Source organism: Cupressus sempervirens, chromosome 2 (assembly GCF_028749045.1).
Source record: "Cupressus sempervirens isolate cs-2001-9-10 chromosome 2, ASM2874904v1, whole genome shotgun sequence".
Taxonomy (NCBI): Eukaryota; Viridiplantae; Streptophyta; class Pinopsida; order Cupressales; family Cupressaceae; genus Cupressus; species Cupressus sempervirens.
The window spans coordinates 747,149,740-747,438,097 of record NC_143119.1 but is presented as its reverse complement, the minus strand read 5'-3'; the positions used below and the strand labels follow the sequence as shown (position 1 = coordinate 747,438,097).

Sequence of the window (288,358 nt, the reverse complement as noted above, 5' to 3'; positions counted from 1 at the left end):
GACCTAGTCCACCATGCTATCAAGATTGCTATCCAAATAAAGTCTTTTGATGTAGCATGTGAAAATTGGGATGCAGCTCTCAAGATAATCTTATATGTCCATAAATCTTTTCTAGAGAAACAAACTATAAGTGTATAGCCTATTGACATAAGTGTCAAAAAAGGGGGGAGATAGAATAAAGGGGGAGAATAAGTTGAAAGGGGAGAGCAAAAAAAAGAGAATTTTGGGGAGATATAAGGAGAGTAAGAAATAAAGGAGCAAGAAAAGGACCAAAGGAAAGACAAAATTCTAGAGGAAAGATAGAATAAGCTAAGAAAGCATCACAAGCATCAAAATACAAGAAGTATTAGATGAATGAGTATCAGTTAAGACTACAAAATTTTGGATATAGAATAGACCTATCAACTTAGGGGGAGTTATCTGATTTTTTAGGTATCTAAGTTGTTATAAAATTTTGAAATTTTGAAGTTTTTTACATAAGCCAAGTTAGAAATATGTTATGCTCATGAGATTAAGGATATTAATGTAAACTCAAGTGTTTTTGACACTCATGTCAAAGGGGGAAATTGTCGATCTCATATTGGTTTTGACAAGTGAGTGTCAACACACTTAAGTTATTTTCTTAGTTCATGACAAACAAGTAGTACATGTCAAGTACAACATGTATATATAAGAGCATGCTGAGTCAATAGTGAGTGTCGAGCCACTCATGTGCCAAGTCACTCAAGTGTCAAACATACAATATATGCTGAGTGACACAGGAGCCAAGTAAACAATGGATGCTAAGTGATATAGATGATGAGTCATACCATAGAGAACAGTATATGTCGAGCATCAGAGACTTCAAATGCTGAGTGACACAGCTTTGACATATTTGTTTGTTAAGGCACAAATAACTATGTAAACCATTTTTGAGCTAACTTAAAGATGAATTACAATATTTTTGGAGATAAGGACGAATCTTAAGTTGGATTCCCAATGCAATTACATACTGCCAATCAGAAAAAAGGGATGGTTTAAGTGGAAAAATGGATGAATCACAGCCATGTATTCATACCTAACCCTAAGTCACCAAAGTATTTTTAAGGAGTACAAACCCTAGATTATCTATGTTTCGAAGAGAGTAGTTTGTATGCAAAAATAGAGCATTCATGGTGGCTAAGGAGATATGAAGTGAGATTGCATTGTTGAATTAGTTAGAGCATAACAGAGGAAAGGAAAAGGATACAACAAAGAGACATTTGATCAAGGAGGATCAAGAATACATCAGTTTAGAGGTGATGTCATCAAGCAACCAAGTGCTAACCATAGGATCAATGCTAAGACATTCTAACAAGTGATTTCAATAAAAATCTTTGAACAGAGTAGTCCTAACTGGCTATGTTGAAATCCTTTAACAGGGTGCTTACTTAATTATGAGTTAAAGTCATTTAACCAAGCACACTTTTAATAGGGTGTTGAAATCCTCTAACAAGGTAAGACCTAACAATCTTTGTAAGCCTTTAATAGGGTAGACCTTTCATAGGTAGATCATGTTTCATGTTCTAAACATTGTAACCTTCATTAGATACACTTTATTATTTCAGTAGTGAAGATTTGTAGGTGTCATCCCCACCCTAGTTTTACCTTCTCATTGGAGGGTTTCTAGGTAATCATATCTGGTGTCATATGTGTGTGGATGTTTATATGTTTACATGTTTTAGATGTACATGCTTTACATTATATTTCAGTTTACTTGCTAAATGTATGAGATGGATGTGTGGTGAAAGTCTTATGAGTCCTAGATTAAACTACTAATTCCCCCCCTCAGAAGTTTACCTTTCCTATTGTAATTCCAACAATTAATAATAGGAGAAGAATGTTGATTAATAACATTTGATGAAAGAGAAGGTAAAGGATTAGTGTAAATTTATAGGTTCTGATTAGGAGGTGCAACAAATATATTTGTACTATCAACTACAACATCAATGAATATAAGGGAAGAAAGTGAAGGAAGTAAGTAGGTGTTGTCACAAATGGATGGAGACAGTTTTGTACATGGTCTGGGCATGGGCTAGGGCTCGTGTGCACTAGCTTCTTCATGTTGCTTCCTGTCTGCAGCCGCTAGTCATGGCTAGTCTGCTTTCACGGGGGGGGGGGTTCTTTGCTTAGGGATATGTGGATTGGCTAGAGGGTCCAATCCTTGTTTGGTTGTGGGAGGACGACTTTTACCTGCATTTTTGTTGTGCTCAAAAGTTTCTTGCTGGGTGGTGTTTTGGGATCGGAGACTATGGGTTTCTTATCCCATCTCTCTCTGCTAATGGGGTTGTGGTATCTGTCCCATGGTGAATTGGGGTTTAGTTTTGTCTTAGATTGCCTCTTAGGATATGGAGATGGCAGATCTATCTTCTTCAATACATGCTAATGTTGAAGATCAAATGAGTAAACCCCTATCTGGAGATGGGGTCTCCTCCTTAAAATGGATGCCTCGAATAAAAAAAGTAAATGGATATTTGGAAAGATCTGAGGATCAACCTATTTTGGTTATGTTGGCGCTCAAAATTGCATTCTCATTTTGAGCATCCATTTGAAATTTTGAGTCAAATCAAGCCCCATAAATGCATATGTACTTGGTTGTACTTGACTATACCTCTAAGGCCTAAGTGATGTTTTATGTTTCTAACACCCTTCATCCAACTTATCCATGTGTTCTGTAATGATAAGCTGTCGTTCTGAATTCTAGGAAGCCCTATTTGACGAGTTATAACTTTTGACCAGTTCACCGAAATGCTAAAATTCCTTTTGCGTTGCATTAAAAACATCAAATACTTGTTATTTTTTAAGTTTCATTTTATGATGAATCCGTTTGATCAATTTTCAAATGCGATTCCAAACACAATTTCTATCTTTTTACTGGTGTCAGCATTTGCAGATTTGTTGGAACCCCTATTCGTGATGTCATATTTCAAAACTTGTGATTGCCTAGATTGAATGGATTGTACCCCTATGTTGTCCTCTAAAAATACTCCAAGTGTGTCAGTTTTTAAGTCATGACGAATCCATTTGCACACTTTTCCAGGTCAATTCCATTTGCAAAAATCACTTTTCTGTCATTGTTTCCAGTCTGCAAAATCCAAGTAGCCTACTATGACTGATCGACATTTGCGTCCTATTATTCGTCATGAGCCCAAATCGCAAATTCATACTCTCCTCATGATAGTAAACCAGTGCCCCAGTTCTTGTCTTCCCAAGTGTCCATTTGCCCAATTTTCAAAGCCAAATCCAAACCCAATTTTTTGCTTTCTGACATGTTTTCTTGCAGGTAGTTCTGAGAGGTCAACTTTGACAGCGAATATCTTTTGACCCTGAATTTGTCATGAGAAGAGATTTGATAGGGTAAAAATTTGCAGAATAGAGAATCAGTGCCCTAGTTTTCAGAGCTTGGTCAAGTGTTTGTGTCAATTTTTAAGGCTAGTCAAAGGACCTCTTGACGCAAAATTGACAGTTTGCAAAAGAGTGATAAAATGACTTGTAAATGATTGTTCAGTGGTTACAATTGATTTTAAATCAGTTCGAGATGTTCTAAAGATCAATTTGAGGATTCAATTTTTTGAAAACGAATTTTTTTTTTAGCCAGACCCACTTTGGGGACCGACTAACTTCGTCAAATTGGTGGAATAATGGAGATGGAAGGTGTGTTAATATAGGTGATTGCAAATTTTTAGACAATTATAACATGCCCATATTGACATCTCATTATTGCAACTAAAATGAGCATGAAGGAGTGCACACATTGAAATACAAAGGAAGGGGAAACCTATAATGCAAAATGTGGTGTTTGAACTAATGTTTCTTAACTCCTTATGAAAAGAAATTAGTGCCTTCAGATGCCTTATGAGGGACATTTAGAACATTAGCATGAGGAAATGATGAAGTTTTCACTTTCCATATTGACGAACTGGTAGTTCATGTTCATAAGCTCAATTTAGCCCACAAATTGGTAGAATGTGATATCGAGTGTTTTCGAGATATCTTTGATTCAGATAAATCATTTGAAAGAGATAAATATTCATGTTCTTCTGTAATTCCCCATAATTTGTTTAAACTAATTTTGGTGAAGCTAGAAAAAGAGGAGGATACATTGATAAAACAAATCCTGATGTCAAAGTTTTACGGCTAGTTATTCAAATTCTCTATGTCAAACATTTGATGGTCCACATTTAGTTCTAAGATGGATCAACCTGAAGAAGTTGCAAAGAAATTTCAAGAACCATATGAGACAACATCTTCTACTGGATGCAAAGCATGAGGAAATTGTTAGATTGTGGTGACTGATCAGGAAAGTACTATACATACTATTCGCCATTCGTAGATTTGCCACTAAAGTTATGGCTAATTATGGCCAACATGTTATAACCCTAAAGCGATTTAATACTTGTATAAAAGGGTTTAGGGTTGGGTATTTTTCATTATGTTGTGATGCGAAGTTGGTTCTTGCGACGGTATTGAGCTGTAAGGGATTACAGATTGTAATCAGGTTGTAATCACTGGATTGTAATAAGATCGAACTTGCTATTTGGTGGACGTAGCCCAGGGATTGGGTGAACCACGTTAAATCTTGGTGCCTTGTGTTCATTTCTGTGTGATCTATTATTTTTTGTTATTGGTTTTATTTGCATGTAGTTTTTATTTCTGTCTGTGGTTTATCCTAACAAAAAATAAAGTTTCAACTTACATGTGTAGATCTCTTAATGACTCAAATCTTGCTCATTCTAGACTTTTCCCTGGCTGAAAGCACATGCCATCTACACGCACCATGGAGAGGAAATTGCTCCATGCAAAGGAGGAATGACCAGTCAAGACTAGAAGCCACCAAGAAGCCAGTCCACAGCTTGGAGGCAGTCGTGCAAAGATAAAATAGAGCATCTAGTGTCAGAAGAGTGGCCAGCAAAGCATAAAGTGTTGAGCATACCAGAATAGGGGCAGTCGACCAAGAAAAATCTAATCAATGCCACAGTAAAAGAGATGAAGGAGAAACATTAGAAAAAAGTAGTCCAAATCAAAGATATTCGCGCATTATAAGAACAAGACCTCCACGCTAAATAAAAGGAGGAAGCCGTTCAAAGGAGTAGACTTGTTAGAAGTCCTGTGCAAAGGAAAAACCACCCAATGCACACACAAAAGAGATGTGAAGCCATGGCATTGATGCACCTTAAATATAGGGATAGTCAAAGGAGCTCCCACATTGGACAAATGGAGGCCAGGCTCACCACCAAAGACAAAGCAAAAGGGCAGTTAGCACCATGTCAAAGAATAGACCTGTGGTAGGAGGTAGTCGCCACATTAAACAAGAAAGCCCACGAATAAAGAGGGTTGGGTCAGCGAATGAAAGGCCCATGTAAGAAGCAGTGGCTAAGGCAGAATAGAAAGCCATACCTTTTTAAAGGCATCCAAAACCACGACTAATGTGAGATTAAGCCGCCCGGCAATATAGCTTCAACGCCACAGCAGGGGAGCCTCACAAAAAAGGCAATATGTACACATGATTAGGCAATCCCTCACAATGAAGGTAAGCAAGAGTCCACATATATATTAAAGCAATAGTAAGCAAAGAAAAGAGCATGTTGCAGAGAGAAGTGTTCTCTATGGTGCGAGCAGACAAGGGCAAAAGGTTTTCTAAAAAAACCATTATCCCACATTTGTTGTAAGGAGTGGACTTTTAATGTTTAAATAGTTTTGGACTCACAATGTATAGTGTCTTGAAAATAGATGCTTTTTGTGAGTCATGTACTCGCAGGTGGGGCCCATGGTCGGCCAGGTCAAAGCATATATTTTGAACTAACACGCAGTGCAAAGGTTGATGACATCAGCCTAGCCAAGCGATCGAAAAATGTAAAATCTAGCTAGTCGCTACCTCGCTAGCCAAAAAATCCCAAGATTTTTGGCTAACGAGGTAGCGACTAGCTAGAAAAACTCAAAAATTTGGCAGGTGGTGTTGTGGGTCCCGCCTAGATGTCTCTGACAAACCAAAAGCTGCCAAGTGGCACCTCGTGAGTGAGCAGAGCAGTATGCTGAAAAATGTGACCAAAATTCGGTGGTCGCCATGTCGCCACCAAAAAATGGTGGATTTTTTGACAAGCGACATAGCGACCCGCTAGAAAATCCAAAAATCTGGCGATATGTTGTAACGTTGTGGGGCCCGCCCAAGATTGATTGGCCTATTTATGATTGACACATGGCATTGCCTGGGTGGTGATGGGACTTATAAGAATTTTTTTAAATATATTTTTCCATCTGAGCATTCAGTGTTCATTTGAAAGTTTGAAAAAATTGTTTTAAAAGGGTGACTTTCTATAGTTCAAACTATGGAAATTTTTAAAATTTTCAAGTGCATTTATTTAAATTAATTATTCCTAAAGCAGAGGCTTGATTTTCAAATGGCCATAATCTGGGCAATTTTTGTTGAAAACTGGCACTCCAATATACCACCGGAACTGGGAGAATCCAAATTTTCCATTTCTAAAGTCAGTTTTTACACAAGTCCTCACCGGTTCGCACTATAAGCAATTTTGTAATTTTTGGGGCATTCTCAGTAAAAGGGGTAGAATTCATTGTAGAGTGTCAGAATCAGTTGGGGGACATATCTTGGAGTCTGTTGATGCTAAAATGAATTTTGGAAATGTTTTTACCCTTCTTAAGTTGATTTTAACCGAGTTTTGTCATTCCAGATCAAGAATCAAATCAATTACTTATTCCATCAAGTTTCTGAGATACTGTATGCTTTTGACAGCCAAATTGGTTAAGGATTTGATTCACTAGTTGAAGAGAGAGATTAGAGAGAGGCTTTTCATGGCAAAGAGAGGGAATTTCAAGTGGACACTTGTCAGTTGCAGATTCAATCCGAGAATTGCCTCTTTTCTATATCTTTCTTCCTTCTTCTCTTTTGCAAGTTTGTTGGCAGTTTGCTTTGGGTAATACCAGCAGGGTTCCAATTCTATTATTGAAACCAGTGTTGTTGATGGTTTTGCTTCCTATCTATTGAGCTGAGCTTTAACAGTGAGGACCACACACCTATTTATGTGCAGATTTTTAGTTCATTCTCATGTGTTGTTTTCTGAGATAAATGGAGATTAACGCTAGATTATGTGAATTATTTAGAGTTTCATTTAGTATTACCAGTACATGTATTTAGTCTTTCCATGGATGAATATAAAAAGGGATTTACAAGAATTATCTGAGTTTCCTTGTTCTGTCTCCTAATTCTTCATATGTCATTAACTTTGTGATTAAATGGATAAGGTTCGTTTGATTTAAGGCAGCTTGGATGAGTTGTGTATTAGATCTGTTATTGCTTCTGACTCAAGGAGTTAGGTAAATGCTTCAGTGTCCTGATAGGGTTTCTAGGTGTATGAAGGGGATATTGCATAAGAATGGGATTTGGGGATTTCAGTTGATAAGCTTGATTGTAATACAGACAAGTTAGGTCATCCTGCTGGTAATGACTCTATGTTTCAATGGATAAGGCACTGATCACTAAATCAGATGCAAGCTGATATGAATGTCATTTGCACAAAATCTTTTATTCAAATAAATTTAGTTTTTCATGTCTTGTAGTGGGCTGAAAGGAATTAACCCTCACTCAACTTATGGATTTCGTAGATTGCAATTTGCTACTGTAAATCTGTGTTATTGCATGAGTTATTAGGATATATAAGGGGTTTTTATCTATAGTAAATAGGTTCATATTTATGTTTCGCACTGGTACCATACATCAGAATCTCAAGGTTAACTTGCCTAGGTCTTGCAGAGCCTGAAGTGAAGAAGGAGTTATGCCTTATAGTTGGCCCAGGACTGCAGTCAAGTGTATCCGTCATAGGAATTTGCTAGCGTTAGATGCATTTGTCTAGTTTCTTGGTCATTTTCAAAACTGTTAAATCGGGAGCCAACAAGTTATTCAACCTAAGTAGGTTTCAAAGGATGTTGAATATTGGTGTAATCATGCCCTTATTTACAAATTTCTAGGTCTTCGTGTTTCTCTACCCGTGTTGGATTCCTAGGCTTGTCGGGTTTGGAATCCCGAAGTTGATATGGAGATTATTTTGGTAGTGACTAACTATTTTCTAGTTATCTTCTCATGCATGCCACATAGGAATAGGGCTTTTGAAGGAGGCCCTTATTTCTTTAACCAAGTGGGGCTTTTCATCAAGCCTTGGCACATGGGTTTCAACTCCGCTAAAGAGATCCTCTCATGGGTACCTGTGTGGGTTTGTTTGCCAAGGCTTCCTTTAAAATTTTGGAGGGAAAATATTCTTCACTCAATTTCATTGCTTCTCAAAAAACATGTGGGAGCAGCTACACAAACTCAAGATCGTAAGGTAATTTCTTATGCTCATATTTGTGTAGAAGTTTATTTAACTAATCTGTTACTAGACTCTATGGAAATATGCATGGGATCTTCTTCTTGGATACAATAGCGGCATTACAAGACCCTCCCTTTTAGATGTTGAATTTGTCATGAATATGGTCATGTACTCCACAAATGCTCTAGATTTAAATGCTTCCCCTTGGATGCCTCCAGACCTCCTAGGGGGGACAAGGGGAAGGATCATGTGCCTATTGAACCTACAAATAATGAGGGCTTTACTTAGGTTAAGTCCTGTAACAAAGGCAAGGGTAAGAAGAGAACCTAGTTAGATAGACACAATGATGGCACTTTTAACATATTTGATGTTCTTGAAGACTTGGTACAAGAGGAAGGTATTCCAGTTGAGCTTTCTTCTGGGAATAAGGGTTTGTATGAAGTTCAGGATGAGGATGCAAAGAAGGAGGATCAATTTTTATCTCCAAGGGACCTTCAGACTACTTTGGATTAGCCTTCTCATGTTCAAGATACAAGGGATCCATGTGGGTCATAGGCTCTGATGAGTTCTATTATGGTGCTTCCTAATCCCCCTACTCCTAAGGGGGCCTCAGACTTAGCAAAGGGTAGCAAAGCCCCTTCTATTTTAGGCTTATAGCAAAAATCCTTTAAAAAGGGGCATCTTGATAAACCGTCAAGCAGTGGTAAAAAGACTAATCAAGAGAAGGTCAAGATTATGGGGGATACTTTGGTTGAGTCTAGGTCTATGAAACCCATTGATTCCCACTTCTCCCACCCCCACAAATTATTGTTCTCTCATGGAATGTATGGGGGTCAAATAACATCCCTAGACAAAAGGTTGTTCGTAGATTAATTGATTCTCAGTTACTTGATGTGGTTTTTATTCAAGAAACTAAGCTTACAATGGATGGTTTGGCTAATTGTGCTTCATGCATCTAGCCCCAAGGCAATTGGCAGGGGGTGGGAGCTCATAATAGTTCAAGGGGGGTGGCTTTCTTCTGGAACCTAAGGAAAGTACTTCCCTTATGGTGGATTTCTAATTGGTCCTCTATCTATTTGGTTGCATCTTGTTTGGCAACTAGAGAAAGGTGTCTCTTATCCAATATTTATGTTCCTACTGATCTTTTAGGTAAGTCAAATCTTTGGGCTCAGATCTGCTTCATCTAGGCCTTAGACCCATTGCTCTCATGGATTATGGCTAGTGATTTTAGTTCTGTTACTGTTTTAGATGAAAAATGAGGTGGGTTAGCCAGGTTAGATCCCTCTACAAATCTTCTCAGGGGTATGATTGGTTCCTTGAATCTCATTGATGTGAAGCCAACCAATGGTGTCTTTACATGGAATAATAGGAGGTGTGGTGTTGAGGCTATCTCAAAAAGGCTTGGTAGGTTTTTGGTTTCCTGGTATTGGATGAACAATAGGTTGATCACCATTTCAAAAATTCTTGATTGGAGAGGCTCTGATCACTGACCTATCAAGCTCTCTATCACTACTTATGGAATCACCAAAAACCCTTCTTTCAAATTTTAGTTAATGTGGTTAAGAGATCAGTCTTTGTAGGATCTTATGATGGTATGAGGGGATGTCTGCCCATGGGATGACAATGTTTACTTTTTGTAAGAGGCTTCAACATGTAAAGTATAGGCTTAAGAAGTGGAATAAACAATGTTTTGGGAACCTATAGGCTCAGAAGATAGTTGCTCAAGCTAAGTTAGATAACATCACTCATTTGATTTAGGATCAAGGGTTGGCCCTTGATCTAAGTAAAGCTAAGTCCTTGGCTCTTAAGGGATTAGAAGAGTGGGAGCTTCGGGAGGAAATCTTCTAGAAGCAAAAATCTCGTGTTGATTGGCTTTAGGAGGGGGATATGAACACTGCATTTTTTCATAATTCGGTCAAGGCTCAGAGGCAGGGGAATTCTTTCTCCTCTCTGGTCTCACCTAAAGTGACTCAACTCTCTTCTAGTGTTGATATTTCCAAAGTTGCGATCAATTATTTTTCAAACCTTTTTCCTAAGGAGGATCTTGTTGCTAGGGATGAGGAGAGGGAAATCTTGGATTGTATTCCTTCTGCTAAGATGAATGGGGCTCTCTTATGTCCTATTTTGTTACTTGAATTGGAGAAAGTGGTGTTTAACATGAAAAAAGATAAGACTCCCAACCCAGATGGGTTTCCGATTGAGTTCTTTTAGGAGTTCAGAGAAATAATAAAGTTTGATCTCCTCAAGGTGGTTTAAGAATCTCATAGGAATAAACAAATGCTCAATTTCATGAATTCTACTTTTTTGGCTCTCATACATAAGTAGGATGGGGCTAATTAGTTGGTTCAATTTACACCTATTGCATTGTGTAATGTTGTTTATAAGATCATCACCAAGCCGATTGTAGAGAGACTCAAGCCTCTCCTTAGTACTCTGATCTCTCCTGAGTAGGGGGTTTTGTTGAAGAAAGACAAATTTTGGATGGTGTTGTGATTGCAATGGAAGCTATTCATTCTATAGCTAATTCTAAGGAGAAGGCTATGTTTATACTTGACATGGCTAAAGCTTATGATCGGGTGAGTTGGGAATTCTTACAGAAAATTCTCTTGGCATTTGGCTTTGCTGAGGAGTGGGTGAATTGGATTCTTAGTTGTGTGACCTCTTCTTCCTTCTCAGTTCTTATTAATGAGGAACCATAAGATTTCTTTAGTGCTTCTTGGGGACTTTGGTAAGGGGACCCTTTATGTCCTTATTTATTCATTATCATGGTGAAGGGACTTGGAAGATTTATTAAATCTTAGGTGGGGTAGGGTCTTATTCAAGGTTGGAGTTGAAACAATTATCTTCCCTCCTACTCTCATCTCTAGTTTGTGGATGATACTGCACTGATGGGTATGGCCAAAGTTAATAAGGCTATGAACTTTAGGAGAGCCTTAGACATCTATATGAAGGCTTCAGGTCAGTGTATTAATGATGAAAAATCCTCCATTTACTTCTTCAATACCCCTCAACTTATTCAAATTAGGATTGTTGGATCCTTAGATTCTAGTTCAGTTCTCTTCCTGTGCTATACCTTGGGATCCATTTGGCTTTGGGATCTCAGTGTAGAGAGTATTGGCAAGGGATTTTGGATAAGTTCTAGAGTAAAGTTAGTCATTGGACTTATAGGTGGCTATCTTCTATTGGGAGAGTGGTTCTTCTAAAGACTATGGTGCAGTCTCTCCCCATTTATAGGTGTTGTGTGTAGGTTCCCCCTCCCACCTTTGTGATGGATTTTGATGCTCTATCTTGAAAATTCCTTTGGTCTGGCAGCCTCCTCTCCTTGAAGTGGAGTTTAGTTAAGTGGGAGTGTGTTTGTAGGCCAAAGCATGCTAGTGGCCTTGGTCTTAGGTCTATGGTGCTTGTTGTCACGACTTTGGCTGCTAAGCTATACTGGAGGTGGTGCAACAATTAGCAACAAGATTGGGCTAGGATTCTTACCCATAGGTATTTTCTTGGTGCCAATAGCTTTGATGTGTCATGACTCACTTTGTTGGGTAAAGGTTCTTGTGTTTGGAATACCCTTAAGGAGGACACTCAGTTGATTAAGGAGGGTCTCTTCTAGATTTGTAACAGAGGCTCAGATGCTCTATTTTGGCAAGACTCTTGGGATGGCTACCCGCCCATTATCTCTAGCTTTCCCCAGCTTCAGCCTCTTTTCCATACTTTTACTAATGTCGGTTGGTTTAAGGTGGAGCATTTTAAGACTATGAAGCATTTGGTCAAGTAGAGGTGACTTGCTTGAAGGATCCTCAAGAATGGCCTGTGGGAGGCTCTGATGAGGATCATGCTCTTCTTTCTAATGCTTTGGAGAATAGGTTTTGTATCTCCCTTAATGTGAGGGATGTTTTGGCTTGGATTCCTAGCCCAAAAGGTAAATTTACTGTGGCTCAAGGCTATGCTATACTTGACAGGAACATACATGGCCCAGCTAAAGTGCACTAGTGGAAGAAGGTTTGAAATAACTTTTCTTGACCCAAATGTAATTTTTTCTTATGGTTGTTGGCTTAGAAGAAATGCCTCACTTGGGAAAATCTTCATAAACAAGGTTTTCAAGGACCTTCTATTTTCTTCCTTTGTTCGCACAATGAGGAGTGTACCTCTCACTTATTTTTTCTTTGCCCTTTTTCGAGAGAGATATGGCATAGATGGTGGGAGGCTTGTATTCGTGGTTGTATTCATCCTACATCTCTAATTGATTTTTAGGAAAGCTTGGGCAGGCCTCCAGCGAAGACTTCTTTCTTGCAGATTGCCTAGATAGTTGGGTTGATCTTCATTCTTTGGAACCTTTGGCTAGAGAGGAACCAAAAAAAAAATTGTGACTCCAAATTAGGAAGTTTTCAATTATGGAGGATGATTCTTAGTAGGCTTTAGGAGACTATTTTTTCAAAGTGTGATATGTCTGAAAGTATAGATCCTGGTGATCAAGCTATTGTGAGGAATTTGAACTTGGGTGATAAAAGTCAGGGATGCACTCTTGGAAAAAGGCCTTGCCATGGAAAGCAATGTGTTTGTCAGGATGGGTGGTGGACTCCTCCCCCGCCGGATGGGATCTTAAAGATTAATACATATAGTTCTTCTTGGGGGAACCCTGGTCCTGCTGGTATTGGGGCTATAGGTAGAGGTAATGATGGTGGTGTGGTTTTTATCTTCTCTATTGACAAGGGTCAACACTCTAATAATCTAATGGAGGTCCTTGCTATTAAGATTGTTGTTGAGAGAGGATGCTCTTTAGGCTAGAAGAAGATCATCTATGAGTCTGATTCCCAGATTGTTGTGGATATGCTGAATAACTAGAGTTTGGAGGATGTTAGTTGTAAATTAGCCTCTTTGGCTAGACAAATTCTAAGTCTTTGTAGTTCCTTGGACTCTGTCTCCTTTTGTCATATCCCTCACGAATGGAATAGAGTGGTGGATTGTTTGGTGAAGTGGGCTTCAGAGAATGTGGTTAGTTGGGATATTAGTGGTAGGGATGAGTTACCTTCTAAGTATCATGAGATTTTTGATCAGCTATTATTGGAAGATAGGAATATGTAGTGTTGTTGTAAGCCTTTGGCTTTTGCTTTGTAATTTGGACTTGATTGAATAAATTTTTACCCCTTTAAAAAAAAAACATCAATGAATATAACATTAGAATCAATAAAATCTTGAATAAGTTTTTTTAAAGAATAACACCTTTGAGTATCATGGATAGGCTAATGATGATATTGGTAAAAAGCATTTGATCAAATACTTTAGACATTGGTTTATTCGTATCATTAGGGTGGATAGGAAGAGGTTTAATAATATTAGCATTAAATAAATTCAACATCACAACATTTAAGGGTTCATATAAAGAAGTGTACTTATGATTAGGATGATACCTAAAGGAAAAAGTAGCAGTATCTATAGATGCGACAACAACTCAATCATCTACTATTTTTTGTTGTCTTGTCAATCTTATGTAGTGTTTAGTTTAAAAAGCTTTCTTCGATGAACAACTATTTATCTCTTATCAATAGTCACACAAGCCATTCGATTGGTTCTCTCAAACTAGCTCACTTGTAATTGATAATGGTGAATCATTGCACAAAAATGTGAGAAGGAAATACCTAATAAGGAGGATCTTATCTCTAATTTTTTTTTGTAAATTAGAGAAAAAAAAAAAAACTATGAATGTCGTGATCAAGAACATTATAACATATTTGAGCATACAATGTTTGAATCCACCAATAAAGTCCCTTACTCTTTCCTTAACATTTTAATTACTGTGCATTAAATCACTTAAAGAAATTTGGGGACCAATGTTATTTTGAATTTTTTTAAACAAAGCATTAGATATCTTTTGAAAAGAATCAATAGAATAAGGGGGTAAAGAGAAACATCATTGTGCAACCTTGTCTCTAAAGGTTTGTGTTAAAAACTTATACACAAGCCTATAGTCATAAGAAAAGTCACTAGATATAATTTGGAAAGGCCTAAAATGAATCACAATGTCACCCTTCCATGATAAGTCTCTAGATGAGGTATCTCAACTTTTTGTAGGATACAATATGAAGGTTTCTAAAGAGAGGACAAGTGATGTGCATGTAAGAACGTTGTACTTAGATTTAGTGAATTGGGCAACTTTTTATTGTAAGGGTGGGATAGTTTGAAGCGGGCTACTAATGGTGAGAAAGGAAGATGCAATATTAGGAATGGAAACATTAAATTTGTTAGCAAAGTTATTGTGAGAAGCAAAGGGAACATTGAAAGAGGTAGGAAAAATATTTGAAGAAATGGGAAGAGGATTAGAATATGTGAAAGGTACAATATTGTATGAAGGTAATGAAGTAGGAAGTAAACTATATTAAATTAGAAGCACTCCAATTTAATGAAGGTTTAACACCTATTTAATGTGAGATCATCATGTTCTCTTCCTCTTTCATTTCTTTCTCCCTTCCATGTCCTTTCTCCTAGGTGAAATTGAGATAAAACCTGATAGATCCTCTTTAAAGATCCTATTTCCATGGTGATAAGCTTGAGGTGGTATCTATTTTCCTATAGGTCTTTCCTTTACATCCACCTTTCTACTTGGAATCTACTCCTAGCACTGAAATAGGGTTTCCTCATAATCTGGACATGAATTCTGGATTTACGACCTACTTTGTGGTCCACAGATTATTTTGGGAGTTTATGTGCCTTGAAATCAAGGGATAATTATGCCCCTAATGCATTAGGGGTACAATGTACCCTTGATTGGGCCCGATTTTAGCCCATTTCCCCTTTAGGTCTCATGTTTTGACAATTAGGTACAAACTCCTATGTTTGTCGACCTGCGAGAGTTAGTTGACTTTAATCTCTATTTAAGCCCCTTCATTTGCTCCATTTTTCATATCCAAGTATCCATGATCATATCACGACATCCATTCACAAGAAATTATGTTCAAGAGTTCAAGTTCTCAAGTTCTCTTCAAGCATCCAAGGCTTTCAAGGTTTCCTCCATTGAAGTCAAGGATTCATGCATTCAAGCCATTGAAGGAGTTTATGCTAGATCTTTCATTGCATTTTCAACATTCAAGATATCCCTTTATATATTCAAGGTCCTTTGTTGCATCTTCTTTCATGATCCATCAAAGGTGAATCAAGCACACACATTCAAGAAGGTTTTAGTTTCACTTTGATTTCCCTCTAGGGTTTTAAGGTTGAGTCAAAGCTATTACATCTACATACCTTATTACATTCCAAATTTAAGAGCCTATTCATATATTTACATTACTAAATTTTAGATATATCACTACTACTTGCTAGCATTCAATTTTAGTCATTTCAATTCAAGGTCAATTCCCAAATGGGGGTTTGACTAAGGCAAACCCTCCCCAAACAAAAAACAAAACAAATCCTTCGTTTGCAGGTTTTATATATTGGATAGATGTACAACTTACATATTTGGATAACCTTTTTGACTTTCTTTAGAATCGTGAAATCAAAATCAATATTGAACATAATCAATCAAGGTCAGACTACAACCCTAATGCACTAGTTCGCCCTTGACAGATTGTCGAAAGATTTATGGGTTTTGTTTGTCATGCGGATTTCAGCCTAGATCTTAGATTTTAACCACTTTCTACACCATTTGGTATTATATTTCTAGGTTTGTATTCTTCAAGGTACTATCATTTTCTCTCCATTTCCATACTTTCCATCTCTAGCATTACTTCATGTCTATATTTTATTTCCAGAATATTCTAAAGGTGCGGGTGAGAGGAAGGTAAACCCCTATCGTCCATTCTTATTTTTCCATTGACTATTGGGTATCAACCTAATCAAATCCAAAAGGGATGGATCTCGGTATTCCCCCTTCTTATATTTATGTGTGTAGACTTGCTTCCATTTTCCTATCTCAACATTTATTGGTGAACCTGACACACTCTTCTTTCTTTTTACATTATTACATTTCATTGTGTGTTCACCATTTATTGGTGAACCCAATCTCTATCTTTCTCTACCATTAGATTACTTGCACTGGAGTTATATTTATTTTACAACATGAAGCTCCTTTGGTCTATGGTTATCTTTTTCAACGTTATTTTTCTTGCATCTCTTTATAGCACTTATGATGTTTATGAGATTTTTATGCACTTTCTAATGTTTACAATTTTCATGCTTTCCTTGCTTATGCTATTATGAGAATGACAATTACAAATGTACCTTGTTTCAAAATGGTGCTTTACTCTTTATGTGGTTGGCTTATGACCTCTTTGGATTATGTGAGAACCTTAGTTGAGGATATTCCTCCTCCTCCATTTAATCCTCCTACTTCTTCATCTCCTAGAAATTATTCTACATATGTCCAAGCTCAAGATCAAATTCATGATGAGGATGTTTGTACTTTCCTTGAGGAGCCCATTTCTCCTTCTATTACTTGTAATAGGGGAAAGAATAAGGCCCCTTTTATTACTCCTCCTATTTTTGTTCCTTACACTACCTTTGTGTATGATTCTAATGAAAAATCTCCTCTTTTTGAAGATATGATGAATAACTATCCCAAAGGTTATCACATGGTTTTTCAACAAGGTTGCAATGGCTTAGGACTTGGTATCAATAAGCAAGGCCTTAAAAATCCTATTCATGTGTCTCCTAAGATTAATAAGCATGATCTTAAATATTCTCCTTCTAATATAGTGAAAGAATATTTTGGATGGCTTCTCCTTTATCTTCTATTACCTACTCCTAACCTTGACTATCTTGATACTCATCAAGATTTGGCTTTAAAGGTATATATTAAAGTACTTGTTGTTAAACCAAAGAAAACCCCTATGCCTCTTGAATATTTCCTTTTTGTTTATTCATGTCCTTTCCATTACAATGATTATCATAACATTTCTTATTGTTTTCATTTTTGTTTATATGTTAAAGAAGAGGCTTCAATGGGTATTGTTCCTTATACGTGTAAGTATTACAAGTATTGCATGATGTTACTTAGTTGTTTTTCTCACCTATTGGAGTAGATTCCCCATTATAATATATAATGTGTCCTTGGAATCTCCCAATAGGTTTATTTCCCTTTTACTTCACTAGGGGGCAAGGTTCCTTTCTCTTCTTGAGATCCTTTCTTCTTTCTCACTTATGCAAGATGAGATTTTGTTATCTCTTTTACACTCTCAAACCTTATCTCTATGATATCTTTCTCTAGAAGTACAATGGCTTTGTCTTTCTGTAGGTATGTCTTCTTTCTCATAGGAGATTTCATATATATGATATTAATGCTTCTCATATTGAAATCTTTTATAGCTTCTTCTATCCTAAGCATAGTATGGCTTTATATTACACTTGATAGATATTAGATATTGACATTTTATGAATGGCTTTTTTTTTTGCTTATGACTCATCTTTATTGCTTCAATCCTTTGTTACATAATTTACTATGGGTTTTTTTCTCCTTTCTTGTCTCACGCTTGGGGGGCAAGAGTCATTTTATATTCTCTATCTTTTTTCTACATATCTACTTTCTTCAAGCTTAGATGGAATTTGTTCATTATGTGACATTGTTCTTCTTTTAATGAAGAATTCTTTCTTGGCTAAGGATTCTCTCTTTAAAAGAGGTGTGTGTCCTAGGTCATCACCTCTTCTTTATCATGGGAAGCTATGTCCCTTATGCACAATTTTCCTTGTTTGGATATTGTTATCTTAATCAAGCGCCAGTCTTCCCTTCTTCCCTGAGATGTCATCTTAATCAAGCACTCCTCTTAGGTGGACGTCTTGTTCTTAAAATCTATCCCTTTTGAGGATCTTCTTACCATAAGTGATATATCTATTTTCATGAGTGTCTATGTTTTTAGATTGAAGAGTCACGAATCTTTACTATGAATATAGTTTACGCTATTGCTAAAAGGATATCTCCTTATGTGTAAGTAGGTATCCTCTTTTCTCTTCCTTCTCATGCCTAATTGATATAGAAATGATAAGGAGGGGGGCATATATACACCCTCCTTGTACATTGCTCTTTTTTTACATAGGGTAGCAGATAGGGATACTGAGCATGGTTTTGAATACCTTAGCCTTAGATGTTAGGTATGTTGTCTAAGTCATTATAAAATTTATGAATTTTTACCTCATCTCTCTCTTACACACACAAACACATATTCTAAATCTAATAATGGGTAACAAAGACAAACTTTCTAAATCTCATTCAAGGGTAACACATCTAGATACACACACATATATGCTAAATCTTATATTGGGCCTTACATAACAATTTGCTAATGTCCCATTTATAATTAACACATCCAAACACAACATGCTAAGTCCCATACACAGGTAACACATCTTTTTACACATAATCATACCATGGTGATACAAGGGATGTTGGTATATGGATGGAACTTTGGTGGGTTGAATAGAGGGTTACCATCCCATTAGACTATTTCAACACCATCTCTTGCAACATCTCTCTTGGTGATTCAGAGTAGGGTGGGCCCTTTACTAAGAAAGGTAACCACACATACATATATTCTAAATATTATATTTGGGGCACACATAACAATTTGCTAAAGTCTCATTTATAAGTAACACATCTAGACACATCATGATAAGTCCCGTACATGAGTAACACATCTCTTTGCACAAAACCATACCATGCTGATAAAAGGGATGTTGATATATGGATGGAACTTTGGCGGGTTGTCTAGAGGGTTACCACCCTATTAGACTATGTCAAAACCATTTCTTGCAACATCTCTCTTGGTGATTCACAGTACTAGGCAAGGTAACCACTCTCTTTCCTTTTATCTATTTTGCTTTCATGCTAGTAGAGATGAATCCAAAAGTTATGTGGATCAATGACATTTCTCTTTAATTTCTTATGTCATCACTTATGCTCTTGTAATGGCTTTCCAAATATGATATTAGTGGGAGAGATGTTTCTACAGTTGAGATTCTTCTGACTGATTGATTTGGGCATATTTAGTACTAACCCCTTGGTTATGTTCTTTATCCTTTTTGTTTGTTTGTTTTCTTTTCACCCTCATGCATGTATGTGAAATTAGGACCCTTAGTCTTGGGGGCTTATTCTCTTTGACTAAGAGATGTCCTATCTCATTGAGATTCACCAAATTCTTCTTCTCCTTTCTCTACTTTACCACAAGCATGAGTTGATCCACACTTTGGCTAAAGTGGGGGATAAATTTACTATCTTAAATTGAAAGCACTAAAATTTAATGAAGGTTTAGCACATATTTAATGTGATATCATCATGTTCTCCTCCTTTTTAATTTCTTTTCCCCTTTCTTGTCCTTTCTCCTAAGTGGAATTGGGGTAAAACCTAATATATCCTCCTTAAAGCTCATAATTCCATGGTGATAAGCTTGAGGTGGGATATGCTTTCCTCCAAGTCATTTCGTTCCATCCACCTTTCCACTTGGAATCTAATCCTTGCATTGAAATAGGGTTTCCTTAGAATCTGGGTATGATTTTTGGATTTTGAGATCTATTTTAGGGTCCCCAAATTATCCTTCGGGTTTATGCACCTAGAAATCAAGGGTACATTGTGTCCTAATGAATTAAGGGTTCACTAAACCTCTAATGGGCCAATTAGGGATGCACTTGACCCCTAATTGGGCCCTTTTTTCTCTAGGTCTCGTATTTTGACAATTGAGTACATACTCATATGTCATTCAACCTGTGAGAGTTAGTTGATTCTAATATCTATTTAGACCCCTCTATTTGATCCACTTTTCATATCCAAGCATCCATGATCATAGCATGACATCCATTCACAAGCAATTGTGTTCGAGCATTCAATTTCTCAAGTTCTCTTCAAGTATCCAAGTAATCAAGATTTCCTCCATTGAAGATCAAGGATTCATGCATTCAAACCATTGAAGGATTTTATACTAGATCTTCCATTGCATTTTCAACATTCAAGTTCTCCCTTTGTATTTTCAAGGTCCTTTATTGCATCTTCTTTCATGCTCCATCAAAGGTGGATTTCAAGCACACACATTCAAGAAGGTTTTGATTTCACATAAAGTTGTTGAATCTACATATTTGATTAAATTCCAAATTCAAGAGCATATTCATAGATTTACTTCACTTCATGTTAGATCTATCACTCCTATTAGCTAACATTCAATTTCAATCATTTCAACTTAAGGTTAATTCTTAAACCAGGTTTTGATTGAGGTTTCACTTTCATCAAGATAAAAGTGAGGAGAGTTATTCTCCAAGATAGGATTAATATCATGAGGGAGAATGTTGGTATCATCATGGGTCCTAGGAAATAAAGAGAAATTATGATCAAAAGAGCCCATGAGTCTATGACTTCTTCTAACGAGAATGCTATAGGTTGGAATTATTGTCATAAAGGTAATTAAAAGGAAGATTATACAAAGGTAACCTAATGAGATCTTATCATAAAAAATATATAAATACCACTAATGAAAACATGAGCATAAAAGGTAGATCTAGATACACAAATGAAGATATAAAGCAATCTAATTCCACAAAGAAGAAAAGGGCACAATTTGGGTTTAAAAAAAATCATGGGGTCAATGGAAGCAATGAATTTGGAAATGTAAACTAGACAAGATGAGTTCACGTGCTAAACATCTTCATGATAATTCATTCATTACAAGAGAAATAAGGGCTTCCAAACATAACTATCAATATAGCTCAAGTTAGATTACCAAAACCCAAATTAGATGAAGGGATGCCAATATTAAACCCAAATTAAACCAAGAAATTTACGCAAGAAAGTCCTCTTTCATGCAATGTTCAATAACCTTAGGTTTTTATTGTGATTAAATTGAGTTGATTAAATTGATTAATTAAGTGTTAGATTGATAACCTTGCTTTGGGTTAATTGATATAAATGCAGGAAACACATGTACAACCCTAATAAAGCAAGAAATCATATCTGAGATACAAGAGGAAGGGATAGGAAGTGACTCAATTTGAAGAAGGGTAGTGCAAGAAACTTTTATTCTTAGAAAACTACTAATTAGAAAATGTGACATAAACTAATTGGAAAACCAGAATCGGGACAAAACAGAGTTTCATTATACATACATGTTGTTGATGTTGAATCTTAAATAGGAATGTAGGAAATATCCACAAATGCAATGGATCTAATCAATTCCAAATCATGGAGTCGTGAAGGTAGATTTTCACAAAGGAAGAGTAATATGGATGCCACAATGTAGATCTCCTCCCCTAATGGCCAACAAAATGCCACATCTTGAAGAAGAAATGCTCACAATGGATCCTCGAATCTTGAGAACACTTTGAATGCTTTATGAATGCCTTAAATTTGTTTTTCTTGATGTACTTAGGTGTGAGAATGATTGTATTCATGTTCATATGGTTGCTTATGGATGTGGAAATGAAGTGTTTATGCTTCGTTATGTGCAAGTTATTGGGATCGAAATTAAAGCAAGTTGATAGGGTCACAACATTTTAAAATTTAAATCCCTGAGAAAAACCTAGCTTTGACACTAAAATAGGTCAAGGTACATGGCAATCTATCTATACTAGTATAGGTCAATTGGATTGACCTATACCAATATTATCTCGAGGAAAGCTAATCCCTAGGTCTTAGAAGTTGCATAGAAGGAATTAAGAAAAGGGAGAAAGATCAAGAGAAAGATTCATTTGAGCACAAATGTATCCGTGGATCATACAATCACTAAAGGGTAGGAGCTAAGGTCTTAAATGATGGGTGCTTCCAGTTTAAGATGATACACTATCTACCCATCATTGCCATCATGGGTATGATATTGAGATCTATGTCCATATTTATTTAAAATATCTTAATTGGTAAACATATTTTTCATTTCATTCTTGTCATTATTGGTATTAAAAAACATAACAAATCCCTCCTAAAGTCCTTCTCAAAGTAAGTTTGTGGAAGCAACTATATATGCAAGCTTAAGTTTTGGTTTATTCTTTAAATATGGTGATAGTTTTTGAAGCAAGAAAGTCTTAAAGGGAACATAAAATTTAGTTTGCATAGTTTTTATATGACATATTATTCCTATTATTTTTTATGTGTATATTTTGAATAGGTTCGAAAGTGATTGACTAGTAAATGTTTTGTGGGGAAAGCTAGTAGAATTTTTTTAACTTGCACAATTATCATAAACTTTTGACAATTCCTGCTTTACATTTGTAATTATAATATAAATGCATTTTTTGTGTCATGTATTCAAGTTTTATTTTCAAGCTATGTGTAAAATCTTGTAGCATGCATTAGTGAGAATATTGTAAACAAGTTCAGTTGCTCCAAAACAAAGCATACTTCATCCCAAAAAATGTCATTGCCCTCTCTCATTTGATTTACATGCTATAAAGATTTTCCTCTTTAAAGTTATTTATAACACTTAGAAGACATAAATTATAGACTCCAAATAATCGATGAAGTTTCCAAGAACAATGAAGTGTAAGAATGCTAGATGGCAGCTAACTCCATACAAATTGGAAAAATAAATATATTGAATAAAACACAAATCAATAGGAAAAATCATAAAATATGTCATGTCCCTGTTCCAACAATTCTAGGTGCTCTATATGTGGAAAGCAAATTTCATTCCAAATTCCCAAGCATAAAAATTTATGACAAGATCTAAACCTTCAACCTAAAGGCCAAAGATAAGAATATCAACAAAATAAAAAGGTACATGCATCTCAACCTAAAGAAGAAGCATTTATCAATCATTTTGACAACTTCAAAGTATGTCTAAATCTACTAACCTTTCATTGTACTACTAAACCTAAACCCCATAATAATATGAACATCTCAAATCAATACTCCAACTTGATGTCCACTTTTAAACAAGGTAAAGAAAGCTTGTGATATTAAATTATTTAAGTGATAGCATATCTATAGCTAAGTTTTATTTTATTTTAATGTATACGTATTTCTCAACAAACTACATAGACACTAGATTTACATGGAGATAACCTTTTGAAAAAAATAACTCCGTACTAGAAAAAGGGCAAGTATATTATAAATCTTCATTGAGATACATAACAATGCACCTCGCTATTCTCCACCTTGACATCACCTTTTTACCTACAATAAATGAGATGATACTACCATATCATGGATTTATTTTATAAGAAAATGTAAGAGGGAAAATCATCGTGGTCTCTCAAAGGAAGAGACAATAAAAAAAGGTGCAAAATTTCACTAATAAAAATGGTACCAACATGGGTGCTTAACCCATAACTACTGAGACCTTACTCTTAGACGACTCTTTTCATAACCTTTTTGAGAAGCTTGCACTTTTTGAACTTAAGCACCTAAAAAATTACTTTTTATGTTCTCCAAAATGGATGCATGGAAGATATCTTTGCCCATTTTGATTTATATTGGTCATTGACACATTTTCACCTTTTTGTAATGAAATTATAATTTGACATATAGAATACAAATATTTACAGTTACTCCTTCAATGAACATGGACTCACATGAATGACATACAAGTACAAGGTTAATATCACCTTATCCTGACATTCTCTCACTTGATATTGTACATTTTAGTCACATCCAAGAGATAGAAATAATAAAACCAAGTACAATGATAGAATGCCATGTCCTTGAACCAACATAATTTATTCATGGTTGTTGGTTTCAAAATATAATCTCCACCATTATCCATTTGTGCCAACCTTTTCCATTATTAGCTTTCCATTCTCAATCATTTTCACACAAAAGGATACCAACCATATTATTGTTAGTATGAGCATGATACATGAGATGCTTGACCAAAATAAATAACACTCTTAACTATCACATCCATTTCTCATAGTATTGCAAATAAAACCAATGCCATTGCCAAGTAATTGTGCCCATACCACCTCCTTAAAAAATTATGTTAGAACCATACACTAAGTGAACAAAAAAATTGTAGGTCACCTCTTACTTATCCAACTCATTGTTCCTCAAAACAAAGTAAATACATAACCTTTACTAGATCCTTGTCTGTCCAAGTAATCTATCCATTTTGCATTAAAAAACCTTTGAATGTTTAACGACTTGAGCATTTTATCTATACTATGTTAAACTAATTAGTAGTCAAAATTATCTTTCAAATATTTGAACACCCTCTTAACAAAAGTCCTATGCTCTCTACCCAGGTCACCAGACAAAATTTTCTTTGAATTCCTATTAATAGGCTTGTACTTGGTCCAATGCAAATCATTGCATACATCAAAATCCCAATTACACTAACATAAGGAAACTTACAATTATTTTTAATTTTTTTATTGAAATTAAAACATGTTTCTAAACTCAACTTGACATATTGATTAAAAATGGAACAACAAATAACTTGTTTTTATGCATATTAACCCTTTACAAAATAGTATCAACACAATTACTTTGGTTCAAACTGTATATTTATGTGATCTCTTTTATCTCCATTTGAAGAATGTATCTTGTAGCCTCTAAGTCCTTCATATCCAATACACTAGAGAGTTGACTTTGAAATATTTGATTGTCACCATATTGTTCTGATTAGGTAAAGCAGGGAAGGCCTCGAACCTGTACAATAAAAGAAACAACGTGAACATAAAAGTAACATCAAGTTGAATAGATAGGTGGAAAGGAAAAGCACAAGAGGTGAATTCAAAAGGCTTTTGAAAGGAGCCACAACCAAAGGGACCCAGAAACAAAGGAACCAGGAAGCTAGAAACCACCAAATAACAAGATGCAGGAGCATCAGAAGAAGAAGGAACCAATGCAAATCACAAACAAGTACTTGGGAAGAGAAGGCTTCCAACAACCATAAATGAAACTGCAAGACAAGCATAGAACCAACCACCACACAACATAAGAGGAAAAAAGTACTAAAAAAGATAGAGAAATAGTACCAACAACGTCCTCTCAACAAGTAGGGGAAGGAACTAGAGCGTCAAGGTGGCTAGAAAACAACCACCAAAAAGAACATTTGCATAGTCCCTAAAACCCCAAGCACAAAAAGGTAGAGAACAATAGAAGAAAATATATGTGAAGGCCTTACACAAAGCCAAGGAGAAGAAGGAACAAAGAAGCTAGAAGCAGGTCAACCAAGGTGAACCTGATCCACCATACATGAAAGGTTGAAGTATTAGGGAGAAGATGAAGAAACCAATACGACATCAACATCAGAGCTAAAAAGAATATTGTTAGGATAAAACCACAAACATAAATAACAATTACATGCAAGTATAAACAATAACATAAAATAATAAATCACATAGAAGAGAACACAAGACACCAAGATTTAACGTGGGTCACCTAATCCCTAGGCTACATCCACCAAACAAAAAGTCCAATATTATTACGATCCAGTGATTACAACTTGATTACAATCTATAATCTCTTACAGCTCAATATCACTGCAAGAAGCAATTTTTGCATCACACCTTATAAAAAACCCCTAACCCTAAGCCCTTTTATACAAGTATTTTTACTGCTATAGGGTTATAATTAATAATTACATGTTGGCCCAAACTCCCGATAAAATAGAGCCCGAGAGAATTATGAAGTATGTATAGTATTTCCCTGAGTAGTCACCACAAAATAACAAATATACACCAATTTTTTTAACATCAAGAGTGTTGGGACACCCCAACATGCCAAAACCCACACAACCAAAGAGTGAAGCAACTCTGGCAAAAGAGCCAACACAAGGTTGTGGCCCAAAAGAACATTGAGCCAACAAACAAGCCAAACCAAGCCAACCCAAGAAAAGAGAGACCTAATCCAACTTCCCCACACACTAACGTAAGAGGAAAATAACCTCTTGCAACTATCAAAAACACATTTCCAATGACAAGAACCACCTCCATAAGTTGAGCCTTTGTTATAAAGGGGCTTCTACCTCATTAAGAAGCAAGAAAGATAAAAACAAAACAAGAAGAACCTAAACTACTACTAGGGCAAGGAGAGAAACCCAACCTCAAAAAGGGTAGCTTTAGTAGAGAAGATCCCACACACCACTATTGGTAATAGAATAAAAGATAGAAAGAACAATAAGAGACACCCACCACATTGAAGCAAAAAAATATCTTCAAAAAACAACAATGGAAGGAAGAAGAGGAATCACTCATCACACACACCACATCAATCACAACAAGACATGGAGAAACAACCTAGAACCCTGGAATGACAAACTAGAGAGAAGGTCCCAAAACCCAAAAGGAAATAAAGAACCACCTTCGACAAACACCAATAAAGGGCAGCCAAAAAAGTCCCTCAAACTAATAAAGAAGAACATTACTACATCTAAAACTAGAGGATAAGAAGTACAAATGACTCCCCATCAACAAAATTTCCTCCACACACACCATCGTCATCATCATTATTGTCATCCCCCTCTTCTTTACCATCATCATCATTGTTAGAATATATAGTCCACCAATATAACTGAGAGGGGGGGGGGGGGGGGTGTTGAATCAGTTATACAACTATTATCACAATTATCAACCTTATCGAATCTTTAACCATATGAGCAATATAATCAAAAACCACAATAAGATACTCATGAACAATAACACCATATATGTTAACTAGGGAAACCCTTGATCAGAGGGAAAACCCCTGTGGGGATGGTACCCACAAGATGATGTACTAATATAAATATTCCTTGTTAGAGGATGGAACCTGTTAGGAGTCTATAACAATATTCAACATATCAGTCCCTGTTAGGAGACTTTGAATCCCTGTTAGGAGATTCCAACCTTGTTAGGAGTCATGGAAGGTAGATGCACCCACTGTCCAAATAGCTTTAGGGGCAAGACCAATGAACCCATTGTCTAAATGATCTTTATATTATTCATTGTAGAATAATAAAATTGAACTATACTACTTCTTCTTCTTTCTTTGCCATGTCAACTGAACCTCTTCTTCTTCTAATCTTGATACCAGATTACAAACATCACATCCAATAATCCCTTAGATCACTTACTCGTATTTACCAAATACTTTTCTCTTGCTCGCACTTCCTTGATCACTTCGCAAAACACACACACTACAAACAAGGAAAACATCTTTCCTTTATACCCTATCTTTGAAATAATTCCTTGAGTCGGCCTTGAGGCTTTCCCAATTAATTATAATGAGACAATTAATTAATTTGTAATTATAATAGCACTATAGGCTCATAGTCTATGCAAAACTTCACACTTGTGACTTCAGGACTTGCGCACTTGTTGATATCACCGTCAGACTATCCTTGATCATAGTCTAATTGTGCATCACCAAATTATATCTCCGCTAGAAGGTCTAATAGGATCATCAAAAACTACTTTCCATGCACTCTGTCTCTGCATTGCTCTTTGTAAATCACTTGTAGCTTTCATACATCTTCAACTTAGATTATCTGCATTTAACCTCATCTTCAAGACACAAAGTAAAACATGTTCTTAACCGTGCTTCACTTGTACATCAAAAATTTGTCCATACAAGTATGATCTCTATCTACTACTCTTCCAGTCTTCATAGAATTATTGCTATGTTTGCATCAATGACAAACACAGTCATGAATGCAATATGCCAATGCTCTCCAATACTTAGGATACTCCCCCAAAGGAATACCATCGACATTCATGATAAAAATCCCACCTTTGGCATTGATGGCAACATAGATGAAAAACATCTAATTTCCAAGAATACCAAACAATACTTTGTTGCTATTGTTGTTCTCATATTTTCAAACCCTCTTCGTCAATAAAATCTAAAATCCTTTAGAACACTGCTTTGTTCTATATCTTCATGTTGTATATCTCCCCCATAGAGATATTCATGAATCTTTCTAAATGTCCCTAATAGAGATATGTACAATTGTCTCTCCCCCATTCAACTACAGGATGTTTTTTATGCACTCTTCTCCCCCATTGGCATCAATGACAAAGGCCTGATTATGTCAATTGACTAATCCAAGTCTTTAACCAACTCAAGTGTCCAAAGACACTGTTCAAGACCAATTACCAAGAATCCCCAATGACTCTGCTCATCACAGATTCTCCTCCATAAAAGAAGCATCAACATTTAGTCAAGTCAAACAATAATGCTCTGTACCACTAGACTGATGCAATCTCTGTATCATCTACTCTAAAGTAGGTAGGGGTATAACCCCAAGCATGAATCTCAAGTACTCAAATGTATCTTTAGGTAAGGGTTTTGTAAAGATATATGTAATATGATCTTTAGTATTCACATACTCTAATCTAATCTCCTTTTTTGCTACCTTCTCTCTCAAAACATGATACTTAATAGATATATGCTTAGTCTTAGAATGAAATAGAAGATTCTTAAACATACTCATTGTACTCGTGTTATCATAGTATATGAAAATAGGTTCTAAAAATTCTATCATAATGTCTTTCAACATCTGCTTCATCCACATTACTTGATTATAGTTATTTTTTGTTGCTACATACTCAGCCTTAGTTGTACTCTATGAAATACAATCTTGTTTCTTTCTTAGCCAAGAAACTAATCTTCCCCCAAGAAAGAATGCTCCACCATTGGTGTTCTTTCTGTCATCCATACTACTTGCCCAATCTGCATTAGTATATGCACATACAGTGAAATCACTCAATCTGTCATACCATATCCCATAATCAGATATTCTTTTCAAATATCTAAATATCATTTTTACTTCTTCATAATGATACTCCTTAGATTAGCTTGAAATCTAGCTACAATTCCAACTACATTTGTTGTATCCGGCCTAGTGTGAGTTAGATATTGCAAACCTCCAATCATGCATTTGTATTTCTTCTACTCAACTATAGATGTCACATCTTTGCTAGATAAATTGTGACCAATTATCATTGGTGTATTAACATGCTTACAACTTTCCAATCCAAAACTCTTCAACAAATCTTCCAAATACTTAGCTTGTGAAATAAAAATACTATCATTGATCTATACAATCTGTAACCGTACAAAAAACTTTATTTCTCCAACATACTCATTTCAAACTCATCCTTTATTTCTTCAGCAAACTTATCACTTGCTTCATCATTACCTCCAAATATTATGTTATCAACAAATATTACTATTATCAACAATCCATGCTCTATTTCTTTTAAATACAAGTTACTATCTATCACACCTTTAGCAAATCCAAGCTTTGCCAAATAGTTGTCCAACTTTGCATACCAGGTTTTAGGAGCTTGCTTCAAACCATATAGAGTTTTCTTCAGTTTGTGTACCATGTCTTTTTCTTCTATCAGAGGATAACCTTCAAGTTGCTCAATATAAACTTCTTCTTCAAGTTCTTCATTCATGAAGGTTGATTTTACATCCATCTAATACACTTTGAATTTCTTATTCATTGCATAAGCCATAAACACTCTTACTACTTCCATTATGGCTATAGGGGCATAAGTCTCCTTGTAATCTATTCCTTCTTGCTGTGAATATCCTTTGCACACAAGTCTGGCCTTGTTTCTTACAACTTCTCCTTGTTCATTCATCTTGTTTTTGAATACCCATTTGGTTCCAATAACATTATTGTCTTTAGGCCTTGGAACTAATTCCCATGTTTCATTCTTCACAATCTGATTTAATTCTTCCTTCATTGTTTGAATCCAATGATCATCCTTACAAGCTTCACCTACACTCTTTGGTTCAACTTGAGAAATAAAAAGTATCTCTTCATTAACTTTGTTCCTTGCCATCACTCCTTTGTCTTTGCTTCCAAGTTCTCTATGAAATACAATCTTGTTTCTTTCTTATCCAAGAAACTAATCTTCCTCCAAGATAGAATACTCCACCATTGATGCTCTTTCTGTCATCCATACTGCTTTCCCAATCCACATTAGTATATACACATATACTGAAATCACTCAATTTGTGATACCATATCCCATGATTAGATATTCCTTTCAAATATTTGAATATCCTTTTTACTTCTGCATAATGATACTCCTTAGGATCAGCTTGAAATCTAGCTATAATTCTAACTACATTTGTTATATCTAGCCTAGTGTGAATCAGATATTGCAAACCTCCAATCATGCGTTTGTATATCTTCTGCTCAACTATAGGTGTCTCATCTTTGCTAGATAACTTGTGACCAGTTATCATTGGTGTATCAATAGGCTTACAACTTTCCAATCCAAATCTCTTCAACAAATCTTTCAAATACTTAGCTTCTAAAAAAAAAAATACTATCATTGTTTTATACAATCTGCAACCCTAGGAAAAACTTCATTCCTCCAATCATACTCATTTCAAACTCATTCTTCATTTCTTTAGCAAACTTATCACTTGCTTCATCATTACCTCCAAATATTATATCATCAACAAATATTACTATTATCAACAATCCATGCTCTATTTCTTTTAAATACAAGTTACTACATGGCGTACCTTTAGAAAATCCAAGCTTTGCCAAATAGTTGTCCAACCTTGCATACTGAGTTCTAGGTGCTTACTTCAGACCATATAGAGTTTTCTTCAGTTTGCATACCATGTATTTTTCTTTTGTCAGAGGAAAAACTTTAGGCTGCTCAATGTAAACTTCTTCTTCAAGTTCTCCATTTAGGAAGGTTAATTTTACATCCATCTGATACACTTTGAATTTCTTATTCACCGCATAAGCCAAAAACATTCTTACTGCTTCTGTTCTTGCTATAGGGGCATAAGTCTCCTCATAGTCTATTCCTTCTTTCTATGAATATTCTTTGCACACAAGTTTGGCCTTGTTTCTTACAACTTCTCCTTGTTTATTCATCTTGTTTCTAAATACCCATTTGGTTCCAATAACATTCTTGTCTTTAGGCCTTGGAACTAATTCCCATGTTTCATTCTTCACAATCAAATCTAATTCTTCCTTCATTGCTTGAATCCTATGATCATCCTTACATGCTTCATCTACACTCTTTGGTTCAACTTGAGAAATAAAAAATATCTCTTCATTAACTCTGTTCCTTATCATCACTCTTTTATCTTTGCTTCCAATTATCTTCTCTGGAGGGTGATTCTTTGTCAGATTCCTATTAGAGGTAGGAGTTGCTAACTTGAATACTACTAATTCTCTTGGTTCAAATCTTTCTCCTCTTTGCTCAGTAATTTGTACATCATTCTATAGAGCATTGTTAGTCTCAAAGAAAACTTCTACATTCTCTCGATTAGTCTCTAGATCAATAATAGTTACTAGAGCTAACTCTTCTTTTACGTCCTCTTCCTTAACCAATTTAGGTTCATTATCTTCATCAAAAAGTGAACTCTTTCAAAATTTTCTTGCTCTCTTGGGACATCTAGATGAAAAATGACCAAGCTCTTTACATGTCCAACAAATGTCTCTTTTCATACCTTCTAGCTCCCTTTTCATGAGTAGATCAATTCCTTCTTTGATCTTCATGTCTTCTTTGGATATGGATCTATCTTTGCTTATGCTTCTAATATTTTGTATGCAACAAAAGGACTATGGATCTTGAAACTCAATGTTAAGATCTTTGCACATATTTGATAACTAACCAAGAATCTCCATCTTCTAGGCGATGAAAATTTCTCTTATCTGAATTAGGACTATAGATCTCCCAAAGTTGTTAAGCTTTCTCTTCAAGGACCTAAAGCTTTGATACCAATTGTTAGAATATATATTCCACCAATATAATTGAGATGGGGGTGGGGGGTGGTTTAAATCAGTTATACAACTATTATCACAATTATCAACCTTGTTAAATCTTAACCATATGAGCAATATAATAAGAAACCACAACAAGATACTCATGCACAATAGTCCCAGATATGTTAACTAGGGAAACCCTTGATCACAGGGAAAATGCCAGTGGGGATGGTTCCCACAAGATGATGTACTAATATAAATATTCCTTGTTAGATGATGGACCTTATTAGGAGCCTATAACAACATTTAGTACATATTAGTCCTTGTTAGGAGACTTTGTATCCCTGTTAGGAGATTCCAACCCTATTAGGAGTAGTGGAAGGCAGATGGATCCACTGTCCAAACAACTTCAGGGACAAGACCAATGAACCCATTGTCCAAATGATCTCTGTATTATTCCCTACAGAATAATAGAATTGAACTTTACTGCTTCTTCCTCTTTCTTTTTCCTATCAACTGGACCTCTGCTTCTTCTAATCTTGATACCAGATCATGAACCTCACATCAAATAATCCCTTGGATCACTTAGTCATATTTACTAAATACTTTGTTCTTGCTCGCACTTCTTTGATCACTTTGCAGAACACACACACTACAAACAAGGAAAACATCTTTCCTTTATACCCTATCTTCAAAATGATTCCTTCAATTGGCCTTGAGGCTTTGCTAATTAATTATAATAAGATAATTAATTAATTCATAACTACAATTGCATTGTCGGCTCATAGTCTATACAAAACTTCACATGCGCAACTTCAAGACTTGCACACTTGCTGATGTCACCATTAGATTGTCCTTGATCACTATCTAGCTATGAATAATCACCAGATTATATCTCTGCTAGAAGATATAATAGGATCATTAGAAATTGCTTTCCATGCACTTTGTCTCTACACTACTCTTTGTAAATCACTTTCATCTTTTGTACATCTTTGACTTATATTACATGCATTTAACCTCATCATCAGAACACAAAGTAAAACATGTCCTTAACTACGCTTCACTTGCACATCAAAAATATGTCTATACAAGTACAATCTCTATCATCTACTCTGCTAGTCTTCACAAAATTATTGCTATGTTGACATCAATGACAAACACAATCACGAATGCAACATGTCAATGCTCTCTAATGTAGGATACTCCCCCAAAGGAATAACATCAATATTCATGCTAACAAGCCCTACCCCTACCACTCTCACTGCTCATCAATATATATATATATATATATATATATATATATATATATATATATATATATATATATATATATATATATATATATATATATATATATATATATATATATATATATATATATATATATATATATATATATAAATCATCACCTTATTATTACCAATAAAAAACATTTCATTAACACACAAGATAATAATTGATATATAATCATCAACGTTCTTAATATAAACACGATGATCCTTGATTCCACTTCTTTCTCTTTGCCACAAAAACACAAGGTTAATTAACAAGCTATTTAGCAAATGGTGGTTTTGAAATGAAGGTCTTAATAGAGAAGTGGCATCTTAAAATTAATTATGCACCAGCTTATAAAGATTGAAACATGATTGAATTCGTGAACTACAATGAGTTAACTTATACGAAAATGAATGCAAAATGATAAAAATTGTTTTCGACACATACTCATCTTCTAAGAATCATGACTTCACCTTAAAACCCATATGTATAAAGCATATCAAATATATTGTCTTGCATGCCTCTATGGAACTATACTCCATTGACCTTGCAAGCCAAAATTTTTTGTTTCACAAGAAAATGCAATAAAAAATCAAAATTGCCCAAAAAACTGAAATGGTAGAGAAAACATCAAAAGCATCAAAATTCATAATACTTGAGGTAAACGCACAAAGGTTCATTCCGCAAGAAATAGGAATGATGAAAAATAAAAATAACGGAGGAAGACCAAAGAGGAGGAAAACAAGGAATACAAATATTCTAGATAGAGAATCAAAGACTAATTTGTTAATTTAAGCCACACTAAAACATGCATGTATGTAGGAGAGTGATGATATTTGATATTTTTGCATATACCATAGGCTTAATTTGTGTCTCCAGCTTGTGAAAAACAAAATTCAAGAACAAAACATGAGGAGTTGATGATGATTACTAATACAGAGAGAGGGCTTTATCTCAAGGTTTTCATGTGTCCAAACCATTAAAAGGGACAAGTGAGCACAAGTTTAGAATGAATGTGGTTTGGTATTTAATGCTATTACCAAGTTGAAACTGTGGAGGAATGAACAATATTTTTATTCCAATAAAGTGATGAAGATGCAAAGGAGGTTGTGATGAAAGTAGTGAGAGTTGACCCATGGGATGTTAGTGATTTGTACGATGGAGTTTAGCATGAGAAATTCTTCTCATACACATGCATACTTCGAGATATACCTTGTGGGGACTCTAAGTATTGTGAAGAAAATCAAGAGAGAGAACCTAGATGTTGTGTATAGAGTCATGGATGGATTCTTTAGTAGTTTCAACATCCATGGTCATGTTGGACAACATCAATCTCGATATCAAAGGAAAGAAGATGAAGAAGGTCTCCAATTTGTTAAAAGGGTACAACACTAGAATCTTAAAGAGTTTCATCAATTCATGAATGAAAGGAATATTTTGTCACTCTTAAGTAGCATGAGATAAAATGATGGCAATTCATGTAGAGGCAGGCTTTTTCTTTCACCACTTAACTCCCTCCTCCAATGTAATTTTGTTTTTCAAATACAATAGGGGCTACTACTTATAATAAGATGTTACAATTGACTTAGGATTCTTGATATCTCGAGAGTGTGAACTAGTTTGCAGGTCTTATAAGCTACTTTAGCCTCAATGTTATTTAAAATCTTTCATTTCATTTTACTTCATACCCCTTACCAAAAAATAGAAAAACTTGAAGGTTCCAAATGAGCCCATCAGAGATCAAATCTTACTAAAATTGAATGGCTCCAAATGAGCCCACTAGCGATCAAGTGTTGCTAAATGCAAGGCTCTAACATTATAAGGGATGAGGTCAAAATTGTGCCCCAAGAAAATTGGAAAGAATGGATACCCTTTAGTTTTTGGTTCTTAGTCAAAGAGATTTTAACCTATAGACTCATGCTCTCATATCAAATAGCGAAAATTCTCTCCAATGAACTAATGAGTGAAAGATTTTAATAACATCCATGAGGCCAAAGCATCCTATGGGACCACCTAGAAAAGTCTAACACCTGAAATCTTATGTTTTTGGAACTGTTTCCTTAGATCTATTCTTTAATAGTGAATGTTGATCAATAAGTTTGCTGACCTGTCGAGCCATGTCTCCTCAAAAAGAGTAGCTAAATTGCCTGGTTCCAGAATATCACCATAGTTGGAGCGGATTTCATTATGGCTAGAGAGTCTATGATCAAATGTCACTCTGTCTCCACCACTGCCATGTTACAAAATATACAAACTATCTCTTCCCATTCATCTTTTAGTACTGTCCATCTCCCAATTTCACACTCAACTAATGCGAGCTCATTCTAGGTTGTGCTATGATCATTTTGGCTTTCTAGTTGATATTTGCTCCTATGTATGCCTTCTCCTCAAGATATCTCATTGGATTAAATTCCTTAATATAATAGTCTTTTTTGTGCCCATTTTTTTTTTACCATGGAGACTATTGAATTTTTCTTCCGTAAACTTTTTTGTTCCATAAATGTTATCTAGGCATTCATGTATACTAACATTTCATTTTTTCCATCCACTCAATATTTTGTTTCATCCATGTGTTCTTTCTTCTATCCAATTTTTCCTCCATAATCAATTTGGGCCAGCAATTCGTTTCCATACTTTGAGTTTTCTTTAGATAGCATTATAATTGAACAATAGCTGAAGCCTCTACAAGAAGCATGCATGTTTTCACCAATAGGATCTCGTAGGGAACCATTGATTTAATTTTGAGACTACTCATGATTAAGTGCTTTTGGATTCCCTTTGCATGTCTACATTTTTGATATGACAAACTACTGCCCCAGATCTCGCACCCATAATGGGTCACTGGGATGACCAACAACTCGAATAACATCTTTTTGGTTTTCTAGTCCCATAATTTTGCATTCCTCCATCTATTCTAAAGCAAGTATAATGCCTTACATTCTCCCTGAATTCTTTTTGTTCTACATGTTTCCTAATTGAGCTTGTTGTGGAAGTCGGTGCCAAGATATTTGTATTCCTTTACTATCTCCAAAGGGCTGCCCTCAAAAAGAATAATGTTTTGTTGCTTCTTGTTTCATTTAAGAGAGAAAGTAATCACTTTTATTTTGGTTGTGTTCCCTCACATCTCGACCATATGGCAAAGACATCAAGTGCCTTCAAGTTTTCTCTCAGCCCATCAACAATTTTAGCACTCAAAATGAGATCATCAACATATAGGAGAAGTTTTATCACATAGTTAGCTAGTTGAACCCCATCACGATTATTCTTGTCCAGACATTCCTCTAACTTATCGATATATAATCCAAATAAGGTAGCTGAGAGGGAGTAACCTAGTTCAACTTCTATATCACTGCAAAAGCTCTCTGACATCCCCTCCATGGTTCTAATTTTAGCCATTACCTGCTCATATAATATGTATGTTGCAACTCTAAGTTCACTCAAGATTTGCAACTCTTCCATTCTCAACCAAAGTTTGTCTCGTGGCACCGTGTCAAAGGCCCTTTTGAAGTCAATGAAGAAGCAAAAAGCCTCCACTCCTTGTGTGTTCCATATAATTTCAACCAAGAATCTTAGTGTGGCACTATGGTTGATCATAGAGTGTTTAGGTCTGAAACCCACCAGCCCCTTAGCTCTTTTACGTTATTATTTTGCCCATTTGCTGATTTTGTGTTCCACCATGTTGCCAAAGAGCTTCCCCAAGAGGGGATTGATCATTATGGTATGATAGTTTGATGGATTATTTGTATATATGCTTTCATGGAGAGGGTTCACCATGTTAGTTGTATAATTTATAGGGAAACCCCCCTTGTTGACTTCATTGAAGATGCGACATATACGAGGTGTTAAGATGTCGTTGCCCATTTTAGATGCTCGACTTACAACCCATCTATATCTTGTGCCTTTCCCCCTACTTGTCTCTATATGCCTTGGAAGTCTTCAACAGTGAAAAGTTCTGTTTTGGTCTTAACTACTAGAAGTTTATGTTTGTCTTTCTCAGGCCCATATAGTTGCCTTGCATACTTAAGCCATTGAGACCCTATAATGTTGTTATGAATTTGCCTCTCTCTTTTGCTATAGCTCTTTCCAAAACTTCTTGGGATTTTGTTTAACTAGGGCAATCAACTCCATCCTTCTATTTCTCACATAAGAACCATTTGTCTTTCTCAGGAGTTGTTCGTACTCTTTTTTTTTTCTTTATCGATTTTCTTTTCAAATTTCTCTCTGCTAACTTGCAATCTTCATCAAACCAAGGATTGCCAGGAAAGGTATTTTTAGTCTCTTTCTTGAGTTTGGTTCTTTTATATTTCTCTAAGGCCTTGTGGATTAGAGGAACTAAGGTGTCCTCGCTTACTATTTGTTGTTATGTTTGACCCACAAAACTTTTTGGACTCTCAATCATCCTTTTAAGAACCTCCTTAAAAATTTCCAGTTTTCTTGGTTCATTACGATTCTGCCTTGTGGGGACCCCTTATGTTTGACACAAGTTTCTTCTCCCTGCTGCTCCTTCTCGTGATATACTAGTTTTACAAAAAATGGGTTGTGGTTTGACTTTAGTTCTATAGGGCACTCTCTTATCTCTATTTCTTTTATTCTTGTGATGTGATCTTGAGAGCATATAATATAGTCAACAACATGTTGCCCATGGTAAGTTTTCCACATAATAAATCCTAATTTTGGTCACATTTTCATGCCGTTACATATGACTATATTATGCAAACTGCATAGACTCAATCATTTTGTCCCGTACTGATTGATATTGCCTTCGCTATCCTTGGATGCTCTTCTCCAATTTTGATCATTATCTTCCTCTAACCATAACATGTCTCTTCTTTCCTTGTACCTACTCCTCAAATTGAGGGCTTGGTTATTTACTGTCCTGGCATTGAAGTCACCTTAATATAACTCCCCCCATTGTGTTAAAAATAAAGATATCTTTCAGTTTTTCTTCTTATAAGTTTTTAGTCCTTTCGGTGCAAAGTAGTAAGCTACAATCCTTATTGTAGCCTGATTTTCAACGACATATATTATTTGTTTGGGCCTTCCTTCTCTAAACTTATGAGTCTCTCCCATGTCTTCTTAATTAGAATAGTGATTCCATCATGCCCTTTGCCACAATCGATTCTTTCATTCCAAACTGATTTTTTTTTTGTATACTTTGAATTCCGAAACTTTACATCCCATCATACTCATGTGTCTCTATGAATAAGATAACGTCTTTGCCTTTAACTATAAGCCCTAAACAAGGTCCTCTTCTCCAAGAGTAACCTCTACATTTCTAACTCACTATATCCAAGTGCTCGTGGAGCCTCAAATTCTTATTTCTTATGTTCCACATTTTCATTGATTTGAGTCTTACCATTTTGTAAGAATGCCCACTTTCCATTCTCCCAATACCTTTACTTTTGCCCATTATTTTCTTCGCTAAAACTAGGTCGGTGAACCCTCACTAAAACTTAGGTTGGTGAACCCTGCTCATAGGTGTCGCAAACATTAACAAAATAAAATAAGGAAGGAAAACGTTCTTGACCGCGATTTAGGGTCGCGAATCGTCCGGGGCTCCTCAATAAAGAAACGAAGGCGGCAAGCTGTTGTTAATCTTTTACAAAATCTAGAGTGGCAGGCTGACTGTACATCTTCTACAATTCTATATGAGCAGACTCGCCACTTGTGCGGCCCGGCGCTCTGTATCCTGCGGAGAACCGAGTGCAGCAGCACAAGACAATCAAAGTGAAGATGTTGCAGATACGTCTTAACAGGGGAACTGGATCGGAGGAGGGAGGAGGCAGTAGAACCCCTTCTGCCGACAATGTCACAGTCTCCTGCCCCGACCACCTAGTTCTGGCGGACCTTCTCGTGGCCAAAGGCCTTGGTCTTTCATCCCTCTCCAATGTCAAACTCGTCAAGACAGTCGGCCGCAAACGCAGAAGGCGCCCTGGAGACAAGATCCATATCTGCCTTTGCTGCGATTTCCCCATTGCTATATATGGGCGACTTGTGAGTTTTTCGTTGCCCAACTGCCTCTTACTACATTTTTTTAAATGGATAACAAGACACTCAGACTTTTCAGGCCCCTAAACATGTACCGTGCCTTGAACGAGATTGGGATTCCATCTAGTGTAGGGTAAACTGGAAGAATAATTCGTGTTGTCATTCAAGTCCTGTTTCTCGCAATACTTAAATCCCCGGTATTTTGGAAAACTTGCGTGGAATGGTATTTCAATGCAAAGCTTATTTTGCCAAGGACTGAAAATGTTTAGGGCCCTGTCGCATGGAGACGTGGGGCAGACAGACGGGGATGCCAGTTTGAAATAGGACATGGGTGTTTACGAATTAGGTTATATTATATTATGATTAAATACAATTAGCAAGAGGTGGTGTGGGTATGGCTGCTGGGACCCAATTTTAATTCCTCAATCTGTATCTCACGGTGACAACGGTTATAGGGTTTTGACGGTAGCATATGTCCGAGCTTTACTATGCTTTTCTGTTTCAGGTGTTCGAAAATGCGGTGTGAATGTTTTGCGTGGGTTTTTTTGGTATTGACTGAAACGTGCTGCATACTTCTTTTCCCATTCTTGAATATCCGATAAATGAAAAAAGAGGTCATACGTCTTCCTGATAATTACCGATATTCTTCTCCCTGGCTATGTAGTGTCAATTTGAATATCTATAATCTTAAGTTTGGGAATAATCTTCCCTGTGAACCTAATTCACTTTTGCACTTGTTTCAGACAATTAATTTTCCTGCAAGTTGAATTGGGAATAATTAGGTTATAAAAGACAATAGAAATGGATGAGGGGAAACTTAAGTTCTGTACCAAGCCTTAAATCTTAAACCTGATAAGTTAGAGAAGGGCAAAAGGTCAGCCCCTGCATTTCTAGGAAGTCTGCATATCAATTATTCTCCCTAAACTCTATAGCGATGAACAAAAGATACTCTTCTAACTGTCTACATATAGGACGAGCTTACACTTTCCCATGATTAATTTTGCTGCTTGGACCTCTACACTTAAAAAGCCCTAAACCTTTACAACAATTCTTTGACCAAAATACCAACTTTCCTCACACTGCTAGCTATTGCAGATAGGAAACGCTTCTAGTTCTGGATTCTTACACTAGGGATGATCACCTATCTATGAGTCCTCCCAAAAATTTGCTTGACTACCATGCCCTAGATCCCAAGATAAGAAAGTGAAAATCACATCATCAAAGGATGATAAATACCAATCATCCAATCTGAAGGATGTAAGGACTTGATAAAATTCCAATTAGCTGAAACCTTTAGAATAATCCAATCTGAACATTCTCAGTGCCTCCCATCTGGCTAAATATTTCTTTTCTAGCAAAATACTCGACAATTTAATAATATTTATCCTTTTGTGTGAAGAGCCTACAAGGCGGTTTTGCACCTAAGCCTCATAATGAAAGCTTAGGGCTCTATTATCAACCCTACTTTGCTCTTTATGCCTGCACACTTTTTCTTTACTAAGTAGCATGTACTTGGGCAATTAGAAAATAGAAAGTGTAAAGGTTGAAATGGCTTGGAAATCAACTGCAATTATTGCAGTTAGGAGATTTCCACAATCCATGAATTATGCAGCTGTTTTTCTGAGCCAAGATTGTGTATAATTTTTTTTACCATTAACGTTTCGGATCATACTCCATGATCCATCATAACGTTGATGGTAAAAATTTTTATACACAATCTTGGCCCAGAAAAACAGTTGCATAACCGCAATTATGGTAATCCTTCCAGCTAGACTGATTCATTTACCTTTGCATGATGAAAGCTGTTTCTGGATTTTGTCAGATCATAAATCCACTAACACCCTTGAAGAGTGCAATCCCCAAGCATGTCGAAGGTGAAGGACCATTTTAAAGTGAAGAACATTTTTGCTTCTTTGAATCACACTATGGAGCATATTTATATAGAAAAATTTGGGGTTTTCTGTCAATGGACAAATACTGCCTCATCTAGATTCAAACCTGTTTGCAAGCTTTAGCATCCATCATTTAAGCCACCTTGAGCAACAAAGCATCATTAACAAATTGGATACAAGCCAAAGAGGCCACTTGTGGGGTTTTGTCAATGCAGCATTCTGTCCGTTTTATAGCTTTAACAAGATCTTTCCAATGCACCTACAGTCAAAATGAAAAGTAATGGAGAGAGTGCGTCTCCCTGTTGCAGCCCTTTGAAATCAGTTTAGAATCCTGTGTAGCTTCTGTTGAGCTACCTAGTGTGTTTAGCAGAACCCAAAGCCCAATCAAATCAAACATGGGAAAAATTAGATGGTTGCAAAAATTTGTTGAGATGTTCCCATCTTATTGTATGATGTGTTAGCAATGTCAAGTTAATCATCATATCTCTAACATTTTGCTGATTGAGAGAGTTCTCTGCTTCATAAATGACAATGATACCATCAAAGATTTGTCTTCCAGCAACAAAACCATGTTGTTCTATAAAACTAAAAATGGAAGGAACTGATTCAGTCTTTTTCCTATTGCTTTTGAAATGATCTTTATGATATTGTTGCCATGTGTAATAGGATTGGAGTCTGAAAATGGAAGTATTATTCTTTTTAAAGGTGAGAATACCGATGCAACATCTTGGAGGCTGGAGGCGGAAGCGGATACGGACGGGTGCTGGAGGCGGACAGGTACCACCTGGATGCCACTCACAGGCATCTGCACGCATCCGAGTGCCTGTGAGTGGCATCCAGGTGGCACCCACAGGGCACCTGGGAGCATCCACATGCATCTTCAACTAAAACCCTTCATTCTTATCCTCTGATATAACTAAAATCCTTCATTCTTCCCCTACGCTCTTCAACAGTATTACTGAATGCATCTTCTAGAGGTGGTCTTGTTCACTCTGATTTTCTTGATTAGAAGTATTTTCAGTTTTGTGCTAGAAGCAGTATGAGGAAATCTTTTTCCTTTTAATTGTACAAAAGAGTTCCTGTATCATTAGATGAAGATGCTTTGCATGTTCTTTTAATGCATTGTTTCAACATTGCAATCTTCTTGATGATTAATAATGGCAATCCTTGCTGTTTACTCTAGTATGTCATTCACTTCCATTGCATTTGCAATTCAAACCTAGTAAAATGTGCTGAAATGTTCAAGTTTTATCAAGATTTATGTCAGAGGAACCCAAACTCAGCGGTAGGATTATAGATTCCGATTAGTGAAGAAGACATGTTGCATCTAAAGGAAATGTACACTAGCCTCCTTCCAAATCTGACGCTGGCCACTAGTCTTACTATTTTATAAGATTAAATAATCAATTGATTATTTATGTTGCTTAGATAGCTGCTGCTGTTCACGTGATATCAATTGCTTGCCTGTTCAGTCTGAGATTGTTCATATAATAACTATCTGATGTTTCAATTATCTGATTAATATTTCCTTGACAGTTTTAAGTGCAATAAATGTCTATTTTTTGTTCACACCCTGGAGATAATTGATGTTTAAATTTACCTTGGCAATGATGTTGCATACATATATTCTAATCACTTTTCTAAGCCCCTGAACATTGTAGATGCTTATTTGTGAACAAACAATGTAGATCATCTTTTGATCTTGAAGGTAAGAATAGAAGATTGAAATTACTTATTTAATTTCTTTGCATATTGATATACATATTACATTACACACACACACACATGCATCCACATCCTCCCCCCCCACACCCAATTTTTTTTTCTCGCATCCCCCTTCCGCTTCAGAGTCGGCATCTGAATTGGTAACTTAGTTTAGGACTCAACAGGACCTTCCCTAATCATCTAAATTTATCGACAACTGCTTTGACATCTGTGCCCACTATTTCCCAAAACCTTGGAAAAATTGCTTGGCAAGCTATGAGGACATGGGAGCTTTACTCTTTTGAGAAAAAATAAAATGAGTTCATGATTTCCTCTGTGTAGAAAGGCACAAAAAGAGCTTCGTTTCTGGCTTCTCCAAGAAGTCTAGGAATCTTGACTGTAATTTGGTTTATGTCAAATTAGGAGTCTACAAGCCAAAGAAAAAGAAAACTTTAAATAAACACATAACTTCATCTATAATGAGGGCCCAAATCTTACCGAATGGAATTCATTTCATCTACAATACTTGTGACAGAAAACAAAACTTACCAAGGGCATAAAATTCTTCAAGCCTCTTCAAAAGGCTTGACCTTAAAGCTATTAAGTATTAAATCATTTGTCAAGCCATTTTCCTGAATCCTCAAATTCATGTCCATTGAGTTTTTTCTTGAGAGTTCATTTTTTATTTAAGCAAAGATATTTACAAATACCTATCTATTCCATGTTTCATAGGAAGAATTAAGATGTATTAGCTCATGTTCAAGCTTGAACATTTGCAATTGCTTGCATACCACACGCCTTTCACCAATCACTCACCACCTTTGCAAATCCAATTGTCTTATTCACATTATTTTGATTTGAAGGGACGTTTGTCAAAGTGCTGTTTGGCTGAACCTCTAGCTAGATTGGAAGATATGAAACCTAAGATATTAAGGATGGAAGATATTGTAAGCACCAGTTATTTATATTACCAGTTATTTATATTACAAATTAATTGGTAAAAAATACTTGCTTCATATTATAAAAGACCAGAGGTCAATATATACAAAAGAATGAAGAATGCTTCTTAGGAAACGATAGTAAAGAATAGAAACATTCTATTCTAGCTAATAGGAAAGTAATAGACTAGCTAGATAATAGAAGCATTCTAATGTTTACAATAGATTACAAATAGATAACCATTAGATAATAATAGATGCTATCTATTATCGTAATACCCTCCTTTAATGGTTAATTTATCTACAACACCAAGCTGTCCTCTGAATTTGACAAACTTATCAGGTCCAAGAGGCTTGGTGAGAATGTCTACAGTTTGATCCGTTCTAGGAACAATCAGCAAGTCTATTGTCCCATTTTCAACCAGCTGTCGCATGTAATGATAGTGAACAACCACATGCTTGGTTCGTTGATGGAAAACTGGATTTCGCGCTAATTTGATAACGCTTTCGTTATCAACAAAGAAAGTGGTCGATCTTGCTGGTTTCATCTGCATATCCCCAAGTATCTGATGAAGCCAAACAACTTCACAACTTGTATTAATTGTCCCCCTATATTTACCCTCTGTGGAGGAGAGAGAAATTGCCTACGGCTTCTTACTGGTCCATGTGACGGCATTGGATCCCAAATTGAACACATATCCAAAAGTTGACTTTTTATCGTCAACAGAGCCTACCCAATTTGATTCTATGAACCCAGTGAGTCTAGGATTAGAACTTTGAGAGTAAAGAAGTCCATAATTTGTAGTGCCCTTCATATAACGAAGCACACACTTTGTTGCCATCCAATGATCAGCCTGGGGAGCTATCATAAAGCGTGAAATGTAGCTGACCGCGAAGCTGATATCGACATAAAAGCAGAGAAGTAGATGAGGCTGTCTAGCCTGTATGTAGTATCATCAATGGGAGGAGAATCAGACTTGGCTTAACTTGAGACCTTTCTCCATGGGTGTAGATGTAGGCTTGCAATCCTACATACATAATTTGTCTAACAGAGCCCTGGCATATTTGGATTGAGAGATGAATATCCCAGAAGATTGTTGCCAAACCTCTACACCTAGGCAATAATGCATGAGCCCAAGGTCAGTCATATCAAAAGATTGGCATAAATTTTGTTTGATTCCTTGAATCAAAGATGCTGAACTGCCAATGATGATCAAATCATCCACATAAATAACCAGAAGGATGATGTCACTTTTAGTAGTCTTGTAAAGGTTATAATCAATAAGTATTCCCTTCCACAAAGCTTGTAAAGGTTATAATTGAGTGAGAAGATTGAAATCTACCTTATAATTAAGTGAGAAGATTGTAATCTACCTTCAGGAATTCCCAAGCATAGAGTGAAAGAGAACCAAATATATCTTTATGTGTGTATAATATTTAGTTAAAATGTGTGGTTGAATGCCATGTAAGAAGAACTTCAACAAATGAAAGAATATAGATGCTAGTTTCATATCTTCTAATCTGAAATCATAGTTCTTTTTTGGTTTGCAGTTAATTTTGTGGGTTGAAATGGCAATGCACCATAATATGTAATATGTAATGCTTAGTTGTGTAATTCATTACCTTCAGGAATTCCCAAGTATAGATTGAAAGAGAAAACCAAATATCTCATCCTGCGTATATAATATTTGTTAAAGTGTGTGGTTGAATGCCATGCAAGCAGAATTTCAACAAATGAATGTATATAGAAGCTAGCTTCATCTAATGGCAATGCACCATAATAAGTAATATGTAACGCTTAGTTGTGTAATTCATTTTAAGCAGATTTACTCAGTGAAAATATATTTAAGTTATGTTGGAGTGTATCAAGATGCCAAGAAAAGGTGATCATGACATGCATTTGTTTGTTTGCAGATGGGTTCTTGCATAGTCTTTGTTTTTGTTTTGTGAAATTATATTAAGTTATTAACTTGTTATGTGTATAGAAGCAAAATGTTTAGCTAAATATTTTAATCGTGTATTTGATAGCTTCTTGAAACATGCCCTTAATGTGGCTTGTGCTGCACCTAGGGACTTCCATTGGCTTTACATCTCAAGTCTGAGAAAATGTAGGCTGGCAAAATTCTCTAGCGATATGTTCCCTACCCCATCCCATTAGAATGAGTGGAACACAGCCAAATTAGAATGAATGCAAGTGGAGGCATTAAATTCAGTGTACTTTAATGGTGAGCCAATGCCCTGTTTGCAAGGCAGAACTTTTGACAAATCGCAAGCCAATCTTTAGACTAAATTATGAAATGATATTTTCATGAGGGTCCTTTTAAATTGTGACAAAATATGAGTTTCTCAAGGCCTCACTGTTTCAAATTTTCCCTTTGACATGATATACATTGTTTCCATGCTTCTATATCTCTTCATAGTGAATAATAAGAAACAAATTAATTGACTTCTTCAAAGCTATTTAGCTTTCTGTTAATTTCTGTTATTGATATATAGGGTTTAATATTTATTGATTGCTGACACTAAAATTGATGGCTGAAGCAAGAGAGCAATTTAAAAAATATATATGTAAGCTAATTGAAGCATGCAACATGGTGGTATGTTTTTGTAAGCTGCAGTTTCATTCAGATAATATTTAGTTTTGACTTGCATGTTGGAAGCTAGTTTGACATAGATCTTCATAATTTATTTTAATTGATTCAAGAAGTTGTACTTTTCTTGTGCTTGACAGAGTCCTTGTGAGCATGCCTTTTGCTTAACATGTGCAAGGAGCGAGCCCAGCTGTTACTTGTAAGATATCTTATTCATAGCAACATTATGTCCAGTCTCTCTCTTATGTGACAATTGTGTTGGTTGTTGAACTATATTCATTTTGTTATTAAATGGTAGAAGGAGGGTTAAAGAACATATAAATTAAGGGTTCACAAAGGGGGATGCCTCTAATGAACCATTAAATAATCTCCCAATATCATTCAATTATTTGACGCATACTTGTCTCTCAGTGCTTTGAATAGTTTTTACATTGCATGGTTTGTTTGAAATCAATCTAATCTGGTATGATCACACCCCAGCCCTTTTGATTGCCAACTCGGTTGTCTGATTTTTATTTTATATTTCTACCATTTCTGACATGTACATTGTAAAGATGGATACATGTAGCTCTTTTTCTCAATCAGAAATTTGTTTTTTTTTTTAAATCAGCATCTTGGATGGAAGAGAAACTAATTCACTTCAATCAATTGAATTGTGAATATGATAGAATAGCCTAAAGCCCAAGGCAACTGACTTTTTGGGAGAACCGAGAAATAATCACAATACCAAGCAGAATTAGGGAGGGAAAATGTACTCGGAGATCAGGACTTTTAATTTAATTTAATTTCTTTTGATACTAGGAAAATGCAAGGAGGATCACAAATCAAAATGTGCATTGACAGTTAATATTTAAACATAAAGAGTCCAAAATGGCCCTCATATTTGGAGAAAAGATTTTTGCAGCATGACATATTAGTCTTTTGCTATATTGGAACAATAAAACTAAGATTATCATAGCTCAGCTTGGGGAATTACTGGTTTTGACGGAGGGTTGTATGGGGAGTTAAAGGCCCACAAAAAGCAAGCTGTAGTAAGGAAAGGTTAAAGTAATGAAACAGCACCATATGTATTTGATAGTTGGGCAACCTTTGAATTCATAACAGCATATTATATGTTTGTACTTAATGATAACATATTACTTACAATTCATCCTTATAAGTTTCGTGATTTAATAAATAATTTTAAATCTTACAAATATATTTGTCCAGTGATTTCGGAATACCATATTAATGTATATTCTCAAGCAAACTTAATCCGAGTGTCTAAAAAAACACACAAGAGTACCTGAAGCATCACTAAAATTTGGGGCAAAAAGGATCATATCTCCTTTCTAGTAAAAAGGGATCATATCTCCTTTCCAGTGTGACTCCTTAAAGGTTAGGAAGAATAAATCCTTTTGGTGTAAAGTGTCGTGAAATGGTGAAGAGGGAGAATGACGATCTAATACCTTTCATGGTGAAGAGATTGCTTTTGGAACTGCATAGCATTGGCAAACTATTGTTTTCAAACAGGAAACTGGATATAGATTTGATTTCTGGCAATGAATTTTTGTGAAGCAACGCAGGACAATAATAGGTGATTGCAAACTATTATTGATAGTCTTATTCAAAAATTGTTTTCATTTATTTTTAAGTCCATGAGATTATATATTTATTATTTCATTGAGTTGAATTGAGAACAACAATATTGATAATGCCGTTTGCTAGCTGAATGCAGCGTGACAAATGTTTATTATAGCTTGCAAGCCTTGTAAGTAGTATTGTGTGGAAGTACATAAACAGGTGTGATACAGATTTTAAAATTATTAATCTATTTGGTAGGCTTATGTGGCTTGGCACTAACCCTTTGCAATATTGGATGTTGCCTGCTCCCTTGCGTTGGTCATCCTAATCCCTGATATATACTCTTAAGTTGACATTCCCTCCCTTGCTTGTGGCCATAGTCCCCTCTTGTCAATTAAATATGATGGATGTTAGGGATAGGGACAATTTTTAAAAATCACTGACAATGACAAGGGGGTGATTTGTAGTAATACCTACTTAACAGAAATTTCAAAACAGGTTTGATTACCTCTACATTTTTTTAATAAATTATTCACCACTTTACCACACTAAAGTTGTATTCTTATCAGTAAAATTCTAAAATACGATATTTTACATCAATGTATAATAACATGGAATTTGTCTGCAATAGCATGCTACTATATTCAAATACTCTACAACAATATACAATAATTAAGAAATTTCTTGAATCTGATCTCTTGTTAGCTGGTCCAGAAATCAACTTTTCCACAAGTAACTAGAAATACTCTCACAACAATTGCAATCATCAAGTGAGCACTCTGCTATTAAAATATTATAAAAAAAGACCATTTTAATGGATCTATCACCATATCTCATTTCCTAGCATAAGGGATGGTCCAAGTTCTAATGCTCCAATGAGTTGTCTTCATTTGCAAAATAGGAAATGTTATTTAAGATTCTACCTCAAATTTAGTACCTTGCTTAGGTCATCAATTCCTTTTAAAAGAAATAGTCAACTGGTAAATCTCGTTAGAATGGTCAGGGTTGCCATTGCACCAAAAGATCGACCTATCAATGCTCGATTCAACCAATAGTCTTATAGAACCACAAGAGGTGGTTAAGCCATGTCATGAACGCTATGAGGGACTCTGGCCCACTACCCACAATCCCCTCGCTTGGCATCACTTGTTGTGGCCTGCATAGATTGGAACCTATGACCAAGCTCTCATACCACTTGTTAGAATGGTTAGGGTTGTCGTTGCACCAAAAGAACGACTTGTTAATGCTTGATACATCCAATAGTCTTATAGAACCACAAGAGGCGGTTAAGCTATGTCACGGATTCTGCGAGGGATGAGCCATGTCGCGGACTCTGCAAGGGATACTCGCCTACTCTACCCACAATCCCCCTCCTAATGTCACTTGTTGCAGCCTGCGTAGATTGGAACCTATGACCGAGCTCTGATACCACTTGTTAGAATGGTTAGGGTTGTTGTTGCACCAAAAGAATGACCTGTTAATGCCCGATACAACCGATAGTCTTATAGAAGCACAAGAGGCGGTTAAGCTATGTCATGGATTCCGCGACGGATGCTCGCCCACTACCAACAAATCCCTCATAATAACCTATCATAGAATTTATCATAAGTAAATGGAAAGTCTCATAAGCTCCCTTTTGGCAACCATGGCTCATATGCAGATGGTAAAAATAAAGTATCAATTATTTGTTATTGTGCCTATTTCCTTAAATCAAGGCCCAACCCCCGCCCCCCGCCCACACACACACACATACACACACACACACACACACACACACACACACACACACACACACACACACACACACAAAGTCTATTTCTTGAGCCTATTAGGAGAAAAAGGGACTGGCTCGTGGGTTGAGCCTCCACACCAAGCTAGAAAACTTCGACTTGGTACAAAGCGGACAACCCAAAAATCTGGTTTGGACTCAGAACTTACAAAAATCTTGACCACAAAAAAAAACTTAAATAAAACATCAAACTAATGCATTTATAGCATCCACTTCTATTTTAATCATCATTCAATCATAAAATGAAGTTACACATGTAACACTACTCTCAAATCAATAAATTTTGTATTCATTTCAAGACTTGGAAAGTTCTTTATTAGACTTAATTGATACTCCTTTGGTGGAATTTCACCGTGGACACAAGTTGCAAACAGTTTGGGCACTTCCACAAACCAAGTAGCATCATTTGTGGCTAGAATTCTTTAATGTACAGAGTACTTTGTGTCAGTTTTTAGTTTTTCTACCATTTTGTGTCAGTTTGCTAGTTTTTCTACCATTTGTCAGTGATATCATCTAACCAATATATATTTTCGGTGAAAGGTCAATTGTTTGTTCAATATGTTAATTAAGTGCCTTTTTGAGGTAAGACACGTGGAAACATGGTGAATTTAGCTGCTTTCTGGCAACTCCAATGCGTATGCCACTTCATCAACTCTTCTCAAACTGTTTATGGTCCACACAAGTAGGGTTTGAGCTGTTTAGCTCCATGTCACTTAATTAACGTCTTTCTATAAGGTTGCAGGCATGGAAAGACCATATTTCCACCTCAATTGGTCCTTTGGTGCAGTGCTGATTTGCATGAAACTTCTATTTATTTAGGGACTATTTTGTTGACAACTGAAAATTTTGATTTGGATTCGCAGCTTAACAAAATTATGGCAAAAAAATTTCACAGGACAACAAGCTAATGCATTTAGAGAATACACTGTACATCTATTCCAGTCATCTTTCAATCATATTAATTATGATTATTATGCTAACCAATAATTATTGCATTCATTTCATGACTTCCCAATTTTTTGTTGGACTCCATTGATACTCGATGAGTAAGTGGTGGAGACTTGATTGTGAGTTGGTCTATTTGGTGCAATTTCAATCTGGACATGAGTTGCATTGAATTTGGTCACTTCCACAAATCTAGCAGCATCCTTGTATGTAGCTTCCTTCAATAGACAGAGTGACAGTTTTGTTAGTTTCTTGCACCATATGTTAATGATGGCATCTAGAACCAAAATATTTTTTCCTTTGAGGCAAGAAACATGTAAAACATTGAGAATTTAGCAAGCTCCGGGTCACTGGGTTAAACTGTCAATTCATCTTGTTTAAAAAAGAAAATCAATTGTGGATAGACCCAAATACACATATTAATCCACCATGGGGGCAACACCCCAGAAACCTTGAATGGGTGATACCATGGTTGTAACGTCCTGTATTGGGACTTTAGTCTATTTGCCCTAGAAAATAAGATATGTAGTATATTTAGGATATTAAATTGATATCTTGATTTAGAGTCTGCAAAATTATGAAAGATGAAAAAACATATAACAAGCAATGTTATAAAGAGAATTCTAATCATCATTATAATTTACATAATGCGCATTTGTAATTTAATAATACTTTCCTTTACAATCTATCCTCATTATGGGTCCCTTGGATACAACATATGAGGCGTATTAAGTATTACAAGGTAATTGGTAAATACTTGCTTATTAATAACAGAGACCGAAAGGTCAATTTATACAAAAGGAAGAGATGATGTTTCCTTAGGAAACGATCGTAAAGAATAGAAACATTCTATTCCAGAGAAAGCAAAAAACAAAAGCAAACTAAAGCTAAAGATATTTACAAGATAACCATTAACTAATAATAGACGTCTTATCTATTATTGTAATACCCTCCCTTAATGGTTAATCTATCTAACACACCAAGCTGTCCTTTGAATTTGACAAACTTATCAGGACCAAGAGGCTTGGTGAGAATGTCTGCAGTCTGATCTGAGGTAGGAACATACTGCAGATCTATAGTCCCGTCTTCAACCAGCTGTCGTATGTAATGACAATGAACATCCACATGCTTGGTTCGTTCATGGAAGACTGGATTCTGTGCTAACTTGATAACGCCTTCGTTATCAACAAACAGAGTAGTCGGTCCTGCTGGTGACATCTGCATATCCCCAAGCATCCGACGAAGCCAGACAGCTTCACATCCTGCCTTAACAGTCCCTCTATATTCAGCCTCTGTAGAAGAGAGAGAAACTACCTGCTGCTTCTTGCTGGTCCATGTGACTGCACCGGATCCCAAACTGAACACATATCCAGATGTTGACTTTTTATCGTCAATAGAGCCTGCCCAATCTGAATCTGTGAACCCACTGAGTTTAGGATTAGAACTCCGAGAATATAGAAGTCCATAATCAGAAGTGCCTTTCACATAACGAAGCACACGCTTTGCTGCCATCCAATGATCAGCCTTAGGAGCTGTCATAAAGCGTGAAATATAGCTGACTGCAAAGCTGATATCAGGCCTAGTAGCAGATAGGTAGATGAGGCTACCTACTAGTTGCCTATACGTAGTATCATCAACGGAAGGAGAATCAGACTTGGCTGATAACTTGAGACCTTTCTCCATAGGTGTAGATGCAGGTTTGCAATCCTGCATTCGGAATTTGTCTAACAAGGCTCTAGCATATTTGGACTGAGAGATGAATATACCAGAACACTGTTGCCAAACTTCAACACCTAAGCAATAATGCATGAGCCCAAGGTCAGTCATATCAAAAGACTGGCATAAGTGTTGTTTGATTCCCTGAATCAAAGATGCCGAACTGCCAGTGATGATCAGATCATCTACATAGATAATCAGAAGGATGATGTCACTGTCAGTAGTCTTGATGTACAGATTTGAGTCTGAAGAACTCCTCTTGAAGCCTTGATCACTGAGGTACGTATCAATCTTGATGTACCATGCCCGAGGGGCCTGCTTCAAACCATAGAGAGCTTTTACCAATCTGAGAACCTGATGGTCTTTACCAGCAACCTTGAAACCAGGAGGCTGCGTCATGTAGACCTCTTCATGGAGATCACCATTCAGGAAAGCACTCTTTACGTCCATCTGATGGACCTTCCAGCCAAACTGTGCTGCCATGGCTAGGACTAATCTGATGGTGCTCATCTTTGCAATAGGAGCAAAGGTCTCCTCATAATCAATGCCCTGACGCTGAGAAAAGCCCTTTGCCACTAAACGAGCTTTGTACTTATCCAAAATACCATCTGATTTGTATTTGATTTTGTAGACCCATTTGCAGCTAATGGGTTTCTTCCCTGGGGGAAGATCAGAAAGGACCCAAGTGTTGTTCTTCAGCAGGCTTTGGTGTTCAGATTGCATGGCCTGTTCCCACTCTGGAATTCCTTTAGCCTCGGAATATGTTTGAGGTTCAAACACACTGTGAATGTTGGCCATAAGAGCAAAGTTAACAGAATCTATAGTTTTGCTCTTTTTTTGAGTAGTTCTCCCATCAATGAGCTCATCATCATGAAGATCAGCAAGTGTCTTAGCCCACCACTTAGGCCGGAGAGGAGAATGACCAATAGTAGTACTAGGAGATGCTTGATCAGCAGGATCCTGATCAGAAGAATTTGGATCAAACTCAGGTGAAGCATCTTCAAAACGAGGTGATCCTGCAGGAGAAGCCGGAGGTGGCTGTACAGGTATCACTGGCAGGACTGTAGCTGTAGGAGCTACTGGAGCCCTCCCATCAGGTGGACCTAATGGAAGCCGAACTCCCAAATCATGAACCTGCATAGGCTGGTCTGCTGGATCAGGAACAGGAGAAACAGGCATGAATGGTCCTCGCTGCTCATCAAAGACTACATCGCGGCTATATATGAGACGAGATGTCTCAATATCAATAAGGCGGTAGGCTTTGTGAAGACTGCTATATGCAGCAAGCATCAGTTTCTGACTCTTGGCATCCAACTTGGTGCGTGAAGCATCAGGGATCCAAACAAAAGCAAGAGAGCCAAAAACCTTCAGGTGACTGATTCTGGGCTTGCGACCTGACCAGGCCTCTTCCAGAGTTTTACCTTTGACCGCCACTGTGGGTGACCGGTTCAACAGATAAACTGCAGTGTTAACTGCTTCTGCCCAAAAACGCTTCGGAACATGTCTGTGTTCGAGCATGGAACGAGCCATCTCGGTGATTGTCCTGTTCCGACGTTCAACTACACTGTTCTGTTGTGGCGTGTGGGGTGTGGTGAACTGGCGTTGGATGCCATGTGTATCCAAGAAGCTGGAGAAAACATTAGAACAAAATTCCCCCCCATTGTCTGATCTAAGAGTAATAATAGATTTCCCAGACTCTTTTTCAACTAAGGGTTTAAACTTCTGAAATACAATAAATGCATCAGATTTCTTTTTAAGGAAATACACCCACATTTTTCTACTGAAATCATCTACAAACAACAGAAAATACTTGTACTCAAGAACAGAAGGAGTGGCCATAGGGCCGCAAATATCAGCATGAACAAGCTGAAGTACTTGAGAAGCTCGCCAAGAATCGCCACTGGGGAAAGGTGTGCGATGTTGCTTCCCAGCCTGACATGCGTCACAAACTCCAAGGTGTTGGGTTTGAATCTCTGGCAAACCAAGAACAAGCTCATCCTGAGCAAGTTGTGAGAGATAATGCACATTTAAGTGCCCATATCGCTGATGCCAAAGTGAGCTGATGGAAGATCGCCGAGCAGCCATAGCTAAGTCCTGAGAACCACCAGAATCAGTAAGTCTGAAAAGACCATGATCCTCAAGACCAACTGCAATAGTAGACTTAGTCGCCCGATCAGTGATGGTGCACTGATGTGAACTGAAGGTGACTGCCAAGTGTGGAGAATGTCGCAGCAACTGACTGACCGAGAGTAGATTTAGTTCCATCCCTGGAACGTAGTACACATCAAGGAATATGAGCTTCCTCCCAACAGACTGAATTTGAATGTTGCCTTTACCAACAACCGTGTACTCTTCTCCACCATCAAAGATAACAGAATCTGAATAAGGCTGGTAGTCAGTAAACCAGTCTCTGCGGTGAGTGAAATGTCGAGAGGCACCTGAATCAATGTACCAGGCAGATGACTGTACATGATCTGCAGGTCTTTTAGCCATGAAGGCATAAAAGGCAGATTCTACCTGCTCAGTGTGCTCTGCATTGTTCGCTTTGGGTTGCGAACCTGATTGCTTAGACTGGGCAGCTAAGCGTTTCCGACATGCAACCTTCATGTGACCATACTTGTGGCAATAGTTGCATTGAATGTTCTTCTTTTTGGTACCATCGGATGCTGGAGCAGAAGACTTTTGCTGAGATGGTTGCTGAAACTTGCCCTTATCCTTCTGAAAGGATTTCGCAGCAAAGGCTTGCTCAGTGGAGGTGGAACTGGAGCTGCTACCGAACTGTTGTTTCCACCGATCTTGCTGAAGTAGCAGGGTGCAGAGATCAGTGAACTTTAGATCAACACCAGTAGATGTGATGTTGAGAGTCTCGATAAAATGCTCATAGGAATTTGGTAAACTCCGAAGAGTGATTACCACAATATCCTCTTCCTCCATCTTGCGATCGATGGCAAGTAACTGATCACGGATTTCCTGAATCCGATTCAGGTGTGCTTGGAGCGAGGTGCGCTCATCCATGACAATAGAAAACAGAGTGTTTTTCAGAAAGAAGGCTTTGCTCTTGTCGGAAGTCTCATGAAGACCTTTTAGATGTGTCTAGATTTCGGCCGCTGTTTTGCCGGATGGAATCTGAGAAAGCTGGTCATCAGCTACGGAGAGTTTGAGAAGCATTACTGCCTCTCGATTGTTCAGATCCCATGTATCTTGATCAGGACCCGGAGAAGTCGGACGCCGCTTAACACCCAGAACAAGTTGATCGGTGTTTCGATATTTGAAGATTGCAACGATGCGCTGCTTCCAGGTTCCATAATTGCGACCATTGAATTTGGAATTATGCTCGAGCAGAATATTTGTCAGAGATGCCATGGCACGTTTTTCAATGAAAAAATGTGAAAATCTGTGAAGGCACGTTCTTCGAGGCAAAAATACGGAAGACCCAGAAAAATCAGAGAATGACCCAAAAGAGAGCTCGAAAAACCCAGAAGGAATCTGCTGTCGTTTTTTGAATCCGCTGGCTCGAAAATTGAGGCACAAAAATCGAGGCACCCAGAAAAAACGGACGACAACCCAGTTGAGCTCTCGAAAAACCCACCAAGAATTTGCAAACAAAAAATTTTTTCGACCCCAAAAATTAGGGTTTCGAAAAAAAACGGCCCTAGCTGAAAAAAGCTTGAAAAAACTTCAGATTTCTTGATGAAAAATGGTCGAATCTGCTTCCCAGAGCACGATGACAGACTGAGACGGCTAAGAGCATGAAGATTTGATACAGAAACATGCAGATTTTCACCCCAAAAATGCGAGTCTTCAAAAAATGGCCACGATTTCCACGCGATTTGCAGACCCGTAATTCGGGAATTTCTCCAAGCAGAAAAACCCTAGGTGGGTTTTGGAGAAATTAGCTGAAATAATTTTGGAAAAATTTAAACAAATAATTTCAAGAAGAAATTATAAATTTTTCCGAAAAAATTTAAGTATTTAGCTCTGATACCATATTACAAGGTAATTGGTAAATACTTGCTTATTAATAACAGAGACCGAAAGGTCAATTTATACAAAAGGAAGAGATGATGTTTCCTTAGGAAACGATCGTAAAGAATAGAAACATTCTATTCCAGAGAAAGCAAAAAACGAAAGCAAACTAAAGCTAAAGATATTTACAAGATAACCATTAACTAATAATAGACGTCTTATCTATTATTGTAATATTAAGCACATTCCTTTCCATCAAGCCCAAGAGTATGGAATGACTCTCACCATGTGGCCTCCTATGGGGTTGCCTTACTTGAATGGAACTTATGTGTGACATCATCCCTTATGTATCCCATCCTATTCTCCATAATGAGGTAGTTCACAGATTAAAGTATTAAAAAATCCTACATATCTACTCTCTCATGCATAGATGCCATAGTGGCAAGAATAGCAACACACACACAGATATATATATATATATATATATATATATATATATATATCAGTTGCAAAATGTTATTTGCATAACATTCCTAATTCCTGTCAAGGGGAAGACAAGTCAGCCAGATTGTGATGCCGTGCACTATGCATCCTTTATTTTCTTTCTTGTTCGAATGCCTTCTTTTCACTTCTTCAATGCCCTCACTTGATGAGTGTTTGTCTGCATTCATTATCTATTGGAATTGAGGAGACATGCCTTTCCCAGAGTCACATCCCTCTGGCAAGAATAGCAACACACACACAGATATATATATATATCTATATATATATATATATATATATATATATATATATATATATATATATATCAATCAGTTGCAAAATGTTATTTGCATAACATTCCTAATTCCTATCAAGGGGAAGACAAGTCAGCCAGATAGGAATGCCATGCACTATGCATCCTTTATTTTCTTTCTTGTTCGAATGCCTTCTTTTTACCTCTTCAATGCCTTCACTTGATGAGTGTTGGTCTGCATTCATTATCTGTTGGTATTGAGGAGACATGTCTTTCCTAGAGTCACATCCCTCTTCTAAAAGAATTGTCTCGTTTATGGTAACCATTGACTTTTACCAACTAAATTGTTGCGAATTATCTTGGTGAAAATCTTTCCCCAGCAGCACTTGTGTTTCTTTACTAATTACCTGCATCTGCCTTGGTATAATCACTCCTTTAATTTAACATATCTCTGTGTCTTATCACTTATGTAGATTCTATGTTACGTACGAGGTTTGAGTTCAAGTTCCACAACATTATAATTCAGATGATGTTCTTGTAATTAAATTCATTTTTATAAATTTGAATTTTTTACATAATAGATTCATAGAATAAAACAATTTACATTATAATAAATTTAGAAACATTCTAATATTGTATACAAATTTATTTTGATTACTTTTATTTGTTAATCTAATTTAGATTATTAATATGTAATAAATTTTTTTATTACTATTATATTTAAATATTAAATATTTAAATTATTATATTTAAATATTAAATATTTAAATTATTATATTTAAATTTTTAGTTATAATACTTTAAAATATTGAATTTTAGTGAGTGAGAAACAAAAGTAAATAACAGACTAACATGGTTGTATGATTTTATTTGAAAAAAACCTATAAAAGAAACAAAAGCTAAAAATCAATTACTATGCACTAACAAAACCTGTGTGATGCTGGTACTATGAATTAAATATCGTCTTATTTTAAAATCACCTTTTTGGTATAGCTCTTCGAGGGTTTGATTTAAATATCTTCCTTCCTTAAAATCACCTTTCTGTTGTTCAGTAGTGTTGCTCTAGGTTAAGTTTAAATTTTGCTCTTTAGTACAAATGGTTCAAGTGTCAAAGCCCTTTTAATACCCTGTTGCTGTGATAGGGGTGCAAAGGCCTAATAAAGAGAAGTAATTCTGTTTTCAAATACATCAAGTAGCGTGACCCTAACTTGCTTAACATTAAACAACATACGAGTCCACTGAGGTCTGCTTTCTGATTCTAGCAGGTTACTTGAACCACTTCCCTTCATCATTCCACTCAAAAGTGGTGGAACAATCTTGGCTGAAATCATGAAAACTATGTACAACACTATGCCATTATTTGACCAAATGATGTTGCTAGTAGTCAAGGCAACATCCTACATAGGGGTAAGTAGTGCAACTTCTGCAACAATGCTCGAGGGGATATTTTGTTGCTTCCATAAAAAATAGTTGCATCCAATTTATTCTTAATTCATTGCATGTCACTCCTTTCATTATTTTGGTTGCTATTATGGACTCTACCCTCCTGAATCTTCTTTTCAGGTATATCCAAGTAGTTGACAAAAGCTCTGTAGCATGAAAATTATTCTATTTCTCTGTTTGCTCCAGAAAATTGCGTCTTAAATTTGTTGAGGTATTGTCACAGCATCTGATATGTTATTCCTTTGTACAAACATAGATTCATAAGGATTTTGAAGGACTCGCATTTGACTAAACACCAGTCAGTCATGTGAATCTGAACTTCCCTTTCTAGCAAATGCTTGTGTGCTTCAGATTTTGCATGTTACGTTGAATATGTAACATTTGTGCCATAGCTCTTCCTTTCCTTCTTGTCCCTTTTGAAATCCCACCAAGCAAATTCGGAATAGATCTGCCCTTTCATCTTCTGTCATTCTTTCCTGCATTTTTCCAGGATTCACAAACTGACAAGAAAAGTAGGATTGCCGCAACTAATATGACCTTTACTAATGTTTTATAAATTATTCAACCTTTACTAATGTTTTATAAATTATTCAACCTTTACTAATGTTTTATAAATTCTTCACCACTACCACACCACACTGCAGTGGCATGCTTATCGGCAAAATACTGGATTACATTGATGGATGATACCATTATTTTTTGCAATAACATGCAATCATATGCAAATAACCTGCAATGGCATACAAGCAATTCCTTAAATTTGATCTGATGTTTACTGTATACTGCTGTTCCAGTGCACATGTCAACTCGCCAAAAGAAAGGGAATACACTAAATACAGTTGCAATCTTTGGATGAGACTGCCCATACAAATCCAGGGGGGCTTCGTTCTCTGATGTTTAGATTCAAGTATTTTCATTTTTATGTCAACATCTGAATGCTACACCAATAAAATATGAAAAAAGGAGAACATAATGGTTAACACCTCAAATTATAGCACAGAGGAGGATCGAATCCCAATATCCCCCACAAGTTATCCTCGTTCTAAATATTTAAGTTCTGTACAACGTCAAAATTCCACCTTAAAATTATTGCTACTCTTTGGCATCATAACATATCAAAAGTCAACAATGAACATGTAAGTCTGTCCCAATGCTATCATATACCAAGAAATAATGAGCTCATGCATCCACAGGTGGTGAGATAATCAAAGGAGGATCTAATGGGAAATACCATTCTAGGATAGGGGATCCTTGGGGTAAGCAGGCCTTACCTCATCTTGCTCCATTTTTGGGTACTTACTACTCTAAAATAAAGCTAGTATAGGTGATTGGTGTTCACCATTTTTTATATAAAACTGCTCTTATTATGTGCTCATTGGGTGCTCAGATTCTAGTCTTTGATTTATGTTCTCTAGTATGGTCTTTTTGATAGAAATAAACATAAATGTTTGTATTCTGCCAGTATTTTGAGACTGAAAATCAATTATTGATTAGTAGTTTGCTGGATGTAGCCCATTTTATGGCTCTAGCCTTGATCTTAGCCTGAGTAGATTCTATTATATCATAAAGCTGGTTTCTCTTTTGCAGCTGTTTGGACCATTTGAGGTTCATTTCAATTATGATTCATAAAGGATATCTGATTTTGTGGATTTGAACTTTTTTCAGGTGGATTAGCCCATTTTACTCAGCTTGGTCACTAGGTTGAAAGTTGAAACTAATACAAAATTTGAGAAACACTGCAATTTTTTTTGGTTCCAATGAGTGGGCTTTTAGTACCATGAAGGTATGCTAGCCAGGCTGGGATCTATAAAGTTCCCTACACCTATATAATTTTGTAGTGCCCTGATGTTCATAAGATGTAATTTCTTAGTTTTCTTGATTCCTTTAAAACATTTTTTGAAAGCACCAGTTTGGGCCAAATTTTGTGAACCTTGTTGATATACCATTTGCATTTCTCTTAATATGCTATGTGCTTTGAGATATAGGTTGCTACCTTTTTGCAGAGTCACTTTTTCAGGTTGATATTTTGGGTCTATACTTTTAATTTTACTTTGGTCTTGATTGTTTATGTTTGCCTTGTGGATTTTTAAATAACATGTTATTCCACAAAAATGAAAGTTGTTTGGCTTTTTTAACATTTTTTCTCCAAATATAATTCATCCTCTTCCTTTGTTTCAGATGCGATGAGAGGATACAGAAGATACAAACAATAAAAGTGCACGATGGAGTATTTATATGTGGAGCTCCACACTGTTGGCGGTCGTTTCTGAAGAGATATGATTTTGAGCAACACTTAAAAGTGGCACATTTGGACTTATTGCAAACAGCAGTTGAAAAAGAAGAGATGCATCAGGACACTCAGAGTAAACAACCACGTGCAGAATTTGAAGAACTTAGCCGCTCTGCATCAGCACCTTTCCTTCAAGCTTCTCAACAATCACGTTTGACATTGGAATCTCCATCAATGCTGCCTAAACAGAAGAGTTTCCCAGTCACCACAGCCACATCTCTTCCTGAAAAGCAACTTTCTGCAGGATTGGGCATGCCACCAGCATCATCCCTACTAGAAAAGGGACCTCAATTCTTTCAGTCTAGAGGGTTGCTACTGTCACAGGCAGCCTCTCCTCTTGAAAAGCAGTCTCAACAGAATCAATCGCAAGGGTCAATTATGGGAGGAAGGTTCCAAGATCAACAACAATCAGAGCACTGCAATAATCAAGTAAATGCTATTGCTCTCTCACAGGAGCATAGTCAGCTGCAAAATCAAGTTTCTGGAAAGCATCCCAGTCACTCTCTTCAGGATAACTATCAAGGACAATCTCAAGGTGAAATACATCAAATGCATGCCAAAATGGGAAAGCAGTATTCTCAACAGCAAGAAAATCAACAAACAGACGGATTTCATCAATTTAATCTGCCATACCAAACATCACTGCCAAGGCCTCCACCACCTCCAGCTGCAAATCCACCTTTTCTGAATTACCCATATTCAAACTCATATCCTATTCCACTAGGACAACTTCAACAGTTGAATCCTCACTTTGATCCAAGATTTGGTCCTGCTATGGATAGTGCAACATTTCAAGCTAGCATGCAGGAAAACAATAAAAATATGAATATCCCTATTCAAGCTCCAGTTTTCCCCCAGACACAAGATTATTGCCACATAGGACATGTTGCAGGAATTCCAGTTTTGGCACACGAGGGGACATCAACAATTCCAGGACCAAAGGAAGGATACATGCATCAAGACAGGCTAGTCCCCTTTTCGCATGCACAGAGTGATTTGGGGCAGGTGGTGTCAGGCATTCCATTGCAACTACCTTCACAAGGAACAGACACGGGTTTTAATCCATCTATGCACTACCAAGATGGTAGTCATGCTCCAGAAATGCCTCCATTACCAAAGCATTTGAAAAATCAGAACAACCCTGTGCAAGGAGAGGTCACAGCTGATTATGGACTAAATGACAGGAGAACAAAGTTTGGAGGCCATGGCTATGGAAGCTGGCCAAATCCTCAAAGTCACTCTTAAAATCATACAAATTTTAGGTACCCATGGCTATGGAAGTGGACCAAGTCCTCAAAGTCATGCACAAAATCATACAAATTTTGGAGGCCACGGCTATGCAAGCTGGCCAAGTCCTCAAGGTCATGCATTAAATTATACTAAACATGTTTCTTTTGGGCCCACTCATGTACTTTGCTCCTAATATCTTATGATTCTAATAAAGTGCTGTAGTACTTGATTTTGGGTCAAATTTTGAACTATCGCGCTGATTTCTGTCTGTCCTTAAATTATACTCCTGCATTGTGCAGGTGTAATATGTATAGCCACAGAGAAAGGCACACAAGAAAATAGAATAAAACATAAATATCCAAATTATCCATTCTCTTGGTTATGACACACTAGTAATGTTTTTTTTTCTCCATATTTTAGGATGAGCTCTGTAATCCCCTCCAGATCACATAAAACATGGATGGCAGCATGAAACAGATGAAAATCTTTCAAAAATGGTCATATGCAGTTGCAAAATTTTGAGGAAAGTTAACTCATTTTACTTCTTTCCAATGTGGAATGATTTGCTTTTGATTTTCTTTTAAGAAAATGTTCGGGTGTATTGTGGTCGAAATTTCCTACCTTCAATAATTTATGTGCTTCCGACCTTGCCTGATCTGTAGACAGATATAGATATGTGTTAAATGTTATATCCATGGGCTGCATTCAAGCTACAGCCAATTAAAATATGTATTGACATTGGTGAAAACCTGCATCAAGGAGTTCTGCAGTGTATGGAATTCTTGATACATGTTTATCAAGCTGAAATCTTCTCAGCCTAATGGTAATACTGAATACTTTATTTTCATTCTGTCATCCACCTTTAGTAAACACTAGCTTAGACTAATTCAGTTAGAAGATCTGGCATTGTGCGAAAGAGTAGTGATATAGTTTACTAACAAAATCCATCATGAACAATTTTTCTGATTTTTGATTTTTTGCAGCGGTACTCTTTTTACGAACATTTATGCTTAGGATTTGTTAATAGGTAACAATACTCTTGAATCTGAATCTAGATGGACATTTCTCTAAGTCCTGGTCAGGATTCTGAACTATAAATTTGCACTTTTGGGGCTGAGCACATTGTTATTTATTATAGTTAGGTGATACTGTTGGGTAATAATCATGTGTCCAATTTCTGAGAGGCTATTAGAATTGACAGGGTGATGGCAGAATTGAATGCAGTGTGTGGGTATCCACATTTTGCAGCCAACCATGCAATTCCACACTTGAATGGATTGAGCAAGTAGCCGAATCAGTCGATTTTTGCCGTTGATTCCAGGTATGAATTGTACCAGAATCGGAATCTGGGTTGAATCACCTGTGTGGGTATGCACATGGTTTGACTTTTTGGCCACTGAATTGTTTCAGAGAAGAAAATTGATTCCAGTTGACTCCAACAGTGAGATGGCGATTCTAGGTTGATTCTTGACTGATTCCGATGGGTTTGACTTGTAAAACCAAAAGAACCTAAAACTTTAGCTGGCTACTTGTGTGATATCCGCTGGCTACTTGTGTAATATCCCAGTAGGATATTATCTCCAAACTTTCTCATCAGAATATAATAGACAAAGTATGCAATGAATCCCAACAATATTAACCAGTAATTGCTCTTATAAATTCTTCAGAAATACGTGTTATTGCATTTTACATCAGCAATACAATAACAAGCATCAAGTCCAATTTTAAATACAGAAATACAGTCAGATTGGAAATACAAGAAAGTGTTAGCACAATTGAGACGCCTGACAATGGGGTTGCATCCACTGTCTACCAGCACAAGGGTTTCCGCCCTCAAGCTGGATAAAAGCCAAAGCTTTCCAAATAACTCTCCAAGAGAGAATGATGTCTGAATCACAAACTAAGCATATTCAAATGAGCTCCTTATCCCTCATTTAGTGATCCAACATGTGACTCTTGAGCTTCCTTCTTCTCCTTTTGTCCTTTTCCTTCCTGACAGCTTTTAATTCCTATAATATTAATTTGACCCATTTAATAAACTTGCTTTAAACTCTCATAAGCCAAATTTAATATTGTATGAATTTGACTTTAGAATTCTTAATGTCCCCTTTATGAATTTGACTTTAGAATTCTTAATCTCCCAAAAAGGGGATATTATAATTTGATACTTCATCTGGCTCTTAATATTTCACAGGGCTAATTCTTGTGATGTGGAAGGGGTGAGCAGAGCAGAGTGTCTATGGGATGAGCTGTGACCGTGAGAAAACAAGAGTGAGCAGGTGTGCTGAACTAGAGTTTCTACATGTGATTGTGGCAACAAAATGTTGTTTCTACCAGATGCGAGCAGACTCTGTGCACACCAGAGTTTCTATATGTGACTGTGCAGACCATAGTTCTTCTTCAGCAGAACAAAATTGGAGTACCTACTCCTTCATCCACTCAGAGAAGTGCTATCAGCAAAGACTATGTAGTCTGTGTGCATTCCAAAATGCACCTTCTTACTCGCAAAAAAGACAATGCACCTTCTTACTCCAGTATGAGTACAAGGAAGGAGCAACTAAGTTGGGATGTAGAACCGGAGTGCACTGAATTGGATCTTTCTATTGCTGAAGAGTTGAGTAGCCAACATATTTTAGGGTAAGTGGCAGTGGGGCCCCATCATCTAATTTCAATGTTGATGCGAATATTGATATTGATTATGACTTCATATGGTTCTGATTAGGGAACTAAAGATTGATTTGTAATTGTATTATTTCTACGTTGAACAATGATTATATATCATGAGATTCTAGTTTGATCTTTTTGATATTGAAAACTGAATTTAAATAATTTTGTTGTGTTTTAAAATTTCAAATTTGTAATGGTTTTGTTTAGCATATGTATTGGTATGTAACATCCTAAAATTGTTTTTAGCTACACATCTATCTATTTATATAGCATGGACATATCCAAACATACAAAGAAAAGGACGGAGGCAAGGAAAGGTTCAACTCATAAAGAATGTATTTTGATTGCAAGGGAATAAGGCAAACGATAATATGTAATATAGGTAACCTTTGTTGGTCATGATGAAGTATATTTTTTCAGGTCCCCCATTATGTCTATTTTTTTGGACCGTCTTGAAAATGCGAATTCTTTGTTTGCTTACATTTTTTTAGGTCCCACATTATGTCTATTATTTTGGACTGTCTTGAAAATACGAATTCTTTGTTTGCTTGCAAGAGGCGCACATTCCCAATTAGATCCAATTTAGGGACCCAATTTGACATCGTCAAAATTTGTTTTTTTTCCCTATGTGAGTATATAAAATTGTTTGCTTCTTTGTTATAACTTGTAAAAACAAAGCATTTTTGCACATTTTAAGAGTAAAGATATAATAGCTTTTAGAGCTTAATTGCACAAATAGCGGTAAACATTAAAAAGAACTGTTGCTACACAACATCAAAACTTGTTTCAAATATAAATGTGTTCTGAAAAACCTCTGAAATTGGAGGAACAACAAGGTCAAGGAATTAATGGCATGTGTGTTAATGCTCAAGATTGTGTGGCAAGGTGGAGGTATGAGGTTGTCTATGGTACCCTATGGGCCACATAAGCCCCTACCTCCCTCGGTGTTAAAACCCTCCTTTTTGTGTTGGTGCTTTGTAATATTTTTTTTTGTGTGAGTTGCATTTTGTAATAGTTTCTTTTGTTATGTGCATTTAATGCATTGGCCTCAAAATTGCATTAGATAGTACTTTGTTCCCCCATCATCCATTCAATGGAAAATAATTCACCTCGGTTGAATGAGGTTGGAGATAATAAATCCAATGACATTAAATATTTCATAGAAGTCCTTGTACTAAAACATGTGATAGTTTTGGAATTCACATTCATTGTTACAAACCCTAACTTTGGTTTGGAAGGTAATGGCAAGTGAGAAAGAGGAGAAGGTAAACACCCCACCTCTAACATGAGGACTTTATTGTGACCTTGAAAAGGTGGTTTTCATTGATAATGACAAGGATGGTTTGAGAAATGTTGCTATCTTGTTAGTAGTTGTGGATAGAAATAAAGTGTATGCTAAGCATTTCTTGATGATTTTTAAAGAAATGTTTGACTTAAAAAGATTAGGATTTCAAATGTCATTTTGTTGAATGGTTTGGATAGGATTATTTATTATTTTCTTTAAGGATTGCAAAACGCAAGAGATTAGTACTAATAAACTCTACCATAATTTATGTTCTATTTTTAGGGCTTTAAAATGGGGCTCCCAAGGACATTAATGAAGAGATCCTTGAGCTTTCCTAATCTTGATGGTTCATGGCAAAACATATATCCTATATCTTCTAGGAATTTATACCCTAGTTACTTGCCTCTCTTGGAAATATCCTTAGATTAGACAAAGCCAAATTACTTTACCTCATTTTAATGCTAGAGTTATGCTATTTATTAACCCAAACACAAAGATCTCAGATTTTATTGAGATCAATTTGAAACTCTTCATTGGAATTGATATCCCTGACAGTATTAATGTGTGATTTTCTTTATTAGAAAGAAGGCCCATTGTCACCAAGAAATGCAATGATTCCTTTGTTGTTTAAGTCCCTATGACTAGTCCATTTTCCTGTAACCCTAATTCACAAGCTAAACTTGTTCTTGCCCTTAACATCTCCCCCCCTCTTGGGCCTCGGCTAGATTTTCTAACCCTAAGCCTTTTTTTTTTTGAGGTCCTTATTCTATTTGCCCCCCTTCTTCCTCAAGTTTCCACTTGCTTAGAAGGATGAATGCTCAACAATTAGTTGCAAAAAAAATCCAAAGTAAAAATGTTAAAGACAACTACAAAAGGTAAATAATGATGTTCCTAATGTGGGAAAAACCTATAAGATTAATAGTTTTACCTCATTGAAGGCTATGGATGATTCTTTCCCTAGCCTTATTGATGACACCCCCTCTTCCATTTTAAAACATTATCAAAGATATTGGAGACATAAATGTGAGCGACAAGAATCTAAACAAATATGTTTCTAGGAAAACTCCACATGACATTCCATAGGGTTTTCTACCCCACCTATTTGATGTTCTCAATTTGGATTATATTCAAATTGATCGTGTACTAGATAGATACGAGGATCCTCTAATAAATGGTGATTTGCCTCTAATTAGTGGAGGTTTTTTGGAGGATAGATCTCTTAAGGAGCTTATCCCTTCTACATAAGATGTTGATCCTTCACCCTCTGATTTTGCTTTGATGTTGTTCCACACCAACAAGGTGGTTTCCAACCCCCATTTGGTCATGAATGATGAAAAGAAGAAACTCCTCGTAGCTATCTTTGTGGGGTCGGAAGATGCTAAATGCACTACCATTGCGAAGGACCTAAATAGTTTCGCTTTTATTCAAGATAGCTATAAGATTTCAGGTTTTTTGGAACCTCTTAGAGAAATCATAGCCTAGATATTACTAATGGGAAGCTATTGCCCATAATGAGCCCCTCTCTCGCTTTTAAATCGTCATTAGTCAAACTCATCCTATAGGGGCAATAAAATTAAATATTGTAGTGCAAAAAAGACATGCAAGATCTAAAGTCTCTCCTAGCCCAACTTTGAGAGGAAAGAGACATATGGAAGCCCGCCTAAGTGCTTCAATGGTCTTAAGAAGGCCATAGATACCTATGTTAAAATTTCTCATGGGATTCTAGTGTACACCTTGGAATTTTAGAGGGCTTGAGTCTCTTGACATAAAATACATTGTAAAAAGATTCTTGAACTTGGCCAAAAATTAAGATATCTTCCTCTGGAAGTGAAAAAACTCATTTCACTTTAGATATCAACCTTTAATGTATTTTAAAAAATTTAATTCATTTTTCCTTCAATCATGAAAAGTGAAATTGAGGTTTTGTTATTATTGTTTGAAATAACTAGGTGCCCTTCATCAAAGTCATGACTCTCATCCTTGCAATATAGTGGTTTGGGTAGTCATTGTAAAGGATGACAAGACTTTTGGTCTCTATTCTATTTATGCCTCCAATGATTATAAAGAAAGTATAAAATAATGGAAATGGTTATGCAATTTTCAAGACGTCCCTTGGAATTTAGGAGTCATTTCTATGTGATAGAAAGCCAAGATGACCAAAAAAGGAAGTACTAGAATGGATTGGAAAGACAATGAGCTATTCTATTAGGCTAGAGTGAAATCTAAGTTAAATGTATTTAATCCTCCTAGAGAGAGAAAAACTAGCTTTTAAACAATTTGGTGAACTTTGTGTAACACCCTACAAAGCACTAGGAGAATCTACTACAAACTACACAAAATTTTATGCCAATAAAGATTTCTTCAGCTTCAAATCAATAAATTTATTCCCACTATTTGATTGCAATCCTATTTAGATTGAAATTTTAATCCATGGAACAACCAACAGGGATGGAAGTTTCATGCTAAATGCCAAACTTTTAGATGACAAGGATTGCTTAAATGCCATCCTTATGTCAAGAGAAAAAAACAAAAAAAATATGTTAAAGGATAAAGCCATTATTGATAGAGGGGAAGAAAATACCAAAACTTGGAAACTTATCTTTCAAACTCTTGGACAAAAGAAAACGATTGATTACAAATAGTTTCATCTCTTTGAAGTCAAAAAAATAAAATGAGAGGTTCTTCTCAATCTAATTGCTAATGTTAGTAAAAATTGGGAATTCACTCCGGAAATTGTAAAATGGGAAAGTTCAAGGAAATTACATTAGATCCAAGATGAATTGGTTAGTAAAGGGGATAAAGGCTCAATTTTTTTTCCAGCTTCCTAAAAAACAAGTTAGCTAGAGAGAGAATAGAAAACATATGGAAGGAGGATAAGATTGTGAAAGACTATAATGATATTAAGAAGATATTCCAAAAAATTGTAGAGGGAATTTTTCTCCTCAAAGAGTAATGATAAACAATGTTAAGAAACTAGAATTTTCTGCAAATTAGTCATCCCAAAGAAAATCACTAAATCAAACTTTGATGAACTTGACGAGGTTATCACAATGGATGAACTCTTGAAAGCAATTCATACTCTCAATAATAACAAAATCCCAAGGTTTCGGGTCCTTTCAAAACATGTTTTTACTTAATCAAAACAAAATCCCAATGATAATTAATTTTGATGGATTTTTTCAAGAAGTTGGGTCAGTGAAGACCTTTAAGTGTAGAAAGGAGCAAAGAGAAGGGGTTCTCTAGGAGACAACATCAACAAGGGTATCATCAATCTTTAGCCCAAATATGGGGATAAAACTCTTATTGGGAATTGGTGGCTTATAACCTTTCTATATGTCTCCTATAGTTCAAACCATGGTTCTTGCTATTAGTTTAATCAATATCATCCCCAATTTTTTAGCAACACTCAAACTGGATTTATTGAAGCCACACACACGTGACATATTCTTGAAATGTCATTAATAGTTGGAAAGTGATGGATTGGTCCAAAAACTTCAATAAAAAATTGCATTTTTCTTGATTTTGAGAATGCCTATGATAGGGTGGAATGACCATGATTTCTTATGGCCTTGAATACTTTGGTTTTCCTCCCAGTTTTTGTCAGTGGGTGCAAATGTTAATGAATGGTGCAGTGGCCCAAATAGATGTGAATGACTCCATAACCTATCTTTCAAACTTGAAAGATCTATGAGGCATGTATACCCTATTACTTTTGATCTCTTTATTATTGCCTTTTATAATTTCTACTATTTGTAAGGGATCCAATACCCTATCTTAGAATTAAAGGTTACCCAATAAGGTGGATACGATAAATATTTTGTTTGAAAGTTATACTAAACTTTTCATTGAATGAAGTGAAAAGAACACCAACCAGCTTATGGTTAAGCTCAACATATTTTACAAGGCATCAAGCGCCAAGCTTTCACATGCTAAATCTACTATGCCAGGATGACAAGACAATCGATCCAAGTGGTTCTCCAAATGTGTTTATGGTTGGGGAGATCCAACTAAGATTGTAAGATATTTGGGCATCCCCTTTGCACTTAATCCATAGTTGAAGGATATGTGGTTATTGGACTGAGAGTAAGATTGATTGCAAAATAAGGAAGTGGAATAAGCACTCCCTTTACATGGTTGAGAGAATTCATGTCAAACATAAGATCCACTCCTCTTACAATCTATATTTTTTCTCTATTTGGTTATAGAGGTTATCAAATTAATAATACCACGAAATGAATATGCATTTTTCTATAATCTAATGCAAAAGAAAAAAAGAAAGACCATTTAGTTAAACGGACTTGTGTTTAGTAGACAAAATTGGAGCATATTAGGCTTGAAGGATCTTAGAATTTAGGATAAATCGGTTGTAGTCAAATGGATAATCAAGGCTCTTGATGACTTGGAGGCTTACAAAGTTTTGGTCGGATACAATAGAAGAAACTCTATCCCAAAGAAAGAAAAATCTTGGAAAATTCTCCGTATTAGTGACCTCCTACTTGGTCCATTCCCAATTTCTTCCTCAACTCTTAATGTCGTCAAGACTATTTGGAAAGATTGGGAACATGTTAGGGGAAAAATATCAAATATATTTTTTCCTTTTGCAAGGTTGTTCTACCAACAATTAGTACTATAGGGGCATCAAATCTTTTAATGATATTCTCTTATATGGTTAATTAAAAGCTTGGATTTCATTAATGTACCCAATCTACTTGCGACACACTAGAGAACCTATTCTAGAGAATCCTTCTGTCCTTAAAATCTCCCCAAGCCTTTCTTGTTTGATATCAATTGGATTAAGATGTCTCTTGGTTTGATGACACCAAGATGAATGGTTTGAATGCAAATATTATTTACAAAACTCTTAGTAACAATAATGCTAATTTTGACCATCTAAGTAAGATTTGAGAACCATCCTTGTTTAATAATCAGGGAAAATATACCCAATCATAAGTGAAACAACATGTTAGAGCCTAAAATGCTTTCTTTAAAATATTATTTATTTTTCAATGTTCGTCTTTTATATTAAAATACTAATATTGAAATTTGTAGCATTTTTTTGACTCATTTTGAAGCATATTTTCCTTAAGTGTTTGATTGCTAAAAAAATATGTTTAGTAATTTTTGTTATATCTTCATTGGTTAGAATTAAAATGTTGTTTGATAACTGATTCTATTTAGAACTATCAAAAAGCTTTCTCAATCCCACAATTTATTTTTTGTTATCCTTTCTTTTAAAATGTTATGGAAAATATGGATTTATAATAAATGAGATAAGTACCAAGGGAATGAGAGGGTACTTATTGTGTTTAAGAAGAGTCTCACTTCTTTGTTTCTTTACAAGTAACTGTCACATTGGAATTTTCAATGCACAAGTTCTTGAAGTTTGTCAAAAATAGTGTAGTTCTAGTCAAATTTTAAAGGTACTATATGAGAAATCATAGAGGAAGAAAACAAGCCATTCATGCAAGGTTTTCTTGATTTCATAACGAAGTATACAGAGGAAGACTATATAAACAAGAAGAACAAACTAGACAAATTTGAAAATCATCTTCATGTTTTTTGCTAATATTGTTTTTTATACTCCTTCAAACTACTTCAGTCCACATACCTAGCCTTCATATTTTAACATATGGATGTATCTATTTTCCATAAGATACTAATAGGTAGAAAATCATCTAGTTTAGCCGATTAGATGACATGATATGAATAGTATATAGTTGATTATGCACCTGTATGCTATCAACATAAGATGATTATCACAAGTGGTTTTTGGTTATCTACTATTTGTAATATAATTTTTTTTGAACTTCTAATTTTTTTTTTCACAATCTATGTTGGAGTCCAATACACCCATTTCCTATCACATTTCTCTTAATTTAAATTTATTTATGATTTCTTTCCCTATATACCCTTTTCATCTATTCAAGATTATCAACACTTTAAATATAGAGATGTGACCAATTTCTAAACAAATATGTCATTAGAGTTGTGGAGTTTCTCTTCCCAACACAAAATTTCTCCCAAATCTGTTGGAATTACAATAGGAAAGGTAAACTCTAAGAGGGGGGTGAATCAGTGCTTAAAACTTTTACCCATAAAAAAATTCACCATACATCCATCTCATCATTTAACAAGTAAACTAAAATACCATATAAATCATATACATCTAAAGTATGTAAACAATTAAGCATTCACACATATATGACACAAGATATGATTACCCATAAACCCTCCAATGAGAAGGTAAAACTGAGGTGGGGATGACACCCACAAATCTTCACTACTGGAGTAATAAAGTGTATCTAATGAAGGTTACAATGTTTGATCATGAAACATGATCTACCCTATGTAAGGTCTGCTCTGTTAAAAGCTTACAAAGATTGTTAGCTCTTACCTCGTTAAAGGATTTCAACACCCTGTTAGAAGTGTGTCTGGTTAAAGGAATTCAACTCACAATTAAGTAAACACCTCGTTAGAGGATTTGAATACAACCTATTAGGACTACTCTGTTAAGAGATTTAACTGATTCACTTGTTAGAATGTCTCAACAATGATCCTGCAATTAGCACTCTATTGCTTGATGTCAGATCACCTCTATCATGTTGTGTACTTGATCCTTCTTGATCAGATGTCTCTTTTTTGTTCATTGTTTCCTTCCTCTATTCTCCTTTAACTAATTCTACAATGTAATTCATATCATAATACCTTGGTCACCATGAATGTCCTGTTTGTGCATGCAAACTCTCCTTTTCTCTCTCTGATAATTAATTCATTCCTCCATAAAAAGTTTAGGGTTTTTCCTCCTTAAGAAGACCTAGGTGACTTAGGTTTAGGTATGAATCAATGGTTGTGATTAATCCATATTGCCGCTTAAACCTTCCCTTTACCTGATTGGATGCATGTAATACATAGGGATTCCCACTTAAGATTCATCCTTATCAACAAAATATTGTAATTCAATCCTTAAGTTGGCCCAAAAATGGTTTACATAGTAATCTGTGTCAATACAAACAACTATGACAAAACTGTGTTACTTGGCATCTAAAGTCCTTGGTGCTCGACACTAACTATGACTTGAATGTTGTCACTCAAAAACTAAATGAATCAGTATGCACTGCTTGCTTGGTTCCTAAATCAATCGACACATACTATTTGCTCGACACTTGATTCACTTGGCATATGAGTGACTCGACACTCACTATTTACTCAACATACTCTAACTTACATGTTGTTCTCAACATATGTTACTTTGTTCAACATGAACTAAGTAAATGACTTAAGTGTATAGACACTCACTTGTCAAAACCACTAAGAGATTAACAATCTCCCCTTTTGACATGCGTGTCAAAAACACTTGGTCATACATTAATACTCTTATCCTTACGAGCATAAAATAGATGCCTATTTGGCTTATATAAAATTTCAAAATATCAAAATTTTGCAACATGACTTATACCTCCAAATTTTATAACTCTAACTCCCCCTGAGTTGTTTGATCTATTCTATACTATACACTGTATCAAAAATCTTGCTCCTACTAGGTAGATTTGAATCAACTGATACTCTTTCTCTCTTCTTACTCCCTCTTGGATAGATATCTCTTTGTTCTTCTTGCTTGCTCCCCCCATGACTCTTACTCCCATTACTCTTACTCTGCCTTTTTGACATTGATGTCAATGGGTTATACACTAATAATGTATTTGTCCAAAAAGGATTTATGGACCTCAAGTATAATTTTAAGAGTTGCATCCCAATTATCACAAGCTACCTCCAAAGACTTAATTTGGATGGCCATCTCGGCAACAAGGTGGACTAAGCCATCTAATGTATAAAGATTAGGGTTTTTCTTCATTAGTTTTTCTACATAGCCTAGTTCCCTGCATAAAATCTCCATATGAGGAGTCAATGTCGCTTGGATGCTGATCAATTTAGCCCTTATGTTGGCGTCATCTACTTGTAATGATGTTAACTGACTTTGGGATTGCAATAGGGTCCCAAAGTGTTTCTCACTTTGAGTTGGAGACTTGGGCAATGTTGCACCAGATGACTGCATTTGGCTTTCCAAACCCAGGATGTGATTCCTTATCTCTTGTGTGAAGAGTGTAGGATTACATAGTTTGGTGTATAGAGAGAAAATGTTCTTTAGTACCTTCTTCACACCATCTATCTTAGTTACCAATGCAACCTGTGTTAGTGCAATATCACTAGATATCTTCTCATTCACCTTGCTTTGAAACTTCTTTTTAGGCCATTCTAATAGTTTTACATTAGTATCTAGGTTTGTGTCGCTTACTCTTTCCACTATATTGGTCATTTGTTCAATGATGGGATTTGTTTCATCTAGAGTAGGTAGACTGAATGCATCTAAGAAAATTTCTTTGATATCAATCAAAGCTTGCTTTTGCCTATGCTCCCGTTTGAGCAGTTCTTGATGTTTCTTTTTTGCTAGGGCCTCTTGTAGTATACCCATCTACTCAATTGTTATTGCTGCATAATAATTTTTTTTGAATATAATCTCTTCATCTAGGCTATCATCTCCATAAGTAATTAGCTCTTGTGCCTTAGATGAGCTAAGAATTGGCATTAGAAATTGTACAATGGTGTAGCATCTATGCTCGGCCTCTGAAGAGTTTGAATGGAAGGAGTACCAGATTCTGGTAATGTCACAAGTGCTTGGATTGCTACTAGCTCCTTTGGCTTGGCTGTCAAACTTGTCTCTTCAGACTTGTCCTTTTCTGCCTCTGTGATTTTAGTTGCACCTTGATCTTGTGTTGGAGGTGTAGGTGTATCTACTTGACCTATTTGGCTTTGTGTCCCATCATTTACTGGTGTTTCCACCTTGTCTTCTCCAACTATCTCAACCTTGTCTTTTTTAGGTTCTCGTACATTTTCTGAGACTAGAGTGCCTTCCATGAGTGTACTGAAAGTGAAACCTACTATCTCCTTCCTTTGATATAAAATAATGGGTTGTGAAGGTTGTATATTTGTGACTTGAGGAGTGATTGTGAGTGTTTCTTGTGTTTTCACTTCCTCCCCTACAGTTATAGTCTTTGACTTCTAAATTTCATTTAAACTCACCAATACAGGGTTGTCACATAATTTTTCTTGGAGAGTGGATTGGACAAGTATCTTTTTCAAATCTTCCTCTGTAATGGGATTGATGTTCTAATTAGTAGTATCAGAAACATCCTTTACTATGATAGTTTTAGTATTTATACTTGTTACCTGTGGAAGGCTGACACTCAACATTTGTGTATCTTATACACTCTGTCCTATTTGTTGCACTTCCTTAGATGGTGTCTAATCATCAACATTCATATTAGTGCCTCCCTCAACTATGCCTTGTTCATTATCATCTTCTTCATCTTCTCCTACCTCAATAGGTGTTTGGTCATCTACTTTTGATGTTGTTAGTCTGTATGTTAACTTCCACATTTGTTTGGACTTATTTAAAATATCATCTATATTGTTCTTTAATATGCTAAATGCCCTATACTTAGGTACAAATCTTGCAACATAGTTCTTTATGGCTTTAGACATTTCAGCCTTACTAAGTTTTGGCATAACTTGAGCAAGGGATGTCTCCCTAATTTGTCTTTTAGTGTTTAAGCAATAATGTCAGTTTTTCTCAACTCTATCATATAAACTTTTAGGTATGGATTTGGCAAGTTCTAGAGGCGTGTTTTTGAATGTAGCCATCATGGCATATACTGCCTCTTCTACTTGGTTCTTCTCAATCTTACCAAGATATCAAATCCAATGTGAGAGAAACTTGACAAATCAACATTGTTTCTAACATTCTTACATAAATTGTCTAGATCTGAGGAGGGACTGTGACTCACCACTTGGAATTGGTTGGTGTCATTTGATTCAGTCTTCTCCTATTCAGATTCAGCTTGTGCAACATACTTCCTCCTCAGTCTCTTTTGTGTTCCAAATTTTTTCTCTTGAGGCTTGGCTACTTCTTTAGCCTTCTATACAGTAACTCTTATACTAGCCCTTGTGGTAGGTGTTGTAGGTTTGGGCTGATTAGGTTTTCCAACCTTCTTTATTTTGGTCACTGCTTGATACGTTGCCTTTCTTTTCTACTTATCGGTAGTTATAGGTACTTCACCGACTTCTTCTTCCTTGGCAGCTTCTACAGTTTCTACTTCCTCCTCTTGCTGATCTTCTCCCTGACCTTGTGTCAGAGCTAGTGGTGCTTGAGCCTATGTGTCATCCTCCTCCTCCTCTTCTTCTTCATCTTCCTCATCTTCTTCACCAAATTTTTCTTTCAATTTCTTCACCAATTCGTTCTTCTTTCTCATCACTGAAGCAGTCTTCAATTCCATTGTGATTTTTGATTTGGCCAAGTCATTATTACCAAATACTTTGGCTTCCTTGTCCACTTCTTCTTAGGTAACACTATGATTGCTCCAGAGGCCTCATTAACATTGATTTCATAACCTAATGGCCTAAGCCATCTCACCCTAGGAATTGCTGCTTGAACATATGTGTGATTAGTATCAACTAGGAAGCAAACATCATCATAATGTTTCTCCACTAGTGAGATTGGTATCCTCAGACTTTTCTTCATGGTTTGCTTTAAATCTTTAAAATAACTAGTCATCACTGACTCAAAGTTATCACCTAATTGCTGAATAAATTCTCCTATTTGAACTGCGATTGATCTATTCACCTTCTATGCAACCTTACTAAATGTAGGAAATATATTCCACATATAGAAGAAAATACATACCAAAATAGATCCAAATTTACACTGAACACTCTTGGTTCTCCTTATGGCTCCCAAATTCTCGATCAATTATTGCAACTACAACTTGGCAAGATCATAGGTATGATCCTTCACAATTTTGTAGCCCATATCCACTGCAGTGCAAGGTACACTATTTAATTTGCTGGATTGATAAAACTTGTGTGCTATTACCCTCCACTACAAAAGCTATCAGAGGATCTATGATAGTATCAATGGTCATTCTTCTTTTATTCCATACAACCCTTGTGTTCTTTTCAATGACTTCCTTTCACTCACTTCTCATGGTCTTTGGTTGATCTAGGGTTGGATACCCTATTACCCTATGAGGAATTTTCTTTGTGATTTTAAGTAGCTCATTTTCTAACCATATAGGGCTATCATGAATTCTACTTAAGACAATATTAATCCACTCTGTTTTGAAGACGTTGGGGAAATCTAGGGCACAAGTTAACCCTTTCTTCTCGACAATCTTGAATTCTTCCTTTAACACTCCATTTTCACACAATTTCCCATATTCTTCTATAATTTCCATGTCTCCTATGCTTCCAACCTTGCAAGTGTAAAAATTCCTAACATCTTGAATCGTCAAGACTTGTGGCGGTATCATAGACAATGCACCAAAGGGATCCTGCTTATAAGCTATGTCTGGAATAGCCTTGAAAATAGGTTGTGTGATTTCATTGCTAATTAACTGAACATTTAGAACCTCTTTTCCCTCTACACCTTTCACTTTAGAAGAACTAGATGCCATTACATATATCTAGGGTTTGCAAAATTTGAAACTGCGTAGCTCGACACATGGTAAATACCTTATAAATCTTGCTAAAATGGTGTCAAACAACCATTCAAATCTCTTGCAAATGCTCAGATCAAATTATCTAGATCACCTTTATCTTTTTGTGTTGTTCTTCAAATTCAAATGATGTTAAATGAGCAAAAATTGATCAAATAACCCTTAAAATGCTGCATTTAATGCTAAGTTCTTAGACAGCTGTAAGCTCGGTATCAATTGATTTCCGGCTCACTCGACATCCACATGTCTTTCCATACAATTGGTAACCACTATGAGCTCAGCCTCTACTAACAATTTTTTTTAGCTCGACATCAACTAACATTTCACTCGGCAACCACAAAAAACTTTTCATGCTTGGTAGTAACATGAAAAACTAACAAAACTTAAAGATTTATCCTTGACTTCTAACAAAATTTTGCATCTTTATTCATGCATATGTAATATTTTCAAAACTAAATCCTTGGAATTGATTTATGGTATATCTTTTAAATATCAATCCCACATACCTCTTGATTGCTTAGTTTGATGAGGTGTGATCACCTGACCCATTGGTTGAAGTGATCTCATCTACACTTGATGTGTTGCAATCTTCCTTTCTCTTCCATGTCTTGTTCATCTCATCTCTGAGATTTTCAATATTTTCCTTGCCTTTGACTCTATTGAACTCACACCTTAGTGCCTTTGACCTTGTTGGACAATATCGGCTGATGTGACCAGTCTTCAAATAGCTAAAACATGTGGTTTGACTTAGCCACCTTTTGTAATCACTTCTAAAATGTGTCCTAATATAGTTCTTAGGAACATGTCCATACTCTTGACAATAGTGACAACAATACCTTGTATTATAATCCCAATTATAAGAGTTGCCACTATTCTTTACCTTTGTTTCCTTGTTTGATGACTACTTGGGTTCAAATCTGCATTCAAAATCTCTATGTCCATACTTGTAAAATTTATAATAGTATCCTTCAAATCTTTGAGTGTGCATGGTCTTGGTTCTGCATTCATGTGCTTGATGACCTTGTTTGTTGCACTTGTGGCAGTGACCCATGATCTTCTGCTTGACATTCTGATATAGTCTTGCTCCTACACACATTAGTAGTATGTCCTTTCTTACCAAAATTATGGAAAGTAGGTTTGGAGTTCTTATCTTTGTTACTTCTTTCTTCAACACTTTTGGATGATTCTTCTTCTTCAATACTAGTGTATCCTAGTCTAGATGTATCATTTTTAGATCTAGGGGATCTCATCAATTGTTCAAAGTACTTGATGACTTCACTAGGTTTATTGAAACTTTCAACAAACTCCTTTTCCCTTTTTAGATCATTGCTCACCTATTCATTCTGCAACTTCAATGTTGCGATCTCAATGTCTTTGACACTCAATTCATGATTTGCAATCATCATTTAACCCAAAGTTTCTAATTGCATGTTAGCAATCCTAGTTACCTCTAATGATTTCTCTTTAGTCTGCTAGTCAAAACTCTTTTGTCATCTTCAATAATGACTTTGTCTTCCATAGCTTTCTTTTTTTGTTCAATCACCTCACGTAGTAATATGGCTTATGATTATTGTTCTCTCTTAAGATTTCTGATCTCTTTAGCTAGGGCTCTATTCTTTTCCATTAAATCTGCAATTGCTGCATCAAATTCATTGGAGTTTCCATTTGCAAATGGCTTAGTAGTGCCCATCTCTTGGTATTGTGTGTCATTGTCCTCAATAGTAGTTTCCTTCCTTCTTTTCAATGATTTCTTTATATCTTCTCTTTCTTCATTCAACTGATGTAGAATAAGTTGTATTTCAATCTCCCGGTTCTCAGTAACATTTCTTAACTTGTAGACTTCCATTTCCAAGATCTTTCCTCAAAGCTACAAAGATTCACTTATAGAGAACAATGCTCTGATCTACCAAATTTTGGAATTACATTAGGAATGGTAAACTCCGAGATTGGTGGGGGAGGGGGTGGGTGAATCAATGCTTAAAATTGTTACCCATAAAAACATTTAGCATACATCCATCTCATCATTTAAAAAGTAAACTAAAATACCATATGGAGCATATACATCCAAAGTATGTAAACAAGTTAGCATTCACACATATATGACACAAGATATGATTACCCAAAAACCCTCCAATAAGAAGGCAAAACTGGGGTGGGGATGACACCCACAAATCTTCTCTACTGTAGTAATAAAGTATATCCGATGAAGGTTACAATATTTGATCATGAAACATGATCTACCCTGTGAAAGGTTTGCCCTGTTAAAAGCTTACAAAGATTGTTAGGTCTTACCCTGTTAAAGGATTTCAAAACCCTGTTAGAAGTGTGGCTATTTAAAGGACTTTAGAGGATTTCAATACAACCTGTTAGGACTACTCTATTAAGAGATTTAACTAATTTACCTGTTAGAATGTCTCAACAATGATCTTACGATTAGCACTCTTTTGCTTGATGTTAGATCATTTCTATCTTGTTGTGTAGTTAATCCTTCTTGATTAGATGTTTCTTTTCTATTCATTTTTTCCTTTCTCTATTCTCCTTTAACTAGTTCTACAATGTAATTCAGATCATAATACCTTGATAACCATGATTGTCCTATTCACACATGCAAACTCTCCTTTTCTCTCTCTGACCATTCATTCATTCCCCCATAAAAAGTTTAGGGTTGTCCTCCTTAAGAAGACTTAGGCGACTTAGGGTTAGGTATGAATCAACGAATGTGATTCATCCATATTGCCGCTTAAACCTTCCCTTTACTTGATTGGATGCATGTAATACATAGGGTTTCCCACTTAAAATTTGTCCTTATCAAAAAAAGATCGTAAATCACTCCTTAAGTCAGCCCAAAAATAACTTATATAGTAGTTTGTGCCAATACAAACAACTATGAGAAAACTGTGTTACTCGGCATCTAAACTCCCTTGTGCTTGGCACTAACTATGACTTCAATGTTGTTTGCTCGACACTTGAGTGACTTGGCACTCACTATTTACTTGGCATGCTCTAACTTACATGTTGTGCTTGGCATATGTTACTTTGTTCGGCATGAACTAAGTCTATGACTTAAGTGTATAGACATTGACTTGTCAAAACCAATATGAGATTAACAAAATCCTCTCTCTTATATTCCTATTAGGATTTTGGATTTCCCTATTTAAGATTACCTTAGAACCATCTTCCACATTTATTACTTTCTTTTATTAGTCCATTAGATTTGGTTATCCCATTTAATCATTCTAACCACTCTCGTCATTTCTTATTACTGATCGTACCTACTAACTAGCATGTTAGAACATTGTTATAGTTATTCTTGACATATGGATCTAACTATGTTGTCATTTCACCAATGATAGTGCTTTATGGTTGAGTGGTATGGGTACCATCTCTTCTTGGTTTAGATTGGGCCTCTATTGAGCATGTTTAGACTCTACTTCTCCAACACATTATCAGATGCCATAGATTCACCCCCATGACATTAATATGCCAAAATTCAGGACTCATCCTTTCAGAGTGGGTGTCATTTTTGATCTGGTTTCATTTCTTCACTGGATTCATGGCCTTACAGATTCCACAGATGGTCATCATAGATATGCTTACTTGGCCTAATTCTCCTCTATTTTTGTTGTTTCCTGGGATCCCTTCCCTAGAGGTTGATGTTGGTAGGCTCATACGACCTCTTTGTTGAGCTCTATAGGGATTGATATTGACCACTTCCCTCCCTTCCAGTTTTCATTAGATGCTCCTGCTCATCTCTTTCCATCACAACATGAGTTGAATGGACATGTCAGGACAAGTCTATAGACAATATATCACCTCAACCTGGAGTAACCTGGTTGGGTGGTTACGTCCTAAGATCGCCTTTTATGCTGAGCACTTCTTGGTTATCATTAATGGAATTATTACATGACCTAGAGCTACTTGTCATGGTGTTGGTGTCATGCCTTATGCATCTCCCTTAGATCTTTCAGAGTTGGCTCCCAACAGTTACAAATCCAGACTGATCATCATATGGGTAGAGAGGATTGGATCTATCGATTGTGCTCCTTGTTTGAGGCTGAGGCTGAGACCCATTTCATCTTCCACTGCTTGATCTACTATGAGATCGAAGGGATATTCTATTTTATTTTCAGAGAGTGTAGTTCCCTCGTGACTTTCTTTACATACATCGATCAGATGTGTTTGGCACTCTATCTCAGGGAGGCGACGTAGTTTTGGGACCACACACTACAACACTTGACCCCCCACAAGGCCTCAGATCAATCCCTTATCACTATCTTCTTCTACCGTTTGTCTCTAACATGAGGGGAAAAGAAGACCTCTAGTGCCTCTAGTACCCCCATGGCTGGCCACTCCAGATTAGTGAGACCCTGCACCAGACTTAATACCACTCTTCAACAACACCACTCTAGCAACTCGCAAACCAAAGTTCCTCCCTATCCAAATCCATCTTGTTTGGTGCTGGATTTATTTTAGCAGAGAAAGGATCCCTAGTCCTTGTCTCCTTGATGGCTCCTTTGTTGCTTTATTTCTATTTTTTCTCTCTTGCTCTTTCCCAGACATTGTTTTGTATCTTATTGTCCACTGCTTCTTTGGTTGTATTCTTTTAGTCCCTTAGACCCTTGGTGGTCTTTAGTTGGAAATTAATAGATTTATCTTATCTTATCTTATCTTATTATAATAGTTGAGTTTGTCATCCTTTTTTATCATAAATGTAGTAGTCAAGGTTTGTGATTGTATATCTTCATTTCATTCATGTTTGAAGTTATAACTTTTTTAGTATCTTCTTCTATATTGTTGTGATTTCACAACGCACACCCCATTTCTCTTAGAAATGAGGACCTCATAGTAAATTGTCTCCTAGACCCCTAGTCTAGGGCCTGGGTCATTTTTGGACTTCCTCTAAGAGTCTAAGTCAATCCCCAGTCTTTGACTGGGAAGTCTGGAGAGCCAGATGCAAGAGGAAAATGAAGTTTTTTGGAGTTTTTAGTGCAAAAGTGCACACTAGTGTACTAGCGCATCTTCTCATAGTGTGTAGGTGCACTTAGTGCACAAGTGCACCCTCATCTCCTTTCAGAGATGCACAAATACATACTTGCACATGCACACACCTCTAGAGGGTACTGACCAGCAATGGTGTGCACATACGGAGGTGTGTACTTGGGGCCCAAGGTCTATATAAACCTTGGACCCCCCCTCCATCTCCTCATTGTCCTCCATGTTGATCAAACAATCACACCTTTGCATCCCTTGACATGCACTTCCTCCGCTTGCACCTGCAATCATTACAAAGCACAAGGTCAGAAAACATAAGAAGGTGCACACATGTGCACCTTGAGGAGGTGGACATGTGGGCACCTTATTTTACCCTTAAAACAAAAACAAAATTGTGCACCTTCTTTCACCCTTAAAACACAAATGACACAACCTAAATCCTAAACAACCAATGCTAAGTCACAAGAAGGTGCACACATGCACACCTTTTTAAACCTAAACTAATGAAACACGTAAGACAAAAGGTGCACACATGCACATCTTTTGTGCCTTACAACACTTAGAGTATATAAGGGTGCGCACATGCACACCCCATAAAGGTGCACATGTGCACAAAGTTAACTCAAAAAGCATCAAACTTAGTCTTTTTTCCCTAGTACACTTTCACAGCGCATGTGCGCACCTTACCAAGGTGTGCATGTGCACACAAATGGCCATTTAAGGGCCATTTAACATACCTAGTTCACCTGTAAGGGTATGCTAGGTGTGCTAAGAAGCATAATAGGGCATTTGGGGGGAATTGACTGGGTTTTGATTGTTTTGGGTTGATTTTTGCTAGGTTTTGATCTGTTTAGGGTCAGTTAGGGTTTATTTTAGATTAAAATTTGGCTTTTTGAACTAATGTCTCCTTTCTTGTGCATATAAGATGACATCATCATCTTATTCAATGGCAAAAAAGATAGCTCCAAAACCCATTGTATTCAAGTACCAAGATGTACTAAGGAAATCCTAGTTTCAAGATGGGCATATTCAGATCAAAGACACATAGCTTGAACATATAGAATGGAACACCTTCCTCATGATCTAAAATAAGCCTAGAGAATGGTTTGCAATGGTATTTGCACTTATGCGTTCAGGCCTCATAAACATAGCCTCACACTTGACTTTAGTCCAGTCTTTAGAATTGATAATGACCTTGGTAGAATACTATGTGTCTGAAGAAAAGGTCGTTAAGAGTGTCACAGGAGAAATAGTCCTTGACCTCCGACCTTGAAACATTGATAAATTATTTCATCTCCCAAGGGAAGACCAATATTTGTAAATTTCTTATGAAGGAGCTAAGAGATAGTACAAATAAAATGAAAAAGGAAGCTAAAGAAATCATTCAATCATCCTTCCTAATAGACAGAACATTAATAAGCTACAAAGTCGATAAAGTGGACATGACATGGGGATACATGAAAGATGATATAGGATATGCAATTGTGCTTCTGAGAAGATCAGTGGGACTTCCTGCAATAGGACATCTTCAAACTTGGATGGTCCATTTCATAGAAACAATTAGGAGAACAAGAAAGCCAATTGACTGGGCCACTACTCTAAGTGATAACTTAGATGAGAAACTAGTAGCCATCAAAGCTGATCCAAGGTTCTACATGACATCATATAAGGTGTACTTACTGGCGGCTAGAATGACAGATTACCTAGGACTTTATAAGAAGGGAAGTATGCAAGATGCCAATGCATGGCCTTATGTGGTGTACCCTCAACTAGTGAAGAAGAAACTCTTAGAGAAGAGCATAGAATATAGGGTGGTGAATGACCATTTCATATTTACAATCATCCAATTTATTGAATGTGATTATGCTAAAAGAATGTTGGTTGAAGCAACGACCAAGATCACAGAGATCGACACATACTATATCCAATTCAAGACATTCACATATCTTAGGGTGGCCAAAACTCTTGAAAACCTTGAGAAGCTCCCAAGATATCCATCATATAGGCTCATTTTGCTGGAGATTTCTCGACAACTCACATCTACATATGATAGAGTGAGAAAACAACATAAGAAGACATGGGTATAGCCCATTACAATTGGTGCTTTTGAGTTCAAGCAAAAGCAAGATATTGGCACTTTTGATTTTGAGTGGGTCCAATATCCACTAGAAGAGTACAACTCCCCTCGCCCCTACTTCAACAACATAGGGATAGTGCAACATTTGGCAAGGAAATAATTTGTACATGAAGATGCGTTGGAAGATCATTGGATGAACGTAGTAGATAACTATGATATTTGAATTAGGGATTATTGTAGGATGACTCTATATTTACTGGAGAAGGTGCTCAAAATAAATATCCCATTAAAGGCTCTCGAGAAAGATACATAAGACATCTTGGATCCTCTATACAATAGGGACAATATTTATGATAGGCCTCTAATGAATGTGGAGATCAGAAGAGATGAAAACATAGACATCAATCATAGAGCTAGGCACATAGTTCAAATAACAAAGGAATGGATCAAGAAACATTTCAAACTTGATCCAGTTCCTCAGGCTTTTCCTCTTCAAGCCATAATAGGCCCTGTGAAGGGTAAAGGTGCAAAAGCTACAATACCAACCTTCTCGAATCAATCTCCTGTGAGGCCAAAAATGGTGCATCATCATGAGTTGAAGGTTCAGTATTTTGAAGCAAGTTGGGGTGCCAAAAAGAGGAGAGCTCCTACAAAGGAAAAGAAGCAAATGACTTTGGATCAAGTACTTCAATAAGAACAGGTATAACCTATACAAGCAGAGCCAAAAGATGAGCCTAAAGCTCAAGAGCCTATCCAAGAGCCATAAGTGCCTCCACATGAAGAATTGGTGTAGGATGAATAGGTAGAATAGTTAGAACAAGGGTAGCTAGAAGAACATAGGGTGCCACAAGTAGCTACACAAGAAGAAGAAGCCTCCCCCTTAGTTCCAAAAAGGAAAAGAACTGAATCAGAGGTGGTAGGAATAAGGAGAAGAAATTTAAAGAAGAAAACTACTCCATCTCCTCAGGTCCCTAAAACAATAGTGGAAGTTGAAGTGGGAGAAGAAGAGGGGGGAGAATTTAATATGTCCCCTTGAGTCAAAGGACTTGCACTGCCAGGACAATAGAAGAAGAAAGGAGAAGAAGCTCAACCTTGATGCCTCCATCTACTAAAACAGAGCCTATTCACATTTCAACATCAGAGGATGAGCAACAACAATGGATAGCGAATATGAAGGATCAAGAAACTAATGCCTTCAAACTCTCCTATTTTGATTTCATGCTCGTAGGTACTGAGATGGTGGGAGAGAAGATTGTAACGCCCCGCCAAGGGATCCAAAAGAATTACCCTAAAGTTTCACTAAGTTTGCTAAACATTTAAAAAAAAAAAAAAATTAAGAATGTATAACATACACATCAAACACATAGTAGCGGAAGCAATAACATGTAATCATCGATAACCATACTTTGCAAGTCACATTTCTTAAGGATCCCAAGACGTTGAGTCACGTTTAAATTTAATTAATTCTAAGCCTAACAATTATCACATACATATGAAAGAATAATCAGAAAGTCCCATGTCCATAATATACATTTGATCCGAATGCCTCTTGGCAAATTAATTCGGAATGCTCAATCATCCACTGTACAAGTCACAGGGTATGAAACGCTTAAAAGAATACACATATGTAAAGATCAAGATACAACATCCTCAAATCCATGATACAAAGTACAGTAAAAATATATGAAACTATTCACCATACATGATACATCCATACATCCATAATGATAAAACATCTATCATAAAATCTAACCATCCATCATAATAATCCAAGAACATAGTGAAGGTAAATGCCAATCACGAAAACTCTAGCCACGGTGACCACGAAACGGATCTCAATGGTAAGAGTAAAAAGCACTACCACCCGACCGCGTGGAACCTAAATGGTCCACTCCCACCGCACTGAGGAGATAGTCTCAAGTCCCAAATCGGATAACAATACCCATAATCATAAATACTCTCTAAGTCCAGGAAATCCTATAAGTATGCTAACTCAAGGGTTGCTATAATGATTGACATCTAAAACCCAGAGGTACCACAAGACACGTAAGAAACCTAATATGCAAGCGAGAAAGTGTCATCGCAAAAGTCACGTAGAAGTTACCCGAGCAATCCCTTAGGAATCTCGGGTCCCTATTGATCCCTGCGGCCACTAGTATCCTCTTGTACTGACGAGGCATACTATGGAATGCAAGGTCGTAACCAAGTGTTCTCTCTACCCCATCCTAGTCTATACTAGCACTCAAGGCATGGGAGAGAACATACAATTATCTTGTTAGGTTCATTTTCCCTCATTTAGTGTAAATGTTTTCACTTATTAAAACAACTTACAATGGGTTACTCCAGGTAGCCTCTTAGGGCCCCGATCCCCATTGCAAGCCACTTCCCGACTCTACACATAGATAACCTACCCTAGGCTCATGAAATCATAAATACAAGAATCATAATAAAGCCACCTCAGTCCTATACAAGCAACTGAAAAGACATCATAAAAGATAAGCCACAAAACTACATCGGTTCTTCATGAGCAACAAATAAGCATCCAATAACAATCATATGATCACGACAGTTCTCTATCAGCAACTGAAGGCATCAATGATAAATTACAAAATCCAATGGTTCTCCAATGAGAAACCAGAAAGTATCCCAATAGTAAATTACAATATTGATCGAAGACTCCAAAATGGTCAAGTCAAAATATGACATCATCAAGAACATAACCACCACTTCAGTCCTCTCAAGCGACCGAAAAGCAATCCAAGTATAACTGATCGAGACTCAAAAATGGTTATCAAATATAACTGATTGAGACTCGAAAATGGTTAAGTCAGGTATCTTAAATACATACATCTCAGCTTCACACAAGGAAACTAGAAAGCAATAACAAACAGTAATCACAAACATGTCATAGAGCATATCAACACATCACCAGGGTTGGGTTTAAAAGATCGAGATCAAAACAACATAACATCACATTCACATAATCCCCGAGCCTCTGGTAACAACCTAGGACTGGTCAATGCTAGGACAAAACCTAAACACCCCATAATACAGATAACACATAGAAATATAGAATAGTCTCACAATTTGATTTAATCTTAATAATATAATGTTAATTCAAATGTACAGGTTTCTATTCTCGTTTCCAGTGTATAATTTAGGTACTTATGATTTACAATATATCCCTTAACCTATTCTTATATTTAATTAGGATCAAGCTAAAACCCTAATTTGATTTTAAAAACAATTTTCTAAAAAGATCTAAAGACAAGATACTTAAAAATAAATAGGTAATTTATCAATTTACAATTTTCATTTAACTATATTCATCAATGGTTAATTTTAATTAAACTAATGTTTAATTAAATTAACTAATGATAATCAACTAAGTTCTTATATTACCAACTCTAGAATTATCAATTATTAATAATTAATATAATTACTAATAATTTTATTAATTAAAATAAACTTATTTTAAATACATTATTATTTAAATAAACAATAATTAAAACTTTGTTAATACTTTCATTTAAATAATAATTAAGAATTATTAATAATCTTATTAATAATTTTATTTATTTAATAATAATTAATAATATCATTAAAACATTTTTTTATAAATATTATTAATTAAAATAATAACTAAATACATTTAATATTATTAAAAATAATAAATAAATAAATAAAAACAAAAAAATAAAATAAAACTTTATATCATTAAAATAGGCCATCGGCCTTTCAAATGGCCAACGCGGCAGGCCTGCTGACGCAGGGCCTGCGGCAGCCTGGCTGACGCAGTCCCTGTGCCAGCAGACTGCCGGCGACAGTAATAAAAGGTAGGAATGGGGGGGTGTGGGTATTCCCACCCCCTCCCATAAACATTTAATTTTTTTTTTTTTTTGTTTAAAATTTTATATAATACTTTTCAAATATATTTAATTTTATAAACATTGTTATATATATATATATATATTAATAAATGATTGAAATTTTAATCTGATAGAACTAACCACTTAGATCTCTAAATTAAAATATTCGTTAAAAGAATATCGTCTCTTTTCAGTATAAAAATTTATATAACAAATTTCTTCTCTTTCATTTTAATAAATTTTTCCAATCAAGATTTTCTTTTCTTTCAAAAGCTCCCCCTAGTTTATATTTGTAAAAATCTATCATCTAGAACGAGGGTTTCAAATTGATTTATTCTTCCAATTCTATTATATAGATGAAATACAATATAGTATCATAAGGTTCATAAGAGAGCGAAAGAATTCAACCAGTGAAATCCAGACAATTCGGATTGATAATCCACAAGCACGAAGAAGACAAGATTATTAAATTGCATAATTCAACCCATGATCAAACACAAGACCCTACCTCAATCTGATGCTATTATGCAATCTCCAAAAACTGTAAGAGAATTCGCTCCTCTTCAATAACCTTCTTCTGAAAATCTTCTTTAGAATTCTCCTTCTGAAATTTGCTTCCAAAAGTTGTCTCCCAAAATTCCTTGTCCAAATTCGTGTCCCAATTCGTGTCTCCCAAGAATGAACCCCCAACGTTGTGATAAGAAAATTTCTCCTCAAACCCCGGCACTTAATTGTGCGTTCACCCGAGAAGACTCTTTGCACAACTGAGTTAACTCCAATTAACCTTTCTTATCTTTTCTTTTATTTTGCATTCATCTCTTATGCACGTTAAGTTGATTTATTAAATAACTTTATTTAAAATTCTACTTGAATTCTATTTTTAATTAATTTATTACTTTAATCTCATGTGCACTTTATGAAATTAAAATAACATTATTAATTTCTATAATTTAATCTTTTAAATTTATTACTCAAATTTAAACTCATGCTTAGATCATGCGATCTAAAATCCTTTAATAATTTAATGTCTTTCAAATTTTTAAATTAATTTTAGAAACTTAATTGATAACATATTTAATTAATTTAATTAACAATAATAATTAGCATTTATTTAAAAATGAACTCCAATTATATTATTATTAAATTAAATAAATATTATCCTGTTCTAAATTTATCTTTGAACTTTAATCTCCAAATTTAATTCTTTTATTTAATTAATTTCTCAATTAATTAAATATTAAAGATATCATATTAATTCTCTATTAAATTAAATCATTAATTAATCTTTTTAATTAGACTTAATTAATAGAAAACACATCAAGGACTCATATAACAGCATACGAAAACCCATCATAGAAAAACACATACTAAATCAAACAAAAAGGGTTATAATCACGAAATTACATCCTTTGATGCATTCAAAGGGTACTTAACTCAGATACTTGTCCTAATTATCAATTAGGACAATTGGCTAAAGGGTTTAGGATTTGGACTTAAGAGTTTATCTCCCCTCTCTTACCATTGAGACAATGCGATAGGGTACGCTCATCCTGGCAATTCAGGGAAGTCAATACCCGGTACTTGCAACCTACATAAAATCCACGCATGTACAAACACAATATTCTAAGCTAAACAAACAATGGCAGGAAGTGGTGCATCGTGTAGATCCCGACTAGCAGGTGACTATGACTCCCTTCCTTAACCACATCAGAAACACCATACATAAATAAAAACAAACACGGATACCATACACATGCAGTATGGGGTAAGTATCCATAAGAAAACATGTGTGATAATAAACCATCTAACTAATCATCATCGATAACTGAAAACATTGAATAATCATCATACATGCATGAAATATAGAGTACCAAGTAATCTCATCATATAATAAACTGAGTGTAAAACAACATCTGATAATCTCTAAAATAATAATACTAATCATCAAACATAAATTGGCCTAAAAGAGTTTGGCAAGGATGACAGAAATGCGACTTAGGGGCAGGCACTACAAAGATAAGAAATACTCCCATGAGTGAACCCTAAGGAGAGGACTGGAATCGAATGCCACCTCTTCTACAAGGACCTCTAGGTATTGCACCACCACCATCTTAGGACTTAACATTCTTGGACAAAGGCTTAGTAAGACCACTTCGTTAAGTTACAAAAATAGAAGAACAAACAATAGAGGAAGCTGAGCCCCAACAACTACAAGCCAATGAAGTATCAGAGGAAGGGAAAATACCTGAAGAGCCTCAAAAAACTCCTCACAATACAAAGGCTAGGACCTTAGCCAAAGAAAATATAGAGACTCCAATTGGCAATCTTTCTGAACAGGAAGAGACTCCAAAGAGGATGGATAAGGGAAAAGGGCCTACAATGGAAATCACCTCTTTAGTCAAGTATATGTCTCCAATGGGTACTATGTCGACATGGCTAAAGAGGGGAGTTATGTTTCAACAAAAGAAGTAGTTGGATCTAGCTACTAAGGAGGGAATGATAGAGTTGGTCAAAGCCATCAAGAAGCCTAAGCTACCTACGAGTGATGCACAAACACTAGACTTCATAATGAAGAACTGAGATCAGGACTTGCTTGCGCACATAACTATTCCTCCTTCGCATGCTGACATCGAACACTTGACTCTTGACTCCTAAGGACTATGAAATAAAGGAGGTCATGTGGGGTAGATCCATGGTAGACACTGCTAAAGTGATGATCACTATGTGGATGAAAGAGATGTTTAGACATATGAACTGAGATGAGTCTGAGTTGATTGCGTTGCAAAAATAAAATGAGCTTTTGAGAGGCTATTTGCATGGAGTTGTGGGCCCTATAGACCTAGATAATCTAGAGATCACTCTTTTTGTTGCATTAGAGAGGAAAGAGAAGGGGAATGTGCAATTAGACCCATTTTTGGAGGCATGTTAGCAATGGCGTGACAATTTTGAGGAGAAAGGTGTACAAATATTACAAGGGAGCTTGAACCTATTGCACCATATTCAGTCGACTACAGATAAGTTGGTATCCATAGTGAACCAAGATTTTGGATTAATGGATGAGGTACATACCTGGGCTAAAGACTTACATGTGTTCTAATCAATAAAAGGCCAAAGGTATCGTACACTCATGGAAGTCACCATTGAGGAGCTTGATAAGTTGGATGACTGGATACAGATGATATCTACCAGCAATAAAGTCATGGAGGGTCTATATGTAGATATTCAGCAAATAAAAGGCCAAAATCAAGAGCAAATTTCAAAAGCAAAAAGGTATTACAATGATGTTTGCCTTGAGATTTTTGAAGATGAGTCAAAGGTTAAGCTCAATACAATACAATCAATAATCCAACAATTTTGAGGAACCTTCAAGGATGCTTCGTTAGATGAAAATATCAGGCAAACATTCAAGATTGAAGAGGTATTGTTGGAGCTAGAGACTAAACTTGAGGACTTTATAGCAACCCAAATAAAATTCAACAACTGTCAATAGTTAGTAAAAGATAAATATGGAGCTTTAGATTTTCCATAAGCTTCCCAAGTGACAAAGATAATAGAGAAATTCAAGAGAAAACATCTAGACATCATTTTGGTATAAAGGGGAAGAAAACCTAGGTGTTAGAAATTTAGTTTTGACACTAGAGAAAATTTTACATTTTTTTGAAACTTGTCATTAAGGTGCGCAGGTGTGCTTTTCAGAGAGATGCGCCAACATTTTTGAAGTAGAAGTAGTGCACCAATAGTTAACTACCAGTTCCTAATTTAGAGCATTCCATGCATCAAAAATGCATTTTGACGATAGTTCAACTCTTGGAAATGCTTAGAGCAGGCCGAGCTTCCATTTTTAGAACTTCCAGAGACTCCCAGATTATGTTATGGCTTATGTATTCTTATCTACTTATTCTTTTATTGTTTTAAGTCATTTAAAGGCTCATGCACCCATTAATTGATATGAACAAAGGTGGAGACCTACTTAGCACCATTTAGAGAGTTAGTTTGTATATAATTAGATTTATTTTATTATTTTTAGTATGTGTTACATTTTAAGATCTCTCTCTCCTAACACAAAAGTAGAAGATGATTTCTTATAAATACATGGATTGTAATATGTACTCTAGGCCGTTAATTTGATGGAATAATAGATGCTATTGGTGCTATCATTTTGCGTGTAGTTATTCTTGCCAGAATGTGTTATTTTTGTGAATGCATGTTCATGAATAATAATGGAGCCAATGGTTTTATTGCTTTGTTATGATTGTGTGATCTTTTATTTTTAGTGTTTGCCTCGTGTTAACAAATTATGTTGATGTACCGAGTTGGAGAAAAGATCACCTATTGTTCCTACATAGCTTCTTGTCTTGCATGAGTGCACTTTCTATGGCCTTGCAATTTGATGAGAAGTGAAACATCTTTGGGTTATTACTAAGTTCCCATTGACAATTACATCAGTCGAATTGAGAAGCATTGCTCCTATTTTCATTGGTTTCCTACCTGATCTTTTCAATTATTTAACTTGTAGACGTGTTGTTACCGTGGTTTATGTCTGTTAGGAATTTCCCTTTCAAGTTATTTGCTTTAGTTTCTCATCACCCTATATTTGTTATTTGCTTTTATGACACTTGGTTAAAATAAGAATTTGTATAGTTGCATTGATAAATTGTATTTATCATAAAATAGAAAAAACCAAAAAATATATCTCTTTTGTGGTTACTTTTAAAATAGTAGATCAAACATCTTATCCAAAAAATTTTGAACTAGAAAAAGCCTCCTCATGAACATACACATTTATCTTCAATTGAGCGCATTCCAGAAGGTCACAATATTTCCTAGAACCTTGGATTTAATCCTTGATTAGCTATTTAAGAGAGGAGTTTGAAAGGATTCCTATTGTTAAGCATCGTGCAAAATGACAGGTCAACAATTCCCCAATAAAGTTGCTTAAATTCTATTCATAAACATATTTTTCCTTCAAAAAGAAATATAAAGAATGATTCAAAAGGCCCAAATTGAAGAATAAGATCAACTAGCAGTTGGAAAGACTATCACGGGATTGATAACTTTCCTCTAAATTATGAGGTACAACTCCCTCTTAAATGATTTTTAGGGACTTAGTTATGTCTTTAAGAAAAAGACAGTAAGGTTATTAACATTCATTCATTAACATGAAATGAATGTGATTACAATATCAAAGATCAAGAAAAACACAAAAAAATGACTAACATATCGCCTATTTAGTCCTCCTTATTATTGAGATATCAAGGGAGTTGAATATCTTGATCTACAAAATATGAATGCACAGACCAATAGATTTGTATGATTGCTAAGATGACACAAGATTATATTCAGATATACAAAAAGAACAACTAACTAATTTATTTTGATCAAAGGAATAAATATTCAGATCAACAGATTTGCAATACAAACTCCTCTTTATTACTAAATATAACAAAGTGATAACCAGGTCACTTTGGTTCTTGTCATTAAAATCAAGTTGCAAAATTATAAAATTAATTCCCCCTATATCCCATGTTACAATCAACACTCAAAAAAATGCTATAAAATTAAAGTTGCAGATGATCTTCCATACAAGAATCTCTACTACTATAAGGGACCAATGAAACTTCAGCTATCTAGCCATGTGATATTGTACAAGGGAAATGCTCCTCTTTAAGAATCAGAGTAGATAAATGCCTTACAAAATTACAAAATCAATCCCACTTCACCTTTTTAAATTAGCAACATTTTTATACAACTATCAACATTTTTGTGTTTTCATAATCTTAAATAGGCATACAACTGTCATTCATAGCAATGGACTTTCTCATTTGTACATAAGCATTTGTTTCGGGTTTGGTTCTGCTTCATGTTCTAGTACCTACCATGGCTTGCATTATCTCAAGTTTAGCTTTGTTGCTTCTTCTAGGTCTTGAATATGGCGATGTTTATGGAAGAAGCGAGAGAGAGACGTGGCAACTCTGCTTAGCCTCCTGGATCAAGTATAGATGACAACTTTTATGTTGCAAATAGTGAAAGCCTTGCAAGCTCATAAGATGAAAGGAGACATCTTTTAATTGAAGAGACTAAGGGAGGGGATGTGAATTTGGTGAAACATCTCATTGAGAGTGTCATAGACCTTTGTGCAACATATGATGGCAATCACTCAGAAGAAGAAACTACTTGAACTTTGCAGAGTGGTTCCAAAGTCATGTAGAAAAAATTGAGTAGTCACAATTATTTTGTTAGTTTTTTCTACTGTCATTTTTCTTGTACATTAAATGCATCTATTATGTTCTATGTCCTTTTTAAAAAAAATTGAAAAAAAATGCAACAAATTTGCTATGACCAATTAGAAAAAAAAAAAATTTAATTGATTTTAAATGATTTTCAAGGACATAGTTACTAGTTATGTCTTTAAGCAGAAGACACTAAGGTTATTAACATTCATTCATCAACATGAAATGAATGTGATTACAATATCAAAGATCAAGAAAAACACAAAAAAATGACCGACATATCACCTATTTAGTCCTACTTATTACTGAGATATCAAGGGAGTTGAATATCTTGATCTACAAAATATGAATGCACAGACCAATAGATTTGTATGATTGGTAAGATGACACAAGATTATATCTAGATATACAAAAAGAACAACTAACTAATTTATTTTGATCAGAGGAATAAATATTCAGATCAACAGATTTGCAATACAAAATCCTCTTTATTACTAAATATAACAAAGTGATCACCAGGTCACTTTGGTTCTTGTCATTAAAATCAAGTTGCAAAATTATAAAATTAATTCCCCCTATATCCCATGTTACAATCAACACTTAGAAAAATGTATCCTCCTATTATAGCCAACTGACTCCTTTGGAAGAAGAAGATGTTGATGTTTGGTACCTTTAGTCAGATAAAACTATATATAATTATATATGAGATATAATATGTGTGTGTGTTTGTTCATTATATATATAGGATTTAGTTTGTTATTATATTAATGATCCAATTAACAAATAGACATATTCCATGGAGGGACATGTCTCTTCATAGCTTATTCTCAATATAAATAAGAGATAACTATCATTTGAAACACATACCAAAAAGGTTGTGCTATTACATCTGCAAGCAATTCTCATAAATAACATGATATTAGAACCTAATTGCATATGTAAATTGAATAGAAAAGAAAGAACAAGAATATGATATCATAAAAAGAAAATCCAATGGAAGTACCAATAGTGAATATTGTGGAAGAAATGACTTCAAAGAAGAAAATGGACATTAAAATGAAGCATTCACGTGAGATATTCATGTGTGTCAGGATTCACAAAAAAAGGGCGGAGATGTTTCTTAGACATATAAGGGCCAATACATTATGGTTTTCCAATGGATATAAACTAACATATTTGGATGCATTGGAAATGCGGAAAAACAAGTTTGAGAATCCACCACATAATTTTAGATCTCAAATTTGATCTCTTCCTTGTTTAATCTAACAATGTAGAGGAGTACATATGTGCCAAGGCATATGTTGAGGTCACAAATGTGACTCAAATTCTCAGTGTTACAGATCAGGTGGGGATAATGGTTAGTCGAATGAATGACTAGTGGATCAAGGATTGGCAAAAGTTCTCAACTATCAAATGAAGGAGCAAGATAAAGTTGTGGGGGATCGAATTGTATATGTCAGTGATTTTAAGTAGTGGGATCCTTAGTAGATAGTAGGCTCGACATACAATCCAAGTGAACATTATAGTCTAAACAATTTAACTTAATATCATAACCAATTTCCTCTATGATGCCATGTGAGAAATGATAATTCATTAATGCAGAAAGTGGCAATTCTTTAACGCCAAGGATAAGGTACTATCATATTGACTCGATGGGTCCATTGTGGTGTGAAGGAGTAAAATGACAAGGTCCTACACCTACATATACCTCTATATTAACAAGAGCTCTAGTGGAGCTAGAGTCCCTACCTTTTTGTTTAAAATGTAAGATAGATTTGTTCAATTGTCGAAGCACAAAATACACCAAACAAAAGAGACAATGATGTTGTATAGATGTCATGAAAATAATTATTTACAAGTTTGTAAGTGTATTATTTTGTATGTAATAGTATAGAAATTGACATTTTGAATAATAGAAATACAATTTTTATGTATATAAGAATCTTTTTATATTACTGTGAAATATATGATAATAACAAAATAGAGATACTTAAAAGAAAAAGAAATAGTTATTTTAAAATTTTAAATAAAAAATTGTAATTTTTTTTATGTGAATTTAAAATATTTTTAGATAATTAATAGAAATTAAATAATAAAATGGTAAAGAAAAAATTATTATTTTTCAAACTTACTTTAAATATTATTGTATTTTTTTAACATAAAGTTCAAAACTTATAGATATATCTTATTCCAATCAATTAGATATAACCGTAGCATATGGATAAAAAGATTTGAAGAGTATCTACATTATTCAAAAAATGCTTGTCAAACCTATTTAATGTTTGTTCTATTGTTTATTTGTCTATGTTTCTTGGTAACCCTTTACCGAATAAATTTAAAATTTGAAAACACATTAGATGTTGAATTAGACTTGTATTTATATTATTGAAAATAATTCAAATTTAACAAAAATAAAAATTGCACTCCACTCAACCAAACTTAACTTAAAATTTAAAATGTATCTCTCTTATACATGAAAAAGATAAAAATCCATTTATTTAGCATTGAGCTCTCTTTCCCAGACATTTCTTTAAAAAAAAGTCCATTTGATCAAATCACTTTCTTTTCCTTCTAGAAACCTCTGCAATGTGCAATAGTCCAAAATTTTAGAAATTAGGTATTTAAAATCAATTAAAATGATTTTTTTTTCTAATTGTTCATAGCAAATTTGTTGCATTTTTTTTTCATTTAAAAAAAAAAAAGTACATAGAACATAATAGATGCATTTAATTTACAAGAAAAAAGATAGTGGAAAAAACTAATAGAATAATTGTGACTGCTCAATTTTTTCTAGACGACTTTAGAACCACTCAACAAAGTTCGAGTAGTTTCTTCTTCTGAATGATCGCCATCATATGTTGCACAGAGGTCTACGCCACTCTCAATGAGATGTTTCACTAGATTCACATCCCCTCCCTTAGTCTCTTTAATTAAAAGATGCCTCCTTTCATCTTATGAGCTTGCCAGGCTTTCACTACTTGTAATATAAAAGTTGTCATCTATACTTGATCTAGGAGGCCGAGCAGAGTTGCCACGTCTCTCTCTCTCTCTCTCTCTCTCTCTCTCTCTCTCTCTCTCTCTCTCTCTCGCTTCTTCCATAAATGTAGCCATATTCAAGACCTAGAAGAAGCAATAGAGTCGAACCTGAGATAATGCAAGCCATGGTAGGTACTAGAACATGAAGCAAAACCAAACCCAAAACAAATGCTTATGTACAAATGAGCAAGTCCATTTCTATGAATGACAGTTGTATGCCTATTTAAGATTATGAAAACATACAAATGTAGCTACTTTAAAAAGGTGGAGTGGGATTGATTTTGTAATTTTGTAAAGCATTTATCTACTTCAATTCTTAGAGGGCATTTCCCTTGTACAATATCGCATGGTTGGATAGCCAAAGTTTCATTGGTCCCTTATAGTAGTAGAGATTCTTGTATGGAAGATCGTCTGTATTTGCAGGGAAAGTAAGCAAACGTAGGAGGATTTTTTTCATCTATTGTGAGTTAACGTTGCAGGGGTAGGGGAACAAAAGAGAGTATGAAATAGTAATAAATGTTCCTGACCTATCCATGGGATATTTTCTGACAATTACAAGTTTATCTATTTAATTTATTTTTTCTTTCTATTTTTCACAATTAGAAAAGAAAATTATCCCTAGGAAAATGCCTCTCAAACAATAGAAAATTAGGATTTAGATCACAAAAATAGATTTTTTAAATAATACATATTTTAACCTTAGGAAATGACAATTGATTCTAATTGAAATTAAATAGGTGCCCCTACCAAAAACATTAGTTCCCTACCTTAAGCAAGGCAAGAACTAATAATACTTTCAATTCACTTAAATTGAAATCTATACACATTGGAAATCATCAATTACATTCTAAGGCAATATATATATATATATATATTATAATGCCTTATGTGTGTATGGAATTGCAAATAAGAAAAAAGGGGCAGAGTGAGATGAGGGAAAATGTGATATAAATTCACCACCCCAACACATAAAACAAGAGACAAAGATTATTGATTTGTCCCATGCATAGGAGTACCACCATGTGGAGCATTGAAAGCACCTTAAAGGTCAAGGACACTCAATGACCACTATATATTCACATTTATATGATGACAATAATCTACTAGGATGGTAGATAGATAAATAAATTATATATATATATATATAATTTATTTATTTATCTATCTACCATCCTAGTAGATTATCGTACTTACCATGCTTCTTAAAACAAGCCATAAGAGATGAGAAGAAATAGGCACGATGTGATGACAATGATAATGACTTATGAGATAAGTATTTTGTTATCTTCGTTACTACTCTTATTTATTTTTGTAATTAACTTGGATTATTGTATGTGACATAATATGTTGAATATGTGTGTGTGTGTGTTCAAAAGCATATATTTTAATGAGGTATTATCTATATTTTATTGGAATGCTATTATCATTATGTAGAATTATTAATTTACTTTAATACCTACTATAAGAGCTATTTGCCTTGGTCTTTTATGAGAATGCTCTTGCAATAAAAGGAGGATTAATATCATATTTAGAGGGAGTCTGACACTTCTTCAAATGTAGAGAGCCCAGAATATTTAGGTTCAAAGGGAGTTTGACACATTCATCTAAAGGAGCAGATAGAGGATATGCTTTAGTTGATCTTTGAAGATCTTGATCATATATGATCCAGAGGGAGCATGCCACTTTATCAAAGGTAATTTTGGTTGATTTTTAGAGGGAGTTCAAAAGTCCCTGTGTGTGGCTGTATGGCCTTAATGGGCCTATCCCCTGTGCACATCATGAGGAAGTGACAACTTTGAAATGATTATCACTTTTATTTGCATAAGTTATTGAAAGGTGAAAATCTTACAATAACTTAATTTTCTATTATGATGGATATCTTACAATGTCTATATAGATCATGATAGATTATAATTTGCATGGTGAATGTTTATATGGTACACATTATTAGAATGTGTGTTCACATACCTTATAAAAAAAATTTATACATGGTAAATATTATGTAAATTGATGTTTAGGAGGCCATTATGTAGAGTATTAGATGAATATCATGGGACTTAATGTTCAAAAGGCCAATACTTGCAGTACTTGGTGAATATCTTTCATCTTGACATTTTGGAGGCCATTACTCAAAGAGTAATTGGTGAATATCACATGTTGATATTCTAGAGGCCAATACTCACGATATCAGATGTGATATCTAACCTTATTGAGTACATGGTGAATATCATATCTTGATATTCTGCAAGCCATTACTTAGAGCATTTGGTGAATATCATATGTTGATATTCTATAAGCCAATACTCATGTGATTTCAAAATGGTGAATATCATGTGTTGATATTCTACAGACCATTGCTTGGAGTATTTGGTGAATATTATATGTTAATATTCTAGAGGCTAATACTCATAATATCAAATGTGATATCAAAATGATGGATATCTTCTGATTAAATATATCCTTAAAATTTGTCATTCCTAATATTACCAATGGTGTAATGCTTGTCTTGTGTTTATCATCCCTAGCTAAGAGGGAGTCCTGATGTTTGGTAGCTTCATTCGAATAAACTTTTATACAATTAGATATGAGATATAATTCATTCATATGTGTTCATTATATATGATATGTAAGTTTATTTTTATATGAGAGAAATCAATATAATCATGACACATACACACACATATAACTAAGATTAAATTTGATATTATATTTGTTTTTATAATTAATGAATATGCATGTCCCATTAAAGGACATGTCTCTTCATGGCTTATTCTCAATATAAATAAGAGATTGTTGTCATTTGGAAAAAAAAAAACATACCAAGAAGGAAGTGCTATTACATTTGCAAGTGATCACTATAAAATAGCAGAAGAAGTTTCCCTAATGAAAATATTTGAATAAATAACAACCCATGCCCTTCATTCAGTTTTTGAATCTCCATAACTAATTCTTGAAGAGTAATCTTTAATAACTTTTTACTTTTCCACTTCTTGTGTTTATAAATGTATAATTCATTATCGATGAATTAGAAGATTAACGATAATATAATAAACATAGTTGATTGAAATTTATTTTGAGATTAGTTAAATATTTGTTCCCGTGTTATATCTTTCAAGTTAATGTGTTTCATAACAAATTATCCAAGTGTCACTTCCACTATATTTTCCTATCAAAATAAGGAGTTGGTCTCTCTTGATAGACATGTACACAATCAATTGTAACTTTTCAACCAAACCATATTTTTTCAATCACTCTAGTGATGCTTTAGAAAACTTGATTTTTGCAAACATATAAAAAATTTAGAAAGATGCAATGGTGGAATTAAAAGTTATGACCATCGCATTGAGTCTCATTGTTTTAGCCTGCTAATTTTTAAAAATGTCTCATGTTCACGGAGTTGCCAAAGTTTTCTCTATAAAACTGAATGGAACCAAGCACCATAAAACACTATGATGTTGTAGGCATCCTCATACGCTCTTGGGGTTGAATCTAATGGTGACTTGAAAAAATGTCATCTGATTATAGGCAATAAAATTGTTGATTGTCACATTCAAGTTAGTAAGGGAATACTTTCTCTACATCCTATTAAGTATCATTGGATGACTGATTTTATGCCAAATCCTAGGGTATTCATTCCTTTTAAAAACAATAGATTAAATGATTATAAAGGGCATGAGTTCTCTAGTGTCTTCTTATGAAATGTAAGAAAGAGCTCATATTTAGGGAACAATATAAACTTTACTACCATTGTCACTTGAAAATTCATGCATTTTTAGTGCACTTATAAAGGCCTTGCACTTGAAATTACGAACTTAGGAATGTAAATTATTTTCAAATCTAAAGCATATAATCTTATATCCTGTACTTTGAACTGTGAATTTGAACCTACACCCTTGAAACTACATTTTGAACTTTCAAACTTGAAAGTGATCTGTACTTCCAAACCTGTAACGCCTCTCCAGGGAACTTGAAAGAAATTAACCTATTATATCATTAAGTTTGCCAAGCATTTTTTATTTAAAATTTAAAACAACAAGAGATACCATAACAGAAGCAATAACTCACATACATACATAAGCAATACATTAAAAATTACATCTCTCAAGGGTTCCATGATGTTGAATCACATTCATAAGTTTAATTAAGATTAAATTAGATACATAACTAAATCCACATCATAGAATAAGCATAAGTATGAATCAAATGAAATAATATACAAATACATAAGATGCCACATGACATAACTAGAATGCATAATCATCGTTTGTACAAGTCACAGTGTATGAAATGTTAAAAGAATATACATCATGATAAGATACAACATCTCATAAGATCTCCAATAATCAAATATAGTACATCAGACTATGATCAAAGAACATAATCACAAGATCAAAATAATAGAACAACTACACAAGAACATCCAACATCGACATCCAACTGCCCGATCTCAATGATATAAGAAATACTACCACCCGACCTCATGGAACGTAAATGGCCCACTCCCACCGTGATGAGGAGATAATCTCAAATCCCAAACGGATAACAAATCCAAAAGTCATAACCAAAATCTAGGTCAAGGAAATCCCAATAACAATCTATTTCAAAGGTACCAAGATCAGACATAACATCTAATCTCGGAGGCAACAAAGACACCTAGTAAACCTAATATGCATGTGGGCAAGTGTTATCACATGAGCCAACTCTAAGGTTACCCTAGTAGCCTCTCTAGAATCTGGTCCCCTTGTAACTCTATGCAGCATTAGTATCCTCTCTTACAAGAAAGACATACTAACGAGGCAAGGTTGCAACCAAGAATCCTCACTATTCCCATCCTAGCTTGTACTAGCACTTGAGGCATGGGAGAAGTAAAACAATGAATCTTGTTAATTCATTTTAACCCATTTAATGAAATGCTATCACTTATTAATAAAACCTATAACGGGTTACTCAGGCAGCCTCTTTATGGCTTCACCCTCCATTGCAAGCCACTTCCCAATATAAACATAGATAACCTACTCTAAGCTCATTGAAGTATATCTCATAAAATTAAAATATTCACCTCAATCCTATACAAGAAACTGGAAAGAACCAATAGATAAATGATCAAAACCTCATAGGTTACACCAAGAAAAATCACAATATTCACCTTAGTCCTATATAAGCAACTAGAAAGCACTAGCAAATAACTGATCAAAACCTCATCATAGAAATACGTGAATGCATCACAATGGTTGGGAATAAAAGATCATGACCAATAACATACTTAATAACATCATAAACAAATCACGTCCCAAGTCTTTTGTATACATACCTAACTGGTCAAAACTAGGTTTATTCCAAACCCATCACAATAAAAATTACAATACTTCAACAGGTATACAAACAAGTGAAAATAATCAACCATTTTAATTATTTTTTTGATTTAACTTCCATAAAAATCATTTTACATTTCATTGGTAATAATCTTCCTGATATATATTCCTTCTAGATTTAGATGATCATAATACAACCCCCTATTTTTGTAATTTTAAAGAACCCATTTTTAATAAAACTATATATATCTATATACAATTCCTGATAATAGTCATTACTTAAAAAATAATAATAATGAATAAATAATGATACTAAAATTTTGATGTATGAAAGAAAGACTCATTTTTAAATAATGAAATATATAAACCAAACTATTATAAAATTCAATTTAACCCTTTTAACAAATAAAAAATGAGGAGGTCTAAGGAGGAGGATGTGCCCCTAGCAGGGAAAACAGATATTGGGCTGGAGATCACAGCCATTCCTCTTTCCCCAATTTCCCCTCCTCAGGAACATGATAAGGAGAAGACAGAGGATGAGAGTGAAGAGACGGTTATAAAGGATAGATGCATTGCCTGAAATTTTTTTAATGTTAGAACATCAAAAATGGGAATAGTGAGAGAAACCATGAACCCTCAAATCCTTGAAGGTAAAAAGGAAAACTCTAGATGGAGGAACTCATTGATTCGGCCCTGGTGGCTATTACTAATAATGCAAGGGAAATTGGCATGAATTTGATAAATAATGCTAGAATAGTATGATAGACAATTTAATGTCAATTAAATGGCTCTACCATGAATTGGAGGAGGTCAAAGAAAGAGTGGGTCAGTTGGAAAACCAAGGGAAGAAGTTAGAACATGGAAATTTTACAGATCAGGGTGATGGCCTCAGATTGGTGGAAAAAAGAATTTAGAATCTGGAAAATTACAATCATAATTTGGCAAACCAGATGATTTCAATACTAACTTCTCTTAATGAAAATATCTCTTCTCTTGCTAGAAAGCTGAAAGTCAGGGGCTTCCTCGAGGATAACAAGGAAAAGGACAAAGCCAAAGATAGGATGGATGAGGACATGACTATGGACATTACCTTTAGCAACTTGGATCAGATGGGTCAGAAGAAGCAGTAGCATATGGATGAGGAGATCCATAAGGCCTATGAAGCGGTGGAAATGATGTAGGAGCTAGAAAGAAAAATGGAGTAACATAGGTTTTTCATTTCCTGTCCTTTGATTTGACTTGTTTCTGTAGTTTTTGGTTTTTGGCTTTTTGCCTATTCATTGTTCTGGCCTTTTGGTTGGCCGTAGTACTGTGGTTGGGATTTTGTGCTTATTATCAACCTTTTGATATGTATGGGCTGTGGTTGGGCTTTTGTTGCTTATTATCAACCTTTTGATATGTTTTAACTTTTGGGTTTCAGGATCCCTGTAAAACCTATTTTTCTAATAAAAAACAAATCAAAAAAGAATTTAAAACCAATTAACTTTTATTTTATTTAGAACTAATAACTAGTAATTGAAAGCTTTATGTGTGTGTGTGTGTGTGTGTGTGTGTGTAGTTATTATTATTAATAATAACTATAAAAATGCTAACTTATTGCAATACCTTCCCACTAGGGGTAAGGCGCTGCCGTGATAGTCCTGCTATTAATAAAATAATAATTTTTTAAATTTATGTGCAAACTTTTTGCGTTTTAGAAAAGTTTATTTAAATTTATTCTCACTTGCCTTTATTAAATAATAAGACATATTTAAAAGTATATTTATTAGTTTAATTAATAATATTTAGAGTTCCTTATTAAAATGAAACTCCTAAATTAATTATTATTAAATTATATAAATATAATCATACTAAATTTGGATCTTTAATTAAATCTTTTAAATTTAAATATTCTATTCAATTAATTTCTTAATTAATTAAATATAATTAAAATTTGATTTTTCTTTATAAAGTTTTCGTTAAATTAAATCATTTAATAATATCTTTATTCGATTAAATTATAACTAAAAATCACAATAGACCAACAAACCTAAATAAGAAAACCTATTTATAAGACAAAGTACAGATTCAAATTTAAGGGTCAAAATCTCAAATTCACGTCACTTGAAGAATTCAAAAGGGTGAATAACTTAGATACTTGTCCCATATTCTATGATAATTGGCTTAGGGTTAAGGATTTGGACTTAAGAACTATCTCCCATCATTACCATTGAGATACTACGATAGGGTACACTCATCCTAGCAATTCAAGGAAGTCGATGCCTAGCACCTGCAATCTACATAAAAGACGAACATGTACATATGCATATATATCTAAACTAAACATGCAATGGCGAGAAGTGGTACATCGTGCAGATCTAGATTGGCAAGTGACTACGACTGCCTCCCTCAGCCACATCATAAACATCAAACATAAAGTAAAACATGCATGTACACCATACACATGCAAGTATGGGGTAAGTAACCATTAAAAATGTAAATAAATTATCCATCTAACTGTCATAATGAAAATAAGTGAATTCACTATATGAAATGTACAAAGCATCATCATCGAAAGAATAACCACGAACACATGAAATAACCAAGTATCAATTAGCTCATTAATAAATAAACTAAGTATGAAATAACATCAATCAAATTAGGTAACCAAATACCTCTAAATCATATCACATAAACATAAAAATTGGCCTAAAAGAATTCAACAATATAACATGAAAATAAAACTCGGGGTACGCATTACATCTAGTGAACTTGAACTTGAATCCTTTGGTTCAATGGTTCAAGAGTTCATCTAAATACTGCATTTTACAAAATATCAAATTTACAAAAGTATTTTCAACAAAGATCAATATAAGACCTAGAAAAATTAAGAGAACTTCTCCATGCAACTCGATTTTGAAAGTTAAAACATGGGTGCCAAAGGCAAGACAAAAATAGTCATGATAATAGAAACAAATATGTGGCACCTACTAATCAAAACCTTCAAATCTATATTGATCCCTTACCTCAACTCACTACCAATACAATTGTTCAACTTTCTTCTTCTTCTTCTTCTCTTAATCTGAATGTTACTTATGATACCTTTCGACAAGAGAATGATCATATTGCTAATATTTTGGAATGTTTACTCCACCTCCACCTATGATGAAAGTCACATCTAAATCTCATGATCAAACTAAATCTAAACCTAACCTTAAGGATGCTAGAGACCTTACTATTTCATTTAATGACCTTGATATTTTTAGGCTCTTTACAATCCTCTTTATGTTGGTACGAGGGTTGTTGAGTATCCTTCTTATGGTTTTCTTGTTGCTCCTACTTCCACGATTAATATTTTCACTGAGGAACATTTATTTTCTAAGAAATCGCATCGTGACTTCTATGACTCAACTAATACTTAGATTTTGACTTGCAATGATTTCTTGTATCTCCCGAATGGGTCCATTTTCTTACCTATCAAACTATGTGGTAAAGTATTCAATAATACCTTTTTTGTCATTCCTACTCTCAATCGATTCCAAGTAAAGCTAGATTTCCCTTGGTTGACTTCCATGAAGCCATTACTTCTCCTATTCATCATTGCATTGAATTTCCTTATGATGGTGAGATTAAGATGATCAATCGTAGTCTTTATCATCCTTCTAGGCCTAGACATTGTACTACCCTTGATTTCTATTGGCCTTCTATTCCTAATACACCTCCTAGTTGTCTTGATTGTCTTTTTCAATCCTATCAAGATCATAAATATCAAAATATTGTTGAGTTGAGTATGCCTAGGGATATTACTCGTGGTCTTTTTCCTACACATTCTACACCCATTTCTTCTTATTCTTCCATTTCCAAGTGTCAGCCACCTCCTGCATCTAATGATCCTTCTAGTGTGGTTCCTCCTAATTCTCATCTTGATGCTATTCATCCTATTAACTTGTCTAATGATAGTAAGGAACCTATGGTTCTTGATTCTTCTTCCTCTCAACAAATTTTTGGAAAGGGTAAGTGTATCTAACATGCTTGTGAACGTTGATAGAACCTTCAATCTCAAGCTAAATCATGTATGCATGCTTCTTATCAGCTGATGCCTATAGAGAAAGTTAATCATACTAATGAGATAAATGAATTTGATATTCATATTTTGGATTCTATAGCTATTAATCTTCATAAAGAAGATACATTAGATGATGAAAAGAATGATATTATATATCTTGATTTTCATTTGTCTAACATGCTACAACATACACTTACACCTAGTCTTAAGCATAGAGAATCTCAAGGGGGTCCCTATTCAGACTTAGTTGTTGTCCCTGCTATGTTGGATGTTGCTCTTCTTGAAATTATCCACCTTCTCCACATACTATTGATTGAGATAATGGAGGAGGGAAATGTGCTTGAGTGAGTGCTCTAGCATGGTCTTTTCCTATTGTGATGCACTTCCCCCTTATTGTATTTGCTAGATGTTTGTTCATATTTCTGTAGATAAACCTTGTTTCTCCATTGGCGCAAGGTGATAAGGGGATCAAAATGTTGTATAATTCTTCTACTGTATCTTACTTCATCTATATGTTGTACACATGTCAATATTTGTAGTTGTATCCTTGTGTTGTCTGCTTGGATTTATGACATGGTAGCACCAATTATTTTTGTTCTCCATGATGGCAGTCCAAAAAGATTCTTCTTCGTAACTCTTACATTTATTTCTTCCATTATGTTGTAGTTTTACTTCCTTAGAGAATGATGATATTAGATACTTAATATAATAATTACATGTTATCATACGATCATACTGACCTCGAAGTTAGTAAATCCCTCTATGCTCTATATATGTTATGTGCTCATTTCCATTGATTTGTCTTATCTTGGGGGAATCTCATAGTAGATGTACATAGACTCTATTAAACCCATTTATCCTATTAAAATATTAGAAATGACTTTAACATGGGGGAATACACTTTGCATATTTTGCTTTCAATCATGGAGTAGTAAATATAGATTGTAAGTATGGCTTAGTGTACTTTAGCTTTGGATGCTTAATACACTTCCTAGATTATCATCAAATCTATATATTATTGCTTCATCCCCTTTTTTGCACATAACTTATGAATCCCTTTATGGATTATGCACAAAACCCTAAATAATGGATTTTCCATGCACACCTTCAATTTAGGAAGTGAGCATCCTCAACATTGGTCCTCTCTCCTTTGCACACACATACACTAAATATCATATATGGATAACATGTATAATCTTGGTAAATCTCATATATGGGTAATACATCCAAACATATATGTGAAATATTATATACAGGTAACACATAAGAATTTTCAAAATCTCGTATATAGGTAATGCAACACCCCGCTAGGAAACCCAAAAGAAATTAACCTATTATGTCACTAAGTTTGATAAATAGAGTGGAAGCAATAACATACATACATATATACATACATAAGTAATACATTGGAAATTACATCTCTCAAGGGTTCCATGATGTTGAATCACATACATAAGTTTTATTAAAATTAAATAGGATACATAACAAAGTGCAAATCATAAGATAACCATAAATATGAAATCAAATGAAATAACATACAAGTACATAAGATGCCACATGACATGACCAAAATCCATACACATACTCTGTACAAGTCATAGGGTATGTGTTAGTGTAAATAATTAATTATTATTACACTTAAGTTTACTTAGGTTAAATGCATTATTTTATTATTTATCATATAGACACCTAGGAGCATGCATTGTCATATGAGTTTTCTTGTTGAAAACATAGGAGTTTGCATATTCATCTGAGTTGTCATGTAGACAACACAATTGTTTGCACTCCAATTGAGTGCATGGTGTCTACAACATCTCTTTATGAGATACACCTGTGTAAGCTTATCCTCTCATCATTGCAATAATTTCTGTGCTCAATGGAGGATAATCCACTCTTGGTGGACATTTGCTTAGTTGTGAGGCTTATCACTTTGCTTACTCCTAGTCATTCTAGATGCCTTTATATACAAGCACTTCTAGTGTATATTGTACATATGATATTCTCATTATTTTTATTCTGATCATCCATTATTGGTCCATATTATGCTAGTATTTGAGCTTCTTGATCTTGGTGTTATTTTTCCCTAAGTCAAATTCTTACATGGTATCAGAGCTGAGGGAGCTTCTCTTCACATAGCCATTGGAGATCTTTTTTGCTTCACCTCTCGAAGGACCATGATTCAGATCCAGATTATCTACAGCTATTCGAAGCATCTAGAACCAAAGTAGACCTCACCATTGCATTTGGAGCATCAATTTGGTGAATTTTGACTATAAATTTGCATCCCCAATGCTATAGTAAAATTTGAGGCAATTTTTTTTTGCAAACCGGAACTCGAAGGCCCGATTTGCGAAATTGGTATGACCTCTTTAGGCCTATGCAATTAATTTTTTAGATCTGAATATTTTTGCATCTCTGCATTTTTTCTTTTTGGATTTGCATTTTATTTCCAAAATTCTACGAAAAAATTGGCCTTTTAGGCTAGTAGGAGAGATTTGTTTTGCAGGACAAGATTGGACCTTGTTGGTGCAAATTAGATATTGGCATCATGTTGAGAAGGTCAAAAGACCCCCAAATCGACTTTTGTTTCATCAAAATCAGACATTTGAGGTGAAATCTAGAGTCAATTGATTTTTGGAGGTGCGACGACGGCGATTCAGGAAAAATAATTATAGAGGTGATTTTCAAACAACAATATCTCCCTCATACAAACTCCTTTTTTCGAGCAATTTTTTTGTTTTGTTTTAGGGTAGAATTTTGTGATCTACACATTGGTGCAGGATGTTTGAGATCTTTGTTCCTAAATTTTTCTACAAATCGCAAATCTCAATTTTTGCAACTTCAAAGGCTTAGTTTGGGCTCATCTAGACACATATTTAGGTTCCATTTTTTTTGAAAGTGCATAATTTTTCATTTACTTTCCAGATCTGCAATCAGATTAGTAGCTTGTGTGGACAGAAATACCACTTTCAGAAATAAGTCCTTTTTTGCATTGTATTACTTTGATTAAACTTCAAATTTGTTGTATATCTAAGCTACATTACTAAGTACTAGATTTGAACTCCAAGAGGAGGTTGTAAACATAAAAATTAGAAGTCCACTTTTGTCTATTTTGACAAGTGGCCTATTGTAAACACACTACATATAAAGTGCCTACTATATATGAGCAATGTTAGTATGCTAATAGAAACCAAATTTAAATAAAGCTTCTACAAACTAAACAAAATTCATAAACTTCAAGATAGACTAAGATGAGCTCTCAATTGAGAATATGAGCCATTAATGGGCTCTCTCAATGAGAAGCTCTCTTGTTGAGTAGCTTTGTCTAAATAGATAGGATGTATGCTCAAGCTTTATGCTTCAAAAATGGCTTCAAATGGAGTTGGAATTTGGGTGTGAGTGTATGGTTTTGATGTAAAATGGCTTCTTAAAATGGCATTATGACTTTACTTCATGGATTGTGTTATTTTGCAAAGGGGAAGGATCCAATTTATAGGCAAGAGGCTTGAGGGATTGAGGGCTAAGATGCAAGGATGGGAAAAAGCTCATGGAGGGCTCAGATTGCATGAGAGGAGAGCACATGGATTGTGCTTCCTTACAGCCAATTAGGGAGTGACACATGTCACAGGGTGAGAGGATGGAGGAAAGGGGAAGGATGAGTCAACAAAGGAGGCTCAAGGGATAAAATCTTCATAAAGACCCTCATAATGGCTTGTAAGAGCAATAAAAGGGCTTTGGAAGAGTCATTTATGGCCTAGTGGGCTTCATAAAGTTTTATGGTTGGGATATTTTGAAGGAGATGAGAGGAATTTTGACTTGGGCTTGATTAGGAGGGTTTTAAGCTTGCTTAGGATTGTGCAAATGATTAGAGGATGGATTAGGATGGTTTAGGATTAGCTTAGGGATAGGCAAGTGGATGGCATTTAATGAGGGTGGGTGAAGGAGGAGATATTTGTTAACTTTGGCTTGGGTTAGTAAGTCTTAACCCATGTTTAGGGAATGAGACAAGGTTAGGAGGGGATTAGGATTAGGTTTAAAGACATCTTCTAGAAGAGTCTAGACTTTGGATGAGGATAAAGACTTTCTAGAATAGTCTAGAATTTCCTAGGATGAGGATGAAGACTTTCTAGAAGAGTCTAGAACTTCATAGGATGAGGATAAAGACTTTCTAGAATAGTTTAGAATTTCCTAGGATGAGGATGAAGACTTTCTAGAAGAGTCTAGAACTTCTTAGGATGAGGATAAATTAGATTTTTAGGAAATAAATAAAGTTTTATTTATTTCAAGGGTTTGGGTTGAGGAGATATTTATTAAATTTTTTTTAATAAACATGAGGATTAATATTTAATCTTAATTAAATATTTTGAGTTGGGATTAGGGGTAGGAAATGATGGGATTAGCCTTTAATCAAAATTAAAGAAGGATTAGAAGATTTTGGAAGAGGTTAGTGGTCTTAAGGAAATTGGCCAAGTTTTGGGCAAAAAATAAATTTTTTATTTATTTTGGGTTTTTGGTCAATTTATTAATTAAATAATTAATAAATAAGGAAATAATGTTTAAATAAGATTTAAACATTTTTGGGAGGGATTCCTTAATTAAATATTTTTAATTAAGATAAAGGGATTTAATGGCATGAAAATAAATAAATAAATAAAATAATTAATTAATTAATAAATGATGATGTCATCAGGAATTTTTCAGAAAATAAAAATACTTTATTTTCTAAAGGTGTCTACACCTACAACATTCATTTTGGGGGGGGGGGGGGGGTGGTTTGTTCTTTGATTGAGTGAAAGGGGGGGGGGGGATGTGTCTTGTGTTCTTGTGTGTCCTTGATATTGTGCTCTTTCTTTTGCATTATGGGTTCTTTCTCTAAGTTAACATCACATAATTATGCTACTTGGGAAGAAAGGATAAAAGAACCATTGGTTGAAAAAGGTTTACTACGTTATGTAACTAGTGTAGCAAAGAAACCCAATGATGATGCTGATGAGTCTCGTAAAGAAGACTGGGCATCAAAACAAGAAATGGCCCTAGGAACCTTGTTATAGAATATCTCAGATCCTATCAAATATCACATCAGAAACCTTAACAATCCAATAGACGTATGGGATAAACTTAAAGCATTGTATGTGATAATAGATGAAGATATGACCTGCACGATTGAGGACAATCTTCTCAAATTGGATCTTAGGAATTTCAACATGATCAAAGATTATCTTACCCAAGTAGACATGTATAGGGCACAACTTAAGGATTGTGGTGAACCCATCAAGGATGGAAAGTTGATCAAACATGTGATAACTCATCTTCCTCTTGAATATGCAACTTTTGTTTTGAGTTATAATTCTCACAAGTTAACAATAGGTAGTGCCTTTACTAAGCCTTCATTCGAGTCATTTTCAGGAATGTTGGTCTTAGAACATGAAAAGTTAGTGAGTATGGAAATTTTGTAGTCTTCAAAGACCAAAGCCTGGGTAGCTAATCAAGGGAATCGAGGTGGTAAAAATTCTAAAAAGAAGCAAAAGCAATGGAAGGCTAAGCCACAAGATGACACACAACAATCTTCCTCTATGCAACAATAGTCCTCCACACAACAATCTTCTTCACAAAAAAGAAAATACTTTTCCAAAAACAATAAGGGAACAAACTTCAACAAAAGGGAGAAGAAAACTTGTGCCTATTGTAAGAAAAATGGTCATTATGAACATGAGTGCAAGGATAAGTAGATTCATGAGTTGTTAAACTTAATGATGAAACATAAAATTGATGTACCAAATGCCTAGAAGGATAAGGGATCTTCAACCACTTCAAAAGGTAAGGGACAAGCTTTGGTAGCAAGTACAAACAATTATGGGGAATGGATTCTTGATTCAAGAGCTACACATCATATGGGTGCTTCAAGGGAGCATTTTTCCTCTTTGAAACCATCACATGTACCTTACATCTATGTGGGAAATGACACTCAAGTGGAAGTTGAAGGAAAAGGAAATGTTGAGTTGGACAATGGAGTCTTCAAGGATGTTCTTCATGTTCCTAACGTTAGCACCAACCTTCTTTCAATCTACCAAATAACTCATTATGGATGTGGCAACAAAGTGGAGTTCCTTCCTAATTTAGTTGTGGTGAAAAATCTAAAAGGTGACTATATGGTGGCAATTGTAAAGGATAATAATGATAAAAGACTTTATTCTTTTTCTCATTTTGTGCCTAAGTTTACTTCCCTTTCCTTGTTGACCCACTCAAATTCACAAAGTAAACTATGGCATGAGAGGTTTGGACATCTCAATTGCTGCTACCTTCAACAACTTAGCAACAAGAATATGGTCATAGGTCTACCTCAAGTCAAGTATTCAGAGGGTGTATGTTCAAGTTGTGAAGCAGGAAAGCATCCCAAAGAGAAGTTTGACAAGGGGAAGTCTTGGAGAGCTACTGATGTTCTTGAATTAGTTCATAGTGATGTTGCTGGCCCATTTCTAGTACCATCATTTGGAAAGGCTCACTATGTTCTCGCCTTCATTGATGAATTTTCACACTACACTTGGGCCTTCTTTCTAGCTCATAAGAGTGAATTGTTTGATAAGTTTATCACCTTCAAAGCTCAAGTTGAGAAACAATTAGGGAAAGCCATCAAGATTCTATGAAAGGTAATGGAAGGGAATATGTGAACTCAAGGCTTATATACTTTTGTACTTATGAGGGTATTGATCTTCAAAATTTAGTTGCATACAGTCCATGACAGAATGGTGTTGCTGAATGGAAGAATAGAACCCTTAAGGAGATGGCCACTTGTATGCTTCAATATAAGTCTCTAGATCAAGTTTTTTGGGCAAAATCCATGAATTGTGCCAATTACATCCAAAATAGAAGCCCACATAAGGCCTTAGATGGAATTACACCTGTTGAGCCTTGGTGTGGAAGAAAACCAAGTTTAAAACACTTTAAAGTTTTTGGTTGTCCAAAATGGGAAAGGATACCTCCACAAAGGTAGAAGGCATTGGAACCTCAAAGAAAACCTTGTATATTTGTTGGATATCCTGACCACATTAAGGCATACAAACTCATGGATCTAGAGACTCATGAAATCTTATTTGAGAGGAGAGTTCACTTTGAAGAGACTTGTCCAAGTTTGGCTCCTTCAACTCCTTCTTCCTCCTTCATGGAAAGTGATGATAGTGACTTGGAAGATGATATTCCTTCAAATTTGACTTGCAGGACACCACCTTCGCAAGGTCTACAGCTAGTTGAGGATATTCCTTCTTCTTACACTAGACCTTGTTGGGCACAACAAACACTAGAATCAATAGGTTCATTGATGGGGAATCCTTTAGATACTATGAGGACAAGGTCACAACACAAATCATTCCCACATGCTTATATTGCCATTGCTTTTGATCCACAGTCATTTAAGAAAGCATCAGGGACTCCTGAATGGGAGAAGGCCATGGAGGAAGAATATAACTCTTTAATGAAAAATGACATTTGGGACTTAGTTCCTCTTCCTAAGGGAAGAAAGTTGGTTCAATGTAAGTGGATCTATCAGACTAAGTTTGTAATGGATGTAAGTGTGGATAAACATAAGGCTAGACTTGTTGCCAAAGGTTTCTCAAGGGTTCCTAGTATTGACTATACTGAGACCTTTGCACTGGTAGCCAAGATGAACTCCATTTGTTTGACACTAGCTATTGTTGTAGCTCATGGTTGGGTTGTTCATCAAATGGATGCAAAGAGTGCATTCTTGAAGAGATTTATATGGAGCAGCCATAGGGTTTCATTTAGGATACTACTTTGGTTTGTAGATTGAAAAAGTCTATCTATGGCCTCAAGCAAGCTCCTCAGGCTTGGTATGCCAAGATGGATTCCTTCCTACTCTCAGCAGGATTCACTAGGTGTCATTTGGATTTGAATGTCTATATTATTTAGAGGGATGACTCACACTTAATACTCATGCTTTTTGTAGATGACTTGATCATTACAAGAAGTACTTCATTGATCATTTCCAGTGTCAAGACTTCTTTGTAGGACATATTTGCTATGACAGACTTGGGTTTACTTCATTATTTCCTTGGTATTGAGATCACATAGTCTTTAGCTGGGATCACACTTTCTCAACCTAAGTATGCTCTTGATTTACTCGCTCAATTTTGCATAAGTGATTGTAAGCCTTCTCCTACTCCCTTTCTTTCAGGTGTTAAGTTAGAGGCCAAGTGTTCCACTCCACTTGTTAATGCTACATTATACAAATAGTTGTTTAGGAGTCTCATCTACTTGACACATACATGCCCTGACATAGCTTTTGCAGTTGGCATGATTTCTCACTTCATGTAAGAGCCACATGAGCTTCATTAGAAGGCTACCAAACACATTTTACACTACATGCAATGTACACATACACATGGGATACACTATGTAGCAAGTACTAGATTTTAGTTGGTTGGATATACAGACTCAGACTATGCAGGAGATCTTGATTCTCACAAATCTACTTCAAGTTACATGTTTCATCTTGGTTCTAGCCCCACTTGTTGGTAGAGTAAGAAGAAAATTATTATTGCTCTTTCTTCAACTGAGCCTGACTATCAAGGAGTTGTCACTGCGGCTACAAAAGCTATCTGGTTACAACATATTCTAAAGGAGTTTGGATTTGACATACCTAAACCCACAATCATTCATTGTGATAATCAAAGTGCTATTGAAATCTCAAAACATCCAGTTCAACATCAGTGGACCAAACACATTGAGGTTCATATGCACTACATCAGAGAGCTGGTACATGAGCAGGTCATTGCATTGCAATATTTTCCTATAGTAGAACAAGTTGTAGATATCTTCACTAAACCCTTCACTAAGGTCAAGTATCTTCATTTGCAAGATCTCTTTGGGGTGAGAGATATTTTACAAAGGGGAGTCCCTTGACTTCTCTCTTCTTTCTTATGGGAGGGATTTTTTCCTTACATAAGGTCTTCTTCTCTCTCATCTTCTTTATTGTACTTATCCCTTTTTTTGGGAGAGAGTTTTTCCCATGAGGTTTTCCCTCTTTCTTCATATCTAGAGAGATTGCATTGCATTGCATCACATTATATGTAGAATATTGCATTTGTACATGGGTACCTGACATGGCCTAGTAGCTGGGACCCATCATGTATTTTCATCATAGCTTTTGCAAGCTTAAGTGCATTCCCCTAAGTTGCACTTAAGGGGGGGTGTTAGTGTAAATAATTAATTATTATTACACTTTACTTAAGTTTACTTAGTTTAAATGCATTATTTTATTATTTATCATATAGACACCTAGGAGTATGCGTTATCATATGAGCTATCTTGTTGACAACACAGGAGTTTACATATTCATCTGAGTTGTCATGTAGACAACATAGTTGTTTGTACTCCAATTGAGCACATGGTGTCTACAATATCTCTTTATGAGATACACCTATGTAAGCTTATCCTTTCATCATCGCACTAACTTTTGTGCTCAATGGAGGATAATCCATTCTTGGTGGACATGTGCTTAGTTATGAGGCTTATCACTTTGCTAACTCCTAGTCATTCTAAATGCCTTTATATACAAGCACTTATAATGTGTATTTTACATATGATATTCTCATTATTGTTATTTTGATCATCCATTATTGGCCCATATTGTGCTAGTGTTTGAGCTTCTTAATCTTGGTGTTATTTTTCCCTAAAGAAAATTCTTATAGTATGAAATGTTAAAATAATATACATCATGATAAGATACATCATCTCGCAGGATCTCAAATGATAAAAGTACAATAAATCAGAATATGACCATAGAACATAATCACAAGATCATAAGAATGGAACACTTGCACAAAAAATGTCTAGCATTGGCATCCAATCGTTGGAATCTCAATGGTATAAGAAACACTACCACCCAACCTCATGGAACCTAAGTGGCCTACTCCCACCATGTTGAGGAGATAATCTCAAGTCTCAAATGGATAACAATCAAAAAGTCATAATAAGAATCTAGGTCAATGAATCTTGATAGAAATCTATCTCAAAAGTACCAAGTACACAAATAAAATCTAATCCCAGAGAAAACCAAAGACACATAGGAAACCTACTATGCATGTGGGAAGGTGTTATCACAAGAGCCAACTCTAAGGTTACCTTGGTAGCCTCTTTGGACTTCGGCCCTCTAGTGACTCAATGCAACATCACTATCCTTTCTTATAGACAAGGCACACTAACAAGGCAAGGTTGCAACAAAGCATTTTCTCTACTCTCATCCTAGCCTGTACTAGCACTCGAGGCATGGGAGAGGTAAACCACTAACTCTTGTTAATTCATTTTAACCCATTTAATGAAATGCTATCATTTATTAATACTACTTACAATGGGTTACCCAGATAGCCTCTTTAGGGCTTCAACCTCCATTGCAAGCCACTTCCTAGCATACACATAGATAACCTATCCTAAGCTCATAAAATCACAATATTCACCTTTGTCCTATACAAGAAACTAGAAAACACAAATAGATAAATCACAATATTCACCTCAGTCCTATACAAGCAACTAGAAAGCACCAATAGATAAATCACAATATTCACCTCAGTCATATACAAGCAACTAGAAAGCACCAATAGATAATTGATCGAAAACCTCATAGGTTACACCACGAAAATCACAATATATGAGCTTGCAAAGAAAAGAATTTGATCTCATCACACAAACACACAGATATAACACATTGGTTGGGAATAAAGCAGTGACAAAATAACATCATATAGTAGCATCTCATATAGTAGCATCATAAAACCATCACTTCCCAAGCCTTTGGTAAACCATTATGATAAGATACAACATCCCACAGGATCTCAAATAATTAAAGTACAATAAATTAGAATATGACCATAGAACATAATCACAAAATTAGAAGAATGGAAAAATTGCACAAAAGACATCTAGCTGTTGAAATCTCAATGGTATAAGAAAAACTACTACTCGACCGTGTGGAATCTAAATGACCCACTCCCACTATGTTGAGTAGATAATCTCAAGTCCCAAATAGATAACAATCCAAAAGTCATAATAATAATCTGGGTCAAGGAATCCTAATAGCAATCTATCTCAAACGTACCAAGTACACAAATAACATCTAATCCCATAGGCAACCAAAGACACATAGAAAACCTACTATACATGTGGGCAAGTGTCATCACATGAGCCAACAATAAGGTTACCCTGGTAGCCTCTCTAGACTCTAGCTCCCTAGTGACTATATGTGTCATTAGTATCCTTTCTTACAGACAAGGCATACTAATGAGGCAAGGTCACAACCAAGAATCCTCTCTACTCCCATCCTAGCTAATACTAGCACTCAAGGCATGGGCGAGGTAAAACACTGACTCTTGTTAACCCATTTTAACCCATTTAATGAAATGTTATCACTTATTAATATTACTTACAATGGGTTACTCAAGAAACCTCTTTAGGGGTTTGGCCTCCATTGCAAGCCACTTCCTAGCATACGCATAGATAACCTACTCTAAGCTCATAAAATCACAATATTTACCTGTCCTATACAAGCAACTAGAAAGAACCAATAGATAAATCACAATATTCACCTCAGTCCTATACTAGCAACTAGAAAACACCAATAGATAAATCACAATATTCACCTCAATCCTATATAAGCAATTGGAAAATGCCAATAGATAACTAATCGAAAACCTCATAGGTTACACCAAGAAAATCACAATACATGAGATTGCAAAAAAATAAACTCGATCTCATCACACAAACACATGGATATAATACATTGGTTGGGAATAAAGTAATCGGGACAAAATAACATCACATAGCAACATCATAAAACCATCACCTCCCAAGCCTTTGGTAAACAATCCTATTTGGCCGAACTACTAGGTTTCACCAAAAACCCATCACAAGCTTAAACATGACATCTCAACATGCATTTAAAATAAGTGTAGTTATTTAATCTTTTTTCAATTTTATTTTAATTTTAATTTTAATTTTAAATATAATTCCATAAAATTTGATTTGCGTCAAATTCAAGTTTTCATTTCATATTTGTATCATAATTGGATAAAGGTTATCAATCATGCAATACTATCTTGTTATTAATTTAAAGAATCTTAAATCGTGATCGATCTAATTAATAACATAAATGTATATTATTAGATTAAATCGATTTGCATTAAATTCAAGTTTTCATTTCATATTTGTATCATAATTGGATAAAGGTTATCAATCATGCAATAATATCATGTTATTAATTTAAAGAATCTTAAATCGTGAATGATTTAATTAATAACATAAATGTTTATTATTAGATTAAATCTTAATATCAATTTCATTTCTAAAATATTAATTTTTACTTTTTCTTTAATTCATAGTGCAACTCGAGATAACTCAAACTTGAAATTATAATTATAATTAAACTATTTACAATTTCTCTCATAATATTTAAATATTCATAACTAGATGATTATAAAGTTAAGTCAACTATAACTCTTCTTAAAATATAGCTATGTCACAAATATATATTTATTAACTTATAACTCCACTTGCATTAATAAATATATAACAAGTTATAACCCACTTGGAGTTTTATTAAAAAGAATTAATATTAAAAACCCACTTATAAAAAAAAAGTAGTATTTATTTATTTAATTTTCAAAATAAATCAATAATATATTTTTAAATTAATTTTTAATTTTTTCCTAAATTAATAATTGATCATTAAAAAAGTTTTTTTTTTCTAATAAATAAATCTGAAAATTAAATTATAAATAAAAATAAACATCCAATTAATATTTTTGCATGCCTTTGATCTCTGTAATCATGCAACCATAATATACCTAGTTTTCTATATTTAGTATATTTGTTTTCACATGCATGCACAAGTTTAGTTACAACATGCTTTCCTCTCAATTAATCTTTTATTTTTTTAATAAATTTTACAATTAAATTATTTTAGATATAAGAAGAATATTTATCTGTATTTAAAAATTAATGATAATCACATGACAAATTTAAAATTCAAACCCTAGCTATTCAATTTGTTATTTTCTTCCAATTTTTAATAATCGAATTAGAAAGGGTTTTAAAAGAATATAGTCATAATAATTTTCTAAATTTTTCTATAATTTCCCTCAATCATGTTTTCTTGATTAATAAGTTTTCTTTTTCAAAATCTACAACACAATTCTTTATCCAAAGATTAATACAATAAATTAATAAGCATTTTGTAAACACCCAGGAAGACATGAAGTAGCCAGATTTTTCAGTAAAATTCAACAATGAGTTTTCAAACCCTATCTCAAAACAACAACTAAAATCTGAGTCAACTTGTAAATGCATGCAAATCGGAACGCTTCAAAACTTTCAACAATTCTTTTGCTCCAATTCCAAATTTTGCTTCCCCAAACCCGTGTGTGGAGAAATGAGCTCTAATCTCCTAATAAACAATTTTCTCCTCTTAGGGTTTTGGTTTTACGAACATGCAAAAGCCTTTCTTTTTAATGTTTTGATTAATTTAATTCTTTGTGCATACTTTTTGCATTTTAATTAAAATAAAATTTATTTAAATTTTTCTCAATTGCATTTATTAAATAATAAGACGTATTTTGAAAGTATATTTATCAATTTAACTAATAATAATATTTAGAGTTCATTTTAAAAATAAAGCTTCTAAATTAATTATTATTAAATTAAATAAATATAATTACGCTAAATTTGGACTTTTAATTAAGTCTTTAAATTTATTTCCTCTATTTAATCAATTTCTCAATTAATTAAATATTATTAAATTTTAATTTTTCTTTATAATATTTTTCGTTAAATTGAATCATTTAATAATATCTTTATTTGATTTAATTATAACTAAAAATTACAACAGACCCACAAACTTAATAAGAAAACCCATCTAAAAGATAAAGTACAAATTCAAACTCAAGGGTACAAATATTGAATTCATGTCACTTGACAAATTCAGAAGGGTACATAACTTAGATACTTGTCCTTTATTCTAGGACAATTGGCTCAGGGTTAGGATTTAGACTTGAGAACTATCTTCCCTCTTTACCATTGAGATATTGCGATAGAGCACACTCATCCTAACATTTCAGGAAAGTCAATGCTCGATACCTGCAATCTACAAGAAAAGTCAAACATGTACATATGCATATATATCTAAACTAAACATGCAATGGTGGGGAGTGGTACATCATGTAAAATTTGACAAGCAAGTGACTACGACTCCCTCCCTCAACCACATTACAAACATCAAATATAAAGTAAAACATACATGTACACCATACACATGCATGTATGGGGTAAATAACCATAAAACTGTATATAAATCATCATGAAACAATTGAAATCACTCTATTTAATATACAAAGCATCATCATCGAAAGAATAACCATGAACACATGAAATAACCGAGTATCAAGTAGCTCATCAAATATATAAATTAAGTATGAAATAACATCAATCAAATCAGGTAACCAAGTATCACTAAATCATAACACATAACAAAGAAAAGTTGGCATAAAAGAATTCAACAATATAATAAAAAGAAAACTAGGGGTAGGCACTATAGGTAATACATTCAAAGAACAATATGCTAAGTCTTGTTCATGGGTAACACAATTTTTTGTTTTATCTTTGTTTTTCTATGAATCACGATGATATGTACATTTCTCATTGGATAATTAATCACACTCCCTTATCTCCCTACTTCTTCCAACCAGTGATTTCTCCCCTATTATGATCATAGAGTGAGAAAAGACTCAATCACTTAGGCACTTGATGGATTGTTTGTCTCCTTGATTGCAATATGATTATCTCATGTCTTGTACTCTACTTTACCAAGAGTTTGGATAGAGTCCACACTCTTGCTAAAGTGGGGGATAAATGTACCATATTAAATTGGAATAGGTTTAATTTAATGATGGTTTAACACCTATTTAATGCACTATCATCATCTCCTTGCATCTATAGTGCCTCTCCCATTTGACTTTTGTAAGTCATCCTGATGGATGCAACCTTGTTGATCTTTTGTTGTGATGGGATCATGATTGTGACCTTGAGTGATCTACACCGTCGAGGTGTTTGGATTTATGTTTCTGTATCAGTTGCTTTGATAATGCTTTTGACTGATCTATGAGATTATGGTGATTTTTGGTTCACTGAGGTTTGTGCCAGTGGTTACCAGGATCAATGTGGTATCATAAGGTTTCTCTGTGATTACCTTGAGATGTGTGTAGAGATTGCACTATGTACTATTACCATGCTACACTGGACTAGGTTCCTATAGCAGTGGTTAGTCATGTTTATGACTATGGTTGTTTATATATTTTAAATGCCTTTTTAATACAGAGTAATCAATCATTATTAAATGCTTAAGTAATTAAAATGGATTGTTCATGTTGGATTCTTTGGTTTTGTGTTGCTGACATTTACCTTGTTATATTTCTAATTAGAGAGATTTGTTACTCATGTTATGTTTAGATTTGAGACGACCCGAGGGTCAAATGTTATACCTTGATTTCAGTATCATAGATATTAGACTACTATGCTGTTCAGGTAATCATATTGCATGACGATGCCATTTTGAGATGACAGTGTGTTTTATGATGATATCTAGTTATCTGATATTTGGACATACCTCTGACTATGTTAGGTGATGGATTTAATGCTATGGTTATTTACTTCATTCTTGTGTTGTTATGCTTTATGTAAACGTGAGTGATGTAAATAGATTATTTTAATATAATTAAATAAATGGTTAAATTAGGTGATTTAATGCATTTATTGCTTCAACTATGTTATTATATGCAATTGCACTTGATCATGTTGTTTAGTGTGCAGGAATTATATCCTTGGCAGTGGCACATGGAGTTAGTGATTCAGCCAGTCATATTTTACCAATGTCATCCTTATATGGTCGACATATCCTTTATTAAAATATTTAAATTAAACCTTTCGGTGATTATTAAATCTGAACTCATTTGCATTATGTGATTAGACCAGTAAGCGTGTCTATGCATTTAGAGGTTCGCATTGTCGCGAAAGTTATTAAGGAGATTTATGTGTTCTTGGGTTTTCAGGCTTTTTAATTGATTTATTTTAATTTCTGGCAGCTTTGCCATAAATGAATTCCTATTTATAGGAATAGCCTATTATCGTTTGGGTCAATTCGGGGTTTAACTAGATTGGCTGGTTAAATGCCCTAATCGATTATTCACCCGAAAAGTGAATAAGTATCCAAACAGGAATTTAATTCCTCACTTCTCACTTTTGAATTGGAAAGTTGGAGAGTAAAACCCAAAATCCTCTTCATGAGGATTTATTATTTTGTTCGTTGTGGGAGCTACAGGCATGGGATCGTCACGAAGTTGAGCTCGTTGGATCCAGCTCGGGGAAAGCTTGGATTGCCGCAATTTTCAACCACTTATGCAGGGGTTTTATTTTCTTGTTCAGTTTTTCATTTTTCCCTTTTGGCTGTGAGGTAGCGATTTCCCGTTTTATTGTTTTGACTCCGTTTTTGCTTCTGTTTTTGGTAGCTGTTTGTTTGTAGGCTGAGAACTAGTGTTCCCCTCTCTTTTTGTATGTTAGTTCTACCCGGTTGGGCGGGTATGAACATTTCCATGTTTTTTGGGTTGAGGGTTTGGAGTTTTACGCCGTTATGCTGGCCGTTTTTGCATACGATGTCCGATTCCATTTATTTTTGGATTTTTGAGGTTTTTTGTGCCCAAAGGTCAAATGGATTTTAATTTTGCAATTTTTTCAAAATTTGGGGTTTTTACCTCGTTTTGTGTGCCACCTTGTTTTCTCGATTTTTCTTGGCACAATATGGGTCATGGACCTTGATGATCCATTTGGATATCAGTCAGATCACTATTGCACTTTTATGTTGCATTGGGATGCGTGTTACATCCGTACTCCCGACGTTGTTTTCAGTTGAGTGATTTTATACCTTTTGTTATGGTTTCTTTTGGACCTTGCTTTTGTTTCATGGACACTAGGATTCGTGTAGAATCCATACTCTCAGATTGAGGCCGGTGGAGTGAGTTCATGACTTTTGGTCTTGTTGCATCATTGGGATTCGTGTAGAATCCATACTCTCAGATTGAGGCCAGTTGAGTGGTTTTATGATGTATGGTTTTATTGGCTTTGGGATTCGTGTAGAATCCGTCCTCTTGAGTTGCTTTCGGTTGGGTGTTTTGTTTTGCATTATGTTCTCATCCTATCCTTGTGTTATGATCTTCGTGATGGTGGTGCGCCACACATGAGTACGTGCGCGTACATTTTTCAGAGGACTTGTGGGTCTCGACCTTCCATGTCTTTTCTAGAAGTTTTGATCATTGGGAGTTGGGATGGGAGTATGCATGCCCACAGGCACTTGTCGTAGGATGAGCATGGGTAGGGTAGGGTAGCATATGGAGGGGGCTTCTATCTTGCAACCTTGTGACCTTAGTCCCATAGGGTTGGCAAAGAATAAGAAGTTTTAAATAAGTGATAACTAAATAAAATGTGTGACTGGTAATAAAACATTAATGATAATAAAAAGGGTACTTTTGTGTATTGGCCTTCTGTTGAGGGAGTTCAGCTACATAGATCCAAGATTGGGCTTGTCGATGCCAAGTGACTCTCCATGATGTCAGCCCCTACTTAGTAGCCTTTTGACTGTCTGACCAAGACCTGTACTCCTTACATTGTCATAGGTTCTTGGTTTAGCCATCATACTGTCTGGCGTGGGTATTAGCCATGGATGTTATTTTTGTGCATTTGTCGTTGGATCATTATCTCCATCAGCACGGCGGGTGTGGACCTACAGGTGCCACGTGGTTGGGAGGCATAGCTACCTTTACCACTGCTAGGGATCGGTGTATAGAGATGATCTTTTGTCCTAGTGCGATCGTTGCTAGATGTTTTCACATGTTACTTCGGGTTCTGGAGTATGCTTTCTTGTGATTTATGCTTTCATTGGAATGCTTGGATATCATGTTTAGACGATGTTAGTTTACTTGATGCATTCCCATATTATGATGTTTAGCATATGATTAAATGATGTTAGTTGATTTAGTAGTATTTATGTTGCTTATTGCTATTTAGCATGTGATAGGTGATGTTATCTACTGTAGGATTATCTTATGCGTTATCACTAGCATGTTAGATTTCCTTATGCTTATGCTTCTGCATCTTTTAGTAGTGACGTCCCTATTACAACAGTACCGACGATCTAGTCAGTGGCTTGGGATGTTACGCGCGGGGGATGACTAGGATCCATGATGGTCTTATGATGCTATTGATGGTTGAGAGGAATCGCGTACTTAGTTTGGTTGTTCAGTTATTGCGATGTTACTTCCATTTATTGCGATGTTTATTTCAATATGTTCCTTACTATTATGGTTTAGATGGATAGATGTTCCTCTTTCCTTTTTGTTGCTGCTCTCGAGTGTTTATTCCTCGATTTGCGTGGATCCGGTACTCCCTGGTGTGGAGGTTCTTTGCTCTATTTTGGTCTTTTGTGTTTCTTGAAGTGTTTTCGTGTTCCTTGTGTGACATTTGTTTAGCATGGTGCGACATTAAAAATGTATCGCACGCCCATGCAAATTGTGTCATATGACACTGTAAAGTATCGCATGCCTTCTTGAGAAATGTCGTACGACACTGGAAGAGTGTCACGCGCCTTCTTGAGAAATGTCGTACGATACTATAGAGTGTCACACACCTTCTTGAGAAATGTTGTACGACACTGAAAGAGTGTCGCACGCCTTAAGGAGAAGTGTCGCCCTCCCTTAGTAAGAAGTGTCGCACAGTTTTTTGTAAAAAACCTGCACAGACGGACAACGAGCACTTTTCGTTGTGTTCCAAACTTTTTGAGGGTTGATTTGGCTACCCTTTTGGGTGTTCTTCGACCCTATGTTGTTGCATTTTGAATTATGTCAGTTTCTCTTGAAATCTAATTTTCATGTTTCTGTTTTGGTCTCTTGGGGTTTAAAATATATCGTTTAAGTATATACTTACGATATATTTTAATATATGCGACAAAGCTTTTGAGATAGGTTTTAGACCTCTCCGAGATAAGATAAAGATTCTAGGAAATTTTAGGGCTTCAGAAATCCAGACTTAGCAAATTTTTAGGGCTTCAGGATTTCAGGCTTAGCCAAATTTTGAGATTCTGCATTTTACCCCAGCTTGGTGTTTTGTTGATGAGTGGTCGTTTCTTGAGCCCTCATCTTGTTGTGGTGGTTGTTGGCTTTTGTTCGCGTGTGTCAGTTGGTAGTGGCGTTCGAAGATTTGTTGGTTTTCGGGATTGTGGTGAAGTCTTCTATTGCGATCTTTGTGATCCCTATATGATGTTGTTATGTGCATTCATACTTGTAAAAAATAAAAAATTGGCTTGTATTTCATCCTTGTTTCCAAGGATCTTCGAGCGGGGCATTACAACATCTCTCCTCCTTTCTTCCCCTTTCTTCTAATTTCTCCTAGGTGGAATTAGGGTAAGACCTAATTGATCCTCTTTAAACCTCTTACTTTCATGGCATTAATATAAAAGGTAGGATCTAACCACCTAGGTCCTCCATTTCTCTTACTTAGAATCTCATTTTCATTTTGCAATGGTCATATTTCAAAATTTGTACCTAATTTATGGGAACTAGGACCTATCTCAGGACCTCAAAGGAATCTTGAGGGGTCTGGGCCCTAGTTGGTAGGGACATAGTGCATCCCTTCCCAATAAGGGATGTAGTGCATCCTTGATGGGCCAATTAGGGACATAGTGCATCCCTGCTTGGGCCCTATTTTGGGACCATTCCTCCATTCTTGTATCTAGATTGATCCCTTGAGTTAATGCACGGTAATGTCGACTTGTGGGAGAAAGTTAATTCTCAACCCTTTATAAACCCATCTATTTGCTTCATTTTTCATCTCATCTCATGCCACATTCATGATCAAGCATCATGTGCACTAGCATTCAAAAATTCAAGTTCTCGAGCATTCAAGTCTTCAAGAAAAATCCTCCATTGAAGATCAAGATTTCAAAAAATCAGTCAATTCAAGGATGTTATCTTTCAGATCTCTCTCAATCCATTCAAGGTCCTTTGTTGCATCTTCTAGATCCATTCATCCACATTCTTGATCAAATCCAATTAGTAAAGACAACTCACTACATTTAATTTGAGAGATCTGACTATTGTAAGGTGAATTTGTACATTTACTTTACATTTCTACAATTCAATTATTTCAAATCAAGGTTAATTTCTAAAAAAAGGTTTGAATGGGGCAAGCCTCCCCCCCATCAATAAACAAAAAAGTATTTTTTATTGCAGGTTTTAGATCTTGGAATAGTGAACAAGTTGCAAATTTGGATACCCTTTTCGTCATTTGTTAGAAATTTCAAATTAGAATTGGGATAGGAGATAGTTAATTAGGGACGTACTATTGCCTTGCTTTAGGAAAAAGTAACCCTCATATGGAGTTGACCTTTCCAGATCGCCAAACGATTTTTGGGTTTTATAGATTTCGTATTCTTAGCTCCAAATTTGATGTTGTTTGTCCCTTTTGGGGAACACGACAAGCATAAAATCAGATCCAAATGCGAGTCTTCTGATTTCCTTTGTTATTTTAGCATATCTACTTATTATGTATCATGCCTTAATTTTAGGATAATCTTTAAGAAATCCCCCTCCAAAAAAAGATATAAAATATTGGCAAATCTTTCATTATTTTGAAAAAAAAATATTTCTATTCAAAAGTCTTTCAAAAAATTTATTTATATTTGCGATTATTTCGGAATCATAATTTTTGTATAGCAAATATTAGTGAATCTCAATAATAATAAAAATTTCATTAATCTCCATAGAATGTTACAAATGAAAATTGAATATTTTTTAACTCATGGATTACTATGAGGATCATTACATTATATTTTAAATCAATAGTGAAAACTAAATATTGGTGATATATCCCTTAAGTAACTAATAATTATGATAATTATTGGTGAATTAATTTTAATTTCTCCAATAATTTATAATATTTAGGTGGATCAAATCTAATCATATATCGAATATTATGGCAAATCTTTGAACATAAATTTTTTAATAAAAAAAATTATTGAGCAATTTTAAATATTTTAAAGGTAAAATTTATAAAAATTTGGAAATTTAGGTTGCATTAAATCTTAAATTATTAGCCAAATTACTAGCCAATTTTTTTTTAAATTAGTCAATTTACGAATATTAGCCACTAAAAAATACCTTGCTTAGTTTCATTTCCTATCTTTCATTACAACTAGGGTTTCAATGGGTTTTGCATCTTTCCCATATTCCACTTACTAGATTATAGCTTGCATTAATGTTCCTTTATCACTTGGCTAACACTAATCTCTCCAGATCTAGTCACGTTAGAATTGGGATTGAAAGGATAAATTTCCTTGACTCACCCTTTGAGTTGTGTATGTGTGGTTATGTGATGAAACTAGGTTTACCTATTTGATTCACATTCCCCCCTATACAAGATGAGTAATATGATTAATATTAGTAACACACATGATAAAAACCACATGACACAAATTAATGACACCTGGGACTAGTAAGATTATGATTCTCACTAAAAAGCCATATAAAAAAGGGAGTTCATTTCATCTGGCACTTTTAAGATCCTCAAATACTTCTAAGAGTAATGTAAAAATACTCAAAGAATGACTTCTAGGACTTGTAAGATTTTTATATAATTACTAGGATCTATATCCATGTAGAGTGACAAGTTAAAAGGCTAGCAAGTTGTGCTATGTTAGGTGGCTCATGAATCAGTAAAGGTCTCACATGTACTAGAAACTAGTTGTGTTGTATTAGGTGAAATTCATGTTGTTGAAGATTACAAGCTAAAGTAAAACTCTTTGTTGTTAGAGTTCTACAAAAGAGTGGTGCAATAATACAAACAAGTTCATGGTGTTTGCTCAAAGTATAAAGCTAGTCTCTTGTGTGCATAAAGTGAACTCCAGAGAGAAAAATATGCCTACCACAAATTGATTTCATATGCCAACTATGAGTAATTGTCTTTAAAGTAATATATATTCAAAGATAAGAATACTAGAACAAAAAAAATGCCCCCAACATAGGCAGATCAAGGCGATGCCACAAACAAAGAAGAGAAATTAACAACAGAAAAATGATCTAAAGATATAGGTTTCATACACACATAAAATAAATAATGTAGATTAATGTGAGGTTTCTAAAATAACCTCATCTTCAAAGGTAATGGAACTATAAGTAAAAAGGGTGAAGAGCACACAAGAAGGAACTCATGCAAATTTGGTCAATATAGAGGAGACTATAAATGCTTCAATACTTCGTATTGTCTCCAAAAGATAGTCCAAAATCACATTTAAGATTAAAGCTCATATATGACATAAAAATATGTATACTATTTTGACCCAACTGGTCACATTGTTATAATGGAGTAGAATTGGTATGAGTATGTTGTCATTGATTGAAAACTGGTCGAAGAACACACATCATCTCATTTATACAGGTAGACATCTTCACCGGTCCACACAGGAGAATAAGACAAGGAAAAAACTATCACAGTCAACATGAGGAGTCATCACAATGACATGGAAGAATAACTATGGTGATAATTCTAATTTGGTTAGTGTTTTGACATCAAAAGATGAGCGCAGAAAGGAAAATTGAATTCAAACAAGATGCATAGTAGATAGACTACACCACCTATATAGACCCTACATAGTAGGTGTCATAGGTTGCTCATAAATGACTCAAAATTTTGAATTAAAATTTTGAATTCACTCGTTTCAGTAGGATATTCTCATAGGGTTTCGACACCCATAGATAAGAGGAGACTTCACACATTCAAGTGTGTGACTGGTGTGAACATGTAAGAATGTTGAAATAGATAGATAATGAACCGATGTAAACAGATGAGACCAAAAAAAGGATGTAGAATGTCACACTAGGTCAATGAGAAGGAAGAACATAATGACAGACAAAAGTTATTAAGGAGACAATCAAAGACAAAGCACCACATCTAACTAGACATAGTAGTATGCATTACAGACAATGGTGAGTAAAAGAAGTGTAAAGATAAGTGATACAACAAGATATCACCAAGTGTGCCCAAGTGATAGAGGGAGATCATGATATCTCAAAAGGTATACGTTGGAGATCTATCAAGCCAAAAAGTGATATTTATTCTAGATCATGTTTTGATTGCTTTCTAATAACTGTAATCATCTTGTAAGATCTTAAGCAAGTATGCTTCAACAGTAAGAATGTGTTAAACCCTTTAACCTATTGCCTCTTAGAAGGAGTGATGAATCCTATAACCAAGTAACCTTGACAAGTTGTTTGCAATCCTAATAGGTTATTGAAATTCTTGACAAAATGTGTTCTTAGAAGGAACAAGTTGTAGCTCTTAACTAGGAAACCTTTTATTTGAAATAAAAATCTAGTGGGTATTTTATCCCCACCACGGTTTTCATCCTCACATTGAGGGTTTCAACATGTAAAATATGTGTGTCCATTGATGAATGCTCTTGTGTGTAATTTTTATATATTTTATCTTATTGCATTTATGTTCATGTTGACAATCAAGTGGTTCTTAGTTAGTATATTTACAATTGGCAAAAAAGTAACCAATTTTATAGTCAGTACTGATTCACCCCCCTCCCCCCTCTTAGTATTGGTTGGGACCAACATCCTCCATGTAGAAGGATATAGAGGAATGCCAAAACACATCAATCTATTTGTATCTTTATTTTAATGTAGCATCAAGGATCATTCAAAGGGAACAAAAAAAATGAAATGCACACTAAGAAAAATTCACCATAGGAGATCACATTACATGTAACAAAACATACAAAGGCAAAGATGTACACTTATGAGCTTGTTTATATATAATATTTTACTTCTATATCTTAGTTATTATTACAAAAGAAATAGCAAACAAGATACTAAAGGAGCAATGATTGCTACAATACAAGGAATTAGGTCTATTTTTAAATACAAATCATTTCTTAAGGAAGGATCACTATATGTCTCACTATGAGTTAGATTTAATGCTTTATAAAATATTAAGGAAAACTTGAAATCATTTTTTGTATAGGTATTGAGAGCTTTATTATTATTAACATGCACATTTTCCAAATTTAATACCATGCATATTTTTTTCATTTTTTTGTACATATAACAATGTAAAGTTGATGAATTAGAGATCTTTTGTGTTTGTTTGAAGTCTTCATATGTAATATAGATCATACTTAGGAGTTTCTACACTATTAAGGGATTGTCTTTATATCTTTGGGAGACTTTTCATAGTATACACTAGTTTCTTTATTCTTCTTTCTCTTACCAACTTGAAAAGGGGAACTATACAAAATGAAGAGATGACATCATAAACATCCTCATTCACTTCATTTATTTCCACATTTTATGGTCTTGTTACCCCTTTAGGTATGTATGTAGTTAAAAAAAATGCTTGAAATTATAAAAGAGATCATGACAAATATGAGTTATTGCATTGCATTTTGACAATTATATTTAAACCTAAATTCATTTTTAGGTTCCTTATGCTTTTTGGACAAAAAAATTAGGATATTTATGGAGATCTTGGTATTCAACCATTGTTAGTGGTAGATCCTGAAATTCCCATGTTAAAATGTGCCATAAATTATTCAGTTTATCTTTAAGGAACGTCTTAATAAACATGTTTTTTCCATTTCAAGAGGGATGATCAAAGGTGCCCGCGAAACAATGAAGTTTCACTATTTTGAAGAAGATAGAAAAGGCCCCTCGCGAAGTAGTGATTTTATCTATTTCGGTCCAACTAGAATGAAAGGCTTGTGAAATAGAGATTTATCACAAAATTGCATGTGCTAACACAAGGTGGCTGTGAAGTGGCATTTTTTCCATTTTGGAACGGGTAGGCAAATCACCTAGCAAGATGTGAAAATTCTTTATGAACATCTTGAAAGGTGAAATAAGTCATTTCATGTACCTCAAAGCAGAACATTAATGATAGGAATGTTTGGGCCGATAAATGTGTGAAGTGGAGAAGTAGCCACTTGTGCAAAATGTCTGAAGTCATGAATGAGAAATAAATAAGAAATTAAGGCATCAAGTTACTAATGGTAAAAAATCATCCTTTTCGAAAAACCATTTTCAAGCTCAAGAAATATTTGGAGAACAAGTAAAGCAAGCTACATGGTTGCGACTATGAATTTCAAAAACCATAAGTTAAATCTTCTCTTTGAATATATTTTCTTTTCAATGATTCCCAAGAAAGAAGTTAGTACCAAGAAGGAAGTAGTTGTTAAAAAGGATAAAGGTGAAAACATAGAGAAAATAATCCAAAAAACACTCCTAGAATTGTTTCTTAACTCCTTTGCTACTAGGACCATGTCCATATTTATGATGAGTATAATAGATGTAAAGATACAAACCTCCCAATTTATGGTAGGTCCTTACTTTGGTGTTTCTATGCAAACAAGGATGAAAAGGAACCTATAATAATGCTTGGAAACTATACGTAGGAAAAATTATAGCTCTAAATGTGTATGTCAATACTGAACTCATTAATATTTTAGCCAAACATTACAAACCAGCCACAAAAATAGTTAGGAAACCACATGGAATGCATTTTCTGGTTATAACTAAGTCTTGCTTTGAAGAATGCTTTAGTTTGAGCACTCATGCCCTAACCAAGACAAACAAAGATCAGTTTAAAATTGACTATGAAAGAACAATAAAATTCAGACTCACAAAAATTGTACATTTCATGAATAGAGATCAAAAAAATAGGTCAATGCCAATCAAGCACATGGGTCCTCATCCTGTCGATAGGTTTATGGGATTTTTCATGGTTGGGATCAGTTGTTTGGAGAGAATTTGAAAGAGAAGACTCCCCTTATTACATGTACATGTCTATGATGATTCAAAACCCTCATTCTTACCTAGAGTTTGAATTTGCTAGCAAAATTGAGAGAACACTTCATACACAATTAGCTAGGTGGAGGACCACCAAATCTTTTAAATATTACTCTCTTCCATTTCATTTACTACTACTTTAAAATGATGACCAGTTCAAAAATTCCTTGAATTTGGCCATAGCTAATGACCAAGGAAACCCATTACCCATTCAAATGTGGTGTAAGGCTTGGGATAAGCATCGGAGGGATGGGGATTTTAAGGTATTCAAAGATGTATTTATTGTATGGATTAATAGGTTACTTAGAGGATCAATTACCAAGATACCCAAATAGATCAAAATCATGTTAAGACCCAAAGAATACTTATATGATAAAAGATATGAATTCAATTTTGGAGATTGGATATACCAACCCAAATTTACATTGATTAGGCTATATGGATTTAGGCAACAACCACATAGACTACCACAATTTGTGTCTAAGAGGGTTGGTTTTCTTGAATTTATCTGGCAGTTAATGTGAATAGAAAGGGACATTGCACAACCTAGGAGGAAGAGGAATCATATGCTCCACTTTATAATATTTGATGGTTTCATAATAGGGTATTCAAATATAATGGAGGTGTAAGAGTACACTATGAATAACTTTGGATTCCAAAATGATAAGGCAAGACAATATGATCTTGAGGGACACTTTAAGTATTTTATTGCAAGATTTGACTATCAATTTAATATTGAAGAAGACATCACAAGATACTATTATCATATTCTTGAGATAATGCAGAGGGTGAAGAAGTGGGGAACTCTGCTAAATATTGAGAATCAAAGTCTAAGTAAAGGAATCCCTCATTTCTATGATGAAATAGAGTTGGAGGAAATAAGGTTGGACAAATGCATTTAGGTTTTTGACAAGTTATATAAAAAATATGTGAAACAAAAGAAAGGAAAAGAGATTAAGAAACCCCAACCCTCACTAGCCCAAAAGAAAAGGAATTTTTTAATTGGTTCCTCTCCTTCTGAACAAAAGGCTAGTGCACCTAAAGAAGTAAATGCCCCCTTAGTCACCTATGATGACTCTAATGAAGGAGTAGGATCAGAGGAAGTTGCTCACATTCTAAGAGGCCTAGAAGAGGATGCTGCAACTAAAGAGCTGCAACCTACACTAGTTTTATACCTCAAAAAGTACATGGTTATCATGTACTGAAATTAGAAAATGATTACTCAATCTCTTAGAGGTTTATTGAGAAGGAGGAAATTGCCAAGACCTAAGAATTCAAGGATTTATGGACTAACTATAAGATGAAGGATTTTGATGAAAGAAAAAATAAAATATTGGAAGGAGTTGATGAATCGAAACATGCTTCTATAGTTCAACTAATAATTTATGAGTTGCATCTGGATGATATAACCTACACAAAAGAGCACAGAAGAGGAAGCCAAGGAAATTGTGTGTAAAAGTGATATCCTTATTGTGCTTGGTTTGACACTCAAAGAGTTGTTCTTGTTATATCAGGTGAGGAAAAAAGAAGATGCAACATTTTTCACTGAAATTGAGACATTGGAAAAAATAGAGGGGTATAGGTTTGATTTTAAAAAAAAGACTTTAGCTACTTGGGGTCACATTCAAAGGTGATAACCCAAGTTGATTGATATCTCCAAGGGGACACACAGAATGACAGTAGTTCAAACAGTAGATAACTCAAACCCTCTAGTTTATGCTACTGAGATGATGCATAGGAAAAAATTCAATAGGGCTCCGATGAAGCATACAAAGGAGAGGATTGAAGAACTATAGATAAGGGAGATGGATATGAATTTGGTAATGAATAAAATGCATACAAAGAATTAGAGGTTAGAAAGTGAACTTCATATTCTAAAGACCCTTCCTCCGCTAGATGTCATTGTTTTTCATCAACCAACACTTACTATTACAATCTAGGAAAATAGCCCGAAGATGTCAAGGAAGAAAAAAATACATAAAGAATGCACTTATAGAAATGTTGATGCTATCCTAGCATTTAGGATGAAAATGATTGTGGGAAAAGGGCAATGAAGTATATGAAGGATTTCAATGTTTAAGTAACATGTTTGATTTCTTCAAGAATTTTTTTAAATATTGATGGAGTTAGAAAGGAAATAGAAACCCTCTCAGTTTGAATTGGGTAAGCTCTACGAGATAACCAAAAGAGATCCTAATGCTCCTTGACAGATCAAAGATACAATTGATATGGTGAAAGACATATCAAAAAACTTGGCATATATGGAGCAAGAACAACAAAAGATTTCAAAAAAGATATTGCTCATTACTTCTATTGATCATTACGTCATTCCTTCTTTAAAGGATGATGAGCGAAATAAAAAGAACTTAGAGGAATGGATAAGTGATATGATAACACTACCTTAGATGGTCATGACCCATTTCAAGGACATTAGGAGTTTTTAGATAAATGATTTCCAAACCTTGCTAGAAAAAATATTAGTCTAGAAGGCAAATTTGTCAAATTCCAAATTGAAGTACGAGTTGCTATAGGAAAGAAGTGGCAAGATATACAAAGGTTCATTCCTGAAGTTTCCAAAATCATATAGCTAATGCATGCCCATGTTTCAAAATGGATTAATGATTACATGGTAGTACCTGATCTAATGCAAGTAGAAATAACAACCAATGAGGAGGAAGAAGCCGCAGTTGAAGATTGACAAACATGGGGTTTTATTTAATAGTTTTTAAGTTTATATGCATAATTAGTTATGAATAGTCATGTTCTGAAGAGAACTGAAGCTCTATTACACCCCTTCATTTTGTATAAGAAGGGGTACCAAGATCTCATTTTGGTATTACTATATAAGACAAGTTACAAGTTGTCAATGATACATATACAATTCTTTATCGGATACAATTCCTCTTTTATATTATATCATGAAACAATTTGAACTTTAATGGTTAATTCAATTCCCAAGTTTATGTAATTTGCATTGTTTTACTATTGTTCCTTATTTCAAAAAGAAATATAAGATATTTTCCTTTGATGCTCAATTAGGATATTTGGATGTTCCATAACTCATTTTTCAATATTGTCCTTTTGAATTCATGTTATTATTAATGGATTGAACTCTATGTGTATCTTTGATCATCAAATATTGCATACTATGTAATGTATGTCCAATTGGTCTCCATCACTGGGGTGAAATTCATTTAGACTAGGGTCCATATTCCTCAAGTTCTCTATCCAATAAGTAATGGTGTGCACATTGTCTTCAAAGTTTGATGATACTTTGGTTGTGGGTTAGAATCTATTTACCCAATGGAAAAGGAATCTATGATTAAGTTGATTAATAGTTATAATTGGCAAAGTTCTTTATCTAACTACCTGCATCACATTAAGTCATTGTCACTATTTCCATCCTAAATTTACATCCACCTTAGGATACTCATCAAAGCATTCAAAAGTATGCTTTTTTACTTGAGAATAACTTGTAGTCTCAAGAGCATTAATTAGTGAAATGTGCATAAGTAATATTAAACAATTTTCATAAGGTATACCCACGTAGGTTAGAAGAGCCTGAAGAGAAGAGGATTTGATCATTGAGTACCAATCCTAGTTAGTGGCCAAATTGTGTCGGATTATCCAACATTGAGTAAGAAAGGCTCATAGGTTTTCCAACCAACAATTTGAGGAACCAATAGCTAAATGATCCCTTTTGAAATATCTCATCGCTCTTCATTTATAGAAAGGATGCTAAATGAAAGTGACAGTATTTGGGAGTTTAATGATTTGGGGTGCTTTGAATCATTAGAAGACAAAGGCAAGGTTTATTTAGAGGCTCTTACTTCTCCTTTGGAGATAAGTGTTATAACTCCAACTTTAATTTTTTGTGCACAAGCATTGATTGAGACTTACATTATTCTTATTCGATAAGACACTTATTGTTTAATAAATTTTGAGGAGATAGTTGAGGGTTTATCTATCCTCTTTGATATTAACTAATGCATTTCTACTATTATCTATTGGCAAACCATCTTTTCCTTTGGATCTTGTTCAACATTATTTTTTGTAGATGATGTGTTACCTTTCTTCATTGATTGATCATGTTTGTGATCCTCACCTTCCTTGGCCAATGAGACACTTAATAGATTTTTAGGGACATTGATGAGTCCTTCATACATCACTTATCTTAACACTTTGTGCATGTCTGCTTTTTTAATTCTCTCTTTTAAAGATTATTTTTCCAATGTGTTTTGTCTCCTTAGTTTGTGAGAGATATTTTGTATGTGGGCACCTAAAATGACCTTGTAATAAGAACACATACTTTCATCATTTCATCATTTGCATTATACACTTAAGAGGGGTTCATGTGTGAACAAGATAATATCCTAACTAATTCCAAAGTGTAGAACAATTTAGAAGTTAACTTAGGTCTTAGTTGTTATTCCTAAATTTAGTTATAGTGTAGTCATGCATCTCATTTACTTCTAGTGTATTAGATTATTAAATAATCATCTCATTGCATAAGATTAAGAAACATGCTAACATCCTTTTTAATAATATAAAATTCCTCGCATGTATACGAAAGGGTTATGTACACTTTGTAATATATCCCATGTATCATTACTATGTCCTATCTCAATTTTTTTAATACCAAGGAAGCTCATGAATTTCATACACTCTTGTAGAATATTTTTTGTGTGCTTTGAAAGTGTTCTTGGTTCTTGAGTCAATCTTCAATTCCTACAAGATCTCTATTTTTTTTTGTTGCTTTCTTCAAAGGTTTTGTTTTCCTTGGCAAAGAGTTTGCAGTGTTCTCATGTTAGTATTATAAGGTCTAAGATTACAAAGAGAGGGGAGGGTGAATGAGTAATCTACCAATTACAAACTTTTCATTAACTATTCAACAACATTTATCAACTTATAACTTGTGCAATAATAAATAATGAAACAAATCAAACCATCCAACCATGAAACACAAGCACACCAATATTTTTATCATTGAAAGTCTTTGAGTGAAAAAAAATGGTGGGAATTAGTACCCACAATTGTTTGCACTCTTCTGAAGTACTCCTTGTTAAAGGCTTATTCCTATTAGAAGTGTTACGAATTCCCTATTAGGAGGAAGACACTATTATGATCCACTCGATTAAAGGATTTTCCTCTAGCCATATTAGGAGATTTACCCTATTAGGACTAACCTAGTCAAGGGATATAGAACCTTAATTAAGGAGCCACTTGATTAGAGGATCTCAACTTAAGATCTGATCTACCTGCATAAGGGGTTTTCCTAGAAAACTGTTATGACTCAATAAGTATAATGATATGAGAATAACAACTCTCTTTCTCCAATACAAATCCAATAAGCTCCATATTTTCTTATCTTATAGATTATCCACACTAATATCTTGACCACACTCTACCATCCATGATCTACATCTTCAAAATTCATCAATCTAGATATAAATACATTTCTTACTCACTAGGGTGACCACTGCCTTAAGGAAAATACATTACATTTGAATCTTTACACTTCATACTCGTTTCCCAAAATATAGGACCAAAACCTGATTAATTATTTACAAATCTATGTTGGCCTCCAAATTCATCCACACATTGATTTGATCAAGATTAATCAAATTTACTGACTCTTTCAACACACTTTGATAAGCTTGATAAATCCAATCACCAAAACCGAAGTGAAGCTATCTCACCAAAACATATCTGATCTACCATGTCACCATAACACTTGGATTGCTAAAAATATTCACCACAACCAATCACATCATCAATGGTTGAGAATCTAACACCAACCATTCTAAGTACTTTTCCATCCTACACAAAATGATCTTTTGATCATTGAAACTATGTATTTTGATACACCAAACATTGTGCAATTGCAAAAAAAAAATCATAGCATGGTCAAGATAATTCAAATTGAATCTACACATATTTGATAGACCAATCAATTTATTCATTATTTGTCATTGTCTACTCTACTTGTTTGTTTGTTAATCTTCAATAGATCATAACTCTCTCCATAAATGTTGTGAACCTTTGCAGATCAATGTATAACATCTAGAGTCATCTCTAATTTTCCCATTAGAACCACACACTTTGAATCCTTCCACAATACTGGATTCAACTACTCAAGCACTTACTAGTTCACCAGAACACTATCAATCATCACAACACCAAGTTGACATCAATGACAAAATAATAACTAATATTTTTGGCATCAAACTTGTACCACAACACTCTCAATAGTCTCCACATCTAGCAAAAAATCTCTTGCAATAATTATGCCAACATCATATGCATAAGAAAGAATGAAAACAAAATTAATCAAATTAAAGATAGGGAGGGGACATTGCTTCCACTCGCAAAAAATTAAAGAATCCAAGAGGATCATTCACTTTGAAAATTTTGATTACCCATCCCAATATCCTTTTGATTCTTTTGAAAAGAGTTTTCAAGGATTTATCATGCATAAGAATGAAAGAAAACTAAATAAATCAAGCTAAGGACAAGGTGGGGGACACTTATTTCCACTTGCAACAGTTAAAAAAAAGAAAGAGGATCATTCACTTTGGAAAACTTAATTGCTCAATTCCTAATACACACTCACAAAGTTTGTAACACATTATTGTATATAAGAATGAAATAAAATAAAATAAATCAAGATGAAGGCAAGGTGAGGGCGCCTATTTTTTCACACAGAAGAAAGAGAATATTTCACTTTAAAAAAATCAATTCTGTAAGTCCTAATAGATCAGGTGAGCCCACTAGATGGAAAATAATGTCAGATTGCAAGCAGAGTGGGCTTAACCGTGGAAGAAAATCCGTAGTTAAGCGCACTCAAGCTAGAGTAGTACTAGGATGGGCAACCTCCTGGAAAGTCCAGATGCTTCACTTCTATGAGAATCACCTGAATCTAATGAGTACTAAGTGTTCAATTCATTATCATGAGAGATGGGTTAGGGTAAACCACTATTGATGAAACATGGATCAATGAGTTTGACTCAAAAAATACATAGTTGAGTCCTAGTAGCAAAATCACTATTTGACTTGTTGTCGAAAATATATCAGGCACTTATCAATTAATGAGCTTTAGGGGCTCTCTAATGAATAGTTCATAAGTCACAACACTTGGTGAAGGTTTTGCAAATGGGTTTGAACCATTGAAGAAACTCCATAATTAAGCATGCTTGAGCTAGAGTAGTACTAGGATGTATGACCTTGTTGGAATCTTCAAATTGTATGTTGTCATTGATGTTACACAAATGCTAGTATTAACCAAGTAATGAAGGACTAGCAATATTAACCAAGCGTATTTAGTATTAACCAAGAATTTGGGTAATGAAGAACATTTAGTGTTAATGAACCAGTCAGTTAATGAAGGATATCCTACTTTCAGTGTTAACCGAGTGGTCAGGCATCAAAGAACTTCCAGTATTAACTGAGCATGCAATCTCAGCATTGACCGAGTGAGAACATAATACACTTGTCTAACAATTAACTATTTGAAACTGACTATTTGGATGCTTATTGATTATTTGAAAGGGTATTCAAGATGACCTATCAAAGCTTATGATATATAAGGAAGGTCAAGTAGTGAGGATATTAAGTGATATACATGGAATAAGATGGATATGTGAGCGAAGGAAAAAGCAAAGTAGGAAAGTGTGGAAGATAAGTTGCAAAGAATATTCTGATTAGTAAGGATCCAGAAGTCAGGAAAGAACATAGATTTGAATCTACAAGGGAAGCTTCTTCATAAATCAAGTCAAATTGTTGTTACCTTCTAACTATTGTAGCAGTGAAGAAATATCTTAATAGAGTTGACTTAACAGTCATATTGTAAATCCTTTAACAAGGTGACATTTCAAGATTGACGAGTTTGAGGACCTCTAACCAGGCCACTCCTAACATGGTGATCTAAATCCTCTAACAAGGTCATACTTAACAATATGTTTTGTAACCAAAAACATGGTTGGCTCCTAACAAGGCTCACTTCAGAAGAGTGAAAAATATTGTAACTAGTACATGGTGGTTCATGTTATTTGCTTTATGCTTTATGTTTCTACAACTAAGTTACTAAATGTTAAAATAGATTAATATCCACAAGACTTCTTTGTTAAGCGAGTTACAGTAAGAATGTAGTTTTTATCAAACTGGACAATACTATATTATCAGTGAAAAGTTCATTTGACATCTAGGGATAGGGAATTATTTTTGTGGTAACTGATTCACCCCTCCCCTCTTAGTTACTCTCTTCATTTTCAACAATTGGTATCAAAGAATTTGGTGCTTGCAAAAAAGGTTTCAAGGACCTAAGCTAAAGATCAAGATGTCAAGATCAAGATATCATAGAGAAGAGAGATTCCCAAGCTTAACAGAGGCAACTTCTCAGCATGGTAGGAATTGATGAAGCTGCACCTATCAATCATTGGAGATGTTGGTCTATTCTAATTGGAAAAAAAAATGTGCCACCACCTAAACCGATGACCTTGGAAGAAATAAAAGAGGCAAAGGATCACAATATAATGATGATTGATATTGCTTCCTCTCTCAACTATTTTGAATTTGATGAGGTTAAAGATTTTCGTATTGTATTTGAAATGTGTGAAAAATTGCACAAAATCTATGGAGTTGATAAATGTGTGCAAAGAGCTAAGGAAGAAAGCTTAAGAGGCAAGTTTTATTAAATGAAAATGAAAGAAGCTGAGAACATTGTCCAATACAGTGAAAGAATCAAAGAAAGTGCAAGTGCAATAAGAGCTGTAGGAGGAACAATAACTGATGAAACAATGGTTAGCAAGGTACTAAGAAATCTTTGTCCTATTTATGCAATTAGAGTTTCAACAATTAAAGAGATGAGATGAAATCCTAAAAATAATACAACCTTGGATGCACTTGCGGGAAGATTGATTGCTTTTGAATTGGATAAATTTGGTAACTGTGCTCCTAATTCCAGCAACTTTGAATCTGAATTCAAAGCCAAACTAACTCTTGATAGAAAATGAGGAATCTCAAAAGGAAAATAGGTTTTTATTGAAGAAGAAGAAGAATATGATGAAGACCTTGAAGTCATTGAAGCCCTACTTGCAAAAAGAGTATCAAAAGGGAAAGGCAAATTTAGAGGCAAAATTCCATTGATTTGTTTCTCATGTGAAAAAGTTGGTCATATTGCTACAAGATGTCCAAACAAAGAAGATAAATATGAGAAAATAAATAACAGGTTCAAAGACAAGAAAGACTTCAAGAGCTACAAGGACTACAGAGACAAAGGTAAGAAATCTTGTTACATTGCTAAAGATTATGATAGTGATGATAATGAAGAAGAAGTAGTTTACATTGTTATTAAGGATGAATCTAAAAATGAGGAAAATGAAAAGATGACACTTATTTCTCATGTTAGAAAAAATGATACATGGATCATAGATAGTGGTTGCTCTCATCACATGACTGGTGAAAAAACTAAGTTTGAAAATTTAGAACACTATGATGGTGGAAGTGTTAGATTTGGAAATAATGAACCATGTTATGTAAAAGAAAAAGGAATCATAGCATTAACTAAAGGAATCAAATGTGAAAATTCCTACTTGGTTGAAGAATTAAGGCACAATCTACTCAGTGTGGCACAACTGAACAATATAGGATACAAGGTAGAATTCATGAATGACAGAGCTAAACTATTGGATGGAAAAGGAAACCTGGTTGGGATTGGCAATCAGATCTCATTGAAAGTACATGTTTGTTAGCTCAAATAGAGGAAAGTTGGCTATGGAATAAAAGGATGTGTCATGCTAACTTTGATAACTTGGATACCATCAACAAGAACAAAATAGTAAGAGGCATACCTAGTCTGAAGAAACCTAAGATGGGCATGTGCAAACAATGTCAATTTGGAAAGATGAGTAAAATAAGTTTCAAAATTAAGCCTTTCAATTCTGAAGAAGTTTTGGAACTAGTTCATACAAATCTTTGTGGACCAATAGGTATAGAAAGCTATTGTGGAGACATATACTTCATTTTATTTGTTGATGACAATTCCAAGATGATGATTGTAATGTTCTTAATATATAAATATGATGCTTTTCATAAGTTCAAATGGTATTTGGCTAGAGTTGAGAAAGAAATAGGGAAGAATCTAAAATTCCTAAGATCATATAGAGGAGGTGAATTCATCTCAAATGAATTAAAAGAATTTTTCAATGAAATATGAATCAAAAGACATGTATCAATGCCTAGAACACTAGAGAAAAATGGTATAGTAGAAAGAAGGAACATATCCATCATGGAATGTGCAAGAACACTAATGACTAAGAAGAATGTTGCACCAAAATAATGGAGAGAAGCAATCAACACAATAGTTCCCACACTTAACCAAGTTCAATTGAAGAAAGGCACAAACAAAACACCTTACAAATTATAATATGGGTATAAGCCCTATTTTTGTTATCTCAAAGTATTTGGAAGCAAATGCTATATCTTGAAAGATGTAAGGAAAGAAAAACTTGATGCACAAAGTGATGAAGGTATATTCCTAGGTTACTCCAACAAAAATAAGGCATACAAATGTTTGAATCTTTCTACTCACAAAGTCATAGAAAGTGCTCATGTGAAGATTGATGAGTTTGGACAAAGGAGTGAATAATAGGGCAACAAGGAGCCTAAAGACTACATAAAGTTTGTTTACTATGAGGAGGAACTTAAGACTTTACCATGATTTGTTAAAGCCAAGAAACGACAAAATGAACCTAGCAAATCACAGACAATACAACCCGAGTTGCAATTATAGATAGAGCAATTCGAGTCACATACATTGAAACCCGAGTTACACTCAAAGGAACCTAAGTTACAACCAAATCAATAAGAGAAGCCCAAGCAAAAAGAGAAGATCATGGAGAACCAAGTGAACCAAGCTTAGAATGAAAAAAGAAAGATCTAAGACTTGCAAAATATGTCAGAAGACATCATGCACCTGAACAAATAATTGGAGGAGAAACAAATGACATCATGATAAGGAACATATTAAAAGGTACAAGTCTGCTTAGTGAATTTGAACTTAGATTTTTAAAAGATGTTTAAAAAAATGAAGGTTGGGTAGAGGCAATGAATGAAGAAATTGAGAAAATAGAAAATAATAAAACTTGGTCTCTTGTACCTATACCTAAGGATAAGAATGTGATTGGTACAAAATGAATATTCAAAAATAAGTTGAATGAGAAAGGAGAAGTAACAAGGAACAAAGAAAGACTAGTATGCAAAGGTTATGCACAAGAAGGTATTGACTATGGAGAAACATTTGCCCCAATTGCAAGACTTGAAGGAGTCATAGTACTTCTAGCATATGTTGTACAAAACAGATTCAAAGTATATCAAATGGATGTAAACTCAACTTTCTTAAATGGAATCCTGGAAGAAGTCTACATTGAACAATGTGAAGGTTTCATTGATCCAACCAAAAGAGACATGATATGTAAACTTCACAAAGCTCTATATGGACTAAAGCAAGCTCCTAGAGCATTGTAATGCCTACCCCTAGTTTAGTTTCATCTTTTTTTGTAGGCTTCCAGGAGTAATCCTAAGTCAAGGGGGAGTGGATGTAATGCCTACCTCTAGTTGACTTTTCTGATTGTATTGTCAGATTCTTTTAGGCCTATTTTATGTTTATGTTTATGATTATCGATACTTGGTTACCATATTAGATTTAATGTATTTCATATTCAGTTGATATATGTGTTGAGTTACTTAGTTATTTTATGTGTTTATGATTATTTCGATGAAGATACATGTATGTTCATTTAGTGATTTCAGTCATCTCATGACAATTGGTTAGTTGAATGATTTATATGCAATTCTATGATTACTTACCCCATACTTCCATGTTTATGTTTGGCATTTCTGATGTGGTAGAGGGAGGGAGTTGTACTCACCTGCTAGTCAGGATCTACATGATGTACCACTCCCTGCCATTGCCTATTTAGTTTAGATTATATGTGTATGTACATGCATGGATTTTATACAGATTACAGGTACCTGGTATCAACTTTTCTAAATTGCCAAGATGAGTGTACCCTATTGTAGTATCTCAATGGTATAAGTGGGGAGATAATTCTCAAGTTCAAGCCCTAACCTAAGCCAATTGTCTTAGAAAGTAGGACAAGTATCTGAGTTGTTTACCTGTCCGAATTCGTCAAGTGACTTGAATTCATGATTTTAAACATGGAGTTTGATTATGTTCTTTGTCTTCAGTTGAGTTGTCGTATTTGGTCTTGTGGGTCTATTATGATTTTCTATTATAATTAAATCAAATTAAAAGATAATTTAATGATTTAATTTGATGGAAATTTTATAAAGAAAAGTCAATATTTAATTATATTTAATTAATTGAGAATTAATTAAATTTAAAGATTTTATTAAAATTATAATTTTGGTGTTTTATATTTATTTAATTTAATAATTATTTATTTAGGAGTTTTATTTTAATAATAAACTCTAAATAATATTATTAGTTAAATTAATAAATATTATATTAAAAGTGTCTCATGTTTTAATAAGAGAGAGAAAGTATTAATTTAATAAAGTTTATTTAATATATATTAAATAATGTAATTACATAGTAATTCGTAATTATTATATAATTACATTATTAAATATTAAAAAGGAGGAATGCAAATTTAATTGTGGGGGCCATTGCGTTTTATGTTTTTTATCAAATTTTTTTAAAAAAAAAATTTAATTTCGGGCAGGCGGGAGCCACCACCCCCACCACTCTTTCTTCCTCTCGCCTTTTTACAACGTTGATGACAATTACTGTTGATGTAGCAATACTGCTACGATAGCATCAGGTGCTGCAGGTATTGCTGACACAATAGTACTCTGCTACGATAGCCCGTGGGTAAGCTGACAGGCCTTTATAAACACTTTTGTTCTAAAAAAAAATTGTTAATAGTTTTTTTAAATTGATTAAATTTTTATAAATTAATATATGTTTTAATATTTTTAAAAATTTGTGATGTTAATTAATTTAATTAATAATGTATTAAATTTTATTAATTAATTCAATTAATATTAGATTTAAGGTTTGATATTATTAATTAATTAATATTGTTATGATGAATTTAAAGCTATGTTAGATTTTTTTTAATGACAAGTTTTGGAATGGTTTTCTGTGTTAAATCTATATGATTATTTTTGAATTATTTATTTTAAAGTCTAAGGTTGATTTAATTAAATAATTATTGTTTACTAAAAATGGAAAGATTGTTAAACTCGGGTTTCCTTAATGGTACAATTTTATATGAAAATGATTTATATTACTAGGGAAATTTTACGAGTTAGAAACCTTAGTAATTATAATACTTTTGAGTAGACAAAAACGTGAACCCTGTTTTGAAATCAAAAACTCTATAAACAAGTAATTCTTGGAAAAGAAAAATGAAACCCTGGTTGTTATCAAATCTTGTATTTGAAAATAGATTGAACTATGAAAATTATGTTTAAACACCTTGTTATGTTTTGTTGAGTGTTGAGACTCGTGTGGACTTGAGAACTTTAGTGAATCTGTAATACTTGAAAACGAAATGGAACTTGTGTGTCTTCAGAACCTAATGAATTATGAAATTTACTTTTGTATGTACATTATGTGACGTGTGGATTACTATTGTTTGGGTTTGGGTTGACTTAGCGTTTGACCAATCAGGTTGTATTACCAAAGGCTTGGGGAGTTTTGTTCTGTGACAATGATTTTGTATACAATCTTTTGCACCTGACCATAGTAATGTGTCATGTGTTGTCTATGATGAGTTTTGATCATTGTTTGTTAATGCTTCTAGATGCTTGTATAGAACTGAGGTGGATGATGTGTCTTTTCTAATATAACCTTTTGAGTCTTCAATCAGTTATCTTTGGATTGCTTCCCAGTTGCTTATATAGGATTGAGACCTGATTATGAGTTATTATTTTGAGGTGATGTCATGATTTTGTATATGCATACTTGATTTTGGATCAATCATGTTAGGATGATTGTATTGTTGAAATCTTTGATTTTGATCAGTGATGTTTCAGTGCTTTATAGTTGCTTGTTTAGGAACTGATGTGTGGTTTATGGTCGTATGAGTCCTTCTGCTTTTGTTGAGCTTAGGGTAGGTTATCTGTATGACATGTTGGGAAGTGGCTTGCAATAGAGGTCGGAGCCCTAAAGAGGTTGCTTGGGTAACTCATTATAGGTTATATTAATAAGTGATAAAATTTCATTAAATGGGTTGAAATAAATTAATAAGATTAGGTGCCACATAAAGTCACTAGGGGTCCAAAGTCCTAAGGGACTGCTAGGGTAACCTTAGAGTTGACTTGTTAGTATGCCTTGTCTGTACGAAAGGATATTGATGCCTCGTAGGGACACTAGGGAGCCAAGTCCATAGTGGCTACCAGGGTAACCTTAGAGTTGGTTCATGCGATGACACTTGCCCACTTGCATAGTAGATTTCCTACATGTCTTTGTTGCCTTTGGGTTTAGTTGATTCTTATGTCTTGGTATCCTTTGAGGTAGTTTTCTTTTAGGTGTTTCCTTGAACCTAGATGTTGGTTATGAATTGTGTTTTGACATGTGTATGGTACTTGATTTTATCTCCTCAGTGTGGTGAGAGTGGGCCATTTAGGTTCCACGAGGTCGGGTAGTAGTCCATTTTTCTTATACCATTGAGATCTGACCATTGGATGTTGTTGCTGGATGTACTTGTGTAGTTGTTCCTTTCTTTCTGATCTTATATTTCTATTAGATGGTTATATCATGTTATATTGTACTTGATTTTTCATAGATCACATTGGATGATGTCATTGTATATTCTTTGAGCTTATCATACCCTATAACTTGTACATTGGGTGATTAAGCATTTCTGATTATTGTCAGGTGACATCTCATACAATTGTATATTGTTTAAATGGATTCGTACTTGTGATTATTCTTTGATGTGGTTATGTTGTGTATTGGATTTAGTATTAATTAAACTTAAATGTGATTCAATATCATGGAACCTTAAGAGATGTAATCTATTTATGATGGTTATATGTATGTGAGTTATTGTTTTCACTATTTTATTTGTTATTTTTATTGCTTCCGCTATATTATATATGTTGTTGTTTATTATCTTTATCTTAAAAAAAATGTTTGACAAACTTAGTGAAACTTTAGGTTAATTTCTTTTACATTCCCTGGTGGGGTGTTACAAGCATGGTATGAAAGGCTGCATGGATACTTGGTAAGAATTGGTTTCGTAAAGATAAATGATAACAATAATTTTTATATAAAGGAAGGACCACGTGACAAGATATTGCTTGTAGAAATATTTGTAGATGATATCATATTTGGAGGACATGAGATGTTATGCAAGTCATTTTTTGAAGAAATGAAGAAAGAAATTGAATGTCTATGTTTGGGGAGATAAAATTATTTGTTGGCCTACAAGTTCATCAAATGAAGGATGACATATACATCACTCAGTCAAAGTACACTAGGGAAACATTGTAAGCATTTGGAATGGAAGATTCCAGACCAGTTGGACAACCTATGTCTATTGGACATAAAATTTCAAAGAATGATGATTCAAAAGAGGTAAATTGGACTACCTACAGATTAATGATTGGAAAAATTTAGTATATGGTGCACACTAGACCTGATATTACATTAGCAATTTGCATAGTTGCAATGTTTTTTGCAAATCCTAAAGAAAAATCACATGATAGAAGAAAAAAGAATTCTGAGGTAGCTAAAAGGAACAAAAGAAGATGGTTTATGGTATAAGAAAGGAGGAAATCTTGAGTTAAGAACCTTTACTGATGTAGATTGGGTAGGAAGCATTGATGATAGAAAAAACACTAGTGGAGGAGCATATTGTCTTGGAAAGAGATTAGTATCCTGGACAAATAAGAAGCATAATTGTATTTCTCAATCAACAATAGAGGCAAAGTATGTTGTTGCAACAATCAATTGTTCTAACATAATATGGATCAAGCACCTATTGTCAAGAACGAAGGAAGAAATCAAGGAACGAGTGATTATCTATTATGACAACACAAGTGCAATCAATATATCCAAAAACCCTATGATGCACACAAAGACAAAACACATTGCAATCAAGTATCATTACCTAAGGGAATTGGTTCAGGACAAAGAGGTGAGATTAGAATATGTGAACACCAAGGATCACATAGAAGATATATTTACTAAGGCTTTACCTAAGGGTGCATTTATGTATCTAAGTGGTAAACTAGGGGTTATTCCCCTATATGATGCTCACTAAAGCAAAAGATAGTGATGCATCAACCAAGTTCCATTGAAGATCTATCAAGTTGATGCATATTGTCACACTTTAGGTGTGAAATGTAGAGCATATTGCATATGGATCAGTACAAAAGGTACATAACAATTTCAAAGTTTGTATCCTTTGACATTTGATGTCAAAGAGGGAGATTTTAGTGTTAACAAGGGAGAGTTTTGTATCTCAGAAGGAAAGTATTCAAAGATGGAATCTACAACAAAGAGGGAGAAAATAAAAAATGTACACAACAAAGTGTTGACAGATGTAAGAGAGAGAATTCATTTGGAAGCAGCTGAGACAAATCCAGGTAGAATCTCAAAGGGAGTTGGTATGGATAAGAATCAAAATGAAACTAAGGATATTATCTAATTGCTCATACTCTTATCATTGTATGTTAACATGTTGTGTTGCCATCAATGTCAAAGAGGGAGTTTGTTGGAAACAATTCTTCATATTTTATGTTGCCATTGATGTTACAAAATGCCAGTATTAACCAAGCAATGAAGGACTGACAGTATTAACCAAGCATATTTAGTATTAACTGAGCAGCCGGGTACTGAAGAATATTTGGTGTTACCCAAGCAGTTGGTTAATGAAGGATATCCTGCTTGCAGTGTTAATAGAGTGGTCAAGCATTAAAGGACTTCCAATATTAATCGAGCGTGCAATCTTAATATTGATCGAGTGACAACAAAATACACTTGTCTAATAATTAACTATTTGAGGTCGACTATTTGGATATTTATTGATTATTTAAAAGGGTGTTCAAGCCGACCTATCAAAGCTTATGATATATAAGGAAGGTCAAGTAGTGAGGATATTGTGTAAGTGATATACATGGAATAAGATGGATATGTGAGGGAAGGAAAAGGCTAAGTAGGAAAGTGTGGAAGATAAGCTGCAAAGAATATTTTGATCAGTAAGGATCTAGAGGTCAAGCTAAAACATAAATTTGAATATGTAAAGGAAGTTGCTTCATAAATCAAGTCAAATTGTTGTTACCTTCTAACTACTGTAGCAGTGAAGAAATCTCTTAACAGAGTTGATTTAACAGTCATATTATAAATCCTTTAACAAGGTGACATTTCGAGATTGAAGTGTTTGAAGACCTCTAACCAGGCCACTCCTAATAGGGTGATCTAAATCCTTTAACAAGGTCATACTTAATAATATGTTTTGTAACCTTCAATAGGGTGGCTCCTAATGGGGCTCTTCATAAGAGTGAAAAATATTGTAACTAGTTGCATAGTGGTTTTCCCAAATTGTGTTTCCACGTTAAATCTTGTTGCCATATGTGTTCATTTTATTTACTTTATGCTCCATGTTTCTGCAACTAAGTTACTATATGTTAAAACATATTTATATTCATAAGACTGCTTTCTTAACTGAGTTACAGTAAGAACTTAGTTTTAACCGAGCTTGACAATATTGCATTATTAGTGAAAAGTTGATTTGACATCTAGGGATATGGAATTATTTTTGTGGTAATTGATTCACCCCTCCCTTCTTACTTACTCTCTTCATTTCCAATAGACCTCCTGAGAACTCCCGACGCTTCACTTTTGTGAGCATCACCTAGATCCAATGAGTGTTAAGGGTAGGTCCCCATGCTGTTGCTTACCTTATTTCATCTAGCACCAATTGCTCAACTTTTTGAGGCACATTTTGGGGAGCTGATGACCCCATGCATGCAATATTTGCTACTTATTTTTAAGCAATCCTATTAAAATATTATTTCAAACTATATTTTAGTTATATGTTTTGAAAAAAAAAAGAGAGGTTAAGTTGGAGACAAATAAATAGGAGATTAAATTTTTTTGGTGAAGACATGTGTACTTTCTTCAATAAGCAACAACTGCATATTTTCAGGCCCACCAATTTTTTAATGCTTATTTTCAAATTTTAAGTAGCCGTTGCTATACAAAAATAGGGAAATATTCTAAATTATCCTTTCCCTATAGTTAAAAAATTGCACGGGGACAATTTAGTTGCTTAAAATTAAGCATAAATTGCTCTGAAGTGGCCGCATGGGGACATGGGGTAAGTGTTCTATTCATTGTCATGAGAGATGGGTTTGTGTAAACCACTACTCATGTAATATGGGTCAATGAGTTTGACTCAAACTACACTGTTGATTCTGGAGATCAATATCACAATTTGACTTGCTATGGAAAATATCTCCCACTTATCAATTTATGAGCTTAAGGGGCTTTCTAAAGAATAGTTCATAAGGCACAACACTTGGTGAAGGTTTTGCAAATAGGGTTGCAAGCAAAGTGGGTTTAACAGTGGAAGAAACTCCATAGTTAAAGAGCACTTGAGTTGGACTAGTACTATGATGGGTGACCTTCTAGGAAGCCTCAATGCTTCACCTTTGTGAGCGTCACTTAGATCTAATGAATGTTGTGTTATATTCATTGTCATAAGAAATAGGTTTGTGTAAATCACTACACATGAAATATGAGTCAATGAACTCTATTCACAATTGATAAGTACGAAATAATTTAACAAATTTTCCTAAAAAGAAAAGCAAATTCCCAAGAGACACATAACCCTATTCCCATCCCATATAATTAGAATTTCAAAAAAATACCAAAATCTAGGTACATTGCACCAAACAAGACAGAAAATTGGATGAGAAGTACTTTAAAAACTTCCTAAAACAAAGAATAAATAAAAACAATAGATTGGATGTTATCCTACGAAATAGGTGAAGACGATGGAGGTTTACAATTATATTAACCAAATGTGGACCCCAACTAAACATTGCCTGCGTTACACCTCGTATGATTTTCGCTGTCTTTCTTACGTGCAAGAAAGAATATTTCATATATCCACGAGGCAGAGTAGTTTGTACGATTGGATCAGAATATCCAAGTCAGGCGCAAACAAGTCCGTGCTTCTATCAGTAACAAATAGTCCATCAAAAAACCAAAAATATTGTTTCCCGTCCGAAAAACTGCTGAAATGCACAACTATAAGTAATCTCTGTTAAGAACATCTTTTCTTGACAACCAATTTTTCAATAGAATTCGTAGCTCACAATAGTGTTGGGGTAGATTTGAATTATTCTGTTATCATCTCCCCACATTGATTTTTTTTGTTACTAGTAGTGGTTTCAATCTCCATTCCGATAGTAGTGATTTTTTTTCCGTCATCTCTTAATTTCTCTAAATTGAAAAGATGTTTAAAAACTTGACACTAAATAATCAATATTTGTTATAGTTAATGCTGCTTTTTATGTTCAGCGGCAAAATCACGGAAGGATAACTTTTAAGCAATTACTCGTGGCAAGGGCAATCATGCTGGAACAATAATTGACGGTATGTTAATCTTCCTCCTAATTATTGTAATGTCTGAACATTTAGTAAAGCTCTTGTATCTATTTAAATTCAACTATTGCAATATTGGACTTGAATTGCCGCTAACATAGGGAGATTAGTTATGTTGGTTACAAACAAATTCATGGCTATTTAATATCAAAATCCCAAAAAATTGTAGCGAACCTAGAAATTTCGGTATTCTGGTAGCAATTCTCAGTCTTATTAATATGCCTGTAGGGCAGAGTTAAAGTCTATCGCTGTAAAGACGTGGTGCCTACAGAGTTTTATATCTTTAGAGTTTTATATCTTTGCCGAGTATCCTTCTCTATCTGCTCGTGCACTATGGCAGCGGCCTTTGGAAGAAGAGAGTATGACTTCTTGAACGAGCTAGGGCTACAGCCCCATAATCTGGGGTGTAATGGAAATGGAGTGTGGAAAGGAAATGGAAATACTGTTACATCGGTTAATCCCGCCAATAACCAGGTACGGCCTTTCTACGTCATTCTTACAATTCCTTTTTTGGTATAGTGGGGTAATATAGAATATTACTTTCTTTTTTTGTGATCTACTGAGAGAGAAACGTTTGAGTCAGAAACATTTCATTTATGTGGTATGAACGAGTGAAAGGAATATTTTAGTGATGTCCTGGAGACCAAGCAGTCTTTGGGACTGAGAGTAGCAATAAAAGGAACAATAAGGGCCCCATGGGAGTCCTAAATAGTTTTTAAGTTATGTTACATGAGGATGCACCCCCTATTTTTGGGCCTGTGGGGAATGTTCCAGAAATGTGTCCCCTTCCATCCCTGTCCCTGAAATGCTGTGGAACATTTTAAAAACCAATACAAGTTAATATTTTTCTCAAGATAGCAAAATAGAAACAAATCTAAGTTGGCTTTGACATTAACGCATGGTTCTAAGCTAGCACTAAGATGAATCAATGTTTCATGCATGCAACAGAGTGTTGGAGTTGCCCTCTAGAAATGTTCGGGAACCCCCTGCTGATCCTCGTCCCTGTTCCGGAAATACATGGAACATAGTTTTGAAGTCCTTTCTGGTATTAGATCTTCTACTGGGGAACTTTCTCAAAAGTGTCGCTCTCATTTTGTTTTTCTACTGGATTTAGATGTCAGAGCATTCCATGATGTAGTCTTATTTTGTCACTGCCATTTCCTTGTTGCAAAATAGACAAGTTCTTGTTTTTCACTCCTTAAGTATTGTCCACCTGCAGATCTTGCATCTAAGATGATATGAACTAGTTCGTTAGTGAGCCATCAACAGTTTTTCTTCCACTTAATTCTTGCTTGTGGGGTCAAATTCTTTGATATAGTAAGCTTTTTTCATATTTATTTGCTTTTTCTACACGGCAGTCCTGAATTTTGCTCCTACATACTTCGCAATTTCATCATAAACATTTAGGTATTCTTACATATTAATGTCCCATTTATTTATCCACTTGACATTCTGTTTCATCCAGTTGTTCTTCCATGTGCTTAGTTGTTCCTCTATATCCAGTCTGGGCACCGGCTAATGATGGCTTTTGATATTTGAGCCTTTTAAGTTAGTTTAACATTTGGGCATCACTGATGCTTTCTTTGGGCAGTAATCAAACTTAAGAGGAGCTTGGTCTTGTGTCTAGATTTTGATAAGGCACTCTTAATTCTGCTTTTCAGTTTTAATCTGTGTGGGATCCCTTGGTTCCTTGTCTTAGTTGCCATTCCATTTTCCTGTTTAAATAAAATGTCTAGGATCTTGGGGTACTTCTGGCGGAGTACTCATGTTATATACCTCTCAAATAACTTGTCTAGGAGCATGGAATACTTCCTGGTTTTACTGTGTTCTATTTTGTGGGTGGTGCAAATTTAGATTGATGATAAATTATAAAAATAGCGAGCTCTTTTTGTATGTTGACAAATTTAGTTCCTCTTTTCACTTCCAGAATGTTTTCTTGGATACAGTTCTGTAACTGATGCCCTTCTACATGTTTTTAAGCATCTGCAGCAATTCACAAATTAATTTTTTTTGATCAATTTTATTTATATATTGGTTAATCTGGACAACAAATTACAATAATCTTTTTCATTTATACTGAGCAGATTTGGTTGATTTTTGAATGTTTTAGTGCAGTTTAGCTATGTTGAACAGTGATGGGTATTCTGCCGTGACTATGGCTGAATAATTTAAAGCGAAATTAACTTTCCGATCCTTGATTTCTACTGTCATGTTTCTGAGATATCTTCTTGGAGCAGAATATATTTAGCTAGGCTGCAGATAGGATTGAGAAAAGTTGTTCCATACCCAATCTGCAAATTCAGTAGGCTTTAGGACATTTGTCCAATTCTAACGTAACTGGCAAAACTATGAAAAATGTATTGAAGTTTCAGACAATGAGTTTGTTAAAAAGATAATAGATAAATCAGCTGGTAAAATCAGCTATCTGCATTGTTGCACTGGTTTCTAATTTTTCTCATTGCTTGCAAATGCAGCCAATAGCAACAGTGGTTGAAGCTTCTATTGAAGACTATGAAGATAGCATTAGAGCATGTGGAAATGCTAGTAAAATGTGGATGCAAGTAAGAGATGTTTCTCAAGTTAAATTACAAAATCTTACTGTATTTACTAACTCATCTTGTGAGATACAATTAAGGTAAGTTTGTTTATCATTTATATCATCTTCCCAAATACTTTATTTTCTAAATTGAGCAAAGATCTATAGTCATTTTCAAAAAGACAATAGTTTATGGATGTAGCTGTTGCAATTAAGAGATATAAAGTAATAAGTTATGACCACATCAGGAAATCCCAAGTAAAGAGTAATTTGTCCCTGTCACAAAATTGGGATCCTCATGGTTAGAACTTTTCAGTCTAGTTTGGAAAACATGATTCTGCTGGAAAGGATGTCCTGGAAATCTACTTGAAAGCATGGTGCTCCAAAACAAGTAACTCCCTTGCAAAGATGAGATTTAAAGGCAGGGGAAAAAAAAAAAAAATGGGTCAGGGATTTGAACTTCCAAAAAATTAAGAGAATCAGTAATCTCAACAAGACTGCCATAGTAACTGGGATTGGGGCTCTTTACCTGCTAATCTAATAAAAGACAAGGCCGCCATTGTAGAGAAATCAAATGTGGGAAAATCATAATCCTAGTTTTACTAGGTTGGTCACAAAACATAGGAAGGGCATCAAGCTGTCTTTGTAATCCATTGGGAGAGTGAGAGAAGAGGACCACATCTTTTGCGTGGAGCATTACAGCTGTTAAGGCATGGTGAAGATTTCAACTATCATCCACATAAATACGCTCATAATCAATGTCCTTTAGCTCGCCAATGTAGATACCAATTAGAGAACATTTGAATATTCAGCACTGTAAATATGAAACCCTCTCAATATAAACAGAAGCCAAAGGATGTTGCTACTATAGAAGATGAGAACCATTGCTACATGATATGTTTTCACTGGAAGCTCTTTTTTCCTGTATTTTCTTGTTTTTTGAAGTACTGTAATGTCTAATAACCAATAAGGTCATTGGTAAGTACTGTAAAAACTCATTTGATCTGTAATTAACTACCAAAAATTTCAGTTTTTTTTTGATATTAAAATGAAAATGTACTTATAGACTTGGATATTGAAGTGAATCATCCTATTTAAGTACCATACTACAAGTCTCTGATGCTTATTGGTATCTTATTGTTACGAAATTATGGTCAATCTAGTCGATGCAGATTCCCTATCTACAATATTTTACATCTAGTTTAATGTTTGATATTTTTTTGCTTAATAGAATCGTCAGTTGTAAAACAAATTGTTTATATCCTTAGATCATAGATCTTATTTCATAGATGAGTAAATCTAAATTTGTTAAAATAGTAAAATTGACGTACCACTTAGATTTGTGGTTTCCAGCAGCAGACTTTTGAAAACCATTTACATTTTAATGTTTTCTTAAATATGTACTTTTCTTAACTTCTGCATTAAATTTGAATTCAATTTAATAAAAATAAATATTTTTAAGGTCTTACACCTCAACTACGTATATATTTGTATGCAGACTCCTGCTCCAAAGAGAGGTGAAATCGTAAGACAAATTGGGGAAGCTTTGCGGTCAAAATTAGAGCTTCTCGGAAGATTAGTGTCACTGGAGATGGGTAAAATACTTCCAGAGGGCATTGGGGAGGTTCAAGTATGCACATTTGATCCTATTTTTGAGTTGTTCATATTACATAATCATGGGCTGAAACTAATTATTTTCATTTTTTATAGTGTTGGCATGTTTTGGTCAGTGATAACCTGCTGTGCATTTTGTATTTCTGGATACTAGTTTATGTATTGAACATTTGAATTAATGTCAAATTCAATATCCTCATGAGATGATTAATTGAAAATAAAATACATCCAATTAATTTTTATTTGAATTTATGCTTCCCTGTTTCACAATTAAATATAAATAGTTGTTTGAATTGGCTATTGTTTGTGCACTTTGAGTTGAAAAACCAGATACCAAATTACTAATTAGTCATCATAAATAGAATTCAAATCCTGTATCATTTTGCACTTGGTTGCTCACTGAAAACCTTCACGGAAGCTGTAAGTGTTTGACAGTCATATGCAAATCTAGCAGACTCAAGAAGCTACTGATTGTAGAATTTTCCTGTATTTTCCTTGATTCTAGATAACTGTTATCAGAGTAGTTTGCTCATTGTTTGTATGCCTTGATGCATAAGGTGAGGGTATACGAAGTCTAGTGTCAAGATATGTTACCCATTAGATTACCTTGTCATTTGAATGTTCTTAGATGGAAGACAATGCAAGAACGTTATGACCTTTTCCAAAAACTAGAGTATAACATGAAGGATCAGTTTGATGAAAGTATTTAAGAAGCCACACCTTTGATTAAACTGTCTATAGCAATCAGATATTTTTGAGGAACATCACTTGTCACATGCTACAAGTTAAATTTTCTCAAGGTACTGGAAACATATATTGTTTGTGAATAATTTGTTGGTTTTTTAAAAGCTCACATTTGCACTTTTAAGGATTCCTACCTGTCAAACACAAGTGGGAATTGGAGAAATGTCAATGAATAAAACAAACTCAATGAGCACTTGGTGGAACCTTTACAGATGATCTAACAAATGAATACCATCCAATGAAAAATTATCAAATACAATATTTAAAGAGGCAAATATTGTGTTGGGGATGGATGAGATTACAGAGTTGAAGATGACAACAATACATGTCCTGTTTATATTGGTTTCAAGTGCCGATCCCTTTTGCTTGTTTGATCCATGTAAAAATGAACTTGTTGGCGGTCATGACTCTTGAAAATGCTTAGAAGTCTGTGGTCATATACGAGGAGAAATCTAAACATAAAGCCAAAGAGTGTCCGATCGGAAAGTCACTACCATAGAAAGTCAAGGTGCTGCAAAACCGACACAAATGTCAATTAAAAGGCGGCCCTAATTTCTTCTTTCCGGAAAAAAATCCTACAAGTCGTATGGCAAGTGGGGAAACTTTCTTAAGAGACTGAAATATAAGAAAAGTTTTCTGGCAAAAAACATTGGTGGCAGTTATGCAAGCACAAAGTATGTTGTATCAGCTAAACTTAAGTATTAATGGGCAACTTTAAATATATGCAATATCTATAATAAATTAAAATGCTAAGCATTTTGTTGGAACTTCCTTGATACCAACTTATTCCTCCTAATTTTTTGTCTCCTCCTGCTATTATGTTCTCTCTACTCTTTTTCCTTCTACTAATCGTGATGTGACAACATGTTGAAAGATTATTGTTACCAACCTATCATTATATTTGAGAATTCTGAGTCCTCACAAATTCATGTGCTGAACTAGTTACCTCATATGGGGATTGGCCTTCCAAGAAAAACCATAAGCAGTTCTTTATAATTATATTTTATGATCACTTCCAGATTAATTTTTCAGTATTGGTTGATTTATTTTTATTGAGTTTGTGGTTTTCATAAATATAGTTGTTATAAAGAATGGAAAAATTTCTTCCCAACTTAAGTTATTACCTACGATGTGATTACAACATGTAAAGAATTACTTGATTTATCATTAACCTTTTCCATGTTATCATATTCTTCTGGATATTGTCCACGAGTACAATTAACTATTCTTTTAATGCATATAGCTGTTTCTTGTATAGATCCCCTGTAAAACTTTATTATCATCTATATTCTTCAGACTTGAAATATCTTCACTCTTAGGATCTTTCTGTCTCTTAACCTTTGGATATTGGATGCCCTTTGATCTTTGTTTTTGTATCTAAACTTTCTACTTAATGTAGATCACTCTTCTACTTATTTTTTTTGTGCTACTGAAGGTATATGTAATATTTCTTTCACATATTCTTTTCTCTATAAACAAAATTTACATTCGCATGGCACTATTTTTAGTTAGCATACTCTTGCATCATAGAGACCAGACCTACCGAGAAAAAATATTTTTTGTTTTAACTTCAACCTTGAATTACCTGCCATGAGTTGGGATCTTGTAGTTAAGTTTTTATATCATTGTCTGTCTGTTGTTGAAATGGTTATGTTGCAATCTTTTAGTAGTTATAGTCCATTATTACTTACCTACTAACATTTCTCCAAGCTTTTTTTGTGGACGGCAAATTGTTTCAAAAATTTTGGTAATGGTTGGGGGACAACTGTATTATAATAATATATACCACAATTCACCTAAAATTGTACAAAATCAAAGAATAAATATAGAATTAAGAACATGCAACAATTGAGCAATGATGAATCAATATAAGTTCTTGCAACTAGACAATTCCAATTTCAATTGTTGAATCATGCAACATTTTTAATATTTATTACCATAGTAGCCAAAAATTAGAATTCTTGGAATAAACCTTCAGTTGAGCAAACCCCAAAGCAATGTCGCATTGTGTTGTTGGGACTTTCATGTAGTTAGGTATCTGGCTGTCAATGAGATGAAAGGAACTATGCACCATAAAAATATTTTCTTGCCTCATAAAGGCAAGTTTGTTGCTCTATAGGCAGTATTTGTGTGCAAATGTCTTGGAGGCCTATAGCTTTCTTTATTAATTAACAGGCTTCGTCTGTGCCCAGATGAAAGGAACTATGCACCATAACAATCTTTTCTTGCCTCATAAAGGCAAGTTTGTTGCTCTATAGGCAGTATTTGTGTGCAAATGTCTTGGAGGCCTATAGCTTTCATTATTAATTAACAGGCTTTGTCTGTGCCCAAGTGTGCTTGCAATCCTTGTTGAAAGTCTTGTAGCCATTTTTGAAAGCTTAATCCACTCAACTCTAATTAGTGAAGCTTCCTATAGAGTATATAGTTTTTTTGCAAGTCTTAAGGAGGCTATTCCATGCCTCATGGTTGTCAACGGAAAGATTCTATTAGTCATCTTATGTACTATTTTCGATTCAAAGTATATGCAAACATGTGTAGAGGGGTGTTAAACATCTACCACCTTTTGTGGACGATGAGATGAATATACTTAGTGTATTATTGTAGGTTGGCGTCCCTCTCATGAATGGTGTTACCTTCATTCAGCCAAAGATGCAGTTATAGATCTTCCCAAGGCTTGGACTGTCATAACCCCCAAATTCAATAACAACGAAATAGATTGTACGAAAGATGCAATATATTTCATTTTTAATAATATGAAGTTAACAACGAAATGGATTGTACGAAAGATGCAATATATTTCATATTTAATAATATGAAGGTATTACTAATACATTCATAACCACAATCCTCCCTCTCTTCCCATGCCTTGCCTTTAACTCCTTCCACTTGTTCCAATTCTTAATCGTAATCATAAATTGCAATGGCCTTTGAACTAAAGCGTCCTTTAGAAGAATAAAATGGGAAGTAAATCAAATATCAACTAATTTCTTATAATAATCTGTATTATTTAGCTGATAATGGTCATTCAAGTCTTTTGAGTTGTCTAGCTAGTTTAAATAGTGCCTTTCTATTTTCAGTATGTCAGTTAGTTGAGTCTTTGTTTTTCTGCTTTCATGATTCAAGTGTGTAGTTTTTGAGTCAAACTCGTTGACCCATGTTTCATGAGCAGTGTTCACAAGAACCCATCTCTCATGAGAATGAATAGAACACAAAACTCATTGCATGCAGGTGGTGCTCACAGAGGTGAAGCATCAGGACTTCCTTGGAGGTCATGCATCCCTTTATGTGATTCCTTTTTGTCTGTATTTACATCTGGGCTATCTGCTTTGATTTCATTGAAGTAATTTTTTATTTTAAGGCAAATCTCTGTCCCAATACAGTTGCTATTACCAGGTTTGAACAGTTAATATTTGTAGTGTATTTTCTGCTAAGTATTGTGAATCTTGTTATGTTATCAACATACATGTGCTTTTTGCAAAGCAACAACACTTTCTCTTGAAACTCAAACCATAATTACACCTTCGTAACAAGTCTTTGACAAAATCATTAAGGAGAAACAGTAAAATCTTGGTGAAGAAATTGTAGGCGATCTGTAATATCCCTTTCTGGATATGTTACCAAAAACTGAGATATATATTTGTAGATTTAAAACCATACAGTAAACCAATACTTGATACAATTTCCAGAACTTTAATTGATTTATAACCAGCAGATTTCAATATAAGAAAACTCAGAAAAGTTCGTTTATTTCCTCCAATATTCAGAAATACATATTTGCACCAGGAATTAATTAAACAATCTGCCCATTAAACAATCTGCCCAAAATATGTTACTGTATTATACAACAACAATACAATAACATGCAACAATCCAAGTAATCCAATCTTATACACAAAAATAACAGTCAGATTGGAAATATAAATAAAACCTGTAAGAAGACTAGGTTTGCGTCTAGCCTTCAAATGCTTTTTCAAGGGTTTGTGTCCTAGAAGAAAATAACCAGCAACGGTTAATATTTGTTTGAATATTATAATCTTCATATATCCTCACATGTGGAGCTTGTTGTACCTTTATTACTTTTCCCAATGTGATGCACGCTCATTCAAACAATGTGAGATAAAGCACCTTTTTTGTCCTTTAGTCACTTAGTGAACATAGTACCTTTTTAAATAAAGTGACAAGTTAAATGAACTTTAATAGTCACTTAGTAAACCTTATAGTCATCAAGCATTAAAATCACTGACCAAATGAACTTTGATAAGCATGTGTAATAGCTCGTAGGAAAGCTCTCGGCTAGACGCTTCCAACCCAGCACTGAGGTACTGAAAATACTGAGCTTTGACTACTTACTAAAAATAGTAAGCATCTGGAAAATCTGCCAAAACTACTCTGATAAGTCTGGAATTGGAAATGTCTAGGCCAAATCTCGAATTGAACCCTGTAAAGAACATTTTCACCCACAAAACCTAGGCGAAGCGAGTAGACCACATAGAATTATAATGTCCCAGAAAAAAGGGACATTACAGGATCTTACATCAAGATTCATCAAATCATTAGCAATCTGAAATCCCCTAATCTTATTAGTTTTATCATACGAATTTTCACAAGTCTCCCATTCATTCTTAGGTGTTCTACATGGCTTATAAATTGCAAATCAAATGAGACAAGTGAATGTATGTGTACATCCAAGTGTCTTCTCACTTTCAATCTCCCATTTTGATAATACATTAGATTGGTTGGTTGAGAAATTGTTTCCTTTAGATAGCCAAGATAATTCTTTCCTATGAAATACTTCCATATTTCTTCCCTGATGTATGATTATGTGCTATTAGGAGTTCAATTTGTGATTTCTCCATCATTTGAACACAAAAGCATGCAAAAGAATGTAATCAACCACTGCAAGATCACCCCCTTAAATATCTCAATTGTACATTCCCTCAGAAAAACATGATTTGGCACTTTATGCTGAGATCGTTTTCAGGTGCGTGATGCCACTTGAAAACTTAAAAGGAGTTGTATGAGCCCAAATAGAAAGTCCCTAAGGCTGTAAAATATGAGAGTTACTCATTTTTTTGAAAAAATTAGGCACCAAAGTTGAAAACAAATTTGGGCACCAAAATAAAAAATAGGTGTAGATGTAGGTTTGCAATCCTGCATACGAAATGTCTAACAGGGCCGTGACATATTTGGACTGAGAGATGAATATACCAGAAGATTGTTGCCAAACTTCAACACCTAGGCAATAATGCATGAGCCCAAGGTTAGTCATATCAAAAGACTGACATAAATTCTGTTTGATTCCTTCAATCAAAGATGTCGAACTGCCAATGACGATCAGATCATCCACATAAATAACCAGAAGAATGATGTTACTGTTAGTAGTCTTGATGTACAGATTTGAGTCTGAAGAACTCCTCTTGAAGCCTTGATCACTGAGGTACTTATAAATTTTTATGTACCATGCCCGAGGGGCCTGCTTCAAGCTAGAGAGGGCTTTTACCCATTTGAGAACCTGATGGTCTTTACTAGCAACCTTGAAACCAAGAGGCTGTGTCATGTGGACCTCTTTATGGAGATCACATTCAAGAAAACACTCTTGATGTCCATCTGATGAACCTTCTAGCCAAACTATGCTACCATGGCTAGGACTAATCTGATGGTGCTTATCTTTGTAGTAGGAGCAAAGGTCTTGTCATAATCAATGCCCTGATGCTGAGAAAAGCCCTTCGCAACTAAACGAGCTTTATACTTGTCCAAAGCACCATCCGATTTGTATTTGATTTCGTAAACCCATTTGCAACCAATGGGTTTCTTTTGTGGTGGAAGATCAGAAAGGACCTAGGTGTTGTTCTTTAGTAGGCTCTGGTGTTCAGATTATATGGCCTGTTCCCACTCTGGATTTCCTTTAGCCTCAGAATATGTTTGAGGTTCAAACACACTGTAAATATTGGCCATGAGAGCAAAGTTAACAGAATTTATAGTTTTTCTCTTTTTCCGAGTATTTCTCCCATCAATGAGCTCATCATCATGAAGATCAGCAAGTGTCTTAGCCCACCACTTAGGCCGGATAGGAGAATGACCAACATGAGTATCAGGAGATGCATAATGATCAGGTTCCTCATCAGAAGAATTTGGATCAAACTCAAGTGAAGCATCTACAAAGCGAGGTGATCTTGCAAGAGAAGCCGAAGGCGTCTGTACAGGTATCATTGGTATAACTGGAGCTACAGGAGCCCTCCCATCAGGTGGACCTAATGGAAGCCGAACTCCCAAATCATGAGCATGTGTAGGCTGGTCTGTTGGATCAAGAACAGGAGAAACAAGCATGAAAGGTCCTTGCTGCTCATCAAAGACTACATCACGAGTGTAGATGAGACGAGATGTCTCAACATCGATTAGGTGGCAGGCTTTGTGAGGATTGCTATATCCAACAAGCATGAGTTTCTGACTCTTGGCATCCAACTTGGTGCCTGACGCATCAGGTATCCAAACAAAAGCAAGGGAGCCAAAAACCTTCAAGTGACTGATTCTGGGCTTGCGACCTGACTAGGCCTCTTCCAGATTTTTACCTTTGACCACCACTGTGGGTGACCGGTTCAATAGATAAACTGTAGTGTTAACTGCTTCTGCCCAAAACTACTTCGAAACATGTTTGCGTTCGAGCATGGATCAAACCATCTCGGTGATTGTCTTGTTTCGACGTTCAACTACGCTGTTCTGTTGTGGTGTGTGGGGTGTGGTTAACTAGTGTTTGATGCCATGTGTATCCAAGAAGCTGGAGAAAACATTACAACAAATTCCCCCCCATTGTCTGATCTAAGAGTAATAATAGATTTACCAGACTCTTTTTCAACTAAAGGTTTAAACTTTTGAAATACAAGAAATGCATCTGATTTCTTTTCAAGGAAATACACCCACATATTTCTACTAAAATCATCAACAAACAACAGAAAATACTTGGACCTAAGAATAGGAGTGGTTATAGGGCCGCAGATATCGGCATATACAAGCTGAAGTACTTGAGAAGCTCGCCATAAGTCGCCATTGGTGAAAGGTGTGCGATGTTGCTTCCCAGTGTGGCATGCGTCACAAAGTCCAAGTTGTTGAGTCTGAATCTTTGGCAATCCAAGAATAAGCTCATCTCGAGCAAGCTGTGAGAGATAATGGACATTTAAGTGCCCATATCGCTGATGCCAAAGTGTGCTGACAGAAGACTGCCGAGTAGCCATAGCTAAGTCCGGAGAATCACCAGAATTAGTAAGTTTGAAAAGACCATGATCCTCAAGACCCACTGCAACAGTAGACTTAGTCGTCCGATCAGTGATGGTGCATTGATGTGAACTAAAGGTGATTGCTAAGTGTGGAGAATGTCGCAGCAACTGACTGATTGAGAGTAGATTTAGTTCTATCCTTGGAACGTAGTACACATCAAGGAATATGAGGTGCCTCCCAACAGACGAAATCTGAATGTCGACGTGTACTCTTCTCTGCCACCAAAAATAACAGAGTTTGAATAAGGCTAGTAGTCAATAAACCAATCTCTACGATGAGTGAAATGATGAGAGGCACTTGAATCAATGTACTAGGTAGATGACTTGACATGGTCTACAGGTTTTTTTAGCCATGAAGGCGTAAAAGGCAAATTCTACCTACTCAGTGTGCTTTGCATTGTTCGCTTTGGGCTGCAAACTTGATTGCTTAGACTATGTAGCTAAGCATTTTCGACATTCAACCTTCATGTGTCCAAACTCGTGGCAGTAGTTGCATTGAATATTCTTCTTTCGGGAACCATCTAATGGTGGAGCATAAGACTTCTGCTGAGATGGTTGCTGAAACTTGCCTTTATCCTTTTGAAAGTATTTCATAGCAAAGGCTTGCTCCGTGGAGTTGGAATTGGAGCTACTACCGAACTGTTGTTTCCACTGATCTTGCTGAAGTAGTAGTGTGCAGAGATCAATGAACTTCAAATCAACACCAAAAGATATGATGTTGAGAGTCTCGATAAAATGCTCATAGGACTTTGGTAAACTCCGAAGAGTAATAACCATAATGTCCTCTTCCTCCATCTTGCGACTGATGGCAAGGATCACGGATTTCCTGAATCCGATTCAGGTGTGGCTGGAGTGAGGTGCGCTCATCCATGACAATAGAAAACAAAGTGTTTTTCAGAAAGAAGGATCTTCTTTTGTTAGAAGTCTCACGAAGACCTTTAAGATGTGTCCAGATCTTAGTAGCTGTCTTGTCGGATGAAATTTGAGAAAGCTGATCATCGGCCGCGAATAATTTGAGAAGCATCATTGCCTCTCGATTATTCAGATCCCATGTATCCTTTTTAGAACTAGGAGCAGTCGGATGTTTCGTAACACCCAGAACAAATTGATCGGTGTTCCGATATTCAAAAATCGCGATTGAATTTGGAGGTGTGCTCGAGCAAAATGTTTGTCAGAGATGCCATGGCACGTTTTTCAATGAAAAATTGTGAAAATCTGTGAAGGTATGTTCTTTGAGGCAAAAAAATGGAAGACCTAGAAAAAATAGAGTGATTCATAAGAGAGCTTGAAAAACCCAAAAGGAATATGCTGTCGTGTTTGGATCCACTGGCTCGAAAATCGAGGCACAAAAATCGAGGTATCCAGAAAAGACAACCTAGTTGAGCTCTCGAAAAATCCACCAAGATTCTAAAATCAATTTTTTTTGAGCTTAGAAATTAGGGTTTTGAAAAAAACCCTAGTTGGCAACAATGGAGGCAAAAAAATGGCAGAAAAAACATTGAGGGCAGACAAATGGCCGATTTCTTCTATAAAGATTGGTTTCTTGCCAAAACATCACAAATTATGAAGAAATAGACACTAAATAAATTGGTGTTTCAGACACGTTTTTTTAGAAAAACAACAAAGAAATGTGGCTGTTAAAAATGTCTTAAAAAACATAGGAGTTTGCTTCAAATCACGACCATGGAAAAATGACAGCCTTTGCTGTGTATAGGTGTGATTTGTTTTTCAAAAACAAAACCAGACAAACCCTAGTTCGAAGCAAATACTCCAGACAAATAATTTCTAAAATAGCTTCTGATAATTTCAGAAAGGAAATTATTATTTTCAAAAAAATTAAAAAACCCTTGCTCTAATACCATATTACGGAAGTAATTGGAAAATACTTATTATTAATAGAGACCGAGAGGTCTATATATACAAAAGAATAAAGCGATGTTTCCTTAGGAAAGTATCAAAAAGAATAGAAATATTCTATTCTAACAGATAAAGGTAAAAAAGTGAAAGCTAACTAAAGCTAACTAGATATTTACAATAGATTACCATTAACTAATAATAGACAATTATCTATTATTGTAATAAATTGTACATTCCCTCAGAAAAACATGATTTGGCACTTTATGTTGAGTTCGTTTTCAGGTGTGTGATGGCACCTGAAAACTTAAAAGGAGTTGTATGAGCCCAAATAGAAAGTCCCTAAGGCTGTAAAAAATGAGAGTTAACTCATTTTTTTCAAAAAATTAGGCACCAAAGTTGAAAACAAATTTGGGCACCAAAATAAATAATTATTGCACCACTGCAAAGAGCACAAACTTCTAGCTCAATTAACATAATTAGCTTGAAAAAGGAGCCTGGATTTTTGAGATTTGCTCTTTGAAAATTGCCTCCAAGATGCTGAATGATTAGCACACTAGCATGCGCATGGATGATAAATTAGGGCTCTGAGTTCTACTTCGATTTTGATGAATTGACAGTCGATCTTAGTTGCTAATATGGACCTTACATGTCTGATGGTGGCCTCAGATTTGACCAAAAGGAATAGAAAGCCACAAAAACAGAACTCCTACAATGTTCTAAGACTAACAGAAAGCAATCCTAAAATCTTTTATACCATCTTAGAGTTAGGTATAGAATGCTCCATACCATACAAGATTGTCTGAAGATATAGCCACCTAAGCTAATTGCACTCTGAGACAGGAAAAGAGAGATCAGCAATGAAGATTAATGCTATTTTATCAATGATGCAAGAGAATAAAATTGAGATTCTGAAGGAGATCACTTGGTTATGTAAGACCACTTGGTTGTGTAGGCCAATGTGTGACATAGAATGACATAACATTATGACACGTTTCTTAATCTGATGACATGACACATAAATTGATTACTTATTAAGTTATTACTTACCCATGATGGAAAAGTAATAGTGTAACATGTCCACTTAAGGAGGAACATTATCCACTAAAGGTGGATCACTCTTCAAAGGTGGATAATTAATAAAATGATAAATGCATCTAAGTTGGAAGTCTCACTTAAGGTAGAAAAGTGATAATGTGCAGTGTCCCCTAATGTAATTATTTAGGGGTTCGTCTAATTTGTAATGATTGAAATTGCCAGAGACTTCTTTTATTACTAAAACCTTTTATTTTTCACTATCCTTTGTATTAATGAGTACTAAGTTGGATTTCAATCTGATTTAAATATCTGATCTGAATTTGAAGGCCACCTCTTTTTTCACCTAAATTGTTGATGCCAAGGTTTGGATAGATCAATGTATAAGATAAGGACCACCTTAGAAATTCAATATGGTATTGTATATACAATTATATATGCTATATCAATAAATTATTAATATTTTTGGTATGACAAATTAAATTTATAGTGAAGCAGCTATTTTGTGGAATTTGATTGTGTGCTCTGTTTTTTGCATCAATGTTTTGAATTATATTCTGTGATCCATTATCAGAATGAGAACAGCCAGAGGAGACAAAAAATGAACTGTTGTAGACCAGACTGAGAATATATAGAGGATGTCAAAAGGAGAGAGAAAAATGGGGGGCCAAAGATCAGAGAAGCCAAAAAGGTCAACCATGAAAATATTAAAAATAGGAAGACTAGCAATAGTAGAATATAAGAGAACTCATAGAAAAGTATCAACCGAACGCTAAAATTAAAAATAACTTAGTAAAAACGTAACAACAAAAAAATAATAAATATTTTTAAAAAGCTTAACAGTAAAAACCAAAAGATAGTATTAAAAATAAAGAAAAAGGAACAAATTATCTAATAGTCACTAATAGAGATAATAAGATTTTCTCATTGCTGCCTCATGAAGATGCCTGAGAGAAAATTGTGAAGTCTTACAGATGATACGATTTTCTGAGATATGATATCACTTCAACTTACATGGCAGTTTATTTGATGTCTTTCTTATTTCAACTTGTTTCTGATCACTTGCCTGTCCATAGTACAAGCTGTCTTTGTCTATTATGTGCTATCAAAACCCATCATGATAATACAAGACCTAACTGCGTGATGACAGCTGCTTAGTATTCTTTTCATTGATACTCCGTGTCTTTGTCTATTGTGTGCTATCATCCTTCATCATGATAATACAAGAGCTAACTGCTTGATGACAACTGCTTAGTATTCTTTCTTTTGGTACTTTTGCAATGTACACTTGTTACTTCTATTGCTTTCCTAACTTGAAAGTGTCCTAGGTCCTTCACTCCTGGATCAGAAATATGTTATTTATACTTAATTGGTTTTGGGGATGGGATGGGAACATCGCATAATACGATAATACCACCAATAGTGGTTATGTGATAATACCACCAAAGTGGGAATGTTCCTTTGTGGTCCCTAAGTAAGCTTAAATACATATATCTAGAATCGAAGAGAACTTACCAGATACACAATTGAAATAAACCAATATATATTATGCTAGCAATTGCATCCTAAGGTGCAATAGGTACACCAAATTTAATTGGATTTGAATTAAAAAATTTGTAATAAATTACAAATAATAAAAGTGTAATTATTATGAGGAATTTTCTTATTGTTTGGCTTATATGAGCTGAAGTAATATCAGCATGAAAGAGATTTTTAATGGAATAGAATTGTGTGTGGATTGTCATTTTCAAATGACAATTTTCATTTCAATTGCAATATGTAACGTAGCATTTGAGACATATATTGGAAACAAAAAATAATCTAAAGCCATTGCATATTCAAAATGGATTCCAATCGCTATTAATGAAAGACAAGTTCAATGCAGTATTTTGACTGTTTTGGAGTTAAAGAAAAAACATAAATGAATCTAAGATCATAGTATTTGAAAAGAATTCCATGTATTTGAAGTACATTCATTGCTAACTCTTCCATAGAAGTACATTGAGACAGCCCGATTTTGTATATGAAGGTGTAAAATCAGGTCTGGAAGACAGAAATATGAAATGTACCTTTATGCATATCCTCAAGCGCAGGATAAGGCAGGTAAAGTCCAATTTGTTTGGCATAACCATTTAGAAAAGCTCATGGAAGATGATTTGTTGCACTTGGTTGGATTCTTTTAGCACAACCGTTTAGAAAATCTCATGGAAGATCATTTGTTGTTCTTGGCTGGATTCTTATTGTTTCCTGAAACAAGTGAAGAAACAATTTAGGAGACACAGACAGGTAGTACTTTTTAAGGAGGTGTATAATTTTGATACGAAGTCTATTAATATTTGGAGTAAAGTAAGATATGAAGCATTGGTGAAATAATAACAACCATATAATGGGAATGAAGGAACTTTTAACTAATAGGTAGTGCAAAGAGTTGAGACAAGAACAAAGAAGGCAACATATCAACAGTAAATGTGCATTTTTGTATGATATAAAAGAAGGCTGTGACAATAACAATAATGTGACTTGTTGTTTCATTTTTCATGAGTTTAGGTGAAGCAGATCCAACATACTGCAGTGTTAAAAAGTTTTATTGGTGAACAATGTATGAGAAGTAGAAAAATACAATTTGATATATAATAAAACAGGTAAAGGTTACAATGAAAGGGTAAGTAAATATTGAAGAAAACCTCTTGTGTTGTATAGGAAAAATAAGGGTGATGATCAGCCTATTGTGCTTGAACATATTCTTGAGGTCCTTTGTTTATGGATTTTGCCCTCCTTCAGTTCGTGTAGTTCTGCTGAGTACATCCTAAGGGCAAAGAATGAAGAAACAGATTCAATGTGCCATCTACAGTTTCATAATTCATATATAAATAAGAATGGCATAATTGTAGAGACAAGCACATGAGTACTGTCAATTTTAGAAATGGGTGATTGATTTTGCAAGGTTCCCTTCCAACTTGAAACATTGTAAGCCAAATATAACTGCAAGAACATTATAAATTCAGTTGGCAGACTGTGTATGGCAATTTGCTGTTTTTTTATTAACTTGAGAGAGCAGTATGGCTTGTGTAAGTCAACGTAAAAAATTATGTGAAATGTTAAATTATATAAAAAAGCCATAATTTGCTACAATTATAGGAAAGTGAACATCATTATTGTAGAGTTGAGGATTGAATCTCCAGTTCTGGATAAACACTGAGGCTAAATTTAATGGATATTTGAGGGACTCATCACCACAGGTTGTATTTTCAGCAATGTATTTTCCAAGCTTAGAAAGTGGATAACAAGGACACAGTATAGCAAGGCAATCAGTGGGTGCACCTGTTAAATTATTGCAATTGCATTTGAAATTTTTTCAATCAATTAATCAAATCTGCATGTGCATTGCTATGCAACTTTATTCTTTCAGTTTCTTAAAGATACTGTGAGCAACTTTGTAGAGCTGCCCTTGACGCATCTACGAGTGTAAAGTAAACTTTGGTAGGCTCTTTCCGAGGTCTAATTCTAAGCAGTTTTCAATATGATTGGTCTAATTGAAAAGCATATAGAAATAAACTATGGTGTACTCAAAACAACAATGGGATATGTAGGAGTTCTAGGGGATCCATCTCAATTCTCCAGAAACACTTAAGCATTACCTACAACATTAAATTAAGAACTTCCCCAAGATTATGTACAGGTCTAAAGTACATGCATTCAAATGACTTCTTAAACACATAAAACACTAAAATATTAGTTCAACAATCGATGTTCTTGGAATAACCAGAATTTAATTCTCTAAAATGTAACTTACAATTGAAGCATTGTACTTTTTTGGTGACTCTTGTAGAGGATGAATTTCAACAGTGTTCTGTTGTTCATTCTGAAGAACTTCAGTAGCATTCAAAGATGGCTTGTCCTCTTCTATACCTAACACATATACATGTTCTGAAGGAGAAACATTTTCTTCTTCAGGAAAACCTTCTTCCAATTGCGGAGCCCTGAGAAACCACAGCTATATTCGGCACAGTCCAGAGATATGATCTTATCATTTATAGCCTGGACCAGAACATCCAGGAAGCAGAGAAATTAAAAAACTTGCAGTGATCCAAGTAGTTCATTCTGAAGAACTTCAGTAGCATTCAAAGATGGCTTGTCCTCTTCTATACCCAACACATATCCATGTTCTGAAGGAGAAACATTTTCTTCTTCAGGAAAACCTTCTTCCAATTGCGGAGCCCTGAGAAACCACAGCTATATTCACCACAGTACAGAGATATGATCTTATCATTTATAGCCTGGACCAGAACATCCAGGAATCAGAGAAATTAAAAAACTTGCAGTGATCCAAGTGCCCATAAAGATTGACAAAAGTATGGCAGAATTACTTGTTAGACAACTCAACTCTCTGCTTGGCTCAGGGCAACCTAGTTGGCTGGAATCGTTGTAGAACCTATGTACAACTTGTAAATATATGTGTTTTAATTAGAAAAATTTATAAGATTAACAATGTAGATTTTGGATGCTTTCAGTTTGTCTGTATTATGTGGGCCAGTCAACCAAATTTAGAATGGGTTTAATATAAAAAACAACCACTAATTTGATAAATTTGGTAATCTTGTATCTTAGAAAGGAATATATTATAAAAATGTCTTACCTTGTATGCTGATAACCACTGTAGTTTATGAACATTTTTACAGATCAACAATTTTACTTCAAAGAGGTAACCCTGCCGGTAAAGGAAATATAAACAACATCCAAATTAATGAAAAAAACACAAAGTACAAGATTATACATGAGAAGATCTGATCTCCCTCTACTCCCAAACCACCAAACCCTATGATTTTCCAACTGCCTGCCAAAAACACAAAGGAAGCCACATACCCCAAGAAAATAGTGCAAAAGACAGATTTTTCTTTGAATATGGTTCGCATATAATCTGCCAATCGTTAGTCAATGGGGATGAGTATCAAGTGAGGGGGGATTAGCTCATATTAAATGAGCTCCCACACGACCACACAAATTTCGGACAATCTCGCCACTTTGAGAACATGCAAGTGGAGTTGATGATGAAGCATACCAGATGGCATATAGATACAATGTTCCCTTAGATCTGCAGTGCTTGATGGCACCACCCCAACGAAAACAGAGGAAGAAAAAGCCAATGTCGATTCTCAGTTTAACTGAAATTAAGGTAGAAGGATCAACAGACTAAGACAATTCAATTGTCTTGCAAGACGTTTAATAGGATTACAACTGTTGATCAATAATGTGAAGTTGTTTTCCTCAGTATGGTATGCCTTCGGCGTAATAATTCTATATATATAAGTCTACAAATTATCTATATATACAAGTCTACACAAGAATGTTTCTATAATGAACAAAGAGAGAGAAATAGAAACATTTTGAAGAGAGAAAGAGAGTTAAGGAGTTTCTGGAAACATTACAAAAAGAGTGACCATTAGAAAAAGATGAAAGATAGAGTAAATAGTAATTATCTAATGTCGTACTATGTAACATATTGTTTTCAGTTTTAGATTCGCAATATGTTTGTAATAATAATATATGCTAAATGTTTAGATGCATAACAGAGAAGGCAGTCTTCTAAATTGAACAAGAAGACTATAAATCATATGACAATGACATACTGCAATTGGTAAAGTTGTGATTTGAACAGTGATGAAATTTACTGGTTATTAGTATTCTATCAAAGTTCCAAACTGATTATGTATTGAATTAAGCTGGATAAATAACAAGCTGATACACAAATAAAAAACTAAAACAAAAATAAGAATTCTTAATCAAGGTACTGATACACAAATTAAAAACTAAAACAAAAATAGGAAATCTTAATCAAGGTCCTAAGCTATGATGCTCTCCACTGCGTACTAGGTACTTGGGTATGTGTGGGTATGTGTACCCATGCAACATAAATATAATTAATTTATGTACACATACACAGAGCCCTACCTGTACCTGGGGGACTTTTTTGCCGTTTCTGTGTAGCTGAACCCTGGATTTGTATCTGTTTCCATATTGGAACAAGTATCTTGAATTAATGTGCTTTAAATTCTTAAGTGTTTCAGCCTTTTGGCGCTTTCTGCTGGAGTCACTTTTGTGCAGTATGGTCAGAATTATTGTACACTACTTTATACATTCTTTTCATGAAGCAACAGTTTCAGTTATTCATATCCAGAAAGTTCATTTTAATTTTCATTGCATTTTGCTTTCAAAGATTACTTATATATAGAAATATCAAATTCATAACATTGGATTAATGATGCTTTTTCCAATATTTCTTCCCCTAACATTTACTTTATAATTTTGCAGGAAATTATTGACATGTGTGACTATGGAGTAGGCTTGAGTCGGCAGTTGAATGGCTCTATTATACCTTCAGAACGTGAGCTTTTGTATCTTCTAATGTTTAATTATTGCAATAGTTTGACTTGTATTTTATTCATTTTCTTAGAACTGGTAATAATCTTCATGGTGCTGTATATATAATGTGTGAAATGGTTTTAGCTTTTGAGTAATGAAATATATTGTTGAGCATGTGGACATGAAATGTTCATTTGTTGCTTGAACGTGTTTTTACTTTTCAGTCATAGAAAATGTTTTTAGACTAGTTTGTTTTATTAAATATCGAGGAGCAGACACCTCTTCCCCAGTACAAGATTTTCTGAGCTGAGAAGCTAATAGCCCTTCAAACCATAAACTTATTGGTGCATCATTAAAGGACAATTCCTTTATTATTATGAACAGGATACTGGGTTTTGAAACTGTAGTATTGTGACAATAAGTATCCCCATTTATCAGTTTAGATCGGACTGAAAATTGGACAATGTATATTAAATAGGTTCAAAACTTTCCGTTTGATCTAAATAGGATACTTATCAAAATTTGGCCAGACCTGATCACAATCCTTGTATCAACTGTCAGATACGATGGTGGGTGCTTGGGTGGCATTGCCAGTTGTTTTGCTTCTGTATTTCTCTTCTCACGTATATAATATTAATTTTTTATTAACTCAGAAAAATCATCACGTGTATTTGTCTTCAGAAGCTGATTTCTGTACACTGGCTTGAGTTGTTGAGTCTAGTGTAAACAACTGTGGGTGCTTGGGTGGCATTGCCAGTGGTTTTGTTTGAGCATTTCTCTACTCTAGTATTTGCTATTGATTTTTCATTTGGGCACATGATTGGGGATTTTTTTCCGAATTATGATTTGTGTACATCTATATATATATATATATACACACTAAAAAATAGGAGAAATATACATATTTCTAAAACTAAATCATTTCATAGTATTAATGTATGATTCTAGTATACATCTATGAATCTAGTATACTTGATAATTGATCTATTTTCACGATTATAAAGGAAATCAACACATTCACATTAAATTACTAAATTACAAAATGAAATTATGAAAATTCAAAATATAGATCATTAAACTTAAAGTTTGTAACATGATTCACTCATAAAAAAGTTTTTGATTTCAATTATCAAATGAATTTTCAAGAAAATTCGCTTAAGAGGGGTATTGGTGAGCTGCAAGTGCCATATCCACATCACCAGAGTAACCCAAACCAGCTCCACTAGTACTAGAGGGGATTGTGAACTCATAATCCTCCTCCTCATCATCCACATCAACTAGAGTGGATCTAGCAAGATCCCGGATGGTCATATCTAAATCAGGAGTCTCGGGTGCTACATCCCAAAGCTTTTCGGGCCCCTTTTTGAACTTAGGATCCTTCTGTGACAACAAGCGCAAATTGTTGTGAATGAATAAAAGTTCCTTTTTTTGCAGCCAACGGGTTGTGTTTGACCGAGTGGATAAAGGAGTAAGTACTGTTAATTTAGATTACATTTATAAATTTAAATTCTCTATAATATATTATCTTAGAATAATATATGATTCTTGTAGTTAGAGCCCCTACTTTGTAATAACACTTCTTGATATTATGTGTTTTCTAAAGGAGGGTTCTTACTCCTATAAATATATTTGAAAGGGTTGAGTATCTAACCTTTACTAAGTGAAACATCCCATGAAACACATCCCATCGGCATAAAACAATAGTTTACACCGCTCATTAATAATTGATTATATCCCGAAAATAGAATGTAACCCAATATGTTTGGACAACTGCTTAGAAGGATAAAGACATATAACGGAGCCTTGAGAAAAACACTTGCCGTAGATAGGCGATTAAACAAGCTAATAATGAAAGATGAAAACACATAACAAAGTCCAAAGAAATAAATGCCAGTCACGTCACATGGTGTCTGACACGATGGTGGCGAGAAATCGAGAAATCAAGGAATGGGCCCGCTAGTGTAAAGGGGATTAATATGCCCGGTCAGACAACATATGTGAGGAGGTGCAAAGGTGTCATCTTGTTCCATTGATGATGAACAATTGCTCTCACCTTTTTGTAAAAGGTTTCCTGAGGATCATTCTCCCTCCTTTGTATGACCTAGGATATGAGATATGAATAATAATTATAATTAGTGATTATGTCAATTTAAACTTTAGAATCTAGATATCTCTTAGATAAACAATTGTAAAAGAATGTAGAACTTACCATTTTAATCTTTTCCAACATAGTGTCCATGGAAACATAAATATCCCCAAGGCATGGCTCATCAGTGTCTGCAAAACGAAGCATGGGCATATGATTGGATCGGTGAATGGTGAATTCCAATACAAAAGTCATAAGACCCCACTAGTCCTCATCTAGTATTATTCTTCTTAATTTTTGGGCCCTTTCTGTATTGGCTTTCCTCCAAATGCCCCATTGGGGGCTAATGACCATCTGTTTCAATGCTTCCTTCACCTTCACAAGTCGTCTCAAGATGATTGTGTGAGAGTCAAAGCGGGTTTCAGCAACCTAAGAACATTTTAAATTCAAGTTAGTAATACATTTAAAACATGTTAATGTAAACAACACAAAAAAAAGTATTATGTAATCCTATATAAATTAAATTTTAAATTAAAAAATTTGCCTTCGATAATTCCAAGTTTGAGAAACTCCTAAAAATTGCTTGTGACATTTGGTGATTTTTCACAAACATTTGAATTTCTTCAGCCTCCTCATATATCTTTTTCATCCAATCTATTTTGGTGCCAGTTGATATCTTCACCAAATTGAGTGAGTGGACAGTACACGGTGTCCAAAAGATATGATCATATCTAGACTCTACCAGTAACCTCGGAGCCTTGCATATTTTCGCATTGTCCGTGACCACTTAGACAACATAATTAGGACCCACTGACTCTATGGCATCAATGAGAATGCGGGACATAAATTCTAAATCTTTCACTTGCCCTTCACAATCAATTGCCTTCAAGAACATTGCCCCCTTACTTCGAACTAACAACTATGAGAGAGCAAATGAACTTACATCATGAATAAAAGGGATGTTTTTAGGGTTTAGAACAAAAAAAACATAAAAAAATTACACTTGGGCCCACCACCATTTTTTTTTCTCTTTCTTTTTTGGGAACTTGTGTTGGATCCTTGTACTGTGGCTTGGATCCATGAGTGATCCAGGGAGGATCCTCGATTCTGCCTATGGATTTGTCAGGATCCACGGTCTATGGATCTGTCACTGTGGATCCTGACGGATCCACAGTTAGAATCAAGGATCCTGTTCGGATCCTCATGGACCCAAGTTCGGATTTGACCTCTGAGTCGCAAATCCAACAACCAAGATTTTTCATAACACAAAAAAATACCATATGCATTAATCTCCACAAGTTGAATCTTATACACCGGATTTAGTTGTTTAGGTGAGTGTAATGTAAATAATTGTTTGAGTTTTTGTAAATCATCTTCATCCTATGATTCCAATGTGTTTTTCTTTCTTTAATTGAATTTTTATATTTAAAGCTATACACATGCACTGCATTTCCCATCTCTTTGGCTGAAAGTCTGTGATAGTTTATAGTTTGCACTTGTAGTATTTTATTGTTTTCCAAGTTCTAGTGTCTTCAAATGGTAAGATACTTTTTTGTCTAAAGAACCTTTTTTATAAATAATTATAGACTATAGAAGTTGTCTCTAATGGTACGATGTTGTTGTCACAAGATACTTCCTAGGTGTGCTTCACCTTAGTACATATACATTTATAGTTAGTTGTTTAGCATATTGGATGGAAATATTTACACAAATTCTATCATGTTTAATTTGTACCCAGCCTAGTGCCCTTTAGTGCTTAGATAGTTTTTGGTTAACATAGTCCTCGGAAAATTATAGTGATGCGTTTTTAGAATCCTTCTTTGTTCTTCATTGTACATTCATGCTTTGTTCCAAATTGTAAGCAACTATATTGATTTCCTCAATTAATCAAAGCTAGCCGATGGGACTTCAGTACCTTTAGTTGCAAACTAGTAGAAAGATCCCGAGGTTTTAAAAAACAATTAAATAAAAGAAGTATGACTAAGTAAGACAACTCTATCAATTAATTTTGAAAACCTAAACCCAAACATCATGACTTAAAAAGACTTAACACTATAATGTAAGTTTGATATTGTCAAATAGAGTGGATAAATAAGCTGAGGATTAACTTAATATCATTAAAGACTCCATAAAGGATCATCTCCAAGATGAAGACAACTAAAGAAATGTTTGATGCATTGAAAGGAATGTATGATATCAACAATTTCTGTAGAGCTCTCGCCTTGAGACAAGAGCTCCATTATATAAAAATGGCTAGAAGGGAGTCAAGTCTTTTCATATGATATCAACAATTTCTGCAGAGCTTTCGCCTTGAGACAAGAGCTCCATTATATAAAAATGGCTAGAAGGGAGTCAAGTCTTTTCATTCTTTATGAAGATCTTTGTTTTGAGAGATCAATTGAGTACTATTGGGGATACAATTGCACATAGAGATCTTGTTATATTGGCTCTGAATGGAATTCCCAATCTTGGGAACCTTTCATTCAAAGCATTAGTGGAAGATCCAAGTTGCTCAAATTTGATTGCCTACAGACTAATTGTATTAAGAAAGAAACCAAATTGGTAGCAAGCAGAGATGGGCAAAACTCCTCATTCAAAGTATCGGTGGAAGATCCAAGTTGCCCAAGTTTGACTGGCTATGGATTGATTATAATCAGAAAGAAACCATACTGGCAGTAAGAGGAAATGGGCAAAATTCCCATAATGAAGAAAAACAAGCTTTGGCCACATGTGCTACTAGAGGTAGAGAGAATAAGATTTTGTTCTTTATTGTGTTTTCCTGGATCTTTCTTCCCATCATTCTTTCCCTTAGGTGTTGCTCCAACCATTTCTTTCTTTCCCTCACTTGTAAATACCTTGGTGGTTTGTGTGTTTGCATCCTTGAGTGGCTGTTGAGCTTTGGTGACAGCTTTCTTTGCTTCACAAGCTCGGGTTTCCGTTTCCCTAGATCGCTCTTTTTCTTCTTATTGGGATTGTTCTTTGGTTCGTTCTATAGGTTGTTTCCTATTGGTGTTGTTAGTCTTCTTCATTAGAGAATATGGCTAGTGTTCTTGCTTGTGTTGTTGGTCATTTTTTTTGGATTTTTCGTTTTGTAGGCTGCTCGACCCATCGTTCTACTATTTTCTGGATTTGGTAGCTGTTGCTCGACCCATTTTCTTTTGCTGCCCCTTCATGTGTTTGCTCTGCAATCCACGCGTTTTCTCTGCAACCCACACATTTTCTCTACATGCACTGCTTCCTTCAAGTGAGGTGGTGTGCTTTGCAACTCTTAGTGGATCTGGGAATGGTATTTCACCTTCATGGAAGTGGAGCCTACCGTCTTTGGGCTATCGTAGGCTTCCTCTGCCCAAGTCACGTACTAGCAGATGATGGATTGAATAATCGAGCCAGAGGTAGAGAATTAGGGATTGAGAGACATAGTCCATTTTCTCTTAGAGATTCTTACAGGACTAAAGCTGTAGGTTGAATCCAATGTCCTGATCTTTGAAGTCCCAGATTAACTTGCATGAGCACTCTTCGAGATTGCTGATCTTAGAACGCAAGTAGATTCCAACAAGTCATAGGTCAAGGAATTTCATGATATCAGAGAAAAACAAATTGAGCTAAACAACAAACATAGCTCCCTCATTTTAGAAACTGAACAAAAACTTAAGTCTTGGGCATCTATCTACAACAACTCCAGTGTTGCACCTTGCTCTGGTGTGGAAGCAAGCATTGGTCTAGGCTAAGTTCGTAGACAAATGCACGAGATGGGATGATGTATACAAGACCAAAGTAGTTCAACATTGAATTTTATCCTTGTGGCCATGTCACAGTCTTTGAAGATGCAAAATTGGTCGCTAGTATAAGTTTGTTGGGTGCAAAAAACTAGAATAATTTTCACCACCCCACACACTTGCAAGAAACATCACCACTTTCTTCCTCGCACTATTGTGGGGTTGCGGGGTGCGTTGACTGATTGACTGCGGGCATATACACTTACTAAGTGAGCACCTTGACAATAATTGTGGAAGCATGCATGAAATATGGCTATTGATCATTGTAAAGATGGTTGAGCCTTATGGTTTAATAGAACAAGGCCCCCCAGTCCTCTACTCCACTTTGCATACCCACAACATAAAAGAAAACCATAAGGTAATACCATAGGGGTGTGCACTACTTTATATCTTTTGTTAAATGCTAGCTCCTCACACTTGCATCCATAAGGGAATAAAACACTAGATACCCGCGGGGAAATGTGGGGACCATAAGGGAAGATAATATGACATGTTAGTGACATAACTTCAGATAACATGATGAGTTAGCAACAAATATCGGAAAATAAGTGTTGGCCCAAACATAGATTAGCCCATGATAAAGGCGTCTTAGATTGTTTATCTATGATGGGTTAATGGCGGCAAAATAGTCAACAGTTACCAATCTCATGTCATTTGTAGCCCTTGACCTCGAACTTTGATGTTTTTACAAAGTTACTTTGCCAAAGTCAAAACTACAACCTTACTAGAGTACCTATTTTTTCCTATGTTGTGAACTCTATAATAAGCTTAATACATCTCATTGGAGTTGGACTTTCATTTATCCCTTTACTTGAGTAGTTGATGTGCAACTCTATAATGCCAAATAACTTCTAGCATCTAGAATCTTTTGAAGGGGAATTTTGAAAAATGTGATGTAGCACTTTGTTCAAGAGCGTTAATGAAGATCCTAACATTTGGTTTGGGGATATCTAGGATTTAGGGCCTTTTGAAGGAAATTATGAAGAACACATCGATACCTTTTGGAAACCTCATTTTGAACACTTATTGTTGAATCCCTAGGTTTGAGGATGAAAGCCCTTGAATTTATGAATGATTAGAGGACAAAAAGCCTTTCAACCATGTGCAATAGAGGACAAAACCTCTTTGGCTACAAAATGATCTCACTTAGAGTTGTATTGGAGTTTTTATGGTCTTGGCTCTTAGTTGGGTAGAGCTTGATTGATTTGTAGGTGGTCATGGATGCACATGTGTTGTATCTATAGTTCGTTAAACCTATTGTAGAAATATGTGTAATTTACTCATTTCTCCCAATATAGGATTGGTTCTACAATCTATTTTTGTTATCCAATTTGATGTAGCAATGAATGCAAAAAATTTTTTTTAAATTTGGTTTTTGTAGATTCAGGTAGATATTAAAATCTACATATTTATGAATGTTTGTTGTAATCCAGGGTTTGGTGTTATGAAAGGACAAGTTTTTGGGTTTCATTGGATCTATTTAAAATATTTATAGCCAAAATTCAATAGTCTTAAATACTCAGTACTTGTCTATGATTTGATGCATTCTAAAAAGAGTAGCCATGTACTACTAGAGAGAAATCAGAAAACAATCACTCCTTAGAAAAGCCAAAACAAAATATGATGGAACAAAAGGAAAAGAGATACAATGCAAGAGAGAGCTCCAAGACTCAAGTAGAAAGGAAGTTTGATATGATGCTGACTATATTGGGACAAATGCCACACAAGATGGATGAAACAACATGATTTTGCTTAGACAACAAAATGATGAAGGAAACAATTCCAGGGATAGCAATCTACATGTCACTTGTACCAATACTTGAAGGATAGTACATATCTCATTTAATAGACCATTCCAACCTATAATCCTTAATAGAGACGAAGAGGATAAAAAAAATGAAGCTCAAAATCCTATAATTGATGACATTATAGCTTATTATGCGAAGTACCATGCCCTTCCAAAGGAAATCTAGGACAAAATTTCTCTTATTAACTTAAAAAGAAAGAAGTTAAGTGAGAGTGGTCCTAAACTTGAATCTAGACTGCAAGCATTCTAGTGAAATGTGAAACATCCCTTGGTTAAGTTGATATTCTCCACCTGCTGTGGCTCCAACCAATGCATTGTTCCCACATGGGTATAGAAGTTAGAAGATACCTAATTCTCAAGCCTATAACTGAAAATGACACTATTAAGTTTGCTATCACACATTGGGATAGTGCTACATGTGGTGTACCATGGGCTGGTCCTCAAGGCCATGGCTCCATGTAGTTGTACAACTAGTTTTGCATGATACTGATTTAGAGATTTGGTTAGAAGGATCCTAGGATACACTTCAAAGAATTGGCTCAACTCAAACAATGTTGGCTAGTTGAGAATTGTTATAGAATTTGGTGCTTGATATTTTTGAGAGGAGGTTGGTTATGCTCTTCTTTGAGGTATTTATTGAGTCTCTCAATACACTAGTCAAAGCATTTCAAGCACCTTCCCTATAGGAGGCGATCAACAGGGCATTGTCACTTGCGACTTCTATGCCAATGAAAATGTTTCAAAAAAAGACCTCCCCTCCCAAGAAGGGTTTTCATAAGAAGATACGTTGGCCCTAGAACTACACATCTAGGCAAGATATATAGTCAAAGAACGTTTTCGAGAGGGAAAAAGCTATACTTCTCTTTTAAAGAGCTTTGGTTGGTTGGATATAGATGTCTTCGCAAGGGACAAGTGTACAATATTTAGGTAGTCCTTGAAGATCAGTTCGGAGCTCAAGATGCTAAGCTATAGATTGAAGAAGATGATCTAGGGATTGATGAAGGAGGGAGGTGTAATCTTTGAGAGATCCTTTCTAAGCTCTCAAGGACTTTGAGGTACAATCCTTTTTTGAATTCATCCAGTTTAAAGAGGGCAACAAACCACTGTACTCATTGATATTGGTGGTACTCATAGTTTCATAGATGGTCTAGGTTGAGGTAGGGTCCTAAAATAGTAGAATTCAAAGGCTTTCAACATGATAGTTGTCATTGAACTCTCTATCCAATGCATCAAAAATATCTCTCGTTTAAACCTTGCCTAGCTGTGAGATGAGCTCTTATCAGTCTTGTACTCATGTCTGGGACTACAGGAGAGGCAGATAATTATTTCTTTTACGAAAAATCCTTGAAGAGATATTGTATTGTGTGAACAATTATGTTTTGTTTATAGCTTAGCGTACTTTGTGGTCCTTGATAAGTTTGTGGTTCTGTTTGACAAGTATACATGTCACCAGTAGTTATATGCTTGTAACTATATAATTTTAAGATTGTCCTGGGTTGCTTGGGATCCTGTAAAATGATCAAGTTGGGATAATGTGTTTATTAGTAAATTTCTCAAACCATATGTATTCAGTGAAAATGGCAACAATTATAACAAGTTAGAAATGTACATCATTACATTAAGGATTGATTAGTCAGAGATAGATAAACATTTACCAATAAGAAACGTTCATTTACAATAATATCTAGGCACTTGCAATTGCTGAAAGGTCCTTTAACAGTGGCATACAATAGAATGAAGCTATTGGAGATCAGTACCGTATTGTTAATGAAATATTGTTATGAACTTTAATCAAATATTTCAAATTTTCATGTACATTGGTAGTTTGTATTTGGTTTACATGTAGCAACTGCTTGTGAGTTTTTCATTGGACTACTTTCTGATAAATTCTCTACTTTTAAATGCCACTGCAGGGCCAAATCATATGATGATGGAGGTATTCTCTAACTTCAAAGATGGTTTTGTTTATAGTTATAATGTTGCATTTTCTTCAGAACTGATCTTTTGTGTTTGTTTGGGAATATGGAAGGGATACTGGTATGTCATTAGATAAAACCCGTTAGACATTTTATATCTTAAAAATAAATATTATATTACAAAATTCCTACTTACAACCTATGTTTTTTATTGTGTTATTGAAGCATTTTGTTTGTTTAGAACTTGATAGGAATGAAATTCTCCAGACATGGTGTAATCTTTAATTCCAAAGATGAAACGTTTCATTTCAAAATCCTTTCTTACAAGTTATATTGTTGACTACGATTATAAGCCAAACACAGGCTTCAATATATTGTTGACTGGAACTTGATAGGTATGGAATCCTCTGGGCATAGTCGGTGTAATTACTGCTTTCAACTTTCCAGCTGCTGTACTTGGTATGTTCCTCCAAGATATCTGAATTAGACAATGCTAGAGTATGATTTCAAAGTTCTGAGTGATGCTGCTACAAATGCAAGAAACAGATGATTAAATTTTAGGATTTTTGGAATTTTCGCAAGTCCAAAACCTCCTAACTCGTGAGCTGCAAGCTGTAAAGTGTGAAATATTGTCACTTGATTTAAATTCAATGGAGATTGTGTTTATTAAGCTCTCTGGCCTTTGGATCTTCCATTTTTTTTGGTTATATTGGAATTTTGCGAGATTCAAATGCATGTGAATTTTGTCCATTGCAGTCAAATTGAGGTTCAATTAGTCTAAGTGACATTGTTTTCCAAGTGTATCAATTTAGAATTGAATGATGAATTAGTAATCAAAATGTTTATGAAATCTAGATGGGATAATTATTGGGTTCTTGTCGTGGAGATCCAAATTCAAATTCTCAAGAGTGACGACATGTCATAGGGAAACCTGAGTGATGACTCGTAAACTTTCATTGTTGGTTTCTAATGTTGATATTTAAGTTGTATTCTAATGTTAATGCCTTTTAAGAGCTAATGTTTGGTCCAATTTGTTTTAATCTGCTTATGAGCCATATTTCCTATACTGAAAATGGTCTAGATGGGATATGTTAATTCTTCAACTTTTTAGATCTCTAATATCTAAAGTATAATTTCTATTGTCTATTCAGCTCCAATTATAACAGAGACCATAAAGTGCAAATTGTAGTGAATTTTTTGATGAATTTGATTTTATCTTCTGTCAACCCATTATTTTCATACCATTGCCCATTGCGAATGGGGACCTCTTTTTGCTTGGCAGTGGGAGTAGGTATCTTGGTGAGTTTTAGTTTAGAGGCAATGTTGGAGTCTCTAATCGATGAGGCAAAGTTTGAGCATGGAAAACATAGAGTTTTGAAATCTTTGATGATATAATTGGGAGAAATATCAATTGATTTGCTGGGTGAAAAGAGTGTTGAAATTACAAAGGGAAATTGGCGTTTGATAGAGACAAGATATAAAACAACCCTTGGAAAACTTTTCCGAAGGGGAGGTTGGAATCCAACCTCATTGACAAGTCTGTTCGAACTAAGTCATAGGATTTTCCGAATTTCAGCTATGAGGCTTGAAATTCTACAAACTTCAAAACAATATAAAAAATTTGTTGAAATTTGCTTGATCTTCATATGAAAATATATTTAGCATTGTCAATTTTTTTTCAGTGTTTACCACATTTTCTCACGAAGAGGTTTACTTCCGCATTTTTTTGGGTACTAATCCCATGGAGAAATGGAGATCAAAAGATTGTGGAAAAAAGGTCCATCGAGCAAAGGCTTTAGAGTTCCATGCTGTTTGGGCTTAAAACTAGGGTTTATTTATTTGATAGATAATATTTGTAGTAATGGGTTTCTTTTTTATTTTATTTTTAATGTTAATAATATTATTATTTTATATTATGTTTTTATATGTTTAGATAATATTATTTGTATTATTTATAAAATTGTAATTCTTGCTTTGTGTATCTCTTTTTATTTTATTTTTAATGTTATTAATACTATTCATTTATATTGCATTTTTATATATTTAGATAATACTATTATATGCTAATATTTTATATTATTTATATAATGATGATTGTAGTGTCATGCATCTCTGTTTTTTTATATTTTTAATGCTAGTAACATGTCTATATTTTGTTTTATACATTTTGATAATAATATTTTTTTATTAATATATAATAAGTATAATTTATTGATAAAATTATATCTTCAAATAAAATTGTGTGTGCACACACACATATATAAACATATAAAATGGTGAGCAATCAAGTTGGATAGATCACTCAATAAATGTATGTTGGGAGGAGGAATACCAAGATCCCAGGGAAGTACCAATATGCCTAAGAGAAGGAATTACAATGTTATGATGAAAATGAATGCTATGAAATTGATTTTGTAATCTGATTTTGTGAAAGAAAGAAATATGAAATGACAAAGGGAGAATAATTCTTGGCAAGATAAAAACCTGAAAATAGTTCATCGAACGGAAGCAGAAACTGAAACTGTCTGAGAGCTGCAATGTATTGGCCTAGTTCTGCAAACCTATAAAATCAGGAGGCCTTCGGACAAGGAAGACTTCCAGGTAAGGATGACTTGGGTCAAGGTCAAGGTCAGCCTTGACCTGCTTTGCACAAAAATCCGAAACCTGAAAACTTTGTCAGAAGCTGAAGCCTAAATCTACAAATCTGATCCGAGCACCTGGAAATCTGCACTTGTACACAATAGAGAGGGAATTTTTGTTGGTAGGAAGAGGCTTGCATCAGTCAAACCCCAGTTGAGGAATCAACCTTAAATTGAATGCTTGTATGGAGGTGGATCTCCTCCTTGATGGGAAAACTCCACTATCTCCAATGAAGAAAGACCACTATCTCCAATGACGAAAGATCACTATCTCCAGTGAAGAAAGGCCACTATCTCCTATGAAGAAAGAAGCTATAGGAGAGGAAATGCATGATCGCTGATGAAGATATTGAATGCTTGAATGATGAATTCGTTTCTTGCTTGAAGACTCCTTGGAAACACTTGCTTGATTGCTGGGTTGCAAATAGCTAGCATGAAAAATGGATAATGAAATGAAGTGAGAAGGCTTTTTTTTCTACCGATTTTGGGCACCAAAATCGAAAGAGCAGACTGCACAAGGAGGGAAACAACAATATTTGACATCGAGTATTAGATTTTATGGGGTAAAGCACATGGGGAAGGGACAACCTCATCCCTTACCCCTTGATAAAGGACAATCTTGTCTTTTACCCTAGGTAAGGGATGGGCTCTTCTCACCATGGAGGTGTAAAGTCTCATAACTAGGCATTAGTTCCGAGAAATGTTGTGGGGTTGGAAAAAATGATGACATGTATGAGAAAACAGTTGGAAGTGCATTTAAAGCATGCATAGAAATTGGTGCCAATATAGATTTTTGAGCAAGATTGGATGAAGAAAGGACGTTGTAATGTCCCCACTTTGACATATAACTTAAATAATAAATAAGTTATATATTAATATTAATATTAAAATAATAATATTTTACAAGTAATATTATATTATAATCATATCATATTATATCGTATTATAATGGTAATATGAAAATACAAATTAAATAATAATCTAATACAAAAAATAATGATATTATCATTAAGATATATTTTAATATAGTAATACTATATTAATAAAATATAATATAAATATAGTTGACATATTAATCGTAATGTAATTATTAATATAATATATCTTATTATATAACTAAGCTTAAAAATATATAATTATATAATATAACTATTAAATTAATATAATATATTATGAAAGGATGTGACTCTTACAACGAATATATATATATATATATATATATATATATATATATATTGAATAAACTCTAGGAAAGGATCATCAGATAGAAGATTATCAAAATCATCAAGAAAATACGGCAAAAAGGATGCAAATTACAGAAAGGGTCACACTTGAATGAATAACCCCCAAAATGGGTTCATTAAAAATGGTATCAGAGCAGGTTTTCCTGTCAATCTGTTAGGTTTTTGCTAGCAATTGAGAAGTGTAGCTTGATTGTCTGGAATCAAAGGATAGTTTTTGCAAATAATTTGCTTCAAGATTTTTATTTCTGTGTCAAATATTATTTTGTTACATTCAAGGTGTTGGATTTAATATTGTGGACTGGACTTTCTTTATTTTCCATAAGATCATATCGGCCTTTAGCCAATACAAATGCCATTCCCCTTGAATTTTGGAAGCCATGACCTAATTCCTCATAGTTAAGCAATCAACAGTGCAAGGATTCATATGGAGGTATGCTCAAGATGTACATGTGGAAATCATGGGTAAAATGTTTGCTACGGGTTTCATTGAATATGATAATATAGAAGATCATGTTTTACTAGAATATTTGTTTCTCACAACATATGAACCGCTCCAATTTTGGAAGCATAAATTTCCTTGAGGCATGAAGATGGCCAGTTTTGGTCACGAGAGCATGAGGAATGTGAAATCTACATACAACCACAATGTCAGTCTATAATTCATCATGAACCAGCCTATCTAATGAGCCCATCTGAAGTAAAAGAAATGGATGAACTTTTGGATGAATTACTTGAAGGATACTTCATACATCCTAGCAAAAGTCCATTCTCTTGTCCAACATTTTGGTTTATTAAAAGCGCTGATAAAGAGAGGAAAAAATTTGCTAGCAAATCGGGATTTTTACAAATAAAGCACTAGCATATTTTTGGCAAGAATGGATTAGGCACTTAGACATTTATAAGATTTTTGTGCAGTCTATATTGATTACATTATTGAGCAACAACAGAACATTTGCAACACCTTGAAGAACTTTTTTGAAGCAATAATAAGGCATGGCATATGCTTATCAGCTATGAAAATGGTAGTTGGGAAAGATCAAATTGATTTCCTAGAATTACATCTAAACAAAGGATAAGTTTAGGTTCAGCCCCATATCTTGCAATGCATTGAAGAACATCATCATATGTTGTAGGATAAAAAGAAAATTCAAAGGTTTCTTGGTTGACTGAATTATGTCTCTTCATTCTATAAACGTCTTGCAGAAGATGAATAATCAATCCTGAAAGACCTTAGGGAAAGCAAAGATGGATGGCCACTCAATGCCATAGAGGCAGTTGAAAGAATCAATTCAAAATGCCAAAATTTGCCTTCTCTTCAAATACCAGTTGCGACTTTGAATAAGAGCAGAGGATAAAATGAAAGGGGAATCAGACGATAATATGTAGGAATAAAGGTGCAGCCGTGACAGCTTTGAATCGATTGCCCTTCGAACACAGTCCACTCATGTCCACAATTCCCGCACAGCAAAAGGAAGGAAAAGCTTTACATGAAACCCTAAAATTGTAAGTGATATGACGAAAGGTTGAATAATTAGAAATTAATGATTTTGAATTTACCATAAGACTCTCGTGGTAATCTGACCTAAGGAGGTGAGACAAATGCTATTGAAAGATGAAAGAGGTAAGTATATTTCCATTTTAAGATTGTTTTATTTATATGGAAATAATGAAATACAAAAAATATATTTTATTTTCATAATACAATAAGAACTATTAGGTAAAGTTTATTTTTCAAAATAATTGTACCAAAGGAGAACCCCTTTTAGCAATTTACATCCTCATCTTCTGATGGTTGCATGGTCATCATTTCATCAATTGATAATCCAAAGTCTTCGATCGTTAAATATATTTTAATATGAATGTAGCTTATCTGATTAGACAATTTATTTCGTAGTAAGAACCAAGGAAACATTGCAATAAGCTACACAAATTCTGCGATGCATCATAAATATTGGATCATGTATGACCAGATCTTAGTAAGTACCAAGTGAAGTATTAAACACCATGGAAATATATGAAATGAGGCACAGTGACCTATCATAGTTTGGTGACTATTGGTTTTACACTTGACATTACAAAAGAGTAAATACATGTCCATAGAGCAGTGTATATTTCAAAAAAAAGGATGCAAATTACAGAAAGGGTATTTCACATTATGATCTCTTAAGATAGGGAGTTGGTGGAGGGAGAGATGGAGTAATTTCGGGCAAATGACGGATATTCTCTAGGGAACCGCTTGTAGCCTATTTCACGTGCCCTTTGCACCGTAAATCTACCATCTCAAGATGATTGTAATAAGGAGAGAGAAAGATTCCTATGCCAAATAATTATGTTCATTAGATTAATTTTCTCATCCACATTATGATCTCTTAAGATAGAGAGTTGGTGGAGGGAGAGGCAGAGTAATTTCAGGCACATGACGGATATCCTCCAGGGAACTGCTTGTAGCCTATTTCACGCGCCCTTTGCACCATAAATCTACCATCTCAAGATGATCATAATAAGGAGAGAGAAAAATTCTTATATAAAGAAATCTTCCAAATAATTATGTAAATGAGAAAAAAGGATCATCACAAGACTCATCTTTCTTTGGAGCTATCATATGCTAATAATTATTTGTGTTTGTAGAATCTATGATCAAAAAGCATACTAGGGAGGTATATTTTATAAATTATTCCCTTTACTCTACTTCATTGTGAAAAATAATTTTATAAGGAATCAATAAATAATGTATGATGTGTCTGCATCGTGTATGCTTCATGTCTTCATCTGTCTGCATCGTGTCTACTTCGTGTTTTCATTCATTAAAGATGTATGTTTTATAAACCTTCTAGGCCTTTCGTATGCAAATATGTTCTGTATCTATGGCAAAGCTTGTTTATGAAAGATTTTTCTTGAGGGCAAGCAAATTCGAGAGGGGAGGACTATAATGTCCCCACTTTAACATATAACTTAAATAATAAATAATTATTATATATTAATATTAATATTAAAATAATAATATTTGACAAGTAATATTATATTATAATCATATCATATTATATCGTATTATAATGGTAATATGAAAATACAAATTAAATAATAATCTAATACAAAAAAATAATGATATTATCATTAAGATATATTTTAATATAGTAATACTATATTAATAAAATATAATATAAATATAGTTGATATATTAATTGTAATATAATTATTAATATAATATATCTTATTATATAACTAAGCTTAAAAATATATAATTATTAAATTAATATAATATATTATGAAAGGATGTGACTCTTACAACGAATATATATATATATATATATATATATATATATATATATATATATATATATATATATATATATATATATATATATATATATATATATATATATATATATATATATATATATATATATATATATATATATAGATATTGAATAAACTCTAGGAAAGGATCATTAGATAGAAGATTATCAAAATCATCAAGAAAATATGGCAAAAAGGATGCAAATTACAGAAAGGGTTGCACCTGAATGAATGACCCCCAAAATGGGTTCATTACACACGTAGATTTAAGTTATTAAATTCAAAAGGAGGTCCTAATGTACCAAATTACGCTATGGAGGGCAAAAAGGTCTTACAAAGCAAGTGTACACTTTTTAAGGTGGTACAATATTATATATATAGAAATTGAATTTCTATAAGGTGAATTTCATCATGAATTGTTTTCAAACTTTTTGCCTTTGCCTATATTTATTAGAATTTTATTGTTGTCAAATGGGGACGGAGATTTGAACCTTGTCATTGAAAGACTTTAGAGAATTAAAAGAGATCAAACACCATTGCCATCACTTGATCTTGCACCTTGTATTGTGCATTGGTCAACATTTGCCACATTTGGGAGTGTTGTTGTTTCTAAAGATAAAATAGTCTGCCTTTTGTAATTACAACATTTGAAATAGTGTCATTTCTTGATCATTCCCCTGCAGGTTATATCTTGAAGCTAACACAAATTAGCATTGATCTCTTTAGAGGACATAGCAATGCTATTATTCTCGAGGGACATGATTGTGGTGTAAACTTAGTCTTACTTGGTGCGGTAGTGTAGATATTCGTGAAGTCTAGTTTTGTTGGATGACTTGGGAAGTTGACACTCTAAGAGGGCATGCACACAATGTTTCTTGTGTGTTATTCCATGCACAAATAGTATTGTCTCAACCTCAAAGACATCATGGTAAAAGCAGTCAAGTTTGGATATGTCAAATCGCATAAGTTTTCGAATATTTCATAAGATAAATGATAGACTCTAGACCTTACAGTACATCTTGAGGTGAACCTACTTGTTGTTGGACATGAAAGTGGGATGATTGTCTTCAAATGGGGGGGGGATCTTCCAATGCTGTCATTAAGTTGAGACATCTCTGGAGGAGGAAAAGTATACTGATTGTGATTAGTTTCTTCGAAGAGGAGGAATTAGTATTCAAAGGGAGTTTGACATTCCATTAGAGACATCCTTCAATGAAGAGCGAAGAGGTCAAAACTTGAGATTTAGAGAATTCGCTTCATTTGATTTTTGAGGATCTTGGTTATATTGGTCTAGAGGGACCCGATCATGTCGAGATGGCTTGTCTACTGATTAGGAAATTTTTGTAGAGGACTATGATTCATGGGATGGAGTCCTATGTGTGTAGATCGAAAAGCCTTTATGTAGACACTTAGATATATCTAAATATATGGATACTTGGAATTTCTGGACAGGTCAAAGCATGTGAAGATCATATTATACATATGGTACAAAGGAATGCTATTGAGTTGAGGTACATTAGCACTAATGATCAGACAATGAATGTTCTCACCAAGTCTCTTGCTTGAGTGAAGTTTGTGTACTTCCAAGAGAAACTTGGAATTGTGGAGAATGAAGCGCTAGCTGAGATGGAGTCTCAGCATTAGTGATACATTGAGATATATTGTCCACCCTGACGGAGCCCAATTTGTTGCACATATTTAGAGCTTCCATTTAAGAGATAATGGTGGAGACTTGGTGGAGTGTCATTGATGACAAGTTTAATAAAGATACTTTGTACAACAAAGATTGCTTTTTCTAATCAGTATTATGAGAGAGATTACTTTAGAATTTCTAAATGTGAGCAAGGAAGAGTTTAAAGATTTGGAAGGATGCTGGTATATAGCAGTGATTGTTTCCAAATAGTGAATAAAACTTAGCAGTGTTTAAATGATCAAGCAATAGTTTGAAGGGAAACCTTTTCATTATGCTATAGAAGACAAGGCTGACTTAAAAGACAACAGTCAATCCACAGTATGGAGGAATATAATTGGTGATTTTGGACACTATAGGCAATAGCAACCTCTGGAAATGTCATGAAAGAAAATTATATTGTCTTTCTAAAATGGCGGTGTGAAGGATAATGAAAGAGCATTAGGACTTTATGGATTTGTTCTCAATTACAAAAATGAAATACAAAATAGACATCAATATTACAATGTAATCATTAAGGAGACACCAATTTAGGTATTTCTAGTGTTGAAAGATTACAAATTATATAGTCACTAAATAAATGACAAATAGAACTACCGAGAGAAGCCACTTAAGGAAGCAATAGTCTATGCACAAATTATTATACAATAGCCTAATCAAGCATATATTTGATTATATCCAATAGACAGAGGAATATGGCCATCGTATTCTGATTGGAAAAGAAATTCAATATTGAACAATGATGAGAATTAGCAAAATAGTCTCACTAAACAATGGAAAATGGTCAAAGCATTAATTTCGTATGAATGATGAGAACAAACTTTTCCTCAGAACAACATACTCGATGAACTAATCGCATATGGGTGGCATTGATTTATCAACAATTATTGATAGAGGAGGATGCAGTGGTATTAATCTCAAAATAAGGTGTTAACTACATGTTGTGAGGTTCTCACACCATCGCCCCAAATTCTTTGGAGACCCCCTTTTTTGATCGCCTCGGCAAATTTTTGGGTTGTGAATTTTTTTTTTAGTTTTGAAAATTTCACGCCTTAGACACTTTCAAGCCAGTGGAGAGACTTAGCTTATTTTCACCCGGTTTCAACTTGATTTTCCAAAGCCACCAATTTCATCCTTAGGCCGGACAAAATTTTAAAGAACAATATTTGGCAGGATAAAATTGTAAATTTGTACTTAGAGGTTTTCTTTTGAAAATCCAGATATAATTGTGTAAATTTGAATAATCTTTCAAAATGAAAATTTTGTTAGACTTAAGTTTTGGAAAATCTTAAATTTTTCTTTGGTGAAAATTTTAATTTTGTAGAAATGAGGCTAAATTGCAAAATCGATTTTTGGCTCTAGAAGCAATTTTATTTTATTTTTGTTAAAAAATTTCTAATTGGCATGGCAAAATTGACTTGGAGAAAATTGCAAAAAATTGGCTTTAATAGATTAAAATTGCCTTGAAAACTTTTTGCCTTTAATGAAATTGGTAATTTAATATTGAAAAAATGGCTTTTGGTTAGCCAAAATCCAATTTTAATGACATATTAATTACTAAATCCTCATTAAATGAAAATATTTAACATCTCCAAGGCACCATTTAATTTCTTTTGCAATTTGGAGCTAAATGGCAATTTAAAAGTGCAATTTTCCTTTGGTCAAAATTAATTTTTGAGCTAAATATTTAATTGTGGGCCATGACTTGGATTTAATGTTGTTTTTTTCTCTCCTCCAGGACCAAGTCGGCTGGCTTAGAGGGAGTGAGAAGTTAGGTATAAGAGATAGCCTCTCTCCCATTTCTTCCTCACATTTCATTTTTCCTCTCCATGCTTGGGCAAATTTTATTAAGGAGCAGATTTTTGGTGATTGGCGAATTTATTTAAGGCAGATTTCCTCCATTCCTTGGCGATTTTCCTCTTGGGACAGAATTCTCATTGTTAGAAGACTTTTCAAAGGGCAGATTTCCTCCATTGTTTGGCGAATTCTGCTAGGGCAGATCTGATTTATGTGCCATCAGCAATTTGTGTGAAGGTCTGATTTTCTCCACTTAGGACTGCACTTTTTAAAAAATCAGACTTAGGTGATTTTTGTTGGAGAAAGGATACATGAGAAAGTCTGATTTTTGCTTTGTGGACAAGTGGTGGATAGCTTTAAATGTTTAAATTTCTGTTTTGCAAAGGGTTTGAAGTTCTTGAGGTCTAGTCCTAATTCCGAAAAGTCGTTGTACGATTATTGGTTAAGGTGAATTTTTATCATTTAGAGTTGCAAGGGGTCCTTAAGCTGACATCCTTCTTTAGTTTTAGTATAAGGATTGCTTCCCTTGGTTCTACTTGCCTTCTGGTCCACCACTCTACTATCCCGTAATAGGGCGACGAGCATGGAGGATGTTAGTGCAAGTAAGAATCCCAAGCAGAAAAACACTAAGAAAGACAAAGAGGATATGATGCCCAAAACACCTTTCTTCTCGAAAATGAAGAGAATAACTGACACCAATATCGATACAGTGGACATGATACGGATGAGGGACAGACTAAAGGAAGGACAATCCCCCTTGGCAAAGAGGATATACAAAAGTGGAATTGTACATGCGGCAACTTTTCCTCCTACATTGCCGTGTTCGGAATTGATTATGGAATGTGCATCTAGATTTGATCTAAACAGTAAATCCATCATTTTTGATGAAGGGAAGAGAGTGTTGGCCAACATTGGCGAACAAGCAATCGAAGAAACATTCAATATTCCCCAATACAGGGGCATGACAGTTGTGATGATGGATCAGGCAACCAAAGCATTTCAGGATAACCTAGAGGCCTATTTCATGCATCTAAAGCATAATTGGATTCATGAAGGAAAGAAAGGTATTAGTAGATCATCAAGGTTCACAATGGCAGATTATTTCAAAGCAGAATATGGTGATCTCGTTGTTCTTCTTAGCCAGTCATGGGCCTAGCTCAAGGGATGCAATTTGAAAACTGGATGTACTTCTTCATTGATGAGATTGAAAAGGGGAAAAGAAGATTTGATTGGGCTAAGATCATAAGCGAGAACTTAAACTTGCAACTTAGAACCGTACAAAACCAAAGACAATTCTACATGGGATCCTATTTGTTCTACCTGATTGCTAGATTGTACAAGTGTCCGAGACTAAAGGCCTTAGGAGAAGTTGGTAGTGGACCGGGGCAATATTTGGTACATGAATGCTATCCGCAACTTTATCTGCATAACAACAAGGATTACAAGATATTTTGTGATACCTTCGCCATGAAGATAGTAAGGGTATTACAAGGGACACCTGCTAAGAGACTTTCATCAGACGTAGAAGCAAAAATTAGGAAGTATGGTAGTTGGTTCATCCAATTTCCACAGTTTACATACATTAGAGTGGTAGGAAGTACAATTTGTCCCAAGAGGCTTTTAAGTTACCCACCTGACAAGGTAGTTTTAATGGAATTGGCTAGGCAACTTGAGCACTATGATAGAATAATGAGAAATGAAGGAAAAACAGGCGTTACATTCTCAATCATAATTGGCAATGATAGTTGCCCAAATCGGGCCTCCTTTGAAGCTGCGGAGCAGGAATTGGAATGGTATCATCTAGGATGGTACAGAGCAAGGCAAGGATTTGATCCTAATGGTCTTATCAAGGTATCTCATGGAAATGAATTCAAGCATGTTCCCACCATAGAAGACTTTTGGGCCAACGCCAAAGGTGATTTTCATGTGAGAAAGCTAGCTTTCTCAAGGCTGTCGGTGAACATGATGAGAGCTATCAAATGGAGAGGCCTTGATATTCTGGATCAATTGGAGGATGATGGAAATGTGCTGAGAGAAGATTATGGTATAGTAGAAGGAATAGAATTGAATCCAGTGGATCGGGATGACCATTAGGATCCTTCCTTGGAGGCAGTTACAAGGGTAGTGGATTTATGTACTAAGTCGTGGTATAATGAAAGACTAAGGAAGTTGCAAAGGCAAGGGATTCCCCTTACCTATGAGATGACTATGCCAAAAGAGAAGCAAAATCAGTCGGGTAGAGGAATGAAGGAAGTAGCCAGCAACAGGAAATGGTTAGAAATGGCAGGAAGAAAGTTTTGGAGGTAGAGAAGGGCAAAGAACATCCGGAACCTCCAGCCAAGAGACAACACACAGTGCCATCAAGAGAGAGTATAATTGAGGCTAGGAGCCAAGAGGTCAATTCAAGTGATAAAGGGGCCGTGGTGGAGGTGAGCTCTGATTCCGAATCAAGTGGCTATAGTGAGAGCACCGAGTACTCCCCTCTCTCGGAGAACCAACAAGGAAATGATATGGCAGAAACTAGTAGAGAAGAAGATGGACCAATCGACATTGAGGCAACAAGTCAGGCACCTGAGGCTGTTGGTGATGCTTTGTTAGTTGAACCGAATCCAGATTTGGGGAGATGCACCGCACCACTATGGTTAAGGAAAATGCTTATGCCAAGAGGCGAGGTGGTAACTACCCATATAGTTGAGGACATCCGAGGGTTAATGGAAAAGGTTGATAGTGAGAACCAAAAACAAATGGCAAAAACGGTGGTAAGGGTAATCAGGAGCGACAGTGATGGTCACTGAAAGGTTCAGATTGCTATTCCAACAGTCAACAAGGCAGTGGATGAGATTGCAGCCCAGGAATATGAGATAGTGGAACATAACTTGGTAAGGAATACAGATGATATGGAGTGTGAGGAGATCTAGGAAGGTATAGCATCAATCAGAGAAAGGTCGAGGAAGGCGAATGAAAGAATAGTAAAGTTGGAGGCCGAGAACAGATTTGGAGAGATTTCTGGTCCATCCAACAACTGCACTAGGCAGCCCTTCCTCAAGACAGCGGGAGCAATTCAGAAGAGATATCAACTCAGCTACACGAAAGATCTATGATACAATCCAAGAGGGGCGAAATTTCTTGCCTTCCTTCATCTCAACATTCCAGTCATTAGTGGCTGTTAGAGACAAGTTCAGATCATTTGAAGAGGAGTGGAAAGATTTCCTTCCCATCAAAGATTTGGCTATTCCTAGGCTACAGGCATTCATTGGGCTACTAGAGGCATATTTGCAAAGGGCCAGGTTGGTTGATGAGAGAGGATTGAGTATAGTTAAATCTTGGTTTGTTGCATTGACTACCAGATTTAGAATGCTTGAAGAAATACGTAATGAGATTGCATGGCACAGCCCAAGCGTCGACACTTCTATTTCAACCATGATGAGCAACATTGGGGTGGCACTTGATTTTGAGGATATTAGAGAAGAGGATGTCAACAAGACAGATTTTGGATCGAGGTTGGATGAGTTAGGAAAGGTTGCTATCAAGAAAAAGCATTTGGGCACCCTTTCTTCTCTCAATGCTTTCATTGGATTTGCAAAAGAATATGAGAGGGATCATGAAAAGATACTACAAGTATCGAGCAGCGTGGTGAAGTCAGCGGAACTCAAGGCGAAGCACACACCTTGCCCTTCTATGGAAAAAGTTAACGAAAAGCTAGCTAAGTTCATTGCCTTAGCTAAGAAAACGAAAGAAAAGGGAAGAGTTATATTAGAAGATAATTTGATGTAAGCCCAAATGGCAATTTCTCTTTCTTCTAGAATAGGACAAGTGTCTATTTCTGATTGGCCACCATTTTAGTGCCTTCTCATTGGTTGCCACTTTTTGCACTTTTTTCATTGGCCGATTGATGAGGTGGCAGCTTCTCATTGGCCGATGGGGTGACAACCCTAATTAGGGTTTTGAGGATCCAATCTGGATCGTTGATCTTGTTTTGATCTCCACCGTCCGTTGTATTTTTGGCCTCTATATAAGGCTATTTGCTCTCATTTGTAGAGTGTTGGAGAAATTGTTGCGATGATAATACCAAAATTGCTCTCTTTTTCATTGTTGTGACTTGCATGGTGATTAAGAACATTGGGTGTTATTGCATGTTTTCTACTTCCACATAGTTAGATTTCTTTTCAAGTTGTTGAAGTAAATTGCATTTGAAGTTGTTTGAAGTAAATTGAATTTGAAGTTGTTTAAGTGAACTTAAAGTAGATGGATAGTTGTATGGCAGCATTGGTAAATGTTTGATAGGGATCAATACTAGACCACTAGCATCCTAGCGGCTGGTTGGGAAGCCTTGTGTGGTAAACTAGTTTATTATTCCTTTGAATCATTGCACCTGTGGAAGTGAGGCCGCTAGTCAGCTCTCATTAGGTTCAATCCCTATTCATTTGCTAACCTTCCATTCATAGGAGTAGGAGTAGAATAGTGAGTAGCTGGGTAGTCGAAGTTTAGAGAAGGAAGTTAGAGGAGTAAGTTAAGTATCAGAGCACATCCATTCACCTTCCACAACCATTGCTTTCCCATCAACATCATCACTAGCAGACACATTCTCCATCACCACCACCATCAACACTATCTGCCACCCGCACATTTCACAAACCAAACCACCATCACCTTCATCCCACCAAAGTCCAAGTCATCTTCAACAATTTGCGTAAGGCCGCCTACGTGATTACCAGTGAGTCACATTGATAAAACTGAGCGAGTATGAAATGATGTAAGGAACATTGGAGTTATTGCCTATGTCTTCATGAGCATTAACTTTTCAAGAGAGGAGTTGCATGTTTGATATTCCATATCAAATATTCAAATCCTAATATGTTATGTAAGTGATACAAAACTCGCATCAACACTACATACAAAATATTCATGGAGAGACACTTTCAGTAGTGGTGGGTATCATTTTGTTGAATTGCAAAGCACTTTCTTGTTGCGGTGAAGTAGTTGCAAGAAAGGGAGAATCTACAGGGAGTACAAATTGCGCTCATTTTCTCCAAGTCTCCATCATCATGTGTAAGTTTGTAACAATATGCAAGGATAGTGTGTCAAGATAATCTGAAGTGCCATTATATGATAATTTTGATGTCAAATATGTTTTAGCTTATGGTATTTGAGCATTCTCTTCACCTACGACATGAAGCCTATGTCCGCCTCCACATGCTGGCTCAATGAATGAAATAATTTATGGATATCGCCCAAAATCTTCTTTTGTCCAGAAAAGGCCGCGAGCCATATTATCTACCATGATTCATTGGTGAAGGTTTTTTATTTATATCTAATAGTGCTCTCTAATTGATGCAAGTATGGAGAGGCGCATGGATATGGTGTCGTTAATGGTGAAGATCTGGAATGATTTGCATGGAATCAAAATGCTCCTAGTGAGTGATAATTTGGGTTGTGATCAATCCAACACTTGCGGAAGACATGTTTATGTGAAAACAAAAAGTTTGGAAGGACACTTGCGAGTGTTGATAGGATGCTTCTGCTCGTCCTGTATAACTCGATTCATACCCGACTAATATGAGAATTTGGGTTTTTCAAATAATCAAACAAATTGTATAAAGGAAGTTGTCGATTAGTTATTAGTTTTGAGAGGATGTTTCATTTCATGAGGTGAGTATCTCTTTGAGTATTTATAAATACAAGATGTAAAATCAAACAAAACAATTCACAATTTATATTACTCTCAAATTTTGGTGCATATTGAATGCATTTGATATATTATTTTCTTTCACTGGCAAAGGAATGAATTTTTGAACTAAGCCTGTGGATTCTGGATTGTTGAGTAAATATTTTTATATGCGTTATCGAATTGAATTGCAGTGGATGGATCATCGATAAGGAGTGTCTTCATTGCATTTTCGATTCTGGCGTAACCAGTAAGAATGCTCATTTTATTTATATGCATAATGCTTTGGAGTCGAAGTATTATAAAGTTTCGTCCTTCATAATTATTTTTTAAATTCTATAAATAATTTATATGATAGATAAGTGGTTAGGATCAATTATAGCATTTAAAAATTGAACATCATAGATGTTGAGAAATATTTAATTGTTTTTGAATCTATGTTTGGTTTGCCTCTGAACTGCAGGAGTTAAAATACATTCTAGACTATTTTAAAATTGTGTCCATATATTTGATCATGTCGCATCTTGATTATTAAATTGTTTATAATTGATGTGCGTAGAATTTTATAAAGTTGTATGTAATAACTTGTAATACTGACTCTATGGCCCTTTTAAATAAGCACTGGTCTTTATATTACTCTTGATTCATAATCCATATGTTGGCAATTGTTTCATTTCTTTCCTTTGAAGAATTAATATATTCATTTGTTGCACTAATCTATACTTATTCTAATTATAAAAGCATTCATATATTCATTTATTAGTCTCAGTTCATAATTTGCGAGTTTAAAGTTTTCTACAATTCTTGCCTTTTAGGAGGCTTTCAATAAAATTGTAATCTATCTGCTTTAAGCATCTTGGTTGTAGGTTGTTGTCCATGATAGATACATCCTTTGGGAGCAGCTATAATGGTTGTCACTAGGTGGCTTGGTTATTCAGAAGGAATTGTCCTTGGCTAAGAGGTACTATTGATTTTCGTAGCTAGGTTGGATCCCTTCTTGGGCTGACCTAGAGCTACAATTTGCTAATTGCCCTTCAGCCTTAGCATAAAAGATTATTGACTATTGTGATCAATAATATTATTGATATTATAATATAATCATATAATAATACAATAATTATTATATTGGGGGGTCCAACTTTATTATATTGAATGGGGCCCAAACTTTGAAAGTGTGGCATCCCTTTGTGAATACCATTTGATTGGTAGCAAGGAATATTATCTTCCTGTCTTGAACATAGATGAAATGGATTTACATGATTTGCCTTATTAAATAGAAGCAGTGCTCAAGGGTGACAATCATGGATTGTCTATGGTTGGGAGGGTGAACCATTGCCCATGGTAAATGAGCACCTCAAATTTTGTCAATATATTGGGGGATGTGATAAGATGCAAAGGGGATACAATATAGATTGCTGAGATCAAGCATAATGGACATTTGAACCCGAAATCACTAGAATGAGGTTTAATAAGTCTTAGAGCCTTCAATTATGGGTGCCAACATTTTAGGGTGATATAGATACAAGTTTTGGCTTTGTAATCAAAAGTTGCAATGAATACCTTGAAATCCAAAATTCAAGTAATATGCGTATTTCAGACCTTCTAGCATAGGTTGCAAGTGATGTACTTCTATTTCCATGAGAAGGCTTGTAATATGACCTTTAGGACCCAAACTTTGAACAATATAAAACCAGCATTTGTTGATACCAATTGCAAGTAAATAATCTTGCAACACATTCTGCAAAATGATAACTGGTATAGCATTAGTGCGTGCTGGCCATCACAAAGAACATCCATTTGTGCAGCAAACTTCTTTAGTTGTTGACATGTGACCTTTTGGTTTATGAAATCAAGGATTGTCTATGGTTGGGAGGGAAAACCATTGCCCATGGTAAACGAGCACAAAAAATCAATAGGATAGTTGACTTGTTCTAGGAAAAATCACCTCAAATTTTCCCAAGATATTGGGGGATGTGATAAGATGCTAAGGGTTAAAATATAGATTGCTGAGATCAAGCATAATAGACATTTGAACCTCGAAAATCACCAAAATGGGGTCTAATAGGTCTTAGACCCTTCAATTATGGGTGCCAACTATTTAGGATGATATAGATACAAGTTTTGGCTTTGTAATCAAAAGTTGCAATGAATGCCTTGAAATCCAAAATTCAAGTAACATCCATATTTCAGACCTTCGAGCATAGGATGCAAGTTATGTACTTTTATTTCCACGATAAGGCTTGTAATATGACCTTTGGGACCCAAACTTTAAACAATACAAGACCAGCATTTGTTGATACCAATTGCAAGTAACGTTTCTTGCAACATATTCTGCAAAATGACAACTGGTATGGTATTAGTGCATGCTGGCCATCAAAAAAAAATCCATTTGTGCAGTGAACTTCTTTAGTTGTTGACATGCGACCTTTTGGTTTACGAAATTATCCTCTTCAGACAAAACTTTCAGTCCTTTGAAAAGAGATTAAATACCAAAACTAGGTACACTAGAAAACACTGATTCTACATGTTTCCTTTGTGCATATGAAGCACCATTTCATAATGAATCCGCATTATATTTGGACATGTCATGGTAATTTTAAGCTTGCCTCTGTTTTGTTATCTAATCGTGTACAGTTAATCTTCTTGACTAATGCTTTTCTTTAAAACTCATATTTTTCTGACTTATGGCTGTTTATTCCTCATTGTTGACTGTTCTTTCATTGACATTCCTCATTTGTTTTACCTCCTTGAATATTTCCACCAGGGGTTAGGATTTGTGCTCCTATTGATGCATACCATCTTGAAACCTTGTGTTGATGCATTGCCTTTGGGTGTCAATGGAACATGAAACTCAAATTGCCCTTGCCTTTGGAAGTTTTTACCAATCTTGCCAAACATTATAACAATGATGACTGCTTTTCATAGTACTATTTTTACATATATATAACTGATCTGATATATGTAACACTGTTTTAATCTTCTCCTTGCAAACTCAATGTTTCTTCATTCTCATGGTGTGCAATTATTTACTGCTCTTCTATCATTGGGTCTTATATCAGTGACTGCAAATATGTGTTGACAAGGCAGTTTGCAAAGAGAACTTGTATAAATGACTTGAAAAACCCAAGATACTCAATAAAAGGCAATGAAATTTGAACTCAAGAGAGACTCAATCAAAAACAAAATATGCATGCCCTAGCTCAATAATGACCACGTATGAGACAAAATGAATGAAAAATCCCTTAGAAAAATGCCCTAAAAACACGGCCTGTGAAGGATTCCAGGCATAAAAATGCAAATGAAAACAAATATGAATTTGAAAGGATGAAACAAGTTTCAAAGAAGAGAAATCCAAAATACAAGCTTTCTAGGTTTTACAGTCTTATTATGAATTAGACACTTTCTTCTAAATGCATATCTAAAGGAAAACCAGTTTTAAATGCTGAAATGCAAGCTGTTTTGGGGTGTAAATGATAAACAGCAAGTTTCAATGGACTATAAAGTTTTATTTCAGGTGTTGAGAAATGGATAACCAGTTGTATTTTGTTTTGAAGCTTGACTATCAGGTTATAGAGCCAATATAACAAGCTAACTCCCAAAAATTTCAACTCAACAGGGTTTACATGCATTTTTACAAGTTTAATAGGATGTCAAAATTGCATTTTGGGTATTGCATGAGGTTTACAAGTTCATAAAATATAAAGCATTTCAATTTGGGCCTGGATGGCTCTTTTACAAGTTGCTTTTTATGATGAAAATACAAACATAAAGGAGGTTGGGTTTGGAAAAGCACTTTTCAATCAAGAATATTGGTTTTCCACAATCCATAATCGATACCAGAAATATTACTGATAACACTTTTCAAGTTCTTAAATAATTAAAAGACAAGGATGACTTCACTTGCATTTTGGGATTATATTCTGATTTGCAAGTGTCTTTATTAGATGCATAAGTAAAAATAAATTGCAATTCGGGTTATAAAATGCAAAATGCAAGTTGTTGCACATTCAACTTAGAAACATAACCTCTTTACTAGTAATTACAAATTTGCAAAAATGTTTCTAAAACCCGATTAAGGCACAAAGAACTCAACAGTAAAACATAACGAAGCCATGATACGGCCAAAACTGGGTCTTGCAAAGGCTATTACAAGTGCAAGTAACACAAGCTTGCAACTATACTTGTAATAAGAATTACTCACAATTTTAGGCCAGAATTACTTACAATTACAGGCCAGAGATCTGACATTGAAGCCAAACTTACAATGCAGCCTTTGAAACCTGAATTTGAAAGAGAAGTGAACTTTTGGACAATAAAACTTGATGAAAATAGAGGCAAAGAATTGGATTTGTCAATGGATTCCTAGGAGATAGAGAAACACCTCGAAAAATGTGTCTTGGAGCCTTAAAACCTTAAAAATTCATTAAGGTATCGCTATAATTAAGTCAAAAATTGCTATTTGGGACAACAAACCTAGTCTTCTAAACCCATTCTTGTTTGCAATTTGTTTGATTAGAAGTAGTTGAAGAGCCATCATTGCAAATCATTTACCTTTGCAAAGTTTATAGATTGCCCATTGAATGAATATCTTAAGTCCCTGCGTGGTTACCAGCAAACCAGATCACAAAACTGAGTTGTGGCTCACAAGAATAGGAACCTTGGATTCACCTCTATGATTTTTTTGCAATCTTTAGCATACCTTGTGTCTTTGTTCAACAGAGAATTTGATATTTGGTTTTTCATCTTGGAATACTTAGTGTTTCATCTTGCATGTTGGAGTGATCACAAAACTCACATCAACAAAACTATATACCCTTTTCAAAATGGCAGTCACGCTAGGATTTCATGCAGTTAACCATTTTTACCTATTAAAAGCGAACTTTCTTTTTGATCCCATTTACCTAGTTTTGATCATTATTTGACTTTAATATATATTTTTCTTTCTTTTCTATGAGTAGATTTGTTACTTTCTAACCTGTCTGAAGGCAGGGTTGTTTGCAGTTTTTTACCCGTCTTTAGGAATTCAGGATTTTATATGACAAATTTCTTAATTTTCCATAGTTATCCTTAATCTGAGTATCGTGTAGAAACTGCTTTAAAATGTCTACCTATTATTGAATTAATCTCAGACTACCTTAAATTGGTTCAAGGGGGTAAGCACAACCAAATTATTTCTGAGCAATGCAGGCAATCAGGCATTTGAGATGGCAAATATTATTGTCAATGGAATGGACGTGGAAAATAGTTGTCAGAAAATTGTGTTTATAGTACTTTCTTTATCAGCTTACAGACATAGCATTTGTTGGCAGACCAAATCAACAGATCTATAACCCATTAAAAACGTTGACTTTGGTTTGAATGGTAGTGACACCACCAGTGGAGGAATTTTACATCGTTTGATTACTGTAGTTTACTGTAGATTTATTCTTGTAGGTTTTGGCATTATGTGTGAAGACCATGGAACCCATGCTAGAACTAATATCCCCAAAAATGTAATATTCTCTGCTGGTTTTGATTAAGAAATAATGACTTTGACTAGCTGGAATTTCTTCGAACAATTCTTATGAAAAAGATCCTTGAACAATTTATTACTATATCATGCCTTATACTGTTTCAGAAAAACTAATACTGTGAAATAGATGTATCAACCAAACATACCAAGTTGCAGGCAAGTCTGAAGTGGAATTTGATTCAGAACTTAATGATAATGTATTTCATTCATAACAGTGAATCAATGGCCATTAATCTATACTTCAGGGAATAGGATTACAGTCTTTACCAAATTAGCTGAGATTTACAATATAAATAATGCAGAATGAGTAAGGAGGGACAGACCCGTAAAAATGATGAAAGCCATCAAGAGAGTTTGAAAAAAAACAATGAACACTCAGCCGTCACCACTTCCAGGCGTTTCACCAGTCTGCCGACTGTTACTGGAGTGTTTCTGCCAACCCAAGCTACGGATAGGACCCGACTCAGCTGTGGGGGAAAGATGAAATTGATGCAATTATCCAAAACAAGGGATGTGAAATACCCGTGCTGCTGAAGGTCATATTATGTCTGCTGCCTGATGAAGATGCCGTTAACACACAGTAGCTCTTCCGTGATCACTTCCAGACTATGCATCGTGGTCTCCCATTACCATTTATCGTTTCCACACCTGTTCTGCAGTCTCCATTTAATGTAATGACCAGTTCCTGTCAATGGCTCCTTCCTGAGATGCTGATATTCACGTACAGGATGCCACCATGGGAAGAGTTTAAAGATGCCGGCCTGTCTATACTTCCCCTAACCCGTGAACTCAGCTATATGAAGGGAATACTGTCAATATATAAATCTGAAACACAGAGGTCATACTCACTCGAGTCTTCACCAATATCTTCAGCTGTGGAAGGACTCTCTCCCTGTCTGCTGTCTCAGCATCAACCTGGTGATATGTAAATGCCAACACTATACACCGACCTGTTCTTCAATTTGCTGTTTAAATTCCAGTTCCCACTAGGTACCCAATAGACCCATTCGAATTCAGTTCTGAGTATGTGAGGTGAGTACTAGATTTGGCGTCTAGTCTCACTTATTCTTCTCTAAGGGTTTTCGTCCTTAGAAGAATCCAGTCACATTAAGCAACCATTAAGATTAATAGAAATATCATATATTTGTTGTGCCTTTCCCAAGACGGAGTCTCTTACTTATAACCTTGAAGTGAGGGAAAAGTGTTGGAATAAGAGACGTGGGATAAAACACTAATTTCGTCTTCTAGTCAGTTAAGTCACTTTATAAAGTGAATGCCTTATTAAAACATAAAGTAACTTTATTAAAGTATTTTGATACATTAAATGACGAACTTAATATAAATCTTCCCTTGTGATTGGTAGGCATCCTTATTGGTAATGCCATTAATCTATCCGGATGTGGAGATAGATTATCCAGGGGCCTAAAGAACTAGTGTGAAAGAGGGGACATGACAAAAAACATGATAGGAAATGGTTGGAAGAATGTGAGAACAAGGTTTTTATCATAGGAAACATCCTAGTTAACTTTGGAATGTAACCAAAATATTACTTAACTGAAAAATTTCAGTGACAGTTTTTCATTTTATATAATGGTGGAGCTAGTGATGCACAGATGATGCAACTGGTTGCTATTTGAGTGGACAACAAGTGCTTGCTTAATTAGATTAGTAAAATAGTATTTATAGATTTGCCTTTGGAGTATATGTTACTACCTTAAAAAGTTCATTAGGTGGGCGTAGTGTTTTCATCATGGAGAATGGATGTTTGGTTCACTGGTTAATATTTCGTAAACAAACATGCAGCTATGGTGGTTTAGGATGGAAATGCTTAACTGGGGGTTTGTAAAGAACAAGTTGTCATGTCCCTTTTCAAAATCTTAAGAGACACTATTTTCTCAAGGAGTCATCAGAGTTCACAGATTAGAGTTGGTATTCGGTTTATGCCAAGGATTTGTCAGAGCTCAAAGATTGGGATCGTTGGCTACCAGGAGCCTATAAGAGATCAAGGATTGTGGTTGCTGCCCAACATATGCCAAGAACTTGTGAAAGGGAGGTAAGGGATTGGGATTGCTTTTGACATATGCCAAGGAGCTATCAGAGGTTAAGTATCAGGGTCGTAATCCCACAGGTGCCAAGCTGGAAGGAAGGAGAAGCTCCAAACATCCGACGCAAAAGTTTATAAGTCCTGTGAGGTTGACCATTGATGTAGTGTGTGTAGTCAACATGCAATGCCTACTGATATGTTTGATAACATTAGTTATCGGTTAACGTATTCATTGTCGTCACAGTTAATTGATGATTATGTTCCTCTTGGCAACTGTCAGGTCCTTTAAACATGTTGTGTATGCCAAGGAAGGTAGTATGGTATTGTCAAATGTATTTGGATGAGTGCATGAGCTAATAAAGATATATTTTACTCCAATATCTAGTATACACTGCCATCTGTATTATTATTTCATGTATGTGGTTTACCAGGTATTATAATAAACATTTGGCAATCGCTGACTTGGAAAAAATCAGGTCAATATTTTGTGATTGATGCCCTTGTATCCCAAGAAAAGAAAGAAGGGCACACAAGGTGGTCAAGACCAAGTGATCAGATGATCTTTTAGGATTGTAGAACAAAGAGGATAGAGCAAAAGATGACAAGAAACTACCAGAAACTTATTGCTCCTTGACGAAATGAACCTTGTCAACAAAGTAAGACAACCATTTGTAGATTCTGTACAAATGCCATTAGACGAGGAGTACAAGGAAAGATATCTTGGACTGATGGACATACTCCATCAATTGCGAATCGTTCCATCTCAAGGGAACATATAATTGGAGGGTCCTTGAAGACCCTTGATGGAGGAAGTGCAAGAACAAGTTAGAGCCTAAAAATACTCAAGGTGTTGGGAATCTCTCATCCTGATGATGAATTATGGAGTATGATCTGAAACATTGATGCTAAAAATTCACACAAAACAGCCTTCTCACACTGCTAAAGACTTAGAAGACACATCCTTCTAAAACTGCTAACACTCATATCTGTGGCTCGAAAATCACCCGCCGTATTCGTAATTGCATTTTTTGCAGTGTCAGTTACCTAAAAATAGTGTTGGTTTCTAAGCATTGTATCCCAATAAAATCACTGAAAGAATTTTTCTACTTGACTGTCAAGTGTGAATCTTTATAGCATAGCAAAAATGGAGGTTTGTGCAATAAATAGGAAAGGTAGATAAATAATTGCAGTTTTCCTCTTAAAAAATGAAAATGGTCACCTATCAAAAAAAAAAAATGAAAATTGTGGTTTTCATGAATCTGGATAACATATTGTTAGATTTAAAGAAAAAGATTGCTTCAACATTATAAATGCTAACTGTTCATCTTAGAAGACTTCCTTTTCTAAATTTCAATGGGGTGTTCGCTAAATTTGTTAATGCCGCTTTATTTCATTGGAGCAGCAAGATCATGTTAATGTAACCGCAGCACAGAGGTTCATCATAACCTGACATGAATATTTAAATATGTTAAACTTCAAATTTCTTTTTGAAAACTTGGTAATGGAAGTGGTCAGTTAATGTTTAAAATCTTTCTGTAATTACAACTAGTGCAATGCAAGCTGTTTAATTAAATGAATTGTCTATAAACTGACAAAGGTTTTTACTTCTATATGCGACTGTAGAATGTCTCTTGGTGTAATTAAAAGTCAACAACAGTTTAAATATTAAAACTGCTTCATAGTATTAATTATAAACTATAGGGGCTCACTTAATCCTTGCCTAGGTGTCATCTATAAAGCACATAATAGTCATAATTTTGAAATTAATATTTTTTTTTGCATCAGATTCCATGGGCGGAGCATGTAGAGAGCTCAAGCCATATCACAGCCACGATTTAGAGCAGATTCATTAGGTGTTTTGACACTATCTAGCATGCCTCCCCATGGTTTTTGATGATTGAGGCCTTTTCAAATTTGGTTGATGACTGCCATTGTTCCTCCCACTCCTCTTTTTAGGGTTTTCTCGAGGTCAGAAAGGAAACTAAGGGACAAATAGAAAACATTTTCTATGCAGATTCTGCACTCACTTTGATTTTTTCATGGACTTGGCCTTATTTCTAAGTCATTTGGTAGTTTTGTGAGGTCTTTTAGGTTATTGTGGGTTTTCACTCCAAAATTTTCACACTTTTTCGTTATTTTTATTTTCACACTTTTTCGTTATTTTTAGGGATTTTAACATGATGTTAATTTGATTTAATAAAAGAAAAGAAAAGAAAGCTGGGTCAGCAATTGGTCAATTTTTTTACGAATTGGGATTTTTCAGGGAAAAAATCAGTTTGTTCCATGATTCACAATTAATCGGGTATAACTGCGATATTTGTTTTTGCAGATTATTGCTTTTCTGGTTTAACTAAAAAACATAATCTTAAATTTTGTACAGCAATTTTTTTGTATTAAACTTTATAACAAACGTTTGCCTCTCCACCTTTGACACTGCATTTATGAATGATGTTTCTGTGTGCTTGGCGCTATTGCTAATACATCTTACAAGCAACAAAAAGATGGTATTAGGCATGTGAGCCCAAGATCTCCTGGTTCTAGTTCCTCTTGCACTACTTCACAGCTTTGAATTGCCAATTCCTTCAAGTAAATCCGTAGTTAGCAGAGGTTTTTCCCTTTCATCAGAGAGAAGCATTGTGGCTGCTCTATTTATTATAGAAGCAGATTTCTCTTGGCTGGGCAGTCCTTCCAACCAGATGGTATTCATATTATCAAATATTCCTGCCTGTGTGTAACTGCTCTTTCAGCTTAAAAAATCTTTTTATAAATGTTTCTGGAATTCGTTCTCTCAAATCTTTTAACTTTTCAGAACATTTTGAATTGCTATATTTTGTGAAAAGTTGAAGATGATATTGCAATTTAGTAACACCATCAACATCGAGTTACAGCGAGTTACAGCGATGTGATTAATGATAACACATGTGACACTGGAAAGCACAAACAATCTTCTCACAAAAGGAAATCATGTTCTCTAGCATCTGTCTGGCAGCAAGTATGGGGCTGCTATTTGGCAACAATCAATTTTTCTTCATAGGGATTGAATCAGAGATCCTCTAACACCTAGACAGAAAATTGCATGCAACATCGGGGTAATCACCATTTAAATATCATAGGAACTTTGTACATTGCATAGGTTATTTTTTGATCCTAAAAAAGAGGAAGCACGATACACCTAAAAGGCTACATCCACTTGTTCCTCCATCAAACCTTTTTATTTTAGGTGTTGAACTCATCAGCCAACAACCTAAATTATAATATGTTTAAAAAATATTTTTTAAAAAACCATCTCTTATCATTCTCTCTTAAATAATGTCTTACCATTATTACCTTATTAATATGTAATATTCATAAAAGAGGGAAGAACCATAGATTGCTTAGAAGAGATGATTGGGGGTGGAAGCGGTCTAAGGTGCTGGTATAGATAAATGAATATTCTTCTGTTAGCTGTTTTGCTTTCTTGTCATCACTGAGCCAATACAAATTAGAACTTATTTTTTTCTAGGATTGGTTTGTAATACTCGTTAAAGACTATACATGACAGTGCATTATATGCCCTTACTAAATTTATTTATATTAGTGGTATTTATTTGTTTTATATTCTATAAATTTGTCATTTTAGGGATGTTGGCATGACCAACTTTGCGTATATTAAAGTTGATATTCAAAATTTCCCTTCATTTTCTTTGTTTTAGGGTGGAATGCATGCATCGCTTTGGTGTGTGGTAACTGCGTTGTTTGGTGAGTATTTATACTAATTACAATTATTTCATAGTTCCACTTGATCATGATTTTTGTATTTTATGCACTCTATTTATGTTGTAAGGTCAGAATGAAAGAAACTCCACTACATAAAAAGATTATGTGTTTCTTAAGTGCCCAAATGTTCCAAATATTTTATTTTATATTTTGTTTTGACAATTTTCAAAAAACAGCAGTTTGGGTGCATGTTATCTCAATATTAGTTGGTTATGCATTGTATAAAAAGCACAAGTTGTAAGGGTTGCATCACACAATATCTAATGGTGACCAATGCTCTCTCTCTAACAAGATTTTACTTTCAAATTCAAGCAACATAAAAATTATAGTATTCTAATATTTGTAGACCATATTTGACGTTTACAAAACAAAGGAAATGGATTATAATAAATGCACTCTAGGCATGCACAAGTCACACTGACAAAGTTTCTTCAAGAACTGTGAACTGGAGGACTTACTTGACTTATAGAATCGAAAGTGTCAAGTGAACTCATCTCGATGAGAAAGTTGTGGCACCTACCTTCTAAAAATATTTGAGATAGAGGTGGAAACAAATTGCATCAATCAAATTTTACTAGTGTACTAATGGACTCCAAGGAGTCCTATGTCTGTCTCGCAAATCCCTAGGAGTCTCCCATAGCTCCCACTCAGATGCTCAGTCCCTAAGCAAACAATAGTGAAATTTTTGGGAAATTGGTATCCTTGTCTTCAAATGTGTTCCATTCTCCTCATTAGATTATATACATGAAACATTCCATTTAAGTATTATCTCTCTTGTATATTTTGGTAGGATGTTTGGCACCAGTTTAAGATCTCTAGGAGTTATAATGCAGATTCTAGGTTGTAGAAGATTTAGAAATATTCACTCAGTCAAATTTCAGTAATCAGCAAGCTCCTATAGATATTCTCTCACTCTCTTTATCTCCCTTGAATTCTAGACCCATCTCTCTCCCTATCAATCTTCCTCTATCCTCTCTCCCTATGTTTATCTCGATCTCTCCTCTCTCCCACAAGATCTTTACCTATCTCTCTGCATCTCTTTTAATCACCTCTAGACCCCTACAAGGGGTGCTACCCTCAGCATTGTTTTGGTGTTTCCCTAAAATGGCCTTCAAACTGCAGTCTAAACAAGTAATAGGCAAATGATGAATCATGATCATAAAATGTTACATAATATATATCTAGATACAAATCTCTGCATATTTATTGTTAAAATCACAATTAAGATCCCTGCAAGAAATGACCCCCGACCTCCATCCACCATTCTTATTGTTTATGCAATCCTTTCAATGTTTTTTTATGTTTATTGGTCTATAAACTTCATTTAGTACGCGAAAGTTTCGTTTGCAATTCTCGTTCTTGGTTTGCAGTTTTTCTCCCAAAGTTCCAAAACTCGCCCACCATTATTAATTTTTGATGCAATAATTTTCTTACTTTTAATGTTTCTGAGTGTAAACTTAACATATTTTAGCAAGTTTTATTCATATTTCTTGTCCCTTTGCATGTTTTGATAGCTATTTCTCAAAGTATTTTATGTGTGTGTGTCTTTGCTTGATTTCCAATTGATATTTGATGAATGATACAATGATTTCTTTTGAATGATTTGAAATGTAAGTGAATGATGATTGAATGAATGTGGAATTCATAGATTGAGGAATGATGATTGAGTGAGTGCTGAATTTCTGTATTGGCGAGTGATGATAGATACACGATCCTTGAATGCTTGGAATGATTTCTCCTTTATACATTATTAGTGAAAGGGTCAATACCTTTCATAAGAATTGAGTTACTACTTTTCATTGTTAATCCCAATTTTCTTGCAACCCCATTTTTAAAACCTTCAACAACAAGTGTCATGCCTTATGAGGCATTCATTGTAAAGCCTCTTAAGCTCACCAATTATAACGAGGAGATATTTTCCATAGCAAGCCAAAATGTGATATTGCTATTAGGATTCAACTGTGTAGTTTTTGAGTCTCAACGCTTCACCAAATAATGGTATTAGAAACCCACAACAATGGACTATCTATTCAGGGTGACACCCTAATTGGTTTCTAAATGAATTATTTAGTCTCATTTAATTATCGACCACGGACGTAAACTTGGAATGACATTCGCAAAGTATATGCTTCAAGCTCTCTCAATCTTAAGGCTAACCTATGGAATTCAAATGCTTGAGCTTTAGAACAACTATGCTAAAACCAGTAAATGAATTTACTCTACCAAGGCATGTAATCACAGGTAGGAGTTACTCTAACCACCTATGCTGTAGGAACAATCTACCAGTTCTGTTATCAGTGGCTGTAGGAGCAACAAAGTTCTACCATACTTAGAAATGAGCAGGAAAATGAATCATACTCTAACATAACAATTCACTCACCAAGTGGGCCCCCTTGGGTGAGTGAACAGAAAATACAATCAAGATAAAAGATATAAACTTGAACTGTGCATTCTATTCATTCATGGAGAAAGATTAAACTTGATTGAAAAACAATATCACAATAGCTCTATTATGAAAATCAACTCATTCGACCCCTTTGACTTAATTTCTAAAAAGTTACAACAGTCGTTTATTTGAAGGAAAACTTACAACTACCTTATAAATCTAATATCACTCCATAAATGAGGATCAGTTATAGATTCATAAAGTTTCAAAACAAAAACAACATTAAACATGAATAAATCTTCTAGGAATATAGTATGTTGAGGGAACTACATCCGTGCGTTGCATGCAATAGAAAGTAATAATTGATTTGCCCCGCTTCTGAAGGTCTTGAAATCCACGGTTGGCTTTGACTATTCTAGCGCCACAATGTTGGTCCTTGAATGCCTGCGGTAAACACCCACAAAATAATCAATGCGCACACAACCTTCCATATACATATATATTCTTATCATCAATATTAGGATAGAGGTGTAAAGTTCCAATTAACACTCTTGCAAGTCCTATGGCTACAGGAGGAAGACTACCCAAAACATAGCATGGGAAGGGAAACATTTATCAGCATGTATAGCTACTGCATTATACCATTCCCGTTCATGAATTCAAACAAATATCATGTCTTTAAATTATCCATATTTCTATTTCATGTCTTCACATATATATAACATATACATAAAAACCATAAGTTCATATGCTTGAAAACCATAAAGTCATGTCTACTTTGAAAAATAACTGTTTGAAAGGAGGATAAAAAGAACTAAGGATAAAAAGAACTAAGAAATGTGGCCTTTTGGAGGTCCATCATTCCCGCAAACTGCACTATTGCTGGTCCCCAACAACAATGAAATTCTTGATTCTGGCACAAAGTCTCAAGTCACTAGCCATCTTTTCCCAAGGTTCATCCTTAACATAATCAAAATACCCATGATTTTCTTTGAGCCTTTTCCATTGCTGGACTTCTGTAGATATATCATGATCTTCTGCATTGTCATTCATTGCTAGCAATGGCTGCAGGAGGCTGAAACCTTAATGGAAACCAGTAATTGCGTGGACTCCTATCCAACATGATTTACCATGGGACTCTTCTAGTGGAAAGAGTTAGATTCTGCGGAGAGTGAGGTTCCCTTGTCTTTAGTTCATGTGACATCCGTATCCATCTTTGTCTTGAGGCACTGATTGCTGCTGCAATATCATGAGATGAATGCTGATCCCAATTTGTAAAAGCTTGCTTTCTTACTGGGTACAGCTTGTTAGCTCCGCTTGGGTTTCTTGTAATAGAAAGTCAGTCTAGAAAAGTCCGCTTGGAATGTTGAACTTCAGGCCTCATAAGCTAGGGAGTTGTCATCTCTGTTAGGATAAACCACGGACAGAAATAAAAACTACATGCAAATATAAAAAATAACAGAAAAAAATAATAGAACACACAGAAATGAACACAAGGCACCAAGATTTAACGTGGTTCACCCAATCCCTGGGCTACGTCCACCAAATAGCAAGTCCGATCTTATTACAATCCAGTGATTACAACCTGATTACAATCCGTAATCCCTTACAGCTCAATACCGCCGCAAGAACCAATTTCGCATCACAACATAATGAAAAATACCCAACCCTAAGCCCTTTTATACAAGTATTAAACTGCTTTAGGGTTATAACATGTCAGCCATATGTCGGCCACTATTTATGAAGTATGTACAGTACTTTCCTGATCAGTCACCACAATCTAACAATCTCATTATCTCTATATGGTGCAGCTTGGTGCTTCTTGCTTATTTCGTTCTACATCCAGGACATAATTGCCCTTAATTGCACATCTCCTACATAAAGGAGTGAGTTCCATTCTATATCATCTGGCACTACCAAGTTATGCAGGTATAGTTCACACAACAATTTTTTTAGGGTCATTGGAACGGATTGGAATGCATAATAGAATAAATGAGGGGTTGAAATAGAGGGACTGAATCCTTCTACAACTCGTGTCAATTTAAAATTAGCAAGCTGTTCCTTAAGGAATAATGCATACACCGGAGATGGTGATTTGCATGCCATAAGCTTAGGAATCAACCTTGTGATTTGATCAATCCATCTCTTCAAAACCTCAATTTGGTCTGATTTCTTCTCTAGTTGATGGCCTTGCTCATCAATGACACTTTTCAGTTTTTCTTTTTCTAATTTCCACTGTGCCCTTTCCCACAACAATTGTTGATATAAATTTATCCCTGCAGCCAGGGGTGTAGACAAATCAGGCAATGGCAAGGGTTCTTGATTGAGAATATCTACCCAGTCAGGTGCCAGGTGAGGAGTTTTTACTGTGCTTTGTGGTGTGGAGGATTCTTCCTTCCATAGAGCAAGGGTTGTCACTACATTTCCCTCCTCACTAGACTTAGCTGCTGCCTTAGCCAACGTCTCTAATCCATCCTGATTAAGTTTTTCTAACACTTCCTCAACAATATCTTTTCCAAATTTTGAGTATTCTTCAGAAGGAGAGTCTTTTGAATCCCTACGAATGTCCTGCATAACAAAATTTTCTTCAAACCCTTTGGACTCCTCAAAATCCTCATCATTGTCAATAAGTATATAGTTAACACTAGGGTTAACTTCTGTTTGTGGATTTTGGTTGTTGAATTCAGTGTCACTGGCTACATTTTGTTGAAACACTACCTCCGAAGAGGACCTCTCCACAAATTCAAAGGATTCCAGGTTAACAACTAGAATAAAAGCCTTAGCATCCCTGTCACTTTCAAGAAGCCTTGCATCCTACGAGCATGGAGGACTCTTTCGTTTCCTCCTGCTAGTGGTCATTTCCTCGGTAGCTGCTTCTTCAGGATGTTTCTTTGAAGTTTCTTCCCCATGCGAATGTAAGGTTTAATCAACATTATCATTATCACTACTAGGTTGTTGCTTAGATATTCCCTCTTCTGTTTCTATAGTTTTACTCTTGTCTCTCCAAGTGGTAGACCTGGTCTTTATGGACAGTGGGGTTTTAGGGACATTATCAGTTTCTTTATTTTTACTTCTCTTCCTTTTAGAAGTGGAGGCACCAATTTTGCAAATTCTTTTCCTGGATGGTCTAGAATTGGAAGGAGAAGCTTCGGGAACATTTTCTGTCCTTTGGATTGTTAATTCCATAACTTTAATCATACTAATCTGATTATAGAGTGTAGTGATCTGTTCTTGTATTAATCCTTTTTGAAGTCATTATTTAATTTGTCTTATCCTCTTAATAGGTATCGACGCCTATCTTGAGAAACTAGTTTTAGGACTAACTAATCTCCTTGGTTAGTTTAGGAGCTAAACTATTTTATTGCTTGGAAAGTCGCTGATTTTAGGAGGTGTGTCAAAACCGACTTTGGAAGGGACATGTCCTTTGTAAGGACATGCCCCTTGGTTCTATACTTATGTAGGGTATGGTTGAAGGTTAAGGAAACACAATTAATAGAAGTCTGCTCCGTGATCAACACTGCCCTAAAGACAATTCGCAGATAATAAAGCATCTTTAGAATTATACTTATTAATTCACTCAAGTCTAAACATTGAAGAGTTATACTCTGTATCTTTATCTGATACACGTCCTGACATCTTGTGGAGAGGGGAAACATTGTCAGGGGCTTAACTTCCCAACCACAAATCTCGAACTTATCCCACACTTTCTCTAACTAGAAAGACCCTCCCTACACGGAATAGACATGGAACACCTTGCAAGCCACTGAGCATCCTAGTACTTAATCACACCACACCACTTGACTTGACAACAGAGAATGAATTAGACATGCATGAGCTATTAAATGATTCCTTTTAAAATAATAAATAATTGTTATGTCACGTCTGATTTTGTTTTCATGCTATTGCAGATTCCTCTCTCTCACCTCTTCACCCTTTTCCTTGGCCATATAGTGAGGTGAGTCCCAGGTGTTTACAATCTTAGAGTATCCACTCTTTTGCTAAGCTCCAATAGGGGTTGGAACATTGCAATTTGTAGTATATCAAATAACAGAGAATGATCTTACTAAGCTTGCAAGGATATAATTCGATTTTTGATATACTTCAGTAAAACAAAGATGTATGAACATATCATGCACATTTGGTCTTGACTCAACAACATAGAGAAATTGGACTATTGAATATCCATTCGATTGAATTCTAGAAGTAATGTACGGAATTTTCATGATACATTCCTTCCTGCTGCAAATACGAAAATAGTTTAAGAAAAACATACAACAATATGAATAGGAAAGTTTGACCACAGAACTTGGTTTGAGAATGGAAGACGTGAGCTTTGGCTGTATGCTAACAACTAGTTCCTTCTCTGGAGTAATTCCGGACGCAAAACTCAGAGTGATTATCAATGACGACTTCCAGCAAAGGCAAACTGAGAAGGAAAATAACATGACAAGAACTGCAGAGGTATATCATAAATTGGGTGGAAGGAGAAATCATTTCATGTTCTTCGGGTTTCTCATGACTCTCAAATATATAGAGGCATTCGATATATCAAGGCTTCCAAGAAGCTGTAACTCTTAAAAAATTAAAAGATTTGTCTTCTTGAACACCGATATTATATGCCACGTGTACATTTCGGTTTCTAAAAAGAATTGAATAAATATGGAAAAGAACTTGAAGGTTATAAATCAAAAGAATATTATAAACATATTATTTACTTGCACGTAATTACATCTTATTAAGATGGCACATAGTAAATGTTTACCCAAAGTTGTACCTTTTAAATATGTATATCTAAATACATGTTTCATCTTGGAAGATTTCTTTTATCTTCTTGTACATGTATTTAAATGTGCATAGTAAATAGATAAAATCTTGTATAAAAATAATATTACGATGTCACTTTTAATTTATATCTATGTGTACGTACATAAAAATGTATTACAATGATGTGGTGGAAAAGTCAACAATAATCCAATAAAGGTATGTACTTTAATTAAGTTAAGATTATTAATGTTTTTATCCAATAGCTCATGCGTGTTTAATGTGTGTATCCTGTTATGCAGTTGCTAGGTCCTCAACCATGGGGATTGAAAATTGGTAACATCTAGTTTTCTTGGGTCTAAATTAACATCTAACATACTCAAACAATACAGTTATTACTTCGTTTCATAGGAAGATAGTTATATCATTCATGTTCATGTGAATAAGATTTACCGTTAAAAAAAATAAAATAGTTAGACAAAATTTCTTAATTAAAAACTTGAAACACCATCAAATGAAATTACTACAGAAATTGAAAACCACATACCTCGGAAACTGAGATCGAAATCAAACTAGGGGTGCTTTTGCAACCACTTGGGTTAGTCCACAAATACACTAACAATTTCACATGATGACTAACATCTAAAAACCGCTATCTCAAAATCAAATGATAATTACAATTAAATACCACTATATTTTAAATTAGGGCATCACATACCACTGTATTAATTAGGGTATCATTTACCATCGGTTCATTTAGGGCTTTTGATACTGCTATATCACTTAGGGCTTCCACTACCACGGAATGAATTAGGGCTTCCGCTACCATGGAATGAATTAGGGCTTCCACTACCACGAAATCAATTAGGGCTTCCACTACCACGGAATCAATTTAGGGCTTTTGAGCCCACTATATCACTTAGGGTTGTAGTCATCACTTAATCAATTTGGGCTTCAGGTTCCTTTCCTTCCGATTGCTTAACTGTGACAGTGTCTCAAGATTAGAAATATACTTATATTCGATATTCATATAAATGAAAAACAATCCACGAATCTATATCTTGCATCTAGCGGTAACAATAAATTAACTCAATTTAATCTTACCTCATAAACAAAAATGATAATACCTGTTTCCGATAAACAATTGAATGCATAGCTTATCTTTGTCCGACGCATGTCCGACATCTTGAGGAGAGGTGAAACATTGTTAGGGGCTTAAGCACCCAACCTCGGACCACAACTTGCCCCCACACGATCTCTAACGAGAAAGACTCTCCCTACCTGGAACATATAGGTGTCATCTTGCCATCCATTGGGCTTCCTGGTTGTTTTTGAACACACCAAACAACTTGGTAGCAGGATATTACAACAACCGGTTCAAGCATGCGCTATTAATAGTTCATTATTCAAATTTGATTTCTTGATTTTGGTTTGCAGGTTAAAAATTTACACCTCTTCACCATTCCTATGGCTTCATAGCCAGGTGAATTCCTCAGTGTCGAAATATTCTAAATTCATGTCTGATAATACTTTTAAGCATTGCATACTTATGGATTCCTTCCAATGATCATGATTATCTCAGTTTCAATGGGCTGTTTAATTCGTGTGAACCCAGGATCTTTTTATTATTTGAAAATCATAAACGCTTTAGTTTTCAGCAGCTAGCTTAATGGATTGTCTCTATTAATTCAGTCTTAACCAACTGAGGAGAACATGTCGATTCAGATTGAAAAGGTAGAAAATAATATTGGATGGGAGTTGCATATGCATAAATATTGCTTAATACTATTCAATTGAAAACTGTCCTCTAATTCAGAATTGAGTATTCTCGTGGTTAATCAAATGTTAAATCAAGAACAAGACATTGGACTGTTAATGAAACCGATTGTGGTTGTGAGATATGATTCTGACTATATTTTCTATCTTTTTAATTACTGTGGTTTAAGATTCACACATTCCCTTGAACTAGAAATATGGAACAAAACAAAATTCCAAAAACAACTCTGCTCTCTCAGAAGTCTTCAACAAATACTAATCACAGAAAGAATAGAAACAAAGTCCTCAATACATACTGATCATACAATGATCAGTAATAAGAATAAATAAAGAATATGATTCACTGATATATATAAATGACTGAACTGCTAAAAATTAAGAGAACGTAATAGACTTGATAATCTCCAGATAAAATCACAGAGAATAAAACTACAACTTCAACGAAGAATAACATAGGCATTAGAGAATGCTTCTTGTAACTCATCACCCAAAGAATTAAAATATAAAAACCACAACACATCGAAGATGTCCACTACAAGGGTGAACGGACTCACCAAAACTAAAGTTCATAAAATAAACCGACTTACAATAAAATACAATAAAATACTGAACCAACATATTCCTGATTTAATACAAAGCTAAATAATAATAACCATATATATAGCTCCGGACATGCAACAGGCATGCATTCACAAAAACACTCACACTCATATATTCCTCGCACTGAAAAACAATTAGCTCTATAGCTATTGCATGCACAATTCAGAGAGAAATACGAGGTGTATAAAGCCAAAACATATAGATATGAGGGAAGAATAGATTAGCAAATTGCAAAGAAATATGACCCGAAGATATTTGTAGACGGAACTTCAGAGCATCACAGAGGCCCAAGTTCCCTTCTTAGCAACCGACTATGGCTTCCACAAGCTCTCATGCCTGTGGTTTCTTTTAGATAATTATACTGGAATCCGAGAGCTTCCAAGCTTCAATATTCCCTTCGAGAGGCAAGGCATGCTTATTCAAAAGATCCAATTTATATCCTCTCCAGAAATCCACGAATTTACCACAGAAATTATCATCACTAGTGCTGCATGTGTCCTTTAGACTACTGATTGCAGTGGCACAAAGATGACTCAAGATGCATTCATAATAGAAAATATACACGCTGCAACATCCAAGCTCGGCCAGGAATGATTCGAAGAATGGAAAGAGGAATACTCTCCAAAATCGAATCATGGCAAACTTTAATGGTTGGCCGAGTCTCCTTGGCTACCATCAGTTACAAGAAGCCAATCAAATGCCAAACAAATCGAATTTTAAAAGGAAAATAAAGTTGAAAAATTATACAATTCAAATTGTCAAAGATTAAATCGATTTCCATGCCAAGTGTTAATCGGTTAAAAGTAAGAAATTATAGTTCGAATATTATAATTTAAACGTTATTATATTATGAACATTATTATAATATGTACTTGAAAACATCACTTATTTAAATTATTAAATTATAATGATGCCAAATCGTTTTTATATTTAAATGCACGAATTAAATATTTACTATAATAATATGATGAAGGAATCTCATTTTCTCTTCTATCTCTTGATTCATTCTAGCTTCCTCTTCTCTTTTCTTTTTTTTCTCTTCCTTTCTTTTCTTTTTCTGAAAATCACAAGATGAAACCCATGCATCTAAAAGTATCCTTTTATCATGAGATAAATCCCCTCTTGTGACCATTTTCTCCTATCTAGGTTCTCTCCACTCAACCTAGTCTTTTGGCCACTCTATAGGTTCTCTTCCCAACCTGTCACAACAAACACAAACTCACAATTCATCTTTGTCTAGACCTTTTTCTGAGCTTTGATACCAAAAATGATGGAGAGATAAATTCAATGGAAGCAAAAACAAAAGGAACCAGCACCAGAAGGAGATAGATAACAATATTCTTCTAATTGATTCATCAAGTGAACAATATATACACTTGCTCTCCTAAAGATTTCTTCTCCCCATAACTTCGTATCCAAAAATTTGAATAAACCTAAACCTAAAAACTCTATTTATACTTGCTAGGACGGTTTACGAAACATTCTAGAATATTACAAAATAGGAAAATCGACCCAAAGAGACTTCCTGCCAAAATGACTCACAGAATATTCTAGATCAATATAGAATAGGGAAGAATGACCCCACAATGGTCTAAACAAATCCCAAGAAAGATCTTATCCTAAACAATTTCTAGCGCTCGGTAACTTCTGCAACTTGGTAGAGTCTGAAATGCAGCAATATGTACAATCTTTATGTGGGTGCTCCTGCACCAGTGTTATCTTCATATGAAATTATAACGACTAACCATCTTACCATTTCACAGGATTATGACAAATTTAACTGTCAACTGACTTCATGTGAACCTCAACGGCTATATGAACATTTTAAATTGTGTCGAAAATTGGGATGTAACAGTGCTTGCACTAAAAAGGTAACTAAATCATATACAAATAAAGAAGGGAGAATCGATGAATTCTTATTTTTTAAGGTTTGCCAGTCTAAGAGATGAACTTGAAAGTATAGGAACCATCATCAATGACACAAAACTAACATTGATGGCTATAGATGGATTACCAGATTCATTGGAAACATTCGCACAAGGAGTAAGTGCTAGAGATAATCTTCCTGACTTCAATAGACTTAAGGGAGATTGTCTTCAGGAAGAATCCAGAAAACTTAAGAAAGGGGGAAAATCGAAAACTGAAGATGAAGAACTTCATGTTCTTAACACAAATTCCTATAAAAGCAAGAAGAAACACTTCATAAAGAAAACGGGCAATCAAAAGGATGACAAACCTAAGAAAGATCTATCCAAAATAAAATGCTTGAAAAATTTGGAGACTATAGATCTAATTGCCTTGAGAATTCTAAACAAGTAGTGAACTATACAAACATTATTAGGGAAGAAGATAACTATGATCTTGAGAATCGTGTATTGTATTCGACACTATCAAATGAAGTCTCAAGTAAGGCATGGGTGATTGATAGTGGATCATCTCGACATATTACAGGATACAAAGAAGCACTAGACTCTATATTAGAAAAGGTTAATGGCGAAATCAAAAATTGGTGATAATTCAACACATTCCGTCAAAGGAATTGGAAATTGCACCTTGAAATTAAAGTCATGTAGTTCTCTTCTTCTCAAAAGAGTACTTTATGTATTAGGAATAAAAAGGAATCTAATCTTGGTTACAACACTTGAAGATGATGGACATAATGTTGCATTTATGGACGATAAAGTAAAGAACTCCTTATTTAAGAAAGCAAAATTGATTGGTCAAAGAAAAGGGTACTTGTATGAATTAAATTCATAACCTAGTTGACCTATTCAAGCCTTAATTCATGAAGCTGCTGATATAAACGAAATATGACACAAAAGGTTAGGACATCTAAATTTTGAAACCTTATCAACTATGGAGAAGATGGTTACTAGTTTACCTAAACTGAATAAAGATCACTCAAACATATGCAAAGGATGCACTCTGGGTAAGAACATGAAAAGTCCATTTCATGATAGCACTAGAAAAACTAACAATGTTTTGGAATTAATCCACTCAGATTTACCTATGTTTGTTCCTTCTCTTGGAGGATTCTGGTACTAGATGCTTTTTATAAATGACATCTCTAGAAAAATTTGGATTTACTTCTTAAAATGCAAATAGTCAGAAGAAATTCTGAAGAGATTTAAAGAATTTAAAACCTTAACTGAAAACTTATTAGGACATAAAATTAAAACTCTTAGGACTAATAATGGAGGGGAATATATCACAGATTTGTTTAAAGAGTTTTTTAAAGAAATATGAATTAAGAGGGAGTATACCATTCCTTATAACTCACAACAAAACGAGGTAGCAGAAAGCAAGAATAGAACAATTATAGAAGCTGCGAGAGCTATGATATTTGATCAAAATCTAGAATATTATCTTTGGGCAGAAGCCTCTTGTATTATTGTCTATATTCAAAACAGAAGTCCTCACTCCTACCTTAGAGATAAAACTTTTAAAGAAGTCTTTGCTAAGGTTAAACCCAATACAAGTCATCTTAGGATTTTTGGGTGCCTAGTATATATACATGTTCCAAAAGAAAAGAGAACTAAGTTAGAACTTGTCATGTCTCCTCTTTAGCTCCTTTTGGTAGTGATATGTGAGTTAGCCTATCAGGGAGTCTCGTAGGCTGGCAAGAGTGTTTAGAGGCTCAATCAAGGTTACAGTGTTCGGATTTGAAGTTTCTGACAATGAGGGCACGATTCAGAGGAGTTCCTTAATTATAGGAGGAGACCCCTACTTTCTAGGAGGTGGAGGTATCATCCAGCATTGAGGTTATAGGAGACTGTCCCCTGGTTTCAATTTTGGGAGATTCAGAGGTCTTCCTACTTTTTAGGGTTATCCCTAGATTTGAGAGATGAGACTGTCGATTATTTCATGATATCCGACATCAGTCATAGGTGGTGGCAAGTTCAGTTTCACCTTCTAATGGTGATCTAGCTATTAGTTGGCTCTTGGGGAAATATTTGAATATATTTAAATATTTGCCTAAGTTAGTAATTAAATATTTAAATAAGGCTAATTTATTAGCCACTAGGTTGAAATAAGGAGATTTTTGGCTCCAGTTGGTCAGTTGTGTTGGGGTGTGATAGTCCATTGGAAAGTGCCTAGACCTCCACTATTTGATTTTCAGCTATAGGAGCTTCGGTGGCGCTTGATACTTTTACTATGATTGAAATAATGTTTTTTCCTCTATGTTGGATGCCAATAATGGAAATAAACATTATAACCCAAAGTTTCCACTTAAGTCATATTAGGTCATTTTTAGGGTTCGAATGTCTAGTAGGGAGTTATAAGGAGAAGCAAAGGAAGGAAAGATTATTTTTTAAATTATTCATCCATCATTTTGGGCGCTTGGCTTTGATAGAGCATTCCTCCAACTAGGACGCCAACTCTAGGTTGGGAGAGTAAAGTGTTTGGGATGTAACCCTCAAGCAACTGTGATTCAACAGGTCTTCAGTACTATTTTCAGGCAGAAAGCAAGCAATTTCAGCAATGGCAACCCTCTTTATCTGATCTTCAGCAGCAACCGCCATCTCAGATCTGATCTTCAGCATTGGGCCACCTTTTCTGCACACCTAGGCGTTGGAATAAGAACAGATCTGCTGCAGACCTATAGTTGGCCGCCTATCCATATCTAGTGTTGACTGTAGCTAAGGTACTGGGTTGCCTTTATTTTTGTAACAATCATTATTGGGTTCATTTGGGTATTCCCAGCTTTCAAGTGCTATGGTTTTGGATTATTACTATGCTGTTTAAATATTGCTGTTACTAGTAGATATTGGAACACATCTATTTTGAAGAGAAAATATCAAAAATCAAACACCAAATTTCTGCACTTCTGTCTACTCTGTAAGAACACTTAAAAATTGCAGGAGAATTCTATTTATTTAAATAAAATTACAGCATATCAGTGAATCGGTCTGCTAGGGATATCGGGAGGAAAGGTATTTTTATAGGGTATAGTGAAACATTTAAAGCATATAGGATTTTTGTACCTGGTTAGAAAAATATTGAACTTAGTAGGGATGTAATTTTTGAAGAAGATTTAGCATTCAAAAGAGCCCTAAGTTCTGAAGATCCCTCTCCCTTACCTAGTTTTGAAGGAAATACTGACTCTAAGTCTTAGAGGGAGAACATTGAAGAAATTGAAGATGAAATTCAAAATCAATCTTGAAGAAACTCAAACTTCTAAGAAAAAACCACTTTGGGCCATTAAGATAGTAGAGGAAGTTCAAGACTTCGTTGCACGATCTGGAACAGTCAGAGAAAGCAAAAGACCCAAAAGATTTTCTAGTTATGTAGTAAACATGAATGATTTGTCTAAATTAGAACCAACCAATGTTTTAGATGCTATTAAACATAGAACTTGGAAGGGTGCTATGACGAAAGAATACCAATCCATTATGAAGAATAATGTTTGGGAAATTGTTCCAAGACCTAAGGAAAATTTGTTGTTTTTTCCAACTGGATATGTAAAATAAAACATACTGCTAATGGTAGCATTGAAAAATATAAAGCCAGATTTGTAGCTAGGGGATTCTCTCAAAAAGAAGGGATTGATTATGAAGAAACCTTTGCTCCTGTTGCTAGAGACACCTCTGTAAGAGCAGTCCTAGCTATTGCAGCATCGAAGGGATGGAAAGTACATTGGATGAATGTAAAAACAACATTTCTGAATGGGAAGATTATAGAAGAGGTATATTTGGAGCAACCTGAAGGATTTGAAACTCATGATCCTAAATTTTTCGTTTGTAGACTCAAGAAAGTTCTCTATGAGCTTAAATAGGCTTCAAGGGCTTGGTATGAAAGAATTGATAAGTATCTCACCAACTTATGATTCTCCAAAAACGCAGCTGATCCAAATCTATATTATCAAGGGGATAAAGATGATATGGTAATTTTGATACTGTATGTTGATGATTTACTAATAACAGGTGATGATCATCTCATAGATCGATGCAAGAAAGATCTAATCAGAGAATTCGAGATGAAAGATTTGGGACTCCTTCATTACTTTCTAGGACTGGAAGTACGATAGAATTCTGACAGCATTATACTTAATTAAGGGAAGTATACATTAGATATCTTGAAGAGATTTGGAATGTGGAATTGCAAGTTTATGTCTTCTCCAATGTAGACTAATCTACATAAACTTAAAGAAGTAGCATCAGAATCACCTTCCATAGATTCTACTCTCTACAGATAGATGATTGGGTCCCTTATGTACTTGGTAAATACAAGACCTGATATTTGCTATGCTGTTAATGCCTTAAGTCAATTTATGTGTGAGCCAAAGGAGATTCACCTAGTTGCAGTCAAACACATAATGAGATACTTACAAGGCACTCTTAACCTTAGGCTCAAATATGAGAAAGTTGACATAGATTTACATGGATTCACAGACTCAGATTGGGGTTGAAGTGTTAAGGATAGAAAAAATACTATAGGATGTTGTTTCAGTTTAGGATCAACAATGATATCATGTATATGCAGAAAATAGTCTCAGTAGCACAAAGTTTCACAGAAGCCGAATACATTGCAGCAACAATGGCCTCTCGGGAAGCAGTTTGGCTTAGAAAGTTACTTGTGGGATTATTTGGTCAAGCCATGAATCCTACGATTATTCATTGTGATAATTAGAGTTCCATCGAGCTTTCTATGAGTCCATTTTTCCATGACAGGTCCAATTATATTGAAATTCCTTACCATTATGTTAGAGATATGGTGGACAGGAATGCTGTAAAATTAGAATACATTTGTACTGCAGATCAGACAACATATATTTTTACCAAACCTCTCTCTCGAGTGAAGATAGATCACTTCAAGAAAAGACTTGGTATGGTTGAATTATGAAATTTTGTATTCTTTAAATTATTAATAAAATAATTTTATTGTGAGGCTATTGACTATTATGGGTTCCACCATTTGTATTCATTATTTTAGAGGTGACGATCTCTAAGATAATGAACACTTGTATGAAAGACATTATGAGAGATGACGATCTCATAGATAATGTGCTAAATAGTAGAGATCTATTGTAAGATCTAGATGAGTTCAAGATCACATTGTGATATAGACATTGTTATGCCTATAAGTCACAATTTGGGTAAAGGAAGAATTTTATTATTTCTCTGGAGTTTATCCTATGTTTTGGTAGATCTTAACTCAGGATCATGTTGTGATATATGAATACCAGAACCTCTGATTCACAACTTGGATAAATGAAGAATTTAATTATTCTCTGGATTTATTCTGTATATTGTATTCTTTGCAATACTGTTATCATTAGTATCAGTGATTTGTCATACCACAGGTTTAGTAATATGACATTGTATCATGTGTTCAAGGATACCACATGCTAAGAAGATTTAGATAGATATAGAGTATCAATTCTTGCTTGTTCATCTTAATTGATCTTGCTAGATATAATATATCTCAATATGATTATCAAGTTAAGAGGGAGTGTTAATTCCATAACTTTAATCATACTGATCTGATTATAGATCGTACTGATCTGTTCTTGCGTTAATCCTTTTTGAAGTCATTATTTAATTTGTTGTATCCTCTTAATAGGTATCGGCGCCTATCTTGACAAACTAGTTTTAGGACTAACTAATCTCCTTGGTTAGTTTAGGAACTAAACTATTTTATTGCTTGGAAAGTTGCTGATTTTAGGAGGTGTGTCAAAACCGACTTTGGAAGGGACATGCCCTTTGTAAGGACACGCCCCTTGGTTCTATACTTATGTAGCATGTAGTTGAAGGGTAATGAAACACAATTAATAGAAGTCTGCTCCTTGATCAACACTACCCTAAAGACAATTCGTAGATAATAAAACATCTTTAGAATTATACTTATTAATTCACTCAAGTTTGAACATTGAAGATTATACTCTGCAAGCACAAGAGGGTATAAACTAAGTCTGATTTATTACAGAATTTGTAGAAAATTTACACGGATGACTTTGCTAAATCCAGTGAATGTTCGTTCTCTACGCCCAACGCCCTGGCCTCTAGGGCCGACCATCCTAGGTTCTACCTCATTCATTTGTAGAAATTCTTCCCATGTCCCAATCAATCATTTATTTAATTCTCTCTCTACAATTAACTTTATCAAACAATGATGCGAAATAGACTGGTCTTTTCTTGACTGAACTAAGGAAGCTTGCTTTTTCACAATATTGAATAGGAAGTTGGGAAGATTTACCATCTATTGTCGTGCCAAAGATGACTCAGAATTTTGAAATGTAGGGCATGCAAATACTTGTAGCGCCCTTCATAGATGAAATACTGGATGATGAATGCAGTTGGCTGAATGAATTCCAAGGGCAAGGATACTTTGGAAGTGCCTTGCTTCTTATCTATGTCTAGCGGAGGGTCATCGTGCAAAGTGAATTGAGCCCTAGCCAAATGCAAGTTGAGATCATTCACCTACGTTTCACCTTCCCCTGGCAAACCAGGTACTTCAGCCACAATATCCTCTGTAAATTCAATTTTTAAGTCTTTGACCACTGCAAATCCATCCTTCAAAGTGCTTAGAAATTACAAAGCAACTTCTTCATCAAACCCCTTAAGACCTAAGCAGTAGTCTAACCACCCTTTCCTTTTGAACATTTCACTACTAGACGCATCACCCAACAAAACCCTGTGATCCACTGTCTCATGTCTCTGAAGGTCTCCTCCCATTGTTATGAATAGAAAATTTAAATTTTTGCAAAAACTTGGTATTTTCACAGAGCACAACAATGGTTAATCACAAAATTCAAAGTGTTACGACACAAGATGTTGCAGACAAAAAAGGTGGCATACCAAATGCTACTTACTGTTTTTCAATCAAGTGTAATCTTTCTCTATGAATGAATATAATGCACAGTTCAAGTTTATATCTTTTATCTTGATTGTAATTTCCGTTCACTCATCCAAGGGGGCCCACTTGGTGAGTGAATTGTTCTGTTAGAGTATGATTCATTTTCTTGTTCATTTCTTAGTAAGATAGAACTTTGTTGCTCCTACAACCACTGATAATAGAATTGGTAGACTATTCTTGCAGCATAGGCAGTTAGAGTAACTCCTACCCGTGATTACATGCTTTGGTAGAGTAAATTCATTTACTAGTTTTAGCATAGTTTTCCTAAAGCTCAAGCATTTGAATTCCGTAGTTTAGTCTTAAGATTAAAAGAGTTTGAAGCATTTACTTTGCGAATGCCATTCCAAGTTTACGTCCCTGGTTGATAATTAAATGAGACTAAATAATTCATTTAGAAACCAATTAGGGTGTCCAATCCTGATAGGCAGTCCATTGCTGTTGGTTTTTGATTCCATTTATTCTCATGAGAGATGGGTTCTTGAGAACCACTTCTCATGAAACATGAGTCAATGAGTTTGGCTTAAAAATACATAGTTGAATCTTGATAGAAAAATCACAAATTGACTTGCTATGGAAAATATCTCCTTATATAGAGTTTGTCCTTATATGAACCTACTATGATAATTTTGCCATAACTACACAAAGAGTGGTTGCTAGATTACATAGAGTGGCAACATTGGAAATAGAGTACCCTTGCATATTATTTTAGTATTTTACTTCAACATTTGCAATACCATTGTTGTTTATCTTCTTGCCATGAGCATAACACATCATTTTGTCCTTTCTTGCTTTGTAACTTGTCATAATTTGATTTCCTTGGAAAAGCTCTCCCTCTTTTCAATTGATGAGATAAAGGGGCTCAACAGTGATTTGTTCATAAGACACAATACTTGTTGAAGGTTTTGTAATTGGGATAACAAGCTAAGTAGGCTTAACCTTCGAGGAAACTCCATGGTTAAGCACACTTGAGTTGGAGTAGTATTCGGATGGGTGACCTCTTGGGAAGGCCCAATTCTTCACCTCTATGAGGATCACCTAGATGAAATGAGTGCCAAGCATATCATTCATTCTCATGGGAGACGGGTTCGTGTAAGCCACTACTCATTAATCATGGGTCAATGAGTTTCACTTAAATAACATAGTTGAATCTTGATGGTATTATCATAATTTGATTTGCCGTGGACAATATCTTCTTATCAGTTGATGAGCTAAAGGAACTCAATAATGAACTGTTCACAAGGAACAATACTCGCTGAAGGTTGAAGGTTTTGAAAATGTGGCAACAAGCTAAGTGGGCTTAACCTTGGAGGAAAATCTATGGGTAAGAACGTATGGATGACCTCTTGGGGTGCTTCAATTCTTCACCTTTGTGAGCATCACATTAATGTAATAACTGTGAAGTGTACCATTCATTCCTTATAGGACATGGGTTCTTGTGAAACTCTATTCATGAAATGTGATGTCCCCATTTGGAAATAAGATTTAATGATAAATAGCAATTAAATAATAAGTTTTTAATAATTAATTAATAATAAAAAGGACAGATAGATGGAAAGTATAACTATAATATATAAAAAAATGTTAATAAAAAATAAAATAGAATATTTGAGTACAACATATTAATATATTTACACAATAAATAATAAATAATATAAATATATGTTACATATTAATACAGTAAATATTATTATTAATTATAGAAATATATAATCTGAATTATATATATATATATATATATATATCATCTAAAATATATATGTAATAAACCATATATATGTTATATAATATATTAATATATTAAATATATTTATCCTAAACCATAAAAATATAATTATTTATGTACATCTGAAAATATATATAATCATAACTTGGAAATTAAAATATATATAATAAAATATAATATATTATAACTATCAACAATAAATAAAAGAAACAAATTGCATTTAAATCATAACTAAAAGGATGTGATGCTAAATGATGGGAAGTCGCAACCTTTTGAAGGTCCTTCCCTTTCCTCACCATATGAATATAAAGGGGACACAAAACAAAAAGAGGAGGGACAAGGAATAAGAGGAGTTAGAAATAGATAAAAACAAACATAACCAAACAGAGTTTAGAATATGACACAGTCAGCAAAGAAGCAACTTTTGAAAAGTCAAAAACATCAACAACAGACAAAGACACAGCCAGCTTGTCTTAACAGAGAATAAAATAGGATTGGAACAGTAAATGAGAAAGAGGAGGAAAAGAATACAGTACAAACAGTGCTGGAACAATCAATCAGTATTGGTATACTTTCACACATCAGCAATGTACACTATGCAGAGTTTAGGACTTGCCTTGGCATCTGGGAAGAATAAAGAAAGTATCCAAACTTATAAATCTTACAATCTTTAAATACACAGGTCCATATTTTTCATAGAGAAGGGGAAAATACATTTAGAATTATTTAATCAGAATCTATAGACGAGGGGACATTACAAGCCTCTCATTCTGGTGGATAGACAAGTAGTATAATTCGATGTTATCCATGGACTGTATGAATGTAGGTGGTGGGTAATTTCTTTGGGTAAGGAACTGGTGCAAGGTCATAAATTCATAATATCTGAGACTAGTTGTAGACTTGGACAACTTTCCTCATCATCCAGCAGAAAGTAAAAGTGAAGAGCAGGGCGTTGGGTTTATAACCAGCAAATTGTTATCTGGTTTATTACTCTCTGCTGTCTGATATACTTCCTACAATCCAGATCAGAATATTTTTGTATCAATTGGAGCAATTGTTCAAATATTATCCTTGCATCTAATAAGGTCAGGTTTAAGCGATTCCTTTGTTTAGAATTATTGTCAAAATTTGAGCAAATGTGTTACTGTGAATATTTGGGTACAAAGATTTCCTTTATCTGCATTCACTCCATATTAAGTCTAAAAATATCCAGTTAACTGCAAAACATAAGATTCAAACAGCAGGCCAGAGATTTACTTATAAATAGAAGCAACCATGAAAAATGTTTGACATAATGAATGTGAAAGTGAGTGATTAACCTGTAGAAATTAGGAAGGGACATTACATGAATCATGAGACATTGAGTTTAGCTGAAATACTACGTAGTTGAATCCAAATAGCAATATTATAATTAAGATTTTGGTGTTATTTAATGGAATTTATAAGTCTAGTGTGATAGGAAAGATTGTTTCCACTAACTAGAATCTTTTCACTTAATATCTCTTGCTTGACATATGGGTTCTACGTAGCCAGCAAGGTGCATATTTTGTTAAATCATTAATGCTTAGAGATGTTGTAAATTCAAAGTGACAAACATATTTGGTTTGTCATTGAAAATTGTTATGTTAGCTATACCCTATCTATTGAAAGTTTTCTAATATTTTGATAATGAGTTACCATTCTCATGCATTGCAGGAAAGGTGCTCCAACTACACCGTTGATCAGTGTGGCAATAACAAAACTAATTACTGAGGTGCTTGAGCGAAATGGTTTTCCTAGTGCTATTTTCACCTGCATCTGTGGTGGAGCAGAAATTGGGCAGGCCATAGCAGAAGATACAAGAATTCAACTGGTCTCGTTTACTGGAAGTACTAAGGTACCCATCAACACTAATGTCTGTCTTCATGATGATCTGTCTCATCTATCTCTAGATTTTACGAGGCCAATCCAAGTTTTGTTTAGATGATTGGTGGCTGTTTTTGTTTGGTTTTGGAGAACACACACACATATTTCTTATATGGTTGGTGGTTTTATAACATTGAACCTCTGATAACTGCTGTCCATAAAAAGCTACAATTTTCAGGGTTTAAGTCTATAAAGAGGGAGAAAGAAGATGTTGTGACATGTGGTGATTGGTGGTGTTAAATCTAGCACACAATTCATAGTTGTACTTTGTTCTCTTCTAGTTCTTTTGTAGACATTTACATTGACTCGATTGTTCAGTAATTGACATAGATTTATGTAAGCTTTCAGTTATCACCAAATTAATCAATGGGCATAACTGTAATTATATATTTCTATTATATAAATCTTTGTGCATTTTTTCAATTATTGGAAATAAGCAGTTTTTTGTCTCATTTCAAATAATTCTTCCAAACTCCCTTCTGTCACTTATGTCTTTTTTCCTGCCACAGAAAGCTTCTCTTTGTACCCTAATAATATCTTTCGAAGATGTTTATATGAGTTGAATCAACACAAGTGAAAAAGGTAGCAATGATATTATTCAGGCTTCTCTTTGTACCCTAATAATGTCTTTCGAAAATGTTTTTATGAGTTGAATCAACACAAGTGAAAAAGGTAGCAATGATATTATTCTTCTGTACCCATTGCTCTTTGATATTATTAGAACTTTTACCAACTATGGCATTATTGATGAAAAGCAAATCTAATATTTTATCTTTTTCCTATGGCCTTTTTTAAATTCTGTTCTTAAAATGTAAAGTCACTCAGTTTGAAAGCAATTGGGATTGAAATTTATTTCTTGTATTTCTCATTGAATGGGCAAAAGCTATCAATGTCTGTAGTGTGCTTGGATCATTTTGTCCAATGTTAATCATACAGTTGAAATGTACTTTGGCTTGTCTTAGGTTGGACAAATTGTTCAAAGGACAGTCCATGCTAGATTTGGGAAATGTTTACTTGAGCTCAGTGGTAACAATGCCATTATAGTGATGGATGATGCAGACTTAGCACTAGCTGTCAGTTCTGTTTTGTTTGCAGCAGTTGGTACAGCAGGGCAGCGGTGCACCACTTGCCGACGGCTGGTAAATGTGTTAAGAATGAAAAATTGACAGCCAAAAATGATGTTGCTTTATATATTACTTACAATATTTGCTTGGGGTGTCAACAGTTGCTACATGAAAAGATATACCAGCAAGTGATCGAGCGGTTGGTTGATGCATACAAGCAAGTTAAAATAGGAGACCCGCTGAACAAAGATACATTGTTAGGACCATTGCATACCCAAACCTCAAAGATGAATTTCGAGAAAGGCATTCAAATGATAAAATCTCAGGTATGTAAACCGTTCTCTTTCTGTACATATTTGAACATATCCCATTATTTATATAATATTAGATTTTCTACTTGCCTATGTTTTTTTGGAAAGTTGCATTGATACGGATACGGATACAAAAACAGATATGGTATTGGGTACGGAGACATATGGATATGGCAGGATACAACATTAATAAATAACACAGAGACATATGTTTAACATAATTCCTAAGTTATTATAGGAGATTTTCATTACTTCAAAAGCAATATTGACACAAATATTTATGAGTTAATTTAACACTTCACGATATGTAAACATAGTAGAGTTGCATTAGAAGATAACCCATAAAATGGGTTGCTGAAATAGAAAAACATTTTATTTGTCTTTCTCATTTGGTGCAGGTTTTGTTTAAACTATTTTTTAAAATATTGCTTTAATTAAGTTTTTTTGCAATTCAAATTTGGGAAGATTTATGTCAAATCTTTAAAAAATCAAATTCCATAGTGTTTGGCATGGTTGGAAAATCAAGTTTTTTAGGCAGGCATGGGTACAATATTTGATGTGTATCTGGGCAGTATCGGATATGTTTCCAAATTGGATATGGGGATACGAGTGCCCAAGGAGGGACAGAGGAGCTTCCGGCAACTCTGTTTTTTTGTAAGGGAAGCTAAATCTTTTCCAGGGTTTTAGTTGAAGGTCTACTATTTCTTTTCAGCTTGTGGGTGATTGATTTCTGTTGGTTTGAACCTTTTGTAATCTAGTAATGTACAAATTAAATCAAATGGATGTGGAATCTAGAGATGTACAGGCCATATTTATAGCTCAAGATTATTTAGGCCACTGCACTTCTATGTTGTCCTTTTCAGTAGAAATAGAAAGCTCACTTGTAACCATGTAAACAATATCATTTTAATTTTCTTTATTGATGTCGAGTTGGTGATCCAAACTGGATTTTCAGAGTTAATAAAAACATAATCTCAAGAATCTCGAAATTTAATTATGATACCCTTCCAACTGACCAGTTAGTCCTGTTGAGTTTGAATTGAAAACTATGGCAATTAATGCAGGTGGTTGCATATTGACCACCTGCAGAAAGGTCTAGCTACGATCCTCATATTTAGTATTGGAATTATGCAAAAAAATATCAATAATAAACTGAATAAAATAGATATCAAATGTAACACCATATAATGCTGTTTATTGGGAGAAGCCACTCCATACTATACATCCAACATGAGATTCCAACATATAAAGGACTATTCATATATGTTGCCTAAGCATCACAATATATAATTACCTACAACTATCACTTCCCTACATGTGGGATAAATACTACATTTTGTGTTACTCATTGCCCGTTATTGTTTATTAGTAATTACACAAGTCGTTTTTATGTCCAACATAACCAACTTAAGAGACATGCCACTTGTTAGCATCACCAACACCCAACTTACATTATATTATCATAATCCTAGCCTCTAGGTACATAGCATGATTCAAACCTTACGAAGCAGTTGTGTTTTTGAGTTGTTATGTAGTGGCCCATTCTGCAACTTGTTGTATCAGTATGAGGTGGTTTTGCAACAAGATGTTGTGCATGTTGAATAACAGATGCAAATGGTGTTTCTTACCTTTTTGAGTGTTCTCAGCTTCCTTCTCAAACTTATAGAGATGTATAGAATGTATGAGACTTGTTATATTGATTTGGTTGTACTTGGTTGGATTGGAATTGGGCTGCTCCAACCTGATCTGTCTTGAAGGGTTCCATTGTAATTGGGAAGTGTTAGAGAGCGATAATTAAGATTTAATGTAAAAGGTGCCATAAACATAGCAGCAAAAATTGATTGGAGAACAAATTTGCAAATCAAAAGTACAAGATTTTTTGGAACAATTGGGTAAAGATAAAACTTTCAAAAAGAAAAAAATTGTCGAAAAAGGGGCACTTTTAAAAAAAAAACTTAAGGGCAGTTCCATAGCATAGAGATACATAGAGCAAATAAAATAGAGTTTAATCCATCAATTATAGAAAATAGATTTTTGTTGTTTATATATTGCTGATTACATAGGCAATTAGTTAGTTGAAGTTTTAAGAGGTTAGTCACCAAATAGTTCTCTCTCTAAGTCTAAGATCAAATACTAGCTTTCAATGAAGTAATAGAGAACAACATCTATCAAACTTTTTAAGAGAGAAGTCATCAGATAGCTGTCTAAGTTTGAGAACAAATATTAGCTAAGCCTATGAAGTAACTGAGATCATGATTTGCAGGCATTAACCTAGCTATGATTAGGAATTTAGTTAAAGTGGAAGTCATGTTGAAGTGACCCAAGACTTCCATTATCATTGGGGCAAGGAGTTTTGTAGGGGTAGTTCAATACCTGAGAAGCTGATCAAGTCATAACTGCAATTGATAAGTCCTTTGTATGGAGTAGAATTCCACAAAAGTCATTTGTTTTTTTGAAGTAAAATATTAGCTTACCTAGCTTGCAATTGCTATTTTAGATGGAGATAGATGTTAATAATACAATTAAAAATGTAAATAATAAAATAAATTCATACATATATGTCTATATTAATTTTTTTACATATTAATTATATATGAAAACTAGTATAGATTATAAATTTCACATTGTTTATAGATTATCAATTTTACAATGCTCTTTTATAGTTAGTTCATTTGACAACATAATTCTAAAAGCATTGGGACTAGTTTTCCCCTTATTTGCATATGAAACAACTTATCCAATTGAAGCATACTATAAATACATACAATGTGTGTTTGTGGATAAAAAAATGGAATATACAGATTCTATACCAGTATGGAATAATGAAATCATAAGCACTTATCTTGAAGAAAAAAGAATGCCTTAAGAGAGATATAGCATGTTTGAGGAGGGTGTTGCAACATTTCTCACTTCATAGTTGGTACAATTGCATGCCAATTTTTTGAAAATAACTTAATAATATTTCATTGCATGTGAATGCTTAAACTATTAATGTCTAATGTTATTTTTATGCCTTTTAAGTGCCTTTCTTAGTAGGTGAAGCCTAGAAACTTGGTGGGAAACGAGGAGACAAGGTAAAGTCTCTGACCAAAATTGAAGACTTTTGGTGTATGACAAGACACAAAGATGTGTCGCCATCTCCAAAATGCATCTTATGGGGGTGGAGATGCATCTCCTAGTTTCACTGTTACGTGTACTTGAGTTGGAGCAGTATTGGGATGGGTCATCTAATGCTTCACCTCTGTAAGCATCACCTAGATGCAATGAGTGCTAAGTGTTCCATTCATTCTTACAAGAGATGGGTTATTATGAACCCTACCCATGAAACATGGGTCAATGAGTTTGAATTGAAAACTACATAGTTGAATCCTGCTAGCAATATCAAAACTTTATACTTATCAAGCTCAATTTCTACTCAAAGGGAAGACTAGAATAGGCATTAACATTAAAAAGGTGAAGTATATGCTAAAAAATTGATTGTGTATCAACCCAATTATTAGTATAATTCAATTTGTATCTTATATTTTTAGAGTAACATTTTTGGTTTTGGTAAGATTGAACTTAGGTAGTCAAGGCAATGAAGGGTTTTCACTTTGTAACGTCAGGAAAATGAAGGGTCAATATGAGTTTATACTTCAAGGAGGAATTCACATTCATATAACTGATTGATATTCTTTGCTTCAAGGAGATCAATACTTAGGAGAATTTATTATTGTCTCCACATTGGTTGGTGTTATTATCATCACTTCAGTTTAGCCTAGTGTCTGGGCAAATTGTAAATCAGCCTCCTGCTCTGTAATTTTATATATAAGTGATATATTTGTGGTTGGGTCTTTCTCCCTCAAGTGGAGGGTTTTCCTTGGATAATTTTTTGTGTCCATTGTTGTATATATTGTTTTTTCTTTGTCTCATTTTTTATCATAAAAAATCAACGTGGTATCAGAAGTTTCATATGGATATTTTGGTTCAATTCCTTTGGGGGAAAAAGGTTGATGGTTTGGGCCCTATTCATGTCTTTACAAATGTAGAATAACATATATGAAGGACAAGAACCAATGCCTACATGAGAGGAGAGGTTGGTGTTGTGGTGAGCTTGTATTTTGTCATGGTAACACATCATAGGTCAATTTTGATATTGTCATCACTGGCAATGCCTTTCTATATGGGTGGATTCAAAGGATTGTGTTGTTGATCTAATAGAAGGAACGTGGCAGTTGGAGTTGTTTAATAGATCATTTCTTTCCATGTGAAATTTCACTTTATCGTGCTACCTCTATTAACAGTGGCATGTGGGATCTAGGTTGACTTGAATAAATCAGTTTTGAGTAGAACGAAATTGGGTCAGTTATTTGTTTGCAAGTTGTGTATTAGTGGCTCTAGGAATGATGTTATATACAGATTGTTTGTTACAACCTTATTACTATTGGGTGCAATGGGTTAAGGGAAGTATAAGTGTCTGCAAGAATCTCTTACAATGGAGTGTAGATTAGGGATTGGTTCCTAGCCATAAGGGTTCGTTGGATTTTGATATTGTTCGAGATCTTTGATAAAAAAAAGAGAAAGAGTTTAGATCAGATAATGGAGGGGAGTACGCCTCTGGAGTATTTCATAACTTTTTTATTGAGGAAATTATCAAGAGGGAGTTTTGCCATGATTTCTTGGTGTAGCATGAAACAAGCATCTTTGACGGAAAGGATTGCAAAAGTCGATACATTGCAGCATGTGTAGCAGCAATGATTACTTGGTGTAGCAGGAAATGAACATCTGTGTCGTAAGGACTGCAAAAGTCGAGTACATTGCAGCATGTGCAGCAGCTGGAGAAGCAGTGTGATTTTGTAAGCTTCTCGTTGGATCATTTGGTCAAACATTGGAGCCAATTGTGATTCATTGTAGAATTTGCACATTTTCGAGACAATTTGGGTGTTGTGGAAAATGTTTCCCCCGTTGAGAGGGAGTCTCAACATTAGTGATCCTAGCTACTTGCTAAAATGCATATCTCTGAGACGAAAAAATATGAGGTGAAAGCCCTCTTCCACCTTTGAAATGGAGACGTTGCTCTTTCCACTCATGTGATTAATCATGGTGAATGCCATGTTGAGGGACTGCATGATGATATAACATTGAGTGACTCCGTAATGAGCACTTGTGTACATACTTCTTTCCACACAAGGAAGTAGCCATGGAAGATGCCATGTTGAGTGACTCCTTAACATTATCACATTGAGAAGTTTTGTGATAAACTCTCTTCCACAATTGGATGTAGCCATTGTGGGTGTCATGTTGAATGACTGCATGATATTATCACGTTGAGAGATTCCATTATAAGCTCTTTTGCACAAATGGATGTAGCCATTTTGGGTGTCACATTGAGTGATTCCATGACAATAAACTCCTTTTCAATTAATGGTTGTAGCCATTGTGGGTGTCATGTTGAGAGACTCCATGACATGTATTATCTGGAAAGATACCTCGAGGGAGTGTTGATGTTATAGCGGAAGGAGTTATCATTCCCTCCCAAATTTGCAATAAATGAATAACTTTGTAGCATTGCGACAAGAGGTCACATAAAGTCACCTCACTCTGTAACATCAAAACAATAAAGGGTCTTCACTTTGTAATGTGAAGACAACAAAGGGTTTTCACTTTGTGATGTCAAGACAATGAAGGGTCAAGACGAGTTTATACTTCAAGGAGGAATTCACATTTATATAACTGATTGATATTCTTTGCTTCAAGGAGATTAATACTAAGGAGAATTTATTATTGTTTGAACATGATAGGTGCTATTATCCCCACTTCAATTTAGCCTAGGGTTATGGAAAATTATAAAAGCAAAGGTGTAATGCCCTCAATTGGACAGTCTTATGCCTAGTTTAGCTTTCAAATATATGCAAGTTGAAATAACAAAAAAGAACAAGGGGTGATAAACTTATTCTTAGCATGTTTGACACAGTTGAAATGGAAAATTGGAGGTTTACATCATTGCTAATTGTTTCATATAAGGTCTTCAATAAATACCTTATCCTAGAAGTTAGTGCAGTGTCAATTCACTTCTCTCGTTCATACTAGCTTTGTGAAAGGAAAAGTTGCCCATGATTTTATAAAAAGCATGAATAATTTACTTCCTAAGTGCTTGGATAATAGCATAAAAATTCTTGGTCATAGACTAAATATTTTCTTTTGGCTTTATTTAGCTTTTTATTAAAGTAGGCAATGGACCTTCCTTCTTTTCTTAGGCTTCTTATAACGGTTGTTCTACTCACATGATAGTCTACTTGAAACACTTCAACAAAATGAGGTAGAGCTAATATACTAAGTTGTCAGTTCGGATTCTAGTTCATATGTGGGTTCGACATTTGGGTTCGAAATTTTTCCAAATATTTTTTGGGTTGGGTTTGGGTTCGTTTTGGGTTCATCCCTACAAGATTTTTTTAATATATATATATATATAATGCATGGTTCATACAATATACTATACAGTTATACAAATACCTATTGCAAAAACAAAAAATAGTCTCTTAACTATATTACAAATCTTTTACAAAAATGGTTAACTATTTTGTACAGAGATTAAGCAGAATTATAGAAATATGAACAAAAGACATGTAAATAAGACATATCTTATGATCTTACGAGGGAGTAATGAGAAAATACATGAGGTATTTTGAAGTCCACAATTATGCAATGTAGATTATACAAATTCTTTAAAATATGATTTGTATGTGTGATTCTAATCAATTTAGTTTGATATGTCTGGGAATTTTTTGTAATAATATTGGCTTAGGGCTATATTATTTACAGAATTTTCGTTTTGATTTAGTAGTTTCTTATTTATATACAATGCAAAAAAGATGCATGCTTGAGTTGCATGAGAGCAATATAATTTTTAGTTTGTTTTTTGAATAATCTGTTCCTTTTACATGCCTGCGATTCTATAGAAAAGCAAAGCAGACTCTTTAACAATTAAATTGCAAAAAGTTTTTTTCTGCTGTGCACGTAATGGGCTCAGGTTCTTCAAAGTGCAGTCAAAGAGCCCATCGTCATGGCTTCTCAAAACAAACCCAAGCTATTACTAGTAATCAGAATGTTCACTCTCAGGATGCTAGGTAAATTGTTCTAGCACTGTAGAATCATATACAACGTCATTCTTCTGTGTTTGATATGTGCAATTTAAAAAAAAAAAACGTTTAATATAAAACTCTGTTCCTATTGCTTCCATCAATCCCCAAAATGCATTTGAAATTTGCCCAAATTGCATGAAATTCATTCTGGGTGGTGCTTTGACCAGTCAAAATACGCTGCAGATGATCAAAAAGTCATCCAGGATCCCTTTGACCGAATTTCCAGCAAATCCAACAGGGAAATAACGGTTTGGAACTGACTTTGAACCGAATTCAAATTTGAGACGAATGGACTATCAAATTCTGTGGCAACTGACCGAAATATGGTAACTTAGGTAATATATGAAGTTAAGCTTAGCTTTTATGTCAGGGTCATCTATGAAGAGCTTTTGGGTAACCAAGTTTTGATTTGTGTCAGAGTTTGTTTTGTCAGGCTTTGGACTTTGGTATTGATATAGATCCACTCGTATGGATGACACGATGTGAGTCTAACTCAAGATTTTGGCATGGCAATTTTTTATTTTGGATTGGAAACTTTAAAATGAGATTGATAGGTGGAGTACATGGTGGTGTTTAATTCAGGATTTCTTGATAGAAGGATCTTTCTTTAGGATAGGGCACATTTGGGTCTGTTTTGGTTTAAGTTCTTGATGGTGGAATGTAAAAATTTTGTTTGTGCATTATAGCTTAAGGTCCTTTGGTATTAGTCATTGGAGAAAATATCTAAAGGTGATCTCATTGGGATGGGTTTTCAATTGGGATTAGATTGGATTGCAATGGTCTAGAGGATGAAGGATTGGGATGGAAGGTGGAGGATGCTAGGCACTCTTGTGAAGTGGAGATTTTGGAAATGGATTGGTGTGGAAGGATGCATTTGAAGAAAGATGGGTTTTCTTCTCAAAGGTAGAAAATAATAATAAATGGGTATGTTGAGGATTAGCAATATAGATTTTGTTAGTTGATGCTTGGTATTGAGGATTGATGGATGGGTGATTGAAGCTTGTGGTGAACTTGTATAACACAATGTTGTCTTAGGATTGAGGGAATTCATCCTTATTCATACTCTTGTTATTATCTTAGGGGTCATATTTTTGTTGATTGACAAGACAAGCATCATCATCATACTTAGGATGGATGAAAAGTCTTGTTGCTCACTGGGAGTTGTGTGATGTGTATAGTTTCTTGAGATTTTACTTTGGGTGTATTAGTTGTCAATAGTTGTAAGAGATTTCTTATTATACTTTTTTTGCATGTGGGATTTGGATTAGGAAAAGTGAATGGATAATGGTGTTAGGATGAGGATTTGGACTAGGTTGAAAGTTTAGATATTGAGATTTGGTTGGTGGAGTTCTATGGAGTTTGGGACTTGTTGATGTGAGTTTTAGTCCATTACAACATGCATAACTGGATAATAGTTCGACTAGAACACCAAAATTTCAACCCTCTCTTGAATAAGGATGCTCATATGCTCATATGTAATGCGATACGTTGGGTATCACAAAGGGACTTCACCTCTAACTACTTCCAACAACAAACTACAAAGGGAAAGGGTTTAGGGAGCTACTCTACTCCTAGAGTGCAAGAGACTGTGAATGTCTTCGTGACTCTGCTAGACTTCATTTATTTGTTGACCTCAACCAAGCTAGTGTGATTTCCTAAGGTACATCTAAGATGTTCAAACTATCACATTACATTAACACCTTCCATTGATTTATATCAATGTACAAGCAATAATTGAAGTTAATCTTATGTTTTTCTGCCATTCAACCAAGCAAGGCTTACTTACAATCAACAAACAGCTAGTGGTTTGGTCTAATTTCAAGCCCGCAATGATGCATGGACATTCATTTCAGATGGTAGATGCAAGGCAATGGAGGAGAATAGCCAGCAGTTCCACTTGTAGCCCATGGGCCTTTATGGGTTTCCACAGTTCTTCAAGATGTTGGTCCTCTTGTTGGTGATTCTTCAGTTCCATGCAACACTCTTTCTCACACTTCAGGTATCAGTCTTGTGAGTCGTGCTGTTTTGACTGATCTTTAGAAGTTTTTTGATGCTCAGGTGTTCTGGAATGGGATCATTCTATGGTAGAGGAGTATTCTTTTTAATGAAGAATCATACTTCAGATTTGATAACTTAGTCAACAACATCACCACAACCTTCAAGTGCTCCATCTTTTGTGTGCGCATCAAACTTGGCAGAAACTGATGCCACTTCCTTTTCTGCACTTGAAACTACACCCTTAAATGACTTATAGAGGAGTAATTACCTTTCTAATCCCTTAGGACAAAATATTTTGAATGTCTTTTGCCTTTTGATGCGTGGCTTATATATCATATGGTTGCCATCTTATACATCCCCATTTATGAATTTGAAACTCTTATTCTGCTTGCTTTAGTTATTTGTTAAGAGTTTGGTATCAAACTATATTCCAATTGAATGTAATTAATCAATGACATGAACATAAATGTAAAACAATTTTTGTTGTTGCAATTAATGGGATAAATACTTGATTTATTAGATCCATTTGCTATAAATATGCCTTATTTTAAAAAAAAATTCGTAAGGCTTTCTATCTTATTCTTTTGCTTTTTCATACATTTTATGAGAATTTGATTTCCTTGAATATTTTCTTGTTCAAATCTCAAGTTATAAAAAAATCTTACTTTTGGGTTTGCTGATTTATTCCCAAAATAATTTTTTTGCTATGAATAACTCATTAGAATGCTGGGAGGTTCTTGAGGTTGCCCCCTGGCAGCCCCTCTAAAAAGAAAGGAAGATGACACTTGTTCAGATCTTCAAGATTGCCCTAAGGCATGTGAGGGCAACACATGCAAGTGCAACTTTGAAATAAAAGACACTTGCATTTTTTAGCCACAACCAAAATTAGTAGGTAATTTTAAGTTGGATTTCAAGTATGTGATTAAATAAACAAAGAAGAGAAAACACACAAAAAGGCAAAAAACCTAAAAGGTCTACAGAAAAGTATTTGTAAAAATGGCTTGCAAAACAGCATGTTAAAAGTATTGAGATCTATTCTTTGACAGCAAAATTTGCGACCACCTGATTTTTCAATGAACATCACATTAGGAAATAGAAAACAAAGTAGCAGAAAAATGCGACAAATTAAAACCAAATTCTTTTAAATAGACCAAGAAATATTATTTATTTACATTCAAAATATTATATATGAATAAAATGATCATTTAAAAAACTCTCCCACAAATAGCCTATTGGTTAAATAAATTATCAAACTAAAAACTAAAATAATTTTAATAATTAAAAACTAAACTAATTTAAAAAAAAAAACTCAAATAATTAAAAAAATCAAAAGGTGAATCATTTAAAAAAGCTTACTAAAATTATAAACAAAATCATAGATTATATTAAAAAATAAATAAATTGGATTTGGATAAGCCCAAAAGAAAAACAGGGATTAACTTGTTATTTTAATCTCAGAATCATTTGCTAATTTCTAACAAAATGTTACAGAAACAAAATAACTGAAGTCTTTTTCATAGACAGAAAAGAAAATTATCTAGCAAGAGGGCTGACAACTATCCGGCAAGAAAAAGTTATTTCCAAGAGCAAAGCTCCCACATAAAGCCTATCGGCTTAAAAATGCAAGAATTTTGGTTTTGTTTTTTTCTAATGGTTTTTGAAATTTTTATCTTCTTTATTGGTTTTCTTTTTGGATTTTTACTCACAATATTTGGGAATTAGATCTAAACATATTGGAGTTTTAGAGTAATCAGATCCTTGAGCTCAAGATAAGGTGAGTTGCGAGGTAAAGTGTTGTAAGACGGTCCCTACATCAACTGATAAGCTCCTGAGAAAGGTATCCTTTTTTATTGTAAAACATATTATCAAACTCAGAAATTTGTTGATCTCTGCCTGAAATGCTAAGGCCTTGTCTCTGTGACTATTTTGTTCATCCAATTTAGTTGGATCACTGGTGCTTTTAAAGTCTGAAATGGAGAAAAGTATTTGACAAGATGGCTTGCAAAACCACATGGTAAAGTTTCGAGATTTATTCTTTGACAGCAACATTTGCAAGCACCTGGTTTTTCAACAAACATCACATGAGGAAACAGAAAACAAAGTCGTAGAAAAATGTGTCAAATTCAAAACAGAAGCTAAAATGTGAGGCAATTAGTTTGAGATTTTAGCCATTTTTTATTTTTCATAATCAGCTATAAAATGCAACAATTTTGTTTTCATTTTTCTCTGATGGTTTTATTTTCTTTATGGGGTTTTAAGTTTTCCTTTTCTTTTGGCTTTTGGTTTTCTTTTTGAATTTTTACTCACAATATTTGTAAAGTAGATCTAGACATATTGGAATTTTAGAGCTATTAGATCCTTGTGCTCAAGGTAAGGTGAGGTGTGAGGTAAAGTTTTGCTAGACTGTCTCAACATCAACTGATAAGCTCCTTGAAAATATATCCTTTTTGTTGTAAAACATATTGATTATCAAACTCAGCAATTGGTTGATCTCTGCCTGAAATGCAAAGGCTTTCGTCTCTGTGGCTATTTTGTTCGTCCAATTCAGTTGGATCACTAGTGCTTTAAAATATTAAATAGGGATAATTTGTATTAGTTTGGAAGAACAGTAGATGAAAGATGACAAGAGTGTCACAACTGTGACATTTTAAACCTATTACGAAGGGTCATTTGAGATAGGTTTCTTAGCCAGGAACTGGCATTTTATTCACAAAATCATCAAGGAAAAGGTGTCGTTGGGCTTGACTATCCTCTCAATAAGACATTACACAGTGCCACAACTAGTCAAGTGCACTTGTTACATTGTCAATTCAACACTGTGTTCAGATATGATAGCATTGGTCAGAACTCAAGGATATACCAGCATGGCAACTGTATGCACATGTGTGTGCATGTATGTATACTAGTTCCCCATGTGAACTGATATGCATGCATACACATACATTTACATAGACATTAAAATTATCTTGCCGAGATCATTCTTGTATTGAACTAAGTATGAAAATCTGAGCAATCAGATTATATCTATCTCTTGAATTAGGCAGTAAATCCCTGATCAAGATCGATTGAATGACAATCATATGTGATTGAGTTATTATCCTCTATATTCTGATCAGAGGCTTTAATGTTGAAATTGGCTTAGCAAGTAATCATGCCCGATAACCATAGGGTCTCTTGATAATTTGTTTGGTGATTAATCATACCCGATAACCTTTGGGTTTGTTGGCTAATTAAGTTTATGCCTTTGTGTCTCTTCAAAGAGACATGTAGTTGAACAGTCACAACCACCCCCTATATGCCTCTTGATTACAATATATAAGATGACCAATCACAAGAGATAGATGATTGAAATTAATAAATGGTTCTAGCTTTCCACGATAACATCAGACCGAGCATCAGAAATAAATCACAGTAAGACATCTCTCAAAGTGGATAGTTATCTGAGTTATATCTGTAGTGACTCTTTTTTTGTTTTTGTTTTGGTGTACTGACTTATTATTACCTGCAAAACCAAATTTCAGATCAGTATTATTGCAGTCTGATATATTTAGATCAGTATTATCACAGTCTGATATAAGTTTAAAAGTCATTTATGTGGTATGAGAGTGTAGTTAGGAAGATCAAAGTTAAGCTTGAGAAATCAGACAACATACCTTAATAAAGTCACAAATGGATTTTCACAATCTATGAAGTGGCCAATAACAGGCCTGTGAGAAGGAATGGATATTATTTTGTAGCGAATATTCTATTTGCCATACCAGAGGTAATATCATTATCTACAAAACATTTAATTGAAGCAGCTATCCTTAAATCCACAGATTTGTTAATTCATCCTGTATAGTGGAAGGTGGCTGATTCATCTGTATACATATGAAATTGTTTATATCAAAGGCACGCAGTTCTTATTATTACAAAGTAATTGGAAAATATTTGCTTGTTATTAATAGTGATCAAGAGATCAATTTATACAAGAGACTGAACGATGTTTCCTTAAGAAACAATCGTAAATAATAGAAACAATCTATTCCACCTGAGAGAAAACTAACAATTATTTACAGCTAACTAAAGAATAGAAACATTCTATTCTAGAAACAGGAAACTAAATATAGAAACATTCTAATATCTACATCTATCCAAAGCACAAAGTTGTCAAAAAGCATAAAAGGAAGATTTTGTCTGCTCAAGGGGCTCCACATTGTTCGTTGTGGGTTGTGAACCAAATTGCTTAGATAGGGCAGCTAATCGCTTCCGACATTCAACCTTCACGTGCCCAAACTTGTGGCAATGGTTGCATTGAATGTTTTTCTTCTGGGAGCCTTCTGAATCTGGAGCAAAGGATGTCTGCTGATGGTACGTTGGATAATGCTCCAAAACTTTGCAGATGAGCATAATGCTCTAAAACAAACCGCAAAAGTCATGATTTTTAGGAGAAAATTGAAAAAATGAACACGATTTTTGGGGTGAAAAATCAATCAAAACCCAACATGATTTTTGAGGTGAAAAAACAATCAAAACTTGACAATACAAAGCTTTGTTTTCTATAGGAAAAATGGTAAAACCCAACAGATAATTTTTGAAGAAAAAATTACAAATCCAATAGAGAAATTCCACACAACTTTGCGAATTACAAAATTAGAAATTTTAAAGTGAAAATTTATAGAAACTTATAAGAAATTTTTTTTTGAGGAAAAAAATTAATGAAAAACCCAATAAATTTTTTAAGGGAGGCAAAACATGAGACTTTGCATAGTAAAGCAGCACATGCAAACAACATGCAAGTACATGCGACTCTCAAAACGTAGAGACCTAGAAGATTTGAAGGGTGACCTAGATGAGAACTTGGAAAACCCAAAAAGAATATGTTGTCCGTTTCTAGAGCGTTTGGCTTGAAAATTAAGGCACAAAAATCGAGGCACCTAGAAAAATTTGATGACAACCCAGTTGAGCTCTTGAAAATATATGAATTAGAAAATTTTCCCGAACCCGAAAATTAGGGTTTTGAAGAAAAACAGCCATGCTGCAAAAAACCCCAAAAAATGACAGAAATGTGGCGAAAAAGCAGACAGACTTGGAAAGAAATGGGTTGCAAGACTGAACCAGAAGTCGGTGGATTCATACCGCTCAGATCACAAACCCTAGTCAAATTATAGAGAGAGTTGAAAGCAAATATGCATGTAAATAATTTCAGAAATAAAAGGTAGATAATTTCAACCAAGAAATTATAATTATTTTTGAAAAAATATTAGAAACATTCTTATATTTACAGAAGATTACAATAGATAACCATTAGATACTAAACAAAGATAATAGAAACTATCTATTATCGTGATACTTATATTCAGTGACAGAAGATCATAAATATATCATTAGCAGTGACTCTTAGACATTAACGATTATTTCCAAAGTTCAATTGCTATTTGGAGTTGTATGTTTGGAATGTGGACCAAGTCTAAAGAAGTACAGCGATACAGTGATGAGTGTCAAGTCAGCCACATCACTTGTTGATGAAGACACTTTAGTGATTTGGCTGTTTTATGAAATTAGCAGAGATAATGTGTTTCAAACATAGAGGTTATAGTCAGAGGAGAAAAAAAAGGTTATATTCAGCAACTGACTTAATCACGACTTCAAAGTTAAAGAGACTATTGACAGCCAATGAATTAGAATTGGGAATCTTATCAATTGACTTCCATATTCAAGATTAGAGGAGATAAACACGATACAAAGTAATCTGTATGAAATAGAATGGCCTTTGTCTTGAAATTTCTTGGACATTCTACAGCCATGGATAGACAGAGATAATTGATGCATATATATTGGGTCAAATATAATATAAAAATGTGTGGTGTGGAGTGTACTGATGTAAACAATAATACTGGAAATGTATGTCAGCTAAGAAAAGAGTTGTTGAATGCTTGCAGTGTGCTCCTGCAAATTACTGGTTTCACTACCATATAATCACTTATCTAATATGTCTGAGAGAGAGTATTAATGTGGACTTGACCACTCCTATTGTTGTAATATCATGATCTTGGCACCATCTACAATATTCTATTCAAATTCTGCCATACACAAGGAATCAAAACATAGAAGTTCTCAAGTGATGATTAATAGGTCCAATTACAGACGGTCTGTGTCATTTTCAGTAACCTGAAGCTATTATTGCAAATAAATAGAGGTGAGGATAAAGAATGCATATGACTTAACAAATGGGTAGCCAAATGTGCATTGAATTAATATTTGGAAGTTGGGACTATTGGTTGATGTTTGGAGAAATTTCCCATCAACAACATTAATGAGAAAACAATATTATTCTACTTTTGTTGTGCAAGGAAATAATCCTTTATACATAGGAAGTTGAAGTCTACATATTGTAATGACCGAGAAAGTAATTATTATTTAGAGTTAGTCTCTAGGGTAGGTGGTTGGTAAACCAACTTTGCATTTTAAGTTGAATCAAGAAAATGTTGATGATCATTTCTCTAGAGGCAGTTATTTTGGTGTGTGTCTCAAACTATATGTGATCTTTAAGTATGATGCGAACACATAATTTATAGGAAGTTGCAGAAGTTAGGAGCGACAAACATGACATTGCAAAATGACAAGGAATGGTGATCAATGAATGAATATAACTTCTATGTTTAGTGTTGAGCTCAAATATCGTATATGGATGGCTCATTTGCTCTCTATAGAAGTAGATCCCTGTACAGTTGATTTAGGGTTCCTTGACCATTGCATAATTGGAGCAGTGGAAATCAAATTACCAACACTATAGTGGTGACAACTGATTGTCACTGCATTTCCAACCTTATTTTCTTACCTGAAACTATGGCGACAGGTCCAGATGTTGCAAAACTTGTCCTTGGATAATGAGACATATGACGGCAACAAGATTTGAGGTTCCTTGACCATTGCCCGATTGGAGCAATGGAAATCGACTTACCAACACTATAATGGTGAGACTTAACTGTCATTGCATTTCCAACCTCATTTTCTTACCTAAAACTATGACGACAGGTCCAAATGTTGCAAAACTTGTCCTTGGATAATGAGACATGATGGCAATAAGAGTGGCATCTTATATTGATAGAGAACTTAAAGTTCAAAATCACACCTAGGTATCATGGATTGGAGGATACTACAAATAAAATTTCTTGTAGAAAAGAAGAGTGGACCTCTAAAGATTGATGGAATACAACAGTTAATATTGGCAATGATTTGAAACACAAAATGGCTGCAAAGTACCATGTATAATCTTGATATGTGTAGTGATGAGAATAAATAATAATTGAAAACTCAATAAAATGGAATTTGATGCATATGGACCTTCGTTAAAGCAACTCGTATCAAGGATGTGTAGAATAAGTATTAATTATCTTTGAGTATTACATTTATCTAATTGTATTTCTATACGTTGTATAGGAGTTATTTACCTTAATCTTTTCCTTTGTCTTTGAGGATAATCTTGCAGGAAAAGAAGAATGGTACATTAGGCATGCTACCATATTTTGTGGATGACCCAACCTTATGACAATAGCTTTAAAGAAGTTTTAATGTAGGATTCATTAGTCATCTGATGTTCATACTAGATAAAGTAGGCTATTGGAGCATGATATTTTTTATGATCAGAATCATGAGTATCCTTCTATAACAAGAGGGAGTCCAACACTTTGTTAGAGGCAACCTTGGAAAGAGAGGGAGCAGAGAGAGGATATGGCTTAGTCAACTTTTGATGATCTCAGTCGAATTGATTCAAATGGAGAAGATCATGTTGAGAATACTTCTCTAGTGATCGGGAAACTATAGCAATCAAGAGGGAGTTTGATAATCTACTAGAGGAAAACCATAGATGGGGTCTGAAGGTTGATACACATCAAAAATAAAAATAAAAATCTAAGGCAAGCTTGGATGAGAAGGTCAAGGGGTTGATGCATGTACTTGAAGCTTCAAATAGAAGCCACATTATCATGAATATTAGTGTCACGAAGCTAGGGGATAAATCCATAGTTTATTACATTCACTCATGTTACTATGAAATCAGACAAGAACATTTGAATATGAGAAACTACTTGTATGAATAATGTTGTGATCAAAATAGAGAGAGTTGCTAGAGCATTTGTCAAGTGGATCTTTTATCTTAGTGATTCAAAGGGAGTAGACCATGAAGATCTTTTTCTAGACAAGGTACATTGCCACTAAAGAACAAACGGCTAATATTCTCAGCAAGTCTCTTACCAAAGTTTGTGCATTTGGAGACTAGCTTGGAGTTGTGAAGAATGAAGCATCTGCTAAGAGAGAGTCTTGTCATCAATGACTTCTTGAAATATACTTTATTAGATTCTTTTTTGTGAGAGAGAAGCTTAAAGTGGAACCCTTGTTCCATCCTTTGATATGATGGATGTCATGTGTGAGACACTATGACTAACGCCATGTGAGAGAATCCATGGTGACTCTGTGTAAACCGTTTGTCATGTGTGTGACTCCGTGACTTAATGGGCCGCCTTTGTACATTACTGAAAGGTGACAATCTTTTTGATACTATACACTTGTATTCAACATTGTAAGGTGACAAATTTACAATGTTCACTATCATGACAAATATCATGCTGACTTGATATTCATGGAAATGTCTTGATAGTTAATATCTCTCGAACTTATTGATAGATATCATGCTGACTTGATATCGGTTGTGTATCAATATGTTCTTAATGAGATAATCATGGTGGATATTATGTGACGTAATATTTGTGGACATGCCATGATAGTTTATGGTAGATATCATGCGACGTGATGTTAGTGCACATACCATAACTAGGATGTACGAATGTCATGTGACTTGATGTTCTGTAAACTCCTTGATATCATGTGTTAGGTGATATCTAAACTAGTTCATGCTTAGTTATCTTCCCTATGACTTCTTGAAATGTACTTTATTGGATTCTTGTCTATGAGAGAGAAGCTTAAAGTGGAACCCTTGTTCCATCTTCTGATATGATGGATGTCATGTGTGAGACGCTATGACTAACACCATGCAAGAGAATCCATGGTGACTCCGTGTAAACCGTTTGTCATGTGTGTGACTCCGTGACTTGATGGGCCGCCTTTGTACATTGCTAAAAGGTGACGATCTTTTTGATACTGTACACTTGTATTCAACATTGTAAGGTGACAAATTTACAATGTTCACTATCGTGACAAATATCATGCTGACTTGATATTCATGGAAATGTCTTGATAGTTAATTTCTCTCAAACTTATTGATAGATATCATGCTGACTTGATATTGGTTGTGTATCAATATGTTCTTAATGAGATAATCATGGTGGGTATTATGTGACATAATATTTGTGGACATGCCATGATAGTTTATGGTAGACATCATGCAACGTGATATCAATGCACATACCATAACTAGAATATACGAATGTCATGTGACTTGATGTTCTGTAAGCTCCTTGATATCATGTGTTAGGTGATATCTAAACTAGTTCATGCTTAGTTATCTTCCCTAGCTAAGAGGGAGTGTTAAGATATGATATCGTTGGTCAAAATTCAAGGATATACGAGCATGGCAATTTAATGGTCATGTGTGTGCATGTATGTATACCAGTTCACACATGCATACACATTAAAATTATCTTGTTGGGAGCATCCTTGTATTGGACTAAGTATGAAAATCTGAGCAATCAAATTATATCTATCTCTTGGATCAGGCAGTAAATCCTTGATCAAGATTCGATTGAATGACAATTATATGGGATTGAGTTATGATCCTCTATATTCAGATCAAAGGCTTTAATGTTGAAATTGGCTTAGCAAATAGTCATGTCCGATAACCATAGGGTCTCTTGATAATTTGTTTGGTGACTAATCATACCTGATAACCTTTGGGTTTGTTGGCTAATTAAGTTTATGCCTTTGTTTCTCTTTGAAGATATCACGATAGTAGATAGTTTCTATTATCTCTGTATAGTATCTAATGGTTATCTATTGTAATCTTCTATAAATATTAGAATGTTTCTAATATTTAGTTTTCTGATTCTAGAATAGAATGTTTCTATTGTTTACAATTGTTTCTTAAGGAAACATCGTTCAGTATCTTGTATAAATTGATCTCTTGATCACTGTTAATAACAAGCAAATATTTTCCAATTACTTCTGTAATATGGTATCAGAGCCAATACACTAAAATTTTCCAAAAATAATTATAATTTCTTGGTTGAAATTATTTGCCTTCTATTTTCAAAAAATTTCCAACTCTCTATAATCTGACTAGGGTTTCTGTTCTGAGAGATCTGAATCCATCGACTTTTGGTTCGGTTTTGCAACCCATTTTTGTCCAGATTCGTCTATTTTTTTTGCAATGGGGTTGTTTTTGTTCAAAACCCTAATTTTATGTACCTGATCAAATTTGTTTTTATAGATTGTTGGTGTGTTTTTTGAGATCTCAACTAGGTTGTCATCTGTTTTTTCTAGGTGACTCAATTTTTCGAGTCAACAGATCCAAAAATTGACAACATTTTCTTTCTGGGTTTTTCGATCTCTCTTCTAAGTCATCCTTCAAATTTTTTGGGTCCTCAGTTTTTTTGCCTCCAATAACATGCCTTTACGGACACACTTTTTCATTGGAAAACGTGCTATGGCATCTTTGACAAATATTGTGCTCGAGAATAACTCAAAATTCAATGGTTGAAATTACAACACTTGGAAGCAGTGGATCATAGCAATTTTTGAATACTGGAATACCGATCAAATTGTTCTAGGTGTTACACATCGTCTGACTGCCCCTGGTACTGATCAGGATTCATGGGATTTGAATAATTGAGAGGCGGTGATGCTTCTCAAATTATCTGTAGCTGATTATCAGCTCTCTAAGATTCCATCTGGCAAGATTCCACCTCCATAGAGCAAGCCTTTGTTGCCAAATCCTTTCAGAAGGATAAAGGCTAGTTTCAGCAGTCTTCTCAGTACACATCCTTTGCTCCAGATTCAAAAGGCTCCTAGAAGAAAAATATTCAATGCAACTATTGCCACAAGTTTGGGCACATGAAGGTTGAATGTCGGAAGCGCTTAGCTGCCCTATCTAAGCAATCAGGTTCGCAGCTCACAGTAAACAGTGCGAAGCAACTTGAGCAGACACAATCTGCCTTTTACGCTTTTTGACAGCTTCATGCTCTGGATAGATTAACCATTAAGGGAGGTTATTATGATAATAGATAGTTTCTATTATCTCTATTTAGTATCTAATGGTTATCTATTGTAATCTTTTGTAAATATTAGAATGTTTCTAATATTTAGTTTTCTGTTTCTATAATAGAATGTTTCTATTCTTTATGATTGTTTCTTAAGGAAACACTGTTTAGTCTCTTGTATAAATTGATCTCTTGATCATTGTTAATAACAAGCAAATACTTTCCAATTACTTCTGTAACAGAAGAGACGTGTAGTTGAATAGTCACAACTGCCCCTTATATGCCTCTTGATTACAATATATAAGATGACTGATCACAAGAGATAGATCATTGAAATTAATAAATGGTTCTATGTCTCCACAATAACATCAGATCAAGCATCAGGAATAAATCGCAGAAAGACTTATATCTCAATTGGATAGTTGTCTGATTCATATCTGTAGTGACTTATTATCACCTGCAAAACAAAAGTTCAGATCAGTATTATTACAGTCTGATATATTTAGATCAGTACTATTACATTCTGATATAAGTTTAACAGTCATTTACACACTGTTATAAACATTATGGCCTAGAGAATTCCTGTTTTGTTTTTACTGTTCATTCATTATCTAGAATTTAGCATTCCTTTGATTGAAAGGGTGATGACAGATGCTCACCATGAAAGCGTGATTTCATATACATATGCACGTGAAGTCTTACGACATCCAGCTATTGATCCACACTGATATAAATTCCATTTCACTTTGAATGGGATAGACCCTGATATTTGGGACCCTTTCAATGGTTGCTATTTTGGCTTACAGCCTTACACTAAAGAGACAGAAGTCAAAGGTAAGAAGGCTGGAAAGCAGAAATTAAAATGCAGCCTGGGATTGAGTTATGATTTAGAATTCAAACCTAAGATTGTAGATATCAAACAAGCATTTTGTGCGCAAAATATATAAGGTAAAACAAATCTTTCATGTGCAAAATGTATACCAACTAATTCACTGATTGTGGAAAACTCATGCCATTTGAACCAAAGAACCAAAACTCAGAATCGGCTTAGAATTCGCAAGGCCTACTCGACTGATGAATCATGTGTGAATTGGCTAGGAATCGGCATAGTGAAAAAACCTTTCGAATTTAGAGATTTTATTGATTTAAAACTTATTTCATGCACCCTTTATTGAATTTAACTTAAACACACTATAACATCATCAAATAGAAGCTAACATACATAAACAAGGAACATAGATGATAAATCCATCACATACGTAAAATGTAAATTGTGGTTGAAGGAAATAGAAAACATAATCATATGACATAGATATATAGAATTATAAATGTTGTCAAATCATAAATGTATGTAAAACCAGTGTAACACGGGGACTTGCACCCCCCTCCCAAACCTCAAAATACCGATCCCCGAGATGTCCCTGCACTGGGTTCTTGAGTACCCAAGTACCCTCACCTCTGCCATTCCACAACAATGCGGCCGCTAGGATGGGTACTTGAATTTCTATTTGAATTTGAATTTGAATTTTTTAATGTTAATATTGGGTATGTAATATGTTACTATGTTGAATGTTCAAGGGTTGTAGTTCATGTTGCAATTTTGCTATATTCGAGAATTTTAATTTTGTATGTTCTATTGAAACATCATTTCATAACTAGCATTTCAAGTTCTATATGTATACTATACAATGCCCCTCCCTATCCCGTCCACCACTTATGGCCGTCCCTTGGCCCTCCCCCTGCTGTCCCAAAAATGAGGCCCATTTTCCCATGTCCCGGAAACTAGTCTCGGCGTCCCCCCGTCTTGATGTACTCCAGAACCGGGGTTCCACTATGTAAAACCCATGAAACCAGTGACATAAAATGTTCCATGCAACACGTATCTGTAACAGTAAAGTATAAATAGTAACATTGTATCTTTGAATACAAATAGCTTGATATCTTTACTTCTAATCGTTTGAAAGTTTTAATTCTTTGGATTTTGTTAATGCATTGAATTGTCTTTCTATTGGTTTTGATCTCATGTTAAGTGGCTTTATATTTGAGGAGAAATGGCAAGCCCTAGAGGAATTCATTGAAAATGAATTTAAATTTTATTGCTTTGATAATATGATACATGATATATCTGATTTAATGAAATGTTTTATATGTTGCATATGATTGAAAGAGGTTAAGGAGGATATAATTAATCTTCTAAGAATGTTGGAGTTCATGGTATGTTTGGTCAAGGAAAGTATTCTCGAAGTTATTTGAAACTATGTATTTGTTGTGTTTCCAAAACATCAATATCTTCTGATTGAACAATAAAAAAAATTAAATAATCATAACTCATAATTGAGATGCAACAAAAAAAAGAAACCAACAAAAAAAAAATGATTTTTTTCGATTTTTTTTTTGAGTCATGAGGCATATAACTCGGCGATTTAGGCAAGAATTGCTCAAAATCACTTAAATCAGTGAATCATCTCAAAATTGCTGAGGCGATTCAACAAGTTAGGAAAAATTGGGAGGGTCAAGTCGAAGTGCGGAATCGCAGAAATCGTACGAATCACAATGATTCTCTCTACTCTGATTTAAACATTTTAATGGTTGAAGAGTATCGTTTTGTGCGATATTTTTTGTTATAGGTAAATATTGAATCATGTGAAGATTATAAACTAACAGATAATGTCAATCTCCAACTTCAGCTGGATATTCTCTTGTTAGATGAGAACAAGTTAGCACAAAAATCCAGAAATAATGATCTGTAACACAAAGGATCCAAAAAGATTAAGATCTCTAGCTTCCTAGAAATGTTCAGAAACTACAAATATAGATTAAAACGTTTTCCAATGCAAATGAAAGATATTTTAGATTTCACTAAAATGTGGACATGAATTTAGAATAAAACAATAAGGTTTAAAAAAAACAAAACTATTAACATGATTTTCCACTTTCATTCAGACCTTCCATTGAGCATTGTGTATAGACATAGAGTAAATGAGGAGCTATGTACTGGTTAATATTACGAGATCCTATTTGCAGACCCGTTCATAGGAAAAAAAACCCTTCTCAAATGTGGAAGCACAAATATGGAACACAAAATGTGTTCACGAGAAAACCACAAAAAATGTGGGGAAGCAAAGATTTAATGTGCATACTAAAAGGAAGTGAAATAATTTCGAAAATTTTCAGTCATTTTTGAAATTTTTTTACCTATTGCTCTAATACCATATTAGGAGGTAATTGGTAAAAGTAATTGAATGAATGAGCAAGATGCTCACAAATAGTTTACAAAGATGTCATTGTTAGAAAAATTCTAATAAGTAATAACAAAACAGTAAAAGAATATTAGAAACATTCTAATATAACAAGATTTACAATATTGACCATTAAAATAATCATATACATGATATTATAGAGATATTATCCTGATAATTAAATTAAATTTGATGAGGAAATTGCTAGTTTAATGAGCAAGCTTAGAAAAGATAATTATGCAGTTTATAAGGAAAATGCTATTCTTAAAGGAAGTTACCTCATGAGAGGATGATTATGGATTTATTTGTTTATTTAATGGATAATAATTGATTTATATTAATAAAATGATAAATACTTGTTTATTTAAATGATAATAATGGATAATAACAGTGATAAAAGAATAATTCTTATAGTACCCACAGCTTCATTTTCGCTATTTATAGCAACTTATTCAACTATGCTATAAATAATAAAGATCTGTATGGGTGAATTACATATTGGAATATTGTAAGAAGAAAAATGGAAACCAAATATTGCGGTTAAATTAATAGCTTGGGATCTTTTACTCATTGCCATTATTCAAGGTTTAGCATAAAATAGGTTTTTAGAGAATTTAGTTGTCAAATCTGTGCAGGGCGTACTTTTAGTCTCTATAGTTGTATTATAAAACACCAGCAAATGCATAGATTAGCTTTCTATCTAGCTATCTTTAGCTGTTTACACCTATGATCTTTACAATTGTGGGGTTGCTTGCAGGGTGGGCGTATTCTTACAGGTGGTTCAGCTGTAGAGAGTGAAGGAAACTTTGTACAACCAACTATTGTCGAAATATCTCAGGATGCACCAATTGTGAAGGAAGAGCTGTTTGGTCCTGTTCTTTATGTCTTGAAGTTTCAGGTACTCTAAAACATTAGGATGGACTTTCTTTATTTCGAAAACCAACATCTCTTTATAGTATGGAACTTTGATAATAAATTTGGTAAAATTACTTTGTTGCTTTCCCTGGGGAGCTTTGTTAGTAGAAGCTTGACACAATTTTTTAGTTAAATGTCCTAAATGAAAGGTAACCTAGACCTTAAATTTCACTGACAGGGAATGTGTATGTTTAATATCTATGAATCAAGAAGGTTGTCATACTTGTTATGATATGATTTCTAGGGAATTTGCCCATAAAATAATTCTCTGTGATAGGTTACTGATTTTGGAGGAAATTTTGTGTCTAAAAATTAAGCAAGTTGTCATTCTTGGTAAATTATAGTTGGTAAGGGATTTTTTTTTCTAAAAATAATTCATCTGATTGCTGATTGTTTTTGCTTCCTCACAGACTCTAGACGATGCCATTGAACTAAACAATTCTGTTTCTCAAGGACTAAGTAGTTCTATTTTCACCCGTAACCCAGAAGCTATTTTCAAGTGGATTGGGTAAGTAATTAATATCAATATAAAATCAGAATAAACCAATTTATAATTCTTTATATTCAGTAAGCTTTGGTGTCACATCTGATTTAAGCATAGTTCAAAATGCAAAATGACAGCTATTTTTTTCAAATACAGAAACTACTGTGCAACTGTTTTTCCCTTTAATAGCAAGCAGCAGTTTTTATTGTATGTAGATTCACATTAATCATAGATTGGAAAACAATTAGTAAGGTGTTTGATGACTATTTATCAGAGGTGTGAGGCTTTTAAAAGGTTTTTGTCCTTGTCACATGAAACCTGCCTTGAGCTCTTTGCTTGAGTGGGCACTTGTTTTGTAGGAGGAGGAATATCAGCATATTTCCATGTTAATTTCATATTATGATTGGTATGAACAGACTTATCATGCTGCACTGCTTTCTTTTCCATTTAGGAATTGACTTCCGCATGTCATTTCTCTATAAATAACACATCTTTCTACATTTTTGCTAATCCTAAAAAGAAATTAATAAATTTAATTACATTCAGAGAAAAATAATTTTATAATGGATCCCTTTTATGAGACCATGTACATGATAAAATTTATGTGAACAAGCTTGACCATCTTTATATAATAAAACCCCTAGGTCGCTCAATGATGCTTGAACATGAATTTATGAAATGAAATTCCAGTCTATTCCTTTTTTCCAAGAGTTGATGAACTAAAAAGAAATTAATAAATTTAATTATGTGCAGAGAATTTTTTTTAATAATGGATCCCTTTTATGAGACCAAGTCGCTGAATGATGCTTGAACATGAATTTATGAAACGATATTTCAGTCTATTCCTTTTTTCCAACAGTTGATGAACTAAAAAGAAATTAATAAATTTAATTATGTGCAGAGAAAAATAATTTTATAATGGATCCCTTTTATGAGACCAAGTACATAATAAAATTTCTCTGGACATGCTTGATAATCTTTAAATGATTAGAAAACCCCTAGGTTGCTGAATGATGCTTGAAGATAAATCGATGAAGCAAAATTACATTCATTCCTTTTTTCCAAGAGTTGATGAATATTGTGTTTTGTGGGTCACTACAAGATTGGCTTTATAAATCACAAGTACATGATAAGACTTCTCTGGACAAGCTTGGTCAACTTTATATGATAATAAGACCCCTAGGTCACTTGATGCACGAAGATAAATCGATGAAAGCCGAATTCCAGTCCATTTTTTTTTGCATGAGTTGAGGAATATTGCATTTCATGAAGTTCCATCACTACAAGATTGAATTTATAAATCACAAGTGATGCCACATATCCTTTTCTAAAATGTAAGCTCATTAAGATGTTTAACCGTGATAATATATGAGATGGCACTTCTGTTTTGAAAGCAAGTACTTGAATGTCACTAGGTGCCTAAGTTTAAACTTCAAAGTATGTAAACTCCAAAGATATAAATGACCTCAGACTGTCCCAAAATAGGACGATTGAATGTGTTACTCCTATTTGCACAAATTGGGGTTAGCAAATGTCTAGGATTGTTTAGTAGTATGGCTGTTTATCTAGAAGCAATGCTGATTCAACTTTAACGGTCATAAATAATCACTTATTATTAGCAACAAGAAAAGTGTGGAACTCAGACCATCTGCACTATATTTCTTACTAAGTAAAACCGTCTCCTTGATGTTTATAAATGTTAAATGGCTTTCAGAAGATTGGAGTTGGTCCGATTTCTGTGTTGACATTTATTTCTTTCATTCTCATTGATGGTATTTACGTGTAACTATTTATTCGGTGTCCAACACAACTATGTATAGGGCTGGAACATTGTTGCACAACTAGACAATTGGAATTACCATTTACCTATCTTCATATTGTTAATTTCTAGGATCGTTTCTGCAAATGTAGAATTATAGACATTGTTATTGGTGATGTCTAAATGCAGATTTGGATCTCATATAAATATGAGAGGAGACATGTCTCTATGGTGTAATCATCATTTAAATAATATTATATTAACATGGATGAGTATATATAGGAAATGCTGATTAATTATAACAATAATGTATATCAGATTGAATCAATCCGACTAAAGCTACAATTTTAACACTCCCTCTTAGTTAGAGAGGATTGATATAGAACACATTATGCTCTCAAGTATACGAAGAGATATCATCTCACCTTTTATAACGCAATTGAAATAAATTCCATAACTTTAATATAAGCTTAAACACCACCTTAAATGTGGTCTATAATAGTAACTATGTCATGGTGTCCGACAAGATCCGGCCCAAAGAACCATAACGAGTTGGTTATCATGGTGTCTGGCAAAATACGGCCCAAAGAACCACGATGAGTTGGTTATCATAGTGTTCGGAAAAATCTGGCCCAAAGAACCATGATAACAGGGCTACCATTTATAAGATTGCCACCTTACAATGGTTACCTCCTGTTTGTTTGTTATCATGACTTCCAACACTCTGGGACAACAATTTAATGAAGTCTGTCATGATAACAGGTCTACCAGTTATAAGATCATCATCTTGCAATGGTTATCTTCTGTTTATATATGTCAATGAAAGATCGTCACCTTACAATGGTTACCTTCTGTTTATATATGTCAATGAAAGATCAACACCTTTCATTACATATCATATGCGAAATAGTAACTGCCATGAACCCAGTCAGAGGGTGGTACAAAGGCTTTCACCTTAATTCTCTTTTACAGAGAATAATGCATTACAAGAAATTTTACTTAGAACGTCTCCTGATACAGAAGAAATCATTCACAAAGAATTGCACCTCAAAAATCTCCTTTTGAACAGTCCTAGAAGTCAAGTCCTGTAGTTACTCCCTTTGAGACTTTCTTCACCCAAGGGTGCTTATCAAACTCCCTCTGAAGTTGATATTAATTTTTCAACCTTCAGGTGACAAGTTATTACTTCCTCGTGATGTACGCATGAGTAGGCCCTATCATATTCATTTAGTCATACATAAGTATGTTAGACTTCGTCTAAGTATCAATCTTCTGGGATACTTGTATAAGGTTGTCTTTGATGAATTATTAAACTCCCTCTTGATATGAAAGGATACTCATAATCTCAATCATCAAAGATATTCGCTTCTTGAGCCTCACTTTTAACGAGCCAGATCAATAAATTCTAGATCATGACTTCTATAGAGCTCATGTCATGAGATTGAGTCTGCACAATATGCCTAATGTACCATTCTTCTTTTCCTGAAAGATCATCTTTAGATACAAGGGAAAAGATCAAAGAAAATAACTTACAAATAAGGGAGAGATACAACGAGTAGATAAATGTAAACGATGAGAATACTTATCTGCACATGAGGCTTCATAGATATTAGAGAATGTAACATTTCCTTTCTGAAGATGGTTCAAGTGGGAATGAAACATTGACTATTATTCCCCCCACAATGTAAAATTTCCACTCATTCTTCTATTGTTGAACAATTTTGTATTAATATGATAACTCCTTTCTAAGTTCCAATTTGCTCTTTTAGTCCATTGAAGGTCCAAACATTCATTTTAGTTTAACAGTAGAAGTGAACATGTCCTTCCATTTTATCAAACTCGTCCACAATACGCCAATATCTTGATTGTGTATCAGTGCGCCACATGAACGGATCTATAACTCATACATTGAGTTTCATTCATCAAAGAGATACTCGTAGATGGTTCAAATGAATTCTTAACAGTTTCATTAACCTCTCATAACAACTCAAATTTCTTTTGTTCATGCAAAGGTATTTGTTTGATCTTTTGATTAAACATATATTACACACATCTTTCAATCTATGTATTCCAAATTTATATCATTGGTGTATCCATCACAAATTGGTTTACTCTTTCTAAATTAATATGATCAAAGATCACCAAAGGTTGATTGAATCATATCCTCTATATGCTCCCTCTCTTTTAAGGTTGCCTCAAATGTCAGCCTCCCTCTGAATCTCAATCTCCCTTTTCTTACAATAGCATTCTCGGAGGAAAAGCTCAAAGTACATAGCTCTTATAAAAAATAATAATACTCGAATAATAAAAAAATTGTATAATAATATAAAATCATTTCAATATATAACATAGATAAAACATAATATACATATATTCAATATTTTAATCTATGTTTCCTATTTATTATTTCCTCTTTAATAAATATGCGTCTGACACTTTCCCAATATATCAATAGTCATTAATTAAAAACATATTTTTAATGAATTAGATAAGCATGGCTGGCATATGTGTCTCCCTAGCCTCTAATATTGTTGACAATGTTTAGACTGCATTGAATAATATTTTATTCATATGTAAGTGACTGTATTTTCTTTGATCAATGATCAATTTATTGTCACAAAATTATTTGCCCAGATTTATGTTTGCATGAATTAAATCCAATATATTTACTATTTGGTAGATTGAAATCATCTGATGTTTTCTTCAAAGGCTCCACGTCCTATAATTCAGGTTGTTATTATCTTTAAACCGATATGCCTAAAGTATTTGATATTGCTTCTATTCGACGATTGCTCTGTCTTATCTTAGTATGGTTTAACTATATTATTCACCAACAAGAAGGTTATATATTTCCCTTGACAAATTCACACGCATCCATTTCCACATCATAGGGAAGTCGAGTGCTTAGACATCATCCATGAATTTCGTTTACAATTCAAACAAATAATCTCCTCGATGTCATCATGTGAAGCTGACATGGCAAAAACATATCATTCTTTATCTGCTATGTGCCAATGGTATGTTTGTCATACCCCACGTAATTGATCGATGGATCAGTCTTATCGTTGCTTCTCCATTATTTGTTGAGGTCTGTGTATAACCGGACTTTCCACGGTGGTATAAGTTTGTTGTATCGTCCCTGTAAGATCCTCTTCCCTCGATGCACGGAACACGGCAAGGTCCTTTCCTTACGTGGCAGGTAGAATAGAAACTGTTAGCTCCTTTTAATTTTATTTATTTTTATATTCTTGTGCCTTAGGAATCTATAAAGGCGTCGCCTCATCTTGTAGTCCCAGAGCTTTACCTTGCAATCACCGCCTCCAGATACAAATGATGCCTCAGTTTTGTGAAAATGCCCTCCTCGAACAGGTCAATCGTGATCATCAACGTTGTCTAGTTCTCTTTGGATAGTCCCATAACTAAATTAATCTTGGTCTGCGGTGGATCGTTTCTCTCCGACCGATGACATGGATCCCCTTACCTACGGTAATTCTCAGGAAAAAAAAAAAAAAAAAAAACTTTCTATACATTAGACGTATTTTGACATATTTAACATCTGCGGGCTCCACACCATAAAACAAGGGAATGATCTGCCTTTGGGTTTTAACATCTCTATAATTTCCCAGAGTCACCACTGCGATTCAGCATGGTGATTTAGAAAAATGGAATGTCAATAATTGCTTCCTTAATTACATTTCTTCCTTCTTGAGACCTTCTCATTTGTATTCAGTGGTTAACAAGGAATCTGCATCCTTAATTATAATGATCTCGCTTCTAACCATCGGGCTCATTGATTTGAATTTCCTTCATTGTGAAGTTATCATAATTGGACATGTGATTCCTTATTATCTGTCATGTTATGGTAAGGATGCACAGACCCTTAGTTAGTTTTGTTTGACCCATCAAGTGGTGGTTGACATGGTTGACTTGCAGACAAGGATAATGTGAATGGTAGTTATCTGTATGCTGGGCAATTTGTAATTAATTTAGATTGTCATCCTTATTATCAATCGACAATTGCTTGCTGGCTTATATTACAAATGGTAAATGGAGTTCGGTTATGAAATTCTGAAACTTATTCGATGCCTGACCAAATGTTATCGCATTATAATAGCGAATCCATAATGCCCAGCTCGTATTCTATGTGACCATACTTGACATAATAGTGATGATATATATCCAACTAGTGTATATTATCTGTACATTGTCACTCTGAATGTTGTAGCTGACATCAAGCTAGAAAGATATCGCTATAATATCGAGGAGGAGATGCCATTAAAATTGTGTTAGAATAAGTGTTGTTTATATACTTCAGATTTGTATATTCGATTTGCATATGCGCCTTTCAATGCTGATGCTATTATGAGGAAACTTATCGCTGCTATTGTATCAGATTGCACACTATACAAATAGAACTCATAGTTGTTATCACTTTCATCCAACCTTTGCTCTGTCCTTATAGTATTCAGGTCTTTAGGATCTTCCTTTCAGTGGTAAAGCTTTCTTCAAAGGAACCTACTCTGATACCATGTTAATTTCTAGGATCGTTTCTGCAAATGTGGAATCATAGCCATTGTTATTGATGATGTCCAAATGCAGCTTTAGATCTCATATAAATATGAGAGGAGACATGTCCTTATGGTGTAATCATCATTTAAATAATATTATATTGACATGAATAATAATATATATATATATATATATATATATATATATATATATATATATATATATATATATATATATATATATATATATATATATATCGATATATATATATATATATCGATATATATAATATACAGTAATATATAGATGTATTATATACAATAGTATATATAGGAAATACTGATTAACAATAACAATTATGTATATTAGATTGAATCAATCCGACTGAAGCTACAACTTTAACACACATCTTTTGTGAAGCTACCAAAGTTGGACTGCTGTACAGATTGAATAGGTTAACATTGGATTTTGCATTTCTGGTGTGAAACATTAGAGCAATTCAGAAGATAGGCCTTGTATTAAATTTGTGATTTTGATTAATATAACTGTGAAATCTTAGGGTTGTGGGCCTTCTTCTGAAGGCTTTGCCACAAAATTTTGAGTCCGTGCATACTGTTCCATTTACTTTTGTGGATGCTGTTAGATAGGTTTTGCAAATATTCTTGAATGTTTTTTGTTTCACATAATCTCAAGTTTCTATTACCCCAGTCTATCAGGCGTCTACAATGGGGGCAAAATTCACCAACAATAAGCATGAGCATAGCAAATATCCAGAAACAATAAATGTTTATAGTCATACATATATACATACATAATTGTCCCATACCACCCGACAAGAGGACATGCACACACACACACACATACACATCTATATATATACATATACTAAGTCACAAGATTTGCCGAATTTCATCCAAGAAGTTTGAATTTCAGCAAATTTTAACCATTTCTGAATTTCATACAAATTTTATGATATTTAATATAATATTGTTATTTATAATATATAATTTTAGTTTGATATAATATTGAGTTATTTAGTATAATTATTTAGCAATGTCAAACTATTTTGACAATTTTCTTGATATATTAGTAATTACTTATATTTATGAATAAATAAATTTATACGAGTTCAATTTAATGTCAATTTTTTTTGAATTTTTAACGTTAATTTCATCCGAATTTTATGATCGATGAACTCGAATTTGAATTCGAACCTAGTGACTTAGTACATATATATGTCCTCTTGTCAGGTGGTATGGGACAATTATGAATGCATGTAGTGTGGAACAACAAATGAATGGTCATTGGAAATGATTAGACGATTCTATCCCTTGATGGTTACAGGCTCAGAGTTGCATCAAACACTGGCAGTAAAGAAATATAAGTTCATTTGGTAGTCAAACCCTGAATTGTAAAAATATATGCTTTTCTTGATGTGGCAAACTGAATATTAATGCTTTGTGATGCCTCCGAGTTTGTCTGCATTGGACCTTGGTTTATATGTAGAAAACTAAGTGTTTATTATCATTAGAATCATCCATTGTCTCTGTAAAGAGTATTGATCCTTGGACCCATAAGTGTAATAATAGATGCTTTCCCTGGGGCAGATAGCGTGGAACACGAAATGAATGGTCATTGGAAATGATGAGATGATTCTATCCTGTGATGGTTACAGGCACACAGTTGCCTCAAACACCAGCACTTACAAAGAAATATAAGGTTCTTATTATCTTAATTATATTTGGCAGTAATCTTCTCAACCCTGAAGTGTACAAATAGACGCTTTTCTTGATATGGCATACTGAATATCAATGCTTTGTGATGCCTCCCAGTTTGTCTGCATTCCACCTTGGGCTTTATGTAGAAAACTGAGTGTTTATGATCATTAGAATCATCCATTGTCTCTGCAAATGGTATTGCTCCTTGGACCCATAAGTGTAATAATAGATGCTTTTCCTGAGGCAGATACTCTGAATGACAGTGCTGTTTGGTACACATTCTGGGTTGATCTGCTAAAGTGGATCAGTTTAATGAAGAGTATGCTTTTGGAATCAAAACTCAGATAAAATAGTACTAGTTATGGTCAATTATTCTATAGCCTCATAAATTGATTCTAATAAATGTGCTGTTTTATATCTTTGCATAGCCTTACCTGATTGGTATTTTTTACAATTCATCGTGAGAATCTAAGAGTATATTCAACCAAATAAGACAATTTTAAGAAAGGACAAACTGTAATGGATTGACTTCCCCAAAGATGACTTTGATTTCACAAATATATGAATCTGGAATAGTATCATTAGATGTGCATTTTTTTCCTCTGTATCCAGAAATACTATAATGTGTATTCCTAACTAGCAGTCTATTGTGCTTTTTGCACACTGCAGGCCTTGTGGTAGTGACTGTGGCATTGTAAACGTGAACATTCCAACTAATGGCGCAGAGATTGGTGGTGCATTTGGTGGTGAAAAGGCAACAGGTGGTGGCCGTGAAGCAGGGAGTGATTCATGGAAACAGTACATGCACCGTGCAACATGGTATACTGCATTCCATTTTATTTCCTTTTTAGCTAGATTTATTTAATGCCTTTCCAGTATTGCATCTTGCCAAAATGACTATTTTTTTGTCTTTTCATATATCAAACCTTTTTGCAAGCAGTTGCAATGATTTCCTGGGACTCATGGAACATGTAGAACCCATATGTCAATAGTATGCATTACAAAGGCTTTTATTATGTTTCAAGGCTGGTTCAAAGTGCTGCTCCTAGCTGTTTTCCTGATTTTTTTGTCAAATTAGTGATAAAATTATTTTTCCATGGCATATAAGATTCTTGTTTTGGTGTTCGTCTTTTGATAACCTCTGACTTTGATGAATTGTCTGATGTTATTTAAAACTTGATGTGATCAAGCTTTTCTTGTTCAAGTTGTCATGAGTTCTCCTTTGTAGATTAGCACAAACTGGAGTCTCTGACACTTTGAAAACCTTCTTGATGATGGTGGAATATCACTCATTTCAAGTTGCAATACATCTTTTGTTTAGTTGCATGAGTGTGCAATTAATTTGGTGAAAAATCTGTGTGCACATCCTGACTTCCCATATAGTACTCTGTTTCATGGTACAGACAAAATATGCAACACGTTCATGGGGATTTCTTCCTTTGTTGGCACCATTCAAAATAATATTCATTAAATATCCCATCCTTTATTGAAGTGTTTTGCCTGGAAAATGTTTGGCTGATTTTTATGGGCCAATTCAAGGCAGTATTTATTTCAAGATTTGGAAACATAAGCCACAGAGTAGAATCCCATACAGCTTACACCAAACATTGCCATATGTCTGCTGGAGTTATGGGCTGCTTTATTGAGCTGGTTGAATTGTAATATTACTCAACAGTATCCTGGACATCTCCCATCTATTATCATTACCACCGTTTATCATTGAATGAAGCACAGTAAGATGTGGTCCTTAAGGGACAATACATAAGATGCATGGTTATACAGTGCAATAAACAATCCCATTGAAACATGAAAATGAGGATTTCTGGCTTCTATGACCCTGTTAAAGGCTCAAAGACAGCAAGCAGGTGTTGGTTTTATGTTAAACTTGTTTACTTCCTACCCACACCTCTGCTTAGTGTTTTCTATATTCTGAAGTTTGACCATCATCTCCTTTTTAGAATTGACAAAGAAGCTGATAGTTTTCTTTCACGTTAATAATAATTATTGAGTGCAAGAGTCACTTATTGATAATATTTGTGAGATGAAGCCTAATAAGGCACTTTATGGACCAAAAGCCTTTACAATCCAGAAGCTGAGCATAGGCTGTATCTCGTTTGGTTGATGATTTAGTATCCTACTGAGTTCGATGCCCTTTTGTCTTTTGAATTTTGCCAATTCAAACTGCCGCTGTGTTACAGGCTTGTTATACTCACTGTCATTTTTTGTTGTTGAGGATTTTAGATGTAGATTAATATGTATTTTTACCACCGAATGTAGCCCCCAGAAGTTTTCTTGAATGTGAGCTTGAATTAGAAGACATTATCTGACAACTTTAATCTCTATTGGTGTTTTGTGTTAGATTTTTCCTTTTACAGATCTTCAGTCCATTGTTTGAGCTTAAATTTGTTATTAGACTGATTGTTGTAAACATATTGCTCATACAGTACAATCAACTATGGGAGAGAATTGCCACTAGCTCAGGGGATCAATTTTGGATTTCAGTCAAACTGAAGCAAGTGAGTTCTCTTCTGTTAGATTGTGATGGTAGTTTTTAAATCTAAATTGTGAGAATTATTTTTAGTTACAAAATGACGGTAGATTCTTGTTTTTTTTTAAGGTATTGATAGGCATAATGTCTTGCCACTGTGTTACACTTCGAACCACAGGGAGAGCTATTGTTTGGATCTGCAGTCTTCCCAAAAAGAAGGGACTATGCACATGCTTACAATGCAAAGCTCAGTATGAAGTAGGAGGATAGATTCATCACTGGATATATTTAGATAAATCAATAAATAATGATGCAGTATTTAAGCATGGATTATTCCGAAATGGAGATTACTTGTATTGAATCTATCTTATAGACAATTAGTTTTGTAATGATTTTGCTATTTTTACAGAGATGATACATATGGAGATAGATATCAACAAATACACAATTAATTATTAGGAATATTGCTTTAGGATTTTGAAATACGCCCAATTCATTTTCTTTCTGTCTTTTTGCAAACCGCACTACAAGGCCAATGAAATTCACAATGTGACATTCTTGTTGTTTTAGTAGTGCATATTATTGTCTGCATTCGGGATCTCATGTTTTTCTAGCTTGGCTTCAATATATAGCTGCACCTTTACCTTGCTGGCTATTTCTGGACTGAATTACCTAGTCTCTTGGAAGGGTGGCCTTCTCAAAAATTTCATTGCTATACAAGTGGGTGATATGCTGCATGCTTGAAGAATCATGTATATCAATCTACCCAAGGCTTGTTCCTAGTGTCATTCCTTTGAGCACAAAATCAAAGCTCTAGATAACCACAGAACCAAGCCTGAAGGATGGACTAATGAAGGTGGATGGAATGGACACAATAGAGGGTTCATGTTGTCACCAACAATGGAGGAAGTTCATAGGTTGGGGCCACATTGCCCAAAGCCACAACATTGATTCCTAACTCCTGTTCATTAGCCAACAACAATGCTTAATCCGCTTTTTGAAAATCCCTTAAGGAGGTTTGTAAACTTTTTTAATTAGAGCATAGTTAGTTTGAGCAGTCCTATTTTCATTCCTCGTTCACATCAGCAATTGAATATCATAATAGGAGTAGGAGTCACAAGTTCCAAAGTCTGCAAGAGCTTTTGCAGAGAATAGGTTTCAAAGGGCCTTGAGTCTTGAATACAAAGCAGGTGAAAAGCACAACCTGCAAACCAAGCGAAAGATATACATTCCACAACAAAAAATGGGGCTGAGATACAACATAACGTAAACAAAGCAAGGGGTACTAAGCATCTCACAACGCCCACAAACACCAACTGGTGGTCAAAGAAAGAATAAACATTAATTCACTAGAAACAAAGCAAGGGGTACCAAGCATCTCACAACTCCCACAAACACCAACTGGTGGTCAAAGAAAGAATAAACATTAATTCACTAGACCATCCAACAACAAAACAGGGAAACAAAGTTAAGATTTCCTCTTAACCCCCAACTTTTGGGAGTTAGGAGCACTGCCCAAAGAATGTGGGGGAAATTTCTTTGAATGTTTACCTTTAATAGTGATGCATCCCTCTTCAATCTTGGTGCCACTATATTAGGATTAATGCGATAGAAATAACAATTACATGCAAATATAACCAATATCATAAAATAATAAATCACATAGAAGAGAACACAAGACAAAGATTTAATGTGGTTCACCTACTCCTTGGGCTACATTCACCAAATAGTGAGTCTAATATTCTTATTATCTAGTGATTACAACTTGATTACAATCCGTAAACCCTTATAGCTCAATAATGTCATAAAAAGCTACAATCTCATAATACATTATAAAATCCCTAGCCCTAAGCCATTTTATACAAGATTTTTGCCGCTTACAAAATTAGGGCTAGAATAAGTTGTCCAGTAGGACCCTACAGGGGGGGCTGCCTCTAAACCACTATAGTAAAATATGGGGGAAACCACTAGCCTTTGAGTTTGGTTAGGCTTGACATCACAACAATTGAATGCTAGGCAAACGAATCAACATAAAAATTGGAAACAAAACATATGGGGTCAACAGATGAACCAAATTTGCCCGTCTCAACGTTTTGGATAGGGCCAACATCCCTAACCTTCCCCCTAGGAGCCTCCATAGAAGCCAAATCATCATCAAACTATACACAACCAACATTTTGATCATAGACAACAATAGAGGCACCGAATAATGCTACCTCAAAGCACCTGCACACCAAGAGGAGGATTTCTTAGATTTAATTTTTTTAGCCTCATACTTTGCCGCAACATGCCCGTTCATAAAGCATTTTCTGCATCTAAATGGGAGACCTTCATAATCTAAAGGCTCAATCCAAGAACCAATCTACGTAAGGCTTTTAGAAGCATCTATATGAACAAGAATCCTTACATAGGTAGAATGCATTATGTGTGAGGATTTTGAATCCACCATTAAGAAATCATCTAAAGCCTCACCTACTTCCTCAAAAACAGAATTGCGCCAAAGATGAATAGAGAGGTTAGGAAGTCGTACCCAAATAAGCATCTTACAAAAGGATTTAGAAGCATGGTTAAAATCCTTATCCCAAGGTTTAACCATCAGAGGCAATTGATTTTCTCATGTGAAGAAATGATCACAGAATGGTTCTCCTATCCTCCACATTATTGAATTTGATGATAAAACAAACCTTTTACTAGAGGAAAGATTTGAACAAAGTTAATGATATATGGATCCAAGTGCATGAAGTCCCTTGAGGCTAGGCCAAAAACCCCTAAATCACAAACCACAACATCCTCCTCAAGGGCCAAAGTCCATTGCTCAATGTCTAAAGCTTTTTCCTTACCCAAGTTGATTGAAATAGACTGGGAGGTGGGAAATGGGCTTTTTTGGTTTTTGTTGTTTATTATGTCATATTGCCATTTTTTTAATCATTTATCATTAGCAAGGTGATGGAGGGATATGAATGTTGTTGAGAGACAAGTTTTCAAATTGGGCTTTGTGTGTCTATTTCAACATGGATAGCAAAGTTTAGGATTTCTTAATAGTTGTGTCAGTGAATACGGTTGAAAGGATCCATCTCTATTATTGGCTTGTAGATGAGTTGCTTGAGGTGCAATGGGGTTTTAACATTGACTCAACCTCCATGTAAAATTTTTTAGTGCCTATGTTTTGTAAGGGACTCAAACTAAAGCCAAATATTATTTGTTTAAGAGCAGAGATATAGCTTACAAAGATTATTTTCACTATAATACTTTTTATTCTTTTGCTCGATGCTACTAGCATGTTTTTAAGGCTTAGGCACCCTCCCAAGATTGTGTTGTAGGCCTTTTAATAATGTGGAGTCAATTATTACATTTCAGTCTCCCGATCGATGACTTATATGATACTCCTTGTTTGATATCTTCATGTAGCAAGGGAAATTGTGACCAATGATGATGGTATTGGACGTGATGTGCTCCCTTAACAATTTTTTGATTCCCTCTTCTTTTTTGTGACTTGCATTGAAGTAGTCTAAAAGCATTTCATACCAAGTTCTAAGGAAATATGATCAACAAAGGAAACATAAGTTTAAACATAAGGCTTTGGATAAAAATTTGCTCAACATTCCCAATAATTAGTCTTCACAATTGATTTTGGAACAATGCTTGACTAGATTTTGTGGCCATATTTGCAATGTTTTCTATTTTAATCTACACTAAAACATGGGTTCTAGCGTTTACATGTGCTTGATGACTTATTAACACATGAATAAATCATGTGATGTCTAGACAAAATAAAAAGTACACTAGCACAGAGGCTAGTAGTCATTCTCAAGAGTGAGAGGGATGCTCACTCACTGCGTGTGGAGAAGATGATATTCAAGAACAAATTTTCTAATTTTCTAGGTGTAGTCATTAGAATCCCTAGAAGGGGGAGCCACTAAACGAAGCACCAAATGGACTTTTGGCAACACCAAGGGAGTGTTGAGGAAGATGTACATTGTTAGTGGACTCTTGAGAAGAGTAGGAGTATAAGGAAAAGAATGGTCGAAATGGCCATAGGTGGCTACATTAAAAGAGTAGGAGTGGTATCCACATGGTTTACAGTAGGGGTATTGTCTAGATTTGTAGCAGAAGTGTGACTTGGATTTGCAGTAGGAAGAACACCCAGATTTGCAACTAGGGCTTCATCCTCATCATTGACTTGTGAGGAGCCCTTGGAGGTAGAATTAGAAGCTCGAATGATCAAATGACCATAAATATTAGGTGCCCTATGTTTTGGTTTTTTTTGAGTCAATCAATATGTTTGCTAATTTGTCTGTTTGTTTCACCATTACTAATATTTAGTTTGAAAATTTCAAGCTTTTTCATTCCATCAAACAAAGATGTGCTTTTGTTTATATATATTATTTTCTAAATATTTTACTATTTACTTGCAAATATAATATCATATAAGCTTGGTAGATAAATATTTCTCCTAAGATTCAAATGACACTAACTTGGTTTGGTTTGTGGGCATTTGTGAATTAGTATATTGCATAATGATGAGATGATGGATGATTAGATTGATTTGGTTGTTAATAATTGAGACTACTATCATGGGTCTTTATCATGATGTCACTAACAACTTGGTTAACAATTTAGTCAAGAAGCATTTGACAAGTAATGTTTGAGTGGTAGTTCATCTACTTGGTTTGGGAATCTAGGTAAAATTTTATGAGCGAACTTCATCTAGGAGATAGTTATAAAGGTATCATAAGATAAACAATCGTAGCATTACAAGAGTTCATCCATCAACGAGTGATGATCCTTGTATCCAAAACCATTTTTATTTTATGTAAATTATGTCCAAATATAGACGTTGTTTTGGTATCTCATTTTAATAATGAAACATTGATGCAAGTAAATTTTAGACTATTGAATCTATAAACGAAACACACTTATCATTCAAATGTCATTTTTTTGATTGATACCTTTCATTGGATGAATTTGTGTTTCAAAGTAAACTTACCAATCTACACACGTTGATGATGGATCATAAATTATGATTTGAACGTTGATGACTTCAGCACAGCTGAATCCATAAACTAAGCACACTCGATCCAAATTGAAAAATTGCCCTTTGTAAGAGAGAAAACATGTGATGGGTGTGAGAAACTTGAGGGGTATGAAATACGTTTTTAAAGTGTTGTCCTAATGGATTTGATTTGACAATGATTATGTTTAGGCATTGGTCACTATGCACTAACTAATGACAACTATATTTTAAAATTGGTGTGCGTCATCACAATCCTAGTAAATCTAAATATCGTTTAAATGATAATAGATATGTCAAGAGTATTTCTTGATAGTACTTATCATTTGTTTCTACGAGAATATATTCTTGAGTATTGTATACATAAATGCCTCAATAAAAAGGACCTCCATTATAATGAAACCTACATAAACCAATAATTTTTTTAATTAAGATATCATTTAAAGAATACTCAATATTTTTTTACTATGACACCACTACAACATACCTTCTAGTACCACGAGGACATAGGGACGGCTATACCTTATGGCCATTTTCTTGTAACGAGATGCTTTAGCCAATTGAACAAAGGACCTCTTTTGAGTTATATGTTGAAAAACTTAAATTGTTTCTACTTTTAGCAATGTCTCATTGTCATCACTTTTTTTCAAAGCAACCTAGCAATCAAAAATAAATTTCTAATAATGGTAAAATGATATTTTTAACTATTTAAAAAAATCAGAAAGATTAATGCAAACAAGATGAAATCTCCATGAAGTTGGTCTATGTGACTTTTAAACTGAACACTTAAATGAATACTCATAGATGCTTGTGTAGTCTAATCTAGTTTTTTGCATTGAGATTTCTGTTTGCATAATATGTGAAAGTATGTTTCCTAGGTAACGATGTAAAGACGTATCAAAATTAAACTTTCACTATGATCTAATGAAATAGAAAGTCTTGATAATTTTCGTATGAATGACTTTAACACGTAAAACCACATAAGATTTGTCAAAAAATTAATGCCATGAAAAAATCCAAGAGCTAATTGAAGACTAATGTTGTAAAATACTATATTATTTTAATAAATAGGATCTAAAAAATATTACATTACAGTCAACCTTGCAATATATATACTACTAGCAATCAAACATTAAGGAATTAATTGTAGTAATTAATAACATTAAATAAATGTAATACATGTCATTAGTAGCCACCTTAGCAAATTAACCTGCCCTAACTAATTCAAGTTACATAATATGTAATAAAGTAAATTACTAATCGAAGAAAATATAATAATATAAAAAATGTTAAAAAAGTAAGAACAAGAAAAAAGAGAAGTTCATTCTAGAACCAAAGATTATAATTGAGAATAAAAGTGATGTCTTATGTTTTGCTAGACAACTATAATAGAATTTAAGCATGGGAAAAGAAGTCAACATACACTTTTAAGTGGGAGGCCTCACACCTTAATGGTTTCTTATGTTTTGTAGAGACCTCACCCCTTAATGATTCGTTAATGTAGCCTTTTCACTTTCATAATATAGAAGTCATTAAATTTTCCCTTTCACTTTTAGATGGAAGTGATTGAATTTTTCATATAGAGTTGAACTCTTCAATGAATATTCCAAGCTATCACTCTACCATTTTAATCAAGAAAAATATTAGTTGTGAGCTCAAACTCTTATACAAAAGTCTTATCTTTCCAAATATTATCTTGTGGTCATGTGGATAGATATGTAGCATTTTTCTTTTGAAAGGAGACATCAATGATTGAGAATAATATTATTATTATTACTTCTATCTTTCCCAACAATAATTTTTCTATCATAATGAAATGAAGGTAAAAGTTATAAGGTGGTAGATTTAGGGGTAGAGTGGGTGACACAAAAATAAAGGTGTTACAAATGAGTTGTACTAGATTTTCTGGTTTGCTTATTAAATAATATTTTACTATGATGAAAAATTATAGAAGCTAAACATTCATATATTTAGGGTTTCTATTCAATTTAAAGATGCAAGTAGCATGTAGCACGAGTAAATCATATTATTCATACATATTATTTATTTACAACAAATTATATTCAATAGTTTGTATTCACTTTGAACAAATACGACTTAGTCTAGTTACATGACATGAAAAGATGCTAGAAAATCTAGGTTTTCTTTGTAATGTTCAAAGAAATTAAAAATAACACAACTTCAATACCAAATTGAAGAAATTTAAATAAAAAACACAAATTCCTCTAAAATAAGATAAGTCATTTTATTAAATCAAATCTTCTTGATCGTGTGATCAAGATACAATTGATGCTCTTCTAACTTCAACAACAATGTACCATGTGATGATCTCCATTTGGACCATGCTTTGCTTATCTTCAAATTCTTCAATCTTTTTGTAAGGCTTGGATGTAAATTAACATGTTGTGATCCATGATCTTCATGTGATAGCAAACCTGACATGATTACTTTGTCTTTGAAGACAATAACCTTTTGATCTAATTGAACTTGCTTCTTATTGGTCGGATCACCTTTTAGCTTGAATATTTAATCCCATTTACTTCCATCTTCTTCTTTGAGACCAACTTCACCTCACCTAGAAGTGACTGCATCCTTTGGTGAATTTATTCCTTTCAGAATCTTCATTATCTCTCTTATGGGATTGAATTCAACTCTATTTGGAGGTGACATCTTCATTAATAGTAGGATTGCCTTCATCCTTCTAACTTGGGTGAGTTTATCTCGATTTCATTCAGAACACTTTGATTATTCAATTTGGACAACTTTGTGGGTCCACACTTTCTCTCCTCTTATAGACAAGTACATGCTCATTCACAACAAATGTTGATGTTATTATAGCTATGGTCGAATTCCTTTGGACTAACTTAGGTAACATAAAGATTGTGATTATCTAATTATATCATTACTCTTGAATCTTCTCACCTAGAGCATCAATATTATAAATTGATCTCATTGAGATACAATAGACAATAAGTACATGCTCATGCACAACAAATGTTGATGTTATTATAGCTATGGTCAAATTCCTTTGGACTAACATAGGTAACAGAAAGATTGTGATAATCTAATTATATCATTACTCTTGATGTGTGGTAGCTTCAATTGGATAAACCTATATATAATTATCTATGAGATATAGTTATATATGTGTGTTTATTATAAATAAATAAATAAATAAATAAATAAATTTTAAAAAAAAAATATATATATATATATACACTAGTTATATTTATTATAAATTAATATAATAATAATAATATTGTAACTATCGTTATAATATTAATTATTAATTAACAAATAGACATGTCCCTTAAAGGGACATGTCTATTCATGACTTACACTTATTTATATGAGGAGAGATGCATTTAGAAAACTGATGCAGAGATAAATTCAACGAAAGCAATATAAAAAAGGAACCAGCATTAACAAGAAATATATATTGAAATTTCTTCTTAATTAATTTTTCAAATGAATAGTAAATACATTTGCTCTCCTACAGATTTCTTCTCCCATAATTTCATATTCCAAAGACTTGCCCTAAACTTAAACCTAAACCTAAAACTCTATTTATACTTGCTAAGACGGTCTACAAAAAATTCTAGATTATTACAAAATAGGAAAAACAGTCTATAGAATACTCTAGATTGATAAAGAATAGGGAAGAATGACCCCACAATGATCTGAACAAATTCCAAGAAAAGATCTTATCCTAATGACAAAATTGGAATAAATTTTTCGAATTAGCATGTGCATAAAACTTGACCTAAATACTTTGTGGGTGCTCTTGCACCATACTCCCCAGGAAATTTGATCTCAAGCCAATTGAGATGAGCTCTTGTAGAGTGGTACCTTGCTTCTTGATATCTTGTTCGATCATCGACATATCATCTACATCCAAATAACCTTTGAGTTTTACCAAATACTGCTTGGACTCTTTTCCTCTTCTCTGCTTAATGACTCTGGTGTCAAGTATCCTTTCTAGTTGTGGTGTCTTCTTAAATGGTAGACGTTGAATGTCTTTTGTATCAACAATCTATCCTATATCAATTTCTTCAGAGGGTGCTTTGAATGGTGTGAGTTCTGCTATGTTGAAGATGGAAGAAATGCCAATCTCAGGTGGCAATTGAATCTCATAAGCATTTGGTCCAAACTTCTTTAATATTTGACAAGGACCTAGTTTTCAAAACATAAGTTTGGTAGATTTACCTTTTGGTAGCCTCTCCTTGAGATTTGCCCATACTAAATCTCCCACTTCAAATCTTAAGTGTCTCTGTTTGTGATTTGCATGCTTCTTATACTTGTTAGAGGTTTGTTGAAGTTGTGCTTTGACTTCATCATGTATTTCTTTTATGGCAATAGAAAATTCTTCTCTTTGGGCACTAACTTGTTGCTGTGAACTCATATCTCTTAACTCAAAAATCCCTCTAGGATGAATTTCATATACCACTTGAAATGGTGACTTTCCTGTACTTCTATTGATGGAGTCATTATATGCACATTCAGCTTGGGGAAGGATTACATCCCATTTTGCTGCATGTTGTCTTGTGAGTGTTCTTAACAAATTGCCTAAAGTTCTATTAATTACCTTTGTTTGGCCATCAGTTTGAGGGTGGTAGGCTCATGAGAATGATAAATTGGTTCCAAGTTTCCTCCATAAAGTTCTGCAAAAGTGTCCTACAAACTTCACATCCCTGTCTAAAACTATGTTGAGAGGTAGCCCGTGAATCCTTATGACTTCCTTGAAAAAGAGATCTACTATATGAGAAGCATCATTGGTCGACTTACATGGTAAGAAGTGAGCCATTTTGCTGAACCTATCTACTACAAAAAATACACTATCATGCCCCTTTTGTGTTCGTGGCAGCCTCATTACAAAATCCATCGTTATGCTTTCCTAGGGTCTAGATAGTATTGGCAAAGGTTGATAAAGTCCCGCATTTGTAGTCCTTCCTTTGGCCCTTTGAAAAATCATACATGTTTCAAAAAGTTTCTAACATCAGTCTTAAGTTTAGGCCAATAGTAGTACCTTCTAACCAATTCTAAGGTTTTATCCAAACCAAAATGTCCACCCATTGTTCCACTATGCTTCTCTTTGACAATGTTTGTTCTCATAGAGCACCTGGGTACACATAGTTGTCCTCCTTTGAAAAGAATTATCTCTTGTATCAAAAAATTAGGAAAATCAACATGGTACCTTTCACCAAACTCCATACATACCTTGTAGATGTTGCCAAAATCTAGATTTGCTACATACATGTCCTTGAGTGCTTCAATTCCCACACTTTCTAGCTGTATCTAGGAGACAGTCAGATTCCTTCTACTAAGAGCATCATCAACTTTGTTTGATAGCCCCTTCTTATGCTTGATGGTGAAGGTATATGCCTACAAATACTCCATCCATTTCATTTGCCTATAACTTAATTTGTCTTGGCTATTCAGAAAACAAAGTGCTTGGTTATTAGTATACACAACAAACTCCTTTGGCAACAAGTAGTGTCTCCACCTTTTGAGAGCTTGAACCAATGCATACATTTCTAGGTCATAGGAAGAATATTTCTACTTGGCTTCATTGAGTTTTTCACTTGAGAAAGCCATTGGTTTTCCTTCTTAACTAAGAACTGCTCCTATAGCAACCTTGCTAGCATCACATTCTACTTGGAAAACTTTGTTAAAATCAGGTAAAGAAAGAATTGGCTGCTCACTAACCTTTTTCTTAAGTAATTCAAAAGCTTCATTTTCTGATTGACTCCATGCAAACTCACACTTCCTTCCTCCTTTAATAGTTTCTAACATAGGAGCACATCTATGACTGAAATTTCTTATGAATTTCCTATAAAATGTAGCAAGACCATGAAAGCTTCTAACATCTCCAATTGTTCTCGGGGCTGGCCAGGATAGTATAGCACTTACCTTTTCTTTGTTCATCTTCAAGCTACCTTGGGAGATCACAAAACCTAGATATGTCAACTCCTCTTGCATAAACAAACACTTTTCCAAATTTATTACTAATTTCTCCTCATGAAGTCTTCTCAAAACCATGTCAATGTGCTCTAGGTGTTCTTCCTTTGTCTTGCTGAAAATTAATATGTCATCTAAATATACTATGACGAACTTGCCATTGAAGTCTTTGAGTATTTCATTCATAAGTCTCATGAAGGTACTAGGAGCATTAGAGAGTCCAAATGTCATTACCTTCCATTCATATAATCCATCATTGGTTTTGAATGATGTCTTCCACTCATCTCCAGCTCTTATTCTTATTTGATGGTACCCACTTTTTAAGTCAATCTTGGAGAAATACTTTGCACCTCCCAAACAATCAAGCAAATCTTCAATTCTTGGCATTGGAAACCTATATCTGATTGTAATCTTATTAATGGCTCTAGAATCAATGCACAACCTCTAGGTTCCTTCCTTCTTGGGTGCCAAAATAGAAGGTACAACACATGGGCTTAAGCTTTTCGTAATCAAGCCAGAATCGAGTAACTCCTTTACTTGTCTAGCAATCTCTTCATTTTGTTGTGGTGTGCAGCCTTATTGGGTAAAGTAGCTCTAGGAATGAAATCAATACAATGACTAATGTCTCGTATAGGTGGTAAAGATTTTGGCATACCTTCTAAAATCAAACCTTCATATTTATCCAAAAGTTCTTTCACTTCATTAGGATTTGCCTTCTTTGTTTCAGTCTCCTTTCTATCATTTCCAATGGGTTCTTGTGGTTGTGGGTTAGGCATCAAAAGAAACAAGGCTTAGGTTCATCCTTCATATCCCGTAAGAATTCCTTTTTATCACCCATCATAATTTTGGCTTCCCTCTCTTTATTTTCTTCCACTTCCTCGTGATCATCAAATGGAATCAATCTAATCACCTTTCCATTCTTCTTGATGGTGTATATATTGAGTTTCCATCATGTTGTGCCTGCAAATCATATTGCCAGGGCCTACCAAATAATAGGTGGCATGCATCCATGTCAACTATATTACACAAAATTCTTTCCTTATACTTTCCAATATGAAAATCAACCCATGCTTGCTCATGTATGAGAGTTTGTTGACCCTTTGTTAGCCATGAAACCTTATAAGGAAAAGGATAAGGTATTCTCCTAAGATTTAACTTCTCAACCATCTCAAGAGAAACTAAATTCTCAGTAAATCCTAAATCAATAATGACTTTACATACCTTACCTCCAGATTTGCAAGCAGTCCTAAAGATAGTTTTCCTTTGTGGTGGTTCCATGGTAGTAGGCACTGTTATCATTTGTCTGCCCTGCCAAGTTTCAAATTTTAAAAAATGTCCAGCCCGTCCAACGGCTAACTCCAAAGATAATACTATTTTAATGCCGAGCTTATAACATATGCTTTTTGGCTCGCAAAATTCTCTGTCATCGGATCAAGGCAGATCAACGAATGGCGCCATCGTGCTATGGGGAAGTTGCGCAGGATTTACGTTAGCGAGATCGTGCCCAGTTGACGCGTGTCTGGTAGGTCCAGCAGCAGGCAATTAGTTCACGGGCCGAAAAAGTTTCTGCGGCATTTTCAGCGCTATGTCGCTATGGTGTGTTGGCCGAAAAGTCTCCATAGCGACATAGCGCCCATCAGAAAAGGTTTCACGGCGAAGAGGTTCACGGACTTGGCAACATGTTTTGGCGATGGAAAAGTTTTGCGGCGGGCGGTTAGTTTCTGATGGCCGGAAGTCTCAAAAGGCGGTAAGGCGCCATGTCGCCATCGAAAAACCCACGAGTTTTCCATTGGTGACATAGCACCCAAACAGAAAATTAGATCGGCAGCAGGAGCAATCAGACAGTTGGGTCCCATTGTACCTCATCTACACAGTCAGAAGTCTGGCGCCATGGTGGCGAATCAGAGTGAGCCACGTGCAAGAGTAAAGACATGTCATCAGTTGGGCGCTATGGCAATTTGACCTCGATTTCCTCATAGCGACATGGCACCTAGTCGACACATAGCCACTCTGTGGGGTCGAGTCTTGGGCCTGCCAAGTTGGTGTTTCAAAGGACAATCAGGAGATGCCAGGTGTATGAGTTAGGGCATAGTTGGTTCACGGTCCCAATGATTAGCAGAAGGAAGGATGTGTAGAGTATGAGGTGGCCCTGACTGTTAGATTAAAGTTGATCTACGGCGGGCGCCATCGTGCTATGGAAGAGCTGCACGAGAATTATGATGGCGACACAACGCCTGGGGGACACGTGTCGGCGGGGTCCAGAGATGTCAGCAAGGATCTGTCAGACAGTTCGCGTGGCCAGTTCCTATTCATCGATGCACTGGGGGGCGGTATCCATCTTGCTTGCCGTCAGATGTAAGGCAGATCAACAAATGGCGCCATGTCGCCATGGTGAAGTTGCCCGATCTTTACTATAACGACATGGCACCCTTTTGCCACATGTTGGCGGGGCCCGGTTGCAATAGGGTATGTCGGGCAGATGTCGACAGGTGTCATTCAAAGTGTAGTGCATTCTGCTGAGGTGGTACCAGATACGATGGGCTCGGGGTGAAGCAAGTACGACACATGACGAGTCTTCACAATCGTCGGATCTGCAGAGATCGATGGCAGGCGCCATCGTGCTATGAAGAAACTGCACGACATTTACGTTGGCGACATAGCGCCTGAATGACGCGTGTCTCACTGACGGACCAGGGTTGACGGTTAACGGTTGGTAGTCGGTGCAATCATCGCGGTCAAACATGGCAGTTAGTTTTGATGTTACGACTAGATGGTGGAAAGGTGGCGCGGTTAGTTAAATAAGGTGGTCAACCGCGGAGGGACTCCCTAGGTGGCAGAATAAAGAGAGATGATTGGCCTGCGTGGCCCAGCTGGCGTATAGAGTTGAGTTGACTTTTTGACCCCGCTGATTCATGAACCAGGAAGCAAAGGTGATCGATTTTATCTTACGATCTGATCTTTGCAATCAATTCCAACCTACCAGGAATGAATGCAAGACATAGGAAAACACTCCACCGTCTCAGTCGATCCATCTACTGTGTAAGGACCATTCATTGGCGCCGTTTCTGTCTACTCGAGGCATTTCTTCAGTCGAATATATGATTTTGTACCTCAGAACCATGCTGGAGTGTGATCTTTGATCGGATATTTTTGGAGTTCGATGGCAGTAGTTGAGCAGTTAATGCAGAGCCAATTTTCTCAGTTATGCCTGAACTATAAAGGCAATTTTGTAATTTTTTCTTGAGGTCGACTCTTTCTGATTTCTGTAATTGTTCTGCAATTCTCAATGTAAAATCCCCTTTGTCTCTGAACTATATAACATTCTGTATCATCTCCTTCAGCCATCGATGTACATGTGCATTCATCTTGCCTCTCATTGGTGTATTGTTGAGATCTATAACGGGCATATTGTATCTATTCTTGGCCTGTTGGATAATATATAAGTGAAACCCTTTTCCTTATGTTATTCAGCTGGTTTTCTGATCTGTATACGGTTACTGATTGACATAAGTCTGAGTGTGTATGCCTTTGAATGTTATCTTGGTTTTGTAGTGCATATATGGGTAGAACTGGGTCTGAACACTCTATTTTGGTGCATCACCTCCGTAGTTTAGATAAGGTAGAGTTGTTTTTTGCATCTCCTTCTTCCCCTTTTCCTTCCGAGAGTAGTTAGGTGCGCCCTGATAGTAAGAGGAAGCCGACCTTCTCTGGAGACTCAACCTCGTAGTTTAAGTCCCACAGCTTGGAGGTTGTTTCCATGTTTCACTAGGTTGTCCTCGCGCATAGGCCTTGGACAAGGGTGCGAACCTAAGTGACAACAGTTTTTGGCACGCCCGGCTGGGACGCTCTTCAAACAAGATTTAAAGTCTATTGGTGTCAAAGAAGAAAGAGTTTCGGAGATTAATGCTGAAGAGGTAGTGCTGGCTTCAGTATTCAAGCCTTCAAGAGGCTAATTCTTCAAGTACTTGGCCACTCTGAACATCAACAAATCTGGTTCCAGGCCAAAGTTGCAGTGATTCATGTCCAAAGCTGAAACAAGGGCATCTTCTAGAGGTAAATTTCAATATCAAGAGCTTTCTCTTTCAAATCTTAGAAGAGGGAGAACTGGAACTTCATTATCACCAGTTAGGGGTGCAATAACAGTTAATATACCTGTAAGGTCTATCTCTACTCCTCCTACTATGCGAACTCAGCCTAGATTGCCATCAACACTCACCAATAGAACACTTGTTTACATGGCACAACCAAGAGTTCATGCTTTTTCCACCTTTAATGGTGGGAGTCCTCTATTGTTAGCCCAAAGACATGATATACCAGTATCTGCACTAAAAAGTATACCTGATTTTACTGGTGAAACTCCTATCTCCCCTTTAGAGCATATCCAAGAAGTAGCAAATGTCTGTAATATTCATGGTATTACAGAGGATGATGTGGCTGTCAGACTCCTAGCCTCATCTTTAAAAGGAAAAGCATTACAGTGGTATAGAGGCTCAGCTCATGGTTCTATAACTAATTGGGATGAACTATGAGCAGGATTATGCAAACATTTTGAGGATAGAAGTGACCATTTGTCACTTTTAGAGCAGTTGACTACAATAAAAAGAGCCCCCCATGAATGTATGACTAATTTTAACTATAGATTCCAAAAGACATGGGATAGAATACCTACTGCAGTGAAACCTCCCCCTGGTAATGCCTTCTTGCATTACCTTAGAGCTTTTAATAGTGATATTGCCACTATAATCCAAACTATGGGAGGAGATACCTTGCCTAATGCTTATGAGACAGCCATAAAAGCTGAGAACATCTTGATACAAGGAGGAAAGTTGGCTCCAAGGCCCCCTATGCCTTTCTTTCCTGATGTTCCCAACCACCAACCAGCAATGGCCCCTCTTCCTACAACTTCTACATCACAAGCCCTAACTCCAGTCCCTCAAGCTTCCACATCCTCAAATGGGATAGATGAACTCAAATAAATGCTCCAAGGTTTAGTGCTGAATACAGATAAAAGAGAGAAGACCCTGGATAAAAAATTGCAAGAGCAGGGGAGGGAGTTGAAGGACCAAGGGAAGAGATTAGAGGATAGTTTCTCTATGATACAAAAAATGAGTAACAAGGTGGTGGCCTTAGAAAGGCAGCAAGCTCAAAGTGGCAAGCCTCCCCAATTACAATATCAAGCTCCAAGTGGTGGTAGGCTTCCTAATCAGTGGAATAGCTCTTTTGATCAGGGTAGGCAAAATAGTCATGCTTCTGCTTCAAGCTCAAATCAGAACAGAGCTATAGTTCCTCAAAATAACTTGGCCCAAGATCAAGATTTCTGTCCTTCTTGCAACTATTCTTATACCTATTGCATGTGCCAGAAGGTAGAATCTTATATGGCCCTAACTGTCCAAGAACCTGCAGCAAAGAAACCATACAAGGAGGATCATCCCAAGGAGGCCTCATGTATTCAAGGACGTGATGATTGCTCTTTCATGAATCATCAGGTTGGGGAGCATTGTAATGTAAACCAGGATTCCGTTGCTCATAACACAAGAAGTAAGAAGAGAGCTGTGGAACATGCTGCCCCTCCTTCTCCTAAGCAGGCCTCAACTTGAAGTGCTACACCTCATATACAAGCAGTAAATGAACAAACAAATACTTCATAGTAGCAAAAGCAAGATTCTAGAAAGAAGGATGCAGGTGATCCTTATGTTGCCCCATCTCAACCTCTTATAAGTGCAGCTCCCAAGGTTTCTACCAAAGTTCCTAATACACCATTCAGTGTGGTAGAGCAAGTGAAGAAGAAAAATGTGAACATTTCTATGTGGGATGCTGTTGCTACCATACCAATGCAGAAGAGGATACTGCAACAAGAATTAGAGAAGATTGAACCCAAGGATCAGCCATCTATCATGGAGAGTGCCAAAAGTCTAGTACAACCAGCAAGGATGTGGAGACAAATAAAAAGGTTAGACCTCCTCCATTCTTTGTTTCTCTGATTATAGGAGGCAAATTAGTCCACAATTGCATGATAGATTCAGGGGCTAGTAGTTCAGTAATGCCTAGGTGTGTTGCTGATGCTTTACGAATGAAATATAAGCCCATTGTTAGGGATGTGTTACAATTAGATGGTAGTACTGTCAAAACTGTAGGTATACTTAGGAATGTGGAGATGGCCCTACATGCATGCCTTGGTTGCACTGTGATTCAAGACATATCTGTTGCCGAAGTCAAGCCCTATTTTTCCATCTATCTTTCAAGAGACTTCACTGCTCAAATTGGTGGATTCATATCTGCTGATTGGTCATATATGTCATTTAAGACCAGATATGGAGCCAATGCCTCAATTAGAGTAGAACCTCAAGCCCTTCATCACACTGAATCTTACAACCCCAATCCCATCAACATGAATTTCCCTATTCTAGAGATGGATGAAAATGACATAGTAAATGAGCCTATCACTTCCATAGCAGAGATTCCTGATTTCTTCTTGGATGAGTGGGCAAATGCATATCAGTTTGAGCCTATGTCAGAAATTCTTGAGACAGGCCTTAGTACATATTGCATAATAGAGAAAGAGGCTCAAGTTCCTGATCTTGTTGGAACTAATGATGATATAAATGAAATATGAGTATGTACTTTGATGGCTCAAGGAATAGAAATGGAGCAGGGGCCGGTGTTATGCTGATCTGTCCTGCACAAATAAGATACTACTTCTCATTTAGGCTCCAATTCAGGTTCATCAATGATGTGGCTGAGTATGAATCTTTGATTCAAGGTCTCTTACTTGTCCAAAAGAGAGAAATTCAAGCCTTGAAAGTATATGGAGATAGTGAGTTGGTAGTCAACCAAGTGAGAGGCTAGAATATCACCAAAAATTGCCTGCTCAAGTCTTACAAACACAGAGTCTGGGATTTTCTTGAGGGCTTCAATGCATTTAACATTTAGAGAATTCCTAAGAAAGAAAATAAACATGCTGATAGACTTGCAGCAGTGGGTACAACTTATGATGTGCCAGGGAATCTTGAGGAGGAGAAGAAGCAACAAATAAGGGTGGTAGTGAGGCCTGCCATCCCTGAAAACAACACTCATTGGCAAGTGTTTGACTCTGATGAACAAATTGTGAGCTTCTTGCAGAATGAGGCAAAATTCTCAGATAGAAATTAGTCAAGGCTGCAAGATCAGTATGGTGATCAGATCATTCACCTTAGTTCTAACAAGTTGCCCAAGGGTCTCATTACCTTGGAGAGTATCTTTAATCCTGATGATCAAATAAGAGGCAAGGGAATGAATCTTGCTGCAGAAAAGGATGATTATGCCCCAGTTACAATTGCTGA

The 288,358-nt window shown here is 34.8% G+C and overlaps 2 protein-coding genes across 15 annotated transcripts; both read left to right on the top strand.

Moving 5' to 3' along the window:
• Nucleotides 1–38,654: 38,654 nt before the first annotated feature.
• On the top strand, nt 38,655–62,339 carry LOC149575574 (uncharacterized). Its single transcript, XM_089815332.1, has 3 exons — nt 38,655–39,172; nt 46,432–46,490; nt 60,628–62,339. The coding sequence occupies exons 1-3, from the start codon at nt 38,912–38,914 to the stop codon at nt 61,982–61,984; spliced, it is 1,677 nt and encodes a 558-aa protein (XP_089671458.1). The 5' UTR covers nt 38,655–38,911; the 3' UTR covers nt 61,985–62,339.
• An 89,769-nt stretch (nt 62,340–152,108) lies between these two features.
• Nucleotides 152,109–270,553, top strand: ALDH7B4 (aldehyde dehydrogenase 7B4). 14 transcript variants are annotated; one of them, XM_089815326.1, is made up of 17 exons: nt 152,109–152,182; nt 152,539–152,613; nt 152,851–153,096; nt 155,097–155,183; nt 156,657–156,788; nt 173,986–174,058; nt 183,619–183,641; nt 184,017–184,080; nt 211,202–211,247; nt 233,063–233,243; nt 234,235–234,411; nt 234,498–234,662; nt 258,955–259,095; nt 259,523–259,620; nt 268,252–268,401; nt 270,027–270,098; nt 270,200–270,553. In XM_089815326.1, exons 3-16 carry the CDS (start codon nt 152,956–152,958, stop codon nt 270,091–270,093), a joined length of 1,545 nt encoding a protein of 514 aa, XP_089671452.1. In that variant the 5' UTR covers nt 152,109–152,182; nt 152,539–152,613; nt 152,851–152,955; the 3' UTR covers nt 270,094–270,098; nt 270,200–270,553. The 14 variants fall into 14 exon arrangements, with proteins under 14 accessions (XP_089671452.1, XP_089671453.1, XP_089671443.1 ...); XM_089815327.1 differs by lacking the exon at nt 152,109–152,182 and adding an exon at nt 152,233–152,271 and having other exon boundaries at nt 152,856–153,096; nt 270,249–270,553; XM_089815317.1 differs by lacking the exon at nt 152,109–152,182 and adding an exon at nt 152,233–152,271 and having other exon boundaries at nt 152,856–153,096.
• Nucleotides 270,554–288,358: the final 17,805 nt, after the last annotated feature.

Coding starts and splice junctions, on each gene's coding strand:
- LOC149575574 (XM_089815332.1), top strand. CDS start 38,912: ATGTTGCAGATACGTCTTAACAGGGGAACTGGATCGGAGGAGGGAGGA. Junction 39,173..46,431: donor TTGCTATATATGGGCGACTT/GTGAGTTTTTCG, acceptor TGTGCTTGACAG/AGTCCTTGTGAGCATGCCTT. Junction 46,491..60,627: donor AGCGAGCCCAGCTGTTACTT/GTAAGATATCTT, acceptor CCTTTGTTTCAG/ATGCGATGAGAGGATACAGA.
- ALDH7B4 (XM_089815326.1), top strand. CDS start 152,956: ATGGCAGCGGCCTTTGGAAGAAGAGAGTATGACTTCTTGAACGAGCTA. Junction 183,642..184,016: donor CAAATCATATGATGATGGAG/GTATTCTCTAAC, acceptor GGAACTTGATAG/GTATGGAATCCTCTGGGCAT. Junction 234,412..234,497: donor GCACCACTTGCCGACGGCTG/GTAAATGTGTTA, acceptor GGGTGTCAACAG/TTGCTACATGAAAAGATATA.